General features: G+C 41.7%; 12 protein-coding genes and 1 long non-coding RNA gene across 18 annotated transcripts; 6 read left to right on the forward strand and 7 right to left on the reverse strand.

The window, feature by feature from the left end:
• The first annotated feature begins 275 nt into the window (after positions 1–275).
• Positions 276–6,228, forward strand: tmprss5 (transmembrane serine protease 5). Its single transcript, XM_070970364.1, has 13 exons — positions 276–425; positions 1,276–1,414; positions 1,784–1,864; positions 2,258–2,371; positions 2,757–2,892; positions 3,115–3,228; positions 3,336–3,379; positions 3,539–3,701; positions 3,843–4,027; positions 4,625–4,723; positions 4,847–4,989; positions 5,132–5,284; positions 6,007–6,228. The coding sequence occupies exons 1-13, from the start codon at positions 423–425 to the stop codon at positions 6,013–6,015; spliced, it is 1,383 nt and encodes a 460-aa protein (XP_070826465.1). The 5' UTR covers positions 276–422; the 3' UTR covers positions 6,016–6,228.
• A 46-nt stretch (positions 6,229–6,274) lies between these two features.
• On the forward strand, positions 6,275–9,106 carry pih1d2 (PIH1 domain containing 2). 3 transcript variants are annotated; one of them, XM_070970368.1, is made up of 5 exons: positions 6,275–6,772; positions 7,656–7,782; positions 7,883–8,113; positions 8,251–8,522; positions 8,676–9,106. In XM_070970368.1, exons 1-5 carry the CDS (start codon positions 6,590–6,592, stop codon positions 8,808–8,810), a joined length of 948 nt encoding a protein of 315 aa, XP_070826469.1. In that variant the 5' UTR covers positions 6,275–6,589; the 3' UTR covers positions 8,811–9,106. The 3 variants fall into 3 exon arrangements, with proteins under 3 accessions (XP_070826469.1, XP_070826467.1, XP_070826468.1); XM_070970366.1 differs by having other exon boundaries at positions 6,440–6,772; positions 8,236–8,522; positions 8,676–8,925; XM_070970367.1 differs by having other exon boundaries at positions 6,440–6,772; positions 7,656–7,776; positions 8,236–8,522; positions 8,676–8,925.
• Positions 9,107–9,212: 106 nt separating this feature from the next.
• Positions 9,213–19,650, reverse strand: LOC139336304 (dixin-A-like). 2 transcript variants are annotated; one of them, XM_070970362.1, is made up of 16 exons: positions 19,159–19,650; positions 18,867–19,045; positions 15,371–15,528; positions 15,129–15,274; positions 13,338–13,427; positions 13,061–13,114; positions 12,910–12,960; positions 12,523–12,627; positions 12,341–12,394; positions 12,154–12,246; positions 11,218–11,295; positions 10,889–11,050; positions 10,713–10,779; positions 10,411–10,519; positions 10,045–10,153; positions 9,213–9,796 (listed from the first exon to the last, which is right to left on the reverse strand). In XM_070970362.1, the coding sequence occupies exons 2-16, from the start codon at positions 18,887–18,889 to the stop codon at positions 9,713–9,715; spliced, it is 1,383 nt and encodes a 460-aa protein (XP_070826463.1). In that variant the 5' UTR covers positions 18,890–19,045; positions 19,159–19,650; the 3' UTR covers positions 9,213–9,712. The 2 variants fall into 2 exon arrangements, with proteins under 2 accessions (XP_070826463.1, XP_070826464.1); XM_070970363.1 differs by having other exon boundaries at positions 12,154–12,243; positions 19,159–19,514.
• A 5,958-nt stretch (positions 19,651–25,608) lies between these two features.
• Positions 25,609–30,193, forward strand: nkapd1 (NKAP domain containing 1). The gene is given in 7 exon segments (XM_070970369.1): positions 25,609–25,669; positions 25,672–25,701; positions 25,993–26,069; positions 26,803–26,891; positions 27,039–27,173; positions 27,397–27,450; positions 27,837–30,193. Coding segments are annotated over 7 exon segments (879 nt in total). The 3' UTR covers positions 28,270–30,193.
• A 2,710-nt stretch (positions 30,194–32,903) lies between these two features.
• lrfn1 (leucine rich repeat and fibronectin type III domain containing 1) lies at positions 32,904–136,281 on the reverse strand. Its single transcript, XM_070970351.1, has 5 exons — positions 135,045–136,281; positions 80,402–80,453; positions 56,018–56,133; positions 36,663–38,058; positions 32,904–34,773 (listed from the first exon to the last, which is right to left on the reverse strand). The coding sequence occupies exons 4-5, from the start codon at positions 38,036–38,038 to the stop codon at positions 33,873–33,875; spliced, it is 2,277 nt and encodes a 758-aa protein (XP_070826452.1). The 5' UTR covers positions 38,039–38,058; positions 56,018–56,133; positions 80,402–80,453; positions 135,045–136,281; the 3' UTR covers positions 32,904–33,872.
• Positions 136,282–195,123: 58,842 nt separating this feature from the next.
• socs9 (suppressor of cytokine signaling 9) lies at positions 195,124–198,774 on the reverse strand. The gene is made up of 2 exons (XM_070970359.1): positions 198,657–198,774; positions 195,124–197,231 (listed from the first exon to the last, which is right to left on the reverse strand). The coding sequence occupies exon 2, from the start codon at positions 197,064–197,066 to the stop codon at positions 195,387–195,389; it is 1,680 nt and encodes a 559-aa protein (XP_070826460.1). The 5' UTR covers positions 197,067–197,231; positions 198,657–198,774; the 3' UTR covers positions 195,124–195,386.
• Positions 198,775–198,952: 178 nt separating this feature from the next.
• LOC139336300 (protein Smaug homolog 2) lies at positions 198,953–211,949 on the reverse strand. The gene is made up of 13 exons (XM_070970358.1): positions 211,615–211,949; positions 209,429–209,955; positions 208,804–209,274; positions 208,367–208,609; positions 208,118–208,227; positions 207,709–207,795; positions 207,068–207,359; positions 206,764–206,849; positions 206,397–206,512; positions 205,927–206,125; positions 205,270–205,396; positions 202,784–202,867; positions 198,953–201,899 (listed from the first exon to the last, which is right to left on the reverse strand). The coding sequence occupies exons 2-13, from the start codon at positions 209,622–209,624 to the stop codon at positions 201,871–201,873; spliced, it is 2,040 nt and encodes a 679-aa protein (XP_070826459.1). The 5' UTR covers positions 209,625–209,955; positions 211,615–211,949; the 3' UTR covers positions 198,953–201,870.
• A 1,732-nt stretch (positions 211,950–213,681) lies between these two features.
• LOC139336308 (glia maturation factor beta-like) lies at positions 213,682–215,762 on the forward strand. Its single transcript, XM_070970370.1, has 7 exons — positions 213,682–213,774; positions 214,201–214,297; positions 214,409–214,458; positions 214,538–214,587; positions 214,700–214,782; positions 214,963–215,036; positions 215,683–215,762. The coding sequence occupies exons 1-7, from the start codon at positions 213,772–213,774 to the stop codon at positions 215,752–215,754; spliced, it is 429 nt and encodes a 142-aa protein (XP_070826471.1). The 5' UTR covers positions 213,682–213,771; the 3' UTR covers positions 215,755–215,762.
• Positions 215,763–216,078: 316 nt separating this feature from the next.
• paf1 (PAF1 homolog, Paf1/RNA polymerase II complex component) lies at positions 216,079–221,579 on the reverse strand. Of its 2 annotated transcripts, none has more exons than XM_070970360.1 (14): positions 221,355–221,579; positions 220,205–220,237; positions 219,976–220,068; positions 219,773–219,894; positions 219,612–219,678; positions 219,426–219,527; positions 219,218–219,323; positions 218,602–218,670; positions 218,285–218,388; positions 218,074–218,190; positions 217,821–217,949; positions 217,531–217,636; positions 217,029–217,113; positions 216,079–216,884 (listed from the first exon to the last, which is right to left on the reverse strand). In XM_070970360.1, exons 1-14 carry the CDS (start codon positions 221,399–221,401, stop codon positions 216,457–216,459), a joined length of 1,608 nt encoding a protein of 535 aa, XP_070826461.1. In that variant the 5' UTR covers positions 221,402–221,579; the 3' UTR covers positions 216,079–216,456. The 2 variants fall into 2 exon arrangements, with proteins under 2 accessions (XP_070826461.1, XP_070826462.1); XM_070970361.1 differs by having other exon boundaries at positions 220,205–220,234; positions 221,355–221,551.
• A 189-nt stretch (positions 221,580–221,768) lies between these two features.
• On the reverse strand, positions 221,769–224,405 carry LOC139336309 (uncharacterized). Its single transcript, XR_011602469.1, has 4 exons — positions 224,305–224,405; positions 223,120–223,256; positions 222,854–222,898; positions 221,769–222,755 (listed from the first exon to the last, which is right to left on the reverse strand). It is a non-coding gene; the product is annotated as an uncharacterized lncRNA (long non-coding RNA).
• Positions 224,406–224,621: 216 nt separating this feature from the next.
• Positions 224,622–238,255, reverse strand: taok1a (TAO kinase 1a). Its single transcript, XM_070970349.1, has 20 exons — positions 237,998–238,255; positions 235,025–235,274; positions 234,150–234,221; positions 233,935–234,036; positions 233,788–233,833; positions 233,579–233,675; positions 233,357–233,470; positions 233,154–233,245; positions 232,835–232,928; positions 232,640–232,721; positions 232,356–232,523; positions 232,020–232,220; positions 231,717–231,845; positions 231,101–231,337; positions 230,876–231,004; positions 230,551–230,754; positions 230,165–230,404; positions 229,636–229,848; positions 229,299–229,481; positions 224,622–228,549 (listed from the first exon to the last, which is right to left on the reverse strand). Exons 2-20 carry the CDS (start codon positions 235,154–235,156, stop codon positions 228,019–228,021), a joined length of 3,066 nt encoding a protein of 1,021 aa, XP_070826450.1. The 5' UTR covers positions 235,157–235,274; positions 237,998–238,255; the 3' UTR covers positions 224,622–228,018.
• A 3,095-nt stretch (positions 238,256–241,350) lies between these two features.
• tsr1 (TSR1 ribosome maturation factor) lies at positions 241,351–249,373 on the forward strand. The gene is made up of 15 exons (XM_070970350.1): positions 241,351–241,478; positions 242,453–242,556; positions 242,643–242,871; positions 243,204–243,338; positions 243,480–243,931; positions 244,568–244,712; positions 245,154–245,344; positions 247,255–247,469; positions 247,612–247,771; positions 247,850–247,960; positions 248,084–248,216; positions 248,396–248,512; positions 248,693–248,833; positions 248,913–248,987; positions 249,094–249,373. The coding sequence occupies exons 1-15, from the start codon at positions 241,352–241,354 to the stop codon at positions 249,270–249,272; spliced, it is 2,514 nt and encodes an 837-aa protein (XP_070826451.1). The 5' UTR covers position 241,351; the 3' UTR covers positions 249,273–249,373.
• An 11,384-nt stretch (positions 249,374–260,757) lies between these two features.
• hic1 (hypermethylated in cancer 1) lies at positions 260,758–269,914 on the forward strand. Of its 2 annotated transcripts, none has more exons than XM_070970354.1 (2): positions 260,758–260,817; positions 267,198–269,538. In XM_070970354.1, the coding sequence occupies exon 2, from the start codon at positions 267,215–267,217 to the stop codon at positions 269,423–269,425; it is 2,211 nt and encodes a 736-aa protein (XP_070826455.1). In that variant the 5' UTR covers positions 260,758–260,817; positions 267,198–267,214; the 3' UTR covers positions 269,426–269,538. The 2 variants fall into 2 exon arrangements, with proteins under 2 accessions (XP_070826455.1, XP_070826454.1); XM_070970353.1 differs by lacking the exon at positions 260,758–260,817 and adding an exon at positions 262,416–262,549 and having other exon boundaries at positions 267,198–269,914.
• Positions 269,915–288,358: the final 18,444 nt, after the last annotated feature.

A 288,358-nucleotide genomic window follows, 5' to 3' on the forward strand; every position in this document is an offset into this window, starting at 1 on the left:
CATGATATGAGACTTTTCAACAATCTGCAATAATGACCTTTTCTCAGAAGCTACAAGCTGTCAGGTAATAACATGTCTGGGGTGAAAATGGACAATCTTTTGGCACAGGTAAAAAGTGTTACCTAGCAACCACCGGTGTCCTATCAATAGTCAGCGAGGAGGTATCTCTGGAGATGCTCCTGCCTACAAAGACCTGGTTCAGCTTGCTTCCACAGGCCCCATGACCCCCCTGGACAAACAACAGCCTCATTCTCTGCACCACTGCTGACCTCATTGTCTCTTTGTAAAGGGAAAGTCCAGAGTTGCATTCTGTTAAATGGCAAATGGTGCATCAACTGTGAGCGGGACGGACCTCTCTACCTCCAGCGCAGGCCTGCAGATGACACCGCTGCCTTTTCCTCAGGACTGCACGCAAGGAAAACATGGTAAGAAAGGGAGGCTAAATATTCGCTACACCTTGCTCCATCTGTCTAACAGCACCTCTCACACATTGTCACCTTCACTTGCACCCACATACTCTACAGAAACAGCTGCTGGTTACACGTGTACCGTTCACTTCGTACTTGTGTCACACTTGTTTCTGTCGCGTTCACTTCTGTTTTGTTTTTGTTATAACTGATGTGCATCTCACGACCTGTGCTGTACAGCTGCACCGAATTTCCAAAGTGCTCTTGTGCTGTGTGCAACTCATGCTAATTCCAAATCGAAAATTACATGTTTAGCAACACTCAAGTGCTACAGTAATACGAGAGAGCAGATGGTAGGGCATTTATTTGGATGGATTTTGTTCTGCAGTTGTATAACACTAGTCTGCATCTCACGTCTGTGGAGAGCTTTATTATAATTACTGTAATACTCTCGATATGTTGCTTACAGAAACAGCTGCTCCTTAACACAAACACTCCAGGGTGATAAAACTTTTCTGAGGACAGGGGCAGAAAAACTGTTTTAACACATTTTGATTTAATTAAATGTGTTGCACAAGACACAAAACAGACATGCCAAGGCTTCAGCCGCATTTTACACCTTGCACACTGAGGAGATAAACGACACACACACCTGTACACACCTTCAGCTCTGACTCCATACATCTGGACTGGTCAGTGGTGGATTGCTGTGTTCTTAATTAAATGTGACAGGGCCTGACAGGTGCACAGTTGCTGAGGATGCAGATGGTCAGCAGGTAGTTGTTGCAAGTAAGCAAACTTGCCAACATTTAATCAAACAGGAGCAGCCTGAAAATGAGGTCTGATGTGCCAACTATACTTTTTATAGAGTCTTGATGGAGACAGATTATCAGTGATTGAGAACCCGGCGGCTGTCAGCCATCCTTTTCATTCAGAGAAAACAGCAGGAGTCGCAGCAACCAAGGGAGTGCAGGGCTGGTTAAAAGGGATTCATTCTACTACCTACGGTAAGCTCCAGTGGTGCAACACCTGACAGGCATCAAACATCAGACTATGACATCAACCTTGCTTCACAAGTGCCAAAAACAACACAAGCTGTAAACCACACTCTCTAAATGTAAAGAGTAAGCCCACGTAAGGCTGCACTGAATCAAACCATCAGTAACGCAGTGCTCTCTTGAAAAAATTTCACCATGTAGATTTGCTTTTCAGCTCTTTAGTGTCGTGCATGTCTAGAATATAGCTGGTTAGTTCCTGACTTTGTCACAGAGCTGTGTGTCAATGTACTGTATGTGTAACGGCTGACATTTAATAATTCTTCTCAGCTCATATCTGGGATCACAAGGCATTAACTCCAGTCATAATTGTTGCTTTAGCTCACAGACTGGTGAGGCTGCTGGCAGCAGTGTGTGCAGTTGGACTCCTGGGAGGCTTAGCCGTAGGTGTCTGGTTTCTAGGTGAGTCATTGTGTTGAGAAAGAATCGGTAAATTAGCTTCACAGTAGCCAGAAACAGGGAGCAAATGTGAAAGTTGTCTTGTTACAGCTGCTGATACTCTATTCAACAGAGCCCGACTGACGCTGGATTTTTGAGGCTAATACAGTAATGAAAGTTAGAACAATTATTGCCATTACTGATTAATCTGCCAAATATTTTCTCAATATATTGATTCATTATTTGGTCTATAAATCATCAGAAATCTACAAAATACACAGATGAAAAAGAAACTTGCCAGTGCTCTCTGGTGGACAGTCAGTCGACATATATGTTGATCCCGAGATATTTTTACTGCCTGGCTCACTGGCTGATTACAACACTGATTAACTTCTGTATATCTTTATCGACATATAGTCAAGCTTCTGCTGAGGCCGTCCTACTCCCAGAGTCCAGTGGGACTCGGGGACACAAAGGAGACCCCTTTCTGCAATGTGACGGAGGATACGTCCATCTCTGACCCCAGGAAAGGTCTGTGCTTGCTCCCGTCTCTGGTATTTGTTGGAGGCAGGCATTTGTTTCACTGCTTTATGAATAAGCAAACAGTGAAGGATTGTGTGGTTGCGCATTGTTATGGGATTCATCATACTGGGTCATGGTTCAGCTCTGAAGTGATTTTTAGTTGAACAGTTGCAAAATTATCATTCAACAGCTGCTTCTTGTTGCCTTTTGTTCACTCGTGAGAGATGCCCATTGACATCCATGAAAACATTGCACATAATGATCTGTTTGTATTGACTACATTAGCATAGATACTTGTGTTTTTCCTAATCATTTTCCACTCATAGAAGAGGCTCATTCATTACTGCTGACTGAGAGCTTGTCTCTGGAGGGATTTTCAATCAATCAGGTTCAGTGTTTTACAGAATCAGCCCGGAGAACTCCCTCCTGGAGATCCAGCTGGGGAAGCTCCCCACCTGGCTGCCTGTGTGCTATGAGAGGTGGAACTCTTCACTGGGAACGCTGGTCTGCAGACAGCTGGGATATCTAAGGTTTGCACCACAAGATCAAACACCACCTCAGCCTTAAATCTGATAGATGCTGGAGCACCCAGTCCCTAACTCATAGTTTAATCTTCGCCTGCTTTGCTGAGGTTGAAGGCTCCTCTTATTTATGATCTTCTAATACCTCATCCGCAATCCTGCTTCACACCTTATGAGTCTGAATTATCTTAATACTCACTCCCATCCATTTTGCATATGTCCTCTTACCAGACTGACCGAGCATAAAGGAGTGAATCTAACGGATATTGGGCCAAACTATACCGATGGCTTTATACAAATTACCTCAGAGCACAAGAGCAATCTGGAAAATATGTGGCAACTCAGGTAAAGCAATTTGTCTGAGGACATCATACTCATAATGATGCAGAGAAAATTGTGTCTATGAACACATTAATTATGCATCATTAGTTACCCAATTCATTTTCATTTAGGGGGAGCTGTATCACAGGGAAGGTTATCGCTCTGCAATGTTTTGGTGAGTCAACTTTTTGTTTGACTTTGCACCCAACACCAAGCCCTGTAGTTCCTAAACAATTCCTCAGAAAAAGCTTTATATCAGTGGCAGACAGCATGAATGACGCCACTTGCTGCAGCACTTTCCAAGTCTTTTTTTGATGAATGGATCTCTGTGTAGAGTGCGGGACACGAGCGAAGCTGCCCAGGATAATCGGGGGAGTCGAGGCCACGCTGGGCAGGTGGCCCTGGCAGGTCAGCCTATACTACAGCAACCGTCACACCTGCGGAGGCTCCATCATCACCAGTCAATGGGTAGTCACAGCTGCCCATTGTGTGCACAAGTAAGACTGCTGACCTTCCCAGCACTAAAGGTCCAGACTCATGAAGGAGAATTATTAGTCATTAACAGCTACACCACACTGGACACATGACAGTTGTCTCTTATCATTATCCACCATCTCTTTTCTTATCTAAAATGTCAGCTACAGGCTACCTCAGGTATCCAGCTGGGTGGTCTATGCTGGTATTGTCACCCGCAGCTCGGCTAAAATGGCTCAGCACACAGGGTACGCTGTGGAGAAGATCATCTACAACAAGAACTACAACCACAGGAGCCACGACAGTGATATAGCTTTGATGAAACTGCGGACCCCGCTGAATTTCTCAGGTCAGTCAGGGAGCCTCAATGCAAGACAGCAGCACTCCATAAACACACAAAAATAATACTACGATCTCAGTTTACCGTTTTACTTTCTTATGCTGACATGTTCCACCAAACCAGCCTTCAATCGACCACCACAAAAGTGTGAAGATGCTTCATGTTTTTATAACCACAGCACTGAATCCCTTTCAGCAACCACATAATAGAGCCACAAGTTATTACACAAGTTCAAAAAAAGTTCAAGCTGTCCCTCTTTAGCTGATGAATGTGAAAAAAGCCCTCTGGAATCATTATTCTGCACAGTGAAGGTCAAACAACAAAGTGAAGTAACAATAAGCAAAACAGTTTTGAGTGAAGGGGGGACTTAAGGGGCCCAATTAACGATGGCTTGTGAAGTCAACCATATTCAGAGTTCAGGTAAACTTGAGGGAGCCCATTACAAGGTAAAACCTCAACAGAGATTAAAAATGTGTATGTTTGTCTCAAGCCTTAACAACTATAGAAAAATATCTGAATGAAATTAATTTAATTCAAAGTATCTGGTCTGAAGCTGACAGAATTATAATGTTAAGAGGGATATTTATTTATTTCTTCTTTAACTAGATACAATCAGACCTGTCTGCTTGCCTCAGTACGATTACGATCTTCCAGGAGGCACACAGTGCTGGATATCTGGATGGGGATACACACAGCCTGAGGGTGGTAAGACGCGACTGCACTGCTCCAAAACAAATTTACATCTGCTGCAAGTCTAATTCACACATGATGACAGAGTGTGCCACATGCATTGACGGAGCAGCGTTAAATTTGTGCCTTCTCTCTCAGTTCACTCACCTGACACCCTGAAAGAGGCACCAGTTCCCATAATAAGCACAAAGAAATGCAACAGCTCCTGCATGTACAATGGCGAGATCACGCCTCGGATGCTTTGTGCCGGATATACAGAGGGAAAAGTGGATGCGTGTCAGGTCAGATGCATGTTTTTAACAGTACCTCGCAAAGGCATTTTAAAGATTCATTCTCGACTCTGTGATTTGTTTATGGTGAAACGCTGGCATAATGAAGGCTGGGTAAGTCTGTGCTGAGCAGTGTTTGCGCCTACCTCTCCAGGGAGACAGTGGGGGTCCTTTGGTTTGCCAGGATGAAAATGTGTGGAGGCTGGTAGGGGTCGTCAGCTGGGGGACAGGCTGTGCTGAGCCCAACCATCCTGGAGTTTACACCAAAGTGGCTGAATTCTTGGGCTGGATCTATGACATGATTGAGGTAAAGAGACATTTTAGACAGACTATAGAAAATGTGTCAGGATATTATGTGATCACCTTACAGAATATGAGGCATTAGAGTAGAATAGAGTAGGGACTACTGACAACTAAATTCTATTTTCATTCTCTACTAATCAAATAATCATTAAGAAAACAAAAAAAAAGCCTTATTTCCCTTCCTAAAGAGCAGGAAGCAGCAGGTATTTGGCATCTTTGCTTGAGAAATGAATGACAGACTATCCAAAGGTTGTCGATAAATTTCCTTTCAACAAATCGTTGCAGCTCTGCACTAGAGCACCAAGTGAAGTATAAAATGAAATTCACCTTGACAAACATTAAGAGGCTGCTTACAGAGCAAACGATGCATCAATAATAAAGATAATCCAATAATCAAACACTGATAGTGGTCGTGCAGCTGCCTCATGAGTACTTCTACTTTTGATTGTACATTTTCCTCATATTGCCTCTCTTCTTCTGCTAAAGCAACTTTTTGAATGCAGGGTTTTTACTTATAAAGGTAAATGGTAAATGCTACTTTTACTTTCATTAAAGGAAGACAACATTTCTTACACCACGGCAGACATTACAGCAAGTCCTAATTATTTTCACCAACAGCCATAATCATCATTCTCCCATTATCAGCAAGAGGAAAGAAGTGGCAACTGCACAATATAATATAAGACGAGTTTTTACATGGCTAATAATGACTGTTTCTCTTTGCAGAGCTACTGAGGAGGGCTCACGGAGCACAACAAGCAGAGGATGCTTCTGATATTATTGTTTGAGACATTTGAAAATTAGTTATTATTTTTACTTTATATGTCTGTTAAATACTGTACACATGAAGACTGACTGGAAACATCAAAATGCATTTTTACGTTATATTTTTTCATGTACTGAGGATAACTTATGCCCCTTATTAAACTGTGTCCGGTGTGATCATTGAACTGCGGCTCTGCTTTTCACTGCCAGGTGGCATCTGTGTAACGTTCCTTTTCTTGTTTCTATAGCAACTAACAACATTAGCTAAGCTAGCGTTAGGTGTTAGTACAATTTGGCAGAAATTGACTAGTTTGTTATGTTTGTGTGATATTGCTCTATATTGCTTGATATTTAACCTCTTTCAATAGCAGCACTAACTTTAGACAAGCTGGTTTTCTAACTTGAGCGCACAAACTTAAGCGTTTCTTTAGTTAAGCTAGTTGTTGTCTTCTCAAACAGCTAGAAGTTAACCTGCTAACTAACCGGCTAACTAGCTAGCGGCTAGTTTTGCTTGATAACGCCAACGTACGACAGTCACCTTAAAATGTTCTCCACTGGCCGTACAGAGGATGTTTTCAGGCAGGTCAACCAGGTTTGGTCCATGCTGGATGATCTTTCTCAACATGACCCTGCAGCTTACCGCAGCTTCATTGAGAAACAGATGAAGGAAGGAGCAGAATTCAGTGCTCCACCTGAGCTGCACTCTTGTTTGTGTACTGGAATAGTGGTAAGTTAACTATGACGGTGGCAGCGACTTTATAAATGGTAACTAGTGAACTTTGCTTTAATATCAAGCCTGCATAGACGTTTTCTCACAACAAACATTTCACGCACGTGGAAGCATGGTACGTACAGGTGTATGTTATTAAAGATGGCGCTGTCTTATATTCAGCATAGGCGTTACACCAAAATGCGTGACCCGTCACATTCTGTGACCCCACTGGGAGCGCGCACGCTGCCTCTGCAAACGTAGTGAACAGTACTTTGTGATATAGAGCACAGAATTTCGCTGGCCCTGTCATTGGCACGAAAATGAAACTCAGTCATTATTAATGACGTTAAAACTAACTAACTGCACTTTTAAAAAATTATTATTATTATTATTATTATTATTATTATTATTATTATTATTATTATTAAGCAAAGACATCCACTGTGACAAAACTCTATCATGTTGAGTTGAGTATTATCTACTCAGATACATATAAATATTGTTTAATTTATTGATTCTTCTGCAAATTATTTTCTTGATTATTCATTTAGTCTTTACAATGTCAGCAAATACTGAAAAAAAGAAGCTCCCAAAGACCATTGTAATGTCTTCAAATGTCTCGTTCTGTCCAACCAACAGTTTAAAGCCTGAAACTATTCAGTTTACTGTCAAAGACGTCTGAGAAAATGTTCACTTTTGAGAGGCTGAAATGTTTGCTTAAATATTTACTGAAATAATGGATTATCAAAATTGTTGCCAGTCGTCTACCCCATTGTACAAAACGTCTGACTTTTAATACAAATAGTTAAGCTGCCACACCTGTTTCCATTTATAGGTCAGAGATAGGGTGTGTTTTGACTTTCTTTCTTGACAGATGGTCCATCTGTGTCCTCAACAGGAGCTCAAGAAAGGGTCGCTGTACATCAACATTTGCAGCTGGAAACGCGTGCCTGCACCTCAGGATCCCAGCAGGCCTTTACCAGTGTGTGCAGGAAAACTGGAAACAGACACAAATGAAGGTCAAGGTAAAAGACAAAGCTCTGCTGCATCACAAGCGACAGACCTGGCCTTTGTGTTGCAGCATGTAAACAAGACAGTTAATAAATTGTTGTTGTTCCTGCGCAGGTTGGTACACAGTGTTGGACGTGGCATTAAACCCTGCGGTGCTACAGGACTGTGAGAAAGACAAAGCAGAGGTCTATATGCTGGCCCTGAGCTTTGCCCAGCAGCAGTTTGGGATGAGAGTATCTCAGCAGTACACTGTCATTAACTGTAGCCCAAAAAGTAGCCCAGACGACTTGTATCGCCGCCTTGGCTTTCAGCAGTGGGCCATCGCCTCCAAACAGCCAGATACAGGTAGAGTAATAAGTCTTATACCCCGACAAGCTGCTACATGCCCTTCATGTTGGAGCTATTTTCTTTTGCTGCCGCGGGTGTATCATCTTTCACCTTCAACCACTGTTTCTAATAATCTACAGTGTTCCTTTTTACAGCCAGTCAGACCCCAGCTGCCCTCCTGCAGCAGATCTCCTCTCTGCGCTCAGAGAAACAAGACGAGGACACAGCCCAAATTATCTGTAGACCTGCGGATCTCAAAAAGAAGGATTTGATCCAGGTTATCTCCACCACATTTGTGGAGCCTCAGAAGCCAGAGTACCAGCTTGAGGTGAAGACTGATACAGCAGGAGTTCCTCGCAGCATGGAGCTGACAGTGGAGCTGCCAAAGGTTTGCTCCATGTCAGACTGCCAGCTGAGTATCTCCAAGGTTAGCAGTTACACACTCCTTTGAACAGTTATAATGAACCACTTTAGAATCCAGTGTGTGTCGGTGCATAGTTGGATGTCATAAAAAATACATAATTGGCCCCTTTCTAAGTTTGAGTGTCTTACAGTGCGCCGAATCTGTTCTTCTCCACAGGAAGACGTCTTACTGGAAGTGGAGGATGTGTACTATTTACTTTTGGAATTCCCAAAAACGGTAAATGAAGACACTGCATCTGCCATCTTTAACAAGAAGAAACAAAGGCTTACTTTGACAGTAGATCTTCCCTGACTCCTAATGAAGAGACAAATATACACAGAGGTGATCAGACCTGCTGGGAATGGGCTGAAGGAACTTCTGAATACCTCAAAGTAAATAACCAAAACAAACTAAACTCCTGCCATGCAATATGCTGTGATTGTATTACGCAGGGACTCAAAACTTCCGCTGACAAACAGTTCCCCCATAAACAGATGCCTTCCCAAAAGGATGTTTTTATTGAAACAAATATGCTGCTGTGTGGGTTCATCTGCAACAGCAAATGTAATTCTTAACCCCCCCAAAAAATTAATTGACTTTAATGACCATCTGTGTGGTTTGTTTATTAATGTGTAGGTGTATGAGTGGAGGTGTGTAATGGCCAGGAGCTGGCGTACAGTGTCATTACCGTACGAGTAATTGATAACAAAATGATCCATGCAATAATTCATGTTTATTAAAACATCAAAATTGATGCGGAACAACAACATCACTATTTGGCAATCTGGAACATGTGAAAAATGTCAGTAAACACTTTTTAAGGTTTGCATATTATGCAGTGATTACAGCTTTTCAGAGCACAGCTTGTAACATATTAAATATTGTAATTGACTTTCTTTAAGAATTCAGTTTCAAGTATCACATTACTGACCTTTAATCTGGAGTCCCATATATTAATTTATCAGCTGCAAACAATGTCTAATACCCATTCCTTCAAAAGAAACAAAAAAAAGGTGGTACCCAACTGTCAAGTTCTCCGTATGAAACATTCACCTTAAAAACATGGTTTCTATCGAAATGGCGTTGTATCTGTTGGTCCCCAGTTAATTGTTTTTATAACTTCTCTCTATTATGGCATCACAAGTATTTTCAGTGGAATCCTGGTCCAGTGGGAACAACTGAGGTTTGTAGTGGTGATCTCTGGTTTGTGGGCTCTACCGCCTCTCTCCGTGGTCCTCCTCCACCCACGCTACAATCTTCCCTTCCCAGCCGGGCACGACTGCTCCATCATGGAATACCTGCACAGCCAACATCCAGCATTTACATATCTAAGAAACACTCACATCATACACAAATAGGATAGAAAGTGAAAATGGCTGCTCTGTGTAAAGATTCCCTCGGATGGAAATCAGTCCTGCAGTGTTTTGAAGTACAGCGGCGCCATGGCTATTATTAGAATATCTTACTCTATAACTGACATTTCATATTTGCCTGCTGAAGCTGATGTGAAAAGAAGCAGGGCCTATAATTTTACTCCCACGCCTACCTCCTCCTTCACTGTGCCAAACTCAGGGTCGAGGGCCTTGAAGTGGTATCTGAAACTGCCTTGTCTGTCCACAGCGGCCTTGAAGTCTCGCAGTGTCACCTCACCCAGCCTGTAAGAGCACACTGCCTGTCATGATCTATGCTCACAGACACCCACACAGACATTAAGCACGTCTAGGATAAACATTTAACCAGCACAGATACAGACGTCTATGTGCAGCTCAGCTTGTGCTTGAATCAAGCCATGTGTCCTCGGTGAGCAGCTCTAACCCAAACAGCAATTTGCTTAAAAATCATGCACACTACAGTGGGGGAACAAACAATGACGCTGTTATATAAACCCACCATAAAGTGTTTTTATTTTCACCTTTTTGGGATGTTAATCAGGAACGGAGTGAGGGAGCGATCGGTGAAGTAGAGCACTTTAGTGGAGACGGCGGTGTCCAATCCCGGACTGCTGTGTGAGTGGGCCATTTCTGGAAATAATTACAAAAACAGCAGACTGTTTTTCACAACCAGAGTATAAAATGGCTCTAGCCTCACAGACAATAATGCCCTCTCCATATACAGCAGTGTAATCGAACAGCACAATCTGATTTAACAGCCAGAGTTTGAGACGTTGCAGAGGATGACAAATCCTGAACTACACAAAGATTCTGTTTGTCTCACTTGAGCTCGGTGGCCACGAGTCACGGTCTGTCGAGTTTGCTCTGCGTCCTGGTGATTTAAATTCCTCCTAGAAGAAGAAGCAATTACTCATGGTAAACAGTCAAATGTCACTTGTTGTTGACTCATCTTTCATCAGGTGACAGATGTGTTGCTGCTGTGAAACAGTGTGCATGTACCCCTCTGTCCTGTCTGCGCTGGGTGTCCAAAGAGTGTAATCGGTCCATGAGACTGGACACACCCTGCTCCAGGGTGTCCAGGGTGTGATGTTGGGGGTCGTGGCCAGAAAAGCTGTCCCTCAAACTGCGCAGTGCCTCTCTCACCAGCTGCAGCTCTTCCCCCTTGTGAGAAGTTAAGTCGTGATACTCACACAGTTTCGGTTTTCATATGAATGCGAGAGGTATGGAAGCCCACTCACACCAAGACAAGAAAAAAATGCATAAAAAGTTGGCATAACATAGTAAATTCAAATTATAAGATACTAAGTCAAAATTCTGAGAATACATACCGGTGCGCTGTGCTGGAATGCTGGAGGAGATGTCGAAGCCACTGAGTTACTGTAACCACCACTTTCACCCCGAAATGGCTGCGAAATGCACAATACGTGTAAATGCGTAAATAAGGCTGGATGGTTTTCTTCTTTTAGAAGGTGATATTCTATCATCATGTTATTATCAACAACAGTCATGAAAAGAACAAAATCGGGCCTGTGGAGCCAAAGCCTGATCGCGCTTGTTTCTCTGTGGTACGAGCATCCACTGTCATCCAAAAACTATTTTAAACACATCAATGAGCCACTGAGTGACATGTTTCTTCATTATGATGAACACAGGCTCTGTGGTCTATTGAGTCAATCCCACACACGCACACACACCGTCCTGCTGCTGTAACAACTTGGCAAATGTGTATTAATCCACAGCTGAAAATAGTCCTCAACTAGCACACTATTTACTCTTGCTTGAGTAAAGGTTTGTTAAAAACTGCAGTGCCCCGCTGTTTCAGAAAAGTACTGAGCCTTTAAAAATACAGACATTTGTTGCTTCTTTTCCAAGATTACATACTGAGTAGGAAGCACTGGGCTTCGAGCTGAGCGCCACAGAGAGGGTGGAGTCATTGGAAAGAACTGAGGGACTGAGCATCACGTTGTTGGTTGTGATCTAAAATGCACTTTTATCAAAGAGTTTCATTGGTAACAGGTGATAGTATCCTGACTGGGTGTGAAAGCAGCATCCTTCAAAGGCTCGGTCGTTTGTGAAACAGATGAATGTATAAAGGATTTTACTACATGGACTCGGAACACTTTGTAAAACCATTGTCAGTAAACACAGTTTGTTTTAAAATGAATTAATTCTGTTTTATTCATGCTTTACTCAGCATGCCAACTTTTTTGGAAGCAGAGTTGTACTTCTAAACATATTGCTGAAATACAAAACACGATCCCTACCCGTCCAAGGCCGACTTCATGTGTTTTATGTTGAGCTTCATCGAGCTTCTGTTGCTGCTGCTGCAGTATTCTGTCCTTCCTCCCGAGCTGCTGCTTTTGTGGGAAGACAAAAATGAATGGCATAAGCCTGTGTATGCATGCATGTGTCCAAGGAATGCACTGAAGTGTAAATAATAAAGGACATTACCTCATATTCAGCGAGTAATTTGTTCCGTTCACTCAACTTGTGTTTGAGCTCTACCTGCAAACAGAAATACAACATCAGCATGACACATGAGGGCTACATTGTGCTCACGTAAAGCTGCATCAATGCCGGTCAAGCAGGTCAAATATTTTATCATGTCAAATGGAAACCATCACTTGTCTCACATTTTCCCCTTCCAGCTGATCTTTGGCCATGTTGCACCTCAGTAGTTCCTGCTTTAGCTGCAGCACAGCATCCTCCTGCACTGCCAGGCGCTGCTGCAGAGCATCCTAATGAGAGAGAGGAGGAGATCAAAGAAGAATCCAGAAAAGACCTGAATACAGATACACTGCATCCACCTGCCTTATTGACAGCATGCACCCACCTGTAAACTTTATTATCTTTACTAAGAAATGAAAATAATACAATACATAATACACAATAAAATATTGTGTGCACTAGAAACTAAAGAGTCATGACTTTGGGATAGCAAGAGTTAAAACAGATTGATTTATATCCTTTAATCCTTTTTAATTCACACACAATTAACAAAGTTAGAGTGAGAGGTTTACCTTGATGGCCTGAAGGTGGCGTGCCTCCTGCTTGTGTCTCATGAGTTCCCTCTGAAAATCACGCAAATGAACAGAGACATTTAGAGAAAGGGACTCTTTACTTGTAAGGCAGCTCATCTAAATTAAACCTAATTACATTTACTTACTGTACCTTGAGATCAAGGGCTTCCTCCGTGCTTTGGTCCAGACGACTGCGGATGAGAACCTTCAAAGAGAGAGGGTGAGCAGCGCAATTAGAGAACGGAAAAATGTCAGAACGTATGACAGCGGGTTAGCAGATCAGAGATTCAATTGTGCTCTACAGTAGCCACTCTCAAGAGGAGTGACGGTGGCAAACATCATCGCAACAGAAGGGCTGACACTGACACTTCACACAGAGTGCCGAGCAAGTGCTGTTTTCTCGAGTTAGCAGAGAGAGGGCACTGTACCAGCTGCTGTTCAGCGTTAGCCCGGTTATCTCCGAAGCTCACAGATCCATCCTGGTCCTCCTCAGGGAGGGAGCCGTGGAGCAGCAAAGCCTGAGGACAAAAATACACACAAGGACACACAGTATGACGGCCTGAAAGCAGTCAAATTAAATATACATGCCAGAGGAGGCAGATTCATTTCTGTATTTGTATGTGTAAATACAGCAGTTTGGGATGTTTATACTCGGCTGCACAACAAGTTCCCCTTTTCAGCTCATGAAGCCAGTGAATTAAACCAAATTGAGCTGCATCACATTGAAATCTTATTGAAAACAGCACAAAGACAGCACACATCTACATATTCATTACATTATTCATTAGTTGGTTAAAATATTAATAACCTCTGCTCAATAGCTACTGAATATTTACAGACGCCTGTTTGTTTGTCCACTTGCATTATTTTCTCATCATTTTCTTCTAACTGGTGGTGTATTTAACAGAGTTTGAAATTGCTGTACACTTAATTTATTTCTATTTCTTTTGTTTTCTTACACGTCTAAATACATAAGTCCTAACATCAAAACCCTTGAGGGTCTTTGTTTAATAGAGAAAAGTCTAAAATGCCCAAAAATGACTGCATTTTGTTTCATTCATTTGAACTGCTGAACAAATCCGAGTTGTGGGTGGTGATTCAGAGGTCTGAAAACTCTGAATCAAATATAGAAAATCACAACCACGTGTTGAACCAATCTGGACCCCAGAAAAGACAAACGGAAAGACAGAAGCATAAACACTGCATTAGTTTTGGACATGTGCACAATGACAGCACGGGCTGTGAAGTGGGCAGGAGAGGTTGTTTGTGTAACGTCTATTTTTAAGTACTGTACACTGTGTACAGATGACACAATATAGCTGAACAAAAGGAATTACTCCACACAAGGCAATATATTGTCATTATTGCAAAACATTATTACTTATTTTATATATATTTAGATATATACCACATGGAGAAAATATGAAACTACACATATATAAACAGCAATAATAAAATCAATCAATAAATGCACCATATGCTTATATAGTGATAAAACTATTGAACAAATGTAAGGTAGTACTTTCCACTGATTCATTCTGTATTTTGCAAATAGTAAACATCAAAAATACTGTGTGTTAATAAGTCAATACAATATCTTAGATCCCAGCAGATCAACATATATTTTCACTGCATTAGAAACATCTGGTTCAATCATTGCAATCACAGATGCCTTATTCTTCATGACCATATTCAAAACTACTGCTTATTGATAGTAAATAAGGAAGTTGTACATATATTACGACCTTAATAACCATCTAACCTTCAGAATGAGGCATTAATAATAAGTGCTTTATAATGGATAAAGCCAATATGCTAATAATATGCACGCTAATAAACAGCTAGTTAAGGCTAAATATGAGTATCGTAATATAAAGTGTGAGCAGTGTCAAATTAAAATGTGTGGTGAGTCAGTCTGGTGATCATCAACTTCAACAGGGATGTTTCAACAATCCGATGTTAAACAATAAATCTCACTAATGACACTGAATTACCTTTTTGTTTTCACTTCATTATTTGGATCTATTTTCTATATGTTTTTTATTATTTAAATGGCTGAACAACATGCAGAACTCTCTGGAACCAGGCTAAAACCTCCCTGCATGCTGAATTTGAGCTGCTGCCTTCCTCTGGAGCATCTGCAGTCTGTGTGCCCCCTGTCCATGTGTTCACAGCAGCGGTGCAGTTTGTTTTTGAAGTGTTTTATCACCAGGACTTACCTGTAGGCGGAACACCATCCTCCTGGCCTCCTGCATCTCCTTCTCCAGCTGCTCCTGGTGGGCGTCCAGCTGCTCCTCCCACGACTTCTCTTCCTCCAGCACATCATGCCCGAGGGAGGGACACAATCCACACAGAGACACCTCCTCTGAAAGGAAGAGAGGCACAGGGGACATGAGACAAGGGGGCTCTTTTTCTTTGCATCGCAACTTGCTCTACAAGAGTTGATGTGCAGCCAACCAACCTATGACAGATTTCTTCTCTGTCAGCTCAGATTTGTCGTCCAGAGGTTCCCGCTGGTCCTCAGACTGATCATGGACTGTCTCTTCTTTCGGGGTGTCAGTGGACTGGGTGATAACATACTCCTCTTTGGGGGAGTGAGCAGGGCTGGCTGAGCTGAGACTGGAACAGATGGTGGGCACAGGCAGGAATGAGTGTGTTTGCATCTCCTGCCAAATGAATGGCAATAAATAAACCTAGCTACATAAAAATGGAGATATACACTTAAATAACTCCACAGGGCGCACAGAAATGTGAATTAATCCCATCTGGGCAAAACATTTTCAACCATATCTGTTTTAAACACGTAGTGCCCATCGAAATACAGCGTATCACAGACTGTTTAACAAATAACAAAATGAGTGAACACACACCGCTGATTGAAACATGGTCAGAACATACACAGCGGGAGCAGGAATACATGCAACTCTGTCATTTTTCCCACAGGAAATTCCTTACATAGTTTGCTCCGCCTTTGGCCATAAATTTCAGAACATAACTCTGGCATGGTTTCTGAATGGCTGGTTTTCGTGCAGCTTGTATGAATATGCATTTGTGTTTCTGAGAGCATCTCCAGCAGCCCGAGGTACAGGCCGGCTGTCATCTTCACTCTTCTGTGTTTGCAGAAATAGGATACAGCTAGTGTGACCTGTGACCCATGGCATTATGCATGGTCCTTTAACAGGGAATTCCTTCCTTTCCCCTCTGTGTCTGCATGGGAGTGCATCTGCAGAAACAGATCTAAACTCTCTGCCAGAGAAGGGAAGAGTAAAGCATCACAATTCTTCACCCTGCTCCTGAGGCCAACAAACAGAAGAAGGAAAAAATAACTGTGGACTTAAACTGTGGGATAAAACTGTTTACAAACCAAAGAACGTCCCCAGGGATTGTATTTGCGGAGTTAAACACGTCCTCCCCATACATATGCAGCAAGATTTAGATTGTAGTCAATGAGATTTTCTGCTTATCTAATAGCATTACTCAGCAGGAGCAAAAATCACAGCAGACAGTAAACAGAAACAATTGTATTATCTGTCACTTTGAGGTCACAGCCTCTTTATGGATTAATTGTGCGACTACTTATGACAATGTGCTCCTCAGTTCTGTCTGTCACACCAAACAAGTCATGTCAGTGGCTTTGTGAGGCTGTACTTCAGCACAACGCTGAGCTAAACGCTGATGTCAGAATGCTACAGTAAATGCTTAACGTGACAATCCTAACAGGGCAGCACCAAAAGATTATTTTCACTGTCGATTAATCTGTCAATTATTTTCTCAATTAATTGATTAGTTTGGTCTATAAAATGTCAGAAAATGGTGTGAACTGTCAATCAGTGTTTCCCAAAGCTCAAGCTGACGTCCTCGCGTCTGAATGCTAATGCAGTGACATTTAGCTGGTATAATGTTTACCATGTTCGCCAGTTAGTTTAGCAAGTTAGCATGCTAACATTTGTGAATAAGCATGAAACACAGCTGGGGCTGATGGGAAAGTTTTGAAGGTATTTTTGTCATAAAGCAAAGTATTGTACGAATTAAATTTTTGACTTGATGATGGTGCAAGACGAAAAGTTATTTTAATTCATCCTGAACATGTGTGCAAACTTTCACATGTCAGCCTCATGGTGGCCCTAAGGTAAAGTCTGAGGATCATTAAAGTCATTACGATTAATCATCTGTGCACCACAGACACATGCAGGCTGCATTTCAGGGCAATTTATCACATAACTGTGGAGATATTTCAGTCTCAACCAAAGTGGTGAACCAACCAATATTACCATCCCTAGACTCTAAAAAAAACTTTAAGAGTCTAGTCACATAAAAAATGTGTGATGACCACGTCGCACTGACAGACTTCATATTATTTGGTCCGCCCATCTCCTCAGCAAGAGTAACTGCACCAGGTCCCATAAAAAACATGAAGTGAGCGTCTTATCAGAGGCTGCTGTGATCGTCCATGAGCGTTTCTGCAGGGATCAAAGCAGCTGCCTCCAAATAATCTTGTCACTGCAGATGACGACATTGTCGAGATACCCTCTATCATTGTCTCAGGGTGCAGCAGTTCAGCGAACAAATTCATTTTTTAGGTGCTCCCTGCTGATCTGTTGCGCCAAAACAACACAAAACATGCACACAGATTAGGAACATATGGGTAAAGCCAAAGATTAAGCGCTGGGATTTGCAGGAGATGAGCTTCAGATTAACATCATTTGATCAGCAGTGGTGGAAAGTTACTAAACACATTTACTCCAGTGCTGTATTTTAGTACAATTTTGAGTATTTCTATTCTATGCTACATATACTTATTCGTTGCATTAATCTGACAGCTGGACTTTGTGGTTGCATTTTCAATCAAGATTTTACATTAAAAAACATGCGATACAACAAGATTAAACTAGTACTTCCAGTGAAAGCAGCAGTGTACGCTTCAGGCAGCGCTCCAGGCTTCCTGTCATGTTTCAGATCTCTTTGGATTGTTAGCAGTTCCACTAAAGAGAGATTTACCCTCTAAATTTCTCCCATGGTTTCAGTTCCATACGTTCTTGAGTATTATAAAAGTTCAGGTAAAACTATCCAACATTTGTCAAAATAGCACAGATTACAGAAAGCCCTCAACATTAATACATACCTCAGGTTGTGAACTACAAAACTGTACATAAAGTGTTTAAAACTATTTCTGTCTCTACAATGCTGCTCACACACTGATGCATCAGTGTTAAAATGTAATAATGTTACATAAGTCACATCATACTTCTGTACTTTTGCATAAGCTGGCAGGATTTTACTTGTAACGGGGCATTTTTTTACATTATAATTTGGTACTTTTACTTAAGTATCCTCCATCAGTGATCAGCATGAAAAGTCTAAACATTATCCAGTCTGTAGACATTTATTCAGAAGTTTATTTCAAAGGATTAGTTTGAGAGCATCCTTAAGTTGGCTTGTTTGCTGGTTACTGTACCGAATCTAGGAACAGATGGTGGCCTTTTAAAATATCTCCACAGGCCAAAAAGTGAGCCTTACTTAACTGTGTCACACACACACACACACACACACACACACACACACACACACACACACACACACACACACACAAACATCTTGCTTCTGTTACTTTAATAAAACTTAAAATTCATAATCTTTATCCCAGTCATGCCATGGAAGAGGCGGTGAGACTGCGGTTGCTAGGCAATAGCAGCTCAGCTCACACAGACACACACAGGGACACACCCACATCCACTGCACTGTAAACACAGAACAATAACCTGAACGGTCAGGGGATCAAAGACACATTGCTGTGATTAAAAGCATTTCCAACACTGACACACACCCTCATCGTAGAGATTCGTGTCTACACAGCAGTCTCCTGATTTCAGGCCTGTTGTACCTCTGCTGCTGACACGCTGATGCAAAGCAGCCCGGATAGACATGATGTTAAAATGCTAATGAACAACAGCTCTTACCATTTCATCTGTTTGGCTCCCATGCTGGTCTTTATAGGCTTAACCTCCCAAACAGCCGCAGCCCCGCATCTGGGTGATGCCCTGCTTCTCAGTCAGGACCATAGCCCAAACACAGCCAGAGGCAGAGGGGAGGGGAACAGCCCTGAAAGCAGCAGCCGGAGGAGCCTCCACGTCGCACACTGTGTTCAATCAGAAATAACAGCATGGTCAAATCCTCTCCAGCAGCATACTCCTGAAACATAAAGCTCCAAAATCCTAATCAAAAGCCCTGAACCCTTCCCTTAAATCATACCAAGGCTCAGTCCTCGCTGGCAGAGACAGACACAGACAGAGGCAGAGAGGATTGGTGCTCAGCAACACCAGCGACTGGAGTCTGCCTGCTTTCTCATTGCACTCGCCTTGTGCCTGAGCTCACCAGCTCCCATTCACGAACACAATGTTTTTTGTTCCTTGCCGACAAGAACTGATGCAGCCCTTGTGCATCTTTCTGGCCCTTTTTAGCATTTACTCCCTCCCTCCTTCCCCTCTTTCTCTTCTGCTCGGTCGCACTGGCTTTGTATCCTCCGTTCCTTCTTTCAGCGAGCAGGGATGTCAGACATGGCTCTGTCTGGGTGTGTTTACCCTCCCCCCTCTCCCTCTTTCCTCCTCCCTCCTTTCCCTGCTGCTCTCTCCTTTCACGAGAAGGAGGAGGAGGAGGGAGGGGAGGAGGGAGATTTTTCTCCTTCTCTCCCTTAGCTTTTTGTGTACTGTATGTCACTGCAGCTAAAATGAGAAGCAGCGTATAAACTGAAGAAGAGACAAAGAGAAATCACAACAACATGCCACACAAGCCGAAACATGTGAGAGGTTAATGATATATTTACACAGCCGGAGGAAGAGTGTAGTTTGGTGGAAGTAAACAAACAGAAAATGGTATTTCTGGAATGCACACAACAGCCTAGTATTACAGCTATTTTCACATTATTCATTGTTGTGGACTGCAGGCAGGGAACATCATTTCCACTACGAATGTGACAGGAGGCCTTAAAAGAACAGGAGCTCCTCAGACAATGCCCTGAAACAGTCGAGGTATCAGACTGAACCAAAATGCAAAAAGTGATTTTTAATTTGAGCAGCAGGCAAACAGAAACAAAAGGTTTCCCATGACATGTGCTGCCACTGTTAAGCACCCTGTTGAAAGGCGTTTTGGCTGAGCACTCACTGTTTGAAATGTTGCTGGTGTCATCAGTAAGAATGTGAAATAGGTCTCCACGTGGCAGCTTGCTGCTCTGCCCAGAACAAAAATACAGTGTTGAAACTGTATGAGCACCGTCAACACAAGCTTCACTACGGGGAGGTACCACAGAGGCATGAGAACGTCTGCAGGCCAGCACACTGATGCAGCATCACTTCAGAAGTATTGGCATCTAAGTGGCTTATGAGAACCTATGTAACTCCTGAAAAACTTAACAAATTTAACCCTAATATCCCAGACATCTGTATAAAATGTGGAATGGAGAAAGGTACCTTGTACCATTGCATTTGGAAATGTAACCTTATACAAGAATTTTGGAGAAGGATAATTAACACAATCTCCAATATTATAGACAAAGAAATCCCGATGTGCCCTGAGATCTGCATTCTGGGACTTATTCAAGAAATGGTGGCCCTGAGAACTCATCAAAGTAAGCTGTTGCACCTCTGTCTCATACATACGAAGCGTCTTATTGCTAGACATCGGAAAAGTGTTCATTGTCCATCATTGAATCTATGGTTGGCCGAACTTTCCTCCTGCATAGCTGTTGAAAAGCTAACACACAATTAAAAGAAAAAGTCATATCTTCTATAAGATATGGGATTCATTCCTCAAATTTTTGGAATCAAGACCTGATATCCCATCAAATTAAGCTGTAACTTTTACAAAGTGAAACCATACACCCCCTTTCTTTTCCCTTCTTTTCTTTCCAATTTATTTTAGTTTTTTTTGTTGTTTTTTTGGGGGGGAGGGGTTGTGTTGTTTTTTTTTTATGATATGTAGATATGTATCATACATCTACGCACATGGATGTAGACAAGTAATATACAGTCATTACTGGTATTAGCATTTGTTAACTATTATTGTTTTGTTATTTACCATCAGTGATGTCTCAGAATTCATAGGTGGTGGGGGGTGGGTTGTTGTTCAAGGGTGACCCACAATGTTACCGATTTATGCTGTAAAAGAGATGTAATGTGTTAAAAGTTAAAAATCAATAAAGATATGTGTAAAAAAAAAAAAGAAGTATTGGCATCAAAAAGTGCTTAAAGTGCAAAAAGTACTCTATTAGAAAGGCTCATTTCACAATAATGCACATATTGTAACTATAGTAATTGTTTTAAGCATCACTTTATACTGTTGGGTAGTTTAATCTGTAACAATAGATTATAAAAAATTTGGTGGTGAGTTTTTGTGTTAATGCAATGTCATTAAAGCTTTAAGATATTACAATATTTCTCCCTGAAATGTAGCGAAGCAGAACTATAAAGGAGACAAGGGCAAGAAGACGAGCGATCATGTAAATACATAGCTTTTACATACAGTACACAGTAGGGTTTCACATGTTGTACAGATTATAAATCCCCAAAGAAAATGTGTGATTTTGGGCAACATAAATAAAACTGATAAATAATTCACACTGTGGGTACTAATAATAAAATAATCACAATAATAAGAAAAAAATCTAGTCTACAGTATCAACAAGTGTTATATTCCTACTCCAATTCATCAGTGCACCAAGTAATATAAGACTGGCAAGAATATAATAAACAGCTATTACTAACTTTTAAAAACTCTACAACGATTAATAGGATTATGACTTTTTTGTATTGTTATCACAAAATTAATCAGTACCTACATCATCGTCAAATATATCAACAGTATTCTTCACATCAGGATCACGCTGGGGATCCACATCTCAGACAGAGACATTTGACAGGTTTTGCTGCCTCAGATGTTCAAAGCTGGACTGCGGGATGTCCGTTATATACAAGCCTTCGGCAAACGAGTTTGCTGATTAAGCCTGCCAGCTAAACCAACCCATAGCCCGAATACAGGATGTCAAAAAAAACCTGGACGTCTGTATTCTGTTGCACTTTGCAGTGCGCGAGCTAGCATGCATTTTTGGCTATTTTTACCCACAATCCTCTGCACAGCAGAAGTAACATCTATCTTGGCACCTGTTCCAAATTGCATACTTTTTCTTTTTGCTACAAATTTTGTGTTATAAACGAGACAGATGTATGAGCAAGAAGGTTAAAGTTCAAGCCACAATGTCATGACAAAGAAGCCTGCCAACTGTATGCATATGGCATGCAACAAAAAAGTAAACACAGCTTAGGAGCGTGATGGAGCATACAGCGTCATATAAGCGTCTCAGCACTGTCTGTGTAATTACTCTCACTGCCAGAAGGGGGAGACACCTGTAAAGTTCCGCTCTGCATGTTTAAATATTTTACACTTTAACTGCCAAGTAGGCCAAAATTTGCAAACCTCTAAATAGGAACATGCAGGAAAATCTGGCTACACTTCTATCTGTGCAAGCTAAAACCAAAAAGTTTTTGCAGGCAAGCAGATGAAGGTGATATGCATGTCCTTCCATCTGATGGAAGGATTTTGATATTGGGCAAAAGGAGCTGCTGGTAGAATATGGATACCAGTTTAATAATTCAGCAGTTTCCTGGAAAAAACTTTCCTGAAACAGCCTTCGTAAAGTTGCTACTGCTCCTTCATGCACTCACTCCTTTGAATCCCTTTGAATGTTTTTGCTCCAGTATTAAAAAGACAAGGACAAACTCAGGTTCAGAACAGACAGACGATGAAGATTTGGCAGACCCAAATGTGACAGAGGGATTTGGGGAAATCAAGTGTTTCTTGAATAGTAAATATTCTATTCAAGCACGGATGGTGAATAAGGAGTGACTTTGCTGCTGAGAGTGTGGTTAGAAAGTCATCGGACCACCAGGGAGTCAGGAGGTAAGAAGAAAGCCGGTTTGCCACAGGGACAGCATGCAGTCGGCCAATTTGTAAATCAAATGAGTAGTTAAAATAGAACAGATTGTTTGCACGGTCGCCATGGATTCTGATTGGAAATTATTATTGTGCCTGCTCTGAAACAAGAGTTACTCATCCTTTTCATTTCAGTGACCTTCAAACAGATATGCATGAAGCACCACAGCCTGATAAGATTTGCTTCGTGAGAATCTCATCCATTTTTGTTGTCGAATGTAATTCAGAGAAGAAGTCTGTGGCTGGTTATGTTTATTGTTTGGGAGGAAACACTGTAGAGAGTCAAGTCTGTCTCTGTCACCATAAACCAGCCATGGTCCATCAAATCACTGCCGTAGTAGTTTCAAGAGAGCTGCACAGATAATAAAAAGTGTTTGGAACAGCTGAATTAATACTTTGCTTAGTTCAATTAAGAGCAAGATCATTTAAATCTGTTCACAACTTTTTCACTTTCACTTCAATTTTCTTAACAATTGCTTCCTAACAAGCAAAAAACAAATGACCTCAAGTGACATTTCAATGCTGCAGCTGATTGCAAGCAAGCAAGTCACTTAAATTACTGTTGGGCATCACATTTTATCAAATATTAAACTCATGCAAGGTAAAAGTACCTGAAAACTGTGTTGTACTTGTACTTTCCATCACAGACAAATGGACTCCTGCTATTTTAACACTCGTTCTACATGAAACGTCACGCTTGTCATCAAATGTTGACTTGTTTCAACAAACTAGTGCTCAAAGCCTCAAATGTTGTACATTAATCTGCTTTGACACAACTGCTTCAAGTCTGGTTGGACAAAGCGTGAACAAAGACTCAAAGGCCTGCTCTACTGAAGTTTGAACCAATGATCTATTCTGAGAGAAAATTACTAAAAAAAGATCCGTTTTTCCTAAAAAGGCGACGTTTTCTGCAGCACTTGTTTATCGCTCGTCTATGCTTTGTGTCCACAGTGATTGTTGTCAGAACATGAAAAGCCTAAGCATCAATCATCTTTTAAAAAAGTGACACGTGGATGACGAGAAACAAGCCTACTTACGCGACTGAGCAGCAGCTTCAAAGTAGTTAGCAGAAGCTCACAACTCAATTTCCAACATTCTCTATCTGCTATACAAGAGATGCATAAAGGCATAAAGCTCTCAGGCAATTATCTAAAATTAGGTCGAATATAGGTTACATAGACTAAGATGAAACTGTTATTCCCACGGGATAATCTTGGAGCATACAATCATCCTCTTAGTCTGGTAAGATAGAGCAGCTTCACACATGTAACTGTATAGGCTACTTATTAAAACCACTAATTAGGCTCTCACTTAATTGATCATCACGTACCTTCATCACAGTGTGCCTTTAAAATATTGGCTTACATAATTACCATGGTATTCTAGACAGATTTGAGCCTAATTAGTTATTACACAGTGATCTATCTATCAGTATGCTGTACTGTACGTGTGCAGATATATTGCCAGAACTACCTTAGATCGATCACAGAGGACTTTGCATGGTCACAACCCGGATGGCTGATCTTGCAGCCCTTTGAGGACTTTACATGAGTGGAACTGGGTGTTTGGATCAGATATAAATCAGCATGTTTCAACAAGTTTAGCACAAAGCACAGACACAGCAAGCAGGGAGGAAATATAGCGTGTTTCTGTAAAGTCACATTGCTTTTATTGGACATTTTCTTTTATCTAATTGTAATATGATATTTATATTTTTATATTTGGGGGAAACAACAAGCCTAGATCTATCATGACACTTCAAACAACTCAAAAAACAGTTGTATTTACAGACAATGTATTTCCATTTCCATGAATATTGTGTAATTAACACATGCAGAAGCTGAAAATGAGACATTCTGGTCTCACTGGAGTTATTTCCAATGGTGGAAATTAACAGCAAATGTAACATTTACTCAATTACTGTACTTGAGTACAATTCAGCATAATAGCGTAACTGAACTTTTTTTATATTATTATTTTAATAAGACTTTAGGGGGGATTTACAAGTTAGCCACCTTTAAATCTGGCCTTTATTTACCTGCCGCAACATTAAAGTGATGTACACATGAATGCATCAATAATCTTAATCCTGCAAAATTTGTCGTTTTTCTTTAAGCACTTTGATATATTATGCGGCTAATATTTTTTTTAGTGAAAGTTTTGATGCATAACTTTTATGGTTGTATTTCTGCTCTGTGGTATTGCTGTTACACATTAAGTCGTTACGGCTAAATTGTCAGCAAACAAGTAGGCACTTACACATCCGGTGGAAACGAGCAACATCTTTCCCTTGGTGTCCATGTTCTCTTCTTTTTTTCTTGTTTGTTTGACTTTCTTCATCAGTCACTCGTTTATTGCCGTGGTTTGTTGATCCAGCTAACCTAAACCAGGAGTTTACCGCGACCATCAGCACTCGCATTCACTTCCCATTACTGTGAGCCATTTAATTCAGCGTTGGTATAAAACACTGCTTATTGGCTGTCCATTTTTTGTCGTTTTTAGTAAAGTTTAAGAAACATCGATTACAAAAGTCAATATTATCTTATTTTGCTGTCAAATGCCACTTGTTTTACAAATTAAAAAGTGGCTGTAATTTTGCAGTTAAAGATAGGCTGAGCTGAAAACGGATTACCTTGAACGTATCACAGTGTCTAAACTATGACTGACGGAGCATTTGACCAATCACGATTCAGTTTTGCCAACATCCATTGACGTACAATGCGCGACAACGTGACGTTCAGCAAACCGGAAGTGCCGGTAAAGGCTGTGAGTCGTGTCTTGTCCTTCTTGAATACTACTCGTTTTACAAAGGTACAGTTTGAACACATTTACTAAATGACGGTGAAGGTGTAGTCATTGTAGTTTCGTTTTTATTTTAACAATCTATAAGGAATAGTTTTGAAACAGGTTATTCTTGTTAAATTGTATTCTTGTATTTCAATATCCACCCATGTTAGCTAGCGAGCTAGGCTAACAGGCAATGTTGAGCGTTCATGTAATTACAGCCATCGCGTATTTGCCCTCATCACTCCTCTCATCTCTCCGTGTTATCAACCAACGAACGGTTTTGTCTGTCGGTGACTTTCATTTGTCTCATGTCAGGTGTCATCATGGCCAAGCAGCCGTCGGGGCTGACGTTGCTGAGGAATGTAATCCGCCACACAGATGCCCACAACAAGGTGCGTTTGAGTTCACGGTGTTTGTGTGACAAATGGCCAGTTTATTAAGTACACCTAGCCAAAAGTAATGCAGCCCTATAGAACCATCCTGCACTGAACGCTGCCTTCACGAAGGCTATAATGTCAGTTTGTTATAGAGAGCTGGTTATTCAACTTAATGGTAATTTTGGAGGGTGTTGTGGTGGTGTTGTTTCATGTATTCTCTCTACTCTCACTGAGAAGAAAATAGGGCTGAATGAGTTATCAGATAAACTAGAAACTGAGCGTATTCAATGGTGGGAGCCAGGACAACACTATCTTGTTTCCCACCATACACTGGAAAACAGGAAAAACTTATTTCCCCCTAGTATAACCTTCCTTTATGAAAATTGAAACACTCTGATCAACACGTGGAATCAGTCGTAGAGCTGCAGCTAGTATTGTCAGTGATGAGCAATCTGATAATTATTTTCTCAATTGTTCTATAAAATGTCAGAAGTGAATATGTATGAGACATGCAGCAGATGTTCACATTTGAGGGGCTGGAACGAGGTACCGTTTAGCATTTATTTAATTATTTGAATAGCAGTTGTATTTGACCGTTGCATAGATAAAGCAGATGTAACATCTGAAAATACTTGCATGCTTTTGGTCTATTCAAAGCATTTAAAATGTGTGCATGAGATTGAGAGCGTTAGCGTGTGTGTGTGTCTGTTCAGTCTTTAAGTTACTTACGCTTGCTGGCACTCTGCAGATCCAGGAGGAGATGGACATGTGGAAAATGCGAGGCTGGGAGGTCCAGATGTCCCACCACAAACATTTGACTGAAACTGAGAGTGTGAGGTAGGAACAGTCCCACTTTAATCTGAGCCACCTGAACACAACTGACACCAAAGATAATTTGGCACTATGTTTTACAATGTAGCTCTCAGTTTAGAGAGCTGTTACTGTGTGTTTCTGCTTTGTTTACTGATGATGGTTGTTTTCCAGGGGGCGAATGCACTGTGATCGAGTGCCAGATCAATCCAGGGAGCTGAGTCAAAGCAGAGTCTCTGAACATGATGACAGAGAGGCTCGATACTGGACTCGCAAACTGTATGAATTCGAGTCCAATGATCCCGACAGGTACAGTACATGACCGCATTCTCATCTAATTATGTTTTAGCTTTTTGTACCTCTTGGGAACATCTCACAGGGGGTAATTTCTGAAAGGTAAAAAGAAGAAAGTGAATTGTTTTCCCGTTTTGTTTATCAGGGACAGAGCACAGTTATCCTCACCGTAATGTAAATGGAGGGGACTTAGACAAGAATGACAAGTTTACATCTTCATCTTGTGTTCACATCACAGGTGGGGACATAGTGGCTTCAAGGAGCTTTATCCAGAAGAGTTTGATAGTGACGGGTAAGCAAAACTGCATTCAAAAAAACAAGGGATTAGACTTAAACTCAGATTTTAAAAGGGTACTACAGAGATTTAGCACTGTACTTCCATAAAGTTGGCGGTTTGATGCTGCAGGGGTTGAGATACCTTGACTTTTAGTCCCAACAATCCAGCTACACCTCACATCAGCCAGTTTAATGCAAATGATGTTAGATGTATTTTAATCCTTACACAAGCCCCAGAAGAGATCATTAAGTGTTTTCATGAGCCAGGTAGTTCCTCGTATGAGTAAACCGATGTTGATGCGTAAAATTGTTGGATTGCCCCTCTAAGCATTATGTCATACCTAAAATCTTTTCATGCTCTGTCTGCTTACACTGACTCTGTTCAATTTGGTTTTTCGTCAGGGAAAAAAGTAGTACCACAAGGAAAATTGGGCGCCACAAAACAAAAAAGTCCAAGTCTGAAACAGATGCAAGCTTAGCCAAACGATCAAAAAAAAGAAAGAAGAAAAAGAAGAAGAAGAAGAAAGAGGAGGAGGACAAGCGTAAGAGCTCGAGCAGCAGCGATGACAGCAGCGCCACCAAAGACAAGCAGAGGAGGAAGAGGACTAAAAGTCGGCATAAAAACAAGAAGGCAAAAACCAGGGGGAGAGACAAAGACAGCAGCTCAGGGGACAGTAGCGACGAAGAAGAAAGGGAGAGACGGACTCACAGTCGCAAAAAGCGAAAGCAGGACTCCCACAGAGACTCAGACTCATGGCCGAACTCAAAGAAGAGGAGGAGGAAAAACTGGAAAGCCGTGGGTGAGGAGAGCTCGCACGATAGTTCTGGAGACTAAGACGTGCAGGCACGATCAGACCTGCAGCTCAGGTAGCGCCCGGGAAAACTACAAATGATTCCTTTGTTCGCCTTAACTTCGCAGAGGGCTTTTCTCTGCAGGGCCGTTCTGTCTCGCACTTTGTTAGACATCAACAAACCTGCGCCGTCGATCGTCTCTGTGGGCGCCGTGTACAGCGATACCTCACCCACCTCTGCGGAGGCTTGAGGCTGCACGGCAGAACAGGCAGCATGGAGAGGGATGCTGAGGTACGCACCACCTGCCTCATGAAGAATTCTGCCGGCTGCAGGCTCATTGATTCCACTCTCGCCTCAGACTGTCTGCCTCACGAGGAGGCCTGTCCTGAGCCGACCGATGCTTTTTGTAGTACGTTTTATTTAAGGAGAAGAAAAGACAAATTACACAACTTCCCTCACCAGTTATGTTGTGTGCATTTTCTTTTATTCACCTCTATTTCAGTTTTGTAAATTTGAATATTTGTACGCAGCATGTTGCTATATGTGAGGAACAAAATCTATTTTTAGACATATTTGTTATTTTAAAATTGTGGAAAATACATTTTTTTAAACAATAACTCTGTTGATACTTTGCTCATTGTCAACAAATCCCACTGAAAGACCAAAACCAACAGTGAATGTATCAGACGAACAAGTGTTGTCTGTGTGGTCAAAGCTTGATGAAGCTGAGGGACTGTAGGTCATTACATCATTATACAAATTATAATTTTCCTTTTACTGATGGAAGTCCTGTATTTTTTAGAAGAATAAGAGTTTTTTTTTATTTATTTATTTTCTATTATATTTCAGTCACATAAAAATGTCCATTTTTACTTGCGCCATGTTTCATTAATGTGCGGTGTGTTAGGGCTTTATTAATGGCACACATTAGAAGTTCCATTAAGACATTAAGTTTTAAATTGGAGGACACGAGGAAACAAATTGCACCAATTTAAGGCTTATAGTATTTTGACATGTTGAGAGGGTGCTGCAGTTTTACCTAAGATCAAAGAATAATGACCCGAGGAGGGGCTCGCTTTTTGTGAAATTATGTTCACACAGTTCTTATTACTCTGTGTCACAGACCTCTATCATTCATAATTAGAAATGCATCAATGTGTCTGGGTGACGTGTAAACAAAAGAATATCACCGGCCTCATCCTTGAACAGAAAGAGTTACAGCCTCAATTCTGAAAAAGTTGGGACGCTGTGTAAAAATAAAAACGGAATTCAGTCATTTGCAAATGAAATTCACTGTAATTTGCACTGTTTTCAATTGACAATATGTCAAAAAGAATTAGCAAGTTATCACGAGGTTTGCAGAGCGCGCCAGCTTTGTCAGAATCGCTCTTGTGTCACAGATCAGATTTCATGTGATTCCTCATCACTTTTGTGCCATAAATGTAGAAACCACAGTCTCCACCCATCTGATTCATTGACATTCATGTGTGTTTGGAGCCAAATACTGCAATGTGATGAAGTATCGATGTAAATCTAGATAAGTGAGTTAATAATTCATACTTCAATACTTGGAAATAACCTCTTTTTTCGGCATCGCGGCTCAAGTTGGATCGCAGTTATTTCCTAGCTTCAGCATGCAGCCTTATTATAATACAGTATATCATAATAAGCTGCTAATCATGATCAAAGTGATTTAGTTCGCAGAAATGCTCTTTGACTGCTCGACTAGTCAAAGTTCAGCTCTGCACCGAGAGCAGCAGGTTTCCGTCCCCCACAAGTTCTTATTGCCGAGTTAATGTAGTGCTTTGGTTGAATTCAAGGCTGAGAGAAAGCTTCAGTGACATCAAAAACAGCCCTGGACCACATCACCATCCTGCCCTGTGCTGCTGGTCAGTTTCCTCCCATCACACTCATCAGGCTGCATTTGTACTTAACACCTTTTGAACAAAGCCCAAATAAACCTGGTAACAAGTAGGCCTGAGTCAACTGGGTATTTTTAGATAATCTGATGCTGAAGGAAGTGTTGGTAAACTGTTTTGAAAGTGTGTGTGTGTGTGTGTGTGTGTGTGTGTGTGTGTGTGTGTGTGTGTGTGTGTGTGTGTGTGTGTGCTGGAAAAGCCCGAAGCACTTCGCTGAGTCTGTGTCAATAGGCTAAGTGTTCTCTCTAAGCAGCAGAGAGTGGGCTGTGTTCAGTTTGGCTGCAACTGCCCAAATCTTGGAAATGGAAAAAAGCAAACAGAATTCAGCTGGTCAAATCATTACTGACACAGATTTTAAACATATTGTCAAGGTTAATAAGAATTAGGAAAGAGTGCAAAAATCCCCAAATGTCTCTGTTTTACACAACTTACCCACAAAATAATTAGAAACAGCAACTCTGTTCTTGCTGCATTATAAATGCTGGAATATATATGTGCTCCTCATTCTGTAGCCTGTCAGAAATCCATTCATCACTGCAGAGCGTGACTCTTTGCTAATGTCTGCAAGTCTCTGCAAATGTTTCAGAAGACAGAAATCATTATGTTTCCACCATTAATGAGACTCTCAGCCACCAGTTTGGTCCTGACTGCAGTATCTCAACATCTACTGCACGGACACGCATCCCGCCTTTGGTCCAGACCTTCATGGAGGAAGACTTTGGTGATCCTCTGGTTTTTCCTCTAGCGCCACCATGAGGTTTGCACATACTTTTGACTGAAACACCCCAACAATTATTGGAAGGATTGCCATGAAATTTTGTCCTGACTATCATGATGAACTGCGGTTGATCTTGAGGGCCAAATAACCTCTGCTTAGTCTTAATGTTGGCATGCTAACATGCTAAAGGTTAGCATGGAAACATCAGCATGTTACAGTATCATTTTGGCTTTTTCCGAGGGCCTGGGCCATCCTAATTTACAATGTTTGACACAGAAACTGTGAGGAAATTGTCTTTACTAACTCCATTTTCAGGATTTTATAAATAAATATTTTAAAAGTGAAGTCTGTTAAAATCAGACAGAGATGCAAACATCACATGTAGGTTCGAGGCAACACAAGGATCCATTCGGCACCATCAAATCCATCAGTCACAGAAAAAGCTGCTTCAAATTTTGCATCAGCGTCTTGAGTTTCAGCACATTTGGAAAATGGTTTGTAATCTTGTAGAGCAGACAGCATGGCCGGCCAGGATAAGACTTTACGTACTGAACCATGTTCAAATTGGACTTTTCAAACACACATTACTATGCATTAAACATAAAATGGGATCTTCAGTGGGGGAAAAAATCACCCTCATCAACTTTTTTTTCTTTTTTTGCAGTCACTCAGAACTGCTGATGAGACACAACACACTTTGCTCCACTCCCAGTGTTTGCTGGTTTGGCTGCCTGGGCCAATTTTTAAGACTGGGTGAAATCTCAGCCTCCGCCTGCCTAAGCAGATTTCGTGTTGAATAATGGTCATAGATAGCAGCAGACAGAAATGCTTCTCCTGCTGTGAGAAATGGTCAGCAGCACATTTCCAGACTGGAAACCATCAGTATTTAATGAGGACACGGACACAGGTTGAAAAATGTGTGCACCACACATTAATGGCTGAGCATTTAAACCTTAAAGTTAACTCTTCTTCTCGCTGAAAAAAAAAAAAAAAAACAATAATTCAGGCTAGGCGAAAGGTTTTTGGCTGAAAAATGTGTTGAGGGAAACAGACAGGATGATCTTAGACTCAAACCTCTCCATCACTGAGGATGCAAATAGGAGGATTGAAAAGCTCCAGTGTGACTTATCTCTCTCTGCTCCACGTTTTATCTCTCTGCTGTCCATGCAGCTCCATTTCATCTCAGCATGTGCTAAGTAGCCGTAATCAGAAGGAGAGGGTGGTTTCTGCAGCAGCGTACAAATATCCCTCATCCAGCCCGATCGAATCTTTTCCCGCTGTCATGCCTTGCTCGGTAACACCATATTTCACCCCCGTTTTCAGCATTTATATCCAGAATACAAGGACTGGTTTATAACACATTATAATATTTATTATTAATTTGTCAACTTTGACTCCTTATTAACTCCTTATTAAGCCGTTAGTGATTTACAATATAACAGTTGTGATAATACAAACATTTTTATTATGAGATATTCATTTAAATGTCCTCATCTCTGCTCACAGCTACATTATAACGTGTTATAAACCACTTATTAACACCTGCTGCTTGTAAGCACTAAACACGTTGCGTTTAAGTAGAGTGAGATCCAGATCTGAGCTTCCAGTCTGCTTGAGACGAAGCCGAACCTTAAAAACAGGCTTTCTGCTAGTTATTAGAACATCCTCACTGCAGTATGCAGCTCAATGGGCACTTTACAGCCCTTTGTGTTGTCGCCCCCTAGTGGGAGCAGCAGATCTTACACCCTTGTTACTAACAGCTGGCTGCATTTGAATTCAGCATCACATCCACTTATCACGTCCCACACCCCACTCTGCTCCGTGTGCGTTGTGCAGCTTTCACAGAAGCCTTATAAATAGTCCCTGGGAATCAAATATTTATCATGTCAATGCATGTGTCCCTCCCTGCAGTGGACACATACCGCTCCTCCTAAAGCACAAGAAGAAAACGCCACGGATACAGTTAACCCACACAAAAAATTTAATACCCTTCAAGAGGGGATAAATGGTCCAAACTTTGACATACTAAATAGGGAGAGGTGTGATGACACAGGTTTTTAATGTAAAAACTTGCAGCCAACACCCAAATGCTTTGTAAAAAGTCATGTGACATATGACTTACTTACTTACATAGTTAGTACACATACACCAATGTTTTAATATACTTATATATGTCTTGTTTGTCGTCTTTTTATCTAGACCAGCCAGATACAGAACCGATTAATATACAGTTACATCTGGAACAATATCTATTTAACATCATACAGTCCGACCATCAAGGAGGAATCCACGCTGGGTTTCCAGGTCCGTCCTCTCTATGCTAACATTAGAAATCGGCACGTGTAAAATCCTGTTCCTTTTTTTTTCATTATTATTATTGTATAGACTGGTGGTGATACTTGTCCTTGTATCTCGTGTCTTCTGTGCAAAAGTTTTTTTTTTTTTTTTGAAAGAACCCAAAACATGATTGACATAACAGGATACCTGGCTGTTTCACTTACAGTTATGATGAAGTTTTTTTTTCATGTTTTTTTTTTTTTTTTTTTTTTTAAACAATTAAACAGTCACATCCAAATGCCACACTCCCTTGGCATGTCACGGGAAAAAGATGAAAATTAAAAATCCAAAGAGATGCTTCCCATTATCAGGGCAAGAGGCAATGATAGAGAGGAAGGTTTATGACTACAGTGAGCAGCATCCTCCATTCGTACATTTTTTTTGAGAATAAGGCACTGCTGCATAAAGAAAGGACATGGCCAACAAACCTCTGTGGGAGTATGATGGGGAGGCAGGATGAAGGGAGACTGTGTTCTTCTCCAGCAACTCACAGAAAGTTTGCATGTCTAAGTAAATGTGCTTGTGTTCATCATTTGCTGTGCGCAAGAGAAAAAGTGTGTGTCGTATGGCATGTAGACACATTTGTGTTTTTACATGTGTATGTCTGCGTGTGGCTGAGCGTTTTTTTTTTTTTGTTTTGTTTCATTTCCCCCCCGGCTACAACGCTTTTCCTCAGACTGTGCTCTCAAGCATCCACTCGGTGCTGCTGAACGTAACTCTCCTGTTGGCGAGCGGTGAAGACTCCATGTTGAGCTGGTTGGTGGACTTGTGCCACCTCGTCCTCGCTCTGCGTGGGTAACTGTGACTCTGAAAAATGGAGTAATCCCCTCCGTCAAAAGAGAATCTGTGCCTAGTTCGTGCCAGCTCATTAGGGAGCAATCCCATGTTGGCCAGGGCACTTTTCTTGTCCTTGAGCCTGGGAGCCTCCTTGCTGCCAGCGTTGGGGCCTATGAGACAGAGGGACATGGTGGACCCCGTCAGGCTACTGTCCGTCTGCGTGTCCTCAGATGGTGGGCCAGAGCGCTGTGCATCCAGGCTGGTTCTTCTCTTCATCTTGTCTGCAGTCAGGGGAGGCAGCTCCACCTCCAGGATGGCAGTGGTGGCAGCTGGATCCTCCCTCTTCTCACTGTCCACCCTCAGCACCAGCGCCATGCACTCTTTGGGCCCCTGGGCTTCACGCTGGCCCTCGTCGGAGGGCTGCTTGGAGGCGGAGCGCTGGAGCCGCTGCTGGCTGCCGTTGGTCTGGGAATGCATGCTGGAGCTGACCTTGGTCTTGCTGTCCTCTGGGCTGCTGTAGGCCTTGTAACGGATCATCAGGATGATAATGAAAACCAGCACTGAAGCAACAATTATACCACCAATAATGATGATCATAGTGCCTCCCAGGAACTGGCTGTGCATGAAGCGGCACTGGCTGACCTCACTGGCCGTGTGGAACTGCACACAGCCGACCACACGTGTGGCCGTTAATGATGTGATGCCGTCGTCGTAAACCGCCAGGACACAAAGGTCATACTCCCGGCCTGCAGCCAGATCATTGATTAAGAAGTTCTTGCTGGTAGATGGGATCATTCTGCAGAGAAAAGAAACACATCTCTGTGGTGAAGATGCAGACGATTAATCATCGGAATTACAACGCCCACATTTACTGATTTGCATAAGGTGTACTAAATCACATAAAGGTGTCAGTTGCACACAACAAAAAGACAACAGGGCCATCGCAGCTCTGGCATTAAATATCACTCATTCTGGTAGACAAACATAAAGCACAACATTCATTAAAGTTGACTTATGAGAGAATATGTTATATTACAAAACAGCAGTGAGAAGTTGCTCCACTGGGTTTGTGTATGCAACGACAGCGAGGGTAAACTGCAAGGTGATAAACAAGGCGGAGGAGGTTCGCTGTCTAAAGAATATGCCACAACAGCTGCAGGCTGCAGGACAAGTGACGCATGATGTGAAGGCAGTTTTGATGTGTGAATACCTAAGGTCACATTTTGTTGGCAACTGGTAGATTACGCGCCTCTAAATACAACGGAGAGAGGCATTGTCTTCAGGTCAACATTGGCGTTAATATAATTAGAAGCTTGTTCCTTTTCCCTAAAGGGGGGCTTTGATGGTTATCATTTGTAGGTAATAATGTACCACCTAAAGACAAAACAACACTCAGCTCCATGCCTAAACTGGATGAGAAAATTATACAGGAGAGCGACTCATTATATCTGGTAAAATCTATGAAAAAAAAAAAGCAAGTCGACCACTATTATTAACTCGCTCCATGAATGCATAAATCCTGCAACACACTCGGTATACCAGATTCAGTTCATGTGCGTCACATAACGCAGAAGGAACACAATAAACTCATATTTAAAACGGTTTTATGAGGTTTGCAAATGTTTTCAAATGTTTGAAAAAGAGTGGGCTCATTTTGCATAACCATGAGCAGATTTTAATTGTAGCACAGGTGTATTGATTTTGCCATTTTTCTCCATATCTGCATTTTATACATTACAAACTGCAGCTGAACATATACATATATATTGCCTTGGTGCTTCTGCAGTATTCCTGTTTTTTGCATCCGAAAAGTTGTGGAAAATAACTTGAGTACTGTACAATAATACAGTTTTTGATGTACTTTCATGGCATGATACTTTATACTCCTTCGAGTTTACGAAACAATAATAATTAATAATACAAAATAATATAATATAATATGCTTCACTACAACTGCAACATTAAAATACTGCTGTAAATGCTTAAATACTAAAGGTCATATAATCATAAAACAGTGTGAAAGGGCCTACTTTGGATGATGAGTAATTTTACTGCAGAATGAGTACTTTAACTTGCTGATAATACTTAAAGTTTTACTTCAAATGGAGTATCTCCACAGTGTGCTAGTGGTCGTTTACCTCCAGTAAGGAAATGATCTGAATGCTTGTTCCACCACTGTGACCGAGCCTATCATGAAACAACCACATCTAATCACACTCTGTGTTTCAACCAATTAATCCAGACACTTGCTAATGATACAAATGGTTACATACAGTGAAGTAGTTGGCCCTCACAATATTGTTTATTGTCATATTGCGTTTTAATGATGCTGAAAAGGCCCTTTGGTCCTTTAGAAAGCCGGACAACACAGTCCATTCATGCAAATATCACAGATTGAAAATTGTTTACTGAATCTGTAAATATCATATAATGTGCTTTTTATCCAAATTACAATGCATTTTAATTTATAGAAAACATTCTTCCTCAGATTACACTATAGGGGTTCTGCTTATTTTCGGACATACTTAATCACTTTGCATCTTTGGGATGTGCCGATCCGCCATTAATGTATGTACCGCTGTGTCATTCAGCAGATGGTAGTTCCAGATGTCTCACCTTTCCTCATGTCCCAGCTCTACCACCCTCCCCTCCCTCCATCCAGCCACTCTCTCCACCATAACTCACCTGTACACCAGAGTATCATCTGCCGTGCTGTTGTACTGAATCTGGTACATCCTGATGCCGGGAATATGGCGCTCGGATGGCCAACGGATGACCGCGGAGGAGGAGGTCAGCTCGGTGACCATTACCCTCCTGTCCTGCTTGTCGTAGCCCTTGGTGTCATTGCCAGATTTGGAGGAGGTGGTGATGTCTGAGAGGCCGGGGTCCTCACGCATGTGGCCCGTGTTGTTAACAAACAAGGGTAAGGGGATCATGTTGATCTCAACAGCAGCTGTGGCGATGCCTGCGGCATTGGATGCCACACAATTAAATGCCCCACTGTCCTTCAGCGTGGTGATGAGAATATCAAGAGTGCCATTATCATACAGGATGGTGCGCGAGTTATTGTACACCAGCTTGCCGTCTGGTGACCGCCAGTGAATATCTGGGTCTGGATCACCCACGGCTTTGCATTTAAGAGTCACACCCTGCCCTTCCATCACAAAGGGCTTTGTGGAAAGATGTTTGGTGATCAGTGGAGGCTCACAGATAAACTCCTCCTCTTGGATGGACCAGAAATACTTGTCCATGAGGTGCTCTGGTGAGGCGCATGTCTCCAGATCGTCCTCTCTGGTTAGCCTGCGGAGCCACAGCAGCTCACAGTTACAGTGGAGAGGGTTTCCGCCAAAGCTCACAGCCAGAGTGGAGGAGCTGGAGCCCTTGGCGTCAGACAGCACCTGTGCGTGCTGGAACAGGCTGTCTGGCGGAAGCTTCTGCAGCCTGTTGGAGGTCATGTCCAGGCGGACCAGCTTGGTGAGCAGCGTAAAAGTCCCCGCTCCGATGTGGTCGATCAGGTTGTGATCTAGCGTGAGCGTGTTGATGTTGGTCATTCTGGCTATGGCTTCCCAGGGAAGGCTGCGCAGGTTGTTATTGGAAAGATCCAAGTCCTCGATGGTGGAGACAAACTCATCAAAGGAGGTGGGGGCCACCTGGTGGATCTGGTTGTTCCCGAGGATGAGGTGCCGCAGGTTGATGAGGCCTTTAAAGTGGTCAGTCTTTATCACGCTGAGGCGGTTTCCATCCATGTGGAGCGCCCGCAGGGATCGCAGGCCCACAAAGGCGTGGGGGGTGATCTGGCTGATGGTGTTACGGGACAAGGTGAGGTGGACCAAACTAGTCATGTTGAAAAAGTCTTTCCTGCGGATGATGGTGATGAAGTTATCGGTGAGTCGCAGCTCGACCGTCTTGCGGTCGATGGTGGGGGGCACGAACAACAGGCCGGTCTTAGCACACAGCAGGGTCAGAGTGGGGGAGAGGTGCTGGCAGATGCAGCGGCCGGGGCAGCTGTAGCCCTTCACCAGAGCGGCGCACAGCAAGACGCACACAACCAGCCGCTCCATTGTTGATCAGTTTCCAGGTCCTGTACATGAGACAGACAAAGGGAAACAAGAGAGGTGCTGTGTCAAAAAATAGAGATCTTTGAATTAATAAATAGCATCATAGCCTTTATGAGAGCCTGCTGCAAAGAATCCAGAGTCTGACCAAGATTGCTGAGACGGCCAGCCAGGTATCAATCACAAAATGAAATGGAGCTTTTCTGAAATAATGGCACCTGGGATGATGAAAGGCTGCGCCAACACTCAGAAGCCCATGCCTCTGTAGCCTTTTAATGGAAATAATAGAATGTTTTTGTGCTGCCATGGCTGCGGCACCACTGAACCATGTAATTTCTTGAATGATCAAGACAGTTTTCCTATATTAGGTAACTCTACGCCATGTACATTTCCATCATAAAAAAGGCTTGTGTGTTTTTCTTGCTCTGAGTTTCCACGTCAGGATGGAGAATTAAAGGTAGGAAAGGGCACTTGTCAACAGCGCTCAAGGATTTTCATGACCTTTTCATGCTCTCTGCTCGCCCTATGCTTCGCAGATGTACTGCGAAATTAGACAGAAACCTGTCATGTAAATCACGGCAACAAAAAGTAAAGGTGAAAACGGCGGGAAAACGGCTTGTTGTCGAGTCTGTCTGATGGGAGCTTTGAGGATGTTCTGATTCTCTGATTCCCATTTAGAGGTATTGATTTCAGTCTTGGAGAGAACACGCCTGTGGTGACAGGAGTAAAAAGTGATCCTTTGCTATAATAACCATAAGAGACCTCAGTGGAGCACAAACGGTGATATGCTGATGCTACATTGTCAGTGCTATTACCCTCCTTGGCATCCAGCTTGATTGCGAATGCCTTAAGCTTCACTGTTGATGAGAGAGCCTGTTAACGCTGATAAAGTAAAGGGATGACAACTGACTTCTCTTGTCTAGGCTTAGAGAATGACATAAGGGTTGCTACAGCCCACCACCCCATCCAACCCCACAGGGTGACAGTTCTGATCCCGAACATATCCAATGTGTCACTCAACAGGCGTCCAGCATTATGACTTTAATTCATACGGGAAAATTGCCTCTGGTTTTCACCATTTTTGATGCTTTAGAGCCTTTTTCTCTGTGTTTTTTCCACTATGTTGAAGTGGTGCTGATGTCTTTAATACCAGCGATTCTGTCCCCCATTGGGCCCAAAGCAAAAGCATCTAATTCTCAGAGCAGCAATAGTCCCAAATTAAATTTGATAAAGAAAAAAAAACCCTAGAATATCTTAAATACCACATGTCAAATTTCATAGCAGAAATAAAGTACAAGCCAAAATCTCATCCTCCTTCGCTCAAGCTTGAACTTATTCATATGCTTGGCACAAACACTCCTTTTTTTCTTTAAACCATGTCGTCAACAAAACAAATTTGGGTCTGATAAGAGTTGTTATGCATGTTCGAGATAGTGAGAGAAGTGAGAAATTGCGAGTGCACTGCTGACATTTTACATCAACCTGCACTGCGTTTGCCAGCCAGCAGTGAAAATTCCCAGTTGCTTCTGCGTTTGTGCTCTCTTGCACACACACACACGCACACACACTGCTGGCTGGCTACTATCTGACAGACAAGAGGGCACCTCGTTAAGTATGAATACTGTTGTCCAATCAGAGCTCTCATTAAAATCTGGGTCTGTCTGATGTCATTTTCTGAGGGAAGTGGAACAGCTTGAAGCACGAGTTCAGACCAGTGGGATAGTTTCTTAAAGCTGGTTGGTAAAATTTAGTCAACGCTGACAGCTGTATGACTTCCACTTGATGCTATATTTCGGTAGATTATTCAGCTGTATTTGAGAAAGACGCTGAACTCGAACTGTTGCTTGTTTGCATCCACACTTTCCCTTCCCTTTCTCTTTTTGTTCAGGCTCTCCATCTCTGAAACAGAGCCACCTTAACTGTTTGAAATTGAAAAACTCTCCCATGCAATTTATTCAACAAAGAAAATACATGATAAACCATTTCCATCTCAAAACACACACAATAGGTTGCACACTGTAAGAACAAAAAAAATCCAAACCCCCCTGACAGAATTTATTTATTCAACAATGCTCTTTTATTGTTGGCAGCTCGGTGCATCTGCCTTGTCTAAATTAATTCCCCAGATTTCCTTTTTTAAAGACGCTGGGAAAGCTAGAACAATTAAGTAAGCTACAGCAGTGCAGATCATACTTCCTGTTAAATAGGCTCCGACATAAGAGCTGCAGTCCGGTGAGAGACTTTCATCAGAGCTGGTTCACACTGAATTTAATATTGTGGCCCATGTTTCTAAATTTCAATATAATAGTGACCTTGCTTGATTGTGTTAGTTTTCAGATGCTAACTAGGCCACAAAGCTCATGGTTTCTCTGAGGACCATCTGTGCCAGAGCATTTCCTGCCACACCGTCGAGGATACTCTATTGATCTCTCAGCATCTCACGGAGGAGGGGAGGGACTTTGTTGCCACAGCAACTCTGCTGTAGAATGTAGGTCTTTGAATTGCATTAAGATGATGGTGAGCTGCCCGAAAAACAAGGCGTCAATCTCAATCTGTGCTGAGGAGGTAAGAGGGGACGTGAACAGATGTATGAATGGCCAAGTGGAATTAAAAGAAAAGGGCAGCTCCGCCTCTCCTTTCTATTTCTGGTTTATTGCTTCATATGAGCGGCGGCCACCGAATCGATATGTAGACAACTTGGGGGGGGGGGGGGGGGGGGACAAGGTGAACTGGAGGAGCACAACCTCTCACAGGGGATTACTGAGATTGATTAGACATGTGCATTTCTAATTGAGCTTGTGTTAACATTCTGACACATTCAGGAAGTAAATAAGAAAATAAAAATCACACATTTACATACATACACCCATGCAAAGCATTCCACCTATGATACACAAACATATGCAGTCATGCATGCATATATGCTTTATATACACACATATGGAGCTGGGAAAATTCTGCATGCCCTTTGGGTCTTTAGACAGCTTTAGCAACTGGTTGCACAGCGTAGCTCTAACTTTATTTACTCTAATTTAAGTCGATCCATGTTTACGTCTGTACATAGTGAGATAAGCATTATAATTTGTTAAAGTATGAAGATGTGGACCCGCCCAAAGCCCTCCAGGAGTGAACGTGACATTCAACACGATGCTCAAGTTTTCTAAATTTGGATCCATCCCACAGCCCAAAATCCATCGAGCTTCCTCTGACATTTGTTGCCGCTGGCTGCAAAAGGCTGAATTTCTCTGAATGGTTGAAAAAGCCTGCAGACCCGCAGAAAACGCCTGAATATGTGATCTGAGCAGCATATGAAAGATGTGGAATCTGGATCAAATATTTTGGGCAGGGATCAAGAATAAGCACTGATAAAATGACATGGCCCGTTTTTTAATAAATATGCCCTCAAATAATCACAATTTTGCTATATTTTGCATTGAATTTAATCTATTATGAAATATTAATATATTATATAGTCAGAGTTAAAGCCTTGAATGGGTCTTTGATTCCTGAGAAACATTCTGCAGAACAGAAATCTGTAAAAAGAAGTAAATCTCATTAATCCACAAATATATTTATACTTAGTATTGAACATCTGCTAATAACAAGTTTTATTTTTTTATTTTGCTTCCACATAACAGCTTAAAATTCACATCAGACTTAGTGAAGACATTTCAGATATATTTGAGAGCTAAGCAGCTCTCCCTGTGGACCCTAATGCGTGATGACTCTCATCTGTATTAGAGGTGTGTTTGAGTGGGTGGGAAAACAAGCATGAATAAAAAAAAAAAAGTTAATTTAAATGCTGGAGGTTGTGGGAGATAACAAGCTGCTTTTTCCTCGGCGGTGGCAGCCGGAAGAGAGGGAGGGCGTGCTGCTGGCTGTCGGTGAAGACGGTTTCATACTGAGGTCAGATACCTCCTTTAGGTGAGTGGTTTCTTCACTTTGGAGTGATTATACTTATCTAATACTGTGCATTTTGATGCTGAGCCATAAGGTGACCAGTGCTGCTTGTACTGGATGTGTTGTTGTAGGTTTGTTTCATCCATGCGTGCAGACGTACACTATATTCGTGGGAGGAGCCGGCCTTTAATCGACTGTGTGGGAGTTCTCTGTCCCATGGTGCCCATTCAGACCTTAACTGAATAGTTTATCTTGAATAAAGCTTGTAAATCTTTCTGCTTTACATCTGGCTGTGTGGAGATGATCCTCCTGGACCAAACTGGGGAAAGAAATGTGACGCTAACTCGAGCTGAAAGTTAGCATATTAATTAATCAATTAGTCTGGAAAGAGTTTTGATAACCAGTTATTATGTTATTAAAGTGGAAATACACATTTTTGGTTCCAGCTTCTCATGATTTTTTTTTGGCATGTCATTGTAAATAGAATTTGGGGGTTTTGGGAGACCCGAGGACAGCTGAGCTCCCCACTGCTTCCTTCTCCTCTTCCTCTACCTTTTTAATATTATTTATAGGTTTATCTTTTGGGTTTTTGTATGTTTGTTTGTCTAACTGCAAGCCGCTGCAGTATGGTGGGTAGTGGGTGGACTGTCGGCATGACTCGCTGGGTTGGGGGGTTCGGTTTTCATGGGTGAAAACTCATCGGCCCTGAGTTTGAGTTCATTGTATTTGCATGCTTATAAACCTGCGCTAAAAGAGCAGTAAAGAGATTTGTTCACCTTGAGCTCAGGGAAACTGTGATCACTATTTCCTGACATTTCAATTGAAAAAATAATAAATGAATGAATCAATAATGATAACAATCATTAACTGCAGCCTTAAATGGCATATAGCTGATAGCACAGCAATCAGCTGGACCATTGTGATCCCGATCCTGAACAAGGAATATCTTATTACATGTCATCCTTCACCAAACAAAAGAGAAAATACTGCATTTACATACAAGCACAATTCTGCACAAGGCATGTACACGTGAGCATATTAAAGCAAACAACCGCCCACACACACACACACACACACACACACACACACACACACACACACACACACACACACCAGAGAATATATACAGATACACACCTATTCATACACGTCTATGTGCTGTACCTGCACATTAACATACAGGCAAATATACTGAACAAAGACAGAATGCAGTAAGAGCCCAAGAGGAGAAAACAAAGTCAGGAATAAATTAACTTAGTTTTCAGGGTCAGGTGTATGAGTGTGTGTCCTCTCAAACATACTGACAGAAAACATGAGCAAAAGATAAGACTCCCTTTAAAAATGCTCTTACGGTTCACGAATCCACAATAGAGCTCTGGTAAGAGAGGACACAAAAGTGAGTACTGCAAGTAAGAGCAATTTCTTAAATAATCAGCTACTAAAAGAAAGAGCTTAGAGAGCATCATAAACAATGCAGGAGGAATCAAACGAAAGCTGAAAGATGGCGTCTGAAACAGCGCGTGCTATTTCTGACTGGAACATCTTCCTGCTGCTGCATTCCTAACACACACTGTAGCATCCATGTTACACGTTAGAGAGGACGAGCAGCGAGGATGATAATGCATCTTCATGACTTCAGAGAGTCATGAAATCAGAAGTCAATCTATTCTAAACTGGAAAAAACAAGGAGAAAAAAAACAGAACAGTTTGCTTTTTCACCTTCTCTGTTACACCCACGTCGTGTTGGGAGATTTTAATTAGGGTATCCGTGAATTCTCCAGGATATTCTCATAATTAAATAAGCAGAAAGAAGTGAGGGCTTCACAAATTCAATAGTTATTCAAGACACCGCAGTTAACATGAGTGTTTGCTGCCATATTAAAGTGTACAGGAATGTGCTATTACCGCCATCTTATATTCACTCATAAAGAAACACGACTCGCTTGATGTAACCTTGACATCATGACGCAGTGACAATAGCTTCCTTTAAGAGGGCAGCTTTCCACCGAACCACCACTGCCTATTAAAACCTGAGTTCATGTGAGATTACAGTTGAGCTGAAACGATTACACTATTAACAGAAAATTAACCTGCAGCAATTTGGCTGATTGATTGATCTTTTTTTTGGCATAAATGCACAATATCACCTAATTCCAGCTTCTCAGCTGTGAGAACTCGCCACCTTTCTTGTCTCAAAATCAGATCAGCTTTAAAAATAATCAGCAGCAGATTTCTTCCTTGAATAGTGACCCGTGTCTTTTTTTATTTGCTTCATCATGTGTTATTGGATGTGTCTTTAAGGTGGACAGTAGAGATGCATTTTCTGTTTGTTTTTTTGTCATCTATGGCAGTGAACTGAACATTTTGACAAAAAGCAATATGAATATGCCAGCTGAGGTTCTGGAAAATTATGGTGAGCATTTTCAGTATTTTTATGACATTTTAAAGAGCAAACACTTACTGGTTAATTAAACAAAACATAACCATCAGTTTAGCAATCATAAATGACCATTAGTGGCAGCCTTGGATTACAGTTAAAGTAGCTGAAGCTGAAGCACACTCTGAAAGTGACATTGACGACAGTGACTGAATACAAACAATGCCAGTGTGTCCTTGCTCAGAAAAACATCTGCCCAGAGCCGGCGCGTTGTAAGGATACTTTCTGGACATGACTTTGTCAGAGAACCGTAAACGCCAATTAGACGGTGCCGGCAGTGAACTGCTAGCTGCCCCTGTGCAACTCTTGTCAGGATGCTGGCATAATTATTGACAGGCTGAGTTCATCGGAGTCAGCTCTGTCTCCACCAGTGGACGCCTAAAACGAGGATCCACCGCCCCGGGGATTTCTGGTCGCATCTCATCAAGGGGGATGGGGGTGTCGCCGTAAACAGGAGGAGCATTTGCATATTATAATTATGTCTGCATGCAAAGCTGGTCTTCTCAATTACGTCCCATTTAAAACTTTCAATGAAGAGGAGCTGAGAAGCACAAACTATTGTGGCTCCATAAAATGTAATTGTAAGAGCTTCCCAAAGCAAGCCAGAGAACATTAGGCGTAGATTTGTGCTGCGCAAGTATCGTCATGCACGTCACTTGTTGATTGAACACTAAGGTGATTGATTGTTAGCCTTTATCTGCTGCTCTACCTGTTCTTTTTAAATTGAATCCCTCCCCTCAGACACAAGCAACCGTCAAAAGACGCTGCTGCAGTTACAAATGACTGCAACGTGCTTTTTAAAATGAGGCTTTTCACGTTAAAGTAACAAATGACTACTTCTCAAGTGCGCAGCCTTGAATTTTAGCTAATTGGTGAGTAACAAGCGTTCTAACAAAAAGGAAATAACATGGAAATGTTAGTGTCACATAATATTTACTCTGATTACTGGTATACAGTCTTCAAGACTGGGCAAATTTGCAGCAATTCATCTGCTGATGAACTTTCTCAATTAATTAATCAATTGTCAGAAAATATTTTTTAGAGACTTAAGTATTTGTATTGTTTGTTTTGTGTGAACAGCAGTCCTACAAATACCTGATTCACAATGACAGAAGGCGAAGAAAACCGGAAAGTATTCAGGAGACGCGCTGAAACCAGTTAATTTTCAGCAAAAATAATTGATCGATGGTCATGTCTGAATAATTTCATTTCAGCTCTGCCGTCTCTGCGGTCTATCTCACCATTCTTATGAAGAATTTATTTACATCAGACAACTTGCAGAAATAATCATACTACATAACACTCCATATGTCAGACCACTCCAATAATCAGAGAACTGATTTCCATGAAAGACACAGGAGCGCTTTTTCCGTGTGAAGTGATGTTTCCTGCTCCGCACATACTACATTTCTGCGCAGGATCTTGATTGCTGTACATGCACTGAATTATTCACTATTCACATTATTCACCGTTTGATGCATAATAGAATTATTAGATATGGTGCTGTCCCAGTCAATCCACTTGATGCACAAATTGCCTCCACAACTGAGCTAAAAAAACCTCTGACTGGATTCCATCTGTTAGCTGTCATGATTAATAGAACAAACAGGACAATGCGCTGCCCTCTCTTTACAATGGCCACTTGCCTACTTTAGATCTGCTGCGAGAGGTTTTTCAGAGGTTCACACTCAGAGAGGAAGCTGTCCTTTTGAAGTTCACACTTAATTCACACATAAGGCTCAGACAGGAAGTACGATAAAGATGAACTTTACTGTTTCTTGTTTAATAATATCAGTGGTGGAAGAAGCTTTGAGATCTTTGACTAAAGTAAGAGGAGCAATGCCACAATTCAAAAATACTCTAGTAAAACTCAAGTATGAAACTATTATTGGGAGAATAATTAAAAGCTCGGTCAGAGTTACAGTATTACATGTTATACTGTTGGATTATTATAATCATTGATGTAAACTGCTTGAATTTATTGTACAGAAATTGTATTTTAGATGCTCATTATAGTTTTTTTTAACATCTTCTAGAGCTGGTAAATAAATGTAGTGAATAAAATATATAATACAGTACATAATATTATATATATACAAACACACACACACACACACACACACACACACACACACACACACACACACACACACACACACACACACATACATAACTTCTGCCTGAAATTTTGTCAATCACCTTCATTGTGGATTACACCATATGTACAGGACATATAGAAGGATCGCAATAATGCTTCTCACATTCCCACAGTGTGCAAAAACGCTCTAAGTACAGTACTTCAGTAGACACACTTTCTGAATGATGTGAACAACCTGCAAATGAAGTATAACACACCGACACATTTTCTTCATCGACACTGACTCTGCATCTTTAATTTAAGAGGGAGCATATCCCGACATCAACAAACACCTCAGCAACACACAGTGTGGCGGATGCTCTTTCCTTCATGCAGCAGCTTCACTGACACCTTCCAAGAGACTGCTGAAGTACACCCGATGTATTTGTCCAAAATAAAAAGGAAAAGTACAGACAAACAAGCCGCGATGAAAGCAGGAGCTGCTAGCAAACAATACGAAGACAGACAGCGATTCTGAGTGACACACAGCTTATGGGATTTCTATTTCAAGGCTTAGTTATTTTGAAATCCAGCTACAAGTGTTGGTGACTTACAAGAACAGCATGATTGTCTCTTCTATATATTGGGTCTGCATGCGTTCCCATGTGATGACAGTTTTGTTCCTCATTGTTCGTCCTCTACACATATCATTTTATTCACTGACATTATTTGAATCTTGTCTTCTCGTCCCTGAGCGTAGTGGCTCCATGCCCTGCTCACTCTGTGCAAACGAGCTGAATGTACCCTCTGAATTGGTGCCTTATGGTGCCACTTTGTGCAACAGTGATGCTCAGCAATCCACACTTAGTTTCAAATCCTTCTCCAAAGGTTCCTATACTGTATTGATCCCGCTCTGTATGTACCCTTGAAGGCACTATGTATGCCTCTTATGTGCTTCACTGCCTCAATACACTATAGTGAAGAGCCGATTTACACAGCGGATAGAAAATGCATCAAATGACTGAACTTGAAACCTTTCCCTGTTGAAATTCACTGCAGTCATCTTTACAAGACGGCCACTGATCTATCATTAATATAAGCTTTTGTCATGTATTGAAGCTGGATTACCAACAGGCTTGTTCCATAACAAAGGAGCCGTGTCTGAAACAATGTCCACCATCTGTTAATCACACAATGGAATCACAAATAATGAATTCCTTTAAATCAGTTATAATAAGGCAAAGATTTGGATTTTCATACATACATAAAACATATGGCTGCACACACACATGCACCACCCACGCACGCACACACGCATGCACGCACACGATGACAGATGAATTGTGTTCTTGTCATGAACGGTAAAGCTACTGAAATTGACAGAACAGGCCGGTAAACCACTTTGATGCAGTTTGAAATATCTACTGGATATCTGTTGGATGGATTGCAATAAAATTTAATTCAAACAATCATGGCCCCCAGGTAATGATTCATCTGACTTGTCCTCTAGCCCCATCATGAAGACTGACATTTCTGGGTTTTAGTGAATCATCTCAACAACTATTGGATGGATTGCCATGAAATTAGGTACAGAAATCGACTGTGTCCACAGGATGAATCTTAATGACTCTGATGATCCCATGATTTTCTCCTTCGTGCCACCAGCAGGTCAAAGTTTTCGAGTATCCAAGGAAATATCTCAACATTTACACACTGGATTGGGACAAAAGTGGGACTTTGCGCCACCATGAGGTTGACATTGATGACTTTGAGTGCAGTAAATCTGCACGAACTGTAAGAAGATTTATGTGGCTTTTCATTTAGCAATCTGTTACTTTAAGACCAAATACCTGCAAAACCAGTGTCATTCCCGTTTAGTGCAAATTAGCATGCTAATATGCTAAAGATGGTGAACATGGTAAACATTACACCTGCCAAACATCAGCATGTTACATCATCACTCTGAGAATACCAGCATATGATGATGTTAGCATTTAGCTCATAGCACCGCTGCCTTGTTTAACTAGGGCACTGTGCCTCCTCCCAACCAACCATACCCTCCTAAACACAGATGCTCCCATTCATCATTTTGTTTCTTGAGTCAAATACAAAGTAAATATCCAATGTCTACCTTCTCCTTTATGTCTACTCTATCATTTAATTAACAAAAACAATTGAGATTCATTACTAAGGGGGTTCCACATGAATACATTTATTGTCAAATCTGGACAAAGTAATGAGAAACTCACACAGCTCTAATTGATATAGAAGACAGTGGCCCAAATTCACTCAGGGCTGTAATGCTCAGGAGTGTGTTACAACCTCAGAACAGACAGCTATGACTGCATGTGATTCACTCAGCGCACATAAATAATAGAGCCCACAGCTTCAATTTGACACACTTCATAGGAAAGCCTGTGTAAAGCAGGTTTAGGCAGAACTTTTGTCAAACATATATTGTGGTTATTATATTCATACATACTGCAGGCCGTCTGAGCTTCACTAATCCTGTCTCTGTGTCAAGTAAAGCATTTTGCAATGTCAACACATACACGGTGGCAGTGGGGCAGTAAATACACATAAGGTGTGGATTTATCTACAGTTGGCTTTGTACCAAGACAATGAAGTGAATTAAAGTTCGCACTGGCTGTTCCCCACAAGATCATTTTATCACCAAGAGCCAGTCATTACGTCCTGCTCCCTTTGGCTGTTTACTGTGACTCTTGAATTCTGTGTACTAGTTGCTTTTGTAAAACTGTTAGTACTGGATTAGCATTTGCGTATGTGTATTTCTTCATTTGCATGTTTTGTATCATTCTGATCTTGTTTTATTTTTGTTTGGGGTGCGGCATGAAGAACTGGCATCACGCTGGTCTTTTCTTATGTACTCTTAAAATGTAATCCTCAAAGGATTATTTCAGCCCGCAGCATTTCCCATGAATGTGACTATTGTGTCGATCCCGATGCAGTTACGCATAATGATCGTTCCAGGCATCTACTTTCTGTGTTTAATTGTAGTCAGCCTCAGAGACGAGCATTCGAAATGATTCTCATCTGTTTGGAAAGGTGTGGGAGGCTTGTGCAACTTGCCCCAATATATGGGGTTTCGCACAAATCACAAGCTGGAGTTTTTTCCATTTATGCTTCAAGTTTGCACAATCTGCAAAGCTAATGGCAATCATTAGCGTAGTTAAACAAATGGGTCTGCACAACATGCATGATAACAATTAATTGTTTAAATTTCATATTAAATGTGTTAAAAGAAAAATCTAATTATGTCCTGTTTGCATTTTTTTAGCTAATGCCAGGTTCAAATAGACGGCATGCTTAAAAAGTCTGATATTCTTGAGTGAATTCAATCATTATTTGTCATTTGTGCCTTCAATTATAGCTATTTGGGGAAATCAGGGCAACACATTAAATCCACGACATAGCTGTATAATTAGCAATTATGTGAATGAAATGTTTAGGACGACTGCAGACAGGCTCATGCCACACTTTGTGAGTCCCTCGACACAAACCTGTCAGGCCTGTTATTTGAAGCTGAAAGGTATATTTAGCTGTCTCACCAGTCACATAATTATTTTTTTAAATCTATACTCTCTGAATCCGCGTGGAACATTTTACTTTCTCTATAATGGAAAGTCGGTGTTGATTAACTGCTGGGGAGAATTTCTGATGTCTTACAAACTTGCCAAAGGAAATAAAACTGATTAAAACTCGTCTGACATTTGAACCTCCAGCCTCGTCTTCACAATACTTTAGCTTCTGTCTCATTGTCACTTTAACTTGCACAGTTTCATAACCTTGGAAATATATTAGCTGTAACCAAAATAACAAAAAAGGTGAAGATCTATTGACTGAACTAATTGCACTGGTTGATGTTAATACACAGGAAACATGAAATACTGCACATGTAGTGACTTCACCAGCATTAGTTCATTACAGGTCCTTGCACTTGTGGCTGTACCATAAATAATTAGTTCCCAACCTATTTGATAGCGGTGGCATTATCAGAAATTGCTCTTTATTGTCTGTCCGTAGTTAATTAGTAAGTTTGATAAATTAGCTGCTAAACTAAATTGCAGTCCAAAAGCGATCAAGTTAGGAACAAATCAAGCCGGAAAAATGAGGACATCAGAGAACATTTGGTAGGATTGAGCCTAAAGTGATTTTTTGGTGTTGTTCCCTTTTATTGGCGAAAACGTGAATTTCATTCAAAATCCTACATCCAGCAATTTCTACATGTTCAGCATCTCCCAAATGAGTGCTGCTGCCACATTCAATGCAGAAAAGAGGTTTGTAAATAAAGTCGCTGCCTTGGATTTGAATGAATTCTCAAAGAAGACGTTATGATCACATCCCAGGTTTGATGTGTGATCTGAAACAGGGAGGGCAGCGCAGGAGCTCGTGTATTTTTGTCTCTCGGTTTGATCCTCGGCTGTGGCCCTTTCTTCTGGAGAATGTTTATTTTCTCAGTGTTTGCGTGGGTGTTCTGCAGGTGCGTGACCTTTCATCTAAATGAATTGCAAAGAAATGAACATATCACTTGCTAATTGGTGGAATACATAACAAAAGGCATCGCCGTTCAGAATTAGTTTCTTATTTGCTTCATGTACTCTGACTGATAGTTTTCATATGCTGCTGCAGACAGCTTCTGGGAATGAACTGAGAATAATGCAGCTATAAAGCATGCGACACCAATGCTGAGTGTGACTGGGATAGTTTCAAACACTACATTTCTATAATTTACTCCCTGCACTAAAACAGACTATAATCTTGGACAGCAGGGCAACTTGCTTGGTGCCATTATTGCACTTTAATATAGCTCTGTCCATGCCACTTGTCTATAATACTACACCCAGGCAAGCTCATTGTGCTGCCAGGACCACTTATAACATCCCTGCCTCATGCGCAGCTCCTCCTCCTCCTCACTCTCCTCTGCCTATGAGCCAATGCAAATTACAGTAACAGCTTGGACGTGAGTATAATCTCAAGTGGTGTGAGCTGGGCTCCATGGCGAGGCATGCAGGCAGATGGAAGCAGAGACTCTGCCAGGCCTCTTTAGGGGCTCCCACTCTTTCTCCAGCATGCTAGACAATGGAGGAGCTGTGGCTCATAACCAGCTACTCGTCTGCCACTATCATGCGGCCTACTCCCATACGCTGTGTTTGGTAAATGATATGAAAGGAAAGGGGGCTCCTGACACGGCCTTGTTTCGACCAGTGCACAGATACTGACATGGATACCGGCCATATTATTTCACCAAACACGGAGAGAGAGCAGAGGGTGGAGACTTGAGGAAGGATGTTCAGGCATTCCCATTTACAATGACAGAGGAGTAAGGGGAGCACAGCAGGTGTGTTTCCGTTTATCTCCCTGCACAGCAGGTGGTAAAAGCATTGATCTGATACTCAGAAATAGCCCTTTAGATAAACAAACTCTATTTGCATAGAAGACTATAATCAAATTCAGTGATAATTTATTTCAGCACCTTAAGAGAAAAGCTTTGAATCTCTTAAAAAAGCACCATAATGCAATATTCATACAACATACACGACGCAGCATAATTAACTTGAGCCTCGTCGAGATGTGTTGTAGGTCTGGGTTGCCCCAGGGGAATAATTTATTTTATTTTCAGTCTTTAAATGGGTGTTCTTAGTCCCTGAGAACACCTCTGTCTGTATCACAGAACTCTAAATAAGTGCAGTAACGTTTGTCTCTGATCGCCACGAACGAGACAGATGACTTTGTCCTGCTCTGTAATTTGGGATGCTCTGCTGATCTCAGTGAATGAAATGATAAATTTATACACTGTGAGTAGAAAACTTTTCTGTGGTTACGGATACCTTTTTAGGTTAAGAGCTTGCCTGCTTGGATTCAAGCAGAGCAGTAAAAGTTGCATCAAATTGTAATGCACCTTTTATTTTGAATGAATGAGCTCCGGGCTTTACACTTGCATGACAACACAGATGAGAGGTTCTCTATTTTGCTGCTCGGGGAGACAAGCTCGTTCCTGCTCACAAACACTGTTTGTGCTATTCTTGGCCATTACTGTAAATGGATTCTTAAACTCAGTTGTGTTTCTGGTAACTACTAAGGATAAATGCAATAAGGTTGCACCTCCACACGTCATTAACCATGCCTCTGAATTTTTAATTGTGTAACGTTGCTCCGAGACAAACATATGTGCTTCGGATGAGTTCAAACAATGGCCTCCCTCCTGTATATATACAGCATCAACAAACAGTACAAAAGAATATGATGTATGAAGAAATCAATAGAGTGTGAGTCAGCTGTGTGTCAAGATGAGGCTGTTTAAGTGACTCAGTCGTCAATGTGTTTGCCAACCCTGAGTGCATGTGCACGAACAAAAAGATATTCGACTGAGAGGGAGAAAGAGAGAGACAGCACCAAGACGCTGAGCACACCTCCCCTGGAGCTACGCATCTATTGTATCTGACTTGTGCTCACACGCACGCACACAGGTGTGTTTGATTTTACCATCGTTCCCTCCACCATTGTTTGAAACAGCTTCAGCTACACTGCTTCAAATCCACAAAGCCCTTGTTATTCTGAGAAGAGGATGACGTGGAGTGGATAGCTTAATATCTGCAGATGATTAGAGCTGTGGTAACAAGAATCAGGTGCAGATGATAGCTCAACATGGCAACGTGCTGTAAACCTCAAGAACACCCCGAGCTGCCGCTCCACGCTGCCTGTCACTGCCTTCAGTACTTGGTATTCCAGGAAACACTGACTGCAAGACTCAGATTACTTTGACAAGAGAAGCAGACCACAGAACACAAGACAGGGAGGGGAGGCGCATATGCACACTGCCGCCACTAGAATTTTGAATATGTGAGGGTAATAACTTGACCTCCTCATCACTCTCCCTGCGATCCCTGATTAAAAACGTGCATTCACTATCTACTTACAGAGCACAGCTTTCTCGGTTGTAGAACCATCATTTTGCTCAAGTTGGGATGAACTGGTGGGGAATCCTGTTGTTACGCCGCTTATCGCCCTCAAACTTGACAACCAGGATTAAACTACACTCGAAAGAACAGCTGGGCGAAGATGTCCAAAGAATACATATGGGCACAAAATACTTTTACTTGACAGGCAAGTGCGAATTCAATTCTCTCAAAAAGGATTAAGCTAACGATGGGAATTATTTTCTTTTTTAGGACAGACACAGAACAGGATGTCTCACGGTGCACAAAATATGCAGAGTTATGCAGGGTGCATGACTGTTGTAGATGCTGCTTGTTAGGCGACGAGGGGGAGGGGGAACACTGAAGGGAACAGCAGTTATGTTCAATTCCGTAACACAAGATGGCTAATTAGCATTGCCCTGCCATTCCCTTTGAACTAGAGGAGGGCAAGTGGGAGCCATCATATTTCTTTGTTCTCAGCACTGTGTGATGCCCTCCTGACCGCAGAAACCACAGGGGTTCTGATGGGTCAGAGGTAGGCAAAATAAGATCACCCCCAACCCCGCCTGCTTACTGAACTCCCCCAGGGGAATTGCTCAGACCTTTTCCTAAAACTAAGCCCTCAGCAAAATACTCTTACTGGCAGCAGGCTGGATCAGATATAGCGCCTAGATGTGGTGCAATGACATTTTCAGGATGCAAACCTACTCTGAGTACAGCAGACAGATGTTAAGGGGATACAGGGACCTACTGCACTTCAGATGCACACAATTATTCTCGGCTGACTGCCCGCTGAAGATGCAGCACAGATCATTAACTCTATCCTCTCATGTACCGGATTGTAATTAATAGTTTCATGCTATATGATGTATGATTGAAACATGAAGCTGGGTTTATGTACTGCTGCAGCATTTTGAAGAGTATTTTATGGCTCATTTCAGGTTAGTTAGAGATGCAGTCAATTACACTACGACTCCTGATAGGACCTTTATACCACACATGGGTCAAATAATTTGAAATACTTGGCAAAGTTAGTCAAGAGTTGTTTGATCGGTGGGCTTTGCCTTTCAATCTATGTTTAGTAGTTTGTAGGTATACACTGAACGGACAGTCAGGCCTGCAGAGAAGATCATTGATGCCAATCTGCCCAACCCAACTTCTTGTACACCTCCTAATTCAGGGAAATGAGCAGGTAAAAATCACACCTCTCACCCTGGACATGAACTTCTCCATCATTGGCTCTCTGGCAGGTGATACAGAGGTCAGTGCACCAAAACGAACATGCACTCAATGGCAGAATTTCCAATGATAACGGGGTATTTTATTACTAAAATCTCTCTGAACAGTCCGTTCTTACTGTGCAGTTGTCAAAATTAAGATGAGAGAACAGAGCAGATGATAAAAATGGTGATGGGCTCAAAGCAATAAGCTCAAAGGAACAGCGGTGAGCAGTGGAGCAGGTGCTTTGTGGCTTTATTTGCCCCGTGTTTTGCCTTTCAGGCTAAATATATGTTCCTCTGCCTTATTGTTTCAGGTTGTGGGGGCTGTATGCAGTCTGAGAGAAAGACTGCAGGTACTGCTCAAGGCTGGAAAAAGCACTACTACCTCTGTCTGTCTGGAGGATAAAAAGTTATTCATTTTGGTTGTTGTTGTTATTCTACAACCATTATTATGGAAAGCATCATAGTCTGTTTCTTCAGTAATTAATTGTTACAGTGGCATAAATTTTTACAAATCCTACTTTCTTTTGGCTGAAAATCCTCACTTCATTGTGTCCCTGCACTTCTAAAACAAAACCAACACAGTTTCTTTCCTCCTGTCATCGCCCTGATGAACAGTTAAATCAGATGTGTGCTGTCGGGAAAAACTCCCAGTACGTTAAGCCTGTAATATCAAAACATCTACCGTACTTACAAATAATGTACATGACAGGGTTATATACAGACTGTGCAATAACATACACATATCATCCATTACTGTCAAATGTAAATCTATGCAGACTGTATATACTGTCCATAAACCACCTAATGTAGGCACATAAAGTTACTTACTACATTAGTCATGCAATATTTATCCTGCACACTCCCACACACTATTTGTAACCCTGCAGACACTGCATGTTGTCGTCCATTTGTTGTTTGTATACGGCACATATTTCTCATATTTACTTGTCTGTACATAATAGCCATAGTTTTATGTTTGCTTATCTCTGTTTTGCTTGTTCAGATGTACAGTAAATGCAGCGTTCTGTGCACTGTGTGTGAGAGCATTGAGAGCTGCTGGAAACCCGAGTCAGAGCCTGCCTGAACATACCTGGCCTATAAAGCTGATTCTGATTTGACGAGCTCCGCCCATATGGCTGTTTAAACTGTGTACGACAAATGCTGCTGCTGCAAGAACGAAAGCGCATCTGCGAATTTGACCCAGTTCTGCTCTGCACCTGTAGTTTCTGTAGTCCTTTCTGTAACAAATTCCCAGAGGTGATCTCCATAGTACTGCATCCTCAATCTGCTGATGCACCACTGCTAGCACAACAGTTTCAGCATAGTTACAGTGGAGCTGCCCCAGCTCAAGGTGGAGCTGCAACTGCTCACAGTCAATACGCAGTGACTTGGAAAACACGGCAAACTCACCAGATATCAAGCCCCGGTCTCCATCGCAGGTTTCATATCAGCATCCCGATCAGCTGGCGGTCAGAGAGTCAGAGCTGAGGCAGGCGACTCCCACTGGCGTCACAGTGAAACACCACCTAGAGGATGAGAGATGTGTTTAGTCATTTTGTTAGAATTAGGACATGTTAGAGCCATTTTGGGATGTTTATCATTCACATCTAGATGGTATTCTGAAGGAGGCAACATTCCTCAACACACAAGAGAAGCAGTCATACATTCATAATCTCATTGACTGAGCTTGCTCCTTTTTCCACTTGGCAGCTTTGGGTGCGATATGAACGCTGATCTGATTATGAAACAACAGGAAAGAAGCATAAGCAGCAGGAGAGGCACCAGAAAAACAGAGTTGGCGATACCATGACTATGAATGTGTGTCCTGTCATTAATATTTCACTGCATCATTGTAGCTAAAGGAGAACAAAGTGTAAAGGGGAGCATAATGAAAAATTTATCATATTTTGACACAGCTTTGGAATTTATCTGAGCAAAACAAAGAGCGGGCGAGTCTTCTGTGCTCGTGATGAGATTTTTGACTGAGAAAATAAGGTGATTTATGCGTCTGAATAATTACCGCATGCCTTAGCATACGCTTATTGCCATTATTCACACATATTTCATAAAGACGGATGAGGACGAGGTTTTCTGACTCACTTCAGAGGCTATTTTTACTGCAAAATTTTTCTTTTATCCTTGCTTTTTTTCCCATCTGAAACAGGAGAGAGGAGACTGTCAAGGTCACAAGCCTTCAGTTTCTCACTTGTCCCAAAAATTCAAAACAAGCTACATGACAAGTCGCAGCTCTGCCTGCAGAACAGGAGCACGCAACCCATGAGAGATTACCATAGCGCTCGCATTTGTCTGCAGAGAGCCTTCATGCATTAAAAAAACACAATTCTCCACTCAGGTTGTTCTTCCAGCTCTACTGTACATCAATTTGTATTCAGAGAGGGGCTTTAGGCTTGTCACCTTCAGCTATTCATCCAGCCAATGAAGTATTTATGACGCAAGCTTTTGCTTTTTTGATAAGTCATTCCAGTCCTTTTTAATTCATCTCGCGCTTGAGTCAGTGCTGTCATGTCAGAGTTTAAGGAATGAAGGAGAGAAACAAAGTAAGAGTGTAGGTGTCATGAGTTTCACAGTCTATCATTTCACAGTCTATCATGCCATGCATATTAACTGCTTCTACTCGTGTGTACGGCGGCACCGCTGCCCACTCCGCCAGCCAATTTGACAGAGAAGTGGCGTGACTGCAATGTGACACCGAGCAACCACTGGGAGGTGCATAAAGTTGTAAATTTGCTTCGAACATAAAGTCCTTAACCCGTCCACAATGGTCCAACAACTGATTTTTCGGTTTTATCTTTGTTTCCAAGCATCAAATCATCTCCTGGCCTGGTGTGATAAGTCCAGTGTCAGCCCAGGACAAGTCGGTCTCACTTAATCTCCAACATGGCTCCCCTTCACTGTATCAAACACTCCACTTCCCTGCTCCATTTTGCTCTCGCAGCCACACAAGCTCACCTCTCTCTTTCCCTCTCGTTTTCTCTCCAGGCCCTTACATGAAGTGAAAAGACGGAACAAAAATTTCCTCAGTGCCAGGCAACTTTGGCCAAAGGACATACTCCGTCAAGTCATTATCCATCACGGTGATTCCCTCCTATCGAGGTAAGACAAAGACAGTTGTTAGGGAGACACTCATCCTGCTGCGCTGCCAGCATTGTTACTTAAAATACTCCCGTATGACAACAGCAGCAGCTGAGACTTCTTTACCTCACTACGGTTATAGTCTGTCTGTCAATCCACACAGAGACGACTTGATGTGTGTGGAAGGCAGAAAAATGAATTCAGGTTGCACGAATGATGAAAGAAAAAAAAAAAAAATCTTGACCTTTTTCTGAAGAAAACAGGCTTAACCTTGAAAGATGAGCAACACTAGCAGCAATATGGGTTTTATGGGCATAGTCTTTGATTGTAAATAGTCATGAATGCACGTACATGTAGTGAAAGCACTACCTGTCAAATTCCACAATTATCCTGTTTAGTCAATCATGGTGACAGGTGAATATTATTTTATCAGAATGTGAAAGGGAGATATCTGAAGCAAACCTCAGAAATGACGATTTTCCTTGAAACTCTGCCTACAGCAAAAATCGGGAAAAGCAGATCAGAGCAACATTGATTTATCTGAAGATTGGAATATAATGCAATTTTTTGTCCAGGCACACAAGATTATAAATTACAGGTTTAGAAAACAATGTCAGAATTATCTTTCTACTGGCTTAAAGAGGGGGAGGATTTTTCCTTCTTAGATATCAGCTCTGCAACAGCAGCAAAAGAAAAAAAAAACCTTCAGGCATCTCATTACATCACATCCTGGTGACCATCTAGGGAGACAAAAACAAGCCTTGGAGCTTCAATCAATTATAGATCTGAGTAAATGCATTCATATTGGATATAGTCGCCTCTCTTTGTGCTCCGCTCCAAAGATATCGACAGAAGTGATGGCAATTCCTGAGCTTATCAGCCGATAAGCAAGAACCCAAATAATTTAATAGACGGCAGAAATGTGGAAGAATAATTCCACCATAGGCATGAAAGGAGGTGTTTGTGCATTTACTTTCCCTCTGGACACCATTGAGGAGGTGGGTGAGAGGAGGATGTTAGCCAAGCTGACATTGATCATGGACAACCCATCCCACCCCCTGCATGAGACGGTGGGGGGCTTCGGCAGCTCCTTCAGTATCAGACTGCTGCATCCAGTCTGTAAGAAAGAGCGCTGCCGCAGGTCCTTCATCCCAACAGCTGTCAGACTTTCTACCTCCAGCATCATGTCATGTAGCACCGTGCTGATGCTGTCTTTCTCAATTCTACATCATGAACCTGTTTTTGATTTGCGCTACCGCTCAAGGCTAATATATGCTCTAATGCTAATACCTGCTCACATTTATCCATTTCATCTGGTGCAATTTCTAAATTTCTAAGCTGCATATTTTTCTCAACTGTGCAATAACACTATTTATTATCCATATTGGCAACTGTATTTTTAGAAACTGTATATATTGTGCATATACATATACCTAGTATCTCCCAAGTGAAATAGTATTTTCTCAGGTGCAAAAGCATTTCTCCTAGTTGTTTTTTTCCTATTCTGTACCTTGTATACTTCTATATTTTCATTTTCTTCCTGCCACTGTGATTGCTTTTTGTAACTTACTGACTGTAATGACTAAATTTCCCCAGTGTGGGATCAATAAAGTCCTATCTTATCTTATCTTATCTTATCTTATCTTATCTTATCTTATCTTATCTTATCTTATCTTATCTTATCTTATCTTATCTTATCTATCTTCATTACGGACTTTAATTATTTTCAAACTGCCTGACTGGAGTAAACTGGGGGTTTTGGTTAGAATTTAATTTTTCAGTGCCTCCTTTCCTTGGCTGCAGTGATCACAGTGCCTGTGATGAAGACATGCAGTAAAGCGGCCGCAGCTGTAACACGCTTATTAAAGGACACTCTCAATGTCATCATGACTCAGCAGTGGACTGACAGAGCCACTCGTTCAGGAAGACAGCGATGCTGTTCGGAGGTGTAGAGTAGCCTGATAGCTGTCATAACTGTGAGGTCAAACTCATCCTCAGCAGATCTGGGAAACCGAATGCCATCGGACCATTCCTCTTTTTCCCCTGGCTTTACAGTAATTTACTCTTCATGTCAGCATTTTGATTAATGGTGTGATTTGCACACTGGATCATATACGCTGCAGAGCGATGTATCAATCATAGCGCTGTATGTATTCATGGCTTTTCAGTGACTGTGTTGTCACAGCCTAATTACAGCTATCTAATAGGGGTGTATGAACAGCAATGCCCTGAAACTGCAACTGTATAGAGAACGTGTCACTAAGTGTGGACCTACTGCTTTAAATTACATCAAATTTATGCAGTTTATTCACTGGGTGCAGAATTCCAAGAGTCAGCTGCAGGCAAACCCAAAAAGTGAGGTGATTACTGAAGAGGAGCTGTTCTTGTCTGAGCCCTTTCCACTGATCTAAAACACCTTCAGACTCTGATGAACGCTCCTCTCCCACTGGCCCGACTCAAACCAAAGCTGAGCTCTTTACTTGCAATGAGACAAAAACAGTTTCAATGAAAATTGCTTGCAGGAGCAGTTTGATTGAATACTTAGCTTTTTATTAGCTTCTACAAACCTTTGGCATTAGAGGTCAAGAAAAGATGAATGGTGTGTGTATGTGTGTTCTCCAGACAATCAATACTCATGAATTTGGTGCTGCTAGAGGGCAAAGTTACCAGCTAGGAGGCCTGGAACTGCAAGAGCAGGATGGGAACAAAAAACCCCATTTTTGGAGATAATTAGAACTTGTTGTACAACCGTGATTCTAAAAAAGTTGGGTTGCTGTGTAAAACCTAAATAAAACCTGAATGCAACCGTTTGCAAACTGTGTTTACCAGCAGCGGCTTTACGATGGGGCGGCACGGTGGGGCAGCAGGTAGTGCGCGTTCCTCACAGCAAGAAGGTTGCCAGTTCGATCCCCGGGTTGGGCGGGGCCTTTCTGTGTGAAGTTTGCATGTTCTTCCCGTGTTTGCATGGGTTCTCTCTGGGCACTCCGGCTTCCTCCCACAGACCAAAAACATGCTCATTAGGTTAATTGGTGACTCTAAAATTGCGCTTAGGTGTGAGGCTAGCCCCGCCTCTCGCCCGTTGACAGCTGGGATAGGCTCCAGCCCCCCCGCTACCCTGAAAAGGTTTAGTCGGGTATAGACAATGGATGGATCGGTTTTACGTTGTGTCTGTGAGCTCATATCATGATATTCTTAATATCCTAACATGTATTATAACATCATTAGACGAGGCTGCTGGATCACATGTTGAGGTCCTCTGTAACGCATTAGCTGCAGGCGCACATGAGATTTCATCCAATCACATCAACACGGGTTGAGTTACAGATCCGAACAAGCAATTGGATTTCGCTCATATTACTGTAAAATCCTCAAATCCAGATTTGCACTGTGATTGGAACTCTCTAATCCAGTTCAACGACAGTGCAACTAGCAAACTCATGATTATTTCCATTAGGGATAGAATATATACTATTACGGCATTCATAATCAGTATATAAACACTTGATGAATTGCTTATTTTGCTATAATGTAGCTGCAAGCAGATATGAGGCGGTATGTCGTATCAACAGGTAATATATTATTACTATTATTAACACAGTATAAAATCGGTGTAATCACAAACTTCTTCTGCTTGTTTTTGCACACGCTGCTCTATGAAAGATCTTTGAGATCATTTTGGCTCCACTTAAATTAGAATACTTTGAGTAAGAACTGGACATGTTTTCAAGATATGATCAGCCAAAATCTTGTAAAACCTCATAGTAGGTCACAGCTTACTAAACATCAAACATCCTAATATGTTATTAATCCAAAGCAACTGGCGAGGGATGAATCATTTAATCTAAGATTGCAGGGAGTCGATATGAATAATAAAGTTAATTTTGCCTTTGAGAGTGTGGGCATTTTCATGCTACAAAATGAAAGGAAGAATGTGAAGTGCATTCGTAAGTCCTTTTTGCTCCTTCTGGAGACAAATTTCAAAGTAACACATCAAGTTAACTCTTGATCTTGAAAACAGTATTTTGACCTGAACCTAAGGTTATTACCATCTTTACCGGCTTTTTCTGTAACTTTTAGCGATGTCACACGGTCTTCACTTTCAGGGCTTCTCGTCTATGTTGGTCTCTACTGATTTCACACATCAAAGTCTGATTACAGGTCTTCAGGAGACCAGAATGTGTGGAATAAAGATGACGATATGTCTGGTTCTGCTTTCATGAGTACGACAGCTTTACAGGAGCCCAATGCTAAACGGTGGAGTGAATACAAATGCATGATACAGGTGAAAAAGCTTCTGTTATAGCAGGGGATACTTTCACATCCTCACTTCTCCTGCGCTGACGATAAATCAGTGTCTCAGTGTTTGCTTTAAAAAAAAATATCAAGCTATATTTTCACCAAAGAACAAATTGCTCACTAGGATTAGATTTCACATTTCCCTAATTCCCAAAGGATGCTTTTGCAATGTGGTTCCACCAATTACGTATGTAATCCTTCCACAGGCAGGTTTGTAAATCTTAACGCAGTGTGTGCAGGTTCTGGCACCACCATCAGACTGCATGGTGCAGTTTATGGAAATTTTCAACAGTCTGACATGTTCATGACACATCAGCAGGACAGAATATTATGAAGGCTTAGGTACATAGCTGAACAGTAGCAGAGTCTACATGTGGCTGTGAGCTTACATAGGCACATGAGATTAAACGAAGTCCCACCGCACGAGCAGCTCTTACTAAGACCTAAAACAATAACTCATCGGAAGATTTTTTTTTTTTCTCTGTTGTTTTCGCTGTGCCTTGTTCTGGACTTGCTCGGGTGAATATTCATATCTAACATCATTAACTCAGCAAATGTTGCAAACAGCAAGAATACAAAACAGCTCATGATGAAGAATGGTACAAATTTAGATCACCCGGTGCCTGTTTTTAAACAGCGCAATGTGCTAATGCTGTCTGCACGTCTCATGCCATTAGCATGCGCCATCACTTCAGTAATAGTGTCACTTTGATCATTTGGTGCAGCTATAATAAGAAAAGACAGGTCTGATATACTAAATGAAGGTTTTACAACTACCTCTCCTGCCCCATTGAGCTTTAACCTGAGAATGCAAATCAAGTGATTTCATACATACATACATAAGCATATGGTAGACTCCAGGAAAATGTATCATAGAGGAAGGGGTTTACATATGAATCTTACTTTAATCCGTAACTGTTCATTTTGTAATCACTCAGTCATATTTAGTGCGCTGCACATCTGTGCTGCAGCGTTGCTGTGTACTCTTTGGCGTCATCTAAAAACTGGGAGGTGAATTCGAGCAACTTTTTCCACACGGCTACATTACGCCATCAGCGTTTACAGTATGCGATAAAGACATGGTCCTCTGTTCACAAATTCAAGCATGAAGATTACAAGGGCTTAGTACGACAAGCATTAGCATACTATGCTATTACATACAAGCCTCTAAGAAGGGCTGTGAGAGAGTAATAGAGCTGCCTTTAGCTGGCTGAAATTTTGTACATTATAATTGAACACTGAAAAAAAGCTGCAATAAAGTGTTTGCACCTTTGCTGTATAATCCTTTTGTAGAGATGAATGATTCGGAGGGGATTTGAGCAGGCTGCAAAATGAACTTTTTTGTCCACCGGCCAAATGATGAGTGAACATTTAAATTTCACCAGCCACTCAATGGATTTGCATCGTTTTTTTTTTTTTTGGCTGGTGAGTGAAGCCACTTGCATATTTTACCAGCATTTGGATGGCGGCTGGCACTAATTTTGTGCCCTGACTCTGAGTCAACAATTTTGAAGGCTGAGGAGAGAAAAAAAGGTTTTATTATTTTTACTATCCCCTCTCACTCAATAAAGTGGGAGGGAAAAACCATTTTACAGAGCCCCAAGCACGAGCGTAATTTGCTAAATGAATGTGACAACTTGTCTGTAAACAAGAGCTGGAACTAACTATGAATCATACTGACTAGCCAGATATTTCTCCTTATTTACCATCTGCAAATAATGTCGGAGTTGTGCCCGCGTGTCGCCAGAGCTGTCACTTTGACAGGTTGTGGAGGTGGTGGCACAGCAACAAAACAGGTTAAAAAACAAGTGCTCTTCATTTCCTTCCCCTGGTGAAAACATCCCAATTCTCTCTGGTAAATACTCGGGCTTCTGTAATTTGTGTTTCATTCTTGAATTTATTGGCAACTGTAACAGGATTTGTCTGTCAGGAGGAGACTCAGATGAAGAGACCAAACGGGAGGAGAGGTTTGATAAGATTGTTTCCAATATGTCAAAGGAGAAATATGAAGAGCTTATCTGATTTCCTCGGCTGGCTCTCATTTCACTGGTGCTGAATCCCAAAAATTCATTCATTTCATTGGTCTCATTGGCTTTCCTATAACACAAATGAAATGAACTAAGCAGCAGTATAAAAACACTGAAGGCTCAACTGCATTTGGTTGAGAGTTTGAGCTGTGCCTCTGCAGGCCATTTCATTTCACCTGTACTTTGTCATTCACAGCAGTGATTTACATGTTAAACAGTGGCACATTGTCTCATATGCCATACTGACTACATTTCTCAACAGTTATTAGTTCTTCCTGCCGGCTTTAGTTTCTGTCCTGTTAGCTTCCTGTGTCCTGACATTACCACAGCAAACAGAAAGCTAGGCACTGATTTATCTTCCGACTGAAGCCAGAGTATTAGGTCAACTCATCTGGAGTCATGTGGGAGCTCAAAACCTGAGCTGTAACTTAAGTGTGTTATCAGATATCCATCCATTATCTATACCGCCTATCCCTTTCGGGGTTGCGGGGGGCTGGAGCCTATCCCAGCTACAATGGGCGAGAGGCGGGGTACACCCTGAGCCGGTCGCCAGCCGATCGCAGGGCCACATGCAAGGACAAACAACCATTCACACTCACACTCACACCTACGGACAATTTAGAGTCATCAATTAACCTAATGAGCATGTTTTTGGTCTGTGGGAGGAAGCCGGAGTACCCGGAGAGAACCCACGCATGCACGGGAAGAACATGCAAACTTCACACAGAAAGGCCCCGTCTGACCCGGGGATCGAACTGGCAACCTACTTGCTGTGAGGCACGCGCACTACCTGCTGCGCCACCATGCAGCCCGTGTTATCAGATATGAACCGTGCTTTTAGGCATGCCAGCAGCACGGGTCTGTCGGTCCACCTTTTTGTTCTGGACTGAAATATCTCAACCACAATGTCACTGTGACCATGCTAGCATGCTAACATTAGCATTTAGCTGTCCATCAAGCACAGGTGCACAGAGCAGCTAGCATAGCTTAGCATAAACAATGCAATGTGTGCTCTGCTGTGACCTTTTGTGTGCCAGACAAGTATAAAAGTTTCACCCTTTGCCTCCTTGTCTAAGTCTGTCTCCAAGAAATGACATGTGCATAGCACATCTTGGCAAATGTGTTGTGAAGGAAGATATTGCTGCTTGGGTCACGTTTTCATGAACATAATGAGGAAAACAGTGTTAATTGGCAATTCGCTTAACACATCTGCAAAACAACACATTTAATTTCTTCTTGTAGCAAGAAAATCCTGATTTTCCTCCTTTCTTGTGCATGTTTGGGCGCTCATGGCTTGGTTAAGGTGAGAGAAAGATGGCGCTGTAGGTTAAAAAAGGCAGCGATGACTTTAAGCACAAGAAACGTGTTTACCTTCTTAAAATTTACCCAAAATCCCAATTTGTCTCTAACCTTAAGTGCTTCTGTTGCCTAAATCTAACCACACATGGGGAGGCAAACCCCCAACTCTGGGGTCAAAGAGTTACCTGTTTGCATAATCCAGGCTGAACCCCATGAATGGAAAAGTGAAACTGTTCACAAGTGTTCACACTGAAGTTAGAGAGGTTCATTTTTCATCTGCATTGAAACGTAGAAAATTAAACCCTTAATTTGAACTGTGTCTCTTGTGCTCGACTTTCTTGGTTCCTCATAAATACATGAGCACATTTTTGCAGTCGTTCAACAAATGACACTCTAGGAGGTTACAACAAAGTCTCACTGAGCGTCTTAGAAGTGGAAAAAACTCCCCAGTTTCTTAAAACAAATATGACAACCACCAGCCTCAACACATCAACTATTAATCACATTTGAAGCTGTGTGCTTAAAAGTGAAACACTCATAACACCTGACTGCCCCGCACGGTCTTGAACTACACAATCAAAGGGAGCTTTCACACCAAAACAAAAATAAGAGTGAAGAGTTAAGTTCATTAAGAATTTAACAGGGGGCAGCGTTCACGTATTTCACCGTAATCTTAAATTCTGTTTCATTCCACGCATCAAATGTATTTTTAGGTTTTAGATTGAAACAGGCACTTCCTGTCCTTCACTGCAGGCTTAACAGAAGACGAGCTGATCACCTCTACTCTCATTGTTAATTCACTGAATGTGGATTTTCATCATTTACAAATCCAAGGTTTCACTGATTACAGTTAAATCTGACTGAATGGATGCTCCGTCAATAAATAAAGCTGAATGTTCAATATGCTGCATTTTTGGAGAAAAGTGAAAGTGAATTTCCACCGGTCCCTAGCTGTAATGCATATTCCCGAAGCTGGTTCCCATGTTTGTGATTCTATGCAGTCGGGTACATTTATCTCTGTATGTATTATTGATATACTTGGGAGATAATATTACAACAAGGTCTTCGGGATCCATCCACCTCAGATGGATAGCTGTTTTTTCATGACTCTCACCGAGTCCTCTTGGTGCATTTGACAGTTGTAAACATATGTATACTGCTGGCTTGGCCGAGCCAGCCATCTATAATGGATATGGAGTCGTGTGGAGTGGAGCAAGTCACCTCTGGTGAGATACTGGGACTCTATAAAATGTTAAAATAGGCCTCTCCAAATATGTTCTGTATTTCCATGAATAATATCCAGAGCGTAGGCTGTGAAAATGTCAATCGCTCTCTGCCAGGCCCTCAGAGATTTTATCGTGCAATGAGAAAATATGTCTTTCTTAAATGTATGTAACTTCAGAGATCTTCTCTACCTTGGTGGAGTCAGTGAGTATTTAATAACCTGGACTAAATCGTCTTCAAAACTTCAAGATGCGCAGTATGCTACTGCTGACAATACAGCACTTTTTAATATATTTCATGCAAACTGTATATTTCTCTGAGGATTTGGAAAAAGCAGACTCCCCAAACTGCTGCCTTCTAGGAATAATAATGCGCAGAAAAGTTAAGGCTGGCTTTTAAGACGTTCCACGGCACACAGACGGTTTTCCTTGAGCTCCCCTTGTTGCTGTTTGTGCTTGTGATTGCTCTGTTTGAATCCTTTTGATCTCAGTGAGGCAGTTGACGCCACAGACCAGGTCATCCTGCCTGAAAGCCTTGAAAAAGGGTTTATGTCACAGTTACAGCCCTTCAAACGGTGCAGACATGACTTGCTGATCGTTTCCTGCTGCTGGAGGTAGAGCAACATCTCGACCTGATTTCATGTTTGGTGTTTCCTGTGGACTGAGTGTAGCTCCTTCCTCAATTAAATAGCTTTAAAGTTTTCAATGAGGTGTGATTTATTATTTAGAAGAATGGTTCTGTCAATACAATAAAGAAAGCCAATACCAAATGTTCAATAACACTGTGGACAGTAGGATTAATCTATTAAACTAATAATAATTAATGAACCTCTGACTCTGTCTTCTATTTTTCAGACCACGCTGATCTCCACTCTGTTTAAATCTACTCTGCCTCTGCATTATAATAATACTGCATGATCCAACTTGGTTATTCATTTGCAAGCACCATATCTATTCCCCCAGTGCACACCCACTAGTTCCAGCCTTTAAAAACCATTGATACCATGTTTTAAAATGTTCGCAAAAAGAAAGATGTTCACATTCAGCCCGTAATGAAATTATTAGGCCTGAATCCTCTGTCAAATTATACCAGCAGATCCACCTAAATGATTGGCTTGCAGATGTTAAGAACTATCTGCAAACTTTCTGTGAGTTAATGATGATGAATCTAGGTTTGCTGAATTCCACCCACTCGGCTCTATTAATCGGATTCAACAAAAGAACAAAAAACCTGCAGCCTTTCTAGAAAAGCATGTTCGGTCTGAGCATCAGAATCTCGTTGGTTTTTTTTTTTTTTTTTGCTCAGATCTTTTTCTAAGATGAAGATGTAAGGGCTGTTCCCTTCTTCCTCCAGTCAAAGCACTGATAAAATACGGACTTTTCCAACCTCGAGAAAATTATCCATGCTTTTATTTAATCTCATTCTCATCACCACGACTATTAACGGCAGCTGGATATGTGAAGCCAATCTGAGGCCAGGCCAACTAAGAGCCAGGATCACATTAACCTTCATTTGGTGAATTTGTAGTCGGGGTTCTTTAGCTTTGCTGCTGATTTGTGAATTTTCCCTTCAAGGCTCTCTGATTATGAAACTCAGTGGAGGAGTTAGAATTTAAAAATTATCAACACCATTTAAAATATCTCAAAATACATTTTTCACACAGGCATGTTGTACATAATTAGCTTCATCTTGACCTTCTTATCTTAAATAATTCTCATAAAATACCTCTTTATGAGTACTTTATTGACTCGCATTGATTGTTTTAATGATTGTTTTGTATAATTATGCTTTATTAGGGCTTGGCTGTGGCAGGAGGCAGAGCGGATCATCAATTAAGGCTGTTTAATCCATGCGACACAGTCCAATCCAAGCATCCCTGAGCTAGAATCAGCTCAGAGCAGCTCGGCCACCATCGATGTGTGAGCATGGGTGTAGATGGATGAATGAGGGTGAATTAGTTCATGTTTTTTCACTATCAATTAACCTGTCCTGTTATTATTTGTACTAGGGAGGGACAGGATAAACAATATAGAGAGTGTATTGGTGTGAATTTGATTCATTTTGAGGTATTGTACTCTACTTTTATACTTCTACATTTAGGAGGTAAATGTTATATTATGTTTTACTCTTTTTACTATGCTGAATATTAATACAAAATAAAAACAAATTAAAACGAGCTTTACCTGCAGCTGCAACAATAAAGTGATGATGAACACATTAATGCATTAATAATTAGAATCCTGTGATGTATTATTCTGAAACGGCCTCTGCAGTACTTTTACTTTTTGCACTTTATGTATATTTTGATGCTAACATGCACGCTGAGATGCTGCAGAGTTATTTTGATCTATGCAGATGCAGTCATATCAATTCCTGCAACACTGTAACTGAAGCAGAGTTACTTACTTTGACCTAATTTTGCAGTTTGAGAGTTTCATTGCGTTTGAGTTGGTTGGGGGAAAGAAACCTCCTCTCCTGCTGTACTTGAAGGCAGCTTTTGTATTCACTTTGTGCAGCTTGATTTTATTGCATTTCATGTGGAAGTTTAATTTTGTATATTTTTCATATATTATTGCACTTTTGAACAATAAATGTTCTTAAAATACTTCTATCTGACTCGGTCTCTACATTGGCTTGCATCTCACTCTGACATTGACTGAAGAGTATTTTAAACCCTCAGTTAAGCTGCACCTTTTTCAAGTTTAAAGAGAGATGTTTAAGGTAATGCTGTGCATCCTAAACAGACGTTAGGCGCTAAATCATGTTATATTTCACTTATGGAGCAGCCAAAGATCTTCGTTTGTGCAGTTGAGAGCTGCTGTTCTTCCTCTGGCCATTTGAAGTTTGCAGATTTAAAACTATTCAGGAGGAAAACAAATTGTGGGAGCTGTGTGATTCGTTTTAAGTAGAAAGTGAATCCCATTTTCTTTTGTATTGTACATGCTACGATGATTTAAGAGTTTAGATTTTCATTAAATGCTCGACCGAGTCCTGAAATATTCTGGAATAGTTGTTCAGTTTTGAGTTCGCTAACTTTATCTCACAAGCCTGGAAAAGCACAACATGGACTTTTTATATAGTATTTACTCGTACTGTTACTTTTCATCTTGAATTATATATTACTTTTTTGTGCCACTGATTTAGATGATGTGACAATCTGACTCAGAAAAGTATTTCAACTCGGTTCAACGCAGCTTTCTGCAACTGGCTTCTGTGGTTTTGTGGCGTCTTGTAAGCCAGTACTGTCTGGGAACAGATGGATGCATGAAAAAATAATAAAAACCTCACTCATTCATTCATTGTTGTCAAATGTTTTAAAATCTATGCCGCTCTTGAAGCGACTATATGAAGCCCACACACAGACTTGCAGTGCTGCAGACTAGTGCGTGACTGTGAAACAGAGCTCAACGATCAGCCCGTCCACTGGGAAAGAAGTCAGAAAGTAATGCCTCGGAGTGATGATGAGTAAAATATGTGGATGGTGCAGTGAACCATCTCTTACATGTCACCTGCTGTAATGGTTTTCACTTGATTAATTGAAGTTAACATGTCTGGTTCTTGAAACTTGAACACTCAGGTTTGCTGTGCATATCTGATGAAAGGTCAGCTCCCTTCAATTTATTTGCCAAAAGCAGAGGACACAGGGGAACAAGCACAGGCTGGGAATTTAATCAGAGAGCCACCCTGATGCTGAAACCTGGTTCTGCGCTGTAAGCGGCCTGCTTCACGATGACATGCACATCTGAATATGGGCAATGGCGCATGACTAATGATCTCTGACTGTGACAAAGAAACTCTGCTCGTAATCTTGTGACAAGATTTTGTTGACAAATGTGTTGTTAAGACAGACAATGCTGATTAATACACAGACCCGAGGTCATTTCAGCTGTTTTAAAACCACGTTTCAGGATTAATAATGACACAATACTTACTCATTATCCTGCTCCAATCTTCACACAGAGAGGTGTTTCTAAAAAAAGAGGTGGCCTTTTCTCATTTTGGATTCAGGAAAAACAATTTTCAGACAGAATCAAAGTAGGAAAGTGATTAGAGGAGTTATTGATCCATTTATTTGGGTAGGGTCTCTGTTAAAAGTGAGTGGACTTGACCTCAATTTGTGTCTGCAAGTCCACTCACTCTGAGAACAATTAAATAGACAGCAGACATTAAAAAAACGATTCCCCAACCTGCAGTCTGCCTTTCAACGGTATGTACACTTAGAGGCTGTGACTGCCTAATGACTTATACTGCGACACATAAGGTTTAGAGTAGGAGGGGGATTAGGTTTTGTTTCATTATTGATAATATTCTTAAGTCTCTCTTACTGAGTTGCTATAATGTTTCAATCCTGGTAAAAATGGGCGACTTTAAAAGCAGACAATTGTATTTAAGAAGAGATTTGTCACAGCGGACAAACTACATTTCAAAGAGATGTATTGCATTTCACATGATGCACTGCACAACATTTTTTTTACTGTAGAAGTCTACATTTATTTCTAAAAGTTTTTAGCAAACACTCGATGAGCAACTTTGTCACAACAGAAGAGCAACCGGTGTTCCTGTTTACATTGCAGCCAAACAAACTCGCTTTGTTTTAATAAAGAATTCGGTCGTTTGGGCGTTCTCCCATCACAGCGGGATCTGTTACCTTCTTGTACCGTAACTCTGTTAAATTAAGGATAATCTATTGTGATAAGAAACACATGAAACGCTGCCAGCTGAAAATAAAGGCACGGCGAGAGAGAAAATTTAGCAACATAACACAGAGATAAAAGGATTTCCCTTGGCTAACGTTCGACGGGGAACAGCGGCTCGTGCTCTGCTGCTGGTGCAGGGAGGCTCCAAAAATGATTTGAGGAGGCGACCTTTAAATAATGAGTCCCTTTATTAAGTGATGTAAAGAAATCTTTTGGATTCCAGTTTTTAGCTGCACAACATTTCCCACGTTTATTTATATAAATCACAACGAAGAGAACAAAAACACTTTACAGGTTTAGATCAATATGGAGTTTATATGAATGATATTGTATGATGACACAAATTAACTGAGATGTGTACAGCTCATTTGAAGCATATTGTAGAGCAAGAGGTGTTATGTGCTTCTAGCCCGATGAAAACTTCACAGTGTTAAACAGGTTTTTTTGTTTTATCTTCATTGTCGGCTTGTTTTTACCTTTCCATTTTGCACACACTGTGGGACTGCGAGAAACAATACTTCCATGCCTCTGCATGTCCTGTGGTTACGGCCAAATTGACAATAGAGTTGACTTTGATCTTCCTGGAAGTACAGTCTGGTTGGATTACATGCATGTATTGTTTTCCTATAATCATTTGTGGACAATTTGAGTCCAGCACATGAATGGAAGACGCCGCTGCTAAGGTAATTACTGAATTTAAATATTATGAATGGCTATTCCTGAAAAATGCCCACCATTAAAAGCATCAAAAAAGAGTGTTTGTTTTTACAGATATGATAAGGATCATAACTCAAACTTCCATCTGCAGCGAGTGTCACAATCTGCAGAGGCAGCCTGATATCCTGCAAGGATTCATTGTCGTACACCATTTTCCAGTGTCATGATCATACATCTGCAAGAAATTGACTGAGCCCTCGAGCGGTGTGGACAGCTAGTCACGGAGATGTAAGCGTTAAAACCCTAAGAAATGCTTCACAGAGAGGGCATTCAACCATCTCCCTTTTTTCCTGGCAGTCACCACAGCAAACCTCACATCAGCATGAATGAAGGAACAGCAGAGTAGAAAAATGACAAGCTGTGCTGTCTGCAGAGAGATGTCCTTCATGGGCTACAATACAGCAAATGGGGTTATTATCTATGACCACTGCATTCTGTTATTCCTCTCTCACCTGCTCACACCGTGTTGAAGAAGGAGCCATATTTCACCTTGTTATTTACATATATCTGTAATAATCCTCTGTGTTCCTTCCCCTTCACATTCATTTTGATATTCTAATCTACACTATTTATGATTACGGGCTTTGCAGCGCATACCCAGGACAGGCGGAGGGTAATGAATAAATTAAGCATTAAAGTGAAGGCAGTCCTACACCGAGGTCACATGTATTTTGCTGCCATTTTAAAACAGGCAGATCACCGAGGAACACGGCAGAAGACTACGTCCAGTCAGATGCAAGTGAGCGGCTGTAAATGGGCGGCCATCGGGGAGCACCTGAATAATTTATAGCTCTCCTGGTTTTGCTGCACAATCAGGGGAGGTTTATTTCAAACAAAGGGAACACCGCGTCTGTTTTGAATTGCTGTTGTGCTTTGTCTCACCTTGTCGTGTTTGTACTCCACATTTTCATCCACATTAGATTTATTTTATTTGATCCATCAAACCGCCGACATGCGGTTGTAATTGATGCAGCTGTTTGTGCTTCCCGAGGCGTTTGCCAAATAAAAAAGGAAAATTAAGAAAGCGATCGCGGGTGTTGGGATCAGAAAGCTGCATTTCGCCGTGCTCTTAATCTAACTCTCATCTTCCTGCAGCCCGGGACGTCCCGCTAGGCCTGTCTCAGGAGATGCCAGGTCTCACTGACACAATTCTCCAGAGAAACTCACAGCGTGAACCGTTAAACATGGCACTTCTCTAAAGCATCATACTGAGAGGCTGTTCGCCTTTTCTTACCGAAACTCAACCAGCACATTTACAATATTCTCTCTGCTGCAGTGGCTACAACATGCTATAAAAAATATATAATTAAAAGGATATGAGCAAAGGAAAGCTAAAACTGCTTCATACAGAATGTCAACAGCTATTTCGCCACATCTCCCGCTGTGTATGGCAACGCATCACATTTCACTGCGGTTTTGATCTTAATCTACGATCCCATGTCAGAGGCTGCAAGCTCAAATTACTATCTGAGTTGTCCTTGTTGGACGGTAAAGAGAAAGAAAGAAACAGAGATGAAGTAGCTATTAGCAGCACTGATACAAACAGCAACAAGCAACGCTCGAATGCCTTTATGTATCATTACTGTGACCGTCACGTCATGAAGAACAGTTCTGTAACACTTTGTGAAGTTTAGCATTTTGTTTTCACAGTCTGTTGTATGTGCTTGTATGTCTCTGCTCTGTACTGGCTGGACTAGATTTTAGCTGTGTCCTCCCATATGTGCTTTGATGTTGTTTCTTCTGTATTTTGTATGTCTTGTTTGTTCCTTTTAATGTATAACATCAAACTGCCCAGGCACTGCAGATCATAATTAGCCTTTTTTGCCAAAATTGGAACATTTACATCGTACTGATTTTAATTAATGAGTGTTATTCCTGATATATACAACCCCGAGTCCAAAAAAGTTGGGACGCTGTATAAAACATAACTAAAAGCAGAATTCAGTCACGAGCAAACAAACTGTGTTTACTGACAACAGTTTTATAAAGTGTTCCTGAGTTCATGTAGTAAAATCCTCTATCTAATCATGTGTTCACAAAGTGGTGAACCTCGCTCCATCCTCGCTTGTGAACAGCTGAGCCTTTCCAGGATGCCCCTTTCATACCCAACCATGATACAATCACCTGTTACCCACCAACCTGTTTACCTGTGGAATGTTCCAAACAGCTGTTTTTGGATCATTCCACATCTTTCCCAGTCTTTAGTTGCTACTGTCCCAACTAGTCTGAAACGTTTTTTTACACTTTTTTTTTACAGCTGCACGGTGGTGCAGCAGGTAGTGCGTGTGCCTCACAGCAAGAAGGTCGCCGGTTCGATTCCCAGGGGTCCTTTCTGTGTGAAGTTTGCATATTCTTCCCATGCATGCGTGGGTTCTCTCCGGGTACTCCGGCTTCCTCCCACAGACCAAAAACATGCTCATTAGGTTAATTGGTGACTCTAAAATTGTCCTTAGGTGTGAGTGTGAATGGTTGTCTGTCTTGTGTGTTGCCCTGCGATCGACTGGCGACCGGTCCAGGGTGTACCCCGCCTCTCGCCCGTTGACAGCTGGGATAGTCTCCAGCCCCCCTGCAACCCTGAAAGGGATAAGCGGTATAGAAAATGGATGGATGGATGAAATTTATACAAAATCCTCAAAGTCACCCCTCATAATACCCAGAAGTCTCTGCAAACACTGCAAAATGTGACCCCTCCCATGCCATGACGCGACCCAGTTACAGTGCATTCATCCCAACTCTGTGGCCCTGATTCTGTATTTTAGCAGACTAACTTTAGTATTAAGTATATGACAAATGTACAACGTAATACTTTTCAAAAACAGATGAAAAATCACTACCTTTGTGTGAACGGGAAAGGTCATTAGAAATAATGCACGTCCCCATAACTGACTGCCTAATCAGTAGCTACTTAGGCAGCTGCACTTGTTCTGAGCATGGCAGAAAGATAAAGGACAGGAACAACCAATGCAAGACAGAATTTAAGGAACATTACTACACACACTACTATTTCTTTAAGCGTTAACTGCTGGAAATGTGACTGAATATGAATACATTATTCAGGTATGAAGAGAAAATGGGCCCAGAACTAGAGCTGGGTGGATAAATCAGTTGATATGAGCTTATTGTAGATATATCAATGTACTGTATATGTATATGGGTGTATATATTGGTTCATGCTGACTGATAAATAACAAGAAATAACAAACAGATTTTTAAAACCGCAAATATTAATATCGCTATGGCCTCAAAAATGCAGTATCAGTTGGGTTATACAAACAAACCACAGCTGACTTTGTGAAGTGATATTTGTTTGTTTCCACTTGAAAACCAGAAAGAAAACAGAGCAACAGAGGCTCGTGAAATTTATGCTAATCTTTCTTCTGTTTCTCAAATGTTTGTCTTTTTCTGTGAAAAAACTGGATACCTCTTTAGACCTCAGAAAATCCTTCAAATGAAACAATTTATGAGGAAAGAAATACCTCTTTGGACTTAATTCACGGCTGCACAGCTTGCACGAGGGGTTGCAAACAGACACTGAATGCCAGTGCTGGCATCCAATGTAAATCCCAGTGGGAATGAATCTGCTGTATAGATGATGCAAACACATTTTTTGTTGAATAAACAGATACAGACAACAACTTTGCTTTCAGAAATGTTACGCTGTAAACGCTCATCATTTCTTAATGCTCTCAGCTGAACATTGGATTCTAACAACCGCAGATTTATTATAATAAAACCCTGCATGTTATCTCACCTGAGAGCTGTCGTCAGAAAGGTTTTTAATTCTGGCAACACCTCCGTCAGAGGTGGGCCAACTAAAAGTGAGCAAATACAGACTGCAGCTGAAGGAGAATCAGTGGGATTTTCACATGTCACGTTATAACAAGGAGGCTGAAAGAGGCTGCTGATCCTCTGATAATACAGACACATAAGACTCTTAAGGAAGCCTGTCTTTGGAATGTAAATGTATGTGCCTAAAAATACTGTACAACAACACTACAAAGACAGAATACATGTAAACATAATAGTGATAATAAATTAGCATATTTATTTGATCTTTTATGGAAATACACGTTTTTATATTGACTTAAAATTGAGAAGAGAGATTTACTTTTCAGCGTTGTTTTTAACAAAGATCCAGGAGGATTACGTCCTATTTGCAGCTCGTCTTTGAGGCGTTGTTGCGGTGCACGTGTGGGCAGCTCATGAGAGGAAAGTTTGCTCACCTCTCCATCATAATCTGATGTTCATCAAAGAGATCTATTTTCTGTCCCCTTTGTACATTTTCACTGGACTGCAAACTCTGACAAAGTGCCTGAGTCAGTGCGCTTTAATGATGATATATGAGCATCATCTAAGGATGTTGTCAGATCAGGGGACGTGCCGTAGGTGGTGACACGTGGAGAGTAAATAAAAATACAGTATTTTTTTCCATTAATCAAAAAGATTATTTGTCTTTTGATGGAGTGTTGCTCCCAGAATGTCTGGAAAAAACTGAAAGACGCTCAAGGTGCTTTAGCTATGCCAAATTGAACTTAACACTGACTATTAACCCCCATTTTCTAATGTGTTTATCTGTAATTGGGGATGTCATGACTTAAGCCATTACCAGCAGAAGGGATCAAAGCAGCTGCAGAGCAACAAGGAATGTGTCTTCATAAGTTCTGATTTTCAGGCTCTTGCATGTGATACTTAACTGTGATAAATACAAAATATGATGACACACAGTTGAACAAATTTTCCACAAACTGATTTTTGGTGCATTTTCCACCGTCTTCGCCGCTGCTGTAATGAAGATTAATTCACAAAACCTCTCATACATACACTCCGAGAAAAAAAAAAAAAAAAAAAAAAAGGATTCCATTGTGTGTTGCTGTTGTTCAACTTGTATTGCTTTGACAGTGCGTTTTCGCAACAGCCATTTCTCAAACTGACATAGAATAAAGAAGGGTTGCGGCCTCCTCCTGTTTAATTATAGCGCCCTGAGAAAAGCAGCAGATGCCAACAAAAGACATCAAAACAGCTATTTGCATGAAGAGAGTCTAATTTCAAAATGACTCAAAAATCTATACTTTGGTGTGCTGGTATTTCCAGCGTGCTGGTTGCGCTCTCGTGGCTATCAGTCTCATGCTTTTGCTTGCTGCACGATAACACGAGAAAAACTGTATTTGCTGAAGAACATACGACTCAGCTGCAACCGACTGTGGGGACTGAAATCTCACACAGTTTAATAAAAAAGCAATAAATGATAAGGACACAAAAACGTGTCCCCTGCATTGCTGCTTATAATCAGTCATTTATGAAATACCTTGCTTTGGGCTAATTCATTTTTATTAAGAATTATGTTATTTATTCTGATTCTTTATAGAAGCCACTGGGTAGATTTCTAACCTGAGGTGATGCTTATGAAGCCTTTGTCAGACTTAAGGGGAGAAGAACTGTTAAGTAAGCACTTTAACTGCATCCCAAAGTACCAGCACTAATTAAATTACATGATATTTCATTATTTACTTGCGTATTTATTTCTGCTGTTTCCATCGAATGCATTTAAACTTTGTGTTCACGGCGCTCACATTGTGGCTGTCAGCGAGCAGTGTCAGAGATTAAGGGATGCAGAGGCAAGCCTGATTTGTTTTGACTGCTGAAAAACCTGACAAAAAAAGAAATAAATGCATTTGTTTTATGTGTCTGCAGTCTGAGCAGGAGGGAATCTAATCAAAACGAGACGATTATCAGTGCATTTGGGAGGACTCGCTTCTCTCTTCCTTTATACTGTGTTCTCACGCCATCACTATCTTCCACAGGTCTCTTTGTACTATTGCTCAGTCCCTTTTGAAACTTCACACACAGTATTCAAACACTTACCGTGTACCTTTGTGCTAGTAAAGTCTAACAATGTTTGCAAATGTTTTTTCCCATAAAAAATGACTCCATAAAGCAGACACATTTGCACTAATATGGACAACAAGATGCTAACAAATGCATGAATCAGACCATGGAGAGACATGAATCTGTGCCTGCTCTGTGCTGAGCTCTGTCCTGCGCAGTCGTTCTATATAAAACAGCTGTTAGAGAGAAAACTAATAAATGTACTTGGACCTAATGTGCAATAATATGTCTGACATGTCAAACTCATTTCCTGCACTCAGCTTCCGCCAAGAGACCACAACCACCTCCTCAAAGACGATAATTAATAATCTCATGATCTCTTCATCAACGTTTAATTCAACATCGCACACTAAAATCTAATTTCTAAAAGCTTAATTAAAAAAAATCTAAATACTTAAATTAAGATGTTTCAAAGAATCTCAAGAATCAGATATTCAACCCAAACTGTCCTTGCTGATAATATTTTTGCTAATTTCATTTAAACAGAAGGAGCTTTAGACCCGCTTTCATGTATTTCTTTGCCTTTGCCTTCACAAGGTTTGTTATTACTCACCGGACTATCAGCTATCTATTTCTTCACAATTACCAAATGAGCTGATGCGGCCAGTTTCTGCTTCCCCGCGCAGTGCTGAAGACAGACTCTCTCCCTGTGCAGAAAAGCGTCCTGCAGGACTGCCAGTTCAAAGCAGGAAAAATCAATGTCCTCTCAGAGCACCACATTATGTAAACCCCAGCCACCTGAAAGGGATCAGGTTCCATATCAGCGGCGTTGAGCAGCCATGCCTGCCATATGTTGATGTCTCTCATACATACTTTGATATGCTGTCTGTGCAGTGCTGTGATATTTCTCTGCTGTTGTTTCCACTCCTGCACGAGCACACGTACAGTACATGTAATGTTGCACTACAGATGTATTTTTACTCCACAGCTGTGAGTATTTATTATATCCAAGATATAAGAACAATGTTTGTGCTTGAAGTGCTTTACAGAAAAGGATGTTTAAAGTAACATCCATCAAGGAACTGCAAAGCCTTCCAGGCAGAGAAGATCTTGAAACTTTAATGATCGTAATAAATTACTCTTGACGCGTCAGACCACCAGTAAGATAGCACTGCTATCGGTGGGTGCAGCCCTACCTGGTGATTACTGTAAAACAGAAGAAAAGTAACCTAGCCATGGTATATCAAGTTACACAACTTCTTTGCGCTCACTTAATAACTTCTGTTTTAGAGCCTGGGAAAGCTGACACACAATTACCGCCATAGTGGCTTTTTGTGACAGTGATGAAGCTGTTAGCAGAGGGCTGGGTAAGCCACAAGTCAAATCCTTCAGTTCCATCACAGACTTCTTGCTGAGTAGCAAAAGGAAGAAATCTCGCAGGTTGTCAAAAATAAAGCTAATGGCAAAACAATGGGGGAAAAACTCCCAAAGTAGCATCGCGGTGCGAAGTCATTGATGAAAATATGTCATTAAGATATCCGAAAGGTGATAGCAAACTCTTGTGAGGCTTTCAACAAAAGGAGCACATGTGGCACCAGTTCATGCCGGGTTTATGTCATGTGAGAGTACAGCTGTGGAAGAGCTGCTTTTATCTTTCTGCAAACACAACGACAACTTTGTCCTGGAATGTGATGCACACAACAGCAGCAGCACACTATAGACATTTACCTGCTGTGCATCCTGTTAAAGGCTCCATATGTCCTTGATAGCTGCTTCATAAATAACTGCTTCACCACTGGATTAATGGTGAAAAGACCTTCCCTTCCATGAATCATTATTTACAGTATAAAGCAAATACCCCTGAACATCTATGACGAGCCAAAAATTCCTATGAGGAATATCAGTGCTATGCCCGTTCATAAGATTATCAAACCATCTATTGTATATATTCTCAATCCTTGTTCACAGCAGCCCAGGGTGTTTTCTGCTGTTCATCAGAGGGGCTGTTTTCCCTATTGAGATAAGAAATTAAATCTGCAGGAGCAGAGGATGCTGGGTTTGCTGCAGGGTGGCGAAGCAGTAGCTCTGATAATGGAGCAGACTCCCATTGTGCAGGCTATGAGGCAAACAGCCGTGGCGCCAGCCCAGCCCTGCCTATGTGAGAGGATAGCTAACAGTGTCACTCTGCAGAGTCTCGCCCTCCCTCTCTCTCTGCATGTGAACATGTGGTTAAATCTGCATGTGACAGAGAGGCGAGGAAAACACCGAGATGCTGTGGTTTTTTCGGATTCCTCTGTGTCTCCATTTGAGTTAGTATAAGTGGGGAAACAAGGATAGAAAAGGGGTAAAACTGCAGGGTTTGCCTCAGTGTTTAACGTAGTGCCCTGTGCATGCAGGGTGAGTCACACTGACCCTGTGGAGTGGAGTAAAAAACTGAGTGATTGATGGAGTCAGGGCAAGGAAACATCTGTTTTTTCAGCATATTGCTATCAAAACCTATCCATTTTATCCCGTTGCCCCGTCCCCTTCTGCTCATGTTCACCGTCTTTGGGGTTATGTGTGTTGGTATATTATGCAAATATGAAGAGGGTTTTAATTTCAATTTGGGAACTCACCAGAATAGTGTGCCGTTTTGGATCCTCCTCACAGGGTTCACTTCAAAGCAGTCTGCAGAGAGAAATAAACGGTTACACCTTAATGTGCAAGTACAAATAACATGGAGGGGGCATATGGCACCAGTTGTAATAGTGTCACAATCATAAAAAGGTTCAATTTATAGTTCAATCTTTGATTTCATCCTGGACTCAATACAAATGATTTGATATTTCTGCAGCAGTGGAATAATCATTTTCTGCCCGGAGCCTCTCCGCCAGATTCATCTTTAAAGATGATTTATGTTTTAGACGACCCTCTAATCCCGTCTATCATTCACTGGAAAAAAAACTGTTTGCATTTCCAAAGAAAAGCGCAGTTTGCAGTGATAGCGGGCGCAGATTTACCACTTGAAAACTGTTGTATCTTTGTAAACAAAGGGTCCTTAATGACAAACAGATGTAGACAAAAGCAGGCCTCTTCTTTCTAGCAGCAAGTGCCAATTTTGCCCGATAAAATGACAGCTGTCAGTAGCACATTTTATCAGCTGTCGCCAGCTAGCTAATCAAGCTAAGGTTAGCTCCAGGTGTTGGTTCAAAATGCTTTTTTTTTACCTAAAGGAAGAGAGTAACAATACAAAACAGCTTTATTATGTCTTTCATATCATGAGCCTTCAAGTGCATATTTTAGACGAAGACTTATTTTAAATAAGGCCAGCAGGAAACATTAAAAAGGCTTTAAAGATGAATGCTACGAAGACTGCTATCTTTGGTAACGCTAGCTGGTGTTGCTAGCTGCATAGACACAGACATACTGAAGACATGAAAACTATTAAAAAAAGCTTGTTTTATATTTTAGATTCTTGAATGTAGCTACTTTAATGATAGCTGTGCACACTTAAAATCATCTTAACCAGCCTCATGAGGTGGCTGTCTTGAGGGAATTCCCTTATACGCTGAGCACTTGTCGGCTGCCTTTCCTTCATTTTGTGATCCGGCTCATCCCAAACCACCTCATTTGGGTTTAGGTCTGATTGTGGAGGTCAGGTGCTCTGATACAGCCCTCCATCACTCTCCTTCTTGATCAAATAGCGTTGACACAGCCATAAGGGTTCAGAGTGTCTTGAATTTTGAATAAATTGCCCACAGCATCACCAGTAAAGTACCCCCCCGCCATCACACCTCCTCCTCCTCCATCCTTCACAGTGGGAGCCACACAAGCAGATACAATCCGTTCCTTTGTGCGTCTCACAAAGACACAGTGGTTGGAAAAAATCTCAAATTTGGACTCATCAGACCAAAGCACAGATTTCCACTAGTCTACCGTCCTTTCCTTGTGTTTCCTGGCCCAAGCAATTCCCCTCTCTTTGCTGATTTCCCTCAGTAGTGTTTTTATTTGTATTTTTTTTGCAGCAATTCGACCATGAAGGCCTGATTCACACAGCCTCCTCCAAACAGTTGATGTTGTGTCTGCTGCTTGAACTCCTTGAAGCATTTACGTGGGCTCTAATCTGAGGTGCTGTTAATTGGCGATTTCTGAGGCTTGTAACTGTAATGAACTTATCCTCTGCAGCACATGTCTTCCTTTCCTGGGGCGGTCCTCATAAGAGGCAGTTTCATCATAGCTTTTGATGGTTCCACTCCATCTTAGGTCTTGACCACATGTACACAGATATTTTTGTGTTTTGTACACATATTCTTTGATTTCAAATATCTCAGTTCTCAGGAAAACGCAAAAATAACTGCAAACACTCTGAGATTGCCAGTAGGTGGCGACAAAGTCTCCATCAACAATGCATCACATGCAAAAGAAGGACATTCTGTGTGTAGTAGGTATAATGAGCTTATTTTCCAGTAGCTTATTATTTATTGTAGCTAATTAACACTGTGAATGAGAGGCCCAAATGCGGACGAGAATGTCGCTTCTCTCTACTTAGCTGAGCCGATCTTGTCATAATACGGGTTACTACAGTAGCTGAATAGAGCTATTTACTATACCAACATCACCTCTGCACAACACAGCTGATGGTGTCACAGTTCCACTAATGAAGTTTTACTGGTTAATTGAAAAGCATTACATGTGACTACATCCTCAAACTGGTTGAAAGGCTGCCAACAATATGCAAAGCTGTCATCAAAGCTGAAGGTGGCTACTTTGAAGATTCCTCTTCTTCTTCTTTGTCTATTGTTTGCCACATAATTCCATGAGGGTTATTTCATTTATTGACTGTTCAGTGTTAATGTACAATGCAGAAAATAATAAAAATAAAGACAAAAGATTACCTGAGACGGTGCGTCCAAACGTTTGACTGGCACTCTATGTTTTAATGGCATAGTACACGAACAATCTTCTTGGAGCTCATAAACTGCTGCAGTACTGTATATATGTTAAAACTATTCCAGGGGGCCACAGTTTCTTCTCCCTCTCCCCAATGCACCGCTACAGATGCACATGGAGCTATCACAGTTAACTGAAGCTTTTGTAGATGAAGAAAAAGGGACCACTTTCCACTTTTTTTCCCCCCCTTTTCAGGAACGACGACAACAGAAGAATAGCTCTGATTCTCCACTGTCAGATTTAATTGCAAAAGCAGCAATCTTGATTAGGATCTCAGCAGTCCTTTTTATCAGCCCCGGCCAAAGCAACACGGGGTGTTTGTCCAAGCACGACATATTTACCCACCCGAACTCTCACTTCGACTAAGTGTAAACACGACAAGCCTCCACAAAAGATCCTGACATTGAGAGCAACCTTCAAAGGTTGTTCAGTAGCCATCAATTACATCCAAGAGACACATGCCTCTTTGTTTTCTTTAGTGTGTCATATTTGCTTCTCACTCCCCTCCTACAAAGGCTCCCATAGCATGTAGGTGACATATTGACATTCAGCTAAATCTCAACTCTTCCAAGTGTGATAAAGGAATCAGTGACATATTATTCAGTGTGGGTATTTTAAGTTTTTAATGCAATTTAAGCCCTTCACTTTCAAAATGCCATTACGTAAAGTCCAACAGCCAGCCTTCCGACTGACCAAAGACAGTGATGTGAGAAGTACAATTTCACGCATGATGCACTCCACTGAGACGTCCATCCTATGTTCATGTTCCCTGAAGCATCCAACACTGAGGAATTGATTAGAACACACTGCACACACACTCAAACTGCAAATATCACCAGAGCTATTCATGCTGCTATAGCTGTACATGCTACATATTGTGACGGCATGCTAACTGCTCCTCCATCTATTCATCAAACTCCCACGCAGACACATCAAAAGCACACACTGCGCGCACATCGACTTCAATCCAGTGACAGTGGTTCGGCTTGTGAGAGGATTGTCTATTCTGCATTTTAGCTGCTGTTACTTTTCTAATTAAAACATTGGTGGTGGGATGTTGCAGAGGAGAGGGGAAAGGCTGCGCACTCAAAAACAAAAGCAGTTGTGCTTCAAAACATCCTTCAAACATCAAATGTTATTAGGCTCATAGGCTGCCTCCAGCCACGTCTACATTTGTGCTAATGCTACAGGATTAAAACAGAGGAATTGCAGGTTTTAAATGATATCCAGCATAGTTAGCAAAAATAAATCTAGCTGTTATTTTCTACATTAATAAAGGTTTTTGCACATAAAATGTCATCAAATTTCTTGTTTTTTCTGATGAAAATCCAAAGATATTGGATAGATTTGGTGATATGACAAAGAAAAGCATCAAATCCTCACATCTGAGAAGCAGGAGCCAGAAAATGTTTGATACATTTGCTTGGAAAAATGACTTAAAGTTGCCAGTTAATGTTCTGCCAATTGACAAATCAATTAATCCGCCAACAGTTTCACATCTATGACAATATCACAGCTCTAGATCTGCACACATCTACACACATACAGCCTTATATATAATTAGCATATAGAACTGATGATTTATACATGATCGATGATTCATCAGATAGTGGAACTGCAGCTGTCAGGGTGCTGCTTTGCTTTTTTCCTCTCTTTCTAAAGCAATGTAGCAACCCGGCCTTCTCATTTGTGGCCATCCTCAAGGACAAACAGCTATTTGTTCAGTGTTTCAGGACTTCAGAGCGTCAGTACACAGGCTGAGGCGGGCATTCGGATAACTGTAAGCTTGGATTAGCTCTCCACATAGTGACAAAATGGATGCTTCATTTGACGTTTTTTCACTGACTTTGAAGTAGTTTTGCAGATAGAGGCTAAAATACTTTCACACTGAAACCTGAAACATGGTATTGCCTGTATATGTGTTAGTCTTTGGCCTGTGACTAGACCGGCAAGGTCCATAGAAACATTATCGCCTCTCAGTCGAAACACCATCTAGAATTCTTAATGAAGAGTGAAAAGGAACCTGCTACAGGGCGTCTCTGTAGCAGTGTCTACACCATGTGTGAAAACGCTCAGCACACGGCACATCCACATTACTCTGCCTGACTTGCCACAAGGCTAAAATAAACATTTTCAGACCAGGACCTACATTACAATTATAAAACCTTCAATAAAAAGCAAATAAAAAAGCACAGACCATGGTGAACTTAACCAGTTGGGTGACTTACAAATTCTCGCCAGCCTGCTTATTCTGCCTGTTTAAAATGTATGGTGACGTTGACGCCAAGTGACGTGGTGAGAAGGGAGGGGATAAGAGAAACACCTGCTCGACCGTTTGCCTCTGTCGCGCATGTTGCCATTTTCATCAGATACCAAACAGCCGTGTTACGCTGGTGCCTCCGCTGAGTGCGACTTAACAGACAGCATATGGTTCACTTAGACTGCCCACACAGTTGGCACACTGACCATTACCAGTACCTCCAGGGTGGCCAATGTGACCTCCAGAGATGAGAGAGCTCCAGACAAAGGCATACAACCCAAGGCAAGGCACAGGCCTGTACTGTGGGCTGCACTGCAGAGAGCTGGAACACATGAGTACACAGAGATAATGGTGGTGGCGGAGGTGTAAAATGAAGAGAAAATTGTGCTGATGTTTTACTATAACATTTACCATGACTAGGGTGTTGCGACTCCGTGGTTAGGAAGGAACTCTTGCTGTGGTGCAGACAGTGACCACGGTGACACTGAGCAATAATACACGTTGCCTGAGAGAATCAAATCAAATAATATACGCTCTACTAATTGCTCTGGTTATGCAGTTATTTTTAATAAAAAAAAAAACCCCACACAACTACATTTGCAAGTCTATGTGATCCTAAACCTTGTCCCACATATATAAGTCAGCGAACCAAGAGGAACAGAGTAATTGAATAATGAATAATTATGCAATAAGCACAACACAAAGTTGTGCACCAGTGGCCACAGAGGTCAGCGGGGTTACCCATGAGCCTCAAACATGCAGACTACGAGTGTGCAAGGGATCAGAGTTTCCCTCCGTTCTTGATGAGTCAGGGAGGATCGTCTCTGTTGCTCATGATCTGATGCTGTGGTAGTAAGCTCTTTCCCCTCCCCTTTCCCCCCCTGTGAGCTGAAGCCTCTGATGATGTCCGTACTGCTATTTATACACTTAGCCATGCTCAGCACATTTACAAGTACCACATAAATAATCAGTAGGTATGAAAGACAGTGCGCAAGGAGGACTGGTTTGCTTTAACACAGCAACTTTCACAGGCTGTCTGCTACTCACAGAGCGGTGTACGACGTTCGCAGCATCGCAGTTCAAACTCCGTTTCTCTCGTCACTTGTCATGATTTATGAGGTGAATCCATCATTAATGGGCTACTACTGCATACATTTACCACTATGTGATTTCTTTTTGCTCTGCTCTTAAACAACACATCTGTGTTTTAACATGCATGTTTCAGCACAGGGTTTTAATGGTAAATAGCCGAACTGTTTATTATGTGAATATGCAGAACTAACAAGGTGAAACATGCATGTATGCATGCACACAACAGCAGCAGAGGAGCAAACAGTGCATGCACTAAGAAGTGTTCATGTGCCCAAAGCATGATCTGATCCTGAAAGTCGGTCCTGGTCCTGAAATGTTTTTTTCCTTTTTGTATGCTGTAGGTCCTGCTGACACTAGTATTGATATTCAAAACAAGACTTTGCATCGGTAGAACTGAAAATTACTCAGTATGCTGGAAAAAAACAGCTCACAATGGGGTTTTATTTCTGTGAACTGGGTGCAAATCTGAGCATGATTGCAAACAAAAGGTGCAATCAGAGATGGGTGTGTCCAACAAATTTAAAATTCAATGTACAGCCTCTCTTCCAGAGTTTCTCGCATCAGGATTAGACTGAGCGTCTGGTTGTCGATATTGCACAATTCCAACCCTAGTTCACTCACTTACACAAAAATGGATGAAGAAATGTACAGCAGGTGGGGTTGGGACAAGCTTTGGTAATGGCAGATCATGTCAGCCACGTTCATCCCTTTTTAAAGCAGCAGACTGTTTCCTAATGGGCTGTGAGGAGAATCCAGTCTGGCTTCTTCTTCCTTTGAGTAAACCTTCCCGTACAAGACGTGCCAAGGCCCAAAGTACAAATATACAGCACCCCAAATACGATTATACAGCACTGCAAATATTCTTCCACGGGTACAACATGTCCCTATTTAAATTTAATTTGTGTTTCAGGAGACACCAAAATTTAGCATTCTTTCAGTGCAAGCGTGCATGTGGTTATTTACCAAACAATGAAACCTTTGCTGTTATAACATGCCAATAAAATGTGTGTTCACTTCTTCTATTTTCATGCCTGAATGCCTGAACACAGCACATGGGAATGTTTACATGTGGACATTTCTGCTATGTGAAAGATCTTTGGTGGAGCTCAGGACACTGTGCTTGGAGTCTGTGTGCTAGCTTACCAACCAGGGGCCAGTTGCATACAACTGTGCAATTCACGACTTAAACTAAGACAAAAACATGCATACACATTGTCCTCATTAGATTTATTAAACCGTGTGTATGCTTGGTTCCTCTTAATGCACGTATGCATGAGTGGATGTAGAGAACTCTGAAACAGTATTTGCATATTGATACTTGCGACAGCTCCATCATTCATAAGACCCACAAATGAAAAGAACAGCAAAGAAAAACACGCAATTTTACAGAATGCTGTGTGGACTGTGAAAACAATTAACAGTGTTTCGCTATGAGGTCACATCTCTCACTTTATTATCACAACACCAGCAGCTATCTCTAGAAAACTATGCCAACTATGCACATTCTCGACACACATTCGTCTATTATAGATACAAGTTTATGAGTGGGGGATGACGTTTGCATGTTTTTTGGCTCCTGAGGTTCAGAAAAGCACAGAAATTGTCTGTGTAGTTCTTCTTCTTGTGTAATTAGGGGGACATTATGGGCAAAAATCAGCCCTTAATTAAAGCTATTATAATTACAAATTATACACTTAATTCAATTACACTGAACTTTGGATGAACATCTCGAGTGAGCTTAATTTTAATGTACTAGATGATAAATATTTATACAACTGAGAAGGGGAAAAGTAAACATTCATGAAAGGGTTTGTCTCTCTCTGTGTCTGAGCCTTGACCAATGAAAGCCGCGAAAAAGTCTGCTGGCTGAATCTAGAGGCAATCTGAGGAAATAAATTCATAATTTTATGCCAAAATGGGTAACAAAAGGCTGCACCCCATGATCTGCATAAACATCACCTCAGCCTGCAGGCAGCACCTTTTAAAAGAGCTTTTTCATCGCGTCTCCTTGGCACCGACGAGTCAAAACAGCTGTTTGAGGAAACCCATGTCCCTTCACCTAACTTGGCGCAATCAAGCTTGATGTGAGCCACAAAATTAGCACTAAAGGCATTTGCACAAAGCTCGAGCTAGCATTGTGCAACCTGCACGGAAAAAGAGCTGCATCTCTTTTGTCACTGATGAGGTTTCAATAGATAAAGAAGCAAAAAGAGAAGTCAAGGCTATGGCTTTCCAAAGCAGCCACGATGGAAGCCATGATAAACAACTCGAGCTTTAAGCCCTGCTACATACAGGCAGATGCTGCACTGAGTGTTAGCCTTTTATTGTTGGATGTACCATTCAGTTAGGAAAAAAAAAAAACAAGACTGAACATAAATCTGGAATGAAAGACTGATGAGAAGTAACTTATGGCACTGTCAAGGTTGGAAATGGAAGGCGAAAAGAGATCTTTTTAAGTATGCTGGAGAGGCAAAGCGAAAAACATTTCGAGGATAATTCTAAACCCAAATGGGCCCACTTCTAATTATCTGCTAATAACGTGAAAGATGATATAGTGCTTCAATTTTCAAAATGTATGAAACACCGCAAACCATGTCCAAATAGCAAATTATTATGAAATGGGTAGAATAAAATGAAAACACATGCCTTCATATTACAGCATGAAGACATTCACGGCAGTCATCCTAAAACACAGCTTGATTTTTGACTGTTTTCTATTACTGTCCATTTGTACCAATATAGTGGAGCAGCTCACTCACATAAAAGCCAAACACATTTCAATTTCCATGCATAACACTGTAGGAAATTCTGATGAAATCTACAGTGGCTCCTTTAATTCAAATCGTGATTACAGTGAGTTTACTGTTTACCGCTTCAGTTTAAGCTAATTCAAAACTCAATAATTGCACTCATACACAGGAGTTTTGAACTGAAGCCAACTCTGCTAATCAGGCTGTTTTTCTGGCTCCCACCCCATGCATACTACTAGGTATATGGATTGAGTTTCAAGTCCATAAAATGGGTGCATGCATGGCCTCCATAATCAAATGCTCCCTGTTCTCACTAATTCAAATTGCATTCAAGAATTTTAAAGCTTCAACTGATCAATGAAATCTTTATGAATACCTGGATTCTACAGCCAAATGCAAAATCCATAATAAGGTAAAGATGAGATGCAATGAAACAATAATGAGTTCCATGAAGAAGCTACAGCAGTTCTAAAAGTTATAATAAGAATATCCTGAAATACACTGGATGCCATATGCAATGTGTTATGTGCTGGCTTTCAAATGCTTGGCAGTAGGATAAAGGAGCAAAAACAAAGCCATTTTCAACATTTAGCAACATCTGAATGTGTAACGTCAACAATTTGCCTGAAACCGCTTGCTCTGAAAGGCGATTGTTTTCATAGCTTTCTCAGACAGTCATGGTCAGCTGGACTTGGACAGCCTTGCTTAGTCACGCTGACAGAACAGTGCTTCCACAAAACACCAGAAAAGCCCTGTTATGATCCACAGTTACAGTCTCATTTGAACTAGGGCACCAAATGTTCAGAGTGCCATTGTTTGCTTAGCCCCTGAGATGTGCCTGAGTGTTAGCTTTGTGTGTCCAATTATTTACTTCAATATCTGCAGGCCCCATAAATGCCACAACATTGGGGTATGAAGAATAAAACACATTGCGGGATCCTCTTGACGATACTTTATGAGACAGGACAGCATTTCACCAATGGCTTAAATAAGTTTTGTCATCACAGTGGCAGTGGATCAACAGTAACATTTATACCACCGCACCTGCTAATAATAGCAACCTGACAGCCACCACTGCAAACACTGTGATCGGAAACAACAGTAAGCCTACAAAACTGATGTATCCTCCCCATTCATGTCAGCGTATTGACACCCTCACTGATATTGAAAGGGATTATGTGACTTAAGTCTGCATGTTTTGCATGCCTGAAGAAGTGTTCTACTTGGATGGAAGCTGATCTTGCCATGCCAGTCAGCTCTGTCTGAATACTGACTTCCTCCTTCTCAGATAATCCCATGAAAAAGACAACTCTTTAATGCCTAACATCCTTAACACAGCTCTCTCAATTCCTTGAATCAGAATTAGCCACCATGGACGCCCAATCCATTTTGCGCCTCACCGTGGACCTTTTTCACATGTCACTGACGATGTGCCATGAACATGAATCAGGTTCAAAGTGATTGAGATAAAAAGGCATCGCTGATAAGGATGAACACGATGAGCGTACAACGCTGACGGAGGCCCTGTTTGTTGCTGTTACAATATTTAAAGCAGCTAGAATTCGCTCCCCTCGACTGTTCGGATGTGTTATTCTTTTCTATTCATCTTATGCTGGCTTCCATATGCAGCTCAAGCCTCCTCTTGTCCTCACTGCGAGATGATTTCCATTAAGATAAACTGGCAAATGCACTGATGGAAAGGCCACACAAAACCCACTGTTTACTGCAGGGTTTCCTGAAAAGGCAATAAGCAATTTGTTTTTCGACAGTAATCCTGTTTCTTGGGCACTGCGAGCATAAACAGACCTCCTGCCACACTTACATTGTGAGTTGTCTTTGAGGGGTCAATACTGATTTGAACACTCTCAAATTTTTCCATGTTTCATTATGATTTTGTGGGGGGCGAAAACCCATGTCCTCCTTTATATTTCAAATCCTCCATAAAATGTAAAGATGGGTCCGGTCCAGACATGATAATACAAGGTGTGCCTCATAGAAATGAAAGCAGGCTGAAGGGAAAGGAAGAGAAATATGAGCATGTGTCTGCAAGAGTAAATGACATTACTGGCCAAATGCTCTCAGCAGCATCCACCAGATTCTGAGGAGGGGCAGTGAGAGGCTGAGAGGATGATGAAACAGGGCTGCACTCAAACAGACTGCTCGCTAAGAAACGCCATCAACCTATTATGCCCTCGAGTGCAGGTGGAGCCAGCTCACCTGTGCAGAGTGCTCACTTAGAGAATGGAGAGAGAATAAATACAGCACACTGGCACCACTTGTTATTATTTGTTTACATCTATCTTATAATGAAAAACCTTCATCAACAACTTAACATTTGGGAGTGCTGTTTTTGATGGCTTATTAGAAAGCCAGAAACTCGCGTTCCTTCATTCATGATTTGCTTTAACCTTCATAACTGCAGAATTTGTGGTTTATTACTTTTTATTAAAGATTTACATTTATCAAGCTGGCAACCCAAAAGTCGGTGTCATAGATGATTCATAACTGATCTATCGAGCATGAGTAAATGATTTACTAACCATGATAAAGCCATTAATTACAACTTTACAAACGCTTTATGAATGGTCTTTTTTAAGAAGATGGTGCTACTTTTTAGTTGATTTCCAAGAAAAAATGTCAAACTATTCCTTTAACGAGGTGTCCTCTTCCCAGATATATTTGGGTCCACCATCATTTAGGGCTTTTTAACACGAGCTTAAAGACACATAAACTTGGGTCTAAAGGCTTAAAAGGACATTAACATCGGTTTGTTTGCAGAATATCCAAGATGACCCTTTTGCATGTGAACACACGACTGCGCACATTAATACTAAGCCAACGAGCATTACATCTAGATAATGCATTCCACGCTGTTCCGCGATGAAGGGCTAAGCCACGGCTGAACTGTGTGTTCTCTGCTGAACTCCTACCTTCATCATAAATAGAGGCGTCTTAACAATACCTTTCTGTAGAGTACTTTGAACCCTCTTTTGAAGCAGTGAATTTTGTGTCTTCATGTGAAATGCCTGCACACTTAGCATTACTATATACTATGCTGTGCATGTACTCTGCCCTTTGAAAAGCTCTTGTGCAATTTCCCTGCTTCTCTACCATGTCGCAATGTAAGACTGACGTAACCTCGCAATGGATTATCTCTTAATTTAGCTGCACTGTTGACATCCTTAGTGCTGCTTCTTGCACCATTTTATCATTTTGATGTAAGCATAAGGGAATGGTGACTTACATTAAATGACAATGCAGTATGAATGTATTTTATCAGTCAAATCAAGTCCAGCCAAACATCAGAATTTACCTCCAACCAGCAGAATATGTGTCTGAGAATGCATATTTTTTAATTATCTATATGCACATGCAGTGCAGAGTATGAATCAATTTAAGTAACAATGAAAACACAAATAACAAATCACAGCTCCTTCTAAGAAAAAAAAAAAAAAAAAAAACATCTTTAAGCCTCCTGAAAAACCTTCTGGCACATTCACATAAATGAGGTCAAATGTGGTTACTAACAGTTCACTGAGCCCCCACATAAATGAACAAACACATGCTTTTCTGCACATTTTAGCCTCATAAATCCAAAATAGATGGCCTTGTATTCTGCTGCCTTTGACCACTGAGAACAAGAGATGAGTGTTGAGAAAAAAAACAATTACTGTTGATTGTTACTGGCTCTGGGAGCAATGAGAGACAGAGCAATGAAAGGCTTTCTAATGTCTTGTTACACCATGAGAATGAGGCAGGGAGGAATGAAAGCGTTTTTGTTCTGCCAAGGTCAATTGTTCCACGTTGATTTTATTATGAAGTGGAAAAGAGCTTGATAATAAGCTTGCTTAATAGCTGTGTTTCAAAAGTTACTGGTGGGTTCAACAATAATAACTGGGAGTGTATTGTCTTTTAAGTGTAGGCGTGGAGAAAACCTATTGGATCTGTACTGCCAAAATAAGCAACAGCTGGATAAAGCATGACTTGGTGCACAGGCCCAAAGTCTTTGAGGAAGTGTTAGGTTGCAGTGAATTGGAGCTGTGCTTGGCAGCATCCATTATTTTTAACAGCGCCCTCTTCATATTCTAACAGACACATTAATTAACATTGTTTGTTAAATGTTATTTTTTACGTTGCTGGAGGCATTTTGACCGGGCCGGCATACACCGAGCTATTTATCATTGATTTGTCATCATTTACATTTAGGTTGGAGAGAGGAATCTAATTATGTAACCTAAACCATGTCTCATCCCTTCTGGGAATAACCAGTGAAATAAGACTCACCCCGCAGAGTTTAAAGCTAGATTTCAGATTGGTGTCACTGGAGTTAATCCCATTACGGGGGCAAATAGGAGCCAGGGTGAAAGAACGGATATGTATACAGAGAAAATGGGATCAGTGCAGAGATTCAGCCAACCAAGCTATGTAGGGTGAACTCATGGTTTAATGGATTAAACCCAGTCAAGCCATTATGATTAACCTGACCCCCTTTTTGAAGGGCTGCCCCCTTAGACCTCAAAGGTTGGGAAATATGTGTCTGTTCTCCATCCGGACCTTGGGCGGTTTGAATCCGTACCGCCCTGCCATCGTGGCCACCAGACAAGGCCCTTGGACACCCCGCAGATCCATCTGTGAAAGGCAGATGACGGGGGAGTTTGACTCGTACAACACACCACGCCATGACTCACAGATGGGAGCCAGCTCAGGCAGGATTTGTCACCATAATGGGAACGGTGTCTGTATATGTGTACTGTATGTGCGCGCATGTGCTCATGTGCATGCATGTCTTGTAAGAGTGTCTGTGAGCACGTAAATATAGTGTGGTGAGACCGTGGTGTTGACTTTCAGCGGAAAGGGGGTGGACGGAGGAGAGGCGCTTTGACAAGTGCGTGATGCATGCTCCTGTGACGGCAGCAGCGATCAGAGAGCAGTGGGCTGTCAGAGACTGATAACCCAGACAGGAGGAGTTTACTACAACCTCTGTCACCGAGGCCTAATCCACAGTTCAGTACAGCCGTCCATACATCGCCTTTTAAATGTATATTGCAGTATGATACTGACTTTTGGGATTTTTCAAAGCAGACTGAAGAACTTATTTAGAGCTAAAACAATGCATAGACAACACAAGCTGTGTTTTTACCAAATCACAGCTGCAGATGCTGCAAGCTGTGAATGCTGAACTCATTCAAGTTAATTCAAAGCAAACCTGTTTGAATGCACACTGACGCTGCTTAGTTTCAGCTTCCACTATCTGCATAAATATGACAAACAAGTACGTGCTATCAAGTTGAAGAGCATGTCTGAGGTAAAAAATGACAAACTCCAAACAGATGGATGCTGTTTTGGATGAGTTGAGCTGCAGTGCTGACAATTACCATCCTACCATGACCAGTGATGATAATTAGTGAGCGAAAATGGGCCTAATCTAATCTGTCAATTTCCTGCATCCAAGCAGACATCTGCATAAATGTAGGAAAATACTTTTATTTTCAGTTTCATGAGGATCCATTCCTCCATTTTGCATCATTTTTCTCAAATCCAAACTTTGCACAAACAGCGAAGATATCCTTACTTAAAATATGATTAACAAACACTAGTTCGGTGATCTGTGCAGATATAATCTTGTGGCTGTTTTTGGAAAGGTATGAGGTAAAAATACATAAATTGCCAGTCAGTTCACAGCCGTGCAAATCTAATCAGACAAGGCCAGACTACACATCCACTAACAAGAGCAATAAATATTTCGATATAACGTTCAAGTTTCATCTTTGAATTTTGTAAGTGACTTTGTTTAGGTCATTGCTCTCAGGTGTTTCAATCTCAATGAAGGAGAAAGAGCAAGCTCCCCTCTTCATTGACTTAGTCCTCCAGAGACACTGTGCACTTTTAGTCAAGTAAAAGAACGCTTCGATGCTTTCACTCGGCTCTAACAGCCCTCAGTGCTCATGGGAATAGTCAGGTAAAACCTTTACATTATCAGGTTTATCACTGCAAGAAACGTTAAGCACGAGCTCTGTAAATAAGTTTTTGTGTATATGTGTGTGTGTATACTTTGGGTACCCCGGGTCAAAATTTCTGTGGCTGTGAGTAGCTAGGCAAGTAAAAGGTGACCTGATTTCCAAACAACATAAAGTTAAGGATGACACATTTCGTTAAAATTTCAAGTGAGAACTTTAGTTATTGGGCTGCACGGTGGTGCAGCAGGTAGTGCGCGTGCCTCACAGCAAGAAGGTTGTTGGTTCGATCCCCGGGTCAGGCGGGGCCTTTCTGTGTGAAGTTTGCATGTTCTTCCCGTGCATGCGTGGGTTCTCTCCGGGTACTCCGGCTTCCTCCCACAGACCAAAAACATGCTCATTAGGTTAATTGATGACTCTAAAATTGTCCGTAGGTGTGAGTGTGAGTGTGAATGTTTGTTTGTCATTGCATGTGGCCCTGCAATCGGCTGGCGACCGGTTCAGGGTGTACCCCGCCTCCCGCCCATTGTAGCTGGGATTGGCTCCAGCCCCCCGCAACCCCGAAAGGGATAGGTGGTATAGATAATGGATGGATGGACTTTAGTTATTTCCAACGCTTACAGTTTTAAAAAAATAAAAATGGAAAAGGGCTCAAGGCAAAGGTTTGGGCACCCTGCATGGTCAGTACTTAGTACCTCCACATTTGGTAAATATCACAGCTTATAAAAGGCTTTTTGTAGTCAGCCAAGAGACTGTCAATTCTTGTTTGGGGGATTTTTCCTTCAAAAGGTTTCCAGCTCTGTGAGATTCTTGGGCTGTCTTGCATGCACTGCTCTTTTGAGGTCTATCCACAGGTTTTCGATAATGTTCAGGTCAGGGAACTGTGAGGGCCATGGTAAAACCTTCAGCTTGTGCCTCCTGAGGTTATTCACAGTGCATTTTGAGGTGTGTTTAGTACCATTATCCCACTGTAGAAGACCTCTTCCCATCTTAATATTTTACAGGCGGTATGATGTTTGTATGTCCAGAATTTGCTGGCATTTCATTAAATCCATTCTTGTCACTACACGGTAACAGTGCACCAGCGCTCTACTGTCTGCCAAATCTTCCTGAAGGTATTTTTGCAGTCAGAGAGGAGGGCTTGATTTGCTTTCTATTTTAATTTTCAGAGTGCCAGGTAGCTGCTCAGAGGGGCTCCTGGTTACTGATTGTTGGGACAAGGCTTGAGGAGTTGCATTATTCAGTCTTACATTTCTTAATTTGAAGGAATTCCCAACACACTGGTACCACATCTGAGACTTGGTAACTTCAAACTCCTGACTGGGAGTGTTTTGAAAAGCGTAATCATGGCAATGTTTCATATTTAAAGGACGTTTGGCAGCCAACTCTCAAGTCTCAGGTTGCAGTTTCTAACAAGCAAACGAATGCACAGCACAAACTTTTCAGATCAGCCCATTCTTCCATTAACCGTGCAATGAGACCGTGACTGAGAACACTTGAACAATGAATATGATGTTTACACTAGGGCTGAACAATAAATCTATTGTTACTGTTTATGTCAATAATGATGATAAACGTTGGACATTATTTACTGGATATGGATATATCTCAGAGCAGAAATAAACATGACAACAGCCAGTCAGTCAGCAGTTTCTGACTTATATGCCAATGTACCTCCGTGCTGCTTCCCGACAACAAAGCACTGTTTGAGCTACCAGTGAAGAAAGTGGATATCCTCTGAAAAGAGGAAAGAACGAGTGGAAACCAAGGGACACAAAAGCCACAGTGAAAGTTGACTTGTGTTTTCCTCCAAAGCTGAGGAACTTCTTGACAAAAAAAGGTAACACAACATCAGTTACATGGAAGAGGTTTGGATCTCAAAAGCAACGACAAAGCAGAATATGAGGCTGTTTGGTGCCAATTATTTTAATAGGCAAGCTAAGAAGATATGTTCTTTTATTACAAAAATATATTCTGAACCAAACGCATTACGTTATTCTATTTCTTATGTTCATAAACTGTATTCTAAAGTTTAACAAATTAACCCTCATGATGAGGATGCTCTTCAAAGTGGCAGCATTATCAAATCATCCATCCATCATCTATACCGCCTATCCCTTTCGGGCTGGAGCCGAATGGGCGAGAGGCAGGGTACACCCTGAACCGGTCGCCAGCCGATTGCAGGGCCACATGCAAGGACAAACAAACATTCACACTCACACTCACACCTACGGACAATTTAGAGTCATCAATTAACCTAATGAGCATGTTTTTGGTCTGTGGGAGGAAGCCGGAGTACCTGCAGAGAACCCACGCATGCACGGGAAGAACATGCAAACTTCACACAGAAAGGCCCCGCCTGACCCAGGGATTGAACTGGCAACCTTCTTGCTGTGAGGCACGCGCACTACTTGCTGCGCCACCGTGCAGCCCCATTATCAAATCATATTTTGTGATGAGCATCTAGTATCGAAATCGTGATCGTACTGTTTGTCATACTGCCCCGCCCTTGTTGACGTAATGGCTTACCAAACTCAAGAAAGTTTCAAGCATTTGTAAATTAGTTTTACACTGTTTTGAAAGAGATTAAATGCAATTGGTTGGAAAGACAAATGGGTGGTAGTGATTCAGAGTAAATGTGATTTATTCTAAATGGACTTAAAAGTGCAGAAATGGCAATCTGGCCCTTTAAATGCTCAATTAGTCCATCAGCGCTACAGTACGTGCAGGCCAGTAAGAGATGCCTGAGCAGGCCTTAAGCTGCCTGACCTGAGCATCAGAGTTGAAATAATCAACAGAGACACTGGCTGAGCCCTGAAGCTTACAATCTACAGTTAACATGAACACGTGGAGTTCAGCAATGGCTTGAAAATCCTACAGTGACTTGATATCCCAGCATACACTGTGCAGCTGCTTGCAAGCAGCATTAAAATGTTTAGATATTCAAGCAAATCTACAGAGTGCAACAGTGTTCTGTAAAAATAGGCATAAGTAGGATTAAAAAATGGGTATTATTACCGTAATTTTATTTACTTGAGTAGTTGTGCAAGAATGCCACAAAGAGAGGTTTCAAAGCACACAAGCTGGATTTGCTACTGGATCCTCAAAACCAGAAATGCAAGCGGTAAAGGTCATTTCATGATTGTGTCGCTGACTTCCCGACAGTAAGTGACAGCGAAAGGAGTTGAATGAATCAAGGTTCAACATAATCATACAGAACATTACTATTTATAGTTCACATACTCTTGACTCACAATAATATGTGAAGAAAATGAGGGTCAGGGCTCCGCTCCTCAGTCACTCTTGTTTGCTTCTTCAAATTATTGTGTGTCCTCACCTAGCTAGTTTGTCACTGTATGGATGACAGATTATGTCAACCTTATGGCAAGGCATTATCTGATGATTAAGATAGCGGTGAAGCACCATTTGTCAAGATGGCTTATAGACGCACTTTAACAAACGTAAACCATTCAATGTGCCCTCTTACAAACATGTCAAGCTCATGTGTGAAAGGTAAGACTGACGCTGTGTATTTAGCCATATTTTGGTGAAAATGTGCCTGTTTGGAGCACGGGTTATGCTGCAGGAGTGTTTCGAGAACTGAGGAGGAATTAATTCAAAGCCACAAGGAATTCATCTTATCTAAAAACACAGGAAATACAGCCAAGGACTCTAAATTGCTGCTTTGATTGTGAGAATCTTGGCAACATCAAAATACAAATTGTCTTCTTTTTTATAGCAATACAGGGATCAGCTCCAAAGTTTATAGATGGGGTAAGTTTCAAATGAGCCTGGACTTGTTGCAATTACAACAGCTCAGTCAAGCCAGCTTTGACGAACTTGATAGCTTGGGCCTGATCATTCATAATCAAATGAAGCCCTCGGCAACCTGCATACAAACAAGTGAGCCCAGGAAAATATCAACACAAATTCAAACACTGCCACGATACAGAGAAATGCTTCCCAGCTTCACATTAAAGCACGCAGACTTACAAGGTCGAAGAGTCTGAATCGACATCAAAAAATATCTCACTGATATAAGCAACAAATTATTATGTGCGAATATATTTGACAAGGTCCTCTATTACACAAAACAACTAAACACACTGCTACTATTAGAATGCACTGATTATTATAGTGGCATAACAACTGACTCGCCAGAGACAGATCCTGAAATTACTCTATCAAACGCTCAAATTAAAGCTTTTCCATGTTTGACTCGCTGAATCTGCTTGAGTGACACTTGCAGTTCACCTCAGCCTACTCAAGCAGACCTAATGTAAAAAGAACTGGCTCCTTTGAGTTCAGTTTATAAATTACGATGGCTGCCTGTTGAAGTTATTTCCAACTCTCTCTCTCTCGAGCGTTTCAGGCGGAGAATTCACCCTGAAAACCTTTTTACATTAAACTGCCATGTGTATTAAGGGACAGGGAGTCCAGGAAGTATAGTAAAATAAATATGCGAAAGCTCTGCAAAGCTCTGAAACCATGCTATTGTCTGACCTGGGAGTTGACCTAAAGAGCATCCTGAGTGAATTTGTTGTTTTATTTATTCCATAGCCAGGCTGCTGCTCCTACTGCGGTAAGTATTCATGCCTGATAAATGACTGTAGTTTGAATGAACTCAATACTTAATAAATCTTGAGCATTCCCTTGAAATCTGAGCGGTTTCACCAGACCGTAAACATCTTTTCACACAATGCCCTCCAAACTTTGGGAGAATGGCCAGCTTTGATTATACTGCATGTTTTGTTTGATGATTTTAACGCTCAACCTGAGGGCACACACATCCCCACCCACAACAATACTGCACCTACACAGCCGGGAAGAATGCCCAATGTTCTCAACACGGCCTCTGAGTGAAATGTAGCTCAAAATATTTAAAAAATCCTTGTGCTTATTAAAATCAATTAAATCATTTAAGAAAAATCATATCTGATCACTTTTTGTGAAATCATAAATTAAGCCTCATTAGGTAGAAGGAAGACGTCAATCCCAGTATAAACCCATGGGATTGATCAAAAGGTGCATATGTGGCTTGGATATTCTGCCGGTCAAATCCCCATGAGATTGACTCTCAGGCTCACTTTGAATTTATGTTCTCAGCCAGCATAGTGCCTCTCTGAAGGAAACTAAAAAGGGATGAAAGTTGGCATCTGTCTGCCGTGGAATCAAGATTCTCTGCCGCACTCCGACAGTGGCGCCGAAACGCCTGGGACGACGAGGAATGAAACAATCATCTTTGACAATTCTGCCGCAGATTCCAGAGGAGCTGCTGCATATGCAAACAATCGCAGAAGCCATAAATGATACACCTTGTACGTCTGAGAAAAGAGCAGCGTGGGCGTAGCACTAATGGAGCACTCTTCTGACAGGCAGTTCTTTCAATTGTCTTATGAAAGCAAACCAGATCTTCGACAAAGGTGAATACAGCGGCGTGTTTGCAGAAAACATGAAATGATCGAAGACTTTTTCTCCAAGAATCACTCCAGTTTGGCTTAAGGTTGTCTACATACAGTATGTGTCTGGTCTCTGCTGGTGCTTCCACAACAAAACACCTGAATGTTGGAGTAATCTACATACTTCAGTGGTAGCCACTTAACTGCTTCCTTCCTGTGACAGTGTTATTTTGAAAATGACATTTTGCCATCCCTTGTCTAACACCACACACTGTCACAGTCAGATGCTGCTCATTTCAACAGAGTAAGTCACACTTCCCATAAGCTTAGTGGCTGCAACCCCAGTGATGACTGTGTGTTGAATGCAGATTAAACAATGACCACAACAAGGCAAATTAGTCCCTTAATCATCATTAAATAGACCCATTTTTATCATCCTGCAGAAGTGGTCATGTTGTCACAACTGAAAGAGCGGGACTATGTTGGGGCATGTTTGGTTCTCGTCACTGACAGAGAAAGGCAGCTTCCAACAAAAAGAGACGAGTCGAAAACAGCCCGATGGGAAAATTAGTCTGCATATTTCTCAGAGAAAGCTGCGAATTTCTCTACATGCTTTTAATTAATGACAGGGAGGAAGTAGATGGGAGAGGATGGGGGGGGGCGTCTGCAGACAATCAACATATCCAACAACGGGCTCTGAAGGGAATGTAACAGCAGGCACTGGAATGCCAGCCAAGGGTCTGATTAATGACGGCTCTGTAGTCTGGAGGTGGTTTTATTTGTAGCCATACAGCTCCCGCCTCGGCCCAGAGCGCATCAAAAGTAGATTACTCCTCTACAAATTCATTCATTATAAATCAAACAGGAAACACCATTTCCATGACTATCCCTGACTTACCTTAAATTCTGATGTAAAAACGGTGCAAATCTGCACAACATACTGCAAGAAATGTTGAAGTGCATGTAAGATGAACTCGACTGATGGTTTGGCCTCTCTCTGCACATTTTCATGGTGGAAGATCAGATTCTTTACTTTACAATAATAATGCAATGCAAAAATATTCTTTTAAGTAAATTAAGTATGTAAAAGTACAGAGGTATCATCAGGAAAGAATTTGCTTTCTGTCATAAGTACTTGCTAAGCAGGAAAATAGCCCCGTGCTATTATTTTGCATTATATTATCATAGCAGGTAATTATTTATGATGCAATAACATGTAAGCAGTATTTTAATGTTGTGCTTGCAAATGTAGCTGATTTTATTAATGTACATGCTGTTGGCTAGTTTATTCTATAATGATTAATCATTATTTTATGGTATAATAGCTTTTGTATTCATAGTCTTGAGCTTCAATGTAAGTGGTGACTGTAGCTGTCAGTTTAATGCAGAGGATACAAGCTGAGAGTAGAAAAGTAGCATAAAGGAGCTGCTCATTGTACCTACAGGTAACTGTACTTTGTTGCATCCAACCACAGAATCATAGTGATGGAATAAGAAGTACAAACGTAAATAATAGGAAAACAGAAGGAAGAATGTGCACTAGCCAAAAACGAGGAAGAGCAGTCTGTCATGCACCCGGAATGGACGTGCACGTCCAGAGACAATAAACTGAACAAGACAGAAAAGGCTGCTGTGACAGAATCTTGGACGACAGGCTGCATTTTTAATCTTGGAACTGTTGTCTGTAATATAATATTAATCTCATATGAATGCTGAAATTGTAAAGACCGTTAAATGACCGCTCTCCCAGACTATACATCAGTTTGAGATGACATGCGGATCACAATCATTTGTTTTGCAACTGTTGACGATGTATTATATTGTAAATGTATTCATGCACTTGTAGCTCCAATGCTGGCAAAGGTTTTTCAGCATTCGTTATCGTTTTTCACACGTTGTCCTTTGGCTGTTGATCGCACAATATTTCCAAAAAAACTGTTTTGTCTTTCAAACTGACAAACGTGCCCCTGTCGTCCAGAATATACACCAAGACGGTGTGGAAGGCAGTTAACTCATACAGGTTGTAGTTCAGATGAGTTGAATTTAAGGTGAAATTAATGACATTATGACAAGTTAAAGAATGCATTTAATTTAACAATTACTGTGGAGCAGACATCCCCTCTGCAAAGCATGACCGATAACAATAAAAAAAATATATCTGCATGTAAAATGCTGCTACAGTATAAACACCTGCTGAGGGTCTTCACTTCGGTCTGTTATATTCTTACATTGTACCATTGCTCCTAATGTCGGAGCAATGTAATGCAGTGAGCAGCAGTGAACAGAGGCCTGCCCTCTCAATGTCCAAGAGACATATCCCTCTTTCACAGTGTTTGTTTTTAATCCAGCTGCTAAAACTTCATCACTGCTCTTAAGATAGCGTCAGTGCTTATTGTCTTCTGATCCACTCGGCTTTGTCAGAGATGTAATTGTCTCAATTCAACATCAGCGAACGTAGCTGCCATTGTTCTGACGTGGCTTCTTGCTGTATTCTGACAAATTTATTGTGAAGCGCATGCAGGAAATGTTAAGCTGGTATTGAGAGCAGAAAACAGGAAACAATGTCATTGACTATGCCATTTGTGTGACAGAATGATCTGGCAAATAATGATAAATGTAGCAATATTATACCCAAGAGGACTGGTGGATTATTGAAAATTCAGGCGTGGCACACAGCCACAAGTCAATGAATGGAGCAGGGAAACTACATTAACATCATCACACCAGCAGGAAGCGATTTTGAAAGGAAAACATAATTCTATTCTAACTTCCTATGACATGAACACGCTCATTACCATTCAAATGTGTAATATGTTACAGGCTTTATACATTTTCACTTTCTAATCTAATGGAAATGCTACTTGATGTTGGCCTCTGACTGAAAAATCCCAATTGATTGCTTTCGGAAAATCAACTGAAGCACAGAATAAAAGACAAAAAGTCAAGGGGGCTGAGTATATTTTTATATGCAACCCATGCTGTGCTCACAGCCCCGTCTTAAACGTAGCTTTCAGAGACACTGACAATTCTCTGTGCTCCTCTAAAGTCACAAAACCCTCAGTTTATGTTTATTGTGAGGAAGATGAAATTCAGGCACTGTGTTTGTACCATTCCCTCTCCATTAGCACTTTGTTTCATACAAGCGTATGTTACAGGGATTTTTTTTTTTGGCTCCTTTCCCTCTTCACATCTCTATTTTGCATTAATCATAGAACATTTCACATTTTGTGATTGTTTTTTGCATTTATGGGTCAGAACCATTTCCATTAATTCACATAACTCATTTGCTGCTCAAATTAAGGAACAAAATAAATATCAGCATGCGAACTGCAGCGTTTTGCAGCTGCATCTGTGCAACAAACTGTTCAGAAAGGCTCAGAGGGTGTCAAGAAACCCGAAAAGACATCTATAAGTGACTTACAACCCAGATTCTAAAGAAGTTGGAACGCAGGGTAAAAACGTAAAACAAGCACAATGCAATGCTTTTCTGCCAACATTTGACTGAACACAGTACAAAGACAATATATTTATGTTTGGCCTCATCAGCTTCATTGATTTTTGTAAATATCTGCGTATTCTGAATTTGATGCAGCAGATGGGAAAGATGTGGAATGATCCAAAAACGCCTGTTTGGATCATTCCACAGGTAATCAGGTTCATTGGTAACAGGTGATAGCATCATGATTGGGTGTGAAAGGGGCATCCTGGAAAGGCTCGGTCATTCACAAGCGAGGATGGAGCGAGGTTCACCACTTTGTGAAAAACTGCGTGGGCAATAGCCCAACAGGTTAAGAACCATGTTTCTCAACGCTCCATTGTAACAAATTTCAGGATTTCATCATCTACAATCCATAATATCATCAGAAGTTTGAAAGAATTTGGAGAAAAACAACACTGAATGCCCGTGAGCTTCGATCCCTCATGCAGCCACAAAAGCTAGTTCAGATTGAAATGCATGAAAAGCGAAAGCAATATATCAACAACATCCAGAAACGCCGCCGACTTCTCAGTTTTTCTCGGATGGACTGAAGCAAATTGGATCTTGGTCCGAAGAGTCCACATTTCAGAGTGTTTTCGGACATCAAGGACATCGTGTCCTCTGGGCTAAAGGAAAGTGACCGTTCAGATTGTCACCAGTGTTCAAAAACCGGCATCATACATCAAGTAAGAATGGGGAAGAGTTTCACTTTAAGAAATGTAACAATTATTGTCCTTGTGTCCTTATGATAATTATTGTAATCAGGGTTGTAGCTATGAGATATCTACCAAAATAGCTCTGAATATATATTCTCTAAGTAGTTCATTTAATGCTTAATTAATAATTTTGTCTTCAAACAGCTAACCCCAACGTGTCTGGCGGGGGCAGGCCTGTCGTGGGTCTCTTGAACCTGAAATGAGTTGCTCGAAGCAAAGTGTAGAAAGTGAAATACCGTCTCTCTCACACACACACACACACACACACACACACACACACACACACACACACACACACACACACACACACACACACACACAGCTGCAGACCTTCCCTGGTGCCATCACTCCACTCATTTAAATACTACATCCCAGAGTGCTCCGGCTTTGAACTTCCTCCACTCATTTTCTCACATCTTGCTGTCGCCTGGCACCGAAATGCGTTTGTGTTTTGGAACCAATGAGTTTTGTTCCAAGTCACATGTTTCTCATGAGCAACAGGCCTATGCAATATTAAATGGGAACTGCTGTGCGTAGCGGTTTGGAGAACATCTGGCCAGATATGCTACACATCATTCACTACTGTAGGACTAAATCATTTTGAAAGACAGAGACCCAATCGCCTGCAGAGGTTGGACTGCACAGGTGGGTGCTCCTACCTGCTGGACATTTCTGTGTCAGACATGTTGCCTTGGGGTCAGCTGCAGGGTCATTAACCAGGACGAACGCTCCTTGTTGCTTCATACCTTTAACCCCAGCAACAGCTGTCTCACTCACACCCCCTCCAGCTTCCTTCCTTGTGTGATGAAGCCCAGTCTGTCATTCCCCCTCAGTCACAGTCAAAATCTGCTATTCTACACTTCCTCTGCAAGGTCTTTCACTGGAGCTTCACCCAAGTTACACCTACGCCCGAGAGTGGCTGTGGTGTTGATGTGATGATGAAGCCCTGACAGCCTACTTCCGCTGGGCAGATGATGGTGGTCCAGCCCGCGCTCGGCTGCCAGCTCTGAATATTTTAACATCTTGTGGTGATGAGAAGACCGGTCTTGGCAGCAGCACCGAGGTCGACCCTCATGTTTCATTCCCTGCCTGCAGAGACGAGTCTTGAAGGGCCTTGTGAAATGTTGTGTCTGGTGCTCTCTCCAAACTGATGAAGTGGATGATGTGTTTGTCAGCTGTGGGTTGGTTATTGCGCCATGTGTAGCGCCCCTGGGTCGGCGCAGCCTTGCACCCTGATGGGATATGTCAGAGGTGAGCATTGGTGGTCTTGCAGAGAGGGCAGCCTTCTTCATCGCTGGATCTTTAATATCCTTTACAGCTGGGTGTGAGTCTTCACTAAAACATGTCTGCTGTAAATGTTTCCATTGATTTCCTTATAAATACCAATCACATGACACCAAACTTAAATGATTTTTATTCTATTTTTGGTTTTAAGGTGTGAACGTTACATTTAAATATTTTGATTAAGGTAAGTTATTTTGGTTAATGATGGGATAAATTACTTTGTTTAATGAGAGAATTTCACTCAAATCCATGCAAGAACAGCCTTTGTTGAGTCCATAAATTGTCCGAAATACAGACACAGCCGGACACACACACAAACTATACCTAATCTTGTATGAATATTAACTGAATTCAGCGAATAAAACTGCTAGATATAACTAGAATATATAAATGTTTGTGACTGATTCTCCTCATGTGACATCAGCGCTGCAGCTGATCTGCTGTAAACAAGTCATAAAGAAAATAAAGGAATAACTTCATCTATTACATTTGCCAAATTTACAAGTAAACAAATAATTACGAATAAGGCTTTAAAGTTTCCACTGACTCAACAACTCACAAAAATCCATGATGTTTTAAGGAGAGTCTGGAGCGGTCTTGCCAACGCCTCAAATTACTCAGAAAATCTGTGCATAAATTGCAGGTCAATGCAAAATGAACATTTGCATTTCAACCCTAAAAGTCATTTTGCACAAGTCTGAGCTTACTGCATGACCGCTTGCCACATGAGCCTTCATTATGTCTGTTTGTATAGGTTTTGTTTTTAATATTAAAGTTCTCAGTCATTTATTCCCTGCAGCGCACAGCTGAATCGATCCTGACTTGAAAGGACAGAAGTTAAGTGACGTCTGTTGCATCTTCGCCTGCGACTGTTAAACATTTGACTGTGCCTTCTGTCAGCGGCAACTCTTTCTCAAACAAGGTAAGGATTTCTTGACATGATGATCCCCTCTCAAGCTGAAAGATTTTGTTTGACGATGATGGGAGATGTTGCCCCACTTTCTGCTTAGCCCCCTTGGGAACGGTCCTCACTCTTCCCTCCTCGCCTGGTTGAAAACAGAGAACCAGGCACAGTGAAACAACTGCACTAAATACAGCCCTGCAGTTACCATAGAAACCAGCGCTGGTGCATCCCTGACTAGTCCTACTGTATTTCATTTTGCACTTGACCCAGAAAAACACTGGGAGGTTGATGTTTAGTTTCTTCCCAGTTAAACTTTTCAGAGTACAGGTGATATAACAGGCTGGAACAAAGAGCGACAACGTGAATGAGGAATAAGAAAACCCGGCGCTTTATAAAAGGAGACAGAAGACGAAGATGCAGCGGTGTGAAAAAGATAGAGACGTAAAAACGTGCACGCAGACTGATGATGCCAAAGGCGCTTCAGGCAGAGTGAATTTACAGTGACAAGTAAATTGAGTACCGCTGTAAGGCTGGACATAGCTACACTGGACAGGACAGCACATGATCGCATATGAAATATATCAAGCCTTCCTTGTGCTGACACTTTTCTCAAGATAAAGGACGATGCAACTGTGATTTTATTCTTTTTTTAGGAGAAGTGGAGAAACACTGTTATTAAAGTTATATAATACAAGGTGCTGCATTGCATCAAAAAGCGCAGTTTTAAAGGCAGCACTGCCCAGCTCTCCATAAAACTTCAGACAGATAACATTAAATTCAATATGATCACAAAGTGTGTGCCGTCTTTAGGAAGAATACATCAACCTTGCGCATCAGGAGACACAAGTTAATTATCAGAAAGCTCAATTTTTAATTAACTTTTCTTGATATGTTCCCTGTTCTATAAGCTCCCACAATGTCCAGGCATTTCACCATGTTAAGTCATTTTATACTGTACTCTCAGCTCCACTGGGACATCATTATAGTGTCCAAATAGGTCAGGAGCAGCGCATTATACTGCAAGCAGGCTTTATTCTGCTGAACATGATAAAGCTTTTATGTCATTAACACCCCTTCTAACAACACCCCACTGTTCCCACAAGTGTCCTTAATTCGATAATATGTCAAAAATATGCGATTTCACACAGTTATTACCAATGAATACCATTATAATGGAACTGAACACTTAATGGCAAAGAGAGTAGATGCAAATTGAGACCTACAGTATGTGAGGATTGTACAACAACAATTGCAATAAATGATGCAACTATATTATACAGTGAATGGCAACTACATTTGGGCCGTGGGCGCTCTAAACATGTACAGAGTCCCGCTGCCGTCAAGCCAACACGTCACAGCTGATCTCTAAAGTCCTTGCACTTCAAAGGAATTACTGCTGCGACAATCCAATTTTGTGGCTTGTGGTTGGGCTATACTCTGCGTTTACAGGAAAAAATATGGTATTAGTAAGGGCTTGCTATACAAAGAAGTTTTGCAGTCAGCAGATAGAATAAAAACAAAATTTCAATAAAGGAATCAGAGAAGACAAATGGGCGACTGCTGAATGCATTTTCCATGATAAATGTTTAAAAGCAACAAATGGGTATTTGTGAGAACAATGGCTATATTTCACATTACAGCAAATCAGTAAAGCCTCTGTTTTATATACTATGTACCACAGTGAATGTGCGGCACTAGTGGTTTCAATGCCTTTTATTCGAGGAACGTCTGCCAGGCTTGCAGGATACGCTCTTCTCCTGCAATGTCATGTTGCAAACACACAATACTGATATGTTTATGCTGTTTGTTGTTGATTTAATCTTCAATATATTTACTGTTTCTGACCTCTGGAGTGCCAGCTCTTCTCTCTTCAATAAAGTCCTCATTGAACAGGAATGATCGACGAGTCATTAAAATGTTGCTAATTCTACTGCTACTAATGTCACAGCTCATGATTATTTCCACTATTAATCTACTTAATCTGCAGATTACTTTCTTTATTACTTGATTAATCATTTGGACATTTTCACAACTGGAAGGCTGGAACTAGGTTATGTTTGGCATTTTTGCTTCAAAAATGATTTAATAATATTTTGAATCCACCTGATAATTGATTAATCAACAAATTGTTGCATCGCAGCATGACTTCATGGAGATTTTCTATTTTCTCTTGTTCTTCTCTTTCGGAAGGGCAGCTACACAGAGGCGCCCTTACAGCTGATACATATTCAGTGTCCGTGCTCTCTCTTTCCACTGTCTTGCTCGACAGCACCTTCAGTAGCCGCTGAGGGAGAGGAAAAGGCTCCTCATTCACCTGCTTGCTCACAGCGTGGGGAATTTTAACCTTTAGCCTCCCGTCGCCTTGTCATCCTTCAACTGAAAAAGGCAAATGACTATTATCCTATAAATGTCGTGGTCTGTTTTACCAGTAAAACCATCCAAATGGTCGACTCCTCAATGTAACAGCCAATCGGGCATTAAGCAGCATTAACAGGCAGGCTAAACAATCTAATGACTGAACAAATGCAGTGGCAAACTGGGCTGATTTTATGATTATATTTTTTTTGCATTGAGCTGTGGTGCTCCATAATAACTGGCATTAGGCTGCACATTCCTGTTTTTGTCTTTAATGGTAATTTGAATGGCAGTGGCATATCAGCTTACGCTGCTGGATGGGGCTGAGCCAGTTCTCCAGTTAGGGCCTGGTGTCATCATATTACACTGCTGGAAATCTACTAACTGTGAGCAGTATGGCACGACACAACTGCGGTCTTTCTAAATGGTCTCTGTGAACGCTGTTAAAAAGAGCAGCACACGAGTCATAGACTACTAAAAAGTGTTTCACAGTGTGGGAGGGACACAAAGCAACAAAATTCATATGTGTAGGTGTAAGTATAAATATATATATGTAAGTACACTAGGTACTTCCACAATGGGTGAATTGTCACAAGCCGTTTTAAAAAATCACCACCTGCCGCAGACAACCTGAACACAACCTCACACCCACAGTATATACTGTGTCAACTGGGAGAATGTAAACATGACTGCTTCAGACGTGTTGTGCCTTAGAGGAAAAACTGTGTATACCGAATATATATGTGTATGTGGTTTCTTACACAGTAACAAAAGGAAGAAATACACAAGAAAGTGGAAAGACAAGCCTCGAATTGCATTTGAGTGAGACATGACGACAGGTCAGTATTATGTCTTCAGGCTCGAGTTAGTCGAAATCCTCTGCTGCTCACAAGAATAACAAGCAGACAAGAAGAAGGATGATAGGACCCCATAGTGGCAGCCTGAAGAGATGATTAACGGGGAAATTACACCTCATTTTATGTGGATGTCCAATCTGTGTTGATGGCACATGTGGTCAGTTGAAGCAATAAATTCCTCAGCGTGTGCCACTGACCAACAAAGCTGTGTTCTCCTGCTCGCAGACCCGTGCTGGCAGTGCCTTCATGTACCAGGATGCATTGCACGCAAGCTAGCTGCTGGGCTCTGATCAAAGAAACACAACAACGTGAAGCAAGCAAATCAATTTGTGCATTCTGACCATTTCTTTTTCACACAGTTATACTGTTTGTATACTGTATACCTTCATGGCATGTCCACAAGTACCTTTACATATAGCAGCACCACCCACTCACATATTGCCGAGGATCACAGAGATCAAAACTAACGCTAGCTGAGTGACGGCTGCAGTATGTGATTGGCATCAAACCTACTGCTCCTTGTTATTGAGCTGGTTTCAAATGAGGCTTGACTGAGAGACTGTCCTTCACTGTTACAACATTGGTCCATCATCGCCCCAGCCTGTGGGGGTATATATATACTAGTCACACAACATGCTAACACCAAGTTCAAAAGGCTAATCCACAAAATTAACAGTAAAAAACATAAAACACGCTTCCGCGCCTGAAGTTGAGTCACGGACAGCCGGTATCGATCCACCCTTGAGCTTGTACCGTTGCTGGCCCTCGTTGAGAAAACATTAAGCAGTAAAATGCACTTTGCAGCTTTCCAGCATTTCGATCAGAAATAAAGCTGCCTCTTGACATCCTCAGAAGAGAGAGAAGAAGACAGCTTCTGTGTTGCTTCTGGCAGCCAACAACATAGCTACTGGAGTTCTTTGCTCATACCTCAAAATCTTCAGTCAGCATTAGCTAACGGCATTTAACACACACCCTGGCTACTGAGAGACGGCGTTGGTGTCAGAACAAAGGTTTCACTGCAAGAGAACGAAGCTTTCTCTGTAATTATAGCACGCACTGAGGAGCTTATTGTTTCAATTGACTATATTTACCATTCATTTTCCCGTGTGTAGGCTCAATTGGACAAGTAGAAAAACTTGTTTTTGTATTCTATAGTGATACACTGTTGAATCCCTTTGAAATTACTTTGCAGAAATCCAATAGAAAGTAAAAGAGTCTTCAGGTTTACGTGAGGGAAAATCTTCATAAACTGGAATCAATAACAATCTGTGACATCCCTGTTTCAGCAAAAAAGTTGAGAATCCATCTGGCTGCGTTTTTAGAATAAATGTTAGAAATTTTGAAATGCATGATCTAATCTAATATTGTATCTTACACTGAAAGACTGATAGACAAAAGAATCTAAGACTGTTCTTGAATGTTAGAGGGACTCATTTAACGGTGCGCTCTGTCAAAATAAACTGAAAAATTGAAAGTGAAAAACAGCTGTTGCTGTGGAGGAGCTTCGTCAAATCGGAGAAAAACACCGAGAAAATTAAGCCTTCACTTAAGTCTTGTCATCTTCAGCTCGGAAACTACAAATATGTGTTATGAACCGGAGGTGTGGAGTTTAAAGATGTGAGCATTTATCATCTAGTGATGATGAAAAGATGTTACTGGTTGCATTATGGTAAGTGTAGGATCTGGTCTAGTTTATCTCAGCCTCTGCTGCATTGATTGTGACAGTTATGTTATATATAGTCTCCTCCAACATTATGGGAGTGCAGTATAAATTGCTGGATTACCCCTTGATATTTCATCTGCCTCTTAAAGGAATTACAAACAGGAGAAATCACAGTGCAAGAAACATTACACCTCAAACTATTTTAAAACCTAATCCAGAAGCATTAAAGGATATAAATGAGCTTATAAATCCATTCTTTACTTTAGAAATAGCAGCTGACAAAGTAATCTCAACATGACGTTCATTTGGTAGCTGTTCTTACTGTATTATACTCAGGTATTTTAAGAATACGATCACATCTTCAGTCAAATATGCAGCTCATCAATGAACAGTAAAAGACCTGAAGTGACAACACACGTAGCATGATTATACAGAACGCATGAATCTGTGGCACAGATGAAAGCTGTTCATTGTTGGCCCCTGATGTACAGCATATGGACTCGCAGCAGACATCATTAGCACGGGTGATTAACTGGCCAGGTTAAGTGTCTTGCACTTGAGGCCCTAACGATACTATCCGCCTCGAGGGATCAAGTCATCTGTATGGCAAATCCTGTTATTGCTAAAATCTGTGCAGCTGTGGGATGCCAGCTCTGGTGTTGTTGACACATCGTAGGTATTTAGTTGACTGTGTTTGTGGTTACACGATTGAATGTGAGAAACAATGAGGACGCGAGCCAGTGTCACCAGGGGAGTAAGACAGGGGGGATATGTGTCACAACAGAGCAACTGAGCGAAGCTGTGATGTTTCCTCCTGGATTGAAACCCACCCATCGCACATTCAAATTTAATGAGAGCATGTTGGGAAAAAGGCATAGAGGGGTTGGGGCAATGGTAATATGGTGGCAGCTCCAACCAATTAAGGCAACTTTAAGAAAATCTATTTTGAATCTCAAGTTCAAAGACGTCTCAGTCAGTGGCTGACTGTGAGCTGCAACTGGGAGTTTCTCTCCTCACACTGCATCTTCTTTATGAGACACACAACACACATCAGGTGGCAGATGGTAGTTTTCTCCAGCTACCACGCAGTATTTGCTAGATTATATTTAGACTAATGACGTGTAATGAGCTGCATTTTTGACCTTTCTCTTCCTAAACTGCGCAAATTTCCAAGATAAAAGGATATTTCCTATTCATGCAGCGAGATCCTAAAAGTCTTTAAACCACCAGAGTCTGCAAAGTGCACTGCATTTACGGGTGAGGGGTCACAATGCTGCGAGAGTCCCTTTCCATTCTCTGAAGGCAGTCGTGTTTTGAGAGAGTAATTCAAGGCAGAGAAAAGGATGCTTCCACCATTAGATGTTGTTGTTCTTGTGCAATTCCTTTAGGGTCCATTGCTACCTTTAAGTGCCACAATAGGTTTTCAGTAAGCTGAAGTTTCACTGGAAAGGGAACTTCAGACTCCTACTTTCACTTCCTTCAACTCCCCAAATCCCTCTCTGCCTGCCGGTCAACTGACTCCTCGTTTTCACTCAGAGAGGCGGCCATGTCACGCTGCTGTGGATGGAAAAGTGGCACAATTTTAAGGCCAATGCCTCTGAGCTGTTGCATGACCGTTCCCCACTCACTCATGTTGTTCAACCACTGATACGCTGAAAGAGTGTAGACGGTAGCAAAGTGATGAATCCCTCTGTATCCAAATCCAACCTGTTCTCAGAAACAGCAGGGGGATGAATATATTACAGCATGACGATTCATTAGCTGAATGTCAGCCACTAAGTGTGCACTGACAAGGCCTTGCCTTTCAACCAGTTCACTACATGAAAGAAGACCTTTAGTTAGACTTGAGTCATCCCCAATAATTTAATAACTTATTATAATAGCTTTCTGTATTTCAATGAAGAATTTCCACTGAAACTTTATCTGTGAACCTTTGCCCTCTATAAAGTGATTTTTTTTTACTGTGATAGCAGCTTTTCATTTTCTACTCTGAATGTGAGTGAATATGGGCTGATGAGCAGCCACCTTCATATTAGCAGGACCAGGAATCCATGACCACCACAGACATAAAAAAAAAAAAAAATCAATGCCAAGTCGTGTGGACTTGCAAACCAGACAGGATAGAAAAGATGATTTTGTGTGTAGACCACAGCACACAATAGAGAATATGAAGCCTCAACTGAAGCTACTCACTGAGCTCGTCTGAAATTCTGGACTAACAAACTAAAGAGGACGCTCGAGTACTATGTGAGATTTTTTAACATGTCCAAAACCGCAGTATGAACTCAATAGTATGTGAGCCGCATACTATTTCAGTATGCAAACGCTACATCGGCACAAATATCCCAAAATGCAACGTGGCACTGATGACAACAACAATGGCTAGAAGCTACATATTAAAAAACAGCAACATTTAACAGTAACATTAGTTGCTTACCTTTTCTAGTAATTAAATGATTATTTGGCGACAAAGGTCCACAATGAGATGCTCTTTGTTCCAACAAGTCTTCTAAATGCATATCTAGGATGTGTTAGATGATGTCATTATTATTACGATTACAGCTAGATAAGGGATTATTGCAAATGCCAGGAGAGGTGAGGTTGGTTGGTTACCACCATGATGTGTCTCCAAGGGGGCTTGCAAAAACCAGCATGTACGCTACTTCCATGCTGACCAGTATGTTAGAAAAGATACACACTACTATTTATTTACACAAAAGCGTGTTGAACGATAGTGCACATGTTGAGGACACAATGCATAGCATGAAATTCTGTTCACAGTGCAATACCAAGATCCTTTTAGCAGCTTTCAATCATACGTTTATGTTTAAAGTCTTCCTGGCACGGTGGTACAGTGGCAACACTGTCGCCTCACAGCTAGAAGGTCCCAGTTCGATTCCCGTTGTGGTTGCTGGGGGCGTGTCCTCCACCATGCCTTCAGTGCCTGCTGCTCGAGGAAAAAGGGGCCTTTCTGTGTGGAGTTTGCATGTTCTCCCCGTGTTCACCCGGGGTATCCTCCATAAAAATATACCCCCACTAAAAACATGCAAGATCACCACCTGACCAATGGTGACGAAAAATAACTGGATCCACGGGCGCCGCTGTCGGCTGGCAGCCCACCGCTCCTGGTCTGCCCCGGAGGAAGGACGGACGATGGATGGGTCAGAAGCGGAGAAACAATTTCACGAAGCATGGCGTGTGCATGTTTGTGCACGTAATGTGTGTGATTAATAAAGTACGTTTCTTCTTCTTCTTCTTTTTGAGTTCTTAGCAACTACTTATTATTTTCAAACTAGTGATTTATTTAATTACGTTCAACCATTAAAATTTAAGCAATATCTTAGGTAGCTTAGACTTAAAATGTGAATAGCTTGCTAAGAAAAACCTGTATCCAATCAGAAGCAATTAACTATTTAATTAGGGACCAAACACTATATTAAATTTATTTGCTAAATTTATTTAAATGTGTGTTTCAAAGTTAGCAGAGTTTAAAATGTTCCTTATTAAAAAGTACTTTGAGTAAGTGTCCGGTCACACAAACTTCTTTAACTCTTTAATCTAAAATATTTTAACCAGCTAATAGTGACACCTGCTCTTTACTTGGGGTAAATACTTAGGGACAATCTCTAATCTCTTTTTAAGACCGATTTTTAAGTGATGCAGACTACAATAATGTAGTGACGCATGAAATCTACTTAGTAAAAACATATTGTATAACTAGGCTGAGTTTGAACTTATGAACAGCAGGGGCAATTAGCCCATATCATGGAGTTTGCCTTGTCATGTAACTGCAGATCCACTTTTTCTCAGCACTTTCAGGACTTCTTATTCATGTTGGATTAAAAGAATTGAACTGAAAAGTCCACAATGGAGTCCAATGGATCTTGGGGTAAAACTGTTTTGTCAACTGCTGTTTCCAAGCTTTACTTACTGTGTCTGAAATACTCCTGCTAACATTAACTATTCTTTGTAATCTCAACGCAAACTTACATCAAACTAAATTCTTAAGGAGATTTGCTCTGTTAGCAGCGATGATAACACAGCGGCTCATACAATGTAAAGAAAGAGTTCAGCGAGGGGTTCGGTGAAGCTCCCCTCTTTCTCTGCAGAGCCCTATTCAGGAAACAAGATAAAAGGGGTAAGAATATCAGCTTTAAAGCAATATCTTTATGTGTTTCGATGCAAACACTGCACAGCTTAAAATCCAGTCCAGCTAAATCCTCATAGCCATTCTGCGCAGTAGAAATATATGACCCCGGGATACAAAAAGAAAGGCCAGAATTCTGTTTTTAATACTTAATTTTGAAGTCACTGCCGGTAAGTGATCTTCGTGCTCTCTGCATACTAATTTGCACAGACGTCGTCCTTGAAAACCGTGTGATTAATAATGGATACAGTGTGACTATATGCCAATAGCTGGGGCAAGCTGTAGAGCAGTGAACTGCAACACTGGGTTTGAAAATGTGCCTCCTTGCATCCCCGCATCTCAAACGTTGTGCATTTAAATCAACCAAGACAATGAAGAGTTAAAGTTTGCCACGCTAAATTGATCCTCTCTTGCGGTTTTGCAGCAACCAGAAACAGGAAATCTGTGAAATCTGATCATGTAAATCGGAGCCTGCCCTATAGCTGCACACCTGCATCACAGCTGTCCGCAGCATTTCTGAAGCTGCTTTCCACCGTAAGAATATGCATGTCATCCATATAAATATGAGCAAAATTTCCTCTATAATAAATGACATTATCCTGATTGTTTGGGGTATTACACTGGCAAATGTTCAACAGGAATACAGTGGATTAACACCACAGTAGATTTTGAGGGTGTCAAAGCTCAGCACAAAGGATTTCTCACGTTATTGTTATCTTATTATGACAAAATGTACGAAACAGCTGTCAAATTAGTATCCAAGATGGAAGATTCAGTCCAAACCCCCTTTTTCTCTGAATCTATCTGTTAGTGGATGTTTCTAAACTGAGATTACATGGCCCCGCTCCAAATTTAGATACATGCAGAAATACGTCTGCTGACAGCAACATCTGCGTCATTCCTCTTTTGGATGCGTTGAGACAGCGTTCTGAAAGCATGTGCTTTTATTTTAGCCTCAGTGTGATCTGAGAGACCCAAGCCTGCATAACAATGATTGTTAACATGTAAATATTGTATACTGTGTGCGCCACATGTACAACAAATGCATTAGCCAGCTGTGGACTCATTTGCTAGGGCCCATTTCAGGGTCTCTTAACATAGTTAAAAGAGGAATCAAATAAGTTAGACATCCATAACTAAACACATTTAAACACTTTCTTAACATTGAGCTAAGAGGATCTGGGCCAGAGAAGGCACTAGAGTACTTGTTAACCTTTGGTGATGATGAAGATGTACTGCACCCTAAAACACACCTTAATAAACTCAGTGTATTAAATGAACTCCAGTGGTTCAGTGCATCCTTTGAGTTCAGTCCTTGTGAGAGGACCCACAGATCCCATTCTCTGCTACACTGTGAAGAGTCTGAAGCGCACAAGATCAGATCCCCCTTTATATTTCCTTCAAATCCCATCCGGTTCTGTCATTAAAAGCGGGATTGAGAGTTTTTTTGTGCTATATGAACTACTTTCAAAATGGACGCACAGATGGAGGTTTATTGTAAATCTAAAAAAAGATCTCAAGGGGAAATGGTGGGTGAAGAAATCTCCGCCTGAATTACAAAAGGGTACATTTATTGGCACTTAGCTGGTTACTATATGCAGTACATTGTAGTGATATGCACCATTTGCTCTAATGGTGGTAAAGCCTTAATTCTCTATATCCTGGAAATAGAAATGTTTACTATTCTTGTGCCGTTTAATAGAAAACTGCGTCGAATTACTTGCGATGGCGCTTATATGGGTTTTTATCGATGGAAACTGAACCTCTCCTGCAGCACCTTCCAGGTCTGTGACAGCCCCAGTAGCCATTGGAAACAGTCTACTACACAGAGGACAAAGGCAAGTCTGAGGGATGGGACCTGCCAATGATTCCCCCTTGTGTGCAGCCACAAGACTCACAGGCCATGTTGATTTACTGACACAAACAAGGTCCCCTTCTGTGTGAGTCAATGCCGGTGTGAAACACTGCTCAAACAGGATATTTCACTCTTTACTGGTTGCTCATCTCTCAAAGGTAATGGCTTGGAAAATCTGGATGTCTTTAAAAGGCAACGGGGACTACAAGGCCATTATACATTTCTTATCCTACTGCCATTGCCATCACAGCTTAAACAGGCTGACATAGAGGGTCACTCGCTTATTAATTTCTCATAAGTGCTGCAGTCCCAACGAAGGGAGAGCTATCCTAAAGACTTCATCCAGCAGTGGTTGCCAGTGTAACCACGTGGCAGCTTGATTCAATGTCAATCCCAGCATTTACAGGATGTGGAACTGGGAGTCTTTGCAGTCGCACTGGGTGACAGCTCAGCCCTTCATGCGCTGTAATATGTCCAGTGGTACCTTTACGTCTTTATGATTTCAGGTTGAAAAAACACCGTAATCCGATAGATGATCGACCCCAGCAAACCAGCTATAAAAGGTGCTGAAAATATATATCTGTGCGCTGCGAGAACATGTGGTCAATAGTTGGTGTACAAGACTTACCTCGCTAAGCCGGCTTATACTTTAGCTCATAGCACTTCTAAGCTTCTTAACGAGTAAGCTCAAACTGAGCTAATTATTCATGGACAGCCTTCGTCTCAGGGAACACTGCCAGGGATGAGTACCTAAAATCATGAATTCTGCACTGTAACATATGGAAACTGTTAATTACCCACGAACCCCGATTCCAAAACAGTTGGGACACTGTTAAACATTAGATAGCATGTGACGCTAATCCTTCTCGACATGTACTCAACTGAAAACAGTACAAAGTTTTATCTCATCAGCTTAATTAATTTTTGCACATAGATGCTTATTCTGAATTTGATGCCAGCAAATTGGGGACAGGAGCAAGAAAGGACTGGGAAAGTTGTGGAATGCTGCTCTCTTCTTTGCTTATTACTCTGAAAGGTAGTCTAACATCAGGCCTTTGTCGTGCACAATCCTTTGCTTCTGGCGTGGCTTAGTAAGCTCAAACTGTGTCGCAGATATGATATCCTGATATTCTAAATTAAAACCATAAATCAGCCGGGGCTGTAATTTCTCTCTTGTTTTCTAATTCAAGGCAAGGTTTTGTCCCCAGAGATTTAAAAGCTGACTCATACTGTTAATTGTTATACATCTTAATATGGCTTTCCCATGTGCTTTTGTCATTTTAATTTTGCCACTTCAAAGTCAAAAGTCTCTTTCATGGTGCTTTTTTGTTATGTTGCTCGCTGTCACCAGAAACAGAAGCGTTTTGAGCATTAGGTTCGAGGAAGAATCTTCCGTTTGTCAAGCTTTAAAACTAATTGTCCATTTCCTGACTACTAATATTATGTAAATTATGTAAATATGAATGAATATATTTGAGTGAATATATTTCATGCAAAACATGACACCACGGTCATTTTCCTCATGAGCTTTTCCTTCTTATACTTCAAAAAAAGAGGTGATGAAAATCTTGTGCATCTGCTGAAATTCATTTGCGTCCAAATCCCAAAAAAATAAAGCTATCATACTTAATTACATTTACATTCTATACCCCGCTAAACCTTTCCCTTTTCATGTCTACACTGATTTTCACATGTATGTAAATTGCCTGTGAAGGCACTTAATCAGCTCACTGACAGCATAACTTCATTCTGGTTATCAGCACATTACCTAAAAACTCATTTATGAGATACAATTGGATCACCTGCGAGGATCACTGTTGCGCAAAGTAAACATAATTGTCTATGTAAGGTTCGACAGTAATCTGATCCATCTTGATTAACAGAGTTCCTAACAATGACAAACTCCAAATGATACATATTACTGTGAAATAATTATTTGAATAACACTAGGATAGGCTATTGTATGGGAAGCATAATGAATTTCACTGCTACTTCTACATATGATGGAGTGGGCAGCGGGGATTGAAAACTATGCATTAGGCGCTTTCTATAGACAATGGCTAAAGGTACTGAAGGTGAGTATTGCAGCAACAAGGTACCAGTTTGCATGAATACATGTACTGTTAAATTATGATGTTATCAGTCACATTAAATGCAAATGATATGCAAAATACTAAAGAGAAAAATCAGCATTGCCTCTCTGAGCAGCATGTCTGTGACTCAGGACAGGGCAATCATCATGTGAAAAGCTACAGTCAAGTCCTGAAAGCAGCTGAGGGTAATAATGTATGACCTGACTTCAGTGACTCAAGATACAAAAACAACTTCCAAACACAATACTGAAACTTTTCCAACATGCACAGCTGCAGTTTTAAATTAGCTCTGAGCTCTATGTGATTTCAGCATCAACAGCAGGATGTGTCAACCCGACGTGCCACATGGTGTTTTACACAGAACCATTTGGGAAGTCATCCATGGAAACTGTTAGGAAAAGGACAGGCACTTTGAAAAACACCTTGACAGGTGATTGGATGAACCATCTGTCTATCACGGGCTAACTTCAGTCAAGTTGATCAACGAACCATACGATGTATTAGGAGATCAAAACTCTTGCAGAAGCCAGTCGGGAAAAGAGCAAAAACATCTTTTCTGTCCTGAAAAGGCTTCAGTGTTGTCCTTTGCTCTTTCAATGAATAACTACACTCCAGCGCTGATGTGAATGATGGTACAGCAACGCTCACCACCCCTGTCATCAAACCTAGACCACGCCTAAAGCTGCCAGCAGTTCCTCATCCACGTTGTTGTGGTAAATTAGTCCCACTATGGTGTACTTATAAACCATTTCCCTAATTGATAGAAAATTTAAATGACCAGAGTTGACGTTTCAAGACTTTTCACGTCCACTCGGTTGACTGTCGACTGTCAGTTTTTCGGTCCACTGCTTTGGTAAACTTGAATGTTTCAGCAACTGTTGGAAAGACTGACATGAAATTTTGCACATTCTACGTTCCAGAGACTGAATCCTAATAACTTTGGTGCTCCTTTGACTTTTGATCCAGCACCAGCAGCAGGTCAAAGCCTTCGTTTAACAACATCTACTACCTCATGACGATGCCCTCACGTTATCATTTTTCTGTTTTTTAGTGAAATGTCTTGACAACTTGATAACTGCGAGAGACTTCCATGGTCCCCAGAGGATGAAAAACACCAGACCTGCTTCACATCACATTGAGGTTAGGATGCCTCAGAGAGCCACGAACGTAGCTGTGCAGTCTTACTTTTCTGACGTTTAACTTACTGGGTTTGCACACACTCCTTACCTCAGAGTTCAATGTGGTCAAACTATCTACATTAACCACATAATTCCACAATATGAACTGCAAAAAAATAAATAAACTATTTACAGCCCTTAAATTCTATCTGCAGTCTCAGAACATGTTGTCTTTAAATGCCATGGTACAAGGTTTAAACAACCATTTAATTTGTACTGAATATCAAATTACCTCAAAGAACAGTGTGATCTAAATTTTCACTCTTTGAACTCCTGGAGTAATCACAATTTTCTATTTCACAAAAGATGAAAAAGACTCCTTGGGAAAGCCATAAAATCTTGCACTTCAATGCTGTAGAAGTTTCTAGGCAATAAAAACAATGGCAAAATCGAGGCTGAGGACATCATAGTGACCATGACAACGGTACTGTGGTGTATGTCTCCTGTGAACTACGTGGTCACCAGCCATCTCTATCACACAGAAAGTATTTCACCTGGAGCCAAATCATTTGGCGTCTATTAAGTGTGCCTGGACCAGAATGACAGAGCTGTAGGCTCATCGGCCATATGTTAGGCCACTGATTAGACTAGAGCCATGCTGAGGGAAAAACTACCCCTCAAGTTGAACACAGAGGTGCATCTGTTTTGGATAAAGCTTGTTTTACATCTTCAAGTGTCTTTATTGCACTTGTAATTGAAAGGGACAGCTGATTTAAACTTTCACTGCTCACCAACACATAACCTGCTTTTAAAGGCAGGGCAGTGACTCCCATCAACACGTTCTCTAACAAAATGCATGGCCTCCTGTCATAGGTTAAGATAAAGCACGATGAATCAGCATTTCTGACAAACCATGCACAAAGCGCCTTCTATTTTTCCACTATTGTTATGGTAAAATATAGAGCTGAAAGATGGAAAAGGTGGGAGAAAGAGAACAGAATGACAAAGTGTCCCTGCTGGATTCAAACGCAGCACATCAAGATCACACTTTATCCAGCTGAGCCACCAGGACACCACCAGCAGCACCACCCAACAGGTTAGAAGGGTGTTTGCTGCCATGACAATGCAGCAAATAAAACCGAAGTGTCTTATCAACAAGCTTACAAAGGGAAGAAAACCTAAGAGCTTGAGCCGCAATGCCACATGAGTGAAATTCAAACGATGCCTGGAGTGATGGAAGAGGCTCAGGAAGAAAGTCTACTCAAAGCTCCATCATTCCTCATTACTGCAGTAAGGCAGCGTTTGTATTTTTTTGCAGCAAAGCGAAACAGCATTGAGGCAAAATATCCGTAGTTCACTCGCCAGTGAATTTCGTCTCCATGCATTTCAAAAAGCTCCAGCAGACGCAGGGTAATATTAGCATTTTAATCCCAATGATTTTTTAAATGTATGATTTAAAATTGAATTTCTTGTGGCTATGTGTAATGATCACAGGAGACATCATTGAAGACCGGAAAATGCACAACGGATTTCACTGTCTAATACGATGAAGTCTCTTCCCCAAAGCTACTCGAGTGACAGCCAGCTGCCAAGCGTCTTGCTTGCTCCGCTGTCTCCTCTAAAAATTACAGACATGTCAAAATTCAAACTTTTAAGACCAGGGGTGTTACAATACACAATATCCATGCTTCACTGTGTACCTCAGTTCTGTGCATGTTTGGTATGGTGGAGAATTCAAAGGAAATACTGAAAATAACAATTTTGTGTTTGCTTTGAAAACAGCAGTTCACTGTAATTCTTACTGTGCAAGTTGTCCCAAGTAACTTAAATAAAAATTGTCCATTAAGACAAGTGCAGCAAGCTGCTAGAGGGTCTCTCAATGAAAACAAATAGAAATAGAAACAGGATCATAGGAGTTGTCGTCATTGTTAAATAAACACCGTTGCTGATGTAAATCCATCTGACGTGGCTCAGACAGAAACGTTCACAATCGAGGTATTTTATTTTATTCATGTTATGTTAAGTGTGCCAGCATCCTTCCTCAGTCGCTCATCTGGTGTTTTCCATATCGCCATTGGCAGACAGAAAAGTCACATATTTTGTGACTTATGTGTATGTTTATTTTCTTCAGTTACAAGACAACGATTAAATCCAGCAGTGCAACTGAAGCTTTAAACATTCGGTTCAATCTGAATCAAAGTCAACCAAGAGTCTTTTCGAGCTCCACTCTCTCTTTATTTTCAGGTTTGTTTTCAGAAAGATTTGTTTGTCCACATTGTCCGGGGGAGAGGACAGGTCTGCGGCACTAACAACGTCCCCATCCGTTGAAAACACCCTCTCACTGGGGACACAGTGAGCTGCTGCAGCAAGGTAGCATTCTGCTAACATTGCAATATAAGATTACTTTGACTCATGAGTCTTCCACCACGCAAGTGGGTTGCAATCCTGGGGTACGTTTTCCTTTGCCAGGAACAATGCCACTTCTTCATTCACAAGCTGGGGCAAAGCACCGCTTTCTGTGGTACCACCCTGCAGTGTGAAATAACAACAATTACAGGGAAATTTAAAGACAGTGCAGGCATCGTTGTTGCAGCAATATGTATTTCATACATGTATTTTAACAGGCCAAGATTTTTACTGCTTTAAAATACAGTAAGCTTGATAAAATCAATGATACCTGCCCTACCCTGGAGGATCTGATGTGGGGGGGGGCTCATTCTCTTACGGCAGGTGCTATCCATCCATGTGAGGGAAGGTCTCAAACCTTGGACCACATGCTGCCCATTTGTTGATGAAGACCTGAAGTTCAGGGCCCGAGAATCTGTTTCGCTTTTCTCTCTGTCAGACTATCTCCGTCATTTGGTTCCATGGATTTCAGGACTGTTGTTTGCAGACGTAGAACCCGTTAAAACTTCAGGTCATCGTTGTTGTGAGAGATTTCATGGCTTTGAGGACATCGATCGCATCCTCTGCCAATCGACAAATTAACGTCGTCTTTGTTCTTGAGAACACTATCAAAAGTTTTCATGTGAAACGCACTCTAGAATTTCTCTTCTGCATATGAGAGTGTGAGTAGACACTAATTGGTTAGGTCACAGGGCGTACCGACCAAAGGAAGTCGCAAACAGAACCGAACGTCTTGTACTGAACAGCTCGAGTACACACGCATTTATCAATACACCCTTAATTTATGAGGAATTCTTTAATGTCGTCATTGACTTTGATGCTTCAGGCTGTAATGCACTCCACATTTAGATTAACAAACAAATCCAATGTCTTCTTGTTGATAGAAAATGTGATTAAGACTTCAAAGCACTTTTACATTTATGCCATATTCAAAATACTGTCAGGCATATATGTGCTGTATGTAATCCCCTGTTTGAATTATACTGTTATTAAAATGCCTGTGTTGTCTAAATACAAGCAAGATACAATGGAAACACTTAACTGCTGAACGTCTTATCACAGTCACTCAATCGACTTCTCCTCCCCAACCGTGGATCAAAGAGGTATCCATCTGCTATTACTGAGCTAATGCCATGCGCTCTTTGAGTTAGAGGATTTCTAAGACGTTATCTCCTTTTCATCCTGAACCGGCGCTGTATTTCCTCTGAGACATGCATGCACAAAGCAGCACCCAATCATCCAGCAAAACAAACAAAGGATGAGAGAAGGGCAATTGTTGTAAGTTTCATATCTCACTGTTTGTCATATTAACATGCAACATTTTACCAATTAGATAAAAGGATCTATTTAATCTATGGATGCTTTATTAAAAAAGGTAAGGTGACAGAGGCCAAGCTTAGTCAATAATTGTTGTGTATGAGATTCAAATCTTGCCTCACTGCTGAGCCCAAGCATGGAAATCCTGGCAAATCTTAGCTGCCTTTGGTTAGGAGGATTAATAATTAGAGATACTGACAGCAATATGTTCTCTAAACTAATGTCACATCATCTCTGCAGTGTGGTCTTAGACACTTTCGCTAAGATTTGTGTACATGAATAAGAATTTCCTAAAGCTATGAAAACTAAAGAGGCAGTTCTCTAATGTTTGAAATGACAGCTTCTTAAGTCACTTGTTAGAAATAATTTGCTGAAGAATGAGACAACGGACTCGCTGAATATAGAGGTATCTGCATTTATACCAATAAATGACACGTATTATGTCCTGTGATATCCATCTAAAGATAAGTACCACAGCACATCTAAAATTTTACTCTGTTCCACTGGTGGAGTTGATATTTAAGTGTAGAGATGAAACACTTAGTTTATTAACTAATTAGATGATCAACAGGAAATTAGTTATTTTGATCAATTCATTATTTCCACAGTAAATATGCCAAACATCCCCTTATTGCAGCTTCTCAATTGGGAGGATTTGCTGCATTTGTGTGATAATAAACTGAAATTTTTTTTTAGCAACAATCACATTTGATCTCTGGTTCGCACTTTTAAATTGTGAGAATTTGCTGTTTTGTATCATATTAAATTGCATGTATTTGGGTTTTGGACTGCTGATTGAAAAGACCACTGATGAGTTCAAGACTCTGGGAAAACGTGATGGATGTTTTTCAATATTTTTCTCACCTTTTTCGGACAAAACAATTGATGAAACAGTCAAAACAATAATTGGCAGATTAATCAATGAAAAGAATCATTAGCTGCAGCCCTGCTAGAAGCAATCTGGAAATATTTCATCGACAGGAAACCTCCCTGTATTAATTAAGTCACCTCAGCAAAAGTATGTGTTAAATAAAGCAGTAAAATGTAGTGCAGCACCAAAGGTAAAAGCTCTCACTCTGAACCCTCTGGACTCTCAACAGTGGTGATTTAAGTATCTGTTTTAAAGGTTTGTACCATCAGCCAAATGTAGCTCACAGCAAGTTCAATATTTCCCTTTGAAATGAAGTTTAATATACATTCATGCAGAATGGTAAACCAAAGATCAGGTGCCAGTGCCTTTACAGTAAATCAGTAACCATACCTCCCACCTCCACTAAGTTGACTGATATATGAAGCTCTGCAGACTGAGCCTGGACTCCTCAACCATCCGTCCATCCCAACATGCAGGAGGAGGCTGACACACTTTATGAATGTCTTACATCACTAATCTTGGCCACCATAAATGGGGCCCTTTTAGTCAACAGACACCCAGATCACAACGACTACAGCCGGTCATCATCTATCAAGTCTCTCGACAGAGAAAGCAGTTTGTCAGAGCGATCTAATGACCTGATCTTGCTGGAGCTCATCAAAGAGCATCATCAATAACTGTAAGCATCGATGGCTCTGAAAGGCCAAAAGCACGCAGCTATTCCCTGTTGGAAGACTATCACTCCTTAATGAGATTACCACTTTACATAGCTGGACGGGTTTGTTTGCTAGTTTGCTACAGAGTATATTGATGTTGGTATCAAACCATAAAACCTTCATATCATTTCACATCTCAGCACCGCTCATATGAGCATGATATACAGCTGACCTTCTACTGGGCACTGTTTTCTCTGACATGAGTTTGGTTGGCATGTCTCAATGCTTCTTGACAGACAGGTTTGCTGAGGGCTGAGGCTGTCATGCCATCGCCGTTTTTTCTCTCAACAGCAGCATTTGAGACAGTATAGCTTTTGTTTTGCCAGTTCATATCTCGTCGAAGTCAATGTCACCGACCTGCCCTCAGTGCAGGCCCTTACAGATGAACGTCTACATCACAATAGAATCAGTCAAGAGCATGGCATGCTAAACCACTCATCCTTCAGCTGATTCCTCTTATATAAGCAGCCAGTTTAGAAAATGGGCAGTTTGGAAAGAAAAGCAAAAACAGAGCTGTGGGTTAATTGGACTCCGGAGAGAAATTTCTACTTTTAAGATCGCAGTCTACTGGGTGAAGTATTACCTTTGCAATGGACGGCACCTGCACGTGTTTAATGGAGGAAAACCCTAATTTCTTTAAAAAATTCACAACTCACTCATTAGCATTTACATTTATGCATCTGGCAGACAGGCTTATCCAGAGCGACTTGGAGCACTGTTCACTTTTCCTAATTAAGACAACAGCATCAACTGAAGACATCTCGCAGCGACCTGATCGTCTCGGCTCTCAGCTGACCAGAACTGATGGATTTCCATTTATGTAGGACACAACAAGCAGACACACCTGACTTACTGCAATATAAGACACTGTCTTTACTGGAGAAAATGCTGATCAAAGTGCACACATTGTTAGCGTGGCAATTTGCTTGCACTGAATGATAAAATAGTACTTTGTGTTGCATTGTTCTCTATATCAAATAGGCTTTCCACAAGCTTTATGTGTATGTAAGACACAGAGGTTGTGCCATTGCAGTCTATTATGGCCTATATTTGGCTGAAGCTGCATTGTGACTTGGCAGTATTACGTGCACTCGAGCCCCTTCACACGAGGCTGTGCTCCAAAAGAAATAAAGATAGTTTTTGGGATATTGTCAGTGCCCCCCTAAAGGACAAGAGCATCTTCAAAAAGGTTTTGACAGAAATCCTCTTTGAGGCACTCAGTGTTTTTTTTATTTCCTTCACATTTTCAGCAGCGTCACTGTTCACTGTGTGGAAAATGGTGTAACGCCAGGGTTTTAATCACTGCACACTGTAGTGTTGAACACAATTACACGCCAAATGTCTTGTCATTTAGCATTTGTCTTATGGATGTTTTTATGTCAACTTTCTCCTTGGTTGATCCCATCACTGGCTAAAGCAGGCTCTGTTAATATGTATAAATTAGCCAATGAGCCCGGAAAATCAGATAATAAAGAATAGGTTTAAGAGACAGTGACACCAAGGACAGACACACATTTTGGGCATTTCGAGACATTATTTAGCACAATAAAAACTATTACATACATTCTACTAAAATAAAGGACAAAAAAGTTAAATACCGAATTTGAAGACAAGTATACTTTAAGTATTTAATGTTTTCACTCGGGGAATGTGACGAAATTAAGCAAACTAAACACTAAAAACATTAGATTTTTGAGCGTGCTGCTGATCTACACTACTCTTCCTCAATGCGATGCACAAACAAAACAGCAGCAACAAAAGTATTAAACTTTTAGAGAGACATTTTGCTTTGTTTTTGTCATGTTTAAAGTTTTGGCCGTGGTATTTTTGAGTCACACTTTAACTGATGTCCCATGACGCACATATTGTATCGCTTCCTGTTAGTCAAAAAAGGTAATGTTGGCGTCTTTTTTGAACTGATTGCAAAATCAGTGCACTAAGATTTGTGCAGAGTATGTACTGTAGACAATTAGTATGAAGTATGGAACTGGGACACACAAGTTTAATGCTGTGGTGGCTAATTGCCTCGAGCTGACTTGTATGGATGCATGTATGGATGGATGGATGCATGTCTGGATGGATGGATGGATGGATGGATACACACATTAGATGGATGGCTGAAACCATAGATGAGTTCACATTGGCACATTCGTCGAAAGCACTGTGAATGGGTCACCCTGGAAAGACGCTATAGCTGTATCATGTATTTTATGCTAATGTATGCTATACACACCCATTGAATGCATGCAACACATGAAAATTTCATGTACTGCAGGATTTATGCATCTTACTAAACAGCCAGTCATTGTGTCTACACAGAGGAGTTCCTGGGCACAATCCAGGGATACAAAAATCCCCCCCCCCCAGCAGCCCAAAAATATGACCAAAATGAAGTATTACTGGAAACAGTACTTCAGTAACAGGTCCTGTAATTAATAGCTAAACATTAGTGAACAATTTGGAAACAAGCTTGGAAACATCCAATAGATGTTGATCTGAGGGAAAGATTTTCTGAACCAGCTCTGTCAGCAAGAATTCCTCCCTGCTCAAGTGTCCTCCTGCTCATGTATGTGTAATAATATGCTGATCGATGTGTTATACTGCCTACTGAAGAAAAGCACAGCCAAACAGACCACGCTGCACAAACTCTTCATGAAGCAGGTTATCAGCAGTCTTTTGACAAGCAATTTTTCTTAATTTCAAATTAACATCGGGGAAGAAAATCAAAGACAGAATCAAACATTGTTTGTACCACATGCATTGTACCTGCAGTGACCATAATGAAGAGATTCTACATCCATTATTCGGAGAAAACGCTGATCAATAATAATTTGTGCTACATTTCTTCAGAGACTGTTTTCAGCTGTACCTGAACTACTCTGAGGAGCTCAGTATTTCAGAGTTCTAAAGTTCTCAAAGGTGCCAAAGACGAACAGAAATAATCTGTTGCTTTCCACTCAGACAGCGCACCGCATCTTGACATAAACCTGCTCGTTGTCTTTGCTGCAAAAAAAGCCCCAGGCAGTAAATTATCAGATTCTGTCTGGTGTGCACATTACATAAATATCAAATAACACATCCACCAAAGTCTGCACCAAAGTAGAACTTATTTCATGGATTTGGGCCAATTGCACGGCTCTTCTGCTACTGCTGCTGCTGCTGCTGCTGCTGCTGTGTCTTTGAGGCCCTTAAGCTGTGAGTTTTTGTGATGATCAAGTCTCGTTAGACTATTATCAATGCAGCAGTGGTCCTCCGATGAAGTTCTCCTCACAGGTATAGGGAGACTATTGGGGGAGATTTAATCAAGGTGAGTTGAATTTTTCCATTATTGTTTATCATCAATATGCCTGACTGTGAATGTGTCAGAATTGATCATGCTCCTTGATTAGGTATTAATATATGGGGACATATTAGCATGGAAAAATGCTATAAAAAATTCTCAGATTAATCTTCCCTTTTATGTTATAAAAGACATGCTCATCATTAAATGGGATAACTGAAATATATCCAGTTCCCATAACTTTCTTGGAACAACACTCAGATAGAAATATGGTCAGTGACAAGACATTCACAGACTTTTAGTTTTTGCACTGTGGGTGCTAGATTATGCATGCGTCTCTATTAAAGCCAGACATTCAACCAAACAGAGAAAACAGAATGTGAAGGTTGAGGCTCTTAACCATTCACTTCACTAGAATAGTTAATGCTTCTGCAGTCTTCCAGCCTTTAATAGGCAGCAGAGATAGACATCTCCAATGAGGCTGGTGCAGTCTGATGAAGAGCGCCCCATACAAGTTTCTGACAAACAAATCAATATGTGAGGACAGAATGATCTCTCATCACAGTGGCATATTCAGCAAGAGTAATTCATGGAGGCATCATCTTTTTCCTAATGCCTCAGTCAGAGAATGAATAGTGGATTAAAAGCATTACATTTTGTCCAATGCTTCTCAGTTCAGAGAAGAAAGTCTTAATAGGACTAGTTAGACCTGTGGAGGAAAGCGCTGCACAATAATATATTGTTCTAATGCATTATTTAATGAGACTGTGGGGTAGATAGCGTTTGTGTGCATTTCAAATTCTGTATGAGAGCATGTAGCTCTCTTAATTGGCTTTCTCAAGAGAACCAAAGAGAAATGCTGTTCTGGCAGAAGGTATTGATCAATATGACCAGATACAGCTACTGAAAGCATGATCTGAATCAATGTCACCTTCAGGTAAACAGTAGAAGACTAGAAGCCGCAGTGGAAGTTTGCTATCATGCTCCACTCAGCCGTTGTTTCTTGTTTACGTAACGATATCATATCACTTTATTTAAATGGCCACCTAAAGGTTCTGACATACAGTGTGAGGAACAACAGTTCAAGCTGCCACAGTTGCAGGATGTCTGTGCACCCCTGGTTCTCGAGGGACACAGATGCCACCAATAATATTCCTATCCGAGTCAACAGAAGGAATGGACGACTGGCTGGTCTCATGCAATAGATCTCATGGGTACATAATGTGTTGCTCCTCTGCAGTTTAAAGGCCATATGCTCTACAGGCTTTCCCAATTGAATTGTGATGTCAGGACTCTAGCTACTCTAGACAGGTTGAGTATGGTATGCTTGGATTATGATGGCAGTGTGCCACTGGGCTCATCTGGGTGTCCAATATCATTCCACATCCTTCACAGTATTCCTGAAAGAATTAGCTCTGTAACCTCCATATAGATCTTTATGTGGATCTATATCCCTCTTTCAGACTGCTAGTCTCCGAAAAGGCCTCGGCACAGTTTCCGTTGGTTATCCCCCCACACCGAGCTCCCATTGTGCATTCTGGTCACAGCCTATTGCTCCATTTTACATGAGACACACATCATGTGGCGCCGAGCAGGTCAGTCTTTAAGCAGCAGTGCTCCTTGCGCTCGGCCGTTTTATCAGTCATTGTCAGGAACAAACAACCGCCACCATGGCTAACAGGCAATGCTCCAAGCACACGTTCATGATCTGTGGCAATAAATGACAGTTTTCCTTTTTCAGATGTGCTGCTCAGATGTGAGGGGCTAAAAGCCTCCAAGATAAAAGGAGCCATGCAGCAATTTCCAACAATCACATTGTCAGAGCACCAATGTTCTCCAGACATACAAAACCATGACCAAGTGCAAAAATGATCTAGTCCATCTACCCCAGTTTCTTCACTTTTCAATTATATTTTAGTTTTCTGCTGCTTGGCTTTAGCTGCAGTTGTGGACAGTTGGTTTCATCACTATTTATTGACTGGACATTTGCAAACAAGTATTTCTAGTGACATACGCAACAGTGCAAGTCATTTACAGCAAATAACGTAGCTCACTCATCACTTTTCAACACTGTTAGCCCTGTGTTGTCGCACGGGGAGGCAGCCTATCCCAGCATGCAATGAGCGAGTGCCAAAGTACTCTGGACATGTCGCAGGTGTAAGAGCTAATACCTTCAAACAGACAACAGAGAGTTTCCATTCCACATAGCATGCACATCTTTGGACTGTGGGTGGCATTATTATAGCCTGGTTCCCTCACACATGCACACAAGCAATCGAGTTAATGAATGCATTCAAATCCATCAAACTCTTGCTGTGAGGCAACATCATTCCCAACACGCTGAACAAAACACATGCACCAATGCCACAACCATTGTTATGTAATTCTTACTGATGAGTAAGAAGAAGCCCTCTCTGAACTGGATAATCTATACACACTGTATCAAATATATCACATAAATGATCAATAGCAGTGTTTATGACTGTAAAATATCACTGCAGTAACCTTTTAGTGTAATATTTTAGTGCTGCTGCCTTTTGCTCCTATTGAAATTCATGATGCAGCAAAGTTGGAAAATGTTTTATGCCTCTTGAGGCCTGCATGTTATTTACCTGTGTTTCCTCCTGTGTTCAGTGCTAGGGGTGCACCACTGCGTTTTTCTGTCACTTTGCTACTCGCTAACCTTAAAAAATAAATTCCAAGGGTAGCTCGACTTTAATTGCTTCAGTGCTTTGGTGGCTACCCCTTTGATCTTTTTGGCTAGTTGTAATTACGCTATTCCTTAAATTTTTTCATGCATCTTGAGCACTAAATAACTTGACTTGCCTTGGGAGAAACATCCATCCCATTCTGTCGACTGATAACAACTTAATTGGTATTTACTTTTTCCTTTCTTAACTGGTTCTGCATGCAGAGTCCAGAATTCAAAAAATTAAGAAGTGCACTTACTGACATCACTTCTTTAAAGTCTGTCACCATTTGTAATATAATATCCTTTGATCCTTTGTCGCTTTATTTCCTTTTCTGCAAAGGCAGCCTTAAAAGAGATCTAAAAGTGGGAAATTCACTCACAGAACAAGAACACTGGCCTTTCTCAGTTTCAACAAGATACTTTTGCTTCATGCTGGCATCTGACTCCTATCTGTGCACCTCCAAACCTGCCCACACTGCTGTGATGCTGAACACAAATGTCTACAGGAAAATCATGCCCAAAGTCACTTACTGCATATGGTTTTGACATTTGGGTCATCTTAGAATGGCATAAAAAAAAGTCATCTTTGGATCAAATAAGTGCATTTTGCAAATGTCAGTCAGCATGGTTCACTGTAAACGGCTATTTCAATCTGCCTTGTACAGAGAACAAAAACAGGTTTATACAATCTGTTATGAAGTCTTTCATCCTCCCAAATACAGATCAATAGCTTGTGCTTGCAGTTATTCTCTCATTCCTGCAGTGGCTGATAACCCTCTACTGGTCCCGATTTCATAATGCTAACACATGACACCAGCACCACAAGCAGCTGCTGTAACACAATGCAACAGAATGGCAAGGAGGAGAGACCCCATTAATCTCACCCCACGGATCGTATACAGCAACCTAGAAAGCAGACATCTCGGCACACATGCCATTGTCACTATCTTTTTATGCATTACCTGCTGAGACATGAATTTGTTCTGCAGTCGTCGCCCGCCTGCAGTAGAATTGCTAAACATGGAAGTGCTGGCAATAATGCATGATAATGATAATGACCATCCTGCCTGATTTCATTAGGCAAACACATGACAGCAAGCGCTCTGAGCTTCTGCTGTAACATCCTGCAACACACTGACAAGCCAAAGACCTGATAATCACCACTTGCAACACACACAGCTAATGAAAAAGACATCTAAATACATAAGAGCACTGCTGCATGCACTGCTAATTCAAATTACAAATCCAATAAGGCTCAAGGGTATCAACCCTCCTAAGAAAAAAACCCATTAACCCCTATTTTTAGGGGTCTTTTCAAGTCCCTTATGTTCAAACCTGTATGATGCACAGCTTTAACCACACATAATTTCAATTTGCTCTATTCACTCAGCCAGTCACACACACAGAGTTCAGCTTTTACTGAAACACTTCACAATAGCAGTGAGCCAAGCCCCTGAGCTAGCTGCTTGTGCTTGCTTTTTTTTTCAGCATAAAAGCCTAATATGACGTGGACAGTATGTTTCCTTTTTTTTCTTTTTTAATTTCTCTGAGACATAGGAGGCATCTGTCACAAAATGGAACAATGCCAAGACCCTGTGACCACTTTCATTTATCATTTCACTGCATAATTTCAGGAGACAGCTGCAAAGAGGTCGTGCTCTGCCATGTAGGAACATACGTACAGTCCTAAGGCTCAGTAAGAGTAAAGGAGGGTGTATACAGTAGATGCAGCTGGTAGTCACTGTTTTCCAATACCACTGCAAGCTGCAGCAACACTCACTGCACGCCCTGATGTAGCAACACAGCTGGCCAGTGCCTGCATCTTCCCCAGGGGATGTCTTGGAAGGTATTATGCGGATAAAGCAGAGCTATATGAGGGATGTTCTCTTGACTTCAGTGTAAGCATATTGACATCTAACCCCAGCTCAATCTAATAGATTTACAGCTTCGCCACCTCCACGGAGGCACTCTGGACCCTCACGTCTCCCTTCTGTTGTTGCTGACGTCCTGCGGTGATGAACAGATATTTCCAAAGACCAGACACTGACCTCTCTGACCCTGCCCGGCAAAATTAGAAGAGCTGGAGTGTAACAAACTTCCTCCTAATGCTGAGTTGAATCTGAGTAGGCTGAGCTTATTGAGTAACTGGAAAATGATGAGCGGGGATAAAAATTCCAGCTGCAGACATAATTGCCAGCATTCACTCACAGCACCCATGAGATTATTATCATGCTGCATCAGTGCTCCTGTGTCCCTTTATCATCTGTAAACATGCTTAGCTGATTGTCAGAAATAAAGGTGATGTGCAGCCCTCTAACCCACAGTGCACACACACACACACACACACACACTGCTGAGGCCTCAACTCACAAACAAATGAATCATCAGGCTTTTAAACTCAAGCAAAAAGGGACGCGATCAAGTTTTCCTCATCATGCAAACTGTGTTCTGCCTCAGGAACCAGTGCACCGTTGCCTTGATGGGAGAAATCAGTGCTGCTGCTAATTTATGAAAAGTCTTGGTCTCTGCGTCGTGCTGATGCAGACACGCCCGGACTGTTTCCACATGCACTCCAGTCTCTGGGAATTCAACTCATGTGTCACGGCTTAACCATCTTCATTGCACAGTTTGGGAGCCACAGCACAGCGTTCAATGACGGGGCTGTTTTTTTTTGGGGGGGGGGGGGGGGGGGGGCGGGGGCTCCCGTCTAACAGAACCAACACTACCAATGTAACTGCTCCCCCACGTGAGGACTGAATATCTCAAGTAGCCTGAACAAATCTCAGCGAGACGGACATCATGTTATCCAAAAGACTACTGAATGGCTGCCTTTAAAGTAGAGCAAAGATGCCCATTATGCAAGCAAGACAGAGAAACAGATCCTGCTGATAGATAGATAGATAGATAGATAGATAGATAGATAGATAGATAGATAGATAGATAGATAGATAGATAGATAATGTTTCAGGCCTGCTGTTTTACATTTAGTAATTCACACTATCAATGCAGCACACCACATATTTGGAGCCTGTTCAGCTTCTCAGAGGCACAGATGTATCACACATGCACCAGGAGTGCAAAGTCCATTGCACATTTCTCACCAAGTCTGCTAAGTGACTTACCAGAAGTGAGACTAATAAAGCAAATGCCGAAAGGTTGATCCTACTGCACATGATTTCCTCGTCTCGTTGGAAAAAATCTCAGCCGGTGACGGGAGTTCATTTATTCCAAATTCACGCGTAAAGCCTTCTCATTAGGCTGGCGTGGGTCTGTGGTGAGAAATCCAGCGGACGTGATGAGCGACAATCTGAAGTGTCATCAGCAACAGACGGCGGGCTATCTCCCGGTTACCTGCGTCGGGATAAAAACCCCACCTTAAATCCCAGTACGATCCGATCGAGGCGTGCAGGCGGAAAACGCAAAGCCGAAATCCCCCCCAAAATCCAAAAGCTCTGGAGAGTCCGAGGCTCGCGTCCGAGCCGCGTTCAATGGGGTTAAAGCGTCAGGACGTGGTCGTATCAAGTCCCCCGCGTACGGGTTTGTAACAGGAACACGGTGGATTCAATTTAAAAAACCTCACGCTTGTTGTGAATTGTAGTGCAGATGGTGTCAGGACGGAAAACTGCAGTCCGGGGCTCTTCTCGGAGCGATGGGTTGCGCTCTTGACGAGAAAAAAAAGCCTCTGACGGTTGAAGGTTGGCGTCAAATTCAAGCTTCAAGTCCGTCAAAAAATCACGAAGGTCGAAAACTCTCCTTCGTCACCAGTTTCCCAGTAACTACAGCACTACAGCGCCTGTTTCACACGCAGTTGTTTGCCATTACTGAAGCCATTTGTTGTCATAACTTCCCCTGTCTGAAGCGCAATGAAGGAATCCCACCCATGCGCTGACACCGAGGTGATTTTTTCTTTCTTCTCTAATACTGTGCGTACCCATGCGAACAATTAGTTTTCATACACGACTTGATCTGTCCGTTCCTTCAACATAGCAATGCGGTCGATTTCTCTCCGGCAGGGATGTGGTAAGAAACCTTGCTGTGTCCTGGAGAACAGGCAGCCGGAAAATGCGCCTCTACTCCTCCGTCTGCGTAATATGAGCCCGATATAAATGAATACATGTTGTCACGCCATGATGTCTGAAGCAGAGCAGAGCCAAGTGGCCGGTGGACAAATTCTTGCTATCAGAGGAAAACGACTGACACCTTTCATGGCCAGTGCAGCACTGCAGCAATGTGATGTCATTTGGGCTGCATTTAAAGCATATCCAAACTGAGAGTTTCTTTTTCTGAGGTGAAGAGGGGGAAAATGTTCGGTGGGTTCACGCAGGGAGAGGAGGCGCTAGGAGGTGTTTGTGATACTCCGGGATGGGCTGGTGGCTCACGGTCCAGCAAAGGATGCTGCAAGGGTGGGGAGGGAGGTGGATGGAGGTGGCGTGTTGGGTCATTGCTGCACTTTCAAAAATCACATTCACGCCCCTGAAGGCGTCAGACGCGTTTACTGCTTTGTGCTCAGGCTGGGATGAATACCCTTTTATCCTCATCCTTCTCAATCTTCAGTGTCCACGATGATAAAGCAGAGGCACAGATAACTTGAACACCCACATGTATCAGACAGCACCTCATGCTTCCCTTTGCCGTGGGACAAGAGCACTCCTCTTGGCCCAGATCAATAGAAATGGGATATCCAGCATATAGAGAAATGAACATGAATATCCTCCCACCATAAAGAAAACAATGGGTAATCCTCTCAGAGTTGCTGAAGAAAGCCAGAGACAGACCATCCTTCATCATTCTGTGCAATACGCCTCTAAGAAGAGGATAACATGTCTTTTTTTTGTTTGTTTTTTTGTGCATATTCATCCCCGAGTGTTTTGTCTGCTTGCATGGAGGCCACAGGACACGTGTAGAGAAAAGGAATTCTGCTGGACTTGACAAATCCTGTCAAATCTGATTCAACTGCAGGAGCGTCACACATATTGCGTTGCTTTGCATTGTACTGTATATAAACTGGTGGATATCAGAGACCCCAGACATGCAGAGAGAGTCAGGAAAGTCTGACGTCACCTTTAAAGTACAGTTGATTTAAGGGCAATATGCCTTCTGTGAGCTGAATTAATTAGCCAGAAAAAGTAGCTCATCACATAAGAAAATTTAAGATACAATGAAGACGTCACATATAACAGGTCCCAAATATAAGACTATAATAATGTTGGAATGTTAAGAAATAAAAGTACCATAAATAAAAAGGTTAGTGCTCATTAAAGAGTACTACAGGCACACTTTATGTGCTTAAAAAGAAAATTATAATAATAATAAATCTTTGCAGGATTTTTTCACTTTCATATTGTTTTACAATAAATACACCCTCTTACCACCGCGGCTGTAAGTCTTTGAGTTTCACTGCTGCAACATGACAGGTGTCGCAATTATCTGACATGCAACTCTTTGTACAATAGCAGCAGCCTGTTGTAATTAAAGGCCAGTTCATAATGGGTGGAGCACCTCCGGGGCATTTTAAATGAGATGTGACTCAAACTCATTTGCCTACACTCACACAGTTGCAAATCGCACTTCCTGTTTCCAAAGCCAATAATTCTATCAAAAAGTGCTACTTAATCATAGCTCAACAAATATTCACCACGGGTATCTGGTTGAGAGGCAGGTGAATTTACATTCAAATGCACCCGTAAACTAGTTTTGTGCTTTTTGAACAGACACCAATCCTCCAGAACTTCACTGTGCCGCAGGACGTGCTGCAAAACTTTAGCTTCATTATGTGAGTGCTGTGAGACCCGATCTGAATGAGCATGTTTGTTCATGTGGTGGGTGAGCGCATAGGACGCATGCAGCGAATACTGATGAAAATTGAAAAAGAGCCATGAAGGAAGCCAATCTGCTATTTATATCAGGCTGCACTCCATGGTGGAAAAACTCCCTCTCAAAGTAATGCACTGTAAAAGTGATTGATTAGTGTGATATTGAGAGATTGTCCGTTTTAACTGTCTTCACTCGCCAAAGTGATGACATTACTGCACACTAGTCTTTGAAAGCATAATAGCAGATTAGGTCAGTGTGATCCATCCACTCTAATAAGGAAACTTACCATTCGCTAAAGTGCAAAATATAAGAGGGAGGTCAGCACTCAGATCCAGTGCACACCACCCAGCCACTGATATCCTCAGAGGGTGTGCTTAATGACCTGGAACACATTACGCACTGACTTTGCTCAATTTAGGTTCAGGTGTGCACAGTCTTTGTATGCTCCCACATGTCAAAAATGCCATTTTTGACACAACACAGTTGCCCTTGACGCTGTTTTTACAAATTGCTCAGATCAATTTCCATTAAGGGCAGTGAAATTCCCAATTTCTTCTCCCTGGCTGAGCCCAAAGGACCTATAATGCGACGCTCCATCAATTTGTGTCAGTGAATGGTCTCGCATGTGTGCACACTTTGAATTGGGATTAGAATTAGTGCAGTGACAGAGACAATAAAATGCTGTCTTCAGGAACAGCGACATCATTACAGCGTATACAGTGCCCTACAGTGGATTACAGCAGGCTTGTTTACACCGTTAAATTACCGTGTACATTAGCACTCTCTCTCACGCTGAAAAAAGTTTCCCTTAATGTGCTTTAAACTCTGCATCTTACCATCGAATGCGGAAGCACTGTAAATGTGATTTCCACGATGAGGCTCCCTAATTGACTTATCAGCATTGCTTTTTTTTTTTTTTAACAGGTACGTGTAGGAAGCTGAATGCTTCATCTGATGTCAGCCAGCATGGGGTTCATACAGTATGCGTGTGTGTATGAGCTTCTTTGATTCAAGACGGTTTGTCCTAATCAAAAGAAAACGATGCAAAACTCAAAAGAAGAGCGTTCTTCCACTGGCTTACCATTAAATTACGTGTTTATTATACAGCAAACCACGCTAACTGTTGGCGAAACATAAAAGACGGGTCACTCTAATGGCACCTGTGTCACAAAGGTTATGCATCGTTCTACTGCTACCACTTACTCAAAATAGATAGAGTCATGCTTTGGTGTTTGATATGTACTGTACATCAGCCTGCACTCCGCTAAATAACACAAGTGCTACCTGGACTTTGACTCCAGGTATTGAGCTTTAAGGGCTCTTCGGTATGTCCTTGTATGGGAAATCTTAAAGGTAGACATGGGCCATCTCACAAGTGATGCGCTGAGTTTGTCTTTGTGTCTGAAGGTATGAAACAGCTCCTGCTGCTTGTTAGGAAGAAAAGGCAAAGCTTGGAGTGTACAGACCAACATGCTTTAGCTGCAAGAGCTTCCACCATTGTTACACGATAACATATGTAATTAATACTCAGGGGCATCTAAAATAGCTACTTAGATGGCAGTATTTAAAAACATTAAAAATGATATCACCAAATGTAATAAAGGAGGTGACACTGTACTATATTAAAACAGCTAGAGGAGATGTTTAAATATCAGGTCTCCATTTATTCATTGTGGGTGTAGACTTTTAAAAAGGAGAGATCCAAAAGGTCTCTCTTTTTCTTTCTTTTCTAATGAAATTTAAATCACCTCCTCCTGGACCAAGAGACACCTTCTCAATGGCAATAAAAGAAAAAGCAGACACGGGATGTCTGGCCTCTTTAAAGTGGCTTTCTACATGATTTTCGACATCTTTTCTCTTAATGGAGCTCCTGCAGTAATTCAGTATTTCAAAGAGCACTCTGTTTCCACGGGAGCATGAAATCATCCATCACATCTGTTGTTTTACAGCTGATGAATCTCTGCATGCCAAGTCAAAAAACTTGTCAATTAAGGCTGTAGACATCTTGAATATCGCTGAATATTGTTGACTGCCAATTATCATGTGACCCAGATGAAGGCTGAGTGACATCAAAGATGTGTCTTGTTTTTGAAGAGCAGCAGGAATTTTGGTGTTGAACTTTTGGAGGAGCTGCAAGTTTTGTGACAGATGTGTTTTTAGCGTTTGAACATAAAGATACATGTCAGTTCTTACTACTGACAGCAAGCGAGAATTCATGAAAGTAAACATACATCAGGCTGAGAAATACAAAATCCACATTTCACTGAGGTGTAACAACAATATGCATACTTTAGTAGGACTGCATTCTCTAAGAGAGATCGGCAGCAGCTGTGAATTTCAGGATAATAATCAGTGTCACAGCGGCATTTTCCTTTTATATATTCAAAGCTGCATTAATTTATTTTTTGGCCACTTGGAGTCAGAACAAGGTGAAAACATTGTGTTGTCACCTCAAAGCTGTTAACAGTTGGCTATTTACACATCAGTGTTGGTCATTCTGGCGAATCCAAGTTCTTCTTTTAGCTTTACTGGTCTCCACAAGCTTAAGCTGCTAAATGCTCCGCTATGTTCACAGGACAGGTAGTGTACAGTGAGTGTATCAAAGTTTTTCCGTGAGGCACAGTTGCCTGTCAGGGCTGGAAACAGGGTTGACAGGAGCAGTGAAAGTGAAGCAAAACAGTAACGTTGCAGGTGATAAAATCAAAATAATGAGCTAAAAAACACAAAAGCAGTCATCACACGTCAATCACACTCATTGGATCGATTCTAAGTGCAAACATATTGGTTACTGCAGCTTTAAAATGCGACTTTGACTCAAGGTATTAATTATATTAATACAATTGCGTGATTCGGTATTGATTATTAAATAATTAACTAGCTCATCGCAGTCAAAACGTATTTCTCAAATATGATTCAGTGAACTCTTGATGGCTCAGACGGGAATATCTGGTCCAACATGAGGAAAGCATGTTGAAAGAAAGACTCAAGACTTCAACTTAGAATTTCTGTATAAAACCTGTAATGTTTGTTCTGTATATACCAGACATTACACTTGATGAGCTGACCATGATTTCAACCACTGCCCCTGATAGAGTTTCCACAGCCCTGCCGAGAGCAATTTCAGACCCCATATTTCTTAGTGTTGGTGTGTGCGTTCAAACAGAATTAATCCAACAAAAAATCCAGCAGAAGGTGCTCAGCAGAACGTTATTTCTTTTATTCCCTCGATGTATGTTTTTCTCCCCCCCCCCAAACAATCTATTTTTACATTATGTACTAATTTTGTCTCAAATTGATCCAAAGTGGTTTTGTCTGTTAGGTAAGCAGACAGAAAAATGAGAATTGCTATCTCAGGAAGAAAAAGGAAAAAAAATCACAGCAGCAGATTTTTCAAGGTGCCATGGCAACAGTACACTCAAAAGAATTTTGATGAGAACAGCGGGCAAAGAGAGGCTGATTACAAGGGAGACAATTTGTTACTCCGATTGCAAGAGCGACACAGTATGATTGCACACACACCAGCATTGTGTTGTGTTCTTTATCCGGACCACTGTGCAGAAGCACTGTTCTTTTCTGTCCTATCAAGGCCCTTCAGTCAGACGGCTGCAGCGTCTCAGCGTGCAGATGAAGGGCTCCGTCTAGGCTGCACTTGCAACGAGGCTAGTCTAGCAGCTAAAGCGTTGGCATAGTGATGCGAGGTGGGCACGGCTTTGATTGACAGTGCAGCAGGATGAGCACCAGACATGCAGTGGGTGTAGACTTTTTAAACCTGAGAAACTCCATTTAAAATCACACGAGAGGAAGTGGCAATCAGCGCAGCTCTGCAGCTGTCTGTCCTGGGTGGCAATTCTCACTCCCCAATCTCCCTCTTGAGCGCCGGGCAAACAGACCACCGTCCTGACAAACATAATCACTCAAGGCCAAGATTCAGAGAGCATCTGTCAGCAGGAAAAAAAAAAGATGAAAAAAGTCTGCATACACTCTCAGTTAAACACCTTTTTGCGCTGAATACACAACTCTCAGCAGCACATTATTCAGTGATGATTGTTCTATAAAAGGGCCTGTCATCATCAGGAACTATGACAGAAGGCACTGAGTAGACTTTGCCAATGCTCATTTGTAAAGAAACTCAAAGAGAATCATTGATGCCATACGGGTTGAATGAATATTTATATCTGATGTTTTACATGAAAAATTAAGCCTTGTCCCATGTCACATGGATTTTAACTGTTAATTGAAAATCAATGCGGTCACATCCTGAAGCTCACATTGCTGTTGCTAAATTCACCAGCTATGTTTTCTCTGTTGATAAGAATCTCTGACTGACATGTCAATCAGGAGAGACCAGTGAACGAAGTAAACATAATTACTTATTATGACAGATGATATGTGATAATTAAGTCCTGTAATCGAGGGGCATCATCCTGAGCGGTAGCAAGATAAATCCCCCCGTGGAGGCCAGACTCTGGTGTTGGGGTGGCTGATGATGATGAAGCTGAGGAATCTGCAAAGACTGGGTGGTGATGGTGAGGCGGAGGGGCGTGCAAAACAACAGCATGAAAGAACCGAGGTTGAGAGTGAGAATCATATTTGAAAAGACAGCAGCAAGACGATAGGCTCACAATGAAGGTGTGTCGCCGTGCGATTGGATGGATGTGACCAGCATGAGGACAGCTGATATCTCAATTGACAGCCTCTGACAGTGACAGAAAAGAGAGAGGGGTGAGCATGCCTGAGATGAGTGAATGCAAGGTGGTATGACAAATAAGCTACAGGCCTAAGCATGCTAAAGAATAGACTTCCTGACTGAACGTTCCTCAGAGCTTCATTTATTGGCCTTTTAGAAATATGCATAACCATGCTAATAACTTTCATAATGTATGACATCTTAATTAGGTTATAGAGGATATCATCGCAACTCAACTACATCGCTGTCATTGCTGTTAACAAGAGTGATCCACCACTGTTCCATCTCAAGCAGAGTTCATCAAGGTCTCGAATATAATTTTTTTTTTTTTTCCTATTATAGCGCTCAGCTGTGGAAAGTAATTACCTAAGAAATTAGTCAGCGATCAAAGTGACATTGTTGCTAGAGTCACAGCTGTTGTGAATGTACATATCTGAAGTATTTCTTCTGAAGTCATGATGTAACCTTATCAAAATACCAGCACCCAATCAGAGTGAAGTTCCCCCCGCAGAATGAAGTGAATTGAGTCAGTGAAAGGACATCTGACTACATGGATCTGGGGGCTGCTATTGTGTGAGTTCATGTAGGTGAGATTCAAGGCTCCACACCACGGTTCTGTGCGGTAGAATAGATGAGTGTTAAGGTTCAGTGGGTGTATGGAATAGAGGCTACCAAGGCTGAGATAAAAGGAGGATGCCGGCTGACACACAGTGGATGGGTGGCAGTGACTAAAGGCCCTACCTGAGCACAGCAGTGCCACAGAGCAACCCTCATCTCCTCTTCTCCGGCTGACTCTGATAGAGTGTGTTATCAGTGCAGACAGGCAGGCTAAATCACTGGTTGAGTAAAGGTTAGAGCTACTGGTCTGTTACTTCGCCCATGAGGGCAGGCGGGTGAATGTCAAAGCAGCCTGAATCACAGGGGAACACTCCGGGGCGGAGGGTGAGTCAACCCCCGGGGTAGGCGCTGATTTATGCATTACTTGTGTTCAATGGTGCAACACCATATTAAGCAGCGGTTCACTGTTGAGCAATACCTAACAGCGATCACTGGGTGTGATCATAGGCTTTTTCACATTCAGTACTGTGGGTATGGTTGAAGTTGTTGAAGAGGCTCTCGTACTGAATGCCCCATTTGGACCAAAGAAGCAGTGGAAGTAAAGTAACGTGAAAGTGAACGCATCTTGCAGTATCACCTTTGCCACTTCTCGCCCATTGCTGTGGGTTTGTCAGTGCTTGTAGGCAAGCTTCCCTCACTAGCAAACACCAACCAGGGATGGGGACTGCAAATTAGCCTCCATTAGATGCCCTATATAGATATATTACATCTGTCACATGTCTTTTCTGTATGCATGTAACTATGTTTACATAAAACAGTAAATAAATTACCCTCCTACAACTATCTCCATCAGTCTGTGTGACTCTGTGCCAACCAGTACTTCGGATGCCAAAACCTGTCCTCCACAGATCCACAGCAGGTAAGGGCAACTTCCTGACCCATAACAACAACCTGTTTGCATTGCTGGTCAGTCTTGTGTCTCCTGCTATACTTTAGGAGGCAAGTCACGCACATCCCATAGAAAATGAATAGGACCGCTTCTCGCTGCGCCACACTCAGCAGGTCTTTCTTACATAGAAAACAATGGCTGCTGGTGTTTGAACACATATGACGTGGGGTGATGTTGCGCTTGAGAAGATTTTTTGTAATTTGACCTGCTATGGCTCTCTATTTGCCTTTAGGCTCCACACTCAGTCCTCCCCTTGTGTTTTCTTGTTAAATCTCAGTAGAGAAATAAAATTGTAAATACACAATGTCTTGTTTCCACCTGGCACTTAGAGTAGATCTGGGACTTGGCTATAATTGAGACTATGCAGGTTTCCATTAGTACAGCTGTCCAACAGGGAGGCAGCCTGTTCAGGCTTCTCTGTGTACTGTATCCAGTATTAAAAAAGCTCTCAACATAGGAAACCTTGTTAAATATTATTGGTTTCAAGCTCCCTCTTCTTTCTCTTTGTTTGGGAATCTTGCTAGTCACGCAAAATGCAACTTTGAGAGCAGCTGCTTCGGCGGCGTACTCAGGCGTCATTTCATGATGGAATAGCGAGCGTGGTGTATTCACAGGCTGACTGCAATGTCTGCTCTGCATCGACAGCCCTTTATCCGCAAATCCCTCAGTTGGACAATAGTGCTGCAGGTTAAACAGCTGTTGTTGCTCTTTCCACACAGGAGTCAAGAGCGTACACAGGAAGAGAGAGGGAGGAGGAGTCGAGCCTTGGGCACCTGCAGCTCTGCAACTTCAGTAGATAACACTAAGTACGTTCAGCATTTTGGCCCACGGCTCCTTTTTCATAATTTTTTTTCTCTTTCCTGCCACTGTCGTTTCAACCAGACTTGTGATGGAGCCCATTTGCTGTGATACACCATTAATTTCCCAAGGGGCTGATCATTCAATATTCAATAGCTACTGTTATGCAGCACCAACTGTGGGTAAAGCGACCGAGGCTGCTCTCCCTGACCAATATCATCTGAGCACGAAACAATCGCTGCGAGGGGATCACAAGATCAGACTAAGACCCAAAAAAACAATAAGCTTGTTTTGAAAATTTGCCTTATCGTCCTGCTGTCAGTTTGGCTGTAGACGGTGTTACATGCAAAATATATTCCGAGTTAATATACAAGGAGAAAAAATGTGAAGTAACTGCAGAGCTGGGTAAGATAGGCAGGCTGTGACCCATTTTAATGGGCTGATCTTTCCCAATGCATATGTTTAGCAATGTGACATCTTTTACCTAAACGCCACAGGAAACACTTTCTTCACTTCTTAAACCAGGTCTATATTTTCACGTGTTACAGAAAGGCTGCGGGTGGTAAAACAGCCCAAGAAAGACCCCGCACAGCTGCCACTGTTAGCACTTACACAACTGAAGATGCTGAGTTTCAGTTACTCCTGACAGATTAATTTCTTTTTGGGCTGCATTCAGAAAAAATACCAGCCAAACTCTGCAGCTAAAAGAGAGTGTGAATAGCGGTAAGGACTCATGCTTGTTAGTGCCTTTACAGTATACATTCACTGGTAAAGGATGTCAGTGTAAAGCTTGAGGGGGAAGATCAATTGGCGTTTAATCCTGTTTTGGTTTAACTGCACAGGGACTCTTTTGAGCAATTAACTGTGGCAATGATGGGTGAGACAGCGTGACATCTCTGTACACACCATGACAGGAACGTAACTGTAGTGCGAGTCCAGAAATGCATGGATGTGAAAACAATGGAAGCAACATGTAATTTGAAAGCCCTAAACATTCAAACGACTTCTTGGAGGAAGAAGGGCGGCGTGCCAGAAGCAACCCAGTCTCCTGGATCTAACAAATGCTTCTGCCTAATATATTTTTCTGACAGCTAAGTGGCTTTTTTTTCAGTCTAGGTGGCGAAGTGTTCTTGAATCTATATAGAGCCCTCAAAAATTCTCAAATTGGAACGATGTGTCACATCTTATAGATGAGAAAATTACAGTTGTGCACCTCTATACCTGTCAGCAATGACAAAAAATGAAAATAGCTGTTTCCACCCACGTATTCTTACGTGCGTGACCATGATCATTCCCTAACCATAACCTGCTGGTTATTATTGTAATCATGACGACAAAATGATCGGAACCTAAACATAACTGTCTTCTTTCATCCAACACTGCGTTTCTTTGACCTAAAGGCGCCTTTATACTCAGTGAAAAATGCTTGTTGGATGGTCCAGTGGCTTCAGAAATCTGCTCTCTCATCACCTTTCCCAGATCAGAAAAACTGTTTTAGTTTTGAGCGGTTTTAGAAGAATTTGGCAAATCGGGCTGCGGTTGGGTGCGTCAGATCTGGAAACGCTTCAGTGAGTCGTTGGACATGGACAAACATTGTATTTTGTTGTTGAATTTGGAGGACTTATGCTTCTTTCAAAGTGCATTTGCTGCTGTAAGTTGGTAGTACATAAAGAGTTTCTAGGAGACATAGGAGTAAGAAAAAAAGTTAATTTTAAGGATTATTTTAGTCTGTTCTAGTTGGTCTTTTTTTCTTCCTATAACACACTGCCCTATAATATTCTTTGAACTGAGTAATTTATAATCTTGTCACAGTGCTGTATCAGCTTAAAGAGCTTTGAATGTTTCTATCCAACATTTATCCATAATTTGCCTCTGCATCAAGCCCAGGTTTATTTAATGAAAAATTCATCAGTAGAGCGTTAGGTTTACATCACAGTCAAACTACACACAGTCACACTTTGTTCTCTTTGTGCCGTGAGTCTATTGATGTTACTCCCAGACCACAGATCTGCAGGGGAGAGCTTCATATGCAGCAAGATGACTTGCTCAAGGTCTGGCTCATGCAGCGCAATCATCAATTCCACATCTTATCTCAAAGAACTAAGGAATCCTTCTAAATTCTTGCCATGGGTGAATATTGCTGCCACAAAAGGTGTTTACTTCGAGCAACAAAAGAGAAAGCTCATAGGCTAAAATGGGGGAAATGTGAGAGGAAAACAGAGGATACAGGCTGTCAAGTATGTCTGTAGAGTATCTGTGTGAGCGACAGGGGTAGAGAGACAGTTTTACAGCTCTGCCAGTCCTCGCTTGCACTTCACATATGAGACAACTTTACAACACCTTGACATGTTGACATTAAATCTAACGTTCGACAATGTTCTTGTCGCGTTCATAATTATAATGCTGCATGATGTGCCTCCATTTAGATAGAAAATAGCACTGCACTCATCATTAATGGTCTTCAATCAAGCTAACGAACAGCAGAACTTTCAGCTTATTCATTTCTAAATGGTGTTATTTTCCAGAACAAGCCCATTAGATAAAACCATAATGAATAAAATAATGTATGACCCAATGTGACCCACTTGTTGGTTTTTTTGTTCAGTCTGAAGAATTCAATTATATGAGTCATGTCTGAGTCAAGCAACTTTTTATCTGATTCTGCAATAATTACAAACTCACCCCCTTGCTAACCAATTTGTTCAGTCTCGGAAACGTGGACGGCTCCTGGCAGCAGCCACTTCCACATCAAGCGTTCAACACAGAACAAGTCAGAGCGTTTCAGAGTTGGTTGAGTGATTAGGACCAGTTGCTGGAGAGGAGCCAGGATTGGAGTCATTGGAAAAGCAGGTAGGGTGTAAATTGTCTTTGTTCGATTCAGACTTCTCCTCATTCTCAACCCCTCGAGTCAAGTGATTTCTCAATTTTCGTCAGTAGCTATGGGCTGTGTGAATAAAACAATGTCAAATCCAACAGAAGATTCCAATTGCTGCCTCGTTTAGTCACTGACCAATCTCTTCTCATGGTGACTCAGTTACTCAGCAAAAACTGTGCGATGCATGACAGCGCAAGAAGCTGAGAAAGTTTATGACCAGGAGTGGCATCACATATGCTTACTCTGCAGAAATGGAAATTTCAATGCAGCCATCTTTGTGAATCATTAAATTCCTCTTTCTATAATACAAATACACACATATATAGACATACATACTGTATATAGATACTTATACATATAATGCATACACATACACTGTGTACACACAGCTCTATCGACTGCGATTTACTCTTTGCCATTGGTAACTCTAAATTACTCGAAAGGTGGTATCAGTGACTTGTTGAAACAACTGAGACTCTTCACCAGTCAGTCAGAAGTGAAGAGGAGGGAAAAACATTTTCAAGTATGTACAACCAAGTCCAGTTGTCCTAGATTCAACCCTCCTTGGATAACGATGACTGAGAATCTTCACAGACATCTAGATGAGGAGAGTGATACTGCTCTTGTATCTATCATTAAAATTAAGCTATGAAGGGTTAGCTTAGCTTAGCATAAACTCTGAAAACAGGTAAACAGTTAGCGTGGATCTGTCCGAAGGTAAAACAAAAAAATCCACCTATTAGCACCTCGAAAGCTTTTGTTACCACAGGACAGAGCAAGGCAAGCTGTTCATCCCTATTTCTAATCTTTATGCTAAGCTAACCATTTCCTGGCTGTAGCTTCATATTTACAGATAGGAAAGTGTTGTTGATCTTCTCATCTAACCCTTATCAAGGAAGCGAGCAAGCCAAAATGTCGAACTCTTCCTCTGTCAACAAAGAAGCCTCCATTCTGCTCCATATTTCTCTGACAGTCAGAGAGAAAACAAGCTGAAATCAAGCTTGAAATGTGTGAGAACTTCTTCATCACAACCAAATTCGTCTCCCTCTTTGCAACGGGTTTATCTCAAAAACTGATGTCTCATGTTTACTTGCGATATTCCCAGTTGAAATGAATTTGAGGTTTACTGCAGCGGAGAGAGGATGCCAAGCAGCTGAGCCCCATCCAACTTACAGCTGGAAACAGGTGCTCTGACAGCCTGTTCCTCTGAATTGATATGAGATGTAAAGATGGAAATTTTATGTGAGGCCCCTGAAGGGAGGCAAAAAAAGTATGCAAATAATTAGCAAAGGTTAACAAAACTCAGTGATGTAAAAAGTGGGATAGAATATTTATTCCTCCCTACTCCTTTAGAAGGAAATGACAATGTTTTTTAACTAAGCAGTTAATCTTCAATAGTCTACTGTCAAAACAGAAAAAAACGCAGCTTAACGCTGGCTTTCATGAGGCCAAGTCGATACATTTGGTGAAATCTGTGAGTGAAACTCTATTTATTTCAGCTGTCAAACAAATGAGTCAAGACAGTTGGAACGTCATTGTGGCCAAATAAACACAATGGGAGCCTTCTAGCAGGGTGGGATGATAGAAAATTAATTCTACATGAGTCCTCTTTCGTGGGAAGTAAATGACAGCCAAGGAAAGTGAAACAAATGCCAACACATGGGTAAAAATATCTGCGCATTCAGATGTGGAAACATGATGAAAATGCAGCATTATCGGCACTTTATGTGTGGGCACGTTTTGTTTTTTTTTTGGCATAATTGTCCTTTTTTAATTTTAAAACAGCAGGGGGTCACTCAGAAAAAGACTAATAAATGGACAAAAAGAGAAAATGTGAAATCTGTCCACCACTACCGGAAAAGGAGGCTGTGCATGTGGAAAGCAGATACGACAACATTGTCCCAAATATCCCTGAGAAACCGGAAAATATGCAGTACAAAGCTGCGTTTAATTAGTTTACCAAAACAGGATCCATTGTAATGCTAGAGCTATTAAAAATTCCCCATCAGACATAGCAAGCATCCATCAGTTCCAGCCACTTAATACCTGCATAGTTATAAAAGTTCTGAACCTTCATTTTGATCCAATTTTAAACTCTGTGTGAATCTAAATCTGAGCCACTGTAATTTAGTCAAGGTTGTTAATTGGGTGGATTCTGATTTGGTGGCTTTTGTCTTTTGTTAGACACAGATTTTTCTGCATCAGTCCTGCCAAAAAACTTAGAAATATGGCTTCACATCACACTCGCTGGATTTTATGGAACAGCAAGCCAAAAATCCTTAAGAGGTGCTTTTTATGATTCGGCAGTATTACCTTAACTACTGCTTTTATGTCATGCAAAGTGCAGAATGAGAGCGGGGTGTATTGCAGGGTATTCAGCGACAATAACGTTATAATTTTTGTTAGTTATTTCAATTATATAAACAAATATGAGAAGAAAATGTTCTGTCTTCTGCTGTTATTCAAACATTTTTGCTTGTAAGACTCTTCAGAGAGGTGATTCTGTGGTAAGTGGAGCATAATTATTTCCAATTTGCAGCTTACAGTTTTATGAACTGAGCGTGATTCAGATGAGTACGCACTGAGCTCTCACACTCTGCTTCCATCACTTTTCAGACCTCGGAGCAAAGCACTCAAAAAAGAAAGAGAAAAAGAGTGATTCTTTCTAAAATCAGTGCATCCTAGTTATTAAGTAATGATGGTAAATCCAGTGTATCCACAATCATTTTCACCTTTTTGCCTTTTTGGTCTCTTTCAGGAAGAGAGACATAATAATAATATAATTGCTTTTAACTTAAAATAATTGTATGCACATGTATGCATGCTGGTTCATTTATTTCCCGCCATTTAAAGGCTGGCTATCTTTTCTTCATACATTTAAGAAGTTCTGCAGTGAATATTTCTCTTCAGATCATTTCCTTCATAAAATGCACATTTTACAAAAACAAAAAGACGAACCTTTTAATATGGATGCGACTGCCACCGCATGACGGACCCCCGAAAGGTGGGAGGGTGCACCAGATGTCTCTAAATATCACTTAAATATGTAGGATTTCACTGACATTAGATCATGTACATTCAGATTTAAAGAAAAAATGTGGGATCAATCAAACTTTAAAGTGAAAAGGGAATTATTCATGTATCACAGATTATCACAGGCTCATCAAAGCATTTCAGGGATGTGCATATAAACTACATTACAGTCTTGATTTATACTTAGTTTAGACTGAAAGTCTTGATCTGACATTACTTTAATGGCACACCTCTGCCGAATGTGTGAGTTAATGCAGTTTTACATGACATTTAGTTGGACATTGGCTGTGAGGAAAACAGTGAACAGGTCAGAGGCCAGATGCATAAAACTCTGTGTGGATTCACGACTAAAGCTTTGCGTGTGCACATAGACTGAAATATGCATGCACTTTATTTTTTGTGAGATTCATAAAGCCGTGCATATGCATGCCTCTGCTTTTTACATCTCAGTCATTATGGATCTGGGTGTACACTGACAGTAAGCCATGAAGGGACATAAAAAAACATCCTCAATCACCAGTTTATGTATCAATATGTCTGTTTACCGATTGTGCCACATTTCTTTAAAATACGGCCCTTAGCCTGTGCTACAGGAGCATTACTTTCTTTAATAGATCCCTCAGAAGTAGCAGCTTAAGTGATGCAGTGGTCAGCTTCCTCGATGGTTGGTCCAGAGGAGCCGTCGGCCATGCCCTCTGACCCCGCCTACGCATTGTTTCTGTGGCTATTTACAGTGCTCATACCATTCATTAGTTAGCAGTAGTGCAGCATTGTAGTGTATGTAGGGAATAGCATATGAATGGTGTGCTTTGTAAGTGTAAAACATGGAGCTTATAGCATAATATTTATCAGCCAGATCACAGTCACTTGACCACTGAGTGGATGTGAGAGTTCCTACTTGAAACGAGTAGCATCAAATTAGGCATGTTACATAAAGACAAGAGCTTTGGTGTGCAGATTTGACAGCCCACCCCAGAAACTGTGCAGCCAGCGTGCTGCAGAAGTGAAAAGAAAAATGTCAGGCTATAGATCTTTGGCATAACTGGGTATCCAGTTGAGGTCTTCAGCGAATGGCACGCTGACATTTGTTAGCTGCTTCTCTCTGTAAAACTGTCTCTGCCTTGCAGGTGACCTTCCAAGGTCTATTTTTGTCAGGTAATAACTGTCATTATGAATGCCTTTGCTTTACATTGCGGCTGCTGCGGCATTCTCGCTCGGACAGCGGCTCTGTGCTGATTGCAGTGAATCTGACCAGTAGCCATGGAATAGCTGATGGTTTGTCAGGTTTCCCACATCCTCGCTCAGAGAAGAGGTGGAGGTGCCGCCCTATCAGAGTGTGCTTCAGCGCCTCCAGCTCCCCCTTGATTGCCTGACATTCTTTATCAACAGTCAAGTAATTCAGTTCCCTTGGCAACAGCTTCCTGCTGATACAAAGAATCAGGTATCACCTTGAAAGTTGAAGAGTGTGGTTGGCAGCCTCAGTGTTTTCATTTGCGTGCAGCTGCACCATCACTTTCAGTAGGAAAGTTGGGTTAAGCTCCATCCTCTCTCTGCATTGCCCTACATATGGGTCATGACTAGTCTATTTATTCCTTTTTACCACCAATGATCGGTCACTGCAGCACTACAGAGCTTCTGCACAGGGTTTTACTGTAGATCTACATCTGCTCTTTTTCAGAGGAAGGTCTCAATAATTCTCTGAAAGTATAGGATTAGAAAGTAACTGTAATTTAATTTACATTTCATACCACTGTGTAGCTAGAGCGACTCTGAGATTAGGCTCGAAGGCGACTTTGAGATTAGGTTTTCTCAAGTGCGAGATTCCAGTACCATTTTTGACCTTCTGAGGATTGAGATAGGAGATCACAAAATGTAATTGAAATTATGCTATTAACTCCCCGATGTGCAGCAGCCCTGAATTAAACAGAACAATGCCATATTCGCTCGGGCAGCTCCTCATCAGCACAGTGTTGATTAGGTGCAATATTTAATTTCACTTACATTTCCTCAACAGGAGAGGAGAGTGTCTCCTCTCATGGATTATTTATTTGCTGGTAATTGTCTCGCCACATAAGAATTCATTCCTCTTTATGAGTAACTAGCAGGAAGAAGATTATCTGGCGATCAAATGCAGCATTTTCTACTAAAAATTTCACTTGTGAGTTGGATTTTTAATTGACTAATATATGTTTTGCTGGAAAGCGTTCACATAGTTTGGAAAACAGCAATTTGATTTGTTTTGGCTTTTTTTTCTTGAACATATAATTAAAGAGCTTGCAGCCAAAGAAGAGAGAAATAAAAACGTGCCACTGTCAGTCAGAAGTGTTGTGACGTTGTGACGAGATTCACTAGATTTATTTAACAAGTCTTTTGAAGCGCGAATCTGGAGGACATGACTCGCTATCTAAGGAATGTGTGTGAATGGGTTTTAATTGTAGCCTTTCTGTCAATCACTCCTGCAGAGTGCATAATTGAGGATTTGCCTTCAGCTACACGCAATTAAAACATTTATTGCAGTTTCAGTGTTAATTCGTAAACAAAAACTCGATGTGAAAATGTGTGAAACGCTGTGCATTTGACAGTGCTTGAAGAACCAGCATCTTGCCTTTCTCACCCCCTTCATCTGGCATCTGAGTTCTTCTCAAGTCAAAGGTTAGCATGTGCCAGAAATTATGCAGGAAGGCAAATTGGCCACAGAAAGAAGAGATTTAAACGTGAACACTGGCTCACATGGCCGGCTGATCAACACGGGTCAAAGGCTTTGTAACGTTCACTTACATGCCTGCAATGCAGGCGCACTCATGTGCACAGAGTGAACAGTGAAAAGTCTGTAGCAACTGTCAAAATACAGAAAATGTGAGGAGACATGCAGCCATATTTTTAGGTCTGTGGGCTTTTGAAAATGGCTCAGCTATAGCAGGATGTTTATGCTCATTTGTAACAATATCCAACACCGTGAGGGTAGAGGAAAGTATTTATTCTTTGCCCACTGATTTACAAATAACTCCTCCAAAAATAAGACAAAAACAACTGCATCTTCACTGAAAACTATTCAAAATGACAACAATGACAACAACGGCGCAGCCAGTTTAGACTGCTCTGTCTTTTTGTTCGTATGCATTTGCTTTGCTTTGGAGTGAAAAGCAGATTTAACTTAACATTTTACACAACCACACATGGATGGATTATCGCTGATTGGACTGTCTAATAAGCCAAGACTGGTGGTACGTCAAGCTCTTCAACACTGCAGAGGAAAGGAGTTATCATTTGGATGTTGCTGAGCCTTGCCTAATTGAAAGAGAAAATAACATTATGTAACGCAAGAGTTTATAGACAGTAGGAAGAAGTGACTATTTAATTAGCGAAGGACATCTGCATCTCACATTAGGAAGTTAGGTAAAGTTTTATTTTACCAATCTAGAATTTCTTTATCTATCATACTTCATATGTTGTCTTATATGCTTACCTGTAGCCAGCTTGTACATGCTTGCATGTTAAGCAGACCTTTCATGATTAAGAGATTCTATCTTACTCTGGTAATTGGTTGGAGTTCATTCATTGGAAGTGGACCAATTGACTCTGCTTTTCCTGTAACTAGCAGCAAATATATAGTGTCCATAGGTAGGTAGTTTTTTTTGCACATAGCGCTGCTTCTACACAGGTAAAAACAAACACAAGTAGTGCAGTTCAAACAGGCTCGTGACTGGCAAAGGATGTTAATGTTGCACACAGGCCACCGTCCAAACCCTAACGAGAAATTCTTTTGGACAAATGTTCTCTTTCTTTGCCCATAATGGTAAATTCCAAGGATGTTACACCTCTTGCTCTACAAAATGTCAGTGATCTACACAAACAAACAGGAAGGGGTGCAACAACTAAAAACTAGAATCTGCAAGACGTCTTTGATCAGAATGCAACAGATTTGAGTCTCCGGCCACAGCAGACATGACACTTCTTTCTTTGTTTCTTCCTTGCGGTTTGTTCGGGGTTTTGGTTTTGATTGATCACTTGAAAACACTCCTTCATTTCCTCGTGTCATCTCGCTCAACTCACTCATAAGTATATACAGCAAATGATGCATACATGCATCTCTGCTGCGACCATCTTGCAGCAGATTCTCACCTGAACAATAACGTGTTGAATTTGATATTAGACTCTGGGCTCTCCGATTTTTAAGCACACAATAGACGACAACTACCAGGTAAATCTACCGCCCCACACTCCAGTCAGGCAGGTAGTAGTGATGTACCTAGAAACTGGTTGGCCATTAAAACGCAAGAAAGACAAAGAAGAGCTACCAAGTAAAATAACGATGCACCATCAGCTTACCTCACACAAACAGATTGTCCCACATATCAAACTGTATCATGTGTTACTGCGGTAAACTAACTCACTGTAAAGACAGATTTCTTATGCAAGTGTGACATATATGTTGCACTGCATAGCCATACACACACACACATACACACACACACACACACACAATATATTTTCCATGAGTAAAATGTGTGACAGATGGAGCATAGCGAGGAGATATATGACATCCTTGGGTCAGTCTGTGAATACAGAGTGGATTATTTGTGTCACACGATGTGAAAAGGTTGTAAATGTGAGCCGGCGCTGGGTCACCGTGCGGGCCAGGGTGAGCAAATGCCCTTCAAGCACTTGAAAATATGATTCCCACTCTGGGGGAGATTTGTCAAGGCAGCATTAATTGGGGCTGTGGTGGGAAGGGTGACATGCACAAACATGCTGAAACAAGCATCTTCTCAGCCCAGAGGAGCAATACCAATATTTCATCCTGATCTCTTTCCAATAGGTAGCCACAACCGCAAACATGAACACTCTTGATTTACTGCTGCTTAAAAATGTAATTGTAAGTCCTGACAAATAAAATCTCTCATCTGATCATTTGGTCGGTGAGTGCGTTATGGGTAAAGATCCCTCACAGACAGTGGGAATTTTTCATTTTCTCTTTTTTCTATTAAGGATGTCACATTGATTATTGCGGATGTAATCAGCGGTCTTGGCAGCGCGATTAGTGACGACAAACCTCAATGCTTCGCTGCAACGCCGTCTTCAGTGTTTCTGGGCACCGTGGAGGGAATCCCATAAACAAAACAAGTGTATATGTTATAATGATGCGGTTTAATTTATCAAATGATGTCAATGTGGTATCACAGTTATAGCCCCTGTGGACTCTAGAAATAAGCCAGTGCTTCTTGCCAAGTGCTTCTTCATGAACTGTGCTGTATTTCTTGAACGGTGAGCCTCACACAAAGCCCTGCATGGTGACAGGTTATTTTTAATGACCTCGCACCATGCAAACAAGGGATACAAATGAGGGGAAAATGTGAGTGTATAAAAACTGTAAAATGTGTGTGGTGTAAGAAGGCATGTTTTTCATTAACTACACCTTCTCTATTAAGATAGTCCTACATGCTGTTTGTTTTAAAATAATCTTTCTCAGTTGGAGAGTTAATTCCTAATTATGGGAAATGCACTGCAACGTCGCCACAGTCAATTTAGACAAGGCTCATGTGACGTTTGCTGTTTATAGAACATATTTCTTCTCTTAGACCCAATGGATTGATATGCATGAGCAGGGCAATTAAATAGGAATATGTGGACAATTAAATTAAATGGCACTAATTGCTTCAATCATCAGTTCACCATTCATTTTTACGCAGCACCCCAGCTGTAAATGTATTCCTCTTCTGTTAAGGGTCCAACAGCAGCATAAAATTTCCATTAGCAGTGTCTCTGAGCCACAAAGTCTGTATTTTCAATGCTGCCTGTTTGCTTTTCTTCCTCTGTGCATTCTTTTTTCTATGCCTGGCAAATATGAAGATATTGTGCATGCAAGGATCCACCACTATTGCATAAATCAAAAATAATAATGTTTAGATGGATGGCCCCATCAGTTTAAAAAGTTGCTGCAATCTACTAGACACTATACTTTATATTATCCAGGGTTTCCCTCAAGAAATTGTTTAGCCACCAGTTTAGTAGCTGATGCCCAAGGTAGCTCTCACATCATCTCTCTGAGTTATATGAAAAGGTCAGAAAGTCATCACTGACGTCTGGAAGGAATCAGACATTATATTTCAGAAATACTGAACATCGTAGGTTGAGGTCGAAGAGAAAAACCATGACACCAGATCGCAGAATAGGTTAGCTTTAAAAGTCACTCATGCCACCTGTGAACTGCACACAGCGACCTGCAAACAGCTTGAAGTTAGAGACTCAATTCATCTGAGAGATGAAGAAAATGTCTCAGATGTTACCGCACGTTTATACTGTGGGAGAGCTCCCTTTGACATCAAGAGGTAGAAAATACCATTGGGATTAATATTGTAAACCAATGAGCTTAATGGTCATGTTAGACTTTGATGATTTTTCTGCACCCATGTGATGGATTGACTGTTGCATTAGCCAAAAGCAGATACTCCTGTCTGATCTTAAATGTGCCCTAATTCAAGCCACTTTCAACTCTAAATTAAAGACTCTTCCTCCACTGCACTTTTATTTCCTTTATTGAATTCAGGGCACCTTTTAAGTGTGTGATAACTTATTGCTTTCAATGAAGCTCTCTGAATTGTGTTTGAAAGGTGCTTTAAAAATAAAGTTGCCCTGTCTCGGTAATTTCATCCATCAATGTAGCATAGATGCACTATTGTAGCATAAAATTACATATACAGTGAGAGCTCACACGCCTCTGCTTTCAGTACTGTGTCTGTATGTGTATGAGTGTTGTACTTCATATATGTAATATATTCTAACACGACCTCTCTTGCAGGAATTTATCTCAGGGTCAAAAGTTAGGCTGAGAGTAAAGCTTAACTAATACCCAGTGTGCAGCAACTATACATGAATCTAATACAAAAAACGAGGGGACACGTGCATGTGGCGAGAGAACACATGGCAAACATGTACAAAGGATTGCCATTATAAACCCCTGTGAGCACAGTCAACCAGTGTGTGAATTTCAGCATCACGGCAAGCAGTCGGCACACAAGCAGCTCTCTTGCCGCAGCCCGGGATGACAACTTAATGAAACCCACCTGGTGGTGATGAGGGCAGCCTGACCCTGTCTTTGATGAATCAAGAGCCTCAGCCTTTGCAGCGAGAATAAGGTTAGCTTTCCTTGTTCCTCTACTCCCAATTTTTTACTTTACCCACACGGTCAGCATTTAAAATTACACTGAATGTGTTTTTTTTCCCCTTGTTTTTTTCATTATCCTTGTCCTTTCATTTATCATTCATGTGATTTGGCTATTTCCTTTTATTTCATTCCTAAAATATAAATGAAATGCTGTGCAAGGGCGTCATGGTTCAGCGGCCCTGTGGATTGCAGCTTCGTCCAACGGCACATCCTGTCGGTTATCACAGCAGACATTAATCCCCTGAATTTCCGGGTCTCAAACCTCGCCTTGGACAAATGAAAGAACAGATGATAAGGATGTCCTGAGAGAATCTTCCCCACTCGGAGTCCTGCTTCACTCGCTGCCATTTTAACTTAACTAAATCAAATGCTGGCCTGAATTGACTGGGAGGAGTGGTTGTCTGAGTTTTTGGACTCCCACTGCCAATCAGCTACAGCCTAAAGATCCAGAACAGAGCAGATGAAGAAAATGGTTTTTACGCGTCAACATAAACATGCACTAAACTACAGAGTGCTGGTGTTTGTCTAAGGCTGATTAGTTCATTAAAAGTTTTTTGTTAATTATCTGTTAAACAGTTGTTTGGGGCAATTGTGCCAAATATTCTCAAATATGAGAATTTGCTGCTTTGCTCTTTTTCATATTCATGTAAATTAATTATATTTCAGTTTTGGACTGTTGGACAGACAAAAACAATGTGAGCATATCACATCTGTCTCTAGTAAAAGCGTTTTCTCTATTTTCTATCACTGGATAGGCCACATCATTGCTTTCCCACATACAGTATTGGGTCTCATCCATCACAATGGGTTGCAAGATAAGTCAAAGGAGACTAAAAAAAAAGACACAAACGGCTGCTGCTATGGTGTTTATTTTTTTCTGAAACGGTCAATTTTTGGTAGAGCTGGTCACAACTGGTGAGGAGGGATCACAAGCTGGCATTACCTCTTGTCATCTTTCAGTCAAAACCTGAGTTTCAATTCATTTGCGCAGTGTCTGCTGGTGCCCCTCCTGCTGTAGATACTGTGCACCCCTGCCTGCAGGTCAGGATTCTTTTCACATCTGATAACAGCAAAGTCACAAGCTCTGCGGCGAAGAAGGTAAACCTGTGTGCACTCATACGACAGCAGTAGCCCCTTTAGCGTCCTGTTCAGTTGTCTACCCACGCAAAGTGAGATGCTGAAGAATGTTTTCTGGCAGGAAATAGGTTATAGCTGTAAATTCATGCGCTGACAGTTTGAAACGCTAACGTGATGTAACTGTTTGAAAGGAAGTCAGAAATAATGCAGTGTGAAAGAAGTGAATTGCACACAGCATATTTGTGTTTACCACTCTGGACTGTCTGAGAATTAGGATAAGAGAGGCAAGCAGCAGAAGAGTCTATTACTTCCTACTCTGCAGAGACAATCCATCACTATTGTTTGAGGGACAGGTTTATTTTTATTCTTTCTTTATGGACGAAAGAATAAAAACAGCATCAACAGGTGTCAGGCAGCTCACGGTGGCCTGTAATTTACAGAAACAAGGTTACTTTTCCATTGCATATTACAAAAGGTAGAATACCCCTAATGATGCTAAATACTATAATGATGCTTTTTTTTTTGGCATGACAACCCCATATCCTTCGACGCCTGCGGTGCTGTGCTGAAAGGACTGCTCTAGATCACACAACAGCTGGAAATCAGAGCAAGCGCAAGTGTGGTTGTGAGAGAGAGGGCATGTGTTGTTAGTAGTTTTTTCCTGGTCGTGGAAGAAAACTTCTTGAAGTAAAAGACATCAGGAAAGTTAGTGCAATAACTTAGCATGAAGCCACTAACTTATTTTTGTGCTATTGACTAGAGATGTCGCCAGCACTGCAGTTTTTCACATTTTCGCTGACAGTGAGAGCAGATGTTTGGGTTAATCACAGTCGGCAACCGCCCCCTCTGACAGATGAAATTAGCCTATGTGCATGTGAAAGTTATGCAGCCTCAATACACTAGTGTTACATTAATTATGATGCAGGCGTTTAGGGCAAAAAAAACCCCAAAAACAACTGACACTTTTGTCCAACCTCCGCATTCAGGATGTGGAAATTATGTTGGGGTAAACTTCAACCGGCATTGAACACACTTCCATGACATCTTGCATTGTGATTTACACACAACACACACACACACACACACACACACACACACACACACACACACACACACACACACACACACACACACACACACACACACACACACACACAGTATATATAATAGACTTTAAAAGAGGCCCCCCCCCGTAACCCCAAATGTGACATGAAATGCATGTGGGGTGAATGACATGGCAAAAATATTATATCACTGTTTTTTTCAGGCAGGATCACGACCACACGGTCTTATCACAGTTCTTCTTCATGTTCATGTAATGTCAGAATTACATAATGTTGCTGAATCAGTCCCCTCTTTCCAGCACTTGTCCCGTCATACAGACTGCTTGTCTGACACGCTTTCATTAGAGTTGTTTGTTTTGGACTTGTAGCCTCTGGCTGTGTGGTTGTAGCTGATGCATTCATGTGGGATCCTCTCCCTGTTTGACTGTCTGCGTACCGTTTCTGGTGCTTTCTTTTGAGGTGGTTAAAAAGTTTTGTCATGGTTCCAGCCAATGTTTGGACCTCTTTGAAATCTTCGCAAACATTAATCTTTGCTAACGTCATTAGCGCAAACCACTTCTGTATTAGGTCCAACTCCTCCTACCTCCTGTTTGTTAGTGTGACTGAGAAAACAGCTTTGGATGCGTGTATGAGCCATAGAACTGCCTCAGAGGCCGATCGTGGAGTCATCTCAATCTTGCATGATCTAATAGCCCACATTCAAAACACTACTCAGCTACAGCATCAAACTGCACCCCCCTGACAAGCATCTGTTGTGGAAGAAAATCATTAGTTATCTCCTTTCTTAGGTCTGTGTTTCCTAATTTCTCCAACACAATGGCCTGGGAAAGTGGCCCCACTGAGTGAGGCAAGATGTAAGATAATCTGTGAAGGATAAACACAGGATGGAGGGCATGTATGTGCTGTGGGTGTATGTCCATATGGTAAGGAATATGAGACAGCGTGATCACAGCATGTTCAGAACACGAGTTTACGGCAATTGGACAGACGTTGAGGTGCAGTTATTAATAAGCTAATGAAGCTATGGTCAGTGCACGCACATGTTGGAGTTTGCTGTCTGCTGACTTTTCATGACCTAAGTTTTCATTAAGGTGCATGTCCTTATTGTGGCTTCAACAATAGTAATCTTTTTAAATCACAACCATCAGTGTGTTCGTGCATTATTTGATGTGTTTTTGAGTGCTTGTGAACACCCCTGTCAGGTAAGGAATGACAACTTGTAGAAAGCTACGGGTTGCATGGCAACTAGTGGCACTTCGTGAGCATCACAGGGATTACGTTCGTCATCATTGAGATGAAAAAGCCTCCACGGAAAAATGGAAAAACGGATAAATGGATCAACTCTTACTTAGGCAGACCTCAGGGGACGTATAAACATATCAGCCTTATCTGCAAAGAAGTGAATTCAGTGCTCAAGGAATTTAATGTTCAATCGCAAATCCTATGACAAGTTCATGGGTTTTCCTTAGCTGCCCTCAATCCAGTGGCATTTTGAGCTATGCAACAGGCTGTGGAGAATGTCCTGGACATATTTCTTGGCAAAAACTGGTCAAAAGCAAGAAAATCTCAGATCCTTTACATACATTACAGCGTTTTTGCACTGATGGCATCTTGTTTGCTGACACACATTTAATAATTGCGCGCCTAGGACGCATGAAATGATGTCACTTCCTGTGGTTGGACACATTTGGCTGGTCTAGGCTACGATCCCATCTCAGTGTATGAAATTATAAATAATGGGCACTCGCACACTGACTCAGTCTTTGTCTCAGTATCAGAAAGGATGATGAGATAATGGCCATCTGCCAGTGATCTTAAGCTCCACACCAAATCAATATTACATGGCCTGAAATGCAACTGGACAATAACAGAAGACCAAGCACCAATACAACACTGCTTCTAACAAAACCCTGCTTGTGAAAGAAGAGGATCATTCACAGTATGGCTTTTTATGAGAATTAGCTGGAAAAATGTTGATGGAGGATTGACAGTGAGCCTTCACGTGTTCAATCTGACAGCGCCTGGATAAATTTATTTTCCATTAAAAGCAAAGTCGCCTTTTCTGCCCCATGATGCTTTCTGAAATAAGTGCCATTTCTTTTGTCTGTCTCATCATTTCAATGGTGATATCGCGGTCAGTGAAGGGAAACAATGACGGCTTTGTTATTGAGTTAAATCATTTTTTCTCATCAGTGGTGGGATGAATGTGGTGTGAACGGATGTATGCTCACGGTGTCAAATCCCCTAAAGAAAGATTCTTCTGCCCCCATCAAAAGTGCTCCACGACCCCTGCTCCTTTCATCATAAATACCCCTCATGTTTCCTTTTTCTTTTTTTAAGTCAAATTTAATTTTACCCAGAACCATCTCAACTTGTCACCCTACTAGAGGCACCACCCCGCTGTACGGTGAATCTGTGCAGTGTGTGCACACCCATTTCCCTCCATCGCAGCCCCTCACACAGGAGCGACATGCAAACCAGCTCCCACGCACACGCGTACACTTGTCAAATGTCCACCCAGAAGTGTTAATGCTGTGTAATTGTACTGGTGGAAGATAAGCTTACCACTATTCAGCTTTACGCAGCTTTTATGTTGAGCCATGATAAGCCCCCCCACCTGTTTTTTATTGAATATCACAGCCGTCCGCAAGGGGAAGAAAGAATTTCATTTGGCCAAAGAAGGCAAATCTACGGCACCTCGTTTAACGGGCACTGCAGTAAGAATGTGATACTTCATTCACGGCTGTTTTCGAAGTTCTCTTTTTGCTCTAGAGAGGCCAGGCTGCAGGGTCAGAGTTTAATATTCTCGCTCAAGGAGACGAGGCAGATGCTCACCAGCACCACCAGGGTCTTCAACAGCTTTCTAAAACTGAAGGACAGTCCTCTCACTGTATTACCCTGCTGCCCATGAGGCACATGTGTCACACACTGGCTGCACTGGCTATAATTACTGAACACACTCGTGATTTCAGATGCAAGTTTTCCCTGATTCACAATGAGCTGTCATGACCAATTACCACAGTGCTGTGTTACCAGCTAAAAGTTGGCTGAATGGACCTCACGTTTCCTGGCAGGGTCCTGGTGTCAATTTGTGAAAAAAACTCTGGCAGGTCTGGAGGAGCTCCTTGACTCACAACGATCCTAATCCAGGGCCTGGAGGGAAGCAGGGTGGGGATGAAGTGGGGCAAGGGGACACGGTGAATAGATGCTAGAGTGGACTTCAGTGAGAGGTCACAGAAACTGTTAACAGTCCAGGCACTTGGTTCGCTGCTGTATGTCATAGCGCTGTACCCACCACTGCAATTTTATTTCCCAGTGGCCTCAATTTGTCAAAAGGGATTCTGTGCATGTCAGGACTTCCCCTCATAACTAAGGGCAGTGTAGTTGTGAGAGAGAGAGGCCTAAACAGCTGCAGCAAAACTGTTCTAATGCTAACACCCCACTACTTAAGACAGAATAATCACTGTCAAACAACTGCGTATCCTCTGCCCCCTCCCTCTCCCACTCTCTGAGTTGCTTCAGGGGGTTGGTGTGTCATGCCCGGCATAAATAGAAAACAGCATTTCCATCTGCCTGGTAAACAAGCTGGCTAAGCTGTCACCTCTGTTCACCCATTCTGGATATTTCCCATAGATGAGGAGAATCAGATGCTTTCTGCCGCACACAAGCATTTATCAAATCAAGCTGTAGCGTTAATTTCATCTAAAAGCAAACGCTGTGTTCGTGCACCATGTGTGTTAAATGGAACGGAGCACGGCGGAGTGACAGAATTTAGGAAGGGGCAGACGCTATTCATTTTACTTAAATGGAAAGAGGAGTCTTTCATCGTTGATAGATATAAAATTTTAAACCCAATGCAAACAACCACAATCAGCTCAGCTCACTTTTATGCCTCGCTTGTTTACTGCATCTTGAGAGGCTTTCAGTGATTTTTCTTTGATGGACTAAGTTGCTCATCTGTGAATGAAGAGGTGATAGACAGAGTTCAATATGAGCTCTACTAATTACTGTAATTACCGAAGCTCATCGTGAAGAAATAGCATGATAGAAATTGGAATACTTGACATGATGTTGGCAGATTTTGAGAACTGCTAGCATCATTTCAGGTCACTTTTTTAAGCTCATCAACTAGCATGCAATGGGTTATTTCATGCCTGAAATAATTAAAATAGCCATAAATGATGCAACTACATCCCAAAAGTCCATCACTGCATCGAAACACCAGTAAACAAACTCTCCAGTTAAAAATAGAGTAACACACTTCTAATTACAATGTACCACGACAAGAACGCGTCTTTGTTCTCATCTCTGCTGCACGGAGAAGTTAAAAATGGTGGAAACGAAAGCCCAGCAAATTAGTTCACGCACACAAATTACAAATATCACAAGTGAAAGGTTCAGTCTAACTAGATTCAGTTTAATTTACGTGTATGTATTTTCTCAGCATCATCATACCTTTTGTTCCCTTTTTAATAGATGATTCTGAAATTGAAAGTTATTCAGCACCTAAATAGGCTTCCAGCTGAGATGGGAGTCGGCCATGATTGGACTATTTATGCAACTTCCACCAGCTATTTGTCTCTATAATTGTGTGAATAAAAAAAATAACCTTTGAATTATAACTGCTTGCTAGTCATTATTGAGATTAGCTGCCTTGTTGATGCTATGCATGCAACACAAGTGGTTAAATGTGCATACAGAGCAATCATTAACTCCCGGCCATTGCTGAATTAATTGGAGACCCTCTCGCCATGTTATTCTTTATCGTCACAAATTCTTTAATTGAAGAAATTGTCAGGGAAATGTTTCATTCACCTACACTGTTTCTGCTGTAGCCTGCATGTTTTGCCAAATTAAATCAGCCAGGATAGACTGCAGACTTTCCAAAAACTGAACACCTAATTGGACAAAAACCTGGTGTCAAATCTGTGACTAACAATGGGTATTTAATCCTGTGATCCCACGACCAGTCACTGTAACACTCATACATAATTCTGCACACTGCTTGCGCGCACACACACACAGACAGACAGAATGACAGAGGCAGATACACACCTCTTGCCTCCTGTCAAATCAGTTTACAGCTTCATAAACAACGTGCAAATAAGCACTGATAGCAGCAACAAGAGCTGTAAAAACCGACAGCTGTGTTGATGTCTCCATCAGGAGGGATAGAGATGACTCCGCTACAGATATGACTCTCTTCTCTTTACACAACTTATTAGCCAAAGTAATCACTTAACAATGCTGCATGTAATCAGTGCAGACAGGATCATATGGTCACCCATTTCAGATGCTGTCTGCAGGGATATGACCTGAATTTTAAAAACCATCGGCATCAATGTATTGCCTCCACAAGACAGAACATCAGAATTGTTTGCTTTTGGGATACCAATTGTGTAAAGCAAAGAGGAACGGATTTAATTTTGTTTGTTAGGGAAAAAGCGGCATGTTGCGCGTGAATTTCCTCTCGACACCAGAGTAATTTTTGCCGTGTGAAATCAAATCTATTTCTCATTACAGAGGCAGTGTTTGAAAGGCGCAATGTTGCATATCCAAGGGACAGCGTTGGACTGTTTTGAATAAAAGCCATTGTCTGATGTTTGCTTTCTGAGATAAAAACTAACTTCACAGAAGATTAACTTTTTGGACACCAAGCTGCACAGCCCCACCTTTCTTGGGTTAAATGACGTGAACAGACAAATATGAGTTAAAGGCCTTGCATTGTTTTGCTTTAACAACACCACAACTGACTTCAATCCCTGAACACAGAAAAAAAAGCATCAGTTTACTATTATAACTTCAGCGTTATCAGCCTGAAGAGGTTCTCCCCACTGGACCTGATTCATGGTAAGATTAATTCAGGATTTAAAATGGGCCTGAGGAATTTTGGTATCCTGTCTTTTTTACCCATTTTTGATCAAAGATGTTATATCCAGTCTAGACAAAACAGGCGCTCTAAGATGTCTCATGCTGAACAGCGAGGAAGGAAACCTGTGCAAAACGAGCCCTCCATCCCTCCCAAAATAGAAGATTTGTGGTTGCTGCAGATTAAGGTGTCACCCACTGAAAACAGAGCACTCAATTTTGTTTCCATGGTGGCCCCGCATCTTCTGATAGAAACCATTTAGAGCCACTTCTTTTAACATCACATTTATTTATCCGCTGACCTTTCTCAAGGCAAGGATGACTTCTTGAGAGCAACTTTTGCTGGTGCAGCTCTAAATGTTTCCAGATGCTGCACTGCATCTAGTAGTAAATGGTTAGTGCAGACGTCCCATCAGCCCAAGGCTAAAATGAAACCAATGGCCTTGTTAGTGTTGATACTGACTGCAGTACAAACAGCAAACACATCTGTATTTGGATTTTCCATCAGTTCGAAATGGCAAATAGCTTTTAGGTCATTTTAGTCTAAGTGCAGAATGAGATGACAGAATTTATGAAGCAGCGTGCTTTGATCTTGTTGTGTTGTCCTCATTTTTAAATTTTTTTTTTTTTTAAACAGGAAACACCTGCCTCAAACACATTTAGATTAGGAGTGAGCTTGTTATCTTTCCACTCCATGTTTGTGTCTTTTACAGGACTGGAATTTCAATGCAGGACCAGACACTGTGAAACTGTTTCCACAGCCGGCAGAACACAGCCGTCGTTCATTTGTTGCTGAAATGTTGTTCAGCCACATCGACGACCATCACATTAATAAATTGTAGTTGTGATGCCTTCACATCTGATGAATCTTTAAATGCCAACAGGTCAGCGGTACTCAGAGAGCAATTATAAAGCTCTATTATGTTCAAGCCGACAGGAACAAATAAAAATAACCTGGATGTTTTTAAAGGTATTTTCTAGTTAAGGACACTGATTCTATGCAGTTTAATCCCACCCCCCCACCCCCCCCCAAAAAAAAAAAAAATTGCTTTGTGGCTCCAGCATTCATGTGTCACTTAAAAGATCTGAAAGAATGACAGACGTCACCAGTTTAATCTTCAAGAGATTCCCTGAATGCTCCACAGCATATCTAGAGAGATGTTTTTCCATTGGAAAAGAGCATTACTCCCTCACACAATAATAAATTGTGCACTGAATAAATACTTGGAGCTTGAAACATTGTCTTATTGATGTGCAGAATGTTCATGGGTAGGCGGCAAATCCCAAACCAAATTTCAGCGTGAGGGACTGTGGTCTCAGCATCAGGGAGATGAGACGACTGCTGAGATTGATTGAGCTCCATCTTTCACCAAAACACAAAAAAAAGAAGAAAAAAAGTGTTTTCTTGGCAGCCCACATTGTGGATTTCTCATAGGAATATCACTGCTCTGAGAATAATACATCTGTGGCTGTGTGCATTTGCTCCAGGCTAGTATGTGTCAGCCAGCAATCTTTAAAGTGTATGGTGATGTTTAATAGTGATGGTTTGACAGTGATGCAGCTAAACTCACTGCCAAACTGCTGGCCAACCCAGCACACCGCCTGTTTGCTATCTGCCACTATCTTCCTGTAAAATATACACACACCACACACGCCTCCCATTACCAGCATGCAGAGTGTGAGCAAGTTGGGAAAGAGAAAATAAAAAGTACGAGAAGGACATAAACAATCAGCTATCTCATTTCTGCATCCTATCTGTCCGTCTTATCTGTCTCGTCCCACTACAACGACGTTAATTATATCTCACTGGACCCTGCCAACAGTCAGAGCACATCAGCCGAACTAGGCCCGGGCTTTGTAGATCTCATTTGATTTTCACTGCTGATAGTGGATGCGGCAATTTACGCCAGCGCTCATTCAAGTGGATGGAGATCAAAGAACCTTGTCCTACCCCTCCCCTCACTCCCATCTCTGGTTTCATCAGATCTGCCTCCTTACAGAGGTTTCCTGATTCACCCACTGAATCAGAAGGGTCAAAATCCATTCCCGCAGAACAAATGTGTACTGAAAATCTGAAGTTTAACAACGCCTCTGGAGAAGTTTTCACGTAGTTACATGTTTATCAAGCATGGAAAAATGAATTCTTCCTATCTTTCCCAATCAGGTGCGACTGTATTAGGAGAAAAATGCAGTGAGGTTTGTTCTTTTCCTCCCCAGAACTGAAGAAGACAGGCTGAGCGATGGTTATCATTTTCAGGTGTTGCTGAGCTGTATAAATGATTGCATCACTTCATACAGATACCCACAGCGTAACTATGAACAAGGTTATTTAGCCTTAAATGCCCATGGAGGTCAACAACTAATGCATTAAAACTCACATAAGGGAAAAGTAAAACATTTTCAAATGATTTTTCTGTCTTCACGCTTCATTTATGAGTAACATCTATCTAAAATGGATTGTGCACAAATTGGTATACCTTATAAAATATGAGCCAATTTGTTGCGCATTATCCCTGACAGTCTATTCATCGTTGTTTTATCAATGCAGCAGCACTATAAGAAAATTAAAATATTACTACAAACAGCTTTAGTGAGTAGTTGAGTTGAGTAGAGCATGTACCTTCCAAGCAAGTGACGTGACACATTTTTAAGAGTCAGTGTAACTCTTGCATACCTTTTGTTTTTTACTGCAAACTAATATTCCTTTGTGAATAATGGGGTGCTAGACTCAAACAAGACTCAGACCAGCTTTGATTACACCTGAAATAGGTTTGAATGATGGAGTGAAGATGCAATGTGAGGTAGAGTGTGAAGTACTGTATGCAGCAAGGCACACACTGTACACAATGTAAGGGACAAAACAAACTATCTATGACAACATTCATAGAGGGGTCATTAAACCCAAGTTCACAATAACAAAACAAGGCCAAAGATACAGAAACAGGATGTTCAACATTCACCTAATTATTACTGAAAGTAATGCATGTGGTGACTGCTGCTGTAATTTATTAATAACTGTAAAAATCTGCAGATGAATATTCATTAATTCCTTTGTGATGAAACACTAATAACATCTGTAAAATCCTTTACAGTCAGCCTCTGTTCTTCCTTGGAGCAGATGCTCGAGCAGTTTGGTCTGCAAAGCACACCTCTGAAAAGGAAGAAAACAAACAAAAACAAATGTGCCAAATGTTTATCTGAAATTCAGTCGCAGAGCTTATAGAAAGGAGAGACTGCACCAGACAGCATGCAGTCAAAGAGTCTTATTGGACAGTGGAAAAGCTGCTCCGAGACGACCATGCACTGAGGTAATTCACAGGGCAGTGATGAAGACAAGGCACCGTGATTTAGCTTCCCATTAGCGCACATATGCACACACCCACCGCACACCCACCCCCACACACACACACACACACACACACACACACAGCCATTGTTCAGGATCACTTCGTTGGAGAAATTGCACCCTGAGCACACAACACAATGCGTGCACTTTTTGATCCCTGTAAATGTGGCCATTCATAGCAGGTAATAGCATTGTTATTCAACTCTTTGCCAACACTTAATGGAGCACCTCTATCAAAAAGTCCTCGATTTCAAAAAAAACAACCAATGTGCCTATATAAAAGAAAATGAAATTCCTATCAGCAATGTGTACAGTAAACTGGTAACTCTGTGGTTATGCCTGATATAGTTGCAATATGGAGCAGAGCGACTCTGCTGTTTTCCAATTTCCACCGATGCCTCAGACTTATTGTTTTCTAGATACAAACTTTTCCATCTGGCGCCGACAAACGTCTCAATGAAGACAGAAGATAAAACTTACTTTAGGCTGTGTGGCATGATGGAAACAACGCAAAAAAAAAAAAAAAATGGAAGAAAGATTTACCCGTTTTTCATCTTTAAAGTTTGGAGAAAAGCCTGTGTTTGACTTTCAGGTCTTTCTCTTAACTTGTTCTGAGGCGTCATCTACAGCTCAACCTTTTCAAATGTCAGGTGTATCCTGCAGGCCACAGTAAAATAAGAATTCAGTGGCAGCGCTGTTTTTCTCATACACTGTGAGCAGTTCTCGCCTCTGGTTCATCATGAATATAACTGCTTGTAATTAAAGTTGCGTACAAAGTTTAAATTTTAGGTTTATTGTGATTGTTTTCATGAGGACATTGCACGCTGATCAACATTACCCATGCTAGTGTTAGCTTCCTGTTCATTTTCAACTGTAGTCCTATGAGTAAGAAACAGCAAAAAGCATGCGAACACACACACGCACACACACCAGTTGACCTACTCAAAAGGGTTAAATGTTTTAAATGGTTTTCATTAACTGTTGGATGTTCTGGCTTTTTAGAGCCCATTTCATAACAGTTCATATTTCATGGGTGGAAGTGAAACACCAGGATGTGCTTACATTTTCTGTATTCAACCAAACCACAGCCTTTGTCTACAACCTTTCACCAAGCCGAGATCTTTCCCTTTTCCCCTTACTTTGAGTGTTTCAGTAGCCTCAACCTAACAACACAAGGGAGTCAGGATGCAAACCCCAGCCTCCTTTGTTAAATTTATCTGCTTTGTGCCCACTACTGATCCCAGCCACCATCCTACAACTCTGTGGTACAAGATCGTAGCGCTTCCTGGAAAGTACTGCCACTGAACAGTTTTTTAATCTAATATATGAATGCAAGAGGGGCTGTAATTGAGGGGGAAAACAAACAAAACTAATTGAGACAATAATAATAAAAAAAAAGAATGCAACAAAACCAGAATATAAATTTGCTTTATCAAGTCACTTTTAATGCCAAAGATTCCACCTATAACAAAGTCATGAGTCAATTTTAGCATCAATCAAAACTTTAGCCACAAACAGCAGTCGCTCATTCATAATTACGTCCACAGCTGTTCATGCTAGATTCCCCATACACAACCCTGTGGCATGTTGTCAACAAACCAGTATCTGAGGTCTCTGAAAATCTTACACTGTACTATCCTCACACCTGCCAGAGGGCAAGCTGCAGCTGCAGAGGCAGGAGCCTCCGACTGTGTGCCACATTTTAAAGCAGGATACTAAGCAGCTGAATGAAGTGGGAGGTCTGTGGTCTCACTGTCAAGGTGTGGTGACCCGTAAAACGTGTATCATAACTGATTTTCTTTCTTCATCCTTTTGGTTATCCCTTCCTGAAAGCTGTAAATGATGTGTGGGCCCTAGCTTATCCAGAGCCACATCTAGGAGCCGGCCACTGCAACATGGCTTATGGAGATAGTCAAGGGTCTTGATTCACTAACACCACCTAGGCTAAGCTTATCAGGCTCTGCAGATGCTGCTACTAAAAGCTATCATTCTTCCTTGGTCCTGTATCCATAGCAGGTTTTAAAAGGTGATGTAATATGTAGTAATGAGGAACTTGACAGGAAAGGTTTATTTTACAGTCCATGTTACACCGGTTGTAAAAATCAGCATAGCCTGGCCAAGCTCAGTGATTTCATGGCAGGTGCAGGATTGGATTTTAAATAACGCATTGTGTGCAGTTTGGTAAAGGAACAAACAATAATTCATTACAGACATCCCACTTAGCACAATCATATTTTATAGTCTTCTTTTATTTTGACATGCAGTGTATAATAGAGGTAATTATTCAGTTAAGTGCATCTGACACATTGAATCCTTTTCAGACTGAAGTCTGAATGAAATCAGAAATCCTCATGCATTTATACATTGATCTAAATCGCCCTGCCAGCTGACATACCACATGGGATTTAGGCTGTGTGGATAGTTAAAGGACATTCCTAATTTCCTTTGCTAATGTCTACACTGCTAATAATGCAACAGCAATTACAGTGAAACGAATTTATGCATTTGTTAAAAAAAATAAATAAAAAATGTGTTGACATCCACAGTAATGAGTCTCCTGCAGTTATGTAGAAGAATTGATAATGGTTGTTTTTGCAAAACGTTCAGAAACAAAAAAGTGCAAAACCATTTTAAGTGATTACAGTGCAACATAATTCAACTAATAAAACCTGCTACTTTGAATATTTTTGTTAATGTGAGAGCCAAAGGCCATTCTTCATCATGGATTCACTTGCAGCCTATTAGCATCCAGCCAGACTCTGCTTTGTTGTTCTTCGGCTGTCGCACTGTAATTACTTTGTGTGAGTCTACACAAAAGAGACAAAACATTGAATTTGGGCACAAAAGTGTTACCTGTAGGTCAAATTATGTGGTAGCTGTCTACCTCCTGTTTTCAAGTGATTGGCATCAAAGCAAAGGAGCGCAGCATGTTGACATGAGTGATTTCTGGCTTTTTATCACTATAAAAAGCTTCGAGTGTTTGAAGAAAAGTGGCTCCCAGAGGTGTACTTTACTTCCCTTTTCCACTCCTTTGATTCTGCATAGTTGTTGCTCATTAATCACCAAGTTTAACTATTCGCAAAAAATATATGTGATTGCTAGTGTATGCAAGTCTGTGAAAAGCTAAAACCTCTTTAATTAGTTCTCTTGTTAATTAAAAACCTATTTTGCAGGAAGAACCCAATTACTAAATGTAAAAAAATAACGATGGCTGAACTTTATTTCAGGGTTCAATCTCACAAATACGGTAAGTCGAAACGAAACATCCCTCTGCCAAGAAAAACCACACCCTTCCATGGCAAGGAGGAGATTGAGGCCAATAAGCATTTTGATTATAGCGCTGTGAAACTGAGAGAAGTGGTGATTATAAAGATCATATTAAAGAGTTTCACACTGTCTCAGAACTTCCTTGCTGACTGGACTGGTCCAAGTCAGAACACAGCATTTGATCTTCCAGCCGAGGACTCGCCGTGGGCATTAGTTATGATGTGAAAGTGCAGAGATAAGGGACGAAGGGGTAGAGGATGTGCACCACAGAGAAATGCAAGATTGTTTAACTATTTAAGCACAACTGAAGCATGATAAATCAGTTTATTGTATTTCGGGATGGTGGTGTCCTCATGAAAAAAAGTATCTCCCGAGTTGGGGATTTATCTTTATCACACCGAAGGTTAACATCACCCAGTTAATTGCCCGAGGGCAGCGAGTTAAATTTGCTACAACAATGACACAAATTTTATAAAGGGTTCTGCGTGTAATCACTTTAATGAAAACATTAAATGGGAATGACATGAAGTCTGAGACTGGAGGCTCTAATGCCTCTGACTCACCGATGTAGACCAGGGCTCTGACTCCCTGAAGCTGTTTTGGTTCGCCCGAAAGTACAAAGTTTGGCAATCAAACGCTGTTTTTCTCTTTAGGTTTGCATTTGAATCTAGAATGCATTAAAAATGTAGCTTGGACTTTCTGAGTGGAGTATTTACAAAATATAAACTTTCAATGCAACTCTGGAAAATAAAGGCAACATTACAAGTTTAGATAAAGTTTTAGGTGAGCTTATCACCAAAATTATTCAAAATTATTTGGTTCTCTCTCATTAAACAATTAACCATGCTTATCGAACTCAGTATTACTACTTCTCAAGTGATTTTGCCAAATCAGAGGCATTAAGTAATAATGATTTGAAAGAAAATGCCAATTCAATCTAGCAACAACTGATGTACAAGAGAATCTGCAACCTGAATATCCATAATGAGCAACGTGTCATTAATGAGCAACAAGTGCACTGACATGAAAAATCATTGCTAAGCAGGATCATTAAGTATCTGTGTTACATGCTGATATTATTGTTCAGAAAATGTTTTAAGTCTCACATGGAATTTGCCTCATTAGTCATGTCATTTAAATTAATCACTTTTTTTTTTTTTTTTGCAGAATAACAACATTTTGAACAGTTTTCAGCCAGCTTTCAGAGCTTACCACAGCACAGAGAAGTGCCTCTTGAAGGTCCCCAATGACCTGCTTTTAACAGCTGATAGAGGTGATTGCACGGCCCTCGTGTTTATAGATCATGTATGACACTATCGATCAGGCCAGCCTTTTCTAGAAACATGGGTTGGTCTAAAGGGAGCTGCTACAGAACCTTTCCAGTAACCTTTGTATCTGATTTTGACTGTGGTGTCCCTCAAGGGTCCATTCTTGCCCCTCTATTGTTCTCAAGATAAATGCTTCCTCTTCGCAAGATCACCCAGAACAATGCTGTTTCCCATCACTGTTATGCAGATGAGACACAGCTTTCTGTTCCTCCCTACTGTCCTTGCTTTCCTCGGAGATACAAAACTTTTTTAAAAAGTGAATGATGATAAATCTGAGGTCTCTGGTCAAACACAGTCCACCAGCCTGCTTCACTGCGAGCTTGCTTCACTGGATAAAAACATTAAGCTTGCTGCTAGAAATCTTGGAGTAATGTTTGATGCAGATTCCTAGTTTGAGGCTTATATTAAGAATGCCGTCTTGCTTCTTTCAGCTTGCACAAATTTCCAAAATCAGATCATTCCCGTCTCCCACTGATCTGCAGTTATCCGTGCTTTTATTTTTTCATGCCCAGACTACTCTAATACACTTCGTGCTGGCATCAGAGCTCCCTTCACCAACTCCAACTGGTGCAGCTTTATATGGCCTCGATCTGAATTACATAAAAGATTTATTGACTCCCTGTGTGGCTGCCTGTTCTCTGAGAGTCTATTGAAATCAGTCGGGCTATATCATTAGCATCTCTTAAAACTTTCTTTTATAGTAAGGCATTTTTGAATTCTTCAATATAAATTAATGAGTGTTATCATTCTATTGCTGCCATTTCACATTTTTTTACTTCATTTCATTCCCCAATGTTTTTGATCCCTTTTATTTGGTTAATCTTTATCTGCTATCTGTCTGTGTTGTTATATCTGCGATTTTTCTCTTTGTCTGTGAAGCAACTTCTAACCTTGTGAAGAAAAATGCTGTATAAATAAAACTTATTATATATATTATAATTAGCTCATTGCTGACTTCATAGTGCCTGTCGGACATTTAGTCAGATGATTATAATTCTAGCAGTCACAAAAAGTCAAATTAAATGCAAGGTAAATGAAAAAGACACAGATTTGTAGTCAAGTTCTGAACCGGTGTCAGGTGCTTTATTTGAGCACAGTTTCGTTATGAATTTAAATATGAATATGAATATTCAATTTTAGAAAGTACTGATGGCTCTGGTGGCTCTGCACTAAAACGGGTTAGATTCTTGAGCTGCCTGGAGAATTAATGATCATGTCAAGAAATCATGCACATATACTGAGCAGTCTATAATCACACGCCCCAGTAGAAAGGAGGGCAAGATGTGCATGCAACAAGTCCAAAATGCCTCCTAGACATTTTTCTCCGCACAGCGACTTCACAGAATCAATATACTAACTGAGATAATGATTGACCTTGCACTGTAGAAGATGGCTGGGCCAGAGTCATGTTAGCAAAGAGCACCATGCCGTGGGAAAGCGGTATGCAAGTCTTTCCAATACTCTGCCACACAGTATGTGTCTATATGTGTGCCACGTTTTGTAGATGGGCAGCTAGAAACCTAATTTTAGGGTTTAGGTTTTGTGCAAGGGCCCTGTGATTTCACCTCTTCTCTGCACAAAACAGTACAATGGAAATGCTGAGACAAGGATGAATGACCTAATCTCATTTCATTTTAAAAGGTTAGCCTTTTCCCCATCTCTTGGGCCCCTGGCCAGCTCTGGACCACCAGGTGTCCCATCTCCCCTTTCAAAGACAGGCAATGTGCCCTATTTTACAAGACATTTAGAAATGTCACAGTCATTAACGGTCGAAAATCTAACCGTTCTTCTGCAGGGGGAAAAAAAAAAAGAAGAAGAAGAGAGCCTTGCACACTAGTGATATTGTAGATTTTACAGTACATTACTCAACACCCTCTTAATCCAGAATCTTCTAATTCATCTATAACAGCCATTATTAGCCATCTTTACACAGCATAAGCCATATCAAATCCAGCTTGGATAACATTGTAATTTGGCACAAGCAAGATTTACTTAGTGTTTTGGCAAAGGGCCAGCCTAAACCTATTTTTTGCTGAAGAATTCAATTTGGCATTATGCCACACATGAACACTGCCTGTGATTTACGGTGTCCTTCCCTTGAGTGCATGTATGAACACAATTATTTACAACTGCAAATGGCTTGCTGGTGACACATTTCCGGCCATGAATTTTCTGCTATGATGCGGATGTCTAATTCTCAGCTTTGTAAGGAAAGTAAAAAAAGAAGCCGACCACTATTCATTTTCTCTGGGTAATAAAATTTCGGTGTCTTCCACATCCCCACTGCAACTATTCCACACTAAAACTATCAAACATAAATTGTTACAGTGCCTTACTTAAAGGAGTGGTGATTCAATTTCATACAGAAGGTTTCAGGACTAATATGTGGTGTGATACTTGTATATTTTCTGGTCCTATAATCACAAAAACATAGACAGAAGTCACATAACCATTATCTCTGTCTGAGGAAGGGAAGTGACCTTTGAAAATTGTTCTTATCGTGCAAACAGTTGAGAAAAGGAGCACAAATGCCTTCTATTATCAATCAGATGTCCCCAGTGTTTGCAAGGACTCACTCACAGGGTTAACGTTTTAATATGAAATGCTGAAAAAAAGTGAATGTTTTGAGCAAAAGCTGTAACCCACGCCTAAAATAACTCATTTTGCCAGTAACTGTTTGCTAATTCGGAGACATGCGGTGGTCTAAATAATATTCTATCCAGAGGAATGTGGGGGACAGATACAGACCTAATGTGCATGCCAGAAAGAATAAAACCGATCAAAGTGAAATAGTCAAATCCCTGCATGATGCTGCAGTGAGGATATGCTCACTCAAATGAATGTAAGTGAACTGTTGCCCTAAAAACCGTTTACCTTCTTCAGTTGCAACTGTCTTCCCATTTTTCCTATTTCCATTTAAGTCTCCGAGTTTCTACAGATCCCTGGTGAGGGTGAATATGGTGCACACTGAGCAGGAATCCAAAAAGTGATATTTTTGAGTGTGAACCTTGAGGTTTCATCACCAATTAAAAGAAAATCAGCCTAAGCAGGGATATGCTGCATTTAATCAGCTGACTTGAAGGGCTGGTTGTTTTCAGTCGCAGCGGCAAGGCCAAGAGGTAATTTGACTAGACACACATAGACACATGCATGCTAATGACTGTCTGCGCTTCATTACCCAAGCCTGGGACTGCACTGTTGAAGAGAGTATTACTGAACAGATCTTTCTATCGTCCTACCTTTTGTATGATTTCTGCTCCCTCCTGCATCAGCTTTCTCTTGGGTTAAGTGTATAATGCTGTTTGCATATCTGACTGAGAATGCCATTGCAATGTCATTACTACTGGCTTCCCACTTCATTTACCGAGCCCTGACTCGACAGCGATACGTTGGAATGAGAGCCCCTGCTGCTGAAGAGATGGAGATAACAGGATGATTCATAGTCTTTGAAAAGGGGTCACAGCTTCCTGTGCTTTTACGAATGGAATTTGGGATTCCCTCAGTGCACGCCGTCAAGGGCACCAAGCCAAGCGTCCCAGTTGGCATACAAAATTAGCTGTGGTGTGGATAAGGAGCAAACACCTCGCAACTCATTATCCCAAACTGCAAATTCTTTTGATAAGCAAAGCATAAGTGGAATAAATAGTCTTCTAGAAATCCACAAATGCTCAACTCTAAACCTGTAATATTAGAGATGTCATCACTAGCCGAACGCCAAAAATGACAAATGAAATATGATAGCAAATACATTTTTCTGTTTATACGCAATGTCCCGATGGACAACATCAGGGAGATTGCATCAAGCAAAAGGTAAGTTGTGCAGTAAGATTACTGAAATAGGATGTGGAAATTTAATTCTAATAAAACAAGGGGATGTGAAGGTTAAATGCAAGTGCTTCCCTCCATCCTCCCTTTTTCTAATTACTGGGCAAGAGTGTGAGAGAGTCGCACTCCTGATTGCAGCTGCCTGGTGACTGCAGCAGAAACCAAATCTTCTTTGCTGTCTATTATAATGAAAGTGACCAGACCCTGAGGCGCTCTGTCAGTATTTCTGTAGGGACGATTGGACTCTGTGACAGCTTCTAAGTTTAACCTACCTTTCCTAATGAATTAAACACTGTCTTTATTTCTAGATCATAAGCAAAGATAGCCAATAGGGTGTATTGTCATTCTGACAGTGTGTGAATATGCAGGGGTTGCACTCATGCACATCCTGACACTTGTAATAATACACAGACAAGATCATTAATTAAAACTCCATTTTAATGAGACTGTCATTGTCTCCTGGCTACACAATCATCTACTGCGTGATAGTTACATACTATTATCATTGGAAATTGCTGACCAATAAACATAATGCTTCTGGTTTGTCACAACAGAGTGTGGGGTTGGGTTGGTGTCTAATTCAGAAATTGCTGGTTACTTGTTCTGGTAATTTACTCCAATAATTTTATACACTTTGACACAATAGCAGCTGCCCAATGGCAACTGGATGGAGTAACACAGTGTTTGGCCAGATATGAGAAATTTACATTTCTTCATGTATTTCACCCATAACACAATGCATTCTCACAGCAAAGCAGCTTAACACTGCAGCTTCATACATATTCTTGTCCTGAACGGCACAAATTTGTTATTAAAGGATGGATTTCAAAGGCAGATGCAAATCAAGAGCTTGCAGACACAGAAATGAAACTGCTTGTTAAAATTTAATCTTATCAGATAAACTGAGGGCCGGGTTCATGCATCACAAGGCTTTTCAGTCGATGTAATCAGTTTGTAACTCTTCAAATTGTCGTTGCATGAAAGTTAGTTGGGGTGTGACACCACACAAACATGCACGCACGCACGCACAATTGTGGACATTATAGAGACTTAAATGAGTTTCCTGGAAGCTTCCCCTAACTATAACCACCACTTGCCAATCCCTAACGCTAACCTTAACCTTCATCCTGAAATGTAATGATTTATGGCTTGTGTTTTTACACTCTTAAGGAAGGAGAGTCCCCAAAATGTGATTGTGTAATTAATGTCCCCACAACATGAGTAATACACATCGACACACACACAAACACACACAGTTATTATAACAATGCTTCTACTGTGGGGAATTCATTTTTGTGCTCTTAATCGTTCCTTGAAAAATCTACATTTTATCCTGTTCTTCAGTTTGTCTTTTTGCACCTCCTGTCAATCACAAACCATTCAAGTCAACAGAAAATTCAAAGCAAGGTGCTGCGCACCAATAGCAGACTGGTGTAAAATTAAGGTTGGCAACTATCTGTGAGTACCTAATTTTTACATGTATAGTGTGAAAGTAGATTTAAAAAGTGTGATAAAGTGGCACATTTTTCATACCACGATAACACAGGAAATGTAAGCTGGTGTGAAACAGGAAGCATATGAAGGAAATGAGCACAAACTCTAATCAAGCCTGAAGTGTCATTTAACATTCATTTTCTCCTCCGGCATAATTGTTACCTCCTCATTAAAAGTGCACGACACATGTAGCTGAAGCGTAAGAAATAATCATTCAAACATAACGATACCCTGATAGATCTCACTGGAAACAAATCTAAAACGTCCCCGACGTCACAATACTGAGTGAAGTTTAGAAAGACTGAAGAACACAGACAGTATCGGCCGTTCCTCCTGTCCTCGTCCTCCTGCCTCTGCTGATGTGAGCCTGCAGGTAGAGGAAGGAGGGGCTGCTTCGTCTCAGCCGGCAACTAAGTTGACATGACAAAGCAGATTGAAATATTGCTTTTCTGCATGTTTATGCTTGTTGAGCAGGCGTATTGATAAAGAATTGGCTTTTTGTTCTCGAATGTTTCATTGCACTTACAGCAACGAGCGCAGATGGAGGAGCTCAGCCTCGACATAGAGAGCAGAGACGCAGCAGATTGGTAACGACTTACACCAAAACGTTAAAGAGGACGGATAAAAGAACCATTCTCAAGATGCCTGATAAAATTTGGTGGCCACAGGGGGCCATCTACAGGGAAATTTGGTGGCCACAGAGTAACTTTTTGCAGCCACAGGCCACTGGGCTGCGTTTAATGTTGAATCCTGATAGAGCACTTCTAATCAAATCCAGCAGATAACAGTGTTGTTGGGGCACTACAACATGCAAATTCCACACAAAAGAGGTCAGTGATAAGCACCATGCCTGCCCTGAGGCAGCTAAATATTGAGTCACGCTGACACTATCCCTTTAACTGTTACCATTTATCTGAAAACAGTCTGCCCGTGTAATTATCTGTAGTTTGAATTTCAAACAGAAAAAGCATCATGTCCAGGGTTAACTCACCAGGAGAGTCAATGAGTCAAAGATAATTCCCTATTCATGTCATGTACAGTATATATCTGTATATGTATATGTATACAAAACCACACAAAGCCTATGTTTATGATTAAGAGAGATTAACATTAAGATACATGCTTTTTTAATCACCACACAACATGCCATGCATCGGTGAACACAGCAACACACACAACATGCACGTCATGCTTTTTGGTGAAATTATTCCTCTGCGTTTGACCCATCCTGGTAAGTCCTTCCTCTGCGGCAGACCAGGAGCGGTGGCTGCCAGCCGACAGTAGCGCCCGGGGATCCAGTTCCTCGTTGTCACCATTCAGTCAGGTGGTGATCTTGCATGTTTTTAGTGGAGGTTTTTTGTGGAGGATACCCCAGGTGAGCACAGGGAGAACATGCAAACTCCACACAGAAAGGCCCCTTTCCTCAAGACAAAGGGCAGCAGGCACTGAAGGCACGGTGGAGGACATGCCCCCCAGCGCCCACAGCGCCCCAGGAGGGGATCGAACCCGGGACCTTCTAGCTGTGAGGCAACAGTGTTACCACGTCCCACCCTGCCACCCAAATGCTGATGCCGATGCCTATAATGATCAGTTTTTTGACACTGTCATAAAGGTGTTAATTCTATTGCATGTTTTAGCATTGAGGGCTTAGTTAGAGGGCTTGCTGCACTGGACTGCATTATATTCAGAGGTGTTTCAATTACTCTCATGCATGTAAATGAGAAGGACAAACAATCACAGATATCTCTGAGTATAATATAGTTCAGTACAACAACACATTTAACTACCTCAGTAATCAGTAATAAGCATTTAATTGAATTTACACATTTCCAACAATGTCACCAAAAACAGAGCATCATGAAAGATGCAGCAGGGCTGTTATATTGGATTGCATTGGATTGCGCCTGCATACAGGTGTACCTAATAAAATGGGCACTGAGTATACACCCCACTTTGCAGCTCGATGCAGCTTTCGGCCTCTGTAAGCATACTGTTCTGGTTTCTGGACAGACAAAACCAAAATAATGCCTCCTGGTATTAAAGTGTGCGGCTCAGCAGGAGCTCAGACAAGCTAACTGTATGGTCTCTGGCACACACACATTTAGTTTGCCCTGTAGTGCTCAAAAATTGCATCACATTTTGTAAATGCAAAGAACAAAAAACAACAGATAGTTATAAGATCGAATTCCTTTGAATTTCAGCACTGGACTACAACTAATCAGGACAACAATGATGCTTTTAACAAACTATCCGTGAAGATCCTCAAAACAAAAACAGTGCGTCACAGTGTGATGCACTTCAGTCCGAGGCCATCACACAGTTGGTGTGCAATTGATTGAGACCCATTCGCTGCCAATCAGTGTGGTGGTGAGTGAAGCATTCAAAGAGCTAGCTCAGTACCTCAAGCTCAAATAAGTTATGCCATCAAGGGCTGCTGTGACCAAACACATTGCAAAACACTTCGAGCAGAAGAAGGATGATCTAAAAGTCAAGCTAAGCAGGGCAGACAAGCTCGCTCTGACCACCGACTGCTGGACAGCTCTCACAAACAAAAGCTACGCCACAGCTACCTTCACTTCATCAGGGCTGACTGGGAGGAGGGTTTCTGTTATCTGGTAATTATTGTTTTTTTACCAGGAAACTCTTGTGAAGTCCAGCATATTTAAATCTCTGCAGTCATGATGTTCAATGAAAACAATTCCCAAGTAAGATGCAAAAATATTCCGGCTCTACAAGCTGTTTTCCGCACACTGCTTCTCCTCATTTAGTGAATTAAAGGTTTCTTTCAACCAAGCCACAGTTGGTGGTGATTGTTGGAGCAGTGTAAGGATGAACCAGGACTGTTTCGGGGAGTTTTATTTTGCTTCTGTTGAGTTTGAATGTAGTGTGTTTTACCTTGATAAAATCACTGTTTCTGTAAATGGAGAGTGGTGGCTTTGGCGATATAGCAGCTGTTTCTGCTTTAAAAAAAAAGGATTTTACTCTTTAACCAAAAGGTGTCTCAAAGAATCCTTTCCATAATGTTGTCAGATGCTTGGAATAAAAGTCTGAGCCTGCCAGTGGCAAAACCAGCACTTTTAGTGGGAGTACATTGACGGTGTGCGAACACACGGAGGGATTACGTTGCAGCTCGTTCTGTGACTGCAGGCTGCAGCGCTCTCGCTCAGTACTGGACCAGTCTCAAAAACTGCTGCCCGCATTAGTCACTTACACACATAAAACATGGGAAAACACACAACTGACAGGGAGATACAGTCTGGCATGCTCCTCAGCATAAAATTAACAGGTTAGTTATTGGTTAATGGCTGTTGGCCCATTGAAACCAAAATGAACCAAAACTGACATCCCCAGTTGAGTTTAGCTACACCTGAGAGGACAACAGCATACACATTTTGAATATGGAGGGGACGTGGTCTGGAAGAGGTGTGAAGGAGGCTAAAAATAGAGAAAACATCCCTCAACAGAGGAAGAGGTCTACAACACCACTTTTCCCCCACCAACAATGCTGTCCTTTCATCCCTTCCCAGGACATCTATTTCACAGTTGGCCTCATGGGACAACTTCAAAGACTGCCGTTCACACTTGGCTTCGAGTGACTCCAACAACTCTAACAACTGCGTTACACAGCCAGGAGCACTAATGACCCGAGTGGTATCAATTACCTTCATAATGACCCCACGGTGGTTAAATGCCTGGGACTCCCCACCAATTAGTTAGAACTGAGGCAGCCCTTTGGATGAGAGGCGAAACCTTTTCAGGTCTCGGCCAAGTCCAGCTGCCCTACATTCAACCCTCCTTGGATGATTTTAACAAACTCCTCAACCTCCGTCCACGTTAGGTGAATCGTGCAGGATGGTCCGCTACTCTTTTCGCCATAGACGGCCGCATTATCTGTCACTCTTATCTCATGAATTGAGATCAAAGGATAAACTAAGGCTGCAATATCCTACATAATTCCACATGACTTGTTTAATTCACCCAACAACTGACTTTCAGCTTTGTTATACCAAAGTTAACAAAAACCACTCTCTCGCACACGCGCACACACACACAAAAGTCCATTAAACTGAAAGACTGAGGAAAGCTCCATCAGCTGGTTTCTTCTCTTGACGCCGTCAAATAAGATAAGTGGAACTGTGTAATGCAGCTGAAATCAATATCACAATATTCATAAAAATGTGTGTCTGATGTCACATCGCAGTATGATAAATGTATGAAAATATCACATATAATAGATGATCTTCAAACTAATTTTGTCTGTTGGTGTTCAATTCAATGAACTGTAATGCATTACATTAAAGGAAAACTCTCCACTCGCTTCTTTCCTACTCTCTGTCCAACATGTCTGCATCTCATTTATGTACAAAAAATTATCTCCAGTCTCCGACACTCACACCAGCACACTGCACAACTGTATCTTCTTCACTGACACGCAATCTTTGTGGTCATTCTTACAACATTAGCATTGTCCCAGCAAACAATTTCAGATGGATGACCTGTTTGTCCCGCATCATTTAAGAACTGAACAACTGACACTGACATTAAAGCTGAAAAGCAGATGTTTGGAAGGAGTGCTACTTTCATGTTTTAGTGAATCTGTATTTTTGTCCTTCAATCAAAGATTACTACTGAGAACTCACTCTGTCGCCTAATTTTCAGCTCTAGAATCATCATATCTGTCCACACGTGTAGCAGCGATTTGATATTCCATCACAGAAACGTCATCTTTTGGGCTCCATGTCGAACATGAGAAAAGCAGGTTCAGCACATCATTTCTTTGCAGCTGTTTGTAGACCCTGGCGAGGCACACAATGCACTGACTTTGCTTTAATTCGTGGCTTGGGAGCAGGATGCACAACATACGGCGCGCAGCGGGTGTCTCGTTATGGTTTGGTACAACATGCCAATGAATCTCCAGCTCTCTTCCAGGTAAAGGATTTCTCAGAGCGTCTTGTGTTTGAAGTCTTTCGAGATGGATTTTAATAAGTGGACTGTGGGCACATTTTCTCTCAGGAAGCCACTGAACAGGCAACACCTTCTTCAGTCTTTCCTCCATTTTCTTTCCATCAGAACTGTGTTTTAAAATAAACTCACTTTTCATTTCTCAAGTTTATAATTACTCATTTTAATATATTTATTATATTTCTCACTTGTCTGGCCCCAAAGTAAATACTGCTAAGCATGTTGTTCTACATCTGGGTACAGCTGACTGCCGAAAGGAAAAATCCTTGGACGCGGTGTTGCTTTTATTAGGAAGGGAATTCAACATGCAAAATAATGGAAATGATAAAGTCTTGCACTCTTGCATATTATACAAGCAAAGCAACCTGTGTTCATTAAAACCTAGTTCTCTATTTTGCTTGTACATCTCACAGGGACATGTCTTCAGACACTGGACGGAATGGACATGGGCTGTCATTGTTCCTTCATTGATATGACATGGTGCAGTCAGTCATTGGCTACCCTTCAGCTACACTACGTCAGGTCAATTTGAGCTTTGGCTGAACAAGACTTCTGGCTAATAACTCAGCCAGTAAGAAGTAGTTTATTCAGCAGTTTATATTTGTAGTCACATACTTATGTTTACTAAACACAAGCCGTGAAGCCTCAGACTTGGATACTATTACTGTGAGAAGTTTCTAGGGACGATTTCTCAGTTGTCTTTGAACAGAGAAACCTCTTAGTCTGGCATACCAGGCAGCAGGGGAGGAGATATTAATACAAAAATATTGTAGAAGTATTCACTTTAGTTCAACAGACACAGAAAGGCAAACACTACAGGCTGCAGCACAGGTGCACTGTGGGGCTCAACGTCGTCACTGCTGCAAAAAGGATCAAATCGAATGCAACAAACAGCTGATGTGACCTCCACATGCTAGACTATGAAGTATCGAAGTTTTATCCTTTATGAGATCTCACAGGGTAGAGCAGTCAATTGCTATATGGTAGCTTGTAACTTGCTCATGAGTCAGATAATGGTCTGCTGCTCATACTACTGGGAAGCTGGTGCCATGAGATGGATTTGATATTTTCCATGTTTGAAAAATAGCCTTTACCCAGTCAGATCTTAAGCATACACAGAAACATAAAGCACACTGTGGTGTCTTGAGTTGGTGGTGAGGGAAAAGAAAAATCTATATAAAAAAAATTCACATTATCACAATATTAATCACTTTGATAGATTGCTGCCTTTCATTTGGCCCTTGTAAAAAAAAAAAAAAAAACCTATAACTCTGCTGCTGCAGCATTTATTTCTGATCAGCAGATCTGCAATAACCTGCTACACCACACCTACTCATATCCATAATAGCCTACATAATTGCACAATTCTCTTCTTTGTTCAGCTAATAGGTAAAACACAATAGTCCATCCTTTTTGCCAAGAACATTTGTTGCCACTGGTCCTGCCAGACCACAGGAGCAAGAGCTTGGCAGCTGGATGGGACTCACTGGGTGCCAGAGACATGTCATCAAGCCAAGCCATAATGTGATCTTCTTTGCTTTGCCACACCTATTCTGCAGAGCCACTGTGCAATTGTGTCTCCACCCCTCTTGGCATTGGCTAATGTGCGGTTTCTAAAATTTTATTATGCCAAGAAATCACAAATTGCTGCATTGCAGCCACAGCCGCCCACAAATAAGGCATTAGCCATTTTCCAATTCTGTGCAAAGCAGAGCATAATCTAATATAGAAAACTGGCATTAAACAACAAAGATAGAGTGCAATTTCCTTATTATGCTGCATATGCTATTCCACTTATGACTTTTGGGAGTATTTTATCCTGGCTAATGAAGTTTCCTCAACAAACACCTGAATTAGTCCATATTCAGCTTTTTGTCCCTATTTGTTTTTCGTTTGTTTGTTTGCTTTTGTCCTCATTCTACATTTCAGTAATAACCACGTCATTTAATACTGTGTTTTTCTACAGATGCTCAGTATTCATGGTAGCTGCCAAAAGGTCACTTTTATGATGTTACCTCAGGGCCAAAAATAGCCCCAAAGTTCCCTCTAATTGAGAAACGGAATTTAAATAAACCATTATGCAGCATTGTTCAAGCCTGTGCTGAACCCTTTTTTGCTTTGCAGGCAAAGGATACCAATAAACCCATAGCAGATGAGGCTTTAAAACATCTGCAAAACATGTGCTCCCTCTACAAACAAACTGCCTATTCAGCTATTCTAAAACATACTTAAAACCCTGCTCTGAACCTTAACACAACCTGGGAATGTTTAGTGAGGCCATAGTATGAAGACATAAGGAAGGACAAGGAGGAAAGATGCTGAAGTGTCACAGTTCTCCTGCATTCAATTCTGTGCTTCACACATGAAGAGTTATATCACCTACTGTGGTATCTTTTAATGCAGGCAAGAGTCAGCATAAGTCTTGTTGCTAGTAAGCACTGAAGCTAAATGGCTGCATTTCTGTTCTTACTCTGTCCCAATGTCCTCCTGGATGATGACCTGACCCTTCGCTTCACGTTAAATGTAACTGGGAACTGTAACCTTGGTAACAGTCCGAAAATTCAGCAACTGTAAAACTAGATTTTATTGCCATATACGCTGCCGTCTGTGAATCAAGTGTGCAATTTGGTTAAAACATGGCTGAGAGGCTGACTGGAAACGATTAAATTAACCGAATCCTCTGGACTCGACACCAGCTTCGGATTAAATACTGCACAGAATGCGGATGCACATGAAATATGAATTAGAGCTTTGCATTGCAGAGGCATACATATAGTGGATGATATGCTGCACCTCGACAAGCCTGCATGTGCTCTAAGATCCCATTTTATTGATCTATCTGATATTCCAACATTAACAAAAAACGATGCTAAATGTCTCCCACAGAGCTTCCTCTTGTGACGCAGTCCATCTTCACAGTTCAGTTTCTTTTTCTTTTCGTTTTTTTAAATTTCAGTGGTCATTGAACTTTTTCTTTTATTGCATTCTTCAGTTTCTGTCCTGAAATATTATGCTGCAGTCTTCATGTGGCCACAGCTTCCCCCTACACACAACCAGTAGTATAATGTCATTTGTTTTGCCTGAGCTCTGTTTCCATTTACTCAATGCACATAGTTTAGTCTATTACTATTTAGTCTTAAGCTGATATGTTTAAAAGCTGGTTGGTGTTTTGGTGCTCAATCATTGACATTTTTTGTTACAGTTACAGTCACAGCTTTCACTTTTCACCTCTGAAAGCGTGATTTAATATAGACATACAGAGCTATGAAATGCAAACCTGCAAATTGGGGAATGCTATCTGCTACTGTACTTGCTAGTAAAATCTGAGCACTTTTCAGTGTTATCACAGATATAAATCATTATATTTACAGCACTTAAAGGACCAGCCTATCCCGGCTGTCAACTGGCGAGAGGCGGGGTACACCCTGAACCGGTCGCAGGGCAACATATATAGACAGACAACCATTCACACTCACACCTAAGGGCAATTTAGAGTCACCAATTAACCTAATGAGCATGTTTTTGGTCTGTGGGAGGAAGCCGGAGTACCCAGAGAGAACCCACGCATGCACAGGAAGAACATACAAACTTCACACAGAAAGGCCCCGCTCGACCTGGGGATCGAACTGGCGACCTTCTTGCTGTGAGGCATGCGCACTACCTGCTGCTCCACCGTGCTGCCCTATATTGTATTCCATTCCTGCAAAAAAAAAAAAGAATATATATATATATATATATATATATATATATATATATATATCCTTTATTTAACCAGGTAAAAGCCTCATTGAGATTAAAATCTCTTATCCAAAAGTGACCTGGCCGAGAAGGCAGCACAACAACATTAGCACAAAAAAACAAATACAATAATCCACCTAAATCCTTCACCCTGGACATTAAACATATCCCCGCTCCCACCCCTGTACACCCACCAGACTCCCCAGGACTGTGTGGGACTGTGATTGGTTGACATCTCCCTCACTCAGTTTGCTGAAACTGTTAGTGCTGGACCAAATTACACTGTGAAAGTTATTATTAGCCCATAGAGTGAGGTGACTTGACGTTATTCCCGCCCAGCGTCCACCTGACTGGAGGTCTAATCAGTCTGGGTAACTGAAAAGACCTGCATGGGTATGCAGAGCCTTTGAATGTTGAGGTGTTATAACTTGACAGTAATAGCCAAACTTACCTGACAACAGGCTTTTTTCACAGCAGACATTTTGACTTGTCATTGTAGGAAAAGCACAGGCTTTATTAATAACATTGACGATGGCTCCTTTCTGTTATACTGAAGTTTTCCAGTGTGACAGCATGCGCAGGAGCGGCACCCTGGAATCAAAGCAGCTACATGGAATTCAGCTGTCATTAAGTTTAGCATTCACACCTGTATTTTTCCTGTCAAAACATCTTCAGTGAAAAAGGCTTATATCGGCCCAAAACTCCAGAATCACCTCTGCTTTTCAGGAAAATGGATTAGTAGAAGACAAAGTAATTCAAAGTGGGGGTGGGAACTCCTCTCCTCTTGTCTTGCTGCCATCATAGCAGCACAAGATCCATGCTCTGACTACCAGCTAAGCGAGTAGTTTATGTACAACATAGTTCCCCTAGAAATCCCTCAAATGCAGTGTAACAAGTGGTGTCCGTTTTGTGGTTTGTAAATGTAGATGAGCCATTTCAGTGTAGAAGAAGATGTAAGAAATACTAAAATTATGATGGGACCACCTGGTGTTCGTCTTCAAAATTTTACTGAGCCATACCATGCCTGCGCGTCTGTAGTTTTTTTTTTTCACTTTACTGAAATTGAAAGTAGCTGACAGCAAATTTATGTCTTAAATCAATTTACTCATCAAGCTGGGATGTTGTACCGCTTTCTTTTTTCTTTTTCTTTTTTCTCTCTGCAGGTTTGCCTGAATAAGCCTCAGAAATATATCAACAGGAACACAGAGGCGTAAGAAACTATCCATGCCACTGAGTGACATGTGCAATACACAAATACATCAATCACCAAAAGAAAAACAAAGTGACATGCTAGACCTGTCAGCTATTAGGCTGCAATGTGATTAAATCTACTCTGCAATGTTTGGCTTTGAGGCAGGAACTCCATTATTAGACCCTCCCCTGTCCCCTGCAGCTGGTCAAGCTCATTCCCCAACATGTGTCACTCATGCACCACTCATGATGAGGCGCCTCACAGAATGGGCATTGATGGTGTGTTTTTGCTGCATAGCTAGCACTAGTGTTATTTTTAAAATGTGTGTGGCTTTGTAGCATTAACTTATGTAGACAATGCATTTTGTGCATATTCGGACAGCAGTGCAGCTTTGACTATGCTAAGAGAGCTTGATCACATTTTCTGATCATATAGCAGTCCAGTGAACAAAAGGTAATCACACAAAAACTGTAAGCTAAACGAACTGGCTGGCAGGCACACATAGCTCAAGTATAAGGCAGATACGCTGTCAACAACTAATTCCAAAAAACAATCCTGAACCCACACAAACTGAACACAATCCAAAATGTGACTGCGCTCAACAATCAATAACCACAACTATAATGCTGATCAACAAACCAAATGGCTGCTAAAGCCACATGCACACACACTGCACTCTCAACAAACAACAAGAGAATAAACCCCGCACACTGCCAAGCTAATGCTCAGTGCAGCAGAGCAATGCAAAATATAATTTCAAAAGAATTACTTACCTCGTCCTCTGAATCCTTCACACATATTGCCAGAGGGGGTCAGGAGGATCCGAGTGGGCATCTATTCATCTCATCATATAGTAGACCTTCTTCAGAGTCTCATTGTATAAATTGTCCATTATGTGCTGTGCAGCTTTTGGGAGGCATTAGTGTTGTCTTCTTGTATTCTCCACAGTGCACAGCTGTAGTGTGGCATTTATCTGACAATCCAGTCCATCACACCTCAGGGATGAACAAACTTTAAGAAACTGTTACTCAAACCAGAGGAAAATCTCCTTTGTCCTCTGTCACATAGCTGCTCCAGACATCCGTGCCTCCTGTCCTGTTATGCATGCTGGCTCACTGTCAGACTGTGGTGGCTGGTTTTGGCTTATTGGGACATTTGAAAAGAACAGAGCCATCGTCAATGTTATTAGTCACACCTGTGCTTTCCCTGCTATGTCAAGTCAAAATGTCTGCTGTGAAAAAAGGCCTATAGCTCACTAAAATACCTGAATGAAGTAAAAAGGCACATTACCAAGCGAATGTTGTTTTACAGCACACCGTGGTAAAAGAGTAAAATCACTTCTGCATGACGGTAACAGAGCAGGTGTGAGGCGTGGTTAGTGTGATTCATTTAGAGTCCAGATGATTTAGATGTTGTGCTCCACCATCATGTTTCCCTAAAAATTAAATGTGTCCACTGTGTAACAGAATGTTAAAAGGATGGAAAATGAATGCCTGAAAATGTCACTGGGTCTAAAAGGCGCCCATTGTGAGGAATGACTCTTACAGGAACGAGCTGGCAAGGCCTGCACACTCCTTTCTCGCTTGTACTTTTTCATTGCAACACACTGGTCAATGCAACTGTTGTCCAACAGCATAATTAGTCACAGAGGGCAGGAGTTATGCAATTGAATTTTTCATTTATGCAATTATATATTTTCCCTACCTTTTATCGATGATGCATGGGCCATTTTAGCAGCCATTGTGAAGGCTTATTATAAATAACAATTCCCCTCAAAACAAACAATGGTTATCTGTGATTATATCTGTGTTATCTGTAGTTCCATTACAATCCCGTTTGTACAACCACAGCATGACACCCATTACAACATTTTACAAATTACAGGATACGTGATATGCTCATGTGGAAGGCTTCATATACAATCAAACATCATCATCCGTCCACGATATATCCCTGCATTATTTCCAGGCTGCTGGTTAATGACTTGGTGGGTTAATGCCTAGGATATGGCTGTTGTGCGTCATTTACACTGCAAGTCCATCAATCCGTTGGCTTAGTTGTAGCATGCCCAGCACCCCCATTATTTCATCAACAACCTGTCAGTGCAGAGGAGAGTGAAAAACAGAGGCAGCAAGAGATTGCGCAGGAAAGACGCGAGCAGCTCCAAATTAGAATACTGATGCTTTTCTGTGGCAAAGGCCTCATATGAGTTCCTACGAGTCGGAGAGAACTGGAGTGCATTTGGATGTTAAATAGGAGGGAAAGGAAATATTGTGCTGTCAAAGGCTTGCTTCCAGGGAAACAAACATCAAACAGAAGCGTGTCACTGTGTGACAATGTACCTCCTGGGGGGGGGAATTGTGAGACTTTTAAGAACTGAAACTTTAATAACTCAGGAATTACTTACTTGGTTCTGACAAGAAGTGCCCTGCTTGAAAAGGTGTGACTCAAAATAGGCAAGAATGTTCCGATTCATGTTCAAGGTTGAAATGCAGCTGGATGCATTTACTGACCAAAAATAACTCTCAGCTGCAGTGTTTCCTCTGTCACAGAAATGTATTCCTCCTCTCTGGGTGGATAAGAAGAATCATGTCTGGCTGTATGCATCTTGCAAGGATTTGAAATCAGTTTGATACGCCCTCCCCTGAATTAATGGCCTAGATACAGATGCATACTGCATGTCATGGCTGTTGAGTTCACAGTCTATATGGGTGTACATGCAGCAGCCTGAAGCACAGACCGCAGAGAGTCAGTCGCTGTGCACCTTTTCAGGCTCAAATAAGACAAGTCTGTGCCAAGGCGAGCCCTTTTTAAGGCATTTGTTAGATTATGACCGGCAGATTATTTGGGAAAGTAATTGTCCCCAGGTGTTATAAACATTCCAAGCTTATTCTCCACCCCCATGATGCTCAACTGTAGAGATTAGGCTCAGAGGAAAATCTCTTCCCTCAATGGAGTGAAGGGAAAAAAGAGGTCCAAACAGGCACAAACACACTAAGTATGTGTAGCCAATCAGCTTTCTCCTTTGCTTCGGCTTGCTGTCCCTCTGGGCCCAATGATCCAGGCAAAGAAGAGTCCTCTTTTTCCCCCAGGACCTGTAATACCTGCATGATGAGCGCCACGGTGCAGCCAGCTGCAGCAACCACACTCAATTCCACCATCTCAGCACACCACACACAGAGAACACACAGGCCTGAGAGCAGCCAGTGTGAAGCACACTGAAGCTCTTTAGAGCCACCTGCTGTGCCTGGTGTTATACAGCATTTTGCACTGATGGAAACACTGCAGAACAAGAAGTGAATCCGTGCGTGCTGTTTTGTAAAAATAAATAAACAGCTAGCACATGCATTACTTAGCTATATAATTGTAGACTGAATTGGAAACACTTAATTTTACAAGTGCGTAATTTCCTTGTGAGGTATTTTCCTGTAAAGAGCAATGCAATCTAGTACCATAGCGAAGAAATGACAGTTTAGGCACTCGTGTTGTTGAGTTTATAAGCAGTTGATGATTTGTGGTGACATTTACTGGAAGAAACATATCTATTCAAACACAACTAAATATACATTATTAATTCACAACACCAAGTTGTAGTAATTTCCTTTATACTCATGTGTTCAAAAAGTGGTGAACCTCGCTCCGTCCTCGCTTGTGAACGACTGAGCCTTTCTAGGATGCTCCTTTCATACCCAATCATGACACCATCACCTGTTACCAATCAACCTGTTTACCTGTGGAATGTTCCAAACAGGTGTTTTTGGAGCGTTCCATGTCTTTCCCAGTCTTCAGTTGATCCTGTCCCAACTTGTTTGAAAGGTGTTGTTGCCAACAAATTCAGAATAAGCAGATATTTACAAAAATCCATGAAGCTGATGAGGTAAAATGTCAAATATATTGTCTTTGTACTGTTTTCAATTGAGTGCAAGTCAAAAAGGATGAGCAAATGATCACATCTTGTTTTATTTGAGCATTGCAGTGTCCCAACTTTTTTGGAGTTGTATAATTGGGCTCGTATGTTGAGTTGTATTCTTGCCTGTAAACAGTTCTTACATTTTTGCATGTTGAGCTGATCTTCTGTGCTCTAAGACTCTCTGTTACAACTGATTTGATTCACTGAAATGTGTTGATTGAACCATCTGAACCATTAATTAGTACCGAATAGCACTGTTCTATGACTTACAGATGCATATTATCATCATCATGTTTAGGAAATTATGGGAAACAATTGCTCCAATAGAAGTGATAGAAGTCTTAAAATGTGGTCCAAACACAAAAGCACATTATTATTGGAGCTTGTCTGGATACCAGACTGTAGAGCACTGCACTGCGCTGGGAAATACAGAACAAAAGCCTTGAGCTGTCAAAGGACTGAAATTGCTTGAGCGGAGGGTCCACAGTGTCGCCAACACCTTCAGTATGCAGGGCAGGTCACGTCTTCCAACACGGTAAATCTTACTTTATAGTTTAGTTTCTATAGTGGCTTAATGAAGTACACAAAGGTCAAAAGGTCAAAGGTCCTGACTTTGAATGCAGACTTTGATGCCACCTTGGAACTGCGATTCAAATTATAGCAGCTTCATTAGTGCTTGTCATGGATGATTTGCATCCTGCATATCAAATTGGCCATCTCAAGGAGAGAACAGCATGGCAGTGGTTCAGAGGATGAGCCGGGATCCATTCTCCATGCTCTCCCATTAACACTGAGACGGCTGTCTTTTGTGATTATTACTTAGTGTGTACAACAATTAGCAGTGTGGTCTCTCTTGTGTATTTTAATACACAATGCTGCTCACACACAGCAGTGAATGACTCCACCGTACAGGTACATTTTGCAATTACTCTTTGAATAGGTACTTGATAATCAGGTAGATGAAATCCTGTCTAGCATGGAAGGCTTTTCACTGCCTTTGTGTTGTTTTGCATTTTGTCTTTGCCATCAATCATGTTATTTGTGATGTTTCTTGACTGCCATTTCAGGGATGTGTCCCAGTTATAATGTCCAGGCAGCATTATTCTATTTAATTCTAAATTTTGGTCTTTTAATATAAAGCTGTGCATGTTTTATCTATCTGCATATACTGTTTTGTACTTTGAGCTTTGACTCAGCCCAGTGTTTTGGGGCTTTTCTTACTTTGGACTGACTGATCTTTGCAGAGCTTTTCAGTGCTTGTATATTTTTGTCAGGCTCCAGGAGAAAAAATAAATAAATAAAACTCATAACACTCTCTTCTATAATTCTTTTGTTGATTAAGATTCATCAGTGCTAATTCAGTATGCTAATTTTGTCATTGAACTACTGGAATGGACGATTGGTGTGTGTAGACTTCCAGCCTCTTTCAAATGTGCACAGCAGGAAGTAATGTTGAGCAACAAGATGCTTTTTTTTCCTTTAAGAGTCTGGGTCTTCACACCAAAATGAAATACCAAGTAGGACAGAAAGAAAGAGAGGCCAAACCTCTGGACTAAGGAAGGCTAAATTTAGAAGTGGAGAGAACAAAAGACAGATTATGAGCAAAATAGGTCCATTAATGTCTGGGCTTCATTATTTCCACTCCATAATAATAATAATCCAGCTGCTTCACCTGCTGCTGACTAGTTCATGAAAGCCACATTTGATCCTTTAGTTCAAAACTAATGAAGTCTGTTGACACTGGCTGCATGCATAATAATCTCATAGCAGAAAGCATAGACGGTTATATGATGGAAGGTGGAAACAAAGCAGCTGAATGATGTAGAATCTGAGCATTACTTTCTTGTACTAATAGTTGTGCGACATAACCCTCTGCATCTTTCCTTGCAATGGAACCAAACTGAGGATACAATCGTGACTTCTGTGTGTGAAATCTAGAGCAAACCCTCTCCTCTTCCACAAGAACAAGTAGCACATGCACCCACCTCTCACCCTTTAAAATCAGTCACAGACTCAATGTGGGAAAGACAAACGAATACTGCAGACGTGCAGCACTTCCACACCTCTGTCACAAAAAGGAAAACTTGCCAGTATGAGTTCCACCTTCTCAGCACGTGACTGATGAACAACTCTATTATAATCATCTCAATTCACACTAGGACACTTACCCCTAGCATCAGATAATTAAGCTGATTTAGTCTCACTTGAAAACACAGATGACGTGTGAGAGCCGCTCTCTGTAGACCACAGATCGAAATAAGTTTCTTTAATTTGAGCATAAAGAACTTTGAGTGTACAAGATCAGTGAGATTATATATTGTCTCATCAGTGTTGTTTAGTACAATTGTTAAGACAGCAGGAATAAAATAAATAAGTACAGTGTAGTGCAGTGTAGGTTAATACAGCTAGACAGAGAGAACAACAAGCCTTATTGTTCAGTTCAGTTCTAGTGTTAAAGAGATTAGTATTAAATATGCATTTAGCAGTTTCTTTCAGACAATAATGTTTTGTTCTTTATTCCCACCAGGTGTCCATTCGCCGTACACGTACTCTCTGCTTATAGTGGTATTCTTTCAGGTGCTTTTTCAAAGCATTTGGAATGGGAAGCATGTTAATGCCATCGTAGGTGGTGCAGCTGCTTATGGCGGCTCTGCAGATGTGCTGCAAGCTGAAGGGCTGTGTACGGTGGATGGGGTTGGACAGCAGGGGCTCGAAGAACATGCAGGAGTTGGGGTCCTTGTAGTGCTCCAGCAATCCCGTGACAGTGGGAGCATGGAAGACACTGGGGTCGTGCACATCAAAGCTAAAATTGTGGTTCCACTGTTCAATGCGTGCATGTAGTGAGCGGCCGTAGCGGCGGAAGCTGACGGAGAAGAGGTAGTCTTCCTGGGCAGAGTCACGCAGGAGAAAGGTACCTTCAGGCTTTCCCTCCAGCAGCGTCTCTGCCTCGTAGCGGTCCATGACCCCCCAGTAACACGGGAGGTTGGTGATCTGCAGCAGGTCTGGAACTAAACAGTGAATGTAATCAATCTGAGTGTGGATGCGGTAGCCATCGTGAGATGTGTGATGCTCAGCCTGAGGAAGTATGGCCCTCGTGGGCACGCTGGTCGCTGTAACCTCTGGATCAACCAGAGGATCAGAAATAGTATCAGACGTGTGGATAGAGGCAGAGGCAGTGGCCGAGGCAGAGGCTGAGGCAGTGGCTGAGGCAGAGGCCGAGGCTGAGGCCACCACCTCATCCAGAGTGTCCAAACAGCTCTGTAGTAGGAGCTGGTGCTGCTGCTGTCTTTGGAGAAGGAGCTGCTGTTGCTGCTGAACAGATGCTCTGTCAGCCCCGGCTAACTCATTCATACCATGAGCCAGCTTAGGGCCATGCTTGTAGAGAGGGTTAATTTGGGCCGTTACCTCAAACGTGTGGATCTCTGCATTGGGTGGTGGCTCAACACCTTGTTCGATACTGATGCGCCTGCGCTCTCGCAACCTGTCATCTACGTCTTCCACCACAGTAGCCATGGCTGAAGTAGGGGCACTGCATACCACTGCAGAATCAAGCACGGGTGGCTGGGTAATGGGGGCCGTGTGTTGCTTAATGAGATACCATTTCTGAGCCAGCTCTGATCCTACAGGGAAAGGGCAGTCATCCAACATCAACTCACTGAGGTGGATCTTGCGCCTTGAGGAGGCACAGGCAGCTGATGATGAAAGAGCCTGTGGAGTTGGTGCTGGTGTAGCCGCAGTGTGTGTCTTTATTGGGAAACACTGTCCCATTGCATCTTGGATTTTTTGCCGGAGTGTGCGACTGCTGCTTGACCCCCTGCCCTCACCTTCACTGGGCGGAGACAACTCTGTAGCAGAGCTGACTGTTCCCAATCCTGGCCTGGCTGTTACCCGTTCTTGTCCTAGTAATGAGGCAGCGATTTCCAAACCCTGCCATCTCCAACTCTCCCTCAGAGGAGAGGAGGAAGACTGTTCCCTGGTCTCTAAGTCACTCAACAGCTCGCCGTACTCAAAGCCATCACTGACAGGCCTCTCAGCTGCTGGTTCATGAGAAGAGAGGCCTTTTTTCTTCACCTTTCCACCTTTCCGTCCACTGCCTGCATCTCGTCTCTCCTCTGACCGGCTCTGTCTCACCTTGGGACGAGCCCCCCTCTCTCTATCTTTCCCTCGGCTCCCAGACTCCTTTGGTAATGACATGATGAATTAGGGAGTGAAACAGCAGTGGTTGCAGCACTCCAGGGAGTGCTGAGGGATGACTTGTAATTGCAGTTAGCTTTTGGTAGGAAGTTTCCCATCCACATCCCTCGTTTGAGATGTCATTATCACTGTCCATGCATCGTAGCCACCGAGAGTTAAAACAACCTGCAAAACAAATTTAGAGTGTAATTAAGTTCTTGAGATAATATATTGTTATATTACTGGTGATATACACTCAATTGCTAGTTCATTGGATATCTAAAACTGATACTAACACAGCAGCTCTGCTCAAATTTCTACCTTAATGAAAGCCTTTACATCCCGAAAAATAAACAAAAATTAACATTGCAATTTCCCTAAGACTAACTTGCCATCCAGTTTAAAATGATATAAGATTCAGAAAAAGATGAGAAAGATTCACAAAACATTCACAAAGGTTTTGAATTTTTGTAATTTTGGCTTAAAAACATTTGCAGATCGACTTTCTTTTGATCAGCTGATCGGCTTACCAATTCAGCTTGATTTGATTCAACTTAATAGCAATTTTAGAGGCTGTTAGTGGTGTTGTTGAAAAGCATAGCTTTACATTGTGTGTTTCTAAGGTTTAGGTATTTAGAAAGCCTTTAAGATGAGTTCATGCACGAGTATACTTTAGATTCAAGGCGTATTAGGGAAGTGAAGGAAGCAAACAACACATCCAGTACAGGCCCAAGGTCCAGTTTGACTAATCATTGCCAAAGTGAAAGTTTAATCTAAGCTTTCAGCACAGTTGATACCATGTCTTATTCCTGATAACATAGTATATCCTGCCTATTTTCTAAACACAGAGCTGATAAACGGTAAGAAACAGGCAAACAGAAATAATGTTTGCCAATAAAGATATGATTGACCACTACTTAAACCATCCACTTCCACTAAAAGTGACATTAGCTGTGATGCTGTTTGCTCTGATTTTCTACGATCTGAAGCACATTCTAACTTTATATAAGTTATATTATATCCTCAAATGTATAACTGAAATTACCGTACGTGACACACTCGTGATGACCAACCACAGAGCAGTTAGTTAGCTTCCTGCAATTAAAAAAAAAAGTTGACAGAACTATAGCGCTGATCGGCTGAAGTTTTCTCTGTTTTAACCCAGTTGTGTCAACCAGATAGCCTCTTTTTGTCCCGAAGGAGATCATGAACGCTAAGTCTCAGGGATGGGGCTCCGTCCTCTCTCAAATCACGTCAACTATTATCGAGAGAAAGTGGACAGTCGATTTAGAAAAGAAATTTCTTAACTTTTTCCCACTAAAATTAAAGTTGACGTTAGCTAGCCTTACCTACTAGCAAGGCGTCAGATTCTTCAGGCAAATCGACGACTCGGTCATCCCTTTACAATATAACATATAACGCGAAAACGTTAACGTTAGCTAGCAAGCTAAAATCGTTAGCAAGCAGCTGTTTATGGTAGATAGGCTAGGTTAGCAGAGCAGCTAGCTATATGCTAACTTGGGTGCTCTTTACTATTGGAGGAAAGGATAAGTTGTATATATGGCAACTTATATCTAGCTTTCTCAACCATAACACAACAGGCGATCATACCTAAGCAGTTGTTGAAAAGTTTTCCGACGAAAGCGCTTCTGTTTCTTCTTAGTTAAACTAATGACGATAACAAAAAGGCGGCTAGCTCACATTAGCTTGACAAATGAACTGCTGGAATGGTGCAACCCGGAAGTAAAAAGTAATTGGAGTAGCTAATTTCTTCGGTAACGTCGGAACATGTAATGACGTCTGTAACATGACAAATGAAAGGAATTAAAAAAAAAAATAGCTGACTTTTTTCAGCTGCTAAAATGCGCGTCCAATGTATGACCAAGCAGACAAACACAGACCACAAGTGAAGTTGCAAAAGAACTGAACCTCTTTATTTGGACTGTCAATGATCCGATGGATGCTGCACTTCAGACCATTCACACATATGAGTGGCAGTAAAAAAGTAGAGAGAAAGCATGGGATGCAAAAGGTTCATAAAATATTAGAAAATGTCTGGGGAGTCATTAGAATTAAATATAAATTGTACAAGACAAATAAATGCAATGTAGCCTATGGCTGGCTGCATTCATTCAAAAATTAAGCCTGGCAGGGACACTGACATGATCTCAGGACCACTTGGTAGAAGTCTCTTGATGACACAGGCTCTGTACCTCCTAGTAGATGCTTGGTATGTGAAAATACACAAGGCTGAACTTATGAGGTGCATTTCCCCAACTCATTTCATGCACCACTGGAACGTAAACATGGAGTAAACATATTCCTTGGCCTGTTATTAGTGTTCAGTTTACTCATAATCACATCATTGGTGGCTCAGATAGGCATTGTCATCCCCTGCTGCATCCTCACTATGCACAGACGCTTGCAGAAATCTGCTGCATTGTACCTCAGTGTCTAATTGCAGTCACACGCTGGCTATCCAAAGCTACAGAGGCTATGAAAAGGATAATCTGAGCCGTAACGTAACAGATTTGATATACAGTATAGTGAAGAGTTAAAAATGAGATAGCCGAGTCTTAAAGTTGTCAGCATTGTGAGCTCACAGAAGTCCTTTGAGGGCATGAGTGTGATGCTTTTAGTAAGTCAGATCAATCCAAGAGCCTGCTCTGAAGAAATCCATGACTAGAATACTACTCACGACCATTAAATCAACATATTGAGGATGCTGGAGCTGTGCATTTCAGGCACCACATGAACAGTTTATCAGGACATGACAGCTAACAATTCAATCACAAGGCCAGGAAAGCTATTCTCTCTCGTCACTGCATGACTGGAAAAGCAGGCGTTACATGCCTCATACAGTTGTCACTTGAAAAGTCTACTCATAGGGAGTCCGTGGATTAGGTGGTTGAAGGCTTTTGTTTTCGGGCTCTAGCCAGCCAGCTCATGTGCGAGAAGGCGTCAGTTCTTTAATGTGTTACACAGTGAGACAATGGAGTATTCATGACATCACACAACATGAATTGGGCGTTATCCCAGAGAGATGTAAACAGTGACATTTAGGCGATATAAACATACAACATTAGTTGCAAGATTTCTGCTCTCTAGCTGTTGGTGACACTGGGCACCATCAACCATCATGTCCTCTATCTACAACAGTGCTGTATTAGTGTGGCAAAACATGCGATTATAGAAAATAAGCATAAGTTATCAATATCAAGGGAGAGTAAAAAATACAATTGGAAAAGATATCTGTAAATAACCATCTTTACTAGACAGACCTCCTATGGCTCCGCTGAAATAAAATGTGAATGGTTATCCCTGCCTTATGATGCAACCAAAAGTGATCCAAAAGTTAAGACCATATTACACATACATGCACCTCCGCTCTGCCACATTCAAAGACAGAGGCCGTATAAGACAGTTTTTGATTCAACACTGATACCACGTGATAATGTTAGGGTTCTGAGGCTGAAACACACTGAGACACAAACAGAAAGTATGGACATCGTCAAGCACCTTGAAAAGTATGATTCATCAAATCATCACATTGGCCGTTTGAGGAAGAGGGCACTGCGAGGTTGAGGCGCTGCGATCCGGAGAATTTATTACAAGATCAAGCTTCATTTTCCAAAGCCAATCATAAGGGGGCCAGAGGGTTGAGATGGGTTTCATTTAGTTTTCTCACCCAGCATTAGAGTGTAAATTGAAAACACTCTACCCTCCTCACTTTTATCAATTCAATATCAGATCAGCTCTCGCAGAGTACAAACCTCACCAGCCCTTATTCACCCCTCTGGGGATTCCTCGGCACAAAATGAGATTCATCATCATTTATGTAGTAGGGCATAAAATAACAGAGACAAATTGCAGCTGGCATAAATTCTTCAAACTGCTGTTCTTTTAAAAAAAAAAAAGTTATACCATTCTCTTGCATTTCACTACAAATATCCTTCTCAAACTAACAATCGCACAAACCTTCTCTTTGGCTTTGTAGACGTTTAGAGGAGGACAGTCACTTCTACTCTGATTAAGTGTTTGGGGGAAAAACAACCAAGACAAAAGGTGTGCCTGTGGTTGAATCACAAGCTTTTCCTCGATCCTTTTGCTCCTCCCTTTCCTGCCTTGGCCAAAAAAAAAAAGAAAAAAACTCTCCAGAGGATAAAAAGAATCAAGGAAAGCTGTTAAAGTTTCAACCAAAACAAGCCCTGACTAGCACCAGTAGAACAATTAGGGTGGCTAGGAAGTGTATTAATATCTGAATATCAACACCTGTCTACAAGTGGAATCTCAGTGAATGAATTCTAGGGCCAATTACAGATTAGTGGCTGATATCAGAGATAACTGAATGAAAGTGCCTTACTTCTAAGCTGGGAATTTTCTGAATCGACACACTGCGTGGTGCAGGGGCTGTGGCTATCAGTGTGTTCTGGAAGGAAGCCTTGCTCCAAGGCAGGAGGAAAAGAAGGGTAACTCATAGGGAAGAACCCCTTTAAGACAGCACCAATCCACCGTTTTTCTCTCAGCCCACAGCAAACTGAGCCTCTGCACATCATGTCACAGTCCTGCAGGTGACACGGAGCAGTTTGCTTTTTTTTTTTTTTCTCCTCTGTCCTGCAATATAATAATCATCTGTATTCCATTTTTAATAAACTTAGTTGTATATAATAAAGTACAAAAATATTAGAGAACATATACACAGTTTTTTTGTCATTTTTTTGTAGTGACTGCTTTGCCTGGTTTTCTTAAGCATACGTATATCTTTGTGCTGGGTGATGAGGAACTTAACAGGCCTCGACTGAAGTGTATTTCTCCTTTCTTCTTTTCATATTGTTGATGTCCGGTCTGTTCCATCTGAGGGGGAGATTGGAAATAAATATGTTTCAAGACATTTACGATCATAAAATACACCGCACCATTCACATTTCATTCCTAAAAGGCGTAGTTCAGTGTTTCCACCTTTCCCAGGGGCAGAAAAAGTTTCGGATGCCTTATATATTGATGGCAGGCCATTCGTGCATTTTTATGGTATGCCAGTCATCAAACTTGGCATATCTTCTATTTATCAGATATATTTCTGGGTAAGTAGCAGCTGCTTTCACAAGTTGCTGAATGAACATATACACGATATCCTCACCATTACTTTTGAAATACTTTCTCCAGCATGCATTTGTTCATCTGCCGTGGCTGTGTATGTAAACTCTCTGTACAAAACAATTTCAGACTGTACACACAGACACAAAAAGACATCAGTAACTTTATCTGTCTCTCAGAAAGGAGGGGAAACAGTTTTAACTCCATTTAAGTCACAAAACAATTCATGCAGAAGGGAAACCTTCATACGTCACACAATACTGGAGACACAGTAAATAATACAGAGCGTCTAAGCCTTAAACTCGCTTGTCATTCAACAGATGATGCAGAGAAGTATGCCTGTCTTTCCCTCCCCACAAGAGGAACCTTACTGAAACTTGACTAATGATATTGTGTAATTCAGTACTATTAATAACACAAACATAACTATTAAAAAATGACCTATGTTAGACTTTTTCATCTGTGTACAGAGGAAGTTGTGTGAGAACGACTTCGTACTTTGCTTTCCCTAATGCAGACAATCCTCTCTCTCCCCCTCATTGCACAGTAGAAAATATAAAATAAGGTGTTGTTTTCTGGTTGGTAGTTGTGTGAGGTTTGCCAGCCAGTGGCCTATTTAGTACTGGGTTGCTGAGGACACTTACCCCCTAAGGCATGCTCTGTCATACTGAGGCACAGTGACTCCAGCGTGGGGTTGATCTCCAGGTCAGCGCCTGGAACTTGGCATTCTGTGGGAATGAGTAAAAACAGTCTCAGTTCACGGAAAGATTAAGGTTGATATTACCTTCAGGACCGCCATAGAGTCTATTTGTTATCACACTCTAGATTTACAGAAAAGCAGCTGCGTGTTTTTCTCTAAATAGATGATGTCCAAAGCGCACGTATTTGCTAATTTTACTTTGAAACGAAAACAAAGTACGATTTACATAAGGGGAAATACACTGTTTATTTGTGCTGAGGAATAACTGCCATTATGTTAATGTGATCAGATAATTCTTTGCCCTGATAATAATCTGAGGACCAGGTGATTTACACTAAATGCACTGAGTAGTTTTGTTCGAAGCCAAACAAACACAACGAGATTCAACATGTTCAATCTGCCGCAGATCCAACTGAATCCAACAGTGCTGACACCGCAAAAACTACAAGCAACACTGCACATAGTTTGTACAGATAGTTTACAATATACGGTTTAATTACATTATTTTAACCAATTAACTGTAAGTGGAAACACTGGTGGTGGACGTAAAGCTATTATCCCTACTGTCTGTCATTAATGTCAATTAGAGTTTGACCTCTCAAAGTGACACAGTTTTCCAATTCAGGCAATGATAACAATAGAGCTTTGGGGATGTTTACCTTTGTTTGAATTAAATGCGTGAAGGTGGAATTAGTTTGAAATGGTTTCATTATCACTTGTGTTACTTGTTGTGGTAGAATCTGTTGTATAGCATCAAAATGCTTTAAAAATGTTATTTCATTAGCCATAAAAATCACAGTCAAAATGATAAAAGAAAAAAAAAAACACATTAAAACACACACGCGGTAACACATTAATGCTTCTTTAAGTGTGTCGAGCTCACAGGGGCAAATGTTATTCTGAAAATTATTTTAATATTTCTTGTGCAGAACCCAACACATCAAAAACTTGCTGCACTGTTCACACATTCCCTTAAAATAAACGTGTCAGATGCAGTAAAACTCAAGCTTCAATAATTTGCACTATGTGACATGATGCTGTCTGATGCAAATGCAGTCTGTCACTGAGGTGAGGAACCACATCTCTTCACTGACAAACAAACATTTTAATTGAAAGGAGAAGAAAGAGATTACTGGAGATCATCCAAGTAAACTCCTTGCAGTATCTGCCTATTTTCTGGTCTACTTTCACGTGCTCCCTGTACACGCGAGCATGTTCACTGGCTTGGTTTGTAATGATCTGTCACAGAAAACCTGGAAAATGTGACAAAGTTCTGTAATCCTAAACTCTGTAATTAGATTTTACAAGAGAATTTGCAGTGGACGTCTATGATAGATTTACTAAAATCCATATCACTATGAAATACTTCTTCAGTTCAGCACAGTATTGTGGGGGTTATTGAAGTGAATACAAACAGCAAGTGGTGTGCCACATGCATGTTGCACATCAAACCCTCCTCTCACCCTTGTTTTTATACTGCCTTATCCAATAAAGTCAAAAATGGCAAAAAAAAATCATCTTAAAAAACAAAAATCAAACACCTACACTGACATGGTGTTGGTGGCGTGCCATGTGGGTGTTAGGCATGTCTGTTCAAGTAACTGAAGCATGTTTCACAGAGAAAGGTGCAATAAACAAAACATAATCCTATCAGAAACAGTCCTGTGGTTACAATATGCCAGTGTTCCCCCCCACCGTTAGCTCAATCACTAGTCACTGCATTAAGAAGGATGACTTAAACGGCATAGGTAGCACTAACCGAACAAGCTCAGTAACAGTTCAGTCATACTGTCCACACGCTGTAACCACAGGAAACACTGTCTGTGGTCTTGTGAAGGTCTCTAGGTTTTGATTTGAAATGAAAAATGTCTAATATTTATGCAGTTGGTTCTCGCTGGGTTCATTCATCTGTTTAAGTGGCAGGACCCTTACAGATGAATTTGCGATGCTAGCGTGTGACATCTGGCACACACGACAAGACAACCAAAAGGTTATGTATACTGTAAGAGGTGACAGATTGTTTACTGCAACATGCTGCTCAGATGTCTTATTATTTTGTCCTTGGCACAGAGGGAAGGCAGCTCTCAGTTTTGGCTTCTGACCAAACTTTTTTTTTTTTTAAACAAAAAGTCAAATCTGCCATTTCTCTGTTAATAGATTAATCTCTATTCTTTTAACCATTTTCAGTTTACCTTAAATTAATAGTCATTGTACTTTAAAATGAAAAGATCTCTGGATAAGTAACATACAGTTACCAGTGGTGAGATAAAATCTAAGCAGGACATTAAGTGAGGAAAGACTGGCAGGTGTAGTTACATATTTTCAAAGAATAAATTGAATCAAAAGGTAAACAAGGACGGGGACAGACCTTAAGTGAACGCACGCACCCACGTTAATGAAGAATAAAAGAGGCTTGACCTCATGCAATACCTTGCTGCTGGAACATGAGCATGGTTTGTGGGGAAGTGTGGACAGGGAGCGAGTGGGTTCGCTGCACAGAGCTGCGACTCTGACTTGGCATGCTGTTACTGCCCCCAGGGTTGGCGAACCACAGGTTCTGTAGAGGAAAACACAAATTCTCATTATGTAAATGCCACTCATCCTGGGAGGATGACATGGTTTGCTTATCTCTCAGCTAAGTCATTAAACAGAAGCTCTTCAAGCTATGATAATGATCAATTCATATCAAAATGCGATGCCCCTAACTAACCCCTTGTATTGTCTTGTGTGCTCTGATTAAACTCCTGTCAAAGTCTCCTATTTTTTTTTAACTTTCAGAAGAAATGTTTACTAAAATGTTCGACAGCTCCTTGGGCATGTCATCAAGCAGGTCAATACTTCAGACGTGAATGGAGGCATTGAAGAAAATTCTTGAGGCTAAAAAGATGAAGTCAGGTTAAATTATCCTAAATAATTACTTTAAGCTGTGCAGTCATCTTTTAGCGCAAACAAATTTCCTTCATCTCACATGATCAAAAAGAAAAAAACATGACATGAATGATAAATATAGTCCAGCCACAATTTGAGGCAAGCTACTTGCGTCATAAACTGGTGTTAACATGCTCATCCAATGACAGGAATACTGACTTGTCTACCCTGGCCTGCCAGCGCAGGACTAGTGAGCGTGTGGCGTGGAGATGCTCCCCCAATCCCACTGGGACTCAGAAGACCCATGCGCCCGGTTTGGAGTCCACGAGGGGTCATCTGGAACTGCCTTTGGCCCCGCCGTGCTACTCCTCCACTCACAGAGCCTGCTGTGGGGAGGGAGTTGGACCCATAGGTCCAGCTGGAATAAAAAGAAACACAAACAAAAGGAACATACGTCAGAAATCAATGAGAGTTAAGAGAGCTGCATGCTGCTCAAGCGGCTTCTCATAAAGTGGTAGTTATTATTTGAATAAGGAAGAGCAAGTGAAAGAAAAAGACGAAGGGAAAGAGAATCAAAGTAAAAGTTAGACAGCAGGGTTGAGAGCAGGAAGAATGTAACATTGAGCTGGTGTGACATCTCCCTGGCTAAAGAGGGAGATCAAAGGTAAAGAAGGCAAGCAGAGTCTCACCCTTTCTGTCGGTACACAGGCATGTCCAGCATAGCTTTCCGAGGGAACAGGCGGAGCAGTTTGAGGACCTGCTGCTTCCAGGAGACCAGCCTTTTCTTGTGAGTTTCTGAGAAAGCCTGACACATAGAGAGAGACAGCAGGAGAAAAAAGGCACCGGGTTTTCAAAGAGCATTAACAAGGTTTCAGCAGATGCTTTGGGAATTTGTGATTTTTTAAAGAAAAGACAAGTTTTACTCTGTATTTCAAGAGGGAAAAACTACAGATGATTACAAGGTTCTTTAGAACTATCAATTCATGCAACTTTGTCTGTATGGTATTTTCATTATTACTGAATAATGAAACTAAAGCTGAATCTTAAAGTCCTCACCTCATGTGTCAGACACTTCTCAATGAGCTGAAGGTAACAGCTGATATTCTCTTCATCTGGCCTTGACACCAGCAGCTGGGTGCACACTGAAACAAAGAAAAAAAAGCCAGGGCTTATATATTCATGTGCATAAAGGAAATTTGGATCTGAGGGATATCTGTGGATATGGATCAAGTATCTATCTGTTTTATGTTGAATACTGACATGTGTGCAACATTTCAAGAGCACAAATCACATAACGACCAATGCAGTCTACAATACACGTGTCATCACTTTCAATCTGGGAAGAACATCTTACTCTCACCTTTACCCATGACACGGGTGAACTGTCCAGCAATGTCGCCGTCTGAGATAGGTGTGGCTGGGGAGTCCCCGTCACAGGGAGGTGGGTTGTGGGACTGGAAGCCCTCTGAGGCCGGCTCTTTGTCTGCTCCTGTTTTTGAGGCTTCTGAAGGGGGGTTGGCTGCGTCCGGGGCTGTGGCTGTGTCCAGGGCGGTCTGTGCTGCACTGGGCGGGCAGTAGGCCTTGATGGGTGTGATGATGATCTGTTGCAGCTCTTGGAGGGCGTTACGCAGGTTTCCTCCTTCCAAAATATCCTGCCATGAGATGACATCAGTGTTAGATGCAGTATAAGCTACTCAGACATATGCTTTGGGTTTAAGCGTGACGTTGTGAGGCACAGATCTGGATTTAAGCCTTAGCAAAACATCTGCCCTATTGAAATATCTTAGAAGAAGACACAAAATCCCTAGCAGTCTTGCCCTGTGTCTGTTTCTGTGGCAAAATGCAGAACAGGAATTTCTCAAAGGAACTAAATCAAGTGTCACATGATCATCAACGAGCACATACTGAAGTGCATTTTTGATCAGTGCAAGATCCTCAAGACAAAACACCATTGCCCTCTTTTTAATCATGCATGGAACAACATCATCCCATTTGAATTACCTTTTCTAAAGACTTGAGCACGCTCTGTCTCTCTCGCAGTTTCTGGATACTCAAGGCGATCTTATGCCGCGCTCCTTTAGTGACGTTCTAAAAAGGAGAGGCAGAAAGTAACACAGAAGTCATGAGGAGCAGTCAAGACATTTCTTGTGGGAACACAGGCCAATTTATACAGTTACTAAATAACAAACCTAATCACCATTTGTTTCATTAAAGCCAAGGGGCAGAGGCGAAATCACACCATTTGTATGTGTGACTGCCTTGATATTAACTGTGGGGTGCGTTGCTTAATTTCATGCCTCATTGAGAGCTGATGTATCATCAGGTCTGAGGACAGTAATGTTCACAATTGATAAGGAGGGTGGAATAATCAAAGCCTTGCGGAGTGTTTGTAAAAGGGAGGCTTAAAAACCTGCGACTCCAGGTGCTGCTCTGTGAGAATCATCATCTCCTCATAGGTCATCTGGGAGAATAGTGATGCATATTTATGAAGGCGGAGACTCTTCAACCATGCGGGAACATCTAAAACAAATAAACACCAAGACACAAAAAAGTAACGTTACATTTCAGCTTATATCACCACAGCTGTTGGCTGCGTGCGGCTTTTACCAGAGCCAAATGCCGAGAGCCACCTCGGCTCAGTTGGGTAACGAACTCTGACCTTTCATGCCGCTGCCATCCTCCTGGAACGTGTTGCGATTGGAGCCCTGGTCTTCTGTCTGCTCACTGCCAGAGGAGGCTACGCTGCTCTGGGGTGAAAGGGGTGCATGGTCTGTTGAAATGAAGTTCTGCCGGCCCCCTGCATCATCCTGGCTAATCCACTCAGAGCCACAAGCCTGGGGACTGGAAGGAATAACGGACATGGACTTCTTCAGAGGGCTGGGCTGCATCTGCCCACCCAAACCTGGCAAGGGAAAACAATTAATATATGAGGAACAACAGAAATTCTTTGTAAGTCCTATGACAGAAATTAAAGAAATGTTAACAACACTTTGAGAAAGTGAACAAATTGTATACCGTTTGCACAATATGGAGGATATGTCTGCAATGGTTCCATATGCCTCTACCAAACAATTTCCTCTAAGTGAAAACCATTACCTGTGTTATTGCTGTTGATGGGAGAGGACATCCCGCCTGGGAACGGCATGTGTCCGTTCTGGCCTGCTGGAGATGTGGTGGATGAAGGGGACTTTTCTTGCCACGCGTGGCCAGGGTCCAGAGCCTCAGCAGAGCTGGGCCATTCATCTGAGCCCTGGCGTGGGTGGTAGGGGCTGGATGGGGCCCGCGGTGCATAGCCACTAGATAGGTGCTCCTCTAGGTGGTTTAGCCACATGGCCAGAGAGGTGCGGTCATCCAGCGTGGTGGCAGGGTGGATGAGCGCGTAGGACAGCAGCTGTCTGCTTTCTTCCACAAAGAGGCTACTCTCAATAGTGTGACTCAACACCTTCTGAAGCAGCTTCATGTACTCGCATTTGGCCTCGCTGTTGCGAGGCTGCAGCAGAGGCAGATGGGACAGCAGCAAGGACACAACCTTCTCTTTTGGCTCCTGATGCCACTGGCTGACAATTGCTAATGACAAAGGGCAAAAAAAGAATTTCACAATCTTTCACTACTGGTTTAATATACACCTTCTTCGGTTTTAGGAAGGGATGGAACTGACAGTGTTTGATAATCAGAGATAATTGATGACATTTAATAAAATACTCAAAAAACTCTCAGCTACCTGCATTGTTGGCCTCAGCTTCTAGGATGTGGATCTCTGTGCAGTCTGCCAGCCAGTGTTCAAGGCAGATGTGTAAGAAGCGAGCCTGGGTGCGTGACACCCTCTTCAGGAGGGACAACAGTGCCACCGTCTGTTCACACTCATTCCAGCCCTTGAACCAATCTGTGAGGATACCTACCTGGTCTCGGAACATCATGGCGTGTCTCCTTGATTAGGAGAACAGGAATGTGCAAATGGGGAGGGGGGCACTGAAAAGACTGCTTCTCAGACGCAGACAGGATCAGTCTAACCCCGCACAGCGGGGTTGTATTTGTGACAGTCTTGGGATCCCCTCAGACTGGACCGAGGGGCCCTCACATGGTTCAGGTGCCCGAGGAACTGCAGACAGGGTCGCCGTGTAGATTACTGGGAAGATGTCTTATGAAGTGAGGCTGAAAGATTGCGTCAATTGTAGTTGGTAATGACACAAACAGGAAAAGCTTTTGTTTTTTTCACTCTGGCATGTTCAGGATCACATCATCCGTGCCCTAGTAAATCAACAAACAGACAGGGAAAAATCTTAGACATGCACTCACCATGACACCAACCACATTTCTCTATATAAACAAACATGCATGCTTTGAGAGATTGAGTCCATCTATTCATCTCAAAAACTTAGTACTGGAATATGTTCTTCCTGTGATGTTTGACACCCTTGTTTAGATTTGGACACACATTTTTCTGCCCCAAAGCCACAAAACAAGAGTGATAATTTTGATAATGCAGATGGCTCATCAGCTTCAGCAAGAGGAAAATAACAGTGAAGATACATAAAATAATATATAAAGAAATGTTTATGACACACGCAGTAAACATTTAACACAATACTTAAATGTTTTGCAACATGCAAATAATGGTAGTGATAAGTAACATGGCATCAAATCAGAGTTTCAGAACTTTTGCATAGTTTCAAAATGGGATAGGCATATTTCAAAACCATGTGAGCTATGAGAAGTATCCAAGCAAATCTTGCAAATCAAGTCCTGGAAAACTGAGCACTGGCTTTGTTGTTTGAGGTAAACCTTCACTAATAAACTAATATTGTAAAAGTATAACAATAAAGGCGCAAGTCGTTCACAAAAGGTGTGCCAAAGCCCTTATCCGAAAGATAAGAGTCCAGGTCATTAACGCTGAGGCATAACACGAAAATAGGCTTCTGTGCAAAGAATAAGGGCTGTCACCAGCGCCCTGTATTTACAACAGCTAATTGTGATATATTAGTTTCTGAAGAAAGGTAAAACGCAAACATAATCATACAACAGCAACAGGGACGTTGCTACTCACTGCCTCCACTGCAACCGGTACCACCTGTAACATGATTCGCTATAATTTTGATTAAAGACCGAACCTAGGTGTCTGGCTCTAAGCTCTGATCAGCAGGCTGATGTTGTGATTATCCCTGCGAGGTTTATCAAGTTGAATCAGGCTAAGCATTAGGTAGCGGTTAGCCACAGTTAGCCTGGTTCAGTGATGTTACACTCGAAGCAGACCACTAGACATAAAATAGACCTTTCAAAGCACAAGTATCGCTGCAAGATGTTTCGATGCGTCGCCTCACCACGCCAAAAATCACGTGACCACACCAAACGAGGCCTCATCACAGAGGTGTCGCGTTGGTTTTGAACACGGGATGTTCTCGTCAACCTGACACTATTTAGCTGTACACTGTGTTTAGAATGGCCGGTTCTTACAGCACAAGCTTTGCTGAACAAAATTACAATAATGAAAGCTGTAGAGCCACTTGTACGATGCCTGTCTCGTCACGGTCTGATTTAATCCATCCACACAAATACAATACCAACGGTTTGGCCAGCAGATGTCGCCATTTTTAACTATCGAATGCTTTGAAACAGTAAACCATTTTCAACACAATTGCTTCATAGTGATTCACTGTTTCAGAAAGCCTCGTTTCCCCCATCAGTAGCTTAGTCGGCCTAGTTAATGATGAGGGGTTCAGAATTAATATTATATTTGGTTGACGCTGTCGCTGCCCCTTTCCTCCGTTTCGAAATGTTACTACGATCTTAGCGGTGCAAACAGGGAGGTTAAACGCAGTTTTAATCGACAGCAGGTTGTAGCTACTTGACTAGACAAAGTTATGCGAGTTGCGATTTACAATAAACGGACACAAAAGGGTTGTTGTTTACCTTTGTCAGTTGTCACTGGATAGCGAGCTAGGCTAAAGTGCTAATGCATAGCTAGCTCGACGGTAGGGTAGGGATCGCTAACAGAAATGCTAGCGCTAGCTTCTTAACTAGCAAGTTTTGCTAATAGATGCAATAACGTTAGCTTAGCTGAAAGAAGCGTAGATTTAGATCCCGTACGAGGTATTCCTTAAGGATATTCCGTTACAGCGCCAAGCTCCCGTGGTTTCAAACATACCATATTAAAGAATGTATGTACAGAATGTTTATTGCAATGCTGAAAATAAAGAGTGTACGCCTGGAGAAATCTACTTCGATTTTGAGTTGACGTAAGACGTGCGTAGTACGTCACACGTCTGGACGGAACGTCGCGTTTCGTTCCGCCCACATTCTGGTAAATAAAAAGGCTCCCACCGCTAGAGGAAAACATATGTCATCTACATATGCCAAGAGAAGATAACCTGGTGATATGGAATAAATGATAACCACGATAACCAGAAGTCAGTTGTCTTACATTTACATATGTTATGATATATAATCTGTGGTGAGTAACTTATTGTTACTCCTACCACGCCTATTTTTCTGATAATATGAATCATAATCATAATCATCATTATCATCATCAATTAGCCTAAAACATGTCAGAAAATGCTTCATTACATGCTCCCAAAGCCCGAGGGGATGTCCTCAGATTGCTTGTTTTGTCTGATTTGCAACCAGAAACTTCAAGATATTTAATTTGCAATTATATAAAGCAGCAAATGTTCATTTTTGAGAAGCTAGAAGAATTAAATATCTGGGTTCATTGTCTTTTTCAAGGCCAAGAGGATTGGACCACCAACTCTACAATTAAAACCACATGAGCAACAACCATCCCACTTGAAAAATGATTTCTATGCTTAGTGGATTATTAACATTTATTGTAAGTTTATTTTCTGATGATTTAGTAATTTGTTCAATGTTTCACAGCACCAGAGTAAACATCAGAGTCTTTATTATATAGGGAATTGTGAGTGAGTGAGTGAGTGAGTGAGTGAGTGAGTGAGTGAGTGAGTGAGTGAGTGAGTGAGTAATTTCAGACATATCTTAGACATAGTTTGAAATTATAGAAGGGAGAGAGAATTTCAGGATTAAGGATAAATATCCTCCATACAGAGGATTTTGAGTCTTCATCGACACCAGATAGCAGATAGAAAAAGGCTGTGGCGTTGGTGTCTGTGCGTTGAAAGCACAACATCTTCTGACTACAATCATTTCTCACAGCAGACATTTGCTCTCAGCTCTGAATGGCAAAACACACCACAGCAGACACACAAAGGAAAATGGCAAGGGACCTGTTGTAACATCACTGATTGGGGTGGGGTCAGAGCTGCAACATGCCTTAACTTTCCACCAGTAGAGAGCAGTATACCAACTGCTTCCAACGTAATGCTATGCAATGCAGGAGGAGAACAAACCTGTCCCTCCAGTTTTAGAGCATTTTTTTTCTTTCTGCATGACAGTTTGAAGCAGGCAGGGAAGTGACCCAAAATGCAACACACAGGTTTATACCTGCCACGATCATAAGCTGATCCACTTTACTAATATGAGGCACTGTGACCACAGGTGACACGTGTAGTCATACCATAAAGCAACAGTAAGGTGATGTTGTGACAGGGACCTTCACCTCTTTACAGAGACACTTTACCTTTGATGCCTAAGTAGTCTAAATTTTACTGCATATACTTTACTAAGTTTAGTGTTATTCTATTGTGGTATTTAGTTTCTCTGCATTTCTGTATGGTAATAAGAAGTAAAAGTAACCCTAATCACACTTGTGATGGCAATATTCAACATAGTGTAAAACTTTTTTTTCAACTTCAGACAGCATGGATCTATTAAAGTCTCTTCTCTCATACTAAGATGAAGATTTGTCCATGCATCTTCCCCATAATGCATTACACGTACATTCAAAGAGGGTCACTGTTTCACACAACACTCGGCTGAGTGTGCACGCTGCATTCCTCTTGCATTGTTGAAAGCAGGAAGCAGAACTAATGCATGCTGCAGCTTGCCATCTTAAGGAAGATCCTGACAGTCTGAGGGGAGCGCTCAGCTGAACCTGTTTCAGCAAGGCAGTGTCACCTGGAAGACAGGAAGACGGGAACAAGTCCTTTGAGAATGGTAGGTGAAACTGATGCAATCGCTTGAAAGATGTTGCCTTTCTGTTAAAATTGACTGGATTTGATGAACTGTCATTCACACACATTTGTGTCAATATATATTTCTATTTTTACTTTGCCATTGCGACACAAGTCGACCATCCCCCGCGCTCTCTCACACAGGAAACTACTCTCTTGCATGTTCCAGCAGAAACATTTCCTGCCCTCAATATGTCAGAGTAGTGTTATGAATGTTTAATTCATCCATGCAAGGTGGATCGAGACCTCAGCATCTGAACAGAGCCAGCAGATGTCTCTCACCGTCTTTCTGTCTTTCTTTCTGTTTCTCCTCTTAACTTCATGAGACGCAAAGGAGCATCAGGAGACACTTCAATATTTCTTACACTGACACAATTTGAGTGATATTGTTTTTTACGCCCTTTTGCAGTCCTCCTCCCTGGTTGTGTGTGAAATGGATGAAAGTCTGAAAGCTAAACTGAAAAAGTTTAGATTTCGAAAAGAGACCAACAATGCTGCAATTCTGAGTAAGTAGCGCATACTAATAATGGATATTAGAGTTATCTTCACTTTAAACACTTTGGCAACATGATGGACGCAAATACAAATACGGAACCTAATAATATTTTATTTCTCAGTTAAGATAGACGCGGAGAAACAAATTCTTATCATTGAGGATGAATTCGAGGCAAGTACGATTTAATGACTTTTTATAATTTTTTTTTTTTTTTTTTCCAAAGTCACTTACACTCAAATTTGTCTTTCAGGACATCTCAGTGGATGAATTGAGAGGAGAGATTTCAGAGCATCAACCCAGATATCCTGACTGAGTGTCTCATGAATATAGTAAAATAAAATAAAGTATATTTGCAAAAAAAAAAAAAAAAAAAAAACCCTGAAAAAGTTGAACTTCCTTGACAGTGGTGCACATTCATTGTCTACAGCTACAAATATGTCCATGATGATGGGAGGGTGTCTTACCCTCTGTGTTTCATATTCTCCAGTCCAATGGGTAAGTAGAGTATCTTCAACCAAAAGCAAGTTTCCTCGTTTAACTATTGTTCGGCTCAATGACCACCTTAACAGGCGTCTGCTTGTCACTGAAATGTGCTGCAGGAACGAGGTTGCAGAAGCATGTTTAACTGGTCAAATTTCACAACCCCTTGGAAAAATGTCAATTTCATTATAACAGGATGTAAGCCAGAGCTAATGATGATGTATGCAGGCAGCAAGACGAAACTGGTCCGAGATGCAGGGCTTACAAAGGTAATGATCTCCAACTTCACGTAAGAATAAAAAAACTTCTCTACGAACATTTATATTTATTGTTTAGACACGGGCCTTAAATGGTAAATGTGCCAGATATACACAGATTCAGGCATTAAAATGTTCGTTATTGAATCTAGACCATAAATTGATTATATTTTTTAAGTTGATTGGCAACTTTTAGACCTTAGCAGGGTATTCCAAAAAAGCTGGGGCACTGTGCTTACAAAGGTTTTCCGAAATGTTCCTGAGCCCATGTAGCAATATCCTTCATCCTGCATGCATCCTGCAGTGGTGAACCCCAGCCTCATATTTACCTGCAGAACGTTCCAAACAGGTGTTTGTTGCTATTGTCCTGACTTGTTTGAAACATGTTGCTGCATCAAATTCACAATAAGTCCACATGTACAAAAATCACTGAAGCTGATGAAGTAACACATGAACTATCTTGTCCTTGTACTGTTTGATCAGAAAATGATCACTATCTGTTGTTGTTGTTGTTTTACTTCCTTACTTTTTTGGACTCAGTTGTTTGTTGTTTCATTATTAGCAAATAGTTTGAGCACAGATGAGTTCATATCTCAGGGCTTCTTTACATCATGTTATTCAGATTTTGAATGTGACATTGTCTGCTTCGCTCTGTTAGGTCTTTGAAATAAGAAGTGGGGAGGAGTTGACAGAAGAATGGCTGAAGGGCCATCTGTCATCTTTTCACTGAACATGCATTTTCCACATTATGAGTCTTTGTGAAATACACTGTTCATTCTTCATTTTCAGTTGTTGTGCATGTTACTGCTATTAAATGATTTACTGTATTAAATCAAGTCAGTTTTGCATTGAAATTGTTCATTTTCGACATGAGTAATCCTCTATTATTTCCAATAAGAGTCTGAACTGAGCACCAACTAAACAAATGAAAAATGAAATAATTTTCAAATGGACCATAGACATTCCTGTACTAAAAATAAGCTGTTAAATATATGGAATTACTTAGAAGTTAACTAAATACCTTAAAGAGGGAAAAACAACAGCCTTTGACCACTCAGTTTCTTACAAAAAGTCACCTGCATTTTATTATCTGTTTCAAAGCTGTAACACAATGACATGTCGAAAGCTAAGAGAATAAAGACATTTTTACATGATCCTGCACTGAATATCTGACAGACAAGAACAGAAGTATGGTGTACAAATAGCTACTGGTTAAATATCCAAAAAACAAAAAGTGGACTGAAGAGAGATGTCCCCTGTCCAAATCCAGCATCTCTCACACAAAATTTCTTTTCATATTTGCAATCATCAAGACACTATGGCCCCAGACTGAGCTAAGATCAGGGTCACTGACAGTGTAACACTGCCGTGTCTGGAGCTGAACACACAGATAGGAAAGGTGGCCGTCACCTTGTAGTGCAGTCCACACACCTTATTCACTGTCACTAGCATCACTGGAATCTGAGCCCCTCTCACTTCCACTTCCACTCTGAGCTCTCTCTGAGTGCTCGCTGCTGCGGTCACTGTGTGCTGGGGAGGCACTGCGACTCCTGCTGCCTCCTCGGTTCTCTCCTTCATCCTCGCTCCCACTACCCTCCTCCCCGCTGCTCCTGCCTGAATTCTTGGGCTCGTTGTCGTCGCTGTCGTCGTCACTGCCGAAGATCTCTTCCTCATCTCGCATTTCTCTGGTCCTCTCCTCACCGCTCTCGCTTCCGCTGCCGCTTGCCTTCCTCCTCCGCTTCGCTCTGTCGTCATCCTCTTCGTCTTCTTCGCCCCTTTGTTCCCGGTCATCATCTTCCCTGTCAGATTCGCTAGCGGAGTTCTCTGCCTCACTGCCGCTGCCCTTCTCTTTATCATCACCTGGAGAAAACAATCCAAATATCAGAAAAAGAAACAGATTGAAAAACAAACCTGTCAGATGGTAAATAATTTAGCATACACGCTATTTCAACAGTGCAGCAGGTAGCCAAATCACTAAAGTATTGAGAATAAAAGAAAACGGACCAGAGTCCTGTAAGTCCTTATCCATGTCCATGTCTTCCTCTTCATCTTCTGGCTCATGGTTCTCCAGCTGAGCTTTGCGTGCTTCCTGAGAACCACAATGAAAGGGAATCAGTCACCGATGTGCTACCACCAAGAATCCAACTTAAAAGATGATAGATAATGCTCAACAATTGCAGTCATTAGTTTAGATTAACTGAGCAATGCAGGAAAGCAGTGCTGTGGAAGAACCAACTGAATGTAATCAACATTACATCTTCAATCTCAGATAAATCTGATTTCTAAAACATGTTTTTTTTTAATAAACACGAGGTATTGAAAAGACTAGTTCCCTTTAGTTACATAAGAAAATAATGATTCAGTCACTAATTTTAATCCAAAGTTTTCATGTCAACTATTCAAAAAGTGGTGCAAAAAAGTCGTACAAATACCTAAAGGAAAACTAAACAAAAGGTGCAAGGTGGCCTAACTTCAAGAAAAAGTGAAATGCAAGAAGTATGCTGACCTGGGCTTCGAGTTCCTTCTCGTTCATGTCTCTGTGCTTACACACCAGCACAGCGTTTGTGGTCGACTGTGCTCCTGCCTTTGCTCTCCTCTTGCTCAGACGCACCCTGCAGGACAGAAGAAAGGCCGTCAGACAAGGACTAGCAGTTTTATCGCAACTTTTCTAAAGCATAGCAATCAACACATAATGTAAAACATACCAGCTGTAATTATTCTTGTAAAAAACATATCTCTCTTTCTTTGTGTTGAGGTGCAACAACAAACAAGCCTCTTCTCTGCTCAGTGACTCACCTTGTCTCGAGCTCATTGTAGTAAACACCATCTCCATCTCTGAAGATAAAGAAGTAGTTCTCCTCATAACCCTTGCTGGCTTTGTTCTTGACATTCCAGTTGTACTCCCTGGCGATCTTGTAATCATACCTGAGACACAGAAAATAAAATGCATTGTTACTGCATGGCAAACAGAGCAAAGCAAAGTAAAAAGGTGATTCTTAAATGCAGCAAAAAAGATCCATGATGTTCTTGGTGTAATATTTTCACTTACAGATCCTCAGGCATATAATCCATCCCCTCATCGCAGTCTCTCTTGCGCTTGCGAAGTGTTTCCTCGTTGGGCAGGAAGTAGGCCACAAACTGATTTCCTTCCTCATCCATCATACCTCTGTATTAAGGAGACAGGAAACATGTAAATTAGCATTTATGCAAACATGCTCCTGTCGAAACAAACATATGCACAGCAGATATTTTGGAGATACCTGATCATGGCCTGAGACATCATTTCCACTCCTGCTGGTCCTGATATGTCTTTAGGTGCAGGATCAGAGTCAAAGATGACCTGAGCACATGGGTTGATCCACATCTGGGGAAAGAGAACAGGTACAAAATATGACTATTGAAATCCATGGTTTGTTAGTTAAAGTACTTTAAACTGACAAAAGCCAACAGAGATTTGTTTTTAACTGCTTCTTTCCCCCTTCCCTGCACTTCTCCAGCTACAGTGCCTGCAGTATGTAATTTCAAAGCATCCACAGGGACTCTGAAAGTCAATAAACTGAGTGAAATTATAGCTCACCTTGAAGTCGGGGAATACAGGTAGCACCTCCACAGGAGTAACTCTGGGTTTACTGTAGTGCTGATTAATCTGGACAGAAACAATACCATCATTTACAAACCGCCGTTCATTTTTCAATCACCTAACCGCAAACGCTGAACAAGAGCACTTTTGCATTTTGGGTTAATGTGCTGATTTGCATCTGAAACAAAACAAACATCCTCCTACTGCACTGAGCAGCTTCACTGTAATAGCTGAAGAATAATTTTCAAATGGACCATAGACATTCCTGTACTAAAAATAAGCTGTTAAATATATGGAATTACTTAGAAGTTAACTAAATACCTTAAAGAGGGAAAAACAACAGCCTTTGACCACTCAGTTTCTTACAAAAAGTCACCTGCATTTTATTATCTGTTTCAAAGCTGTAACACAATGACATGTCGAAAGCTAAGAGAATAAAGACATTTTTACATGATCCTGCATCTTAGCTGAAGAATGCCCAAAAGTGCCGTCCCATGGAGTCTTCTGTATGAATACAGTATGTTCAAGCTACTGTCCATTTTACCCTCGAGTTGCTTGAAATATAAAAGATGTTTAACAGGGATTTGGGCGGCCGTTTTACATGCTCACTCACCGACTTCTGTGCATCCTCAAATGTCTTCTCAATAGCAGAAATCTGGCTGTCTCTGTCTTTGTAGATTTCTTCTTCTGTAAACTGCTGTTTGACAGATACACCGATCCTAAACACAAAACATGTTTCAATCATACAAATGCATATTGGAAAATCACACACCTTTCTACTGTTAGGTAGTGAGTGAACACATTTACTGGAGGCGACTTACTTGACTTCCACTTTCTCGTTGGAAACGCCGTATCTGTTAAACTCTGTGGAAATATATTCTGTCTTTCTCATCCACGGGACAACTTTTGCATGCTGCTGGGACCTAATGGGGAGGAGGAAAAGGGGTTAAACAAATTAACTCTCCACATGAATCTACAACATGAAGTCGCTTCTTTAGCAGCCCTACCTCTTCGAACTGGATGGAGCCTGGATGTCCTCTTCCAGCAGTTTTTCATCAGCAGGGTCCAACAGTACTGACAAGTTAAAAGATTGGTTCAGTCTTAACAAGCATTTGATAAAGCAGGGTAGTCCATGATGAAGAATAGGATGGCACAACAGGCGACTTACTACTGGGGTCGATGCGGTAAGTGTCTGGGTTGATGAGATCAATGGTGACCCCAAGGTCTGGCTCAGTCAAGAGCTCATGCTTGTGCTGCTTCTCGAGAGAAGTGGCTTTATACTGTACAAACCTGCCACGACAAAAATCAAATGTCAGGTTCTGCCCATGTTCATCAGCGTGTGCTTTATGGATGGAGAAGTTTGATGTTTACCTGTGCTGATCAAATGGATATGTGATGAATTTGGGGTCAAAAGGGATGTCAGGCAGGCTGTTGCAATACTTTACTCGACAGACCACGCCTGACCTGTTATGGGCACAAAAGTATAGGACATACACATTTTGGATTACCAGACACTTTTATATATCCTGCTACTGTTAAGAAGCACACTACAGATTCCTGCATATAACAGTGAATATTTAATAGCACTAAATCTACTTACCTCTCGGGGACAGTTCGATGTGAGGACGGCCTACTTGAAGAGAAGACAGATTTTAGATTTGTCACCATTGCTCATAAACTCGTGCAAGAGTTTGAAATAAATGCTTGAGTGTCGTACTGTTCTCCTTAACTTTCTCTTATATTATGCTTGGATGAACAGATATGTTGTTTACAATTTTCACAAAGAATCACTGGAGAAATTGGGTATTTCTAATTTGTAGTTAGGGATGGATGCACAAATCCACCTTTTTTTTCATTCCCAATCTAATTCCAATACCTGAATTTGGTTATCTGCCAATATTGAGTATCAATCCAATACTGTTTTTTTCATTAATATGCTGTATGAAAAAAACCTGTGTAGCAGAGACTTGGATAATTCTTTTAAGTGTATTTCAGCTTCTTAAATGTGATTGCTTTTCTTCACTACTCTGCGGCAGTAAACTAAATATCTATGGGTTGTGGGCAAAACAAGACGTGTGAGTATTACATCAGTACATCTCTATATGTGTAAGTGCGCTGCATTTACTGACTGAATTCAACCCTGGAAACTGAGGGAGATGCAGTGCTTAACCTATAACATAGCAGCAAGTTTACCTACAAAAATGCACACTTTAAGTCTCTAAATACTTGTCATTTAGTAGAAGTGGCAAGGTACTGCCACAACTAATATGTACGAATTTAGTAAGGTAATACCTAAAGCTCTGCCAGAAATGTCATGTAATGCAATTCAACACAACTCTGCTGCCATAGCTGATATCACCGCTACGTTATTGTTAGCATTTGGTCTGGCTAATATTGGCTAGCTTACACTGCGTTTAGCACAATGTTAGCAAATGTTTTAATCAGCTACCACGACTGACAGGATAGATCCAATTGACTTGTCCAAGTTAGTTAATTAGCGCTAAATAATAAGGTTAATACCAACCAAGTTACCAAGCAGCAAGGTTATTGTAAATTAAACTTACGTTAAGCTTAGCTAGCTAACTGTCGTTCATGGCTAACGCTGCAATCTGACAAGTGAGCAACCTCACAAACTAATGGTGACGACTCGTAGCTCTTTACACATTAATTCCATAATATTATCGTTAACTTTAATTGTCAATAAAGACAACCAGAAGGAAAAATAAACTTGTAAACGCATTTTAACTTACCTATGGCCGTCTTCCCGTTGAGCTTGTGTCTGAATCGTTGGAGCCATGCTTGTAACAAACTCCTTACAACCGAATGCAGATGTATTTGTTTGCACAGATAATAAACACAAATACACCTGATGACAAACAAACCTCTTTACCCAAGTAAATCTACATAGAACTATTCGGCCTAACTTCAGTCACACTCTGTACTGCATTTTTATTTTTGCCCGGCAGGATAATTTCAAGACCCGGAAGCGTTTCAGGACTCCCAGCGCTCAAGAGGACTTCAGAAGTTGTGAGCGACCCCTACAGTCCTGGCATGTGAGGTATGAGGGTACTCTGCACAAACGTACCTGAATTTTGTTACAAAGCAGCATTGACATTCTTTGCCTCAGTTACAAAAAAAGACCAAAACTATGTGCTGATTTTGTTCAAAAATAAACCCTTTAATTGACAAAGAGGGGAAACAAAATTGTCTGATGTTACATAACAACTGAGTAATGACATGTGCTGGTGATGCCCTCGAGATGTGGCTGAAAGCTCTGGAAATTTTTTCAGGAAATTAATAATAATTAATCGTAATAATGAACATTCAAGCTCAAATAATGTGGTTCCTGTGAAAACTGAGCAGATTCTCTTTGTTGTTCTTGTGTTTGACTTCCTGTCTGGCTCAATCTACTCTGTGCAGCTTGATGCAGCTTCTGTCAAAAATAAACAAGGTGTGTTTTCTCCATGGGGCAGAGCATAGAGCTGCTTTTAGGACGCTTCATAAGCACTGTCTGGAATGGCTGCGATCATCTCTGGCAGCTGCCTTGCAGCAGGAATGCAACACATGCCAGGTGGAATTTGCAGGTTGGCTGCAAGGTGGCTCCACCACCTCCAATATTCAAAATTAGCTCTTTGTTAACACTTGTGGCATCAAAAATACATAAAAACACATTAAAACACAAATATAGCTACTGACAGCAACGACTGTGGTTGCTTAAACCAGCAGCATGATCAAAACACCAACTCAGTGCAAGCCTCAAAATGGAGTTTACAGAAATACAAGAAAGATGCACCTCGCTTCGTGAACCAAGCATTTTGTTTTCTGCTACATTCATTCTGCTCCCTAAAATCTTTAAGTGAAGCTATAAATGTTACATTGGTGGGTGTGACACACATCAATCACTGAGGACCTCCCTCCCTCACGCTGTGACTCTCCACCACCTCTTAGTGGCCTACATTTACCTATGTTAACAAGGACTGTGAACAACAGTGTGTGAGGCAGTCAGTGCAAAGGAAAAACAGCTACTGCTTTTCATCATACGTTCTTCTGTCACATAACTGCAACAGCCCTCTACTGAGAGTCCTTTCAGTGGAGTTCTTGATCTTATCCCATCTCAGGTCTGCATCTCTGTCTGCATATGGGTATCGACTCTGTGGAGAGAGAGATTAAACTTTACACCTAAACACTCACAGCTCATATTTCAAACTGTTATATACTCAATTAATCAGAGTTAAAAACAAGTTCTGACCTGCTCAACATGTATATAATCTGTCCAGGATCATCTGCAAATACTCTGCAACATGAAGAGAATGGTTCCATTAAAAAAGTACATATATAATATCATAACTAGAACAGAAAAAGCAGCTGTAAACAAAATAAATCATTTCCAAATATTGTAAGCAAGTAATGGTGTGGATAAATGTGAGAATTACATTATACAAGTTTATTTTAGGGTGAGTGTTTTTTGCTTTTTTGTCCAATGATGAACACATCTCTCAGAAACACATCTCTTACCCATCTCCCCAGTGGTAAAACGCCCGGTCCTGGTAGAACATGGACAGAAACAGCCAAATACTTATAGTCTCGACCCAGAAGATAACGAACAGGAACCATAATGATGACAGCAGGACTTCACACAACATCCTGATGCTCTGTGAAGACACCACACACACAGCAGGAATAAGTGATGTCTTGTGTATACTGAGACTATAAAAAGTATTCACCTGTCCTCTGACTTGGTGCTGGCATTGTGCTAAAGTTCACTAGTTTCCTTTGCATGTATTATTTCTCACCTGTGTATTAGAAAAACTTTTTATAGATGCATATATATAAAAACAACATACTGTAGTTAACATCTAGTTATGTATGCATGTGCAAGTCAAAATCCAATGTTTAGTCTTCTCTTTTTTAACATTGCACACTTGCACAATAAACATTGCATTCATCATTACTCCTACACTGTAATTCAAAATTAAGGTTCGTTTATCATAATACATTCCATAAATGACTAGTATATGAACATGAGTACAGTACGTCATATAAAATACCCCTATATTATTTGGACATAATAATGTAAGTCAAAACATCAAGTACTTAATGTTTGTAGCATGTCAATTGCATGTAAAATGTGATATTTGTAACAGATATTTGATCAGTTGGCTGTCTTGTAAATTTAATCGTTAAGTCATGTTTTTTTTTTTGTTGTTTTCACTTTTCACTTGGCTGATACAAGTTAGCATCGTATTGTCACAGGCAGCGACGTTAATGCTACTTAAAAGTGTTTATCGTCACATGTATTGATACATAGCTGTTGTTGCAGTGAACATATTTACGTTAACATTACAAATATAATAACAATGGCTGCTAAGCTGCTAAGCTAACGTCGAGCTACAAGATGAGCCAGCCAGCTAACTAACGTTAACTAAGAGCTCCTCGTTTTAGTGTTTGTGTAGCTAATTAAGCCAATCATTACATTTGACATTAACTGGCATACGATTACATCTGAACGTAATTACTTAACCCACAATGCCAAATATTTCAAATGTAGATACGATAAAGTTGCACGAGAGTAGCTAACAAAGTGGAGCAGCTAGTTCACTTTATAACGGCTAACGTGACATTTGTCACACACCTTACTGTTAACAGGGCCGACACAAAGGTGAGTAAAAATGATTGATTATTAGTTAGATTATTACTTACTCAATTCAACGGCTGTTGAGACAGCATTCCTCCTCCACTCTAGCTAAACATGCACTTCTGTTTACAATGCTCGTCACACATCACCTTGCATTTACTTCCGGTTCTGTGACCAGTCAGAACATTGGTTGACTGATTCATAAACTATGGTGCTCGGACTTCCAGAGGTCCTTGTCAGGCCTTTTCTCCCATCTCACCCAAGTAGCACCGCATCATGTCGTATATGGGACAGTTCTCTTGTAAAGTGCCACACTATAGCAATCTAGAGTTGTACACTTGAGGCTCAAAAAGAAATGAAAAAATAAAAAACACAAGACAAGTTATACTAAAATTACTTTATTACAGCTGATTTCTGTTCAATATCCCTCTGCCAACACAATGGTAAATATAATACAAACAAAATAGTAAATTTGATCCTATTTTTATTCTGTTTCATGAATCTTTTTACACAATTTAAATCCACTTTTAGTACTTTACCATCTCTTATGTAGTATCTTCATAATCTCTCTGACATTCAATAACATGTTCCACCATCTATACAGTTTAATACAGGTTATGAGTTGTAGTGGTAATGTGCCAAAGAAGAATACTGACATCTTCAAAGAAATGCTATCTCTTTTCATAATTTGCCTGTCACCACATCATCTTTTCAAGCCTTTTTACTTTGGCCACAAGACCAGAACCAACTTGCTTTTTTGTTTCATACATTTCATGCCGCCAGTCCAATAATAGGAAAAAACCATGGAGATGAGACAATGCAGCGGTATCTGGTCTTGGCAACTCAGGTATGGCACAGTGTTTGACCATAGAAAGGATCACCATTTTCTGTTGCCGATTCTCACTCAGTATCCCACATGCTTTCAGTCAGTAGGACAAAATTTGACATCAAAGTTAAAGTTAAAAAAAAAAAAAAAAAAAAAAATTTAAAAAACAAAATAAAATCCAGGTGGTGGAAAGGTCTTATGACTGACAATGATTGACAACAATATCCAGACTCCCTCACACACAACATTGACATCAGAGTGAAGAGAAATTGTGCATACAAACTTAAGGTTGGCATGTACGTGAGGTTTGATTGGCCTAACATTCAAACTCTTGGCCTTGGCTTTTGACTTAAGGTAAGATTCCGATCACGATAAATACATTCCCCTTTACTTAACCAAATATCAATGAACCAGAAATGGTGAATAAACCTGCTGTGTTACAGTAGCTGCAACTATTTACTTGGTGTTAAAAAAAAAAAAAAAAAAAAGTTCTGGGACCAAATCAAGTGTAACTTCATATAATGCATATGTTCTAGGTAGGACTCTATACATGTAGAAAATTAAAATCCCACCTGGTTAAGAAAAAGACCCCAGCATTTTTTGTGTCCTCAAGTGTGATATAAACATATCACAGTTTGACATTCAGAAAGGGCCAGCATCTGAGAAGGTGGCTCTGAATCAAAGTGGAATGGGGACAAACATGTGCAGTGGAGAACAAACTCGAATAAATGGCATTCAAAGGAGATGACAGCAAATACATGCATATGCGGAAACCTGTCTGTGTACACAAAACCAAGAAAGTCTTCCAATGAGCTCTGTCCAGACAACTCGACACCACTTTCACTTTGAGAGTGAACAGTTAACTTACATCAGTGTGGTCCGTCAGTTAAATAAAGTTAGTTTTCAAATTGTTTTCTTAAAATGTGAGTTTAGTCTTTAAATGTTTTCTTAAATAAAACATATGTATGAACGCTTAACTCCAGCTTTGTGATTCAGGGGAGTATATATATGCTAGTTATCTCTGGATCATCATCTCTAAAGGCCTTTTCTGTGTGTGGAAATGGAAATCCTAACTTGAACAGAGAGGCTAATAAAACGTTACAAGGGCCCCGACTTCTCCAATGACATTTCAACCACAAACCAGAAGGAAGGGAGCGAACAGAAACGGATATTATTAGAGGAGCTGCTCGAGCTATCAAAGGAATACCTAAGTGCTTTTTGCCACATTTATGTCTGTATTTCACAGAGTGTGCATTGACTCAATTTTACATTTACATGTATATGCAACAATGCCATCATGCGAGCATCTGCTTCATTCAGTCACCCTTGTTCTTGGGTTCTGATGAGATGGTGAAACATTTCTAACCTTGCCTGTTAAATTTTAGTGTTATTACTTAACTAGGCCCCAACATCTTAAACAGTGTTGTAGTTTTCTTTGTAGTGCCAAGCCTGCTGTCATGGTCATGACAATTACCTTGAGCCATCTGCCTGCACATAATGGTCTCTTTTCAGCTCAGTTTGTTTTATGGAAACTGTAGCCAAAACATATGGAAAAAAGACTGCAGCATCCTCACATGTTCTATTCAACCAAAATTCAGCACAAACACACAGAGGAGATAACCAACAGCTACAGTTTCACAACAGTAAAAGCTGCAGGAAGGGGGCAAATGCTTTCCCTCACGTACTGTATGCTGACATACATTTGGCCTTGTATGTACTTGGGAAATTGCTCCTAAAAATCACAGCACAGGGTTAACTCGACTCCTCAGCTTAACGACACATGTACCGACAAAACACTCGTCCACCAGGTGCTTTGCGAAAAGAAGTCAAATATTAATCTTACACATATTTTAGCTGTATAAAGTGCTTTGGAAAAGGCAGCAGTTTTAAAAAGGCACTAATAAACAAACAGATCAATACTGGGATTGTTTTTGAAGGCAAATTAGACCTTTTTTCCCCCTCACAATTCCTCCTGTCAAAGTGTACAATGACATTCTCTGCAACATGTGCAAGTACCACCATTCTGTCTCTCACCTTTTATAAGACTAAAACCAACTTTACTGCATACACAGTGAATGTACTAATCTGAGAAAAGTACGCGGGACCTCTGGAACTAAAATCAGGTGTTAAAATACACTGAACTAAACATAAACTGGCACCAATTTTAAACGGATAGTGAAGTGTAAAACTATAAACATCTGAGACTGATTTCTAGAATCAAAGGTTAAAAGGCACTATCGTAGTGTTGTAGCATTAGCCTGTTAATATTAGTTTATTTGGCTCTGAATTTGTAAAGTCTCATTTTGGCTGATGACCAGGAAATCAGGTGAAGAGAAACTACGGAATAAAAGAAGCATCTAATTTAACATGATGACCATTACAGCAGGCTGGTATCACAACAGCCAAGCATCTCAAGTTCGGTCTGCTGCATTTCAAACCACCGTCAAAGAGTTGACCAGTGTCTGACGGCGTGTGAATCGGCAGAGCGAAGGAGGGGGAGTGCTAAATAAGAAAATCGGTTGACTGTGATTGTTTGATGCCACATTTCTAAGGACATAGTTAACACACATCAAAGGCTTTTAAACAGTGTTTCATGTGCAAAATGAGAGCAATGGCTGTGAATAGCACGAAACATATATTTTTAAAATTCCGAAGGAGAGCTGTAAATAAAAACAAATGGGAGTATTATGTGTTGACACTCAAACTGCTTATGTAACATAAATTTAAGGATCTGTATGTGTGCCGATAAACTGCCGTGAGGACGGGCTGCATCTCTTCCAGCCCTTTTGACCTGAGCAACATTTATTTCATCACACATCCACATCTGTACACGGGGGAATCGGAGGCGAAGTGTCGCAGAGAGGGACTGAGCAGCTGATACTCTGCCCTGCTGTGTTTGTTGGATTCTACGTCTCCACCACACTCGACCTCTGACTCCGGGGCTGACGGGGATTTATGTGTAGGAGAGGTGTGACCCGTTAGATATTTGAGAGGTGACACTGGTGCTCCTGCTCATGCCCTGCTCACTGCGCCCTCCTGAGGGTGTCCTCCCCATTGCTTGGGGGCTGTTCTGTACACCTCCACTGCTGCGGGAGACTGCTGATGAGTGGCCCCATGGTGATGGACCCCCACCTCCCTGCATGCTCTGCCCCCAGCCTTGCTGCATCGGCGCCCCTCCCGGACTGGAGTGATAGTGGTGATGGCCGCCGTGGTGACTCGACCCAGAGCTCAGGCTGCCACTGCCCCATTGTGGCCCTTGAGCGCTCCCGGATGGGTGCTGTTGGTGATGGTGACTCCAGCTTCCAGGAGCGCCGGGAAAGCTATTGCTGAGGGCCTCTGGGGAGATGTTTGATAGCACCATGTTGCTGAAGCCCAGGCGCATACTCTCTGAGTCAAAAGCCTCAACTTCTCGGGCTTGGCGTTCCAGCAGGCTCCGGATTCGCTCCAAGCGTTCGTTCTGCAAGGACATCATCTCCTCCTCAATCTACATAAAAAAAAAAAAAGTAAATAACAATGTTCATATATGTGCTTCACAGATATACTTAACGGTGTTCTACTGCATCCATCCAACCCATAGCAAATTTTTTTCTGCTTTTGTATGGACATGACCTAATATCAGACAGTGGTGCTATTCACACATTGTTTCCTAAATGGACTGCATATATCACTCATTAAACTCACATTCACTGTAAATCTATTCATTCTGTCAAGAAATAGCACAGGTGTAAATAAAATCAATGATGGCTGAATTCCATTCGGCTGCTTCAGTTTCAGGGTCTGGGTGTTCATGTGGGCTCTCATGCTGTCATGACTTACTGGGACAGATGAACACTAAAATCATTAATGCTATTTACACCTGCGCTGTTCCTACTACGACAAGTGAAAATGTCCGATCTCGATAAAGCTCAGTTCAGTTGTTGTTAAAGGCACAGCACACCCATGGTACATATCCGCAGGTGTTTTCACCTATTTTACCTAAATAAACCTGTCCAGGCACTGATCTGACATGTACAGGCCGTGTTTGATTGACGTCTCCTTTAATCTCCTGTTATTTTGTTGCACTTGAGTCCGCTGACCACATGTAAATCCCAGCATAGGTTTTCCCAGCTTCAACCGAAGCAGATCTGAGTGGTGGGAGTGTGCTGGGCTTTTAAATTGAAAGTACCTAATCTTGCTAATTATCCTGTCAGACCAATGTAAATCTCCCCATGAGAATAATTAATAGAGGAAAACCTTCTGTTCCAGCAGGGCCCTTCGGAGTGACACCCTCTGCTCCAGGTCCTTCCTCTCGCGGTCATGCTGGGCATCTGTCTGCATCTTGATCTTGCTCTGGTAGGCATTGAGAAGCTCCAGCTCCTGCTGTAGCTGCATTCGTAGGGCTTGGCACTGAGCCTCCTGAGTCTCATCCAGACGTAGCTAAGGACAGAGAGAAGATCACAATCAGGATCCAACCAGAAAATACAATAAATACACAACCATAACTGCTTTTGACTCATCGTCTAAAGGCGGTGCCTTCATGGTCTTACTTCACCACTTCAGGATTCTACATTCCTGGCACTGCCACACTTACCGCCTGAGTGGAAAGCATCTCATTGATGGAGTGGTCATACTGCTCCGCCAAAATGGCAAGTTTGCGGTGCTGCTCCTGCTTCAGCCGTTTAAGGACAGCCTTGTGCTCTGACTTTGGTGTGGTCTCCAGCAGATGGTTCCTCAGTGCTTTGTACTGCCTGGTCTGGATCTTACACGTGTCCTGGAACTGCTTCTTGATCTGTAGCTCTTTGGACTGGAGGAAATTACAAAATTATGTTTATCTTTATATTCAAATGTAAGCATTACTATACTATTACTATATTAGATGTGTACAATCACAATATTTTTGTGCTCAGGCGAAGTAAGTAGAACTGGAAAACCACACTTCACATGAAATGAAACAGGTCAGCTTCTATTCTCACTATTTGCAGAATAGGTCTGCCTGACAAATAGTGATTTGCATATTAGACACAGTACACGAGTACCAAGACCAACATTTTATTATCATTGAAATGGGAGTACCTACTGAATATTCAAGGAGCCTGCATGCTCACAAGCTGAGTTCTCACCTTGAGGCTCTTGGGTTGCTGGCGAACCTCCATGACGTGTTTACGTCGAAGTTCCCTCTCCCTCCTCTTGTTGTACTCCTGCTGATTGGTGAGCTCCGTCTGGTGCTGCAGGCGGATCAGCTCGGCTCTCGTCTTTTGGATGGTGTTGAGCTGGCGGAACTCCAGCTCTTGCATGGACTCATGGTGCCGCAGAAGCATGGCGTGTTCCAAGTCCTTCTGGGTCTGACGCTTGTTTAGCTCCTAAACAGAGAGATGAGATTGTCAGACATCGAAGATAACTCAATTTTAGTTTGTTAATTGGTTAATTTCCCACGGGAGACAATAAAGGCTACTCTAAATCAAATCAATATTTGGAACATTTGAGACCCAGCGGGCAGAGTGCTTACCTCTCGCACTAAGTCCTGTTCAATATTGTGGCGAGCAATCAAGATCCTCCGTTTGAACCTGCGGCACTCCAGCTCCAGATACTGCCTCTGTCTGCGCTGTAAGTTGGCCTCTTCCTCTGCTTGGTAGTGTTGGAAGTTTTCCTTCTGCTTGGACAACCACTCCTGCTTTTCTTTCTTGGGTGTTGACTGGTTTTCATTCAACTCCTAAACAAAGGAAATATTGCAGGTCAACAGTAGAACAGACCTCATATTACTGATTGATGTCCATTTGCTGATAGTAAGTAAGCAGACTAAGGTACGGGACAAAAGGCCAGGATGCCCTTACCTCTTTGAGTTGTTCCTTGCGAAGTTTGTACTCCCTTTTCTGGGATTCTAGGAAGCTGTTGAGCTCTTTCTTCTGCTGACTCTGAATATGTTGTTGGAACTTCTTTTCATCATTGCTAAACGTTTTTGCCTGATGGAGAAACACACATCATAAACACACTAGGGAAAATGAATCTGCGGTGTTTTGTAAATCTTGCGTGAGCACATAAATGAGTGGAAAGCATACATCTTTCTCCATGGACGCCTGGTGCTTCTTGATCAGTTTCTCCATCTCCTGGGCAAAGCTATTCCTTTGGTTCTCCAGCTCCTTGTCCAGGCGGAGTCTGTGCTCATCCATCTCAGCCTTCAGTTTGTTTTCCAGGGCCATCAGCTGTTTCTGGTGCTGCCGCCTCATGCGCTTGTAGCCCAATATCTGCTCCCTCAACTCAGAATCCTGCTCGTGCTCCTTAATCTGGCGAGTGAGCTGGCAAACACAAGACACAGATTCTCTTACTAGTGTTGAGGGTGGAGAGAACAAGTCTTCGAGAAAACAAAATATAGGTGAGGCTACTACATGTTTTAAGTGAGGTATTGAAGACAATATGAGGGAAAACACACAATAATTGTGCATATCAAAGTGTTTAAATATTTCAGGATGGTTCTACTTTTAATTACACACACAACTGCTTCTATCTAGCCTTTAAGCAAAAGCATTCAGTATTCATGACAAACAATTTTTGCCTTTGAACAAGCTACTGATGTTGAAAATGCCCAGCAGGTATACAAGCAAATATTTTAGCTAATAATCGGATGTTTTAGCCATCTTCTGATATGATCTGCAAATACATTAACTGTGTTATTACCACTGAGGCTGTGCGTATAGTAGCAAAGTGCTCGCGGTTCCGTTTGGGCCGTGGAGTGTGTGTAGGCGGGGACTGTGGCTCAGTAGGCCGGGTGTGAGGTTCTGACTCCTCATTATATGACTCTCCCTCCTGAAAGGTAGGCAAAAATGCACAGAACATGTGAACAGCAAACAAACCAAAGCTATATCTCATCTTGTACTACTAACTTGTTTGAAACGTGCTACTTGGTGTAATCAATTTTAAACAGTGAACATCATTTAACAAGACATGGCTGCAGGTCAGACTGACAGCTGAACTTCTTACCGGTTTGAGGTGGATCACAGAGCTGTTGGACATGACTGTGTGGTCTCCCTCCATGTCCACCTCACTCTTGTCATCGCCTGCATCTGTTAGACTGTTGACAGAGCTGCTCTGGGAACTGGCACTGATTGACATACTGGGTATGGACTGGTTGCTCCCCACACTGTTCACTGTACCCGTCCTACCCACACTGTGTTCTGGCTCCTAAAAATAACACACAAGGCGGACAGTACCAAGGTCACAACAATGCTCTCTAATGACATACAACCTCCCAAATCCGGAGGGGACAGAAATGCAGAGGCAAGAGGCAAGACAGCAGCAGTTGAAACGATCACAGACCTCCTCTTCATCTTGTGCCTCAGTTGTGGGGCCATTGTGGGCTTCCTGAAACAAGATCTTCTTCATTTTACGATACTGCAGATTGTCCAGCTCCCGCACTGCATCCTTAGTCCGATTTATCAGGTCTATTAGAACTGATTCTGGTCGCTCACGCTGGACAAATGCATGCTGGAGGAAGAACAAAGAAAACACCTTGTGCGTTAACATTGTGAATTTTATTGTGATTACAGGAATTGACCATAAAGTATCAAATTAATCTGTCACAGCCATTTTCTGATCCTTACCTTTAAGAGCTCCTCAGAGTTTGGCCTATCCTGGGGAAATTTCTGAAGGCAAGAATCTACAAAGTTTCGGAAATAATCCGTCCTAAAGTCGAGGGATGACATGTGGAAAAGGGATATTGTAGTTTTGTTATTTGATGGACTCACTTTGTTTAAGAAACAAGACACCAGCTCTTATGAATGTCATTGTAAACTCACCATTCACTCGACTGCAGCGTGGGGCTCTCGTTCTGTGCTATATGGTATAAGGCACTCATTGCATTCATGTTGAACAGTGGAGGCTTCCTCTCAGCTGTAGAACCAGTGCCAGGTTACATCAAGGAGTCAGGATGTTGCGAAGAACAATGAAATTATGAGAGGAAGAAAGAGGAGCATTATTCAGTTACTGACTGCTTAAGTGAGCAAAGTAGATGCTGGCTATGATATGTTTGTAAAAGCGCAAGAGACGGATGGGGATGCAACAACATAGGGTCTAAATCTTAGATGTGAATGGCACCATAGAGAACAGTGACCGTACCTAATTCAATGCAGGTTATTCCCAAAGACCAAATGTCCACCTTTCCATCATACTGACCCTCATCCATAGCCAAAATTACTTCTGGGGCCATCCTGAGAAAACAAACACATTCAGCACGATAAAAATATGTTAAAGGCAATTAAACATAAAATCTGCAAAGGTGCTCCATAAGGAACCTTTAATGTGCATGTTTTCTAGCATACCAATATGGAGTCCCAACAAAGGAGTTGGCAGGACAGGCGATGGAGGCAGAACCAAAGTCTGCTAGTTTCACTTGCCCTGGCTCTGTCAGCAAAACATTTCCTGCCTTGATATCTCTGTGAAACACATAAGAGGAAATGATTACGGCACCACACAGAAGACAGAATGCCTGAGAGCAGAAGCACTTGGTGCCCAGCATGCTCCTAAACACTTGAAATACTCACCGGTGAATCATGTTGTGGGAGTGAAGATAGGCCAACCCTTGAAGAGCACCATGGGTGATTGCAGCTATTTCAACTTCTTGCAGAGGTTTCTTGTGAACTAGAGGGGATACAATCACCAACAGCGATGCAAATCAAGAAAAAAATGACAACGATAACCTTGCAAAGATTTCCTGCAGCCTCATGCATGAGTTTAAAGGTTTTCAACTCACCTTCTAACAAATCCGAAGCAGAGCCGAGACAATACTCCATTACCAGCTGCAATGACACAGAGAGTGTTGACGTTGCTTTGTTCTCTCTTTATCAATTAGTGTCTGATACGTGTAAGTAATCACTGATGCTCTCATGTAAAATCTTACCCAGGCAGTGTGCTCACGCAGGTAACATCCTTTGTACTCTATGCTGTTTGGGTGTTGTATTCTCCGCAGGAATTTCACCTCCTTGATTATGTCTTGCCATTTCTGTGAAAATAGTAATAACTGAGGACTAGAACAGCAAGCAGAACATCATGATCATAATAAATGTGGTCACAATTGCCTGTTAACATGATGTAGGTTTGTGGAAAACGCCATACCTCAGTGGACTGCTTTCCACTATAAGACATCTTCTTGATGGCCACCACCTCATTTGTCCGCACATCCCGTGCCTGAATGATAAGCACATCATATATAGGTGAGATTGTCAGCTTCAGTTCACAGCTTTACCAATGATGACTTGAGTGACTTTAGATGGACTACACTAGAAGTACCAGTTGTTTAAGATTTTGAGATATCCATTATGGCTGTTTTTCAGTATTACTGGCCTGTAAAGCTTAAATTATGTCTTTTTTCATTATCAAATTAATAACAACTATATGTGACCTCATTGCTTCAACCATCATCATAACCTCACTCAACAACATGGTCCAAAGATGAATTCAATACAATGTAGACTCAGTGAGACACACAATAAATACTTCTAAAGTATACCAATTGCAAAATATCACAATAATTGATTTTTACTGTTTGTCTTCGCTTGTTCAATAATTTGCTGAAAGTCAAACTGACACGTGAGAGTGTCTCCAAAACAGTCCTGCATTTTTAGGATCATTCTGAAATGTTTAAAGGGATCTGAAGGCCTGTGTGGTTCATAGAACAATGCTATCCAACTGATAAATACTGAAATAAAACAGAATGACTTATATAAAGTTCATCGTGCCAGCATTAATTTGATCCTTAACAACAACTGCCATCCATGTTACGGTGCTATACCGGAAATGTGTGCTGGAAAGTATCAGATTAACTGAACTAGGTTTAACTTTTCTGCCCTGACAACCCTTTATGTTTTTGGTAGACCGCAATGTGTCAAAACATTGGCCTCACTGAAATGGAAAAGAATGAATAAGGTTCTGAAGTCAGACTGGACATGACGTTAGGTTTGGACATCAGCCTCATATAGTGAAAAACTCACAAAATACACAGCACCAAAGCTGCCATGTCCGATCTCACGCAGATCTGCATAGAGCTTTTCTGGATCCTCCTTGAAGAAGAGATCAGCAATTTCGGGGTCCTTCAGGCTCCCCGCCCGACTGCTGTTGGGCATAATGGGGAGTGGGGGGGCAATGCCGCTGCCGCCAGGAACTATCTGGGTCTGCGACAGCGACTTGGAAGCCCCCACCGATGGCTCATCTGCAGGACAGTGGTCTCATATGTGTTCAGAGCTAAAAGCACAAGGAAAAACAAGGATGAGTACACTGAAACAAACACAACAGCAGCAGTGAGATAGTAGTGATATAAACTAATGATACATGTGCCCCCAGTAGAAAAATACAGGGCTTTATTATTAATACTGAATGGACAGCAGAGATGTACAATATACTCCAAGAGTGGTTCAAGAAGTTCATTTGGATGGTTTGAGGTCAGAGTCACATGTTCTTGACCTTACTAATAATAATCACTAATAGGTAAGTGAAACATCTGTCACAACTGCTCGTATGTGATACCTGAGCCTATTAATCTAAGCAAGGGAAGGCTGCACAAAACATGAACTGAATCATGATGCTAAGTGCAAATGTGGAGAATGGCCACCGGGTCAGAAATCCTGAGGTAGCAAGCGATAAGTCTTGTGTTTCCATAGTAACAGCACCTACAGTGAGGAAATCAGTGGGCTGTGTCCTGACAACCTCCCCTCACACCTTCAGTGACTGGTATGTCGACACACAGATGTGTGGAGGATACAGAGTGTCTCGTTGCTGACAATCTCCAGCTTGAACAAAGAAAGCGAGGTACCAAAACACTGCCTCGCTGTGAGAGAGACGCCTGAACTGACACAAAGCATTCCAACGATGGGACTACTTGTTAAACCTGTAAGCACTTGGTAAACAACTGTTCTCAAACATCGTTCATATCACCTTCGTACAAGTGATTAAAGGGTCTGTTCACCAAAATCAAACACCCGTTCCCAGTCATCTATAGAGGTGCTTGTCGTGTTGCTAGTTCCACAGGAATACGATGCAAATAAACAATTGGTTTGTGGTGCTCATTGTGTTAAAAAATTACATATGAAAAACCTGAAAGCAACACGCCTTTCAAAAAATAATGTCTTGGGTACTCCAATCCAACAATCTCACTGGAAAGAGTTACTATGAATTGTGTTGCAGTGAATGTAAAGGAATACTGAAACCATCCACAGGGTGTGTGTGTCAACCTTATCTGAAAAGCCCACACTGTAAAGCCAAGACTACCGGCATGAGTAGATACCACCAGAGTTATGAGGGAAGTTTTTAATTTGTTTTCCTTTTTTAATTTTAGGTGAACTCATCCTTTAAAACCAACAGAATATTGCATAGGTCCACAACTCCTCTATTTGCTGCTTATTAAATAGTTTGTTATACAACTGCACTCCTGTAATACAGATGTAGACTGTAAAAGATCACTGAGCAAAGTTTACTGAGTCCATGCGGCTCAGATGATTAGCTGCAAACAGATGCAGAGCTGACGCTAGAGTCACAAGACTTCTTTCCCAGCCTGGGAGAAACAGCCCCGAGTTCAAGCAGACATCTTTTGTCTCACAACAACACTGAACAACTCACTATTCCACACAGATGCAGCCACGGCCCTGAAATAAAGCCTCATTACCATGTGGGACTGTGCCTCTTTATTGTCATTGTCCCTTACTACATTGTTGCTCGTGAATGAGCCTTGTTGTCATATCTCATGATGGCATTTTCAACTGTGGACACGTGAGTGCAAAAGTAAGTGATGATAACTGATACCTTCATAAAACACCCTTGCTCTAACTAGCACACACGCAGAAGAATGCAGCAGGACAGGACAACAAAGCTGGAGGGCTGGAATTCCCGATGTATGTCCTCATTGCGCTGCATTTCCTGTTCACACAGCTATGGGGAGGTAAGAAGGGGCCCTGGTGAGCACTTTGGCTGGTGATTATCTGTCTGTCTTGACTTAACAGCAATGGCATGCTTTCAGACATGCACTGTAATTGCAGACACAGTGAAAGAGAGCTCTTAAAGCCTTCATATCATACACATAATCTGTCTTTACAAAATGCAACTGCCATCACTTTTTTAGAAATTGGTGCACAGTGCAAACTTATCAGTGATGTCAGTCAGTTAAGTCTTGTCTTTTTGGCACTCCATTTCATGGCATAACAAACTCATTATAGCACACTATCAACCACAGTGTTTCCTTTATCCTCACCACCAATGTCAAAGAGCAAAAAAACAAAGATTAAAATCTCCTAGTCAATGTTAGTTTTTATACAGGCCTACATTACAGAACATTAATTGGTGAGATAGCAATTGGGCCTAATGGAGTTTGACTGTGGGGATGGGCAGACACTTGTAAATACAGCACTATTACGACTCTGGTGTTAACTGACCTGGGTTTTCCTTACAACAACCCCGAAACTATAATTTCTTGGGTGAAATAGTAGCCCAGCTGTACGTGCTGCGTTACATCCTAACTTACCTGTGGCTAGGTAATACCTCGCTGGAGTTGCAACACAAGTGGGATTAACAGACAGCACTTAGTGGGATTTTCTGAAAGTTGTCACTTTCCACTCGCTGCTTCAGCTGTCGCACAAGCAAGTCAAACTAATCAAGTCTGAAATGTAAAGACCCGACACCACTCTGCAGCGTGCGCAAACAAATTCAGAGGTTTCAGCAGCTCACAAGTAGCCAACGCTGTGATGTTAGCTACACACCAAACTTAACGTTAGCTAAGCTAACATGAAGTTACGTGTCATATGATCAAACCATCCAAGCATTATTCGCGACCTTTTTATTGCGTGGACAGTTCAGTAACTACGTGAATGATGTGGAATTAAAACAACTTTAAGAGTCACTTGCCAGAAATTGCTAGATTAGCAAGCTAACCTAGGTGATGTTTGCTAAGTTAGCTTAGCCAGTTAGCTGAAACTCACCCTCTCCTGACAGGCCAGGTCTCAGTACTGTAGAGAATGTCGTGTATTTCAAAACAGTTTGAGATTATAAAAGTGTTCTTCCTGTTTCATCCCCGGTGCGGTGAATTCGTACGCTAAATCCTCGTGGTTCCTAACACTGTCAGTCGATTATAACGCACAGATTTGTGAATTATTATAGGTTAAAATCCCCACCCTCGAAGTAACTAGGGTGCCAGAACAGTCGAATCCCACTCCCAGGCAGGTCCAAAGATGGCTGCCGAGCGCTCCACCGCCGCCTCCCTTCGTGAAAATACGTTGGGGAGAATGTGAGGGAAGTTCAAACACCTCCAAAAACACCCAGGAACAAGCCGCGATAATGTCCACGACGTCGTTAGAAAAGCTGGGGATTTAACCTAGCACACAGGCATATTAACAACTTGTTTAGTTAAGCAGTAACTCCGCCTGACTGTCCGTCTGCCTTCGACACAGTGCAAACAGCAGTTCCGCCCTGCCTGCTGTGGTTGCAGTAAACTCTCTCTGACCCAAAAACATCCAGAGGCGGAGACATAATTAAAAAACACTCAGCCTATAATATATAGGAGAGCAATTCAACTCTTACAAAACGTTATTCATTTGTGGTTCCGTATCTCGTCATATGTTGTGATGTTTTTGACTGAAAAGAATACACCATGGAATAGGTATAAAGTAAAAATAGAAAAATACATTAGCTCTGGATGGAATATGTTTTTCCGAAAAGCACAATTGCTTTTGATTGTTGGGTTGAGGCAGTTGATCAAAACTTGTAAAGTTTTCACAGGCCTACTGTCTTGAGTATATAAAAGGTGGCAGAAAGTCCATAGAGTGTCCAAAATTGAATATTTTCTCTTCCGGTCTGTGGAGGTATGAACTTCATTTCATGATTGTCTGACATCTTGGTTCATAAACATATTCTTCAAGCAGATTATTATGTATATTTTTAACCTAATGCTGGCTAAAGGAAACTTTGGGGGACAATCGAAAATCTTTAGGAATGGGGATCAATCATGTATATGGCAAGTTTCATATCAGGCTGGCCAACATCGCCATCCAAAACACATGAATAAGAATTGACAGAAATGTTGCGGTATATATCAATAAATGACACTACCTCGGCAAAAAAGTCCATAAGTATATTTTATTGCTTTCATCCTGGCCTGACCCATAACAACACAATTCAAAATACATGCACACACTCACAGGATAATACTTTAATGCTCCACACCACACCAGGGACTAAACCAATAAGAATACATGTATTCTACTATTGGCTGCAGCTTAACTGGAACTGTGTGTTATGTGTCTTCCCCTGGGGATCCTCTGCAGCAGGCTTGTTGTTGAAAGACCAAAGATTGTGTCTCTAGGCCCTCCACTGTACTTTTCCTGAGGATTTGAACCAGAAACATGACAAAAATGTGATGTTGAGGTGGGGAAATATTGAAACAAAATAGTTGATTGTTTAATTTCTGGAAAGTTTATGATAATTAGCAACATGGATTTAATATAATTTCATTTCATTTAATAACAACTACCATGGGAGAGTGGGTGCATATAGATGGTGCTTACATCATATTTAAAGAATCCTTCATCAGCAGACCAACAGTATGCACTTTTTCCCTTCAGGCAGTGCATGATAGTCAGCCATTGTTTATTAATGCATGCATGTGCATGATGTAACAGTGTACAGAGGAAACCCCTGTAGCCTCTCCTTCAAGTTCAATCTCTCTCTCTCTCTCTCTCTCTCTCTCTCTCTCTCTCTCTCTCTCTCTCTCTCTCTCTCTCTCTCTCCCCACAAGAATATCTGCATGGTAACTAAGCCTGTACAATAACTTGTCTGTTGCAAAGCCAACACATGGCCAAGTTCTACTCAAGCTGGCTCCTAGAGGGTTTTTGGATCAGCTTGAATGCGATTGGAGGGGGCTGCATGTCTTTGACGTACTTCTTCATCAGAGGGTTCCACATGTGACTGGTGCTGCATGTGTGTTGCACAACTTGGAGCTGCTCCATGAAGGGAGGAGACCTTACAGGTGACAGCAGTAAATGTGGCTGGTTTTGAGTCTGTAATAGCCATGATGAAACTGCATAACAGAAAGAAAGCAGGAAAGGTAGGTCTTATAAGACTTTAACTGCAAACCAGAGGGTGGACTTCTAATTCTATAAATCTATAAATCCAAAATGTATATATATGCACTTTCTTGACAAAGTTTGAAAATAAAATGAAATTAAATGTTTTCCTTCATATACGTTCAGTTTTTAACATTTCCACCACAGAAATTTCTTTCTACAACTTAACATAAGTATTCAAAATAAGCATAATTCAGTAAGTGCTAAAGAAACATATATACAGCTAAGCACAACCTTCTTACTTGAAAATGATATTGATGATGATAATGTTGGTGCTGACAATTAAATAAAGTGGATTTAAAAAGTGGATTTCTTGTTTCATATGACACTATATGTCACTCATCTACGAGCAATGAATTGATCACAACTTTCTGGTAGACAGGTAGAAGTGTTAGGGGTAGTAGCCAAGGCATTGGTCATCTTAGAGAATGCTCTCAGGCTTAGTTATACTGCATGAAGGTAAAACTGAAAGAACCCATCAATTTAAGGATGCTGGTTTGGCAGAAACCTGTTGTCTGAATGAACATCTGCAGGAGCTGCTAGCACCAGTGTTGGCCAAGGTCATTGCATCAGGGACTTCTTATTTTTCTTCTCATGCCTCCATCTCTTCCCCCTACTCTTGTGAACTCTAACAATTGGATCAAGGATGAATCATTATCAGATGACGGAAAATAGATTTCAATATCAAAGGATGAATAAAGAGTGGATGGATGAATCTTTTCACATTAGGTTTTGAGTAACTGTGGGTATAAATATAACAAGGTTCACACATAATATACAATGTTATTTGTTGCATGTTTAATGTAAAGAGAAACATTTTTTATTTATTTATTTTTTTAATCTTATCAATATTCTCTGTGAATGTATCTGTGTTAAACTTCAACAACCTAGTACTCTCTGTTGGATATTGTAATCTAATCTGGCACTCATATATTGGATGAGTTAGTACTGTATTTCTTTTTTTTTTTTTATCACTATTTTATTATTTTTTTTATATTTTGCTTCCCTTGTCTTAAATTCTAAACATTAAATACGGTAATATAATGCAGTATTAAGTATTGCAAATTGCTGTGGAAAATCCTTGTCACAACGTGAAGTTTCGTCATAACCTAGGCTTTTATTTTGAAGAGGAAAAACTCTCCGGAAAGTGTGACGACATGCCTCCGTCATGACGCCGCCGTGCGAGTGCGGAAGTAAATTCCCTGACGTACCCACATGGTGAAAATGGCTGCGAATGGGGAAAAACAGCAGGGCCACAGACCCGGCATATACAAACAGAAAAATAAAGGCCACAAACATGGCAAGCATCGGACGAAAGGTGAAATTGAGAGAGAAAACAAAGGTAAGCCATGTTCAGACATGAAGTGTTTCTTCACAACTGTTAGCTGTGTTGTGATCGCTTGTGGTTATGCTCTGCAAACACACGTGTGAGTTTTCTGGTGAATTCAGGGGTCGCATCGGGTCAGTAGAAAACGTGAAACATATTAAATCTTCTGACATATTTCTTGGCAAGAAACTGCGCAAATTGCGCTTGGCTTTGTTACTAAATGGCTTTGGTCTCCCGTTGACCATTTAAAGCCCTTGTCAGCTGATCAGGACCTCCACATATCAGGAGAGAAAGGGCAGCTGTCAGACTGTGTCAGATAATGTTGTCAAAATATTTATGGGAGGTTTTCATAACTCGCAACTTTACATGTATTTTTTAATCATCACATGATTAAATTAACATTGCATCACTGTACACTATAAATTAAATACCACATAGTACATAAGCACTGCAACGAATACTGCAGTTTAATTTCATGTGACACTTTCATAAAGCAACATGACACACTCAACTGAGAAACTGTTGTGATGGAATAACTCCAAATACTATTTCATATTTGTTGACATAGAGGTGTTTGAGTTTCATTCTGAAACAGAATCTTGGACATTATTTCATGGTACAGCTCTTATGTAAAGAGGATCCCAGTGAGCAATGAACTGAGAGTCTGTCAGACAGATGGATGTTTTTACAGTATTGTCCACCCATCGTGCGTTTAAAGCAGCAAAGACACTGTATTGTTGACATCAGTCATAGCTCACCCACAGAAAGTCATGTGAATATCTTGTTTGCACACCGCTCATATAGGTATTACAGATTTATTGACAGCTTGCACCTTCATTGTGTGCTTCACCTCATTCAAACCCAGCAAATACTATGAGGTTTGCCCATTATAACATCCAAATTAGCCTTTGCAAGTGTGCACCTACACGATGTTTGCCACTTCATTTTGGCTCTTGCACCTCATTGTAATACATGTTTCTGTCTCTCAGGGAGAGTTTCAGTGTTGACCCTCACCAAAAAACAGAGGAAGGAGCAAAAGAAGATGGACAGAAGGCACAAAGCCAACCAGCTACGCAGGAACAAGAAAGACATGGTGCATTTTTTCATTTCAGATGAAGAATAGTTTTCTTTGAATTCCTGATTGGTGCTGCTGAACTTACACGTCTGTTGTCTCTTTAGGTCCTGACAGAAAAGCGGCGTCTAGGCAGCCGGGACGGCCCCCCTCATTTGGTCGCTGTTGTGTCCCTCCATGCTGGCGTCGACGCTGGCGCTATTACCAAACTGCTACGTGGGGAGGGTGCTGGGGGCGTCGTACATCAGGAGCGGTGCGTCAGTGGCATCAGCGACAGTTTTGGGCTGATTCTACCTCGTTTTAAACAAAGGTTCACCTTTCTAAGCCACAGCACGGGTGAGTGATATTTACTGACACTCAGCTGAAGTGAAACTGAAGTTGAATGCAGTTAATTCTTGCATGAATAATGTTGCAGAACTCAGCGTTGTGACTAATAGATGTATTCATTACTTTTTCATTCATAAGGACAGCACAGAAGCTTTGGACAATAACACAGTCCAAGAGACAGTGAAAAACACGTTTTACACTTAACACAGAGATTGCGTATATTGGCATGGAATCATTTAAACGGTGTAAAATCTCGTTCTAGCTTGTGCTGTGTCGTATGCTTTCGTTGTGAGCGATGTGTCGTCCCATTCTGAAGCTTCTCTGATGGTTTCTTTGGACAGCTGACATGCACGCCCTGCTGGATGTAGCCAAGATTGCAGATAGCCTTGTGTTCGTGCTGGACTCTACTGAAGGGTGGGACAGCTATGGAGACTACTGTCTCTCCTGCCTCTTTGCCCAGGGCCTCCCCAGCCATGGTGGGTATAAGCCTGAGCACACAGCTGGAGCCCTCCATTGACACTATGATAGACTGCCATTGCAGTAGATTGTATACATAAAAATCTGCTGTACATTTTCAAAGTCCTTTGTTTCTCTGTCCCTAAATTCACCCCGTGCAGCGCTGGTGTGTCAGGGTGTGTCTGATCTTCCTGTGAAGAAGAGGGTCGAGTCCAGGAGGGCTTTGTCAAAGATCACTGAGATCCGTTTTCCCGATGCCCGTCTCTTCCCTCTGGATTCGGAGCAGGATGCCACTCTTCTTCTCAGACACCTGGGTGCTCAGAGACAGAGAAAGCTTGGTTTCCGCTCCAGACGTTCCCATCTTTTGGCTCAGCATGTCACCTTTACGCCAAACAGACCTGCTGAGGGGACTGGTGGTGGACCCACTGGCCTGGGCACCCTCTGTGTCTCTGGGTATGTCCGTGGCCGTCCTCTCCGGGTTGACAGACTGGTGCACATCAGTGGGCTTGGAGACTTTCAGCTCAGTCAGATCGATGCTCCATCAGACCCTCTGCCCATCAACTTAACAGCCAGACCAGCAAAGCCTGGCAAGGGAGGAGACGTTGACATGATGGTAGGACAAAGTCATCAAATTTCATACACTTCAACATGCAAAAAGTTGCCTTGCATGGGATCATTAATATTTATTGCTTATAAAGTCTTATTGTCATAAGCTAACATGACAAACATGAAAGTACTGTAAACTACTCTCTGCTGTTCAGCTTCAAGAGAGATTTCTTCACGGTGTCAAAATAAAACTAGGCTGAACAATAACCTACTAAATATGGAAGTTATACATGGAACCATACCAGTGTTTTTGTTGCAGTTTTTAGCCCATTTGCTATAAATCCTGTATACTTGTCATTACTTGAGACAAATTTGCACATAGGTGTTGAAGATTATTTGTTTTTCTTAGTCAGAGAAAAGGAACTTTCAACTTAAGAGACTTGAAAGGTTACAGGAAATTTCATGTCGGCCTCTAAAGGTCACGTTTTTTGATTATATTAAATTACCTGAGCGAGCAAGATACTTGTGCAAATGTAAGTACCAGATTTGCATGTTGTGTTTTAATGAATGCAATGGGTGGCAGCAACAAGTCAAGAATGTAAAACCCTCCACTGTTGTGATAAGTCATGTAAATGTCACACTGTGTGAGTGGTTGTAAGTGGGCTGAGTTTGCCACTTACCCCAGTGTCTGTGTTTCCTGCAGGATGGAGGTGAAGATGAAGCTCCAGTGCGGGTGCTCATGAAAGCAGACCCGTCCTGCAGGGAGAGTCTGCAGGCCGAGGCTGAGGTGGACCCCATGGATGGAGAGCAGACGTGGCCAACGGAATCAGAGCTGCTGGAAGCTGAAGGTGCACAGAGTTCATACATGATAGCATTTCGAGAGGATACAGTTGATAAGATGAGGATGATGTATTGCTGTAGCGGTCGGCTCCCCACACTTGATTAGATGAAAGATTTGAGTGTAATCCAGTTTTGTTTCTTGGAGCAATCCCGTTATATTGGGATTAACACCAGTTATGAGAGACATCACCTAAGCAAATGGATTTTATAGAGGAAACTTTGTACAGCAAAGCCACTTTGCAAGGATGTTGTTGGCATTTGCTGCATTTCCCCTGATTACAGCTCAAAGCAAAGTGGAACTATGCAGCAATATTTTTCGCTATTTGAGTTAATCAAGAGGAACATAACCTCAAACATAGTTTGTTTTTTTAGGTTGGCTGTATGCAGTTAAACCTGCCACAGTAAGACAGGACTCAAGTTCTTCTTTGATGTTTTTCTCTGCTGTTCAGAGGCCAGGAAGAAAAAACGTGTGATGAAGGTCCCTAAAGGAACATCGGACTACCAGGCCACGTGGATTGTCGATGAGAATGAAGAGGAGAATGGAGAGATGGATGAAGAAAGCAGTGATGATGATGATGATGATGACGATGACATGATGGACGAGGCCATGGAGGGAGAGGACGAGGAGAATATCTCTCAGGTACATGCTGGAAGTAATTTTAGGTATTTGAAGTCTTTCCAGACAGGACACACACGACAGAAGGAGGCGATTATCAATCATTTTCTGGCGTACTCTATTTAAACATGTTGCTGAAGCATCCCTGAATGATGACAAAGCCCATTTGAACACCACCGCGACCTGCTTGGAGGCGGTCGGGCGTGCTTTGACCCGACTCCGGTGGCGGTCCGCCTCGGGGGCTACTCAGCACGACTCAGTGCCTTTCAACTGGTAATGGAAACACAAATCAATGCGGTGAGGTTTGACCTGTTACAGCCTGGAGTGCCGGTGGAAAAGCCCTACTTGAGGCTTAGTTTCTTAGTCCTTCTTGTTGTCATGGCAACAGCGTGGCCACAGCCAGACGGTGTAATCTCGCGGAGGATGATGAAGACAGTACTCTGCTCTGAAGTGTGAGCGTCGGCGGTTTCCGGGGCTGGAGCGGTGCATACGTGACCCGTGGTCAGTGCACCTCATAACTGAGAGGCACTGTTTGTTTTCTCAGTGTCTGTCTCTGGCCTGCAGTGCCAGGCTGCTCACCACAACAATAGTGTTTGGAGCAGGAGTCCCGAGAGAAGCCTCCTGTCTTCCTGTCCTGTGAACAGAACTTCCTGTCTGGACGAAGGGAGGGGTCGACCATTTATTTATTTCGAGCTCTGCATGAAAAGAAGTGGGGGAAACTCTCCTTATGTAATGGGTTCATTACGATCTGTAATTGTTATTAGCATGCGTTTGATGTCAAGGTTAGCGCACAGGAATACGCATTTAGGAGAGGTAACAATGGGGAAAAGGGTACTTCAAATGATAATGATTATTATTATTGCAGCAGGGATGTTGGAAAGGTTGTGAATCAGCCCCATGCTGGGTGTTTTCCCTTCATATGTCTGGCTTTGCCTGTAATTTGCCAGCTGAGCGAGCACTGTAAAACATGTCGCCTTTGATGATTCATTTCCTTGCACAAATATACTGCCCGGGGATGTTAAATTTCTAGAAATTTTAAGAGCAAATGTGTGGAAACACCGAAGACGGTCGTTTGTGGACACACTGGGAAAGGCACAAAATTTAAATCTATGCAAACGAGGGATTCCCATAGTTAGTGACCCCTTTTCACATCAGATACAGACGCAAAACCTTCTGTGCACAGTCCAAGTCTTCTCAACACACTGCTCTTATTGTGGCTGGGTTAGTTTTGTTCATGTTTGGCTATTGTACAATTACAATTTCTATATTTAGAATCTCTTTGACCGCACTTGTTCCCTGCTTGTGCATCAGGTCATTGTTTGTAAAGTATCGAGGCCGCAATCTAGAAAGGGGGGAGGCGAAAAGCTGCCGTGGTGAACTAGAAAAAAGGTGTGCATGTGTATAAATCCTGCTTTGTAATAGGGGAGTATTATACAGAACAGCAAGAGAATAGCAGACATCTGTTCATCCACGTTTGAGATATATAGAATGTAGCACTGAGATGTCTGCTTCCCACCCTGATATGAGGGGGTGGAGGGTTGGAGGCACTTCAAATAAACTGAATTAACTTCCTTTGTGTAAGAGTGGCAGAAATCAGAGGTGGATGTATCAAAGCTCGGATAAATCAAACTCTGCAAGGCTAGATTTTAGGGTAAACAAATTGAATAGATTTCCTTTGTTCTGTAAAGTCAAAGTTCGTTGAAGACTTGAAGTTGTGACCGTGCTATCTTATCTAAATCCCCCTTTTACCCCCAAAGATTTAGGGTGATTTGCTTTTAATTGGTATATAATCAAAAGGCAGACAGGAAATGTGGGGGAAAGGTGCTTCAGATGGGGATGTTGTAGAGGCCATTGTGATTCCTCTGCTCAGGTCTTTAGTATCAACAGGGCTCACTACATATTGGTACAAACTGTACTGTATCATGTCTGCTCAGGAGCCAGGTTCAGGCTGTGCCTCAGAGGAGGAAGAAGAGGATGAGGAGGAGGAAGAGGTGTGCTCCACTGAGCGAATTGGAGCAGATCAGCGCTATGATGAGCACATCGATGAAGCCGCAGAAGAAGAAGGTCTCAAACGTTACCGTGAGGCTCGAGCCCATGAAATGTTCCCTGACGAGGTGGACACACCCCTCGACATGGCAGCTCGAATCAGGTCTGCTTCTTTATTGTAGGATGAGGAATAAATAAGCAAGTAATGTGAATTTAGTTTGGTAGGAAAAGAAATTCTGAGCTCATTTTCCTCACACGGTTTGATGATCGCCACATTCGATCCCGTTGATGTCCTCTGTGTCCAGGTTCCAGCGCTACAGAGGCCTGAAAAGTTTCCGCTCCTCGCCGTGGGACCCAATGGAGAACTTGCCTCTGAACTACTCGCGCATCTTCCAGTTCCAGAGCTTTGAGCGCACTCGCCACCGCATCCTGGCTGAGGCTGCAGCTGAGGAAGACGGAGCCATGGTAAAAGAAGAGCGAGCGTCTTCGTCTGTCGATGGATGTTTGTTAGATTTGCGGCTTCACTGACTCCGTCTGTTTCAGGTGGGCTGGTATGTCACGCTGCACGTCATCGATGTGCCTTCTTCTGTGATGGAGAGCGTGCAGTCAGGCAGACCTCTCATATTGGTGTCTCTCTTGCCCCACGAACAGAAGGTATGATCCACAGCTTTGACCTCTGGAAGTATCTGAATTTATAACATTGCTGGTTACACTGACAGCACAATATTATTGATTTTTCTGGCTGCGTCATTTTTTTTTTTTTCCATCTGTGCACAGATGTCAGTGATGCACCTCCTGGTGAGGAGACACCCCAGCAATACAGAGCCGATCAAAAACAAAGAGGAGCTGGTGTTTCACTGTGGATTTCGGAGGTTCCGGGCTTCTCCGACCTTCTCCCAGCACACATCAGGTACTCAATCCAGCAAACAATGATTGCATATAAAAACACTTTACGGATTTTGCAGTCACTTCTATTCAAAACAGTGTTTTAGCAGAGTGATTGTAGAAGCTAGTGGTCTGAGACTGAGCTGCTGGATCGACGTCGTATGTGAATGACTAAGCCTTGAACTCGGCCCTGCTCTTCTCCAGCTGACAAACACAAGATGGAGCGCTTCCTCAGGCCAGATGCCCCCACGGTGGTGTCGGTGTACGCTCCCATCACCTTCCCCCCTGCGGGAGTCCTGCTCTTCAAACAAAGGAACGATGGTGAGATGAAAAGTCCCGTCTGTATGTAAAAAAGTAGATTTCATTAGTGGTCTGGCTGCCTTGATTTTAAACTTTTGACCGACCGTTCTGTTGCCTGTTTAATTATTTTATTCGATTATCCACTTAAGCTCATTCTGCACTGGTATTTGAGCTTGTGTTCTTGTTTCTGTGTCTTTCCAGGCATCCAGGACCTCGTGGCTACAGGCAGTCTGCTCAGTTGTGACCCTCAGCGTGTTATGCTGAAGAGGATCGTGCTGAGCGGTCACCCGTTCAAAATTAACCGGCGCTCTGCGGTTGTCCGTTACATGTTCTTTAACAGAGGTGAGGGGCTGCTCTCAGGACAGGATCGTGTTTGATTTCCGTCCTTAAGCTTGAAGTTTACTGTTTCTTTCTGTGCCAGATGATATCATGTGGTTCAAGCCAGTGGAGCTGCGGACAAAATGGGGTCGGAGAGGTCACATCAAGGAGGCTTTAGGTGAGAAAACTGAAAAACAAAACTCTGCAGCTTCTTTGAGCAACGTCTGTTATCTCCTGTGAATTCTGGCTGCCATGGTTTTTTTTTTTGTTTGTTTTTTTTTCAGGAACACACGGTCACATGAAGTGTGTGTTTGATAATCAGCTGCGCTCTCAAGACACTGTCCTGATGAATTTATACAAAAGAGTGTATCCTCGCTGGACGTACGACCCCTACGTGCCCTCGCCTTTACCGTGGGTCAAGAGAGAGGCCACTGTGGAGATGGAAGACCTGGACATGGACTAGAGGAGGGACATGTATTTGCAGACATACTTTACATCAGTGTGATCACAGGACATTTCCAAAAAGTGTAATGTGTATTAAATAAAACTATTTTGATCCCATATATCTTCTGCTGTTCATCTTGTTCCATTATGCTGCAAAGCCTCTGACATGCTGCAGAGTCCATTTCGGCCACTAGATGGCAGTGGCGAATAAGTGTTCGTAAAGCTCCTCGCTGCTTTGTTGAGCAACACTCAACTTTGAAATGGGTCAGAAATATTTGAGTGACATCGGTTGTACGAATAGCTGTGTATGTGTTGAATGCTTTCTGATTAAACAGATAATGAGGGCCGTTACCACAGCAACTGGCAAGTCAATAATAGTTTTAACATTAGTCATGTACCAAACCCATTACACTGGCAAGACTTTGAAGTCATGCAGATGTGGATTAAAGTCTGCAGCCACATTAAAATGTACCAAATGGGACAAAATAGATAATGTTTGGACTATTTGAGGAACTTTAATCAGGCAAAAGAACTCCCAAGTTGTACTTTCAAGCAAAAATTCTCAATGACTTGCGGCCTTTGAGATTTTGACAAATAGCAGCTGTCAGGTTCATTTATTTATATAATCATTTATCACAAACATGCTTTAATGGACTGTACAAAAGAAAGGCTACCAAGACCTAATTAATCACCAGTCTTGGAATGAATTTAACCAACATAAAGCACAAAATGCAAGACCTCTTAACCCATTTAAGCTATTTCATGCTACGTAGCACCAACATTTTATCAGTGTAAGGGTGAGAGAGCAGCTTTAAAAATAATTTTTCTCCAAACACGCTCTTGGTAGACTTTCAGTGCAGTGTTATTCATAAATAATTTCCAAGTGGTGTTCCTAAAAATCTATGGACATTGATGAGTGGAGGTATTTATGGCACTTTGCTTACTACCAGCAGTATGTACCCCTCCACACACACACACACACACACACACCCTGCTCTTTCTCTCCATGGTGGTCTTACCCTGACCTGAAGCCTCCTTTACAGCTCTTGTCAACACACACACACACACACACGGATCACAACCTCTCCGTCGCTCTCAAACTGAAGCTGAAACGCTCCACAGCTTCGCGTCCTTCCCTGACCCAGTGCTCTCTTGCTTAGGAAAACACTGACTTATGAATTGCAATATTTATCATAAAACTGAGCTCTTGCATGCTTGCAGCAACATGATTCATCCTTGGGCTGTGTTGGGACTGCACCATAGAGGCATGCCAATATGTCTGGGAAACCAGAAGGTGAAGACTCCGGGATGGAGAGGAGAACATGATCCAAGAAACGAAGGGGAGCAAAAGTTCACTGCCTGCATTTTTATTTGATTACAGTGGAAAAAGTTGAAGAAAAAAGATAATAGAATCGAGAAAGACTAATGTCTCTATTGCCCATGGGGGGCAAGCTAGGAGCTCTGGACAGTTTTGTGGTAACACTCAATTTATTTCCTACTTTGCTGGGTTTTTTTTAACATGTATTAAGGCAAGGGCACAGTAACAGTGATGTGTTGAACACATCTTGTTAGGGCCAGGGGGAGGGGTGTGTGTGTTCTGCTGGCCAACAGTTCATGGCGAGGGGAGGGGGAATTCAATACCCCCTGGATGGAGAATGCTCTTAAAGTAACACATGTACAAAAATGGTACTGAGTTTAGATGCGTATGCTACATTTTTCCCTGACACTATCAATTTGAAACAGATAAACATTTAGCTGTTTGGGGACCAACTGCGACGTGGTGAGGCTGAATCCAGCCCATAAGTGAAGTGTGTGTTTGGCACAGGCCGCTGTCAGGAGACGTGAACGCTGGTGACTTAGTGCTGTTTGGATCAGGAATGTCTTGTGGTTCCCAGTTCACTGCCACCACACTTAGTTGGCTCCCACTGAAGATATAATGGGTGAGAGATTTTTCCGTTGGATGCGGATAAAGAAACGGAAGGAGAGAAAAGGGGCAGCGAGGGAGTGAGAGATAAGGGAAGAGCCAGTTGATGTTCAGCATGAATAAAACCAGAAGTGGTGGGAGGAAGCTGTCAGAGGAATGCAAAAAGGGGGATGCATAGAATTTGGAAATTTAAATAAAAAGTTAGTGGGTGAGAGAGAGAGAGAGTGAAATGGAGGAGTGTGAGAGTCTGAGGCGGTGTGGGTGAGGGAGTAGGAGAGCGAGAGTGGCTGGCGTTTATGGATTGCAGATGTGGCGCTATGGGGTTTTGGCAGGGGCCATGCGCGCCTGAATCCTGCACCGGCTGGGTGGCACCGGGGTGAGAGGGAGGTCAGTGCACCGCAGCACACAGCCCATAAAACACTGAGAGTGGTGGGGGAGAGGAGAGAGAGAATATGCCTCAAACACACACGAACCCGGGACTGCAGGGCAGTGGGGGTGAACAGATCACACTCTGGGTTCAAGCATGCACAGGCGTACCCAAACATCCTGCATGTGCTGAGGCGGGCTACCAATAAAACCATAGGTTAATGCATAAAAGGATGAAGTGGAGCGCTGATAAGCTTATCTCAAATTTAATAAGGATGAGCCCCCCAGCAGACAGCTCTCCCAGCCATGAAAAATCACACCTCTGTGCGCATTAAAGCTGAATTTATTACGACTGCTTTTGACAAGATAACAAAAGAGAAGCAGACCAGCCACGTGTAGACCAAGTGTTCATCTATAGTGTCTCTTCGCTTGGGTTCATCCACCCACTTGACGATAAATTGTGCTGTTTCTCTTTCCACCCTCATCATTCTTCGTCTTCCTCGGGAAGTACCAGTGGATTGTGGAATAGAGCTGGCAAATTTACAGCTGAAAAGTACGGGAAATTCAAACAGTTTCTTTTCATCGCCCTTCTGTGGAAATCATTTTCTTTCCCTTTTGATACTCAGTACAACTGCACTGTTCTGACGTTGGAGGATGAAAATACCGACAGCAGCAATTTGCAATCAGCTGCTCAGAGGACAGTGAGTGTTTGATTGTTGACAGAGCTGAGTGTTGTTCACGCCCTCTGTGCCCAAAGGGATTTCAAGAGTCAACCCTCTGCTTACACTCAGGTACCAGTGATACTGGCCAGCATCTTTATATCAAGATCCAAAATTTGGCATTAACAAAACAGGATAATCTCATTTTAGTGCAAATGAGTCTTTACTTAAAGTTACATTTTAACCACAGGACATGCAGCAGCCAAAAAACAAAAACAATCGCACAATCGACATATTGAAAAAGTATTTAGGCATTTGTTTCTGACAGACTGCTGATGGCAAAGGAAAAGAGCAGCTACACGAGGAGATACTGTCTAAGTGCTAAAGGGCTGTATAACATCAAGAAAAGCACATGGCTTTCTCAAAGAAACATGTCAAAAAATCTAAATATTTATACAGATCTGTCAACAGACAACGTGAATATCTGTCAAAGTCACTATGATTTTCTGGTGTCTAGTCATAAAAAAAAAATCAAGCAATGCAGAGCTGCCAGCACTTCAGACATACAGATGTTGACGCTCTCTAAATGCACCGCTTACAGGCAAGGAAAGTTACAGCTTCTGTATCTTTGAAACTTTGAATGAGCGTCACTTCTGGACAGAGTAGACCTGCAGAGTTCACACTCAGTCCTCTGCCCCAGGATGGTCCACCTTTGATGAAAAATGGAGGAGGATCCTGATCAGAACTGATTTGTCAGTTTTTGACATAAATGTGAAGTATATAGCTTTGGACAAAAAGCTATTTATAAAGACAGTTAACACTCAGACTCACATCTGATGGTCAAATATTTAATATCCATTGGGGGTTAGTATGAAAAACTGATGTTCCATTTATAAATACTTTTATTTTAAGTAGAATATGATGAAAGTGTTCAAAGCAAAATGTCGAAGAAGGACACACACACATAAACCTCACAGCCTACTTTCCGTACTTGTGGTAGGCAAGATTGTCATGTAAGCCTCTGCTGTTATGACTTTCCTGTCCTGTAGGGGACACATGCTGGCCTGTACTTATAGAGGTAATACCTGTCTAACTGTGGCTAAACAGCCCCCCCTGTGGAGAATCTGCACCTTGGTAAAGGCAAACGAGTGAGTTACAGGTTTCGCTCCATGCAATACTTTGCATCGAAAAAGTGCAATAGAATGCACTGACTGTTTTTAGGTGACTAATAATAATAATTGATGCAAAATTGAAATATTTCAGTATAATGGTATCCTCTCAAAAATACAGTTAAGGTACTTCAACTCTGAGAAAAGAGAGGACTGATTTTTTTGCAACATAAAACCGCATGACAGCACCAGTATCAAATAGTAAAACAAACTTTAACAGGCTCAAGTGTTTTCAGAAATATGATACCGCTTTGCCCATGAAAACCTCTGAGCAAAGTCTCGTGCATTCTCCTGTTTATGTAGGTGCTGCCTGACAATGCTTTTGTATTAGCTCTGTTTTTCCCTTTCTTCTGTGATATCCTTCCTTCCCTCCCTTGTTCCCCTTTTTCTCCCCCTTAGCCTGGTCTTGACTCCCTGGTTCCTGGGGCCTGGCCAAGGCGTGTGTCCCCGGAGGAGCCAGAGAGGAGATGGAGAGAGGGGGCAGCAAGGGGGTGCAGAGACCGACTCCAAAACCACAGCTGCAACAGCCTCTCCTTCTTCTGCTTCTCCTCTCGTCTCCTCTCCTCTAACCTTCCCTCCTTGCCTGGCACCCTCCCCAGCTCTGCCACTCATCACAGGGGAAGGGTATTTCAATGCATGTGTCTTTGTGCATGAAGAAGAGTGATGCTGACTGTGCGAGTGGTGAACTGAGTGTTTGTGTGTATCTGGATGTGCTGATAGAGAGCTGGATGGGTCGGCAGTGATGGTATGGAGACCAGGATCTCACAACAAAGCTGGAGAGTTCACCCAGAGAACAAAAGGGGGAGGGAGGGAGGGAGGGAGGGAGGGAGGTTGACAGACATAAAGCCTGGTGAGCAGATTGAGACTGCCAGCAACTAAAAGGAAGAGGCAGTTAGATGATCTGCAGAAGTTTTAAGCATCACATGAAAAATCTGAAATCCCTCCGAATGAGACTCCGCTGACATTTTTAGAGAATGGCGTTGCACAGCACCTGCACACAAATGTAAACTCGGAAAACAGTTCATGACCTGACATGTTAACAAATCACATCAAAGTTCCCTTCAAGGTATACGCTGCCTGTATACTTGCCCTCCTTCAGCCTCTGATTATCCAGGTGGGAGTGAAATCTGGAAAAAAAAAAAAGAAAGAAAGATACAATTTCCAACCTGCTCTGCTCTCACCCCCCAACGGGCCTCCCAGAGTGCTTTTCTGCTGACATCACTGCACAGAGACCTGGCAAGCCAATCTCTCCCGTGCTCTACCATTCCCCTCTCCCTGCTTCCTGCCCTGATGATGTCACACACCATATGGTTTTCAGCAGTATCAAGCCGGAAAAGAGATTTAGTCAACGGAGAGGAGAAGGAGAGAAAAGGAGGAGGGCTGGAACAGGGTGCAGGTCGGACACAGAAAACAAAAGGTTCGCTCTTCCCCTTGTGTGTGCTGCGAGTGGAAGGTAGAGAGGGAGAGGAGGGGGGAGGAGGTGAGGGGGCGAGAGGGGAACGGCTGCGCTGTGTGAGGCTAATGAGGAGAGACCAGGGAGCAGAGACCATGCATCGGACAGCCATGTGCTGCACAGACGCCCACTGGACTGGCCTGCACACAAACACATATTTGCAGAGATACACACATTTAAACCGAGTCATATAACCACAGTGTAGTGCAAAAACAGGCAGGACTGAGCTAACAAGGCTGTGCTGGTAAAAAAGGTTGAGGCATGCATTGTTTGACCTTCTCTGATCCAACATTAATAAAATAAGGAAAAGAGTTATTTTGTTGTCTCATTTCATGTTGTTGCAGGTATCTGAGCTGCGATCAGTTGCCAGCAGCTTACTCTTGTTTGCCAAAGGGCTCACTGGTAACAACAAATCGACAGAGAACTATCACATGACTCTGCAGCTACTTAGCTTTACCAAACGTTTTAGCATCTTTCAGCTCATTGTTTTGGTTTTTTTACATGCATTGTTATTAATCTGATTCAGTCTTACTGCTCTCATGAGCATCATTTTTGGACACAGCAAGCAACTCTTTTCAGCACAAAAGCTCTCCAAACCAAGTATATGCTATGTACTCAACACCAAACACTTGGCAAACAAAGTTGCAGACTAGCTTGTGAACATAGTCGGATGTCTCCCTGCTAAAAGCTCCCTTAGGAGATGACGGAGATCAAACCGCAGTGAAAAGGAGAGTGAATGCTGGAGTTTTTGTTTTACTTGTGTCACAGTCAGTGAATGAGGTTGCTTGAGCCATGTAATAAGTTTATGAACAATTTTTCATGTGGAGTCAAACTCAGCCGCCAACCACAGAAAGTGTTTCAGGATTATCAGAATCAGCCAGTGAACTGCAGACTGATGTTTATGAATCCGTAGCTGTAACACTTAGCTAGGTGAGTTGCAGCGAGATACTGAGGCGACTAGACTAATATAGATTGCTGTCTTGCTAGCCCACCTGAGGATTTATTATTATTTATTTTTCTTCTCGTCTATTGACACAAATGGTACGTTTACATTTATACTCCTATTATACAACATTAGAAAGCTAAGATTCTTGTGAATCGACTGATGCAAACCACTTCCAGATACAATCACAACAGGAGGCACAATAAACGCTAACATTTGACAAACAACGTTTTTTAAAATTCACCCAACATTAACGTAACTCACCAATTACATCTCTCAGTGGTCCACAGATCAATAACATGGCTACAAAAACAGTCTGGTAACATCGAAAATGCCCAGTTGATCCACTGCAGTAATTTTTTTTAGTCCAGAACATGATAATAATCCACAGAAAGATGTTTTACCCTGTGTTCTGTGTTTTCCCCGTTACAAATTCTGAAAACGTATACTGACCGGCACTATCATGGCTCCAGTTAACTCTCAGGTTTCAAACAACACCTCACTTGACCGATCACAATCTGCCAAGCAACCAGAGAAGCCAATAACAGTCTGAGTTGACCAGAGGGGCTTCCTTCACTTTTTGTGTGTGAAGATCAAACCAATCACAACCGATTTGGAAGGTGACTGACGTGTCAAATAATGAAATTCTGAACATGCCAATATGCTTTCACTAGGTTATTTGCAAATCAAATCAAGGAATTCAGTGTAAACAGGGATATTACACACAATTTGAGGTGATAAATATAGTAAATGGCTACAAAATAAAGAAATATAGCTAAAATATAGGTACAGATACCTCAAATATGGCTATAGATGGACAAAATTTAGATCTCAAGTACATAAATATAGGTATTGATGATGATGTACATATTTTCAGCCATTCTATTATCTCAAATGGCTTGAAAAATAGTGCAAATAACAACTGTAAATGGGAAAAGTATCTTGGGCTAAACCTTGAATGTTTACAACATCTGGCTCCACCCCTGCCATCATCACTGTTATCTGAGGATAACGTGCTGTGCCTGTTATATATAGCTTATTTGATTTCTTGCTGAAAGTGAGAGGAGAAGATCAACAACACTCTCATGTGCCAGTGGTAAATGAAACAGAGCCAGAAGGTGATTCATTTAGATTGGCTAGCCTTGCTGTGTCCAAAGCACCTGTAAAATGCACAAATTAGTGAGCTTTAGAGGTGCTGGTGGCTGGGTGAAAAAGCGAATGAGCATATTTCACAACATATAATACTATTAAGATTGTTTCTTTTCTTTTTTTCTAAAAATGGTTGTAATATTTGTGTCATCATATTTATCTTCTAAATTCACATCCTGATGAAGGCAAGATAGCCAAAACTATTTGGGGAATAAAACATGGTATGATATGAGTGCTCTGAAAACCAAGAACTATTTTGCATTCGTACATGTTTCCCTTTGTGGAAAAGAAAATCCAGTATTTCTGATCTGGCTCTAATCATGGCACGATAATTGTCCATCACCAGCAGATGGGCAAACTAGAATAGCGACCAAACGCACACAACAGCTCTGCTCATTCAAATGACATGCCTTGCACGCCTATGCTCTAAAGCTGTCGCAAAACTGCTCATTAGGATGAATTAGGAGAGGCCTGTGTGTAAATGTTGAGCCTACCGTTCAATTTTTGGTGGTGAAGGGAATCTGGAGCTGGAGGGGGGTGTGTCTGGTATGGTGGGGCGGTCACAGCAAGCATCTGGAGATATGTGTGGCCGTGTCCACTGGAAAGAAAGAGAGAAAGAAAGAAAGGGAGGAAGGAGAGAGGGATGATTGATGGGAATGTAAGAACGAGAAGAGAGAGCAAAGGACCTTGTGTGGGGAATTGAGAAAAATGTGGGACATTTCACTCAAATGATTTGTTCTTGATTGTCCTGTCTATTGTCCAGTCTTGCTCTATCCCTGTGTTGGCAGACGGACATAGAGCAATAATAAGGTGTTTTCTCTAAAAACCTAAATTGAAACGAGGTGGTTTGGGCCTTAGAGACATGGTGACCCTGTAACATATCTGCTCACAGATGTCTGAAAAAGTTGGCTACAGTCATTCAGAGTGCTCACCCCCCCATCGTGTTTCCAAATCCAGCCCGCAAAGCTTCTGCAAGATATATGTCACATGTAAAACCTGCCATGCTCACACTTGAAGAAACGGTGGGAAAGGTGTGTGATTTAGAGGGTGACAGCGGACTGTTAAGGGATTTAGCTGTCCAGCCTGCCTTATCTGCGGCTCTGGTTCCTTGCTGAGTGTCAGCCTTTGGGGAAGCAGACATGTACAGTCTATGGGATGGGCTCCCTGGGCTCTGTTTTGGGGCTCAGCTCTCATGGCTTTAATTGAATCATTGCTTACAACCAGCAATTTAGGGGCTTTTTCAGTTCATTAAAAGTTCAGCATTTCAGGTTTGCTGCGCTCCAGATTGCGGTATGTTAAATTGTATTTTGACAGGCTGAAGTTGAATGTCCAGCGCATGCCTCTGGAGGCTGATTGATTAGCAAGATAAAGTCCGTCTGGGAAGACAACAGCTTCAACAGCGTCCAAAGAAACAGAGATCAAGCAACATTAGTATCTATAGTATCGTGCTTTTTATTTGCTTTTAACCCTGTCTGTTCCGGCTGTGTGCTGGTTCTGCTATCAGACAACATATCAATATGTCGACTTCCTCCTTTCATGTTATTATGAAGGTCCAAGCAACATGTGGAATCAAAGTTTGTTTGCTGGTTATGATGCCTTTGTAAAACAATCTGGACTTTCACCTATGACTTTTATGAAGTCTTGCTTTGAGTAAAAGTATGTTATTGCACTTAATCAGTTATTGCCTGTGTTATTTCTTGGTTATGAGGCTATTGTAGGTGCATAGTTGCTGCCAATTACACCAAAAACCTCACAGATTTCACTGATTAGTTGGATTATTGTTCTAATGAGGTATCACCCTCACAGTCCTAATAAAATGCATTTTGTAATAGCAAATTCCAAGGCAAACCTGAAGTATGAAAGCATGAAATATTTATTCACATTCAAATATCCCTGATTGTCTCGAAAAAGAAATTGTGCAATACATTGATAGATAAAGCTAATAATCCGATAAATAAGTAGCACAAAAATGCAGCTTTCATACAGTTTAAACAACACCACGATCCATAATTATAGTGTTTTTAACAGTGTGTAAATTAAAGCAGAAAGAAATCAGACTTTGTGAAAGGCACAGTCCTGACAGGCAACATGTGACATCATGATGTGCTTTCCTAGGTGGAAAAACTATTTTGAACCATGAATTGAAACACACTGTCACATCCTTGATACAACATATCTATTCTCCTGCACAGCTCTGCCTACCTCTGTCACTGAGGTTATCAACAGTTCATCAAGGGAACATGGAAGTGAGAGACAATACCTTCCTCCACTCCACCAGGCTCTTGGGGTGCCTCGGATCACTTCAGTGAAACACCAGCACCTTTGACTCGGATGATTTAGACAGGAAGCTGCATGCTTTATGGGATTGTCAGCTGCTGTTGCGATCAAAACAAACATAAACAGGCCGTGGTGTGTGTGTGTGTGTGTGTGTGTGTGTGTGTGTGTGTGTGTGTGTGTGTGTGTGTGTGTGTGTGTGTGTGTGTGTGTGTGTGTTTCACCGGATCACATCAGCTGTCTATTAACAGCCTCAGTGATGGTAAAATAATTACTTTCATCAAGTTCAATGTGTGGTCTTTCAAACATGTCAGGATGAAGGAATAATAACAGACAGACCTCTCTGACACCCAAATACAGAAGGTTAACTATACATTAGAATGAATGTTGATTGAAAGTTAATGACTCCTGCTAACTACAGTGAACAAAAACAATCAAATTGTGCTTTTTAAGAGACAACGAAGCCAATTAGTGACACTTTACAGATTCAGCATTTGAAATAATCCAGCTTTCAGCGATGTTATAGCCAAAAAAGAAAGCGAAACCTGCCATACATACATTGTACCAAAGGGCATCTTGTTGATTTACAGACAGTCCTTTTTATCAGGCTACAACATCCTTAGACTTTTTCAGTGGCTGAAAGTACTGTAACTTAGTACATTTACTCAAATACTGTACTTGGGCAACATTTCTGAGGTGCTTGAGCATTTCACGCTACCTTGTACTTCTACTCCACTACATTTCTAAGGGAAATATTGTGCTTTGCGCTCTGCTGCATTTATCTGACAGCTAAAGTTACTCTGAAATGATGATGATTTTACACACACAACATACACTGGGCCCCTGAAATATGATGCATTGTTCTACACTGTCATGCAGATTATGAAGTTCTTAAAATTGGCCCACAGCGCAGCTGTCATGTGAATGCATCGATAATTATATACTAAAAATATAATATTATAACACTGGCAGGGGTAAAAGTACTTAAAGTGCATTTTGCATTTTTGCTTGTAATTAAGAATTTTTATAGTGTGCTTTTGCTTTTACTCAAGTAAAATATTAGAATACTTCTTCCCACACTGGACATTTCATTGTGAATATAAAGGACATTCATCACAAAGGATAACTCACCTGAGCTCACTTTCATATGCAACAAGTTGACCAACCTTTCTCAACTGATTGAAACATAAACACCTAATCAGCATGACTGACTCACACGTTACTCTGTGTTTTTCATATACTGCTCATAAATCAGAGGCCATTGCTTTCCTACCTCTTAATTCCCCCCCAACATCACCGCTCAGCATGTCCTCCCTGATTCAATCCAAAGGGACGCGGAGTGCGCCATTGGGTGTCGCTGTGCGCGTAAAGTCTCCGCCGGCAGGTTTGGTCCGAGCGGACCCCAACACAGTCTGAAGTGTCAGATAGTCTTGTTAACACGTGAGAAATTTCAGTGTATGGAAGAGGGTGAAAGAAGGGGAAAAACGGCACAGAAAGAGCTGCAAATATACGCGGAAGAGAGGTTTTGAAAGAGAGCCTGACTCGGGAGGAAACGGCGGAGGTCCTAATGAGGGAATGCCGAAAAGGAGAGCAGACATACGGCCAGAGCACCAGACATGAGTCCGAGGTAAGACTGTGATTCGGCAGAGAGGCACAGATGGCATCCGTGCAGACCTGTGATCATACACTTTGTCATGATGAGCAGCTTGAAGTGGACCACAAAAATTAGTTTATCCAGTTTTTAATCCGTCTTTTTTCTGAAGTAGCCTTCAGTACAGACAAAGCCTGAGCATCTGGATCGTACGGGCACGTCCGGCCTAAAGCTCATCTTACAAACAGTAACTGCGGCTACAATAGACATTTTTTTATTTTTCCATTTTTAATCTTCACATACACATAATTAAATCAGCCAGGACGCTGGAGGTGTGGAGCGCATGATTTTCCGAATAAAATGTTGGCGTAAAGTAAGAAATAGACATACAATTGATAAAAGCCACGTGAAATAAAATGTTTTAATAATTTATTTTTACAGTGAATGGGATGAGTGCACAGGTCTACTGCAGAAAAGGGGAAATATGCAAAAGAAATTTGGGAAACAAAAGTACAAAATGGTAACTATAGCGGGCTCTATACACACAGCCGCGTTTTTTCATTACCTATAATGAGAATATTGTGACATCAAAAACATGTTTGTACATAGGTAGGTACATTATTTAAACACCCAAATAGACCCTGGTGTCCCTGTGCTGCCAGTTTGCTTTTAATTTTCATTACACACCCAGTAAAGCTGTCCTCTGCACTGTCCACGTCTAGGTGATGGATGAAGGTGTTAATTCTGAAGTCACAGCAGGTGTTTTACCTGAGGTGTGTGTGTGTGTGTGTGTGTGTGTGTGTGTGTGTGTGTGTGTGTGTGTGTGTGTGTGTGTTGTTAGTTTCCACTTAGCTAAATGTGCTCTTTAAGTGAGCCACGGGGGGCATCCAGGCTCCAGCTTTTCTCGGGGGGGGGGGGGGGGGGGGGGGGGGTCTGCAGGGTGAGAGACACCTTCATTTAACTGTTTCATTGACTCTTACTTAATTCAAAAAGTGCACATTTACAGAATACCAACAGTTGTGAGAGTATTTCTCAAATTACACAAAAGAAAAAAATGGATTTAATTTTCGCCTCAGGGACAAATTCTAATCAAAGATGGTGGCGTGTCTGTCGGGTGGATCACTGCATGAAGGAATGAGGAGCTCCAGCAACTCTGTGAGCGGTTATTTCCAACATTAGACTCCTCTCTAAGGTTTAAGTGGTCATAAATATGCACATATGCGTATGTATACAATAGCTGCCTGTCTCTTTAAGACGATGTGTTGAGAAGTTCAGGTCGGGGTCATTTGAAGTTCCTGCCCTCGATTTTACCTTTTAGTTTTATTATAGACTGACATCACACGGGGCGCTAAAACACTTAAGGCGCATAGAGGCTCCATTATCATCCCGGTGCGCGTTATTGCTCCGACTCAAAAATAGCTAAGGAAATTACTAGAAAAAAAAAAAATAGGAGGAAACTGATGCTGGTCTAAGCACGTATTTTTTATAGGAGGGGATGAGAAAGAGGGGAGAGGAGGGGCAGAGAGACACACAGAGAAAGGAGGGAGAGGGAGGGAAGTAGGTGGGAGGACGGACCTAAGGAGCGACAAGAAATTCATATCAATTAATAATCATAAAAAAAAGAGCTGGCAGACGCGCTCGGAAAACTGGCATGGTTTTTTGGAGGCTGGCAGTTCAAAGCTGAAACGTCAGATATGACTCCTGGAGACTGCTGAGATGATCATTAAGGGAGACTTAGATCGGATGGCAGAAGACATCGGGCATGCAGGTAAGAGCTGATAATGCTCAGGCACTCAGACAAGAACAGGGGGAAGGATGACATTTAGCTTTTATCCATTCGGCTGCACTGTGCATGCAGCCAGAGAGGAAATCTGGTTTTTATTCAGTCGTTGAAATGTCAGTAGAATTAGTTTTTACCTCGTTTTTATTCCGGGATAATTTTGATATCGATAAGAAAGGCTCCGCTCAGTCTTTTTTTTTGGTCTCCGTATTTAATTCGAGTCGGTTGAAAACATTTATTTTCTTTCAGATAATTAATTACACGCAAAGCAGGTTGACTTCTAAAATCCCTCAGCAAAAGTCTGGTGTAACGGCGAATTTAGAAGCCATATCATGCTTCAATCTGTAAAATGGTCAAAAAATTTTCGAGCAAAATGTGTATATTTCAATATTTAAAAACAGATTTTTGAACATGTTTTTTTTTTTTTAAGTTAAGTTTTTTTTTGAGTTCTAAGTAATTTTTTCGAAACTCATGTGTGATGTAAAAGTTCAGGGAGCATCGACCTCTGTTAAAAGGGAACTTCAGCTTCCTCAGTAATCCTGTTAATAACGTCAATTATGCATCTGCTGGGCATTTTAAAATAGGCCCATCACCGCGTAATAATATCAGGACTGAGATGAGGCGAACACACACGCTGAGGAATATTACAGGGATATTTGGAGGGATTTTTAGCGCACGCATGCCTGCTCTCAGAGATTTTATATCCACGTTAGAAAGAGATGCTTCTCAGTGCTGTTGACAGGTCGGAAGAAGAAACAGCTGTGTGATACACCTTAAAGTACGATGGGCTGAAAACGGCCTGTTTCTGGAGGTGATTTAGGGCTCTCTTTTGGCGATGATGAAGTGAGGGTTTCTGAAGATGAAGCGCTGCAGCTCAGAGGGATGCACTCACTCGTGATTCGGTTTACTGAACCATAAGTGCAGGGTAAAACAGCTCAGAGACGCGGGGAGGACCGGAGCTCGCGGCGACACGCGCTCAGCAGGCAGCTCCACGCTTGGCTTGCAGGACGCGACGTGAGGCGCTCAGACAGTAACATTAAAACGAGCCCTGAGCCTCAAACGAGGAACCGTGACGCCAAACTGGCACGCAGTAAAATTTGTTTAATTTGCAAATAAATGCGTGCTCCATCGACCAGAGCTCTTGAGAGGAACTTAGACATAAGTGATGCAAATACAGTTTCTATCAGCCGTAGAACCTGAAATGATTGCACAGTAGAAATGAACCCTGTTATTAAGCATTGATCATTACAGTCATGTCAATACGATTATGCGTGATCTCCTGTTTAAAAAAAGTCTGTTCACATCGAGACCCAGAGGCTGTGTTACTCATACCACCGACAGCATTTATATTAGTGTATGCGCGATTACAGCAGTTGCACAGGAAACTGAGTCTTTACTCTCCATGATGTTTGCTGACCTGACTAAAACTTCGACTTATTCCCTTATGAGTGCTACGACTCGATGTGCGCTGCAGGATGCAGTTTTTCTAACTGAGACGTGTGACACAGTCTGTTATTTAATGCAGCACAGCTTCTCCAGCCTGTATTTGTCTCTTGTGAGCCACAAAAAAGGCAAAAAAATAAATTATTAGTTGGATTAAAGGAGTGTAAAACTATAGTAAAATATCTTGCGGATTTAAGATGACTGTGCTGCAGTGTTTCGTCATAAATTGAACATGGACTGTATGTGAACATGGTCAAATGGGTTCTGAAATAAACAAGGCGACATGAGCATGGGCAGCAAATTGAAATGAAAGAAAATAAAATGTCAACACAAGGTTCTAAGCAGATGTCTGGAGTGTTTATGTGACTGAGGCTGCATGTAGAGGTAGGAAGTTTAGTCTCCCGCTTCACCCCAAACCACAAAAGTGACATAACAGACAAAACACAGGGACAGCGAATATTAATCTAATGCAAATAACTCAGTGCCACTAACTGCATCACCATCATTAGCTCAGCGTGTTGATGGGTCATTAAAACGAAGCCTATCAGATGAAAACAGCCATGCATCCCAGAGGGACTCAAGTCACCGTCTCTCAGGCGGCTGTGCTGTGTGCAAACTGGAAAGGTGATTTAATTTCACCTGTTTAACACAACAAACCAACAAAACAAACTACAGTGCAGGCTTTGAATGTGTTTACAAGAGCATTACATGCAGCCGGCTTGCTTTAAGATGTGTTCTCTGGCTAAATATCTTTGCAATCATATGGCTTCCTACCAGGATGCAGTGAGCTTACACATGTCCTCCAGATCAAGAGTTTTATAAAACATGTTTTACGGTTCACTTTTTGTCAGTGGGCTGCATCAGAGAGCGAGCTCAGATATTTTAAAAGGCAAGCTGAAGCCTCTGAAAAGACTCACAGATTCAGATCACAGCTAGAGGAAAGAGATCCTTTTTGTCTTCATGGGAAACCTTTTGACTGTTGTTACCACAAGACAAAACAGCCAAAACAATGTGTTGTAAGCACAGCTCGTTGCAGGTGCACAGAAATGCTGCTTTGTGCATGAGATTTTTTTTCTTGTATCACAGAATATTTTAGAAAATTAGCAAGCATATCTGAAAGTGGAAGTATACGTCCTATATGCTCTAATTTAAAAAATCTGTCTCTATTAATCAGTATATATAGAAGGCTTAATTTTCTGTGTTGCATATACGCCGCTGTGGATCGCATACAGACGACAATGCTTACTGATTATGTGTGTGTGAGTACACAGCGTGTCCCCATGCTCCACACAGTAACCAGTAACCGTAAGCTTAACGCCCCTTAATGTAATGGAGACTCTGCAAAGGCTCAGCAAGTTGTGGAAAGTACTTGGCCTATTCCTCATATCACCCTCATTTCTAAACACGTTTGATGTGGCCGACGTTGAAATTTATAGTAAAATATGACCGTTGAGTAATCAAAGCCAGACAGAAACCAGAAGTGGAAACACTTTAGGTGACAGCTGGAGACATGATGAAGCGTAAACCCACCTAAACCTGCCATAGCTACTTGTTTATTCATTGTTTTTTTCTTAGATATTTATGACCAGGCAATAAGCAAGAAATAGAAGAGAAGTCATACGTGTAGATACGGGGGCAGCACCTTTAAAAATAAAAATCAAAAATGAAAACTTTTAATTTTATTTCTTTCATATTGATGACTGTTCTTCGCGTGATCACGAGCTGGACGTCATACTTCTTCTGACTTTTCATTTTCCATTTAATCACTGATGGCATTCCCTTCTGATGCTAATAGGCCTGATACTGAAAACGCATTCACAGAAGCACATAGCTAAAAATCTATGAAGGAACAACCTTAAGTCTTACAGTTTTAACAGCAGTGTGTTGTACGAGGAGAAGGCCGACGCATTATTGTTCCCCAGAATTCCTCAGCAACTCATTCGTCAAGGTGTTTTTTAAATTTAGATTCATACTTCCCCATTCTCGTGTTGAGCGTGCACACTGAATGAAATAAACAAGAAGTGAATGAGCTGGTGTCAGGAAGAGCATGATCAGACGGATGACATGATATTTATTTAGTTGCTTGTTTCCCATCAGTGAGACTAAGCCCTTAGGGACAGTGTGAGACGTTTAATCTCACAAGTAAACTATCCTCAGATGCCACTGGTTGAACAATACGTGGAGCTTCATGCATGCAGCCGATGTAGTTTATTTTTGGCTTAATGGAACAATTAGTGTTGATATTTGAGTGTGTATGAATGCGTGCGTGTGTGCATACGTGTGTGTGTGTGTGTGTGCATTAGATCCCTGAAGCTCATCTCAACCTGAAGTATTGAACCATGTTATGCTGATTTACATCCCATGAGCGCAGTGTTCCTTATATGACTGGGCAGATAGGGGAGCCGAAAGATCTTTTTTTGGATGTGTCCTTCCACCTCAGTTTTATACCTGCTGTTCATCATACTTGTGAAGTATTCATCCCTTGCTTTGTTTAAAACTCTGCACACCACTTCTGGAATACTTTATCAGCAAGCCAGAAGTCACAAAATATATATCTGCGGTTCTCTGAATTTTCTTTCGGTCTTTATGCTCGCTGCAGAGGAAGTGAATGTGTATACTTGAATTTCTGATAATGAGAAAACCACTGCAACCGTTCACCTTTCGCAAAAGTTCACCGTTACTGAGTGGCCTTCATGTGCACTTCCCACGCATAAGTTCTGTACATGTTCTATCAAGTGCAATCTATGAATTAAACACGATTATGTAAATATTTAAGGCATGAATTACAAATTAATTACTAAACAAGGCTATAAAATTAAATAATCAAACTGAAATTGCAAGTTTGCATGAGAATGCATTTAAATGAAGTTGTGCTGTGTTTCATAAGAAAATCTGTTATTAATTAATCTACATTAATCCTCAGTGTATCTGTATGCAAAGTCACTTTTGTTTCCATATTACTCCTACAATTTTCTTTAAAGACGTTTAACATTTGGCAATCAAACCTTCTGGTGCTCAAACCTCTGAAATATATTTTAATGTGTAATTCTCGTGTAAATCCAAACTTTTCTTATATTACTTTTATAAAATGCATCAATAATCATTCTTGTGCATAAAATTGCAGATTCATTTTTCTTTTGTGTATCAAAATGCTGACTGCCGCATGACATTTTACAGATATCTGTTGTTTCAGGTGGCGGACTGAAGACGATGCTGGGTGCCATGGAAGTTCCAAGTCATGCTAGGGATCTCCTCCTGCAGCTCAACAGCCAGCGAACCAAGGGCTTCCTGTGTGATGTTATCATTGTGGTGCAGAACGCCCTCTTCAGAGCTCACAAGAACATTCTGGCTGCCAGCAGCCTCTACTTGAAATCTTTGGTGGTCCATGACAATCTCATCAACCTTGACCACGAGATGGTGAGTCCAGGGGTCTTCAGGGTCATTCTGGACTACATCTACACAGGCCGCCTTAGTGACGGGGACCCCACTTCTCCCACTGAACCCAATCTAGGGGCTGTCTTGGCAGCAGCCAGCTACCTTCAGTTGCTCGACTTAGTGGCTTTATGCAAAAAGAAGCTGAAAAGAAATGGCAAATACCCTCCACGTCCAGGTCCTGCCTTTCTGCCCTACCCAAAGATGGGGCCCAATAGCATGGGTTTAGGGAGTGGTGGCAGGTACAGGGTTTCTACTCCAGTCATTCAGTCCTGCCCTCTTGGGGGACTTTTGAATAGCCACGCAACCCAGGCTTCGCCACGAGATGAGCTACTTCCCCATCGACTCGCCCTTCATCCCGGGGAGCTGTATGCCCCCACCTCCACCCAGGGCTCTCAGGTGTTCCCATCCCTGCAGCCAGCCCTGCCTGCCCAGCTTGGGCGCTCAGCCCACTCTGAGAGGAACTGCTCCCCCAACTATGGCCTTGATCTCTCCAAGAAAAGCCCAAACTCCCAGTCCCAGCACACACCTGCTCACTCCCATCTGGCAAACACTCACAATGACGAGGAGCGAGACGGGACTCTGAGCGGTCGCACTAGTCCCATGCAGGGGACAAATGGAAGGGCCTTCCCTTCAGAAAAAATGGAATCAACTGACCAGACAAGCTCCCTCACTCCTCCTCCTTTCCCCCATCTCAACCAGCCTCTGGGCCCGCACCTGCCCCACCTTCATCGCTCGGGCTCCCAGGGCACAGATCGCTACCCGTGCCCCCCGAGCCCTGACACCCCCACGGAAGGTGGAGAGGCTGGCAGAGAAATGGGCAACATCTACCGCTGGGTGAAACATGAGCCACTGTCCTACACAGCTGAAGATGAAGACGAAGATGAGGACGAGGAGGAAGGGGGTGAAAATGGCAACCAGCATCATAACCACCACAAGGCCGGGGAGGAGAGTGAAGGAGCGGATGACAAGAGTGGGTCAGGCACAGAGGAGACAGGCAGCAGCGAAGGCCGCCCGTCCCCTCCTGGATCGATGGGGAGGTTCCACATGCCGTATGAGCCAGAGAGCTTCGGGGACAATCTGTATGTCTGCATTCCCTGTGACAAAGGTTTCCCGAGCTCAGAGCAGCTCAACGCACACGTGGAGACACACACAGAAGAGGAGCTGTACGGAAACTCCGGTGGGGAGATGGGAAACAGCAATAACAGCAGCACCAAAAACATGAACAGTAATACAAACGGTTATGGGAGCCTGAACAGCAGCAACAGTTTGAACAGTCTGTCGCACCTGGAGACCAAGTCCAGCCAGGGGCTGAGTTCAGGGGGCATCGGGGAGATGATCCGACCCTACCGCTGTTCCAGCTGTGAGAAGTCCTACAAAGATCCAGCCACTTTGCGCCAGCATGAGAAGACCCACTGGCTGACCCGGCCTTACCCCTGCAGCATCTGTGGCAAGAAGTTCACGCAGCGTGGCACCATGACGCGCCACATGCGTAGCCACCTGGGCCTTAAACCTTTTGCCTGTGATTCCTGTGGCATGCGCTTCACCCGGCAGTACCGCCTCACCGAGCACATGCGCATCCACTCGGGGGAGAAGCCCTATGAATGTCAGGTGTGCGGAGGAAAGTTTGCTCAGCAGCGCAACCTCATCAGCCACATGAAGATGCACAGCAGTGGAGGAACTACAGGGGGCCTGACCACAGATGGGAAACTGAAGCTGGACTTTGCTGAGGGCATCTATCCTCTGAGTAAATACGCAGCAGAGCATCTGGGGCTGAAGCCGGAGAAGACCAACGAGCTTCTCATCCAAGCCCAGCAGCAAATGGTAGCTGATGCAAAGGCGATGGAAAGCCTCTACCCGCTGTCCAAACTGGCGTCTGAGCACCTGGGCCTCTCCCACGACAAGATGGATGTCCTGGGCCAAACCCTCCCCCCTCCCCCACAGGTCCTATCTGAAGCCCGCACCATTGACCGCTACTCACCCAGCTAAGACCACATGACCTGTACAAATGGCAATCACCAAAAGGTCTGTGTGCACACAACTTGCAGTATTCAAAAGCCATTCACCTCAACTCAGTATCTCCTCTGCACCTCAGACTCAGGCCAAAAGGAATTGGTCTGTTGATGCACACCAAAATGTGTAAACTGTAAGTGCCTTTCTATGCATCTAATGTATCTTAAAAGTCCTCCTTCATAAAGGAGCTCTGTGCTATTCCGTGACCAAGGGACACTCACTCAAAGAAGTACAGTATTTATGTAGAGTGTATGCAAACAAACATTGAAAAAATTACAGCCATTGAGCCAAAGTGACAAATTGAAAACCAAAATGAAATTGTTTTATTTATTTTTATATTATGGTGAAATCCAAAGAGAAACTGTTGCAAGGAAATGTCGCAATCTGACCCTAAACCTGTGTACAAAAGGTTGTGTACAAAAAATGAAAAAGCACATAAGGACAAGTTTCAGGGTTTCGGTCCAGACCTGAGCGGAACTTTTACCACATGAATAAGCCAACTCTTCTGGACTTTAAAGTAATGGGAGGATATTTTTTTCTCTTTTTTTTTTTTTTTTCCTGTTTTTGGGGTACTGGACAATTTATGTATCTCACTCTCCAGCTTCTCCAAATCATCTTCGTGCTTCTCAAGTCGCAAGGAACTGAACGATAAGCAAGCGGCGTTTTGGTAAAGTCTCCTCTGCTTTATTTTCTCCGCATTTTTTTAAAAAGTATTCCACTCCCTCGCATATTTGTGCGGATAAAGGCTCATACTATGTGACAGTAATGGTAGCTTAATCAGCCGTACACTCAGCGTGTAACCCTGCTTGAGCTAAAACTTCCTTTGCATTTTGACTAACATCCCTTAGCTTTCAGTTGTTATTGAGATGCAGCGAGCACAGCCCTGTGATCTCATAACTGGGACATGATCGCACATACCCAACTGATGACACACTAATCCCTGTTCATGGTGAGTGTAGCTTCATCTTACGGTGTAGACGAAGCATGGGTGTTGCCTCTGACATTGTGTAATATTTACAATTGTGGATGCGGCCTAGCAGAGAGGCACGGACCAGGTCAGACACAGAAATCTGTCATTTACTGTCAGGAGCGATTACTCCATTCGCAGCAGCCTGATGATTAATTTTCTTGCGGCAGCAGTCAGATGCCGAGTTGCCGCTCCACTGTCCGACCTCTCATTTGACCCCCCTCCCCTGTAGTCAGTTGTCTGGGAGCCCTGCTACTGTTGACAGGCCAAAGTGAGCGCTGCACTCAGCTATTTGCCTTAAACACACACCACATGCATATACATCCCCTCTCCACACACACACACACACACACACACACACACACACACACACACACACACACACACACACACAGAGCGAGCTGCTAATCTGTCCGCAATATGAACATAAGAAGGGGTTTGTGGGTCTTCCCTGGAAGCCAGCGGGTGAACAGCGCACCCCAGCTGCTGTGCCTCAGTAATCCCTGTGAAATCTCACTTTCTCCTGGACAATTCGCACAGCTCGCCGGCATGATGTCCCATTTCATGCCTGCCATCTTACCCCTGTGATCCACTTATTAACATCATATCCGAGTCCAGCAAATGTCTCTCGGGCCTCACCTCCCTTCCCCGCTGGTATCAAATGCGGAAACAAAGAATGACATATTTCTGTGTTGGCTGACCAGCAGTTCCTCCAGCTTGAAAACAAAAGAGCACTTAAAGGTTGCGGGTAGACGGCACATTTTTGTCTTTCAGTGTTTATTCCAAAAAACATGCTGGCCTTTTCTTTTTTTTTTCTTTTTCCACTTTTACTGGTCCTTGATTCAGATTAGAAATGTCTGACCACTATAGTGCCAATGCCAACCTCAGTGGGTGAATGTGAAGACTAAAGCCATAAATACACTGTGATAGACGTAGTGAATCTTAAAGGCTTAAAAAAAAGAACAAAAAAGAACAAAAAAAACAGAGACAATGTGCCTGACTTTTGGGATTGTTTTCCTTTTTTTTTTAATGTAACAGTAATTTAAGGGCTTCTTCTCTGTAGCATATGATCATATCAAACATGTTGTTTTCTGTCACTTACTTTTCTTTATTTTGATTTTAACTGAAAGCAGCGCACGTGAAACTGGTGCTTACCTCAGGACTGAACCCAGCATGGGGACGCTAAGCTTTACTAAACCTTCGAATAACAATGTCAACACACACACTCACTCACACACACACATACACTTACTTTTTCTATTTTCTTATTGACAGGGCAGTGGCCCTGTGTTAAACCTGTGGTTATTTCTGTGTTTATACATTTCTTGTTTCAGTCTTACGGTGGAGAGATAACATGTGATATTAACTTTTTTTTGTTTTTATTGTTACTAGGCGGTATACATTTTTTATTGTGTTGTCCTCAAAGAGGCTTGTGTCAATCTGATTAATTCCAATGTTATAACATAAGGCGAAGTCATTTTGGTAGTATCTTAACTGGCTGTTTGTGAATTTCTAACCACACCTTAGCAATCACGGTGGCATTGATCTACGGTTTCAACCACATGTACAGTAAAGTCAAATGTCTCCACAAGACGTGATGTATTATCAGTATTTCCCTAAACAGAGGAGCAGTGGCTTTTTTTTGAAAAGCAGCCTCATATTGTTTGACCCCTTTACTCCAGAGGTTGGTGAACTTTACATGAGTCAGACTGAGGCCATACATGCACACAAACACACACACACACAGGAAGCCAGCTTGTTTTAGAAGATGTTTCAAGTTTTGGGACTCTTTTGTTTCAGCTCTGATACCAATACCGAAAATGAAAGGTTATTAACAGTAAGAGCTTGGTCCACACACATGTGCATAGGTGGTAAAAATGTAGGAACAGGCGGATGTCAGTCGTGGGAATTTCAGTGCTCTCACTCCCTCTCATTCGCTGGTTTAAATGAAAATCGGCCTCCTCCTTTTCCTTGCCTTACAACATTGAAATAACACAAAATATTTCCACTGTCACTCCAAATCTGGGCAGGAGGGAAGAGCAGAGATAATGCCTGAACATTTCTGTCGGACGTGCAGCATTTGAAATTAGCCTAACGCCTGAATGTGGATGACAAGCAGGGGGAGGATTGTGCATCTATAGACAGGGGAAGCGTTTGCTTGTCTGTTTGTATGTCCCTATGCTATTTGAGTGCATGAAGGACTGTTAATGCATGTCCTGGGAATAGGGCTGGTGTGAAGGAGAAGAGCTGAGGAGCAGGAAGTGAACTTTTGGCTTGTGTGTTGTGTTGAGCAGGATGTGCCGTGTGTTTCTGCTCAGAGGCAGATAGAGAGACGGAGAATGGGGAGGGAGAGGAGCAGGGAGAACGCAGCAGGGTGGACGCGAGCCATTGTCTCAGTATGAAAGCCTGTTCGTACATCTAAAACTCTCCATTCAGAAAACAAGTAGACTGTATCTTCTCTTTTCCTTCCCCTCTCTGCTCTTTGGGAATAAACCTCTGCTCAGTATCACGGTGATATGGCTTTCAAGGGCTGCGCCGCGAGGAAGCCATTCAGACATTTTTGTTTCAGTTTGAGGATGTTGTGGATTAAATTTTTTTTGGCATCTCTTTGGTCAGAGGAATTCATTTAGATATTCTCTTCATATGTCCATATTTTGAACATTTTTGAAAATTGGGACAGGGCTGATCAGTGTGAGAGGCCTGGAAACTGTTATATAAATCATAATTAAAAAAAACTGGCAGTATTTCTTTTTCTCTGTGGTTGATTCAATTAGTTAAATTACAAGAGTCTTGTTTCAATTAACTGGTGTAGCCACTCACCCCATGGGGTTTTATGCCATATGCCTTTGTTAATGTTATTTATATGACACACCAACCCAGAAAAACCTCTCACTGCCACCAAAGTGGTCTGGATGAAGATGTTTTGAAAGTAATAAAATTAGGCATTTAAACCAATTTATTAGTTACATTAATTGATGTAATGAAAATGAATAAATGCAAATGTAAGTGAGTGCAGCAAGACAAACCACCAGCTATGACACGTGTGTTGATCTTTTAATTTAATTTAATTTTTTTTTTTTTTGGGCCATTTCATTCCAATCTAATGTTGTTATGGCAAGCATCCCAGGCCCGTAACTTTTATAACACTAACAATATAGAAGTAAAAAACGATCTGGATGACTTCCAGTGGCCCTGTGTAGACCAAAAAGGGATTTAGGGTTTTATGTAAAAAAAATGCAAAGTATGCCTTTAAGCTTTCTACCAGCGACAGCAGGCCGGGGTAACCTATGTGACTCTGACAGGCTGAATAGTCCTGATCTGCAATCATACCGCTGTTTGACATTTATTGTATTTCACAGTGTGAGCCAAGAGGACTGAAGCACTTAGCAGACATCGCAGATGCTCAAAACAAAACTCAGCGACAATCTTTGTAGTTTCCACGGGTTGCCTCGTCCAGCTAAGCTTCTGACCAACTTTGACTTTGCCTTGTTATGAAAACCATTATCTGTGTGGTTAATCACGAGAGCACAGCGCAGACATGCCACTATTGTCCTGTGTACATATTTCTTTATATGAGGACTCATTTAAATGTAAGCTAGAGCCAAATAATATCAATAATCAAGCCTTATTTTGGTGTTGAAACCAAAAACTGACTCTTAAGTCAGCCGATACACTTGTGCCTTCAGTGAAACAAGCGTCAGTGACTCTGCAATAGCTTGTGTGCATGTGTGAGTGTGTAGGTGCTCTGATGTGTCCACGTAGTGCACCTGTCCATCTACATGTCTGAGCGCCTTTCCCACAGTGTAGCAGAGTGAAGTACAAGGGAGAGATTTGACACTTTCAAGAGTCTTTATTACAAGCAGCTGCTTTAGATTTATTTCCCCGGACTGCACTTTTCTGGAAAAATCATTGTATTGTGATTTTTTATTACTCATACGATCCCCTAGAAGTCCCACAATTGCCTCTCCTCTGGCACTTTGCTTCCTTCGCTTTCCTCCTCTTCCTCCCTCCAGTGCAGAGCTTGGCCACACTTGTTCACCGCCCTTGTTACCTCAAAGCACAGCTTCCCTCCTCACCTCTCTCTGTCCCTTCTCTCCTCTTACACTCAACACAAACCGCTGACCCACAGCGCCCGCTGCCTCCCTCCTCCTCCTCCTCCTCCTCCTCCCATGATCCACTTACTTCCAGCTGTTTTTCATGCTGAAGAAGACAGTTGTCTAAATGTTTATGTGAAGAGCTACTTTCTTTTTCTTTAAGCCCTGATCAATTTCCAAAATGAACTTTGTGGCATGTGTTAAAATACAGCAGATGATGGGCCAAATAAAAAAGTCTGACATCGTTATTGTATTCTGATCCTCGGGCCAAGAAACGGCTTACAAAGGGAGATTAAAGACAGCATATCGTTGTAGAGGAAATGCGGAATAATGTGAGGGGAAATGTTCGGGGGAAAATATGCTCAGAAAGATGCCAGTAAAGTAAACATGTATGAAATTGCACAATTGAGCCGGACCTCGGCTGCACCAGCCAAGTCATGCACTGAGATGGAGAGAACAAGTAAGAGGGAAGAGCTGAGAGGAGAAGAAGCAGAAACAGAGAGAAAAATGGCTTGTGCTTGATAGTCATAACTTTGAGTAAATAACAAAGAAAAGATGGTTGCTTTGCGCGTCTGTTCACCTCTTTTTCCCCTCACCTCACTCTGTTTCATTTCCCTCGTGTAGGAAAATTTCTTGTGAGGAAATGAAGTTTTTTGCCTTTTCATTGTTGATCGCTGCGGGTCATTGTCAAGGATTTTTAATGTTAACATTCATGTCAGCGTGCCCTCCAACATGTCATCCTTTTTCCAGACCTAACAATTATCACCCAATCAGCAGACGACCCACAGTAGGCTCTTTGTAGTTGAATGGCGAAGGGGGGTTCTGGCGGCTCATGTCGTCCTCCATCTGTTTGGCTTGGATCTCTGTTTCTGCCTCTACCTTGAACACACACAGGACAGACTGAGAGGCTTGAATCATTTCGTTTACAGTGTACAACTTCTGCTCCAGAGATTTAAATTCAAAGGCAAACAAAGAGCAAGGACAAAACAAGCAGGAATTTGGAAGAGTGAAAGCCGCTTGGGGAGAAGATTTGATTGTATATATCTCTGTCTCCCTCCCACACACACCTACACCTACACACACACACACACACACACACACACACACACACACACACACACACACACAGCTGGATGGCAGACTGCTGCTCCAGATTAGGTCAGATTTAATTAGGCTGCCCTGCTCTGTTTGGAGTGTCGCTTCTTGTAGAAAAAGCCATTATTAAAGAAAAGGTGATTTCACTGACGGCTTCCACCCAACACACACTAAAACCTGTGCCAAAATGTTACAGAGCCTCAGGGTCCACACACACACACACACATACACACACACACACACACACACACACACACACACACACACACACACACACACACAGCATGTACACAAAGACACACACAAGCACAAAACATCTATTCTTGTTTTGGATTAAGGTTATGTGTAGAAATGATGGATTACGATGTAATTAAGACCACTGTGATGGTTGGAGGTGGTTGCACCGGACTGGTTGTGGTTCACGGATAAGAAGGTTCAGCGGTAACACAGACTGCCACGCAGACGAGTCGCAGTGGATAGATGGAAAAAAAAAAAAAAACATGACAGAATACATACATCACAAATTTACAATGGAAATGAGAGTTTTTCAGTGGAAGACAGGATCTTATTTCAGCAGGCATGAAGCAGACGTCCGCTAAACGTCAATAATGTCCAGTGTTTCGTTTTGTGGTTCACACCATAAAAACAATAAAAAGCAATACATTAAACCAAACAGTATTTTTGCATTTCATTGTCAATATTGATCTTACTTTGCTTTAGTGAAATGAATGTATTTATTGCATGTCAAAATGTTTTATAGTTAATTTTTGTGTAAATTTCAATTGTGGGTTTTTATAATAATTTCATTTAATTATGGTGTCTTGATAAAATCATGTTGATAAGGCTTTTATTTTTTTAAAAGCCAATGTGAATTGTGTCATGTTTTTTTTGTTTGTTACTATACTCAAAATCAACTTGGCAATAAAGTGAATTGCATAATGGATTTACAAGGAAATGTCTCAGATTATTTCATTTATTCAGTGCTCTTTGCACATATAATTAAATACAAATAATTACACAGAATAATACAAAAGAAAAAAAAAATCTAGAGTACAAACATTCCATTTTTTGGATATGATTTAAATTTAATTTAATTGTTTTTTACACTAATTTAATACCTTTCAAAATCTTCCATATACAACCAGAACAGGAACCGTTTGTGTTTTTGACACATATATTGTGCATGATGTGGGTTTCACATTAAAAGAAACATATGAGACAAAAGACCACGATCAAGACCATTTCACAGCAACGATGACCGCAAAAATGAGCAACTTCTGTTCATTTTCCTATAATACATTCGCCTTCAAGTCTATATTCTCCCATATGGAGACATGTGAGTGCCTCATTTGAGACAGAGAATTTCAAATGAATCTCATACATCACACACAGTCCACATGCAACAATGAACAGATCCATTACTCTGTCAGCAGGAGCAAAACCAGCCAGGCACACACACACACACACACACACTCACGTCCTTTTCCACTGTGCGAAAATCACCTTATTATCACCAGCACATAAGAAATCGTAGTGCCTTCCAGATGTTTGATATGAATCAAGCAACTTGCCGCGTATTACCTCCTGACATTAAACAAATTAGCATTTCTTCTCTCAGGTGCTGTAAATCATCAACGTTCATGAACTCGAGGTGCTTCCTGAGAGATCATGTTCACCAGGTGTAATGAAAGGCGTCATCCGCTTTATGCTGTTTGAACAGTAGGTGAAAACAAAAGGAACAGCACGACATTCATCACACGTCTCCGTTCATTCTCTTTCCTGAACCTGGAACGCAGGCACAGCTTTCTCTGAGTTAAAGGAAAATTCCAGTTTATTACTTGTGGGCCTCATAGTTGTGGCCTTCATACAGTATCTATTATTAACAAAGAAAATCTTAACTCAAAGTCCCCTTACCAACTTTTTCCAGAGCTTTCAAGCTAGTTTCCAAGGTCTGGAAGGAGCTTGTTATGATCATTTCTATCAGAGAACAGTGTACTCACTGAATTTAATGCTGAGATCTTGGAACATGGTGCAATGCCACTGCAATGAAGTCCTACGTGGCAAGAAACACAAGATGCTCAGTCAGGCTGTAAACGAGCCAAAGGTTCAGCCAGATTATCTAAACCTCTTAATTTGGGAGTAAGTGGGTGTTGATATTGTGAACAAGTACAATGAACTGCGTTGGTGGTGTGAAATACGATCCAGGAAGTCCAGTTTGAGTAATGCTTTTAAAGGCTTATCAGACAGCCAGTCTGCAAAGTAGACTACCAGGAATTTTTGCATGCATGTATTTGATTGGCTAATGCAGCAGAAGTTGTGTCAGCTTCAACCTGATTGCCACAAGATGTTTCTTTTTTTTTTCTTCTTTTTTAAAAAATTTTTTTTTTGTTGCCAGATGCATCATCAGACTTCTTTCAAAGGAATAAGGGGGTCTGTTTTTTCACAGAGGGCCAAAATTGGTCAGAACACAGCCTAAAACCGAAACTTGGTAAACTCTGTGATAAGCCCTGCACTGCACTGCGACCACACGAGCTAAAAGTTCAACCAGAATATGAATCTGTAAACTGTGCTGTAAGTCACAGTCATTTCAAACCAATCAGAATCCAGTGCAGTGATGGCTTGGTTTAGGTGTGACGACAGTGAGAGAAGTGGTTCTTGAAGAGGTTACATGAGGCTATAGCATCTGTTATATCAGAACAGGGGAGTATTTTTTTCACTGGAAGAGGAGAAAAGTAGAAGTTTCTACATAGAAATGATGCTCTTCATCAAGACTCCAACTACATCGAATGGTCCGTTGATCTGATTGGTTGAGCTGAGCCAGTGATAGACAGTGATAAACAGCTGATTCATGCAATCACCTGTGGAGTGTTTTTTGAAAGTGTCTGCCTTTTCCCAACATTTTCAAGGACACTTCCCACATGGTGGTGTGTAACGAACCGTCTGGCATGTCAGGTTAGCTGCGGTGTACAATTTGATCATAACTGATAGAAATGAAAAACAAGAAAATAAGATCCAAGATGTAATAAATGTGAATTTTCATTTAAAATCTCAAATTCAGGGGCAGTTTTCAGAAACCTAAGTGCCCACTGCTCTCACTGAGAGCTGGAGACCTCCTGGCAGCAGGCCTGCTCCCTTGCCTCTCTGCCACTCGGAGGCATCACATATTAAATGGCAAAGGTCTGAGGTGTCTGGTGTCGGGCAGTGGGTGCCCTGATCCAGCCTTGTAATGTCAAGCACAGGGCGGGTGCCAGGTCATAGTCACCCCACCATTATACAGAGCCTTTACTCCCCCCTCTGGTGTAGACTTTTCTGTTTTACATATTCTGCTTGTGTCTGTGTAGGTGTACGCATGCAAGCCTGAGTGATGTGTCTGTTTGTGTTCACCCAGTGATGCAGCAGTGAGCAATGTGTGCTGGGAGAGGCTCTGCACCTTTTCCAGTAGGAATAGTCAGATAAAACACGATGAAGTGGATAATCAGTGGGCCTCCAGTGGACTGGATGTTTGTGTAACCTGGTGCGTCAGATGTAGAGTAGATGGGACACGAGAAGGGCAAAGGTGTTGACAGCAGAGTCATTTAAACTCTGAGGGACTCTGATGTCTGCACACACAGACACCACAGTGCCTCTGCTGTCAGCACTAAGGGAAGAGATCAGGAAGTGTGTTTATATCTGTGTTTGTGTGTGAAACTGGGACTGAAATGACAAGTGTAGCAATGTCATTAAAGAGTAATTCCAGCATAGTTCAGGTTTATTCCTATTTTTGGACTTCTGTGACTTCTCTGCAACTCCAGGAAGCATAGAGAGGATCTGTGGAGACTCCCGATGCCGCCTTCAGCGTTACGTCGTCACTGTAAAAAAGAAGCCATCAGTCATGTTTCACTAAGATGCTTGAGAACCGTCAAAAGGTTGCAACCTTTAGCATTTGAAAAGACGCTTCAGTTACAGTTTCATGTTAATGAGCAGTTGGGTTCATTCAGCAACGACCAGAGCAGCAAAATGAGACAGGATGAGGCTTCTTAGTTTCCTGCTGCTCTCATATCTGTGTTTTTCCTGTGTCAAGTAAAATTTCAGCCAAAAGCTTACGTTCAGTTAAACCAAAGCAAGATTGATCAGCTGCTTAACGAGTATACAATAATAAAAGAAAATACGACTGGATTTTTACACAGTTATTGTTGAAAATTGGCATATTTTGCAACTTAAAACAATCCCCCCCCAAAAAAAAGATGACTGATTCTCACTATCTGATCTTTGGCCATGATGTATACAGTATTTGAGTATCAGTTATACATATAGACTATGTTTTTGACTCACAACAGGACAGTGGGATGCTGACTGTATGGGTTCTTCCAGCGACCGCAGTATGCAGTGGGCAGATTAGTAAAACAAATAATCCTTTCAGCTTTCTGCTTAATGCTTTCAAGAGCGCGGCTTGATCTGCTTCTGGTTTGCTTGGCATGTTGTTTGCAGGTTCAGTACTTGTATGATTAACACAATAGTTACTATTGACCATTACTTGACCTATTGAATGTGTCTACAGTCTTTTACTTTGCGTTTCGGATGAATGTGGCTACGTTGTTACCGCACAAATGACTGTATATTTTGATAGATAATGTTCCTTTTGTATAATTGTATCCACGTTGGGATAAGAATGTGCCATAGACCAGTGGATCAGGAGAAACCGCATACTGAGAGCCTCAAAGAGGAAGTGGTGTGTATCATACACGCTGTGCATTATTTAACAGGTGTAAAGAGATGTATGTCATCAATAGAAGTGTACATGTATCCAAAAACAACTCTCATTCCTTTAAAGGGAGTGTGTGTTGGCGTGATAAATGCAATGCATGAGTCCACAGTTCCACAGGAAAACAGAGAGAGAAAGAAAAGGGAGACAGACACACCAGTCCACTTAAATGGCCATCATCGTGACCTCTACATGTTGTGTCTCACGCCATGTTTAACAGCCTCCCTCCTCCTCCTCCTCCTCCTCTCCTCTGCCTGTCTATCCCACCCCTGCTACATTTCACTGCTTGGACTCCCACTGAATGGAAAACAGCTGGGTCGGGGACTGCCCAGAGCACATTATGCCCAATTCTTCAATGAATTCCCATTTACCTCTCCCTTCTCCTCCTCTGTCCAGTGTGCTCCCTCGCTCCCTGTCCTCATTTAAGGTGGGGCCGTGCAGCTGAAACAAAAGAAAAACAGCCTGTATGAGAACATGTTTCTCACCCACATATGGTACTCTCTCCCTCTCCTCCTTTCTGTAAATTCGTTTCCCAACCGTACTCCCTGGTGATACTCTGGTGTTATGGCTAGTTCTGCTTTTGACAAGCTGAAAAACGCGAAGATATAATGCAGCTGAGCTGTGCGGCCAAGTATGCATATAGTTAAGTAATGTGTCAGAGTTATTACTTTGCCCTGATACCATGTAGTTCACCTGCTGTGGTAGACGACAGAAGACAGAAGACGACGTGAAGACAAAAACAGCCACAAAACCTGCCTGTTCTTCAGAACAATGTAATCTTATGAGGTCCATTAAAACAGAAGTGTAGAATAAAGTGTTTTACAGGGTTTTCCAACATATATGTCAAAGTATAATACGTATGGCAGAATATTCAAAAGCACAATAACAGTCTTCCTTTTAAAATTAAAAGTTTAAAGCTGATAAACCGTTTTTCTTGGCCACTTGGGGCAGTTTAACAAACCGAAAGCACACTATTAACATATTATCACCTTGTTAAGTCAATGACTATGTTGGAAAGCAGTTGCCAGCATTTGTTTGGTGTTGTGTTTCAGGCCTAGCTGCAAGCTGGAAAACCAAAACAATGCTTTCCACGATGCTAAAATGACCTGTAGCACTGTGGGAAACTGCAGAGTTATGCTGAATAGCTAAATCATATATTTCATTGGTTTGTACAATTTCTAATTTGATAATAAACCGTTTAACAGAAGTGGAGCTTAAACATGCTACTTAACGTGTTGTTGTGGGTGATTAGGAGGATTAGGATGGTGCTGGGCGGTTTGGCTGCGTCAAAAATATGATCTCAAGAGAGCTGAAGACAGTCCATGAAGCAGAGCAGGGTCAAGATAAGTACAAGGAGGAAGTACTGCTTCAGCTGCTGAGGGGGCCCGGGTGACAAATAGGGTGTATATTGTGGGCAATGTGTGTGTTTGTGTGTCTATGCCAGTGCAATATCCTTCCTGCAGATTGACTAACATGTGGGCACCTGCCCTGAGAAATCCACCCATCCTGTTTCTCTCAGCTCAAACAATGCAAATACTCTTTGAGTCGCTGCACATACTGTAGCAGGCAAGACAAGAACCATGCATAAAAATGTAAAAACAACACAGCCTTCTGTGCATCAGGATCCCCAAAACACCTACAAGCTGACTTCAAATATGAGCTAAACTTTCCAGGAACTTGGTTGGGTTCATACCAGCCCACAGAGTGATAACAGAAAGTGATACAAGAGGTCCGTGAATTTGCCATTCGCCACAGCTGCAAGCAACAAAGAGAAGCACACACAGTAAACCAAACAGGGACTTTACATCATACGTTTTGCACATTCAGCATACACAAGTGCAGCGGCCAGACAAGCCTGGACAAAACTGCCTGGCCTTGGGGGAGAGGGGCTGACGGCCAGCCTGGCTGGGTGACACACATACACACACACAGACACACACACAGTTACGAATACAGGCAGCCCAAACATTAGAGGTAATAATAAGATCTTTATCTATTAGGGGAAAGGTAGAGACAGCCTTTATGCTGCAGGCCTAGAGGGGAAAATGTTTCACAAACTAATGAGCTGGCATGCAAACAAGTGCAGTTCAGAAGGTGATCTACAAAGTGTGCGTTACCGTAAGAGACACATCGGCGCTGTGTGTCAGGCCTATAGAAGCTGTGTGACCTTTAATTTAATGAGAGTGACTTCATGTGAAAGCTTTGGCAGTGAGATGTGTTCTGTGTATGACACAAAGTGTGAAGGTGAGACTGCCGGATCTGATGCTTTGACGCTTTTGTGTTTGGCGACGCGCTCTCAGGCAAAGACTGAGCCTGGGCACAAATATGTGTGTGCGTGTGTGTGTGTGTGTGTGTGTGTGTGTGTGTGTGTCTGTGTGTGTGTGTGCCTGTGTTACAGAGCACAAAAAGTCACTGAGCTGTTAAGAACAGGGTGTCCATTACCACCCCAGCATGGAGTTACACACTTAAAAGCAGTCCATTAGTATTCTGTTCATTTTGACAAGGCTAATAAATTACCAACCGCTTCAGCGCTTTCATTTTGTGTGTGTGTGTATTTGTGTATGTGTGTGCACAGTAGATGGGTGCAGATACTCGAACTCTAGAAAGGTGAGAAGAAAGCAAGGGTGTGGTTTCTGTATGTTTGTGCATCTCTCCGTCTCTCTCATAGTGTGAATCTGTTCATTTATGTGTAAACATGAAACCTCCCAAATGTCTTATTTCTTACTTAACACTCAAAACAAGCAACACATAGGAGGAAGCGGTAAGCTCCGGAGGTGGAAAGTGGGTGGTTTAATTCCTTGCTTCTCCTGTCCCCATGCTGGTAATATCCTTGAGCAAGACACTGAGCCCTGTGTTGCTTCCCATGTTGGGTGGAAAAAAAGTAAGTTGCTTTGGAAAAATGAATGTAATGTAAATAAAATAGAAAACACCAGAAAGTAGTGTACATTATAGGAAGAGTGAGGGTGTTTTGTAAATGCACATGTGGCACGGAGAGGTTACTGGTCTGTTTGGGAAGCTCAGAAGATGACATGTGTGTGTCATCCAGCTGTAGATTAGAACCCCATTAGCCTCAGTGGCTGGTCTGCTGTTTAGACTGACTGTAAACACACAGAGAGGGATGGTCTGACGTCTTCTGTCTCCATCTTCAACCTCCTGATAACATTTGCAAAAACACACGCACATGCACACATGCAGAAGCACAACATGTCTGGACAACCAGGCCTCACTATGCCACGTGTGCATATGGGTGTGTGTGTGTGTGTGTGTGTGTGTGAGCTGTGGCGTGTCCTGTGAGAACGCTCTGCTGATTGCTGTCATGCCCTCCGATGGCATCATCCTCACTTCCTGTACCAGCTGCAGCTTGTCTCCCCTCCTCTTTCTTCATTTCTCTTGATTGCTCTCTTCAGGCGAATCTGGTTCTTCTTTCATTCCCACGATTGCATAAAAAAAAAAAAATTCCCTCAGCTGAGTCATGAGCACAATGCCCTATCAACTATAAATATTGTTAGTGGTATTGAGTAAAGAAACTTTGATCATTAAGTGAAACTAAATGCAATTGGATTTGGTGCATGTTGGTGCGTGTTGTTGTCCAGTGAAGCTTGGTGGCATAATTGGATAGAAAAGCAAATTAGACTCATGATAAATGCTGGATTCCCAACACAAAATAAAGGAAAGTAACAACCTTTAAGCTTAAAAATGGGTGACAAATGAAAGGGAAAAAACAGCATAAATTAGGCTAAGCAAGGTATTAGGTTATCACAAACCTGCAGAACAGCTTCATTGCTTGCATACAGTACAGTTATATAGTTATAGATCCTACAAGAGCTACTGCTTCAGTCACATAAAAAAAAAGGACATTTAGGCAATCAGCTGGGCTAAAGCCAAGTCTTTCCTAGTCTGTTGCAGGTCTCATTTTGGATTTTGTCGTGGCTCAAATACTGACATCCATGGAAAAGTTCGGTCTCATATCGGTACATTTGCAGATTAATTCTGTACCCAAAACGTTTGAGTCACTAAAGTTCGGCACAGTAGGAGATGAATCAAGACGTGTTTTGTTCATCTTCACAGCCATCTTGAATGTAAGTCTGGCAGAGATCTGCACTTTACTGAGAGCTCTTATTTTGCTTGTTCTAAGAGTAAGATGATATGATCTGTGCCACTCTTATGTCTGTACTGTAAACAGCCAACAGCTGGTTAGCTTAGCCTCTCATAAAGACAGGAAACAGCCAGCCTGGCTCTACTCAAGGGTGAAAAAAAGTCCATCCACCTTCCAGCACCTCACAAACTGACCAATTATTCATATTTTTTTGTTAGCCGGACTGTTTCTTGGCTGGAAAGTGACATTTTCATACTTCAGCCAGACAATGTAACGTGTAAATTAGTGACCTTTAGAGGTGCTGTTGAGTGGATTTTGTGATCTTCAAACAGAGCCAGGTTAGCTGTGTCACCCCTGAGTGGTACTGATATCTCAGCAAGGAAGCGAATTTTCCTCACAATGTTAACCTATTTCTTAAATTGCAAAGCAAAGACACCAAATCTGAATCGACCACATCTCTGCCTGTCTTGACATGTTTGTCACAGTCAGACTTAAACATGGACAACACAGCAAGCGAATGCGCATCTTCAGCCAGTTCTGCCCTAGTTTACTGGCAGCGGCCCCACTGTCTGTGCTAAAAGTCACGTCGCGAGGAGAGAGAGAAGCCCAGAGAAGCGGGGTAGGAAGGAGGAGGGGGTGTAGGGGGCACAAGGAGCAGGACACAGGAAGTGGAGAAAGATGAAGAGCTGGGAGACAATGTGATGCACAGGGGTGCTGAACCGGAGGGGAGGAGCGGGGGGACTGGAGGCGGGGGGGAGGAAAAGCAAGCAGAGGAGAGCGAGGAGGCAGAGGAGGAATGCTGGAAGAGGAGGAGAGAGCAAAAGAGGGAGAGTGCAGGGTGTGTGCATCTGGCACTAGGAGGCAGGGAAAGATAGCGTGGGCCAGGCTGGCCGGACGTGTGTGTTTGTGTTTGATTGAAGAGGGATGTGAGACAGAGACCCCTCACTGGCTCAGTTCTACTGGAATGCTGCCACGGCGAGATGGACACTGACACACACGCTTTAGACACACATACACACATTTGTACAGTGAGTGCAGAACATGGAGAAGGAGGAAGTGGCTGGAGAGTATGAAATGAGTGGGAATGAGAGAAGGAGAGGATGGTTACAGAGGAGGGCATCTTCAAAACCCTTCAGAATCAGTGGCTTGCTGTGGAAACTTTATACGAGCTCATACTGTACAAACATACAGAGCTTCAAGAGGAGATCCCAAAGTTTCCAAAGATACCAAATATATTAAATGGAATTTGGGAAGAATGTATATAAAATGATGCACGCACACATCTAAGACACTTACATTCGATGGGATGGTACAGCCATGAAAAACATGGAGTATTAGGTTTGGATATTTCACTCTGTTTAAGCATCATCAAAGAGCTGGAATAAGCCAGAATAGCATATGTGATACTGTCTGCTGGATCTAACAACCCTAAAGCAACAGCTCAACATTTCAGGAAATAGACAGATTCACTTTCTTGTCAAGAGTTAGTTAGAAGATCTATACCAGCTTTGCGCCTGGAGTCAGCAGCTGGTTAGCTTAGCTTAGCATAAAGACTGAACACATGGGGAAACAGCTTGCCTGGCTCTGTCCAACGGTAACAAAAACTGTCCACCAACACATGTGATGCTCGTTAATTAACATATTGGATCTCGTTAGATTGAACGCTGAAGGGCACAACAGTCAATGTGGGGAGGCAAGCAACGGGGATGTTACTGGTCCCAACACAGAGAGTAATCCCCCTTAAGACTTTATTTTCACTGTTACACTTGACTTTTGTACTGACTAATCATATATTGTGTTAATTAGTGAGCTTTAGAGGTGCTAGTAAGTAGATTCTGTTACCTTTGGACAGATCTAGGCTAGCTGTTGGCCCTGTCAACAGTCTTTGTGTAAAGCTAAGCTAGTTGGCTGCTGGAATTATATTTATCATAGAGTCATGAGAGTGGTATCAATCTTCTCATCTAACTCTCTGCAAGACAGCAAATTAGCACAATTCAAAACGATTCCTTTAAAGGAGAAACAAAAGGGCGAAACCGAATCTTAAGTGGACGCGAGATCAGTCCCACGATGAGGAGAAAGCAGGAAAGTGAGGATGAACTAATGAGCTGCCAGCGAGGCTTCCTCACAAACCCTGATGATAACAACCATCTGTTTTTACTAAGACACTCCAGGAAAATGACATGTTTCAAGGTTGCAGCCACAGACCAAAACAGGATGAACCTTAGATCACCCCATCAACTCCTGTTTGTGTGCTACTGTAGACAACCGTGCCTTACAGAGTGGCAGCAGGATGAAGACACACAGATAGGTACGCGAGCTGACGTGATGGTTGGATATTCAGAGTGCTGCTTATGTAACCTGATGAGTTAATAGGTCAGTTGGACAAGACTGATGTAAACGTGTCTGCTGACAGGCGGTGATATCCTGTCCAGAAATGCCGCACGCTCAGTTCTAATGACATATTTTTGCCCCCCATAACGTCAGTCAGGGCCCGCCGTCTGAGAATTCCTGCACCTCCGAGAGTCACTTCCTGTCCACCAAGGCAGAGTGTCCCTATCGCCACGGAAGGGACGTTGCAAAGTGAGCACAGGAGCCGCTAAACATTCTGCTCTTCCTTATGGGACTCCAGAGGCCAGGTGGACTCCAAGCACACACACACACACACACACACACACACACACACACACACACACACACACACACACACACACACACACCTAAATAGGGAGAAGGAGCACATCCAATAACGGCACAGGGAGTGTGTGTGTGTGCATGTGTGTGTGTGCATGTGTGTGTGTATGTTGGGTGGGGGTAGGATGGGGGTGGGACATAGGGGGTCCATTGTTTCAGACTGGAAGGCAGAAGTGCTGGGAGGGGGCGAGGGAAAGTCAAGGGGAAGCTAAATTTAGAGCACCTCCGCTCAAGTATTCCAAATATTCTTACTTTGTATTTGGATGCTCACGTATACAGTTTGTTACTTCATCCATTTCCAAGAGTTACGTCATTATGCAGCTACGACTTGATTAGTATCAATTTGAATCACTTTCTTTTGCTGAATTCATGGTTTACCTGCACACCGACAAAGCCACTGTACAGCACTTTTTCCATCCTCATACTTCAAGGTGCTTCAGTGTTTAATTTTGATTATTTTATGGATACAAACACACTTGTCTCCCACTGAATTGAAATCTCTGCTGACAGTAGAAGTGATGATAGTTATCGTCCAGTTAAGAACCTCTGATGAGAAGATGACACGCATGGGGTTAAATCTTCATGCACATGTTTTGGGTCATTTCCTGCTGGCTGTATAGCCCTGACCTGCTGGTGCGTGCTGACCACACAGGCAGACAGACATGAACACACACACACACACACGTCCAGCGCTGGCCAACACTTCCTGTCAGACAGCGACACCCCCTCGGAGAGAGAGCGTGATCTGTCTCCAGTACGTCCCCTTTGCAGAATCCTCTCATCCACTTCAGTCCACCTCATTGTTCTTTTCACACTTGAGTCTGATCACCAGGGACCTCGAGCAGACAGCAGCCTCCTGAACAGGTGTTTTGTTAGATAAACGGCATGCATTCATTGTCACAGAGGCACCAGCGGCAGCAACAGACATGGATGTTCTTGTATCACTGCAAAGTTTACTGACAGAAGGATATGTGTTTCAGGCTGAAATAGACCAGTGCTGGCAATGAAAAAACTACTCAAAAAACTAAAATCTCCACATCTGCTTCTTGAAAACTTAATATTCCACATTATCTCTTTTTTGGGTAGCACGGTGGCACAAGTGGTAACACTGTCGACTCACAGCTAGAGGGTCCCTGGATCGAATCCTGCTGTCCTCCACCATGCCTTCAGTGCCTGTTGCTCAAGGAAAAAGGGGGCCTTTCTGTGTGGAGTTTGCATGTTCTCC

This window comes from Chaetodon trifascialis, chromosome 9 (genome assembly GCF_039877785.1).
Source record: "Chaetodon trifascialis isolate fChaTrf1 chromosome 9, fChaTrf1.hap1, whole genome shotgun sequence".
NCBI lineage: Eukaryota > Metazoa > Chordata > Actinopteri > Chaetodontiformes > Chaetodontidae > Chaetodon > Chaetodon trifascialis.

Coding starts and splice junctions, on each gene's coding strand:
- tmprss5 (XM_070970364.1), top strand. Junction 1,415..1,783: donor GATTCATTCTACTACCTACG/GTAAGCTCCAGT, acceptor TTGTTGCTTTAG/CTCACAGACTGGTGAGGCTG. Junction 2,893..3,114: donor AGACAGCTGGGATATCTAAG/GTTTGCACCACA, acceptor TCCTCTTACCAG/ACTGACCGAGCATAAAGGAG.
- pih1d2 (XM_070970366.1), top strand. CDS start 6,590: ATGTTCTCCACTGGCCGTACAGAGGATGTTTTCAGGCAGGTCAACCAG. Junction 6,773..7,655: donor GTTTGTGTACTGGAATAGTG/GTAAGTTAACTA, acceptor TGTCCTCAACAG/GAGCTCAAGAAAGGGTCGCT. Junction 8,523..8,675: donor GCCAGCTGAGTATCTCCAAG/GTTAGCAGTTAC, acceptor TCTTCTCCACAG/GAAGACGTCTTACTGGAAGT.
- LOC139336304 (XM_070970362.1), bottom strand. CDS start 18,889: ATGGGAGCCAAACAGATGAAATG. Junction 12,961..13,060: donor AGGAAGCCCTTGATCTCAAG/GTACAGTAAGTA, acceptor CGTGATTTTCAG/AGGGAACTCATGAGACACAA. Junction 12,628..12,909: donor GCCACCTTCAGGCCATCAAG/GTAAACCTCTCA, acceptor CTCTCTCATTAG/GATGCTCTGCAGCAGCGCCT.
- lrfn1 (XM_070970351.1), bottom strand. CDS start 38,038: ATGGAGCGGCTGGTTGTGTGCGTCTTGCTGTGCGCCGCTCTGGTGAAG. Junction 34,774..36,662: donor GATGATACTCTGGTGTACAG/GTGAGTTATGGT, acceptor TTTTCTCTGCAG/AATGATCCCATCTACCAGCA.
- socs9 (XM_070970359.1), bottom strand. CDS start 197,066: ATGTCATTACCAAAGGAGTCTGGGAGCCGAGGGAAAGATAGAGAGAGG.
- LOC139336300 (XM_070970358.1), bottom strand. CDS start 209,624: ATGATGTTCCGAGACCAGGTAGGTATCCTCACAGATTGGTTCAAGGGC. Junction 208,228..208,366: donor GGATGGCAGCGGCATGAAAG/GTCAGAGTTCGT, acceptor TATTTGTTTTAG/ATGTTCCCGCATGGTTGAAG. Junction 206,126..206,396: donor CCTGTGTACCGACAGAAAGG/GTGAGACTCTGC, acceptor TTTTTATTCCAG/CTGGACCTATGGGTCCAACT.
- LOC139336308 (XM_070970370.1), top strand. Junction 214,298..214,408: donor CAACAATGCTGCAATTCTGA/GTAAGTAGCGCA, acceptor TTTATTTCTCAG/TTAAGATAGACGCGGAGAAA. Junction 214,459..214,537: donor TCATTGAGGATGAATTCGAG/GCAAGTACGATT, acceptor TTTGTCTTTCAG/GACATCTCAGTGGATGAATT.
- paf1 (XM_070970360.1), bottom strand. CDS start 221,401: ATGGCTCCAACGATTCAGACACAAGCTCAACGGGAAGACGGCCATAG. Junction 219,324..219,425: donor AACGAGAAAGTGGAAGTCAA/GTAAGTCGCCTC, acceptor TTTTGTGTTTAG/GATCGGTGTATCTGTCAAAC. Junction 218,671..219,217: donor TTGAGGATGCACAGAAGTCG/GTGAGTGAGCAT, acceptor GTTTCTGTCCAG/ATTAATCAGCACTACAGTAA.
- taok1a (XM_070970349.1), bottom strand. CDS start 235,156: ATGCCCAACAGCAGTCGGGCGGGGAGCCTGAAGGACCCCGAAATTGCT. Junction 233,676..233,787: donor TGCTTCGGATTTGTTAGAAG/GTGAGTTGAAAA, acceptor TATCCCCTCTAG/TTCACAAGAAACCTCTGCAA. Junction 232,929..233,153: donor AATAACCTGCATTGAATTAG/GTACGGTCACTG, acceptor CTGGTTCTACAG/CTGAGAGGAAGCCTCCACTG.
- tsr1 (XM_070970350.1), top strand. CDS start 241,352: ATGGTGAAAATGGCTGCGAATGGGGAAAAACAGCAGGGCCACAGACCC. Junction 241,479..242,452: donor AATTGAGAGAGAAAACAAAG/GTAAGCCATGTT, acceptor TCTGTCTCTCAG/GGAGAGTTTCAGTGTTGACC. Junction 244,713..245,153: donor AGAGCTGCTGGAAGCTGAAG/GTGCACAGAGTT, acceptor TCTGCTGTTCAG/AGGCCAGGAAGAAAAAACGT.
- hic1 (XM_070970353.1), top strand. CDS start 262,498: ATGATCATTAAGGGAGACTTAGATCGGATGGCAGAAGACATCGGGCAT. Junction 262,550..267,197: donor AGAAGACATCGGGCATGCAG/GTAAGAGCTGAT, acceptor CTGTTGTTTCAG/GTGGCGGACTGAAGACGATG.